At 34.9% G+C, this 288,358-nt stretch overlaps 1 protein-coding gene and 1 long non-coding RNA gene across 2 annotated transcripts; one reads left to right on the forward strand and one right to left on the reverse strand.

Moving 5' to 3' along the window:
* Window positions 1-82,844: 82,844 nt before the first annotated feature.
* LOC141399373 (uncharacterized) lies at window positions 82,845-178,553 on the reverse strand. Its single transcript, XR_012411831.1, has 3 exons — window positions 178,500-178,553; window positions 82,959-83,005; window positions 82,845-82,893 (listed from the first exon to the last, which is right to left on the reverse strand). It is a non-coding gene; the product is annotated as an uncharacterized lncRNA (long non-coding RNA).
* A 614-nt stretch (window positions 178,554-179,167) lies between these two features.
* LOC141399566 (uncharacterized) lies at window positions 179,168-208,395 on the forward strand. The gene is made up of 4 exons (XM_073978569.1): window positions 179,168-179,231; window positions 200,200-200,330; window positions 204,109-204,238; window positions 207,744-208,395. The coding sequence occupies exon 4, from the start codon at window positions 207,985-207,987 to the stop codon at window positions 208,306-208,308; it is 324 nt and encodes a 107-aa protein (XP_073834670.1). The 5' UTR covers window positions 179,168-179,231; window positions 200,200-200,330; window positions 204,109-204,238; window positions 207,744-207,984; the 3' UTR covers window positions 208,309-208,395.
* Window positions 208,396-288,358: the final 79,963 nt, after the last annotated feature.

The raw sequence follows: 288,358 nt of genomic DNA on the forward strand, positions 1-288,358 counted from the left end.
CCAAGCCTAGCTGATAGGCTCGTTGATCTAAAGTTTATCGTTTTACCTCTTTCTCTCTCTAACACCTCAGCAGGTACCGCATCGACAATATCTTGTTGTGCTGATGAACCGATAAAATCTTGGTATCTCCATGAAGGGCTTAGACTGGTGTCATTCAGAGGCACCCTGTTGTATTCATGTTCTGAGTCAAGGAAAATAACAGGTTGGTAGAATACGTTATTTTTTACACCGTGTGCCACAATGATATTGTCTGGCGAGCGCACAGTGGTGACACTTACATGGGAAGGTGTGACAAAAATACTTCTAGATAATATATCGAACTGACATTTTTATCAATGGGTCCTCGTGGCCTTACAACACTCTAACAAAAATATTGGAGTCCTAGATCCACGTTTTCGCGTGGTTCCCATACAACGAATCATTCGCTGTAATCTGGTACTAGGTGTTCTTATAGCATAGTAAAACTCCCCGAGAAATAATTGTCAATATTGGTCCATGATTTGGTCCTTACATTATTTCTATCTACATTTATATATATTACATATATTAACAAAATTTTCAAACAGAATAGGCTTTAATAGTGAACTCAGAGTTTAGAACATCACCTTATAATAAAATGTGATTTCGGTCCACTTTTGGCCACAGCCTCCATATAGGGTTGCCATCCACTTTCTGTACTTCATAGGATTAAATCACATTTTTCAGAGGAATTATTATAAGAAGAAAAACGAAGGTTAGGCGATTTACTAAATGATTCAATTTAAGTTAAGGCGTGAATATAGTCCTTGGTTTCAGAAACTATATAACTATATTTCTCATATTTAGATACAGTTTTTTCTCCAAAATTGGTCAATTTTGTAAGGCTTTTTCTCTTAAAGAACCGCGAAAAATTTAAAAAACTAGGTTGAGTTTTGAAAAGATCATAGATCTGCAAATCTGTACCTGGAATGTTCGCACTCTTTATAGAGAAGGTGCAGTTTACGCATTGGCAGATGTACTTGAAAAGTACAAGGCCGACATTACTTCCATGCAGGAACAACAACAACACCTAAAGGTGATGCACTGTATAGCTGCCATGACATGAGCATCAGTTTGGTTGCGGATTTGTAGTTCGTCGGAGGTTAAAACACCTGGTCTCCAGCTTCACACCAGTGAATGAAAGATTTGCTACAATTCGAATAAAAGCAAAATTCGTCAACATCAGCTTTATTTGCGCTCATGCTCCCACTGAAGACAAGGACGAACAGACTAAAGATATATTTTATGAGCGCTTAGAAGAAACATATGACCGTTGTCCTGCCTATGACATTAAAATTATTCTATACCAAAAACCAAAAACCTCCACCAAGGAATCCATGGCATGATCAGGAGTGTCGTGCTGCCACCGAAGAGAAAAATGCGGCATATAGGGCTACTTTACAATCCGTAGCAACGCGTAGCGCACGAGAGAGATACTGGGAGAAAAGGAGAGAGGAGAAACGTCTTTTCCGCAGGAAAAAGAGAGAGATGGAAAAGCGGAGTGCGAAAAAATCGAGATGTACAGGAGCCAGAATGAAGTCCGAAAATTCTACAAAAGAGTTAAGCATCAAACTGATGGCTTTGGTACAGGCACATCCTCCTGTAGAGTCCAGCAAGGTAATTTGGTAACTGATACAGATAGTGTACTCAGGATATGGAAAGAACATTTTTCAAAACTGTCGGTACCCAATAGCAGCGAAGACGACGAAAATACCACAGTCCCAATCCCAGAAGATGGTATTGAATGTATACCGCCCAGCCAAGATGAGGTAAAGACAGCAATAAATCGGCTGAAGAATAATAAGACAGCAGGAGCCGATGTTCAAAACAGGAGGCGACACGCTGATAAGGTGTATTCATCAGCTAGTTAGCACCATCTGGCAGGAAGAACGAGTACCCGATGATTGGAACCTGAGTAACCTGTGCCCCGTCCACAAGAAGGGAGATAAGATGTATGCTCTAACTATAGGGGCATAAGTCTACCCCCTATTGCCTACAAGATCGTGTCAGGGATATTGTGCGAACGACCAAAGCCTATGGTCAACGAAATAATTGGACCATACCAATGCGGCTTTATACCTGACAAGTGCACCATTGACCTGATATTTACCCTGCGGCAAATCTTGGAGGAGACCAGAGAGATGCAGATCGACACCTATCACCTTTTTGTCGATTATAAAGCAGCCTTCGAAAGCCCTCTACGTTCAAAGGTATACCAAGCCATGTCTGAATTTGGTATCCCCGCAAAGCTAATTCGGCTTTGTAAAATTAATTTAACTGACACTCGATCCTCAATCAAAATAAGAAAGAACCACTCTGAAGAGTTTTGTAACAAAAGAGGTTCATGCAGCCTTTCGTGTGATTTATTCAACATCCTGCTGGAAAAGGTTATACGAGAGGCAAACGTCAAAAGAAGTGGCTCAATCTAAACCAACCTGTGGCTAGGTTACTTGCTTATGCAGATGATATAGACATCATGGGATGATCAGTAAAGGAAGTAACTGATACCTTTATGAAGGTCGAAGGAGAATCTTCTAAAGTGGGTCTGGCGGTAAACGGCGGGAAGACCAAGTTGATGGTGTTGACGCGCAACGCGTCCATTGAGCTCTGACCAACTGTTGAAATTGGTTCCTATAATTTTGAGGTAGTAAAAGACTTCGCCTACCTCGGGTACTGGGTACTTGCGCAAGCAGGCATGGCAGTGCTTGGTTTGTTTGAGAGAAAAAAAATGTTCTGTAACGGGACAGCTAAGTAAGTAAGTAAGAAGCGATTGGCATCTTTAAAATCTTAAAATGATGTCATGAAATTTTAATGTTGATGGGGGTCCCGGAGGGGAAGAAGCCTATTGATTTTGGTGATGGTCGGATAATATTTAGGGGTCGGAATGGGCAAAACACTTATGTGGATAAAAAGACAACGTTTTTTTCCAAAGCGAATATCTCAGCTTCTATACGGGGTATACCAAAAGCAAAACCTGATAAAAGAAGAAAATATCACCTTTCTAATGATGTAAAGTAGGTTCTCGTAGGTGATCAAACAACGAAGATATCACAATAGTCGCAAATAAAACCCAAATTTTCATTTTTGCGATTTTAATTATAATGACGATTATCACAGCTTTGGTTGGGGACTTTCCAAAAGCAAAGCCTGGCTATGAAAGTAGAAGATCCCATCTTTACAATGATGTAAACTAGGTCGGCGTAGGTGACCAAATAGCGGAGATTTCGCAATAGTCGGTAATACATCCCATTTTTCCACTTTTTTGGAAATCACGCTACAGGTCGCAATTTTGATCGGATCGTCACGAAATTTTGAGGGTTAATGGGGGTCGCACATATGAAGAAGCCTATTGATTTTGGTGATGGTCGGATAATATTTAGGGGTCGTAATGGGCAAAAACTTATTTGTTGGAGAAAAAGACAACGTTCTTTTCCTAAGCGAATATCTCAGCTTCAGTATGGGGTATACCAAAAGCAGAACCTGGCCATGAAAGTAGAAAATATCGCATATCTAATGATGTAAAGTAGTTTCTCGTATGTGATCAAACAACGAATATATCGCAATAGCCGCTAATAGAACCATACTTTTTATTTTTGCGATTTTAATAATAATGACGAATATCACAGTTTCAGTTGGGGATCTTCCAAAAACAAAGTCCGACTATGAAAGTAGAAAATCCCATCTTTACAGTGATGCAAAGTAGGTTGGCGAAGGTGGCCACATAACGGAGATATCACAATAGTCGGTAATACATCCCATTTTTTCATTTTTTTTTTTTTTTTTGTAATCACGCTACAGGTCGCAATTTTGATCGGATCGTCACGAAATTTTGGGGGATAATGGGGATCCTACAGAGAAAGAAGAAGCCTATTGATTTTGGTGATGGTCGGAAAAAAGATAAACGTTTTATTTCAAAGTTAATATCTTCCTTCTGTAGGAGGTATATCGAAAGCAAAACCTGGCAAGGAAATTAGAAAATATCTCCTTTACAACGATGTGAAGTAGGTTGTCATAGGTGGTCAAACAATAGTCGGTAATGCATCCCTTTTTCCATTTTTCAAAAGCTTATGAACAGGGGTAGTGGTGTAGGGTATCACATAGTCGGCCCCGACCCAACTATAGCCTTGGCTCACTTGTTTAATTTTTGTCATTGGGCGCATCCACTGTGGAGCGGTGGCAATCTCCTCTTATCCTCGTAGTAGCATCTTCGTTAGCCGTGCAAAATGTGGAACTATCAATTTGCTCCTTCAGCGCTGAACGTGATGGCAAAGCTCATGATGAGCATTGAAGTCACCTAGCACCAGACGGTTATTGCCTTCCAAAAGCGAACTAATATCAGGATATCAGGAATATAACGCAGGGCACAATTATTTATCGGTAGTATGTACACACTAAGCAACTCTACCTCGGCAGTTTCACACTTTACTGCTACGCACATACATTCCATGCATGGGTCAATAGAGTCATTCGAGATCCGTCTCTTCCCCTTCTTGTACGCTCCTTTCGCAAGACGTGCAACATTGCAAGTTTGTTTTCCTGAATGTCGGCAACCATGATGTTTCTCCGGCCCATAAAATTATTATGTTTGTACTATGTATATTGCAATACCACGGCAGCGGATTCTTTCGTACCGGATTGACCCGAAAGCATAGTGTGTCGGCCAGCGGCTGTCAACCTTATACGAAGGTTTCCATCCTGCTATAACAACAACTATGTTTGTAATTGAATGCCGAGTGACAGTTGGCCTTTGAAATTGTTATTTTAAAAGCAATAACAACATAAACATATAAATAACTTCTATTGTTAATGGGAAAAAGTGCACCATGACAAATTGCTCGATTTAAAATAATCACTCACAACAACTACAATAACAAGAACTAATAATTTGAATAGTTATTATTTTATCATTATCGTTGTAAATTATTCACCCATTCACCATTTTGTAATTCATTTGAAAGCGTTTTGTCAACGGTTTGAGCCCATCAATTGCTAATAAATGTTGTCAATATTCTTCACATTTGACAGTGTCATCCACCATACATTTGTCAACAAAACAATTAAAATGAGTGGAAAACATGTCTGGCAGGGTATAACTGAAGGGTGGACTATCGTTTCGTTATGCTTTACTGCGTTTGCAGTAGCAAATTGTAGTTGCCATAATAAAATGTATAATTTACAAACACATTTTGTAATTGTGTTGGTTTTGAAATACACAAATTTCAATTTTCCTTTGTCTCTCTGTATACTGTGAGAAATATCGTAACAGTTTTTTTATTTTATATTTCAAAATATAGAGTAGAATAATTATTTTATTTTGACCAAATGTGACTGTTGATGTTATAATTTGTTGCAAATCAAGTTCGTGACAAACCAAAGTGCGTTGACAAACCAAACACTCTAATTTGCCGTAAAAATTTTAGGCAAATAAAAATTCGTATTCAGTATCTTCATTCATTTTTTCAGTGTACGCATATAAATTCATAGACAAATTCGAAAACAGAACCTTCCTCATTGAATGTTCAATAGAGACTGATTTTTAATTTTGAAAATATTCAAAACAAAAACAAAAGCTCTCTTTTTAAATTGTGTGTGTGAGAAAATTGACACACACCGACAGCTCAGGTGCGCACCTTGAGCAGGCCTGATTTAAACTTAATCATTTCCAACATTGTCAATTTTAAACAATGGACTTTACAGTATAAAACAAAATCATGTTGCCCTAAACATTTATAGTTTTTTTCCATTCAACAATATTGAGGAGGTTCTCTTACATACATTGAAAGGGTGGTGGAGACACAATGTATTGATCTTTAATAGACCTTTATTCAATTTACAATTTATACCAGCGCTTCGGAGTCAAGTCCAGTCCAGTCGACTCCGAAAATAAATTCCACCATTACATAAGTAGCAAATATTTACTAATCAGTTAGGTTTACCTCGCTAGTATATATACAGTAATAATACAAAATCCAATTACAACCATTCTAGTGTGAAACCTTCAAGATACGTTATATCGGAAGATATACCAACATTGCCCTCTTTTGTTCGTTTTTTTTTTTTCACCGAAGTTTTCTATCCGTTGGGAATCCGAAATACAAAGTATCACCCATTGCAGTATGAACATGTAGCAAAACCCCCCTAAATAACTAAAATCGGACGGTATCGTTATATGGTTTCTCTACCAAAACAGAGACCTATGAGTATATTTACAATTTTCCGAATTTTAATGGGTATATAACATTGAGACTAGAAATACCAAATTAACGCAAATCTGTCCAATAACACTGTTTGTAATTTTTCGAGTCATGAAAAATTAACCATATTTTAACACCACAGATCAAAAAGAAAATACGCGTCCAGGCGTATATCTGGTTATGGACCCTAAAAGATATGAGGTTGACATCAAAGGGATAATTTTGTCCAAACCGTTAAGAATTTTGATTTACACTTGAAGGCAAACTTGTACAACTTTACAATTCTTCTTTGGTTTTGGTCAGTAGAAACGGGTTTCAAAGATTAAAATAGCAAAATAATATCAAACAAATACCGTTCAAAATTAAAAACAGGTGAGCAAAGTCTATAGTCGTGACGGGACCAACTATGAGAAGCTCAAAACCATTACCACTGTGCATACGTTTTTCACTCGTAAACATTTTTTAAGAGGATACTAAATATTTCATCTACCTCGCTTTTATACCAAATGACTTGAGGCGAAATGAACCAAAATAATTAATATTTAATGTTTTCGTCATGTTGTGATTTTTAATGATTTATTTTATTTCCAATATTTCGATTGGAATCTCCAATCATCATCAGGGAACTACAAATGCTTACATATATCAGCAAAGAGTTTTACAAGAAATACAAATCGCAAACTTACCTAAAGAGGGTTAACGTTGTGTAATTGTCAGCGAACTTACTTTAACTAATGTTTGTCAGATTTGTATTTGTTGACTATGTGTCTGTAAATATGAACACAGTTGTCAGTATCAGTTTTGTAGTTTACTACATTTGTAGTTCCCTGATGATGATAGGAGATTACAATCGAAATATTGGAAATAAAATAAATCATTAAAAATCACAACAACGATTTTTATTTATAAAAAAGCCTATAGCCAAACGATAACGAAAACATCAAAATTAATATTTAATTTTATATTTGAGTACTGTTGACTGACTGAAAGCTTTGCTGGTCTTCTTGTCTTCATGTCTTTAATACCACAAATAGAAGCAGAGTAATTTGTTATTAAAGTAAGCAATAACTCTGATATTTTACCATCAATGCCACATTTTGTATTAATTTAAAGCTCGGATAGTTTAGTTTTATTATCAAGCTCTCTCCTTGGAATTTGTCCAACAGAAGCAGAAATATCTGGTATGGAACTAAAATTCCATAAATTGGAAAATGGGATATCCCAGCGTCTTTTTCCACATCACGAGCATTTCACCAATTTTGGTAACGCAATTGGGAACATTTTAAAGCTCTGAATGTCTTCATTCTTGAAACGCATCCAACCGTCATCGTCAGCATAATTCAAATTAAGAAATGAGAAAGTTGGATGTGCGCCAACCTATTTGGCATCACAATAAAGGTGTTATTTTCCCCATCCATTTCCCCATTCAAGAGTCAGAATGGGCAAAAACTTATGTGGACAAAAATTCAAAGTTGTATTCTTATGCGAATATCTCCTCTTTTAGTAGTCGTATTTCTAAAACCCGTCAATGGATGAGGAAAATAACACCTTTAATGTGATGCAAACTAGGCACATCCGCACATCCCACTTTCACATAAAAGCCAGATTGATGACATTTCATAGTCATTTTTAATTTCATAGTCACGGTTTGCTTTTGAAAGTCCCCAACCAAAGCTGTGATATTCATCATTAAAATTAAAATCGCGAAAATGAAAAGTTGGATTCGATCAAAATTGCGACCAGTAGCATGATTTCAAAGAAATTGAAAAATGGGATGTATTACCGACAATTGCGATATCTCCGTTACTTGGCCACCTACGCCAACCTACTTTGATCATTGTAAAAATAGGATTTTGTACTTTCATAGTCAGGCTTTGCTTTTAAAAAGTCCCCAACCAATCATTATAATTAAAGTCGCAAAAACTGAAAAGTTGGGTTTTATTAGCGACTATTGTCGTTGTTTGACCACCTCCAACAACCTACTTTACATCGTTAGAAACATGATATTTCCTACTTCCTCGTTGTCAGGCTTTGCTTTTGGTATACCCCTTATAGTAGCTGAGATATTCGCTTTGGAAAAAAAAACGTTGATTTTTTCTCCAAATAAGTTTTTACCCATTCCGACCCCTAATATAACTCTTACCCCCAGTTTTTGTAAAAAATTTTATTCTTCTCACACGAATTGTCAAATTTTGTAGATCGATTTACTCGCTTTAGCGCAAATGTAGAGCGCTGATTTTTAAATGAGGAATCCTTAACGATATATGGAACGGGTATACGAAAAATTAGATGTGTATGTCATCTGGGGGCTGAGCTATGAATGCCTAAATTAATACGAATATAGACGAACGAACAAAAATAAGTTACAAAAACTGGGGGTTAAAAAGCCTTTTCCCCTCCGGGACACCCATTCACACTCACAATTTGCTGACGATCCGAACAAAATTGCGACTTGTGACGTGGTTACAAGGTATAGATGAACAGACGGACCGACGGAGGGACGGACACTTACTTAGTTGGCCATTACAGAACATTTGTTCCATAGACCGAACTAAGAAAAGATCTCCATTCCTCTCTGTTTTTCGCTTGACTTTTTGGAATACCGCGCCTTTTCATTTCTTTATCCACTTGTATGCTCGCTGGACGAAGTCTTTAACTACCTCAAAATTGTAGGTACCAACTTCCACAGTTGGTCCGAGCTCTATGAACGCTTTGCGCGTCGACACCATCAAATTGTTCTTTACGCCGTTTACCGCCAGACCCACTTTTGCAGATTCTCCTTCGACCTTCCTAAAGGTATCAGTTACTTCCTTTACTTATCGTCCCATGATGTCTATGTCCTCAGCATAAGCAAGTAACATGTGGCTATTGGTGTAAATTGTGCCATTTCTTTTGACATTTGCATCTCGTATTACCGTTTCCAGCAAAATGTTGAATAGGTCACACGAAAGGCTGTCACCTTGTCTGAAACCACTTTTGGTACAAAATTCTTCGGAGAGGTTCTTTCCAATTTTAACTGAGGACCTAGTATCAGTTAAAGTCATCTTACAAAGCCGGATGAGCTTTGCGGGGATACCAAATTCAGACTTTGCATGGAATACCTTTGATCGGAGTGGACTGTCGAATGCTGCTTTATAATCAACAAAAAGGTGATATGTGTCGATCTGCATCTCTTGGGTCTTCTCTAGGATTTGTCGCAGGGTAAATATCTGGTCAATGGTGGACTTGCCAGGTCTAAAGCCACATTGGTATGGTCCAATTATTTCGTTGACCATTGGCTTTAGTCGCAACTTGACCAAAAATCATGAAAATATGAAATGTTGTGTAGCGTTATTCAAAGCTACTTTAAGGTATAGTTAGTTGATTTTATATGAACTATTGATACAAAGTATATAAATTCAATAGAGACAAAGTTCACCACATTTAAGATAAAAATTTGAAACTCCCAATACAATAAATTCCGCCCGGTTTTCGGTATTTTGAAATCTTTAACCATATATGTTCTCGGCTTAGTACATAAATCCAAAAAATATTTTAAATACATACATTCGCTCTTAATAGACATTTAATGTTCTAATTCCCGCAGAGAATTGTCATTGTTTTCGCTATAGCAAGATTTTAAGAATTTCTAAGATCTTAAGCTATTTTTTAAGAATATCGACTATAATATGGATTTTGGGTTTCCTTTCGGAATGCAATGCTATCCCGATATAACGAATATGTCGAATAGAGTTACAAAGGGGATTAATGTCATAGAGGTTATAAGAAGTTTGGATTTCCTTCTTTTAAGTTCATATCCAGTTATCACACTCTACCTTTTTAGTCCCTTATTTAAAAAGTTTTTAATTGAATAAATCTTCAACATTTCACCATTATTACCATCTTATTAACCGTTTAATAGTATTTGGTATACAGTAATCCGACATGGTATTTTGTTAACACAGTATTTGTCTCTCTATAAACTATTTTATAATAGTTATCTTAAATGGACTCTGCATGGTTTTGTTAATTCATGATTACAACCTAAACGACTTCTTTGAATTAGGTGCCTCCAAAAATATGAAAAAGTCGAATCCGCGAATGCAGATTGGTGTCGGTAACATAATAAAACAAGTGAGCCAAGGCTATAGTCGGATCGGGGCCGATTATGTGATACCCTACACCACTACCCCTGTTCATAAGCTTTTGAGTAATAAAATTCAAAATATTAAAATTGGGATAGCTTAGCGCCTTTGCTCTGAATGTCTTCATTAACACAGGTCAATCGACAGTACAACCCAAATAAAAAATGGAAAAGTGGGATGTATGCCAACCATCAATAGGCTTTTTTCTCTGTTAGACCCCCATCAACCCCCAAAATTTCGTGAGGATCCGATCAAAATTTCGTAGTGTGATTGCACAAAAATGGAAAAAGGGATGCATTACGTACTATTGCGATGTCTCTGTTGTTTGACCATCTATGACAACCTATTTCACATCGTTGTAAAGGTGATATTTTCTACTTTCCTTGCCAGGTTTTGCTTTCGATATACCTCCTACAGAAGGGAGATATTAACTTTGAAATAACACGTTGGTCTTTTTTCCAAATATTTTTTTTCACCCCTGAATAATATCCGACCATTATCAAAAATCAAAAGGTTTTTTCCTCTGTGGGACCCCCAATAACACCCAAAATTTCGTGACGATCCAATTAAAATTGGACCTGTAGCGTGATTTCCAAAAAAGTGTAAAAATGGGATGTATTACCGACTATTGCGATATCTCCGTTATTTGGATACCTTCGTCAACCTGCTTTACATCATTGTAATGATGGGATTTTTTTACTTTCATTGTCAGACTTTGCTTTTGGAAGGTCCCGAACCAAAGCTGTGATATTCGTCATTATTATTAAAATCGCAAAAATGAAAAGTTGTGTTCGATTAGCGGCTATTGCGATATTTTCGTTGTTTGATTACCTACGAGAACCTACTTTACATCATTAGAAAGGTGATATTTTCTACTTTTATTGTCAGGTTTTGCTTTTGGTATACCCCGTAAGAAGCTGAGATACTCGCTTTGGAAAAAAACGTTGTCTTTTTATCCAAATAAGTTTTTTGCCCATTACGACCCCTAAATATTATCCGACCATCACCAAAATCAATAGGGTTCTTCATCTGTGTGAACCCCATTAACCCTCAAAATTTCGTGACGATCCGATCAAAATTGCGACCTGTAGCGTGATTTCCAAAAAAGTGGAAAATGGGATGTATTACCGACTATTGCGAAATCTCCGTTATTTGGTCACCTACGCCGACCTAGTTTACATCATTGTAAAGATGGGATCTTCTACTTTCATAGCCAGGCTTTGCTTTTGGAAAGTCCCCAACCAAAGCTGTGATAATCGTCATTATAATTAACATTGCAAAAATGAAAATTTGGGTTTTATTTGCGGCTATTGTGATATCTTCGTTGTTTGATCACCTACGAGAACCTACTTTACATCATTAGAAAGGTGATATTTTCTACTTTTATTGTCAGGTTTTGCTTTTGGTATACCCCGTATAGAAGCTGAGATATTCGCTTTGGAAAAAAACGTTGTCTTTTTATCCACATAAGTTTTTTTGCTCATTCCGACCCCTAAATATTATCCGACCATCACCAAAATCAATAGGCTTCTTCCCCTCCGGGACCCCCATCAACATCCCAAATTTCGTGACGATCCGATCAATATTGCGACCTGTAGCGTGATTACAAGGTTTAGATGGACAGACGGACGGACGGACAGACGGACGGACTGACGGACGGACACACATAGCCAGATCGACTCAGCTCGTCGAGACATTAATTTTGGTATATATAAGTATGGGTCTACGACCATTATTTCGATGAGTTACAAACTTTTTGGCCAAAACCAACTTATAATACCCTCCCCACATAGTGGTGTAGGGTATAATAATACTCTATTCCTTCATCAAAACTCCAAAGCATTGCTATTTTATCAGAATTGAAAGAGTCCGTGCAAGGCAACTAAAAAAAAATCAGAAATTTGCATTAAGAATAAAGGAAAGTGTTTATGCAAGGAATCGGGAGTTACTGACTACGGTTCATAGACCGTGAATCCTGCTCGCAGCACTAATTGTTCGTCTTTTTGGATTCGGTGACATAAAGAGCTTTGCTGGACACCATTTTTGCTATTTATTGAAAAAAGAATTCAAACATATTATTTACATATTAAGATTGGTTTTCCGTTTGTAACGCACTGAAATAATAATTAACGACTCTAAAAAGTATATATATTCTTGATCAGGGTAAAATTCTGAGTCGATCCGTCCCTCGTCTGGGGTTATCACTGTAGGATCCACAAAAATTGAGATAGGACTCTAAAATTTTGGCAGAGTGCGTCTGTTTGCTTGCAGTTCGAAGATGGGCTGTATCGGTCCTGTTTTGTTATAACGTTACAGTCCGATTTCGGATATTTTGACTTTTTAGCTACATTTTCCGGCCAAATTATCTATAATTTGGCATTTGGGGTTCCCGGTAATCACAAAAATTATGAAGGTCCGTGTTTTGGAATAGCCCCATACAACGATATCGCCCGATTTCAGGTATTTTCAAGTCTTTTGGTGACCGAATTAGCTAAAATTAGATATTTATGGTTCCCAGTGGTCAAAAAACTTTTCCACGTAAAATTGTGGACATTAGTACTTTCGTAACAGAAAAAACTAATTATTTCAAAATATTTCGTGGTAAACGATTTAAAAATTTCGGAGCGGTTTAACGATTTTTACTTGTAAAAACATTTTTTTGCTTCAAAAGTTACATTGTTTTGATATATGTATAACTATAAGCAAATATATCAACAAAAACTCTGCCCACGCGGAATAATCACTTGATCTTAAAAGCGTTTTCAATTTGTCATGGCTTGTAAACGGTACGAAGCAAACTCGTGACTTTTATTTTCTGGAAAACAAGTAAAGAAATATCAGTCGACTTTGCCGACAAAGACATGCCCTCAGCCTGTGTGCGAATTAAGACTTTTATCCATGACATATCGGATACACAAACAAAATATTTTCCGCATCAAATCAAATCAAATGTGAATTTAGAGAGTTTTCAGAACTTCTATGGACATATGATCTTGCAGACAAAAATATCGAAACTTTTGGGGTATTTATCTTACCGACTCACTATAGGTAATTTGGCCTGTTTTTGAGGCAAAAATTAATAGCGGTGGATATGTGGGCTTTTCATACATTTTTATTGCTTTATATGCAAAAGTAAGATAAAACAAAGAATTACAACGTAAAATTCGGATATAGCGAACATCGGTTATAAGAAACTGCGTTTATAGCGAACAAAGTTTTATGTTTCCAAAGAATTTTTCTTAATATTTGTACACACATTCAACTTCTTAAAACGACCACGACTATAACAAACAAAAGCTGTTACCCCGCGAATAGAATTTTTTACAATTTGTTACGATTTTTAGGCCCGCTTTAAAGCAGAAGCGGATAGCGACGAATTTAAGCACTGTTTCAAATATTTAAATATATGATATTTAAAAGTAGGCTTTAATAAAAATTTTACAGACGAATACGTCTATAACGAACGCAGGATATAACGAACAACTTTTCTTTTTCCTACCCCCTATTCTCATTTTACCTATTTTATCCGTTCCAACCTAATAAAAGCGGTTACAATAAAAGAAAAACGGTTACAATGAACTAAAGTACTGATCCGCCAAAAGATTTTTATAAACATTGATATGTTTAAAATATTTATTCGCGAAAAGATCTGTATAAATATTATATTTTTAATGGACCAAATAAATCACGCAATCATGATCCCTAGTTAGAACTTATTACAGCTATAATTAACAAAAATATTGACCACAACACGTATGTACATTTTTAGAACACATGGTGAATATTTCTTTAAAGAAAATGTCTTTTTAGGTCAAATCGGATGCTTTTTCGTATTTAATATTTCCTTCACCAAACAAAAAATAAAAAAATATATATTTTTCTGCAGGAGGGCACCTTCAAAAAAGTGTTATAACTCAAAAAACGCAAAAAATCGCACCTTGGTAATTATGTAGTTGATTCAGAACCCTTTGCTGAAGATATTCCCAATAGCAGAATCACGGCCAAACACGGCCAATTTAGTATAAGTCTATATGAAGTGAGTTTAAGAAAAATAAAATATTTATTTTTGACTTTTTGTGTTTTTGGGTCGCTACCCATAATATTTAAGCTATATTATATATTAAATAAATTCCTCTCGCAATTACCAATCTATTCCATTTTACATATATTTACATTTGGTTTATTTTTCCGCGGTTTTAAATACATTGAAATATGTCTTACAATATATATATTTTTTAGTTCTTCTTCGAAATTCTCACTTTGACTGCAATTTAAACCGCGATAATGACGCTATTTTGAAATATATCATTCATATTAATAAATTTTGACATGTTCTTTTTTAATGCCAACTAAAAAATTATTATTATTAAAAGTTGCAAAATCGACTTTTTGCCTCAAAAACTGGGCAAATTACCTATAGTGCGACTGTGTCGTTTCCGAATAAATACTTACGTTAATAAAATTGATTTGGATTATAGGGCAAAATGGTTGCACTTTTCGGAGAAGGTACCTGAAGAAATGGACCGACATATCCATTTAGGAAGTCAATCTTATCTTGAGAGTTATAACACCATATAACCACCCATTTTAGTTGACCACCGTATAGTTTTTTACCATTATGTCAGGAAGCACGGACTTGGCTATGAAAAATAGAATATCGCTGTAAACAAGACCACAAGAAGTACCTTTGGTCAAAATGTCCAAAGGCTCCTCGAACAGTTATGTTGAACTCTTGTGAAAAAAGTACACGAAAATGTTGTTAAAATAATCTAAAAAATAAATTTTGAAACTAAAGGATTGAACTGATATGACTTTATCTAAGTTTGATATATATATATATATATATATATATATATATATATATATATATATATATATATATATATATATATATATATCAATATATGTATATACTTTACGAAACCCGTTCGTTCCTCTCTACGACCATTATTTCGATGCGCTACAAACTCTTTGGCCAAATCCAACTTATTATAATACCCTCTCCACATAGTGATGTTGGGTATAATTACGTAAAGGGTTCCTTATATTGTATGTAAAAATGCGTGGGATGTCTACTCGTGGGAGCAACGCCTGCTTTGGGGAAGTTTACGAAATGCCACGACTAAATTCTTATTGGGCTGATATCGATCGCGCCGTGCGAGACATCTGGCCACCTTTTCAACTGCCCCGCCAAACCTACTCAGCTGACTAAAGTCGATCTGTGGTTACATCTCATCGAAGCAGACACATTCCAGGAACTGGAGACAGACCCAGGCCAGATTGAGCAGAAGAACGAACACACAAACATACAATAATAAACACTGTTATAACAACAACAGCAATAAATTGGAAACAGCTACGATAAAAGAGGATACAAAACCTTTCATACCATTCAATATTGAATCGCTACTCAATGCACAATCGTGAGGTATCATTTTTGAAAACTGTTAATTTTTAAATAAATAATATAAAATAAAATAATACTTTTTAGGTATGTATATATAGATATGCATAAATTAATTAAAACAAGTAAGAAAAGTCTAAAGTCGGACGGAGCCGACCATCGGATACCCTATACCACTATCCCTGGACAATCGCTCTCCACGGAACTTCTTTTCAATAATTGTGAAAATTTAATTATCAAATATCAGAGATGTAATGTATAATACTTATGACCAAAAACAAAAAGTTATCTAGCATGACAAAGACATTTTTGTAGCAGGAAAGGAAAATTTAGTTCACACAAACTAAAATGTAATGAAACCCACTTATGCAGTACTTCTACTTCCGTTGTTTAACCGCTACGTTATTGAAATTTTTACCAATTTCACACTTCCGTTGTTTAACCGCTACGTTATTGAAATTTTTACCAATTTCACACAAAAGTTTCAATCCATTTAACCCGCTGATCTTCACGTTGGTTTGTACGCTTGTTCTTTATCATAAACTCAAACTTTGTTTAAAATTTTGTGGGTTATTATTTTGACCTACAGATCCGCTACAAAATTGGTTAATATTTTGTTTTTGGTCCATTTCATTCCCTGAACATTTCACGATCATCAGCAAAAACTAATCATTTCTACTCTGGCCCGAACCCAACCTCCTTAAAAAATTCGTTACAATCGGTCCATAATTTCAGCCTTAAGCTTGTTTACAATTTTTAATGGACGGACACACATCGCTAAATCGCTTTATCTCGTCGAGATATGAATTTTGCATACCAAATAAGGGGTCTAGGAAGAATATTTCGTGGTGTTACATAAACTTTTGGAGAGACAATATGTAGCATGGGATAAAAATGTGGTTCTCTACACAGAACCCAATCCGTTATCTAGCAAACACTTTATTGCAATTTACATCAGAGGAAAGGTCAGTAGTTTTTTCCCATATGTAGGCTACTTTGCGAACTATATATGTCCTAAAGGAATTAAAACATCGACCAAAAATAAATTTTTTATATTTTCCATACAAAAGTAATGGTCCATTTCACCAGCTAAAGAATATCAGATCATCATTCAAAATTGTAGGCATCTTTTCGACCTATACTCTTACCCGGTGCAAAATTTCGTGACTATTGATGTATAATTGCGACTTCTAGCGAGTTTATTATTACACTACAAACAAATAACGGAATATATTAGGCTGTAACTCTGTTATCTGATCATGCACACCAACATAATTGGCATCAATTGAAAGGTCAAGCGTTCTACTTTCAAGTTTATCTCACTTGTCCGGAATGTCACTTCCAGGAATTAAGATATAAGCTGTTAATAAAAAATTTTCACAATTTTCACACAAAAGTTTTGGTCCATTTAACCGTCTAAATATTATCCGATCGCCATCTCAAATTGCAAGCTTCTCCTTTGTGATATACTCTTACCTTATTTAAAATTACGCGTTGATCGGACTATTATTGAGACCTACAGAGCCGCTAGAAAATTGGATAAATATTATGTTTTTGGTCCATTTCACCCGCTAAATATTTCACGATCATTACCAATACGAATAGGGATCTATTCTGATCTGAACCCGAAATCCATACAAATTTCATGACGATCGGTCCATAATTGCGGCCTGGAGCGTGTTTACAATTTATAATGGACAGACGGACGGACGGACACACATCTCAAAATCGCTTTATCTCGTCGAGATATGAAGATTAGTATACCACATTGGGGGTCTCCGACGAATATTTCGCGGTGTTACATGAATTTGTACCAAAACAAACTTATAATACCCTTTTCCACATTGTGGTATAGGGTATAATTACTACACCAAATTTAAATGGAAGGTGCTTACACCTGGGAAGTTTTTGCGGATTCTCAAACTATAATGTTTATAGATGAGAAAAATCAAAAAATCGCCGTATCGCTTTTTAAATAAATCGCGATTCAAGTTGACATTTTTAAGGGTTTTTTAGGTTTTCACGATTTTGCTTGGAAACCGCAAGTGCTATCGGAATGGGACTAAAGAAAATGTTGTAGCAGTGAAAATTCTGTACAAGACTGGCTGATTAGTATTTTCATAGGTTTTACCATTTTTAGATAAAGAGGTTCAAATCAAACTTTCAGATTTTTTTCTTAGGCCTTCAGGATTTAGCTTGAAAACTGCAAATAATTTCGAAATGGGACTGAAAAATATGTTGTATCTTTGAAAATTCTATACAAGATTGGCTTTCGTAATTTTTTCCTAGGTTGTACCATTTTTGATATATATAAGTTTAAGTTGCGAAATTGCAGTCATGACATTGTTTTATAAGGAGGCGATACAGTCAATAAATTGTCCTAAATGGAACTTATATATCTCAATAACGGTAACAAGTGAGCAAAGGCTATAGTCAGGACGGGGCCGACCATGTGATACCCTACACCACTACCCCTGTGCATAAGCACAGGGAATATAATCCGACTACCTTACTTACTACTTACTTAGTTGGCCATTACAGAACATTTGTTCCATAGACCGAACTAAGAAAAGATCTCCATTCCTCTCTGTTTTTCGCTTGACTTTTTGGAATACCGCGCCTTTTCATTTCTTCATCCACTTGTATGCTCCTTCGAAGCTTAGGCGTGCCGATTCTGCGTGCACCGCCATGTGGCATGTATTCATACGCCTTTTTAGCGGGTTCATCATAGCTCATTCTCATGATATGCCTAGCCAACGCAATCGTTGCATCTCGATACGTTTAACTATATTCATGTCTTTGTATAGCTTATATAGCTTGTGGTTCATACGACGTCGATATTCACCGTCAACGCAAGTCGGCCCGTAGATCTTTCGAAGAATTTTCCTCTCAAACACACCAAGCACTGCCTTATCTGCTTGCGCAAGTACCCATGCTTCGGAGCCATACATTAGCACGGGTAGTATCAGCGTTTTGTATAGTGTAATTTTTGTTTGACGAGAGGTGGCTTTGTTTTTAAATTGCTTACTTAAACCATAGTAGCATCTGTTGGCCAATACAATTCTTCTTCTTATTTCACAACTGATGTTGTTTGTTGTGTTTATGGCAGCGCCGAGGTAGACGAAATCTTTAACTACCTCAAAATTGTAGGTACCAACTTCCGCAGTTGGTCCGAGCTCTGTGGACGCGCGTCGACACCATCAATTTTGTCTTTTCGCCGTTTACCGCCAGACCCACTATCGCAGATTCTGCTTCGATCTTCCTAAAGGTATCAGTTACTTCCTCTACTGATCGTCCCATGATGTCTATGTCATCAGCATAAGCAAGTAACATGTGGCTATTGGTGTAAATTGTGCCATTTCTTTTGACATTTGCATCTCGTATTACCTTTTCCAGCAAAATGTTGAATAGGTCACACGAAAGGCTGTCTCCTTGTCTGAAACCTCTTTTGGTACAAAATTCTTCGGCGAGGTTCTTTCCAATTTTAACTGAGGACCTAGTATCAGTTAAAGTCATCTTACAAAGCCGGATGAGCTTTGCGGGGATACCAAATTCAGACATTGCATGGAATACCTTTGATCGGAGTGGACTGTCGAATGCTGCTTTATAATCGACAAGAAGGTGATATGTGTCGATCTGCATCTCTTGGGTCTTCTCTAGGATTTGCCGCAGGTAAATATCTGGTCAATGGTTGACTTGCCAGGTCTAAAGCCGCATTGGTATGGTCCAATTATTTCGTTGACCATTGGCTTTAGTCGTTCGCACAATATCCCTGACACTATCTTATAGGCAATAGGGAGAAGACTTATGCCCCTATAGTTGGAGCATACAGTCTTATCTCCTTTCTTGTGGACGGGACATAGGATGCTCAGGTTCCAATCGTCGGGTACGCGTTCTTCCTGCCAGATGGTGCTAACTAGCTGATGCATACACCTTATCAGCGCATCGCCTCCGGTTTTAAACAGCTCGGCTGGTAAGCCATCGGCTCCTGCTGCTTTATTATTCTTCAGCCGGTTGATTGCTGTTTTTACCTCATCTTGGCCGGGCGGTATACATTCTATACCATCTTCTGGGATTGGATCTGTGGCATCATCGTCTTCGCTACTATTGGATACCAGCAGATTGGAGAAATGTTCCTTCCATATCCTGAGCACGCTATATGTATCTGTTACCAGATTACCTTGCTGGTCTCTACATGAGGATGTGCCTGTACCAAAGCCATCTGTTTGATGTTTCACTCTTTGGTAAAATTTTCGGACTTTATTCTGGCTCCTGTACATCTCGATTTTTTCACACTCTCGCTTTTCCATTTCTCTCTTTGTCTTGCGGAAAAGACGCTTCTCTTCTCTCCTTTTCTCCCGATATCTCTCTAATCCGACTACCACCAAACATTATATGTCTCTTTCTCTCTGGGACCCCCATAAGCAATGGTGCACAAGAAGAGAATGCTATTTTGGGTTTTTGTATGCGAAAGAGAGTTTTAGTTAACTTTTTCGTAAAGACGCGTGCATGGCTGCCCATAAGCAACCAAAATTTCGTGACCATCCGATCAAAATTACGACCTTTAGCGTGATTGCAAAAAATGGAAAAATTGGATGCATTACCGACTATTGTGGTATCTCCCTTGTTTGACCATCTTCGCCAACCTAGTTTACACCAATGTAAAGGTAATATTTTCTTCTTCCATTGACAGGCTTTGCCGTTGGAATACCCCTACTAGAAGCCGATATATTCACGAAGAATAAAACTTTGCATCTGTCTCCACATGAGTTTTACCCCATTCCGACCCCTAAATATTATCCGACTATCACCAAAATCAACAAGATTCTTCCTCTGTGGGGCCTGCATCAACTCCCCAAAAATTCGTGACCATGCGATCAAAATTGCGACCTGTAGCGTGATTATAAAAAAATCGGAAAATGGGATGCATTACCGACTATTGCGATATCTCTGTTGGTTGACAACCTACGAGAACCTACTATAAATCGTTGTAAAGGTGATATTTTCTACTTTCATCAGCAGGTTTTGCTTTTGATATACCCTTATAGATGCGGAGATATGCGCTTTGAAATAAAACGTTGACTTTTTTTCCAAATAAGTGTTTTTTTGGCCATTCCGACCCCTGAATATTATCCAACCATCACCAAAATATATAGGCTTCTTCCACTCCGGGACCATCATCGACACCCAAAATTTGGTGAAGATCCAATAAAAATTGCGACCTGTAGCGTGATTACAAGGTTTAGATGGACAGACGGACGGACGGACGCACATATCCAGATCGACTCAGCTCGTCGAGACATTCATTTTGGTATATATAAGTATGGGCCTACGACCATTATTTCGATGCGTTACAAACTTTTTGGCCAAAACCAACTTATAATAAGAAGATATCATAAAAGAGAAATTTCATAGCTGCAATATTTAGGACTTGCGGTTCCAGGCAAAATCGTGAAAAAGTAAAAAACCCTAAAAATGTGAACTTTGATCGCAATTTATTTAAAAATCGCTCCGGCGATTTTTGTTTTGTTTTTTGATGAACATTGTGGTTTCAGAATCCGCAAAAAATTACCAGGTGTAAGCACCTTTTATTTAAATTTGGTTCAAGAGCACTGTGACTATGGTTTTATTAAGAATAAATAACAAATTTAATTATCTACACAATGGGCCATTGCACAGTGGTGGCACTTACATGGGAAGGTGTGACAAAAATACTTCAATACACTCAAAAAAAAAAAATAAATATTGGAGTCCTAGGTCCAAAATTTTGCGTGCTTCCCATGTAACGAATCATTCTGAATTGAAGTATTTTACTGTTGCCAACACATTGTTTAACCGAATTCGCTGTAATCCGGTAGTAGGAGTTGTTATTGCATAGTAAACCTCCCAGCGAAAATTTTTCAGTATTGGTCCACTATTTGGTATACTCCCTATATGATTTTTATATGGATTTATTTCGGCAGATGTAAACCAAATCTTCTAACCGAATACGTTCTTATAATGAACTCAGACTTCAGAACACCATCTTATAAAGAAATGTCATATCGGTCCACTTTTGACCACAGCCTCCATATAGGGTTACCATCCTTTTCTTGGTACTTTATAAGATTTAACCACATTTGTCTGCAGTATTACTTGTAATAATGTATTTTTGCTTCTCAGTGCGAGGAAGATCTCCATTTTGTAGCGTGGTCCAACATTAGGGTGTCCCAAAAAAGATAAATTATTTGTTTACACCAAAAACTTGTTTTCATTGCAGCTCTAAGTTACGATGACAATAGAAATCGTTAATAGCGCAAAAAACATTATATTGAGGCTAAATGTAAGAAAGGATAATAAAATTACTTAAAAATATTCTAAAAATATAAATTAAGCGACTAAAAAAGGGAGTTAAACTGTTGCTAATAACTGCCAAAAACGCAAATTTCCGCCAGAATTCTATAGTTTTGAAATCTGCAGGCGGTAGGCTTCAATTTGGTACTAGTGGCCATTCCTACGTATTTTTGGAAAGTAACTAAAACTTTATGGAAATCCATACATACATATATATTAAATATTTTCATTTTGACCGATATTATAACAAAAATATTTGGCAACCCTTGCAATTTAGAGGAATTTTCATAACTAGAAAAATTAAGCTTAGGCAATTTACTAAATGATTCAACTTAAGTTAAGGCGTTAAAAATACTCCTTTGTTTCATAAATTTGCTTATAATATAACTGTTTTTTCTCATTTTTAAATACATTTTTTTTTCTTCAAAATTAGTTTTGTTTCGAAAATTTTGGAAAGTTTTGAAGCGATTTGCATCTTAAAATTTTAGAATGACGACATGCTTTTTTGGTTTTTGTCGTTGGGCGCATCCACTGTGCATAGGCATGTGTTGTAAAAAATCCATAGATAATTGTATACTTATTGTGTGTATGTACAACATCCACAACTCAATTACTAAACTTATTAGCATAACTTATCATTCATTATTCATTTTAAATAATTACACTAGTCATTTTATGATAGTAAAGTTTAAATTAATATACGTCAAAGTTCGCATGTCTTTAATAGTAAAATTACACGTTTTCATTACAGATAACAATGTCATGTTCGCTTTTAAACAAAGTAAGAATAGAAAATAGAATGCAACTGCAGATTTATTTATCATACTTTTGTCCACACAGGGACGTTTCGGTAAATTGCTGGTGCCCCGATATTTTCGGATTTATGATATATTTTTAGTAAAATTTTAAATTTGCTTAACTAGGAGTTGCACGGTGCACCTGAACTCACTTTAAATGAAAGATGCTTATTCCCGGAAAGTTTGTGCGGATTCATAGATATGAAAATAACAACACCGAAGCGATTTTTAAATAAATCGCGGTCAAAGTTTACATTTGTAGCGTTTTTTACGTCTCTAGAAGGCTAGTGTAAATCTTATATCTATGAAAATTCTCTTCACGATTGACATGTATGATTTGCTCCTATGTTTTACCATTTTTAAGATATAGAAGATCGGGTTACATTTGTTTAGGACTAGAGAAAGTCTTATAGCTGTGAAACTTCTTTACAAGGTTTGAGATATATAAGTTTAGATTGGGACATTGCTTTAACTCCATCGTCTGCTTCCAGAAAATGCTAGTCATAACATTGTTTTATAAGTAGGCGATGGGGTTAGTGCAATGTTCCTCTCTCCTCTCTTTCCAGATAATGAAGATCTCTCCTGACGTGTCTGGGTGGGGAAGTCTTTCCAATAGATCGTGGCAAAAATGCGCACTGCTGCAACGCCCTAGTAGGTATTGCATCGAAAACACCTTGTTGTGTTGATGTACTGGTAAAATCTTCCTAATGAAAATGGTCCAATGGTGTCATGAGGAGGCAACCAGTTGCAGTCCTAAGGGCGACATTCAGTCAGGTTTAAATATTCTTCCACTTCGTAGCGCTATTGCTTTGTAAGAGATCAACAAGGTTTCTTTGTCACAGCCCAAGTTCCGCTTGTTCCTACTTCTGATCTTGTCGCAAATAGCTGTGATTTGCGCAGACGACTAAAATATGCTGCCAAACTTTACACCCAATTCCTTGGAGTAGTTGGTGATCGGAATAAGGACACTATCGACCAATATGTTCACGGGCTGCTTAATTTCAGCCGTCCATTTTCCTCAAATGCAAGATTTGTACTAAACAATGTAGGCATTTTACATATTACATATGTCATCGACGATGGGACACGACGCCAAGACGCAATCTTGAGTGTTTGGAATTTCAGAAGGGTAGAAGTTAAACAGTTCCGTGTTTCTCATCATGGAGAGTAAAAGTTCCTCTAGAATATTTACTATTGGCAACAAAAGGAAGATCGGCATGTGCTATTCACCTCAGCTTTCATTCTGGTGGCTAAGGTTAGATTGGTTAATACTCAACTCCAGGTCCATCCAGTTCCTTAAGCATTACCATTGATATACCGTGTAGGCCCAACGCTTTGGATGATTTCGCGTTTCGGATGATGTCTGCAACATAGTCCATTGTAAATTGTGGTGGTACCTCTCTGCTGGGACGGCTCTCCCTCTACAGCGTAGCACACTCCTCTTCGCCCAATCACTTTCGGGGTGCTCTATTAAATGCCGCTTAAAATAACCCGCGCACATCTTTGGGTCAGTTCTATCATCCATCTTCGAGAGTGATTTAATCATATACCAATGCATTGCTTCAGGTGGTCTAGGCACATGTTCTGTCTTTGTTCGCCTACTAGCCTGTGGATTTCAAGAGTAAGTTCCCTAATTCTTGGGTCTTCTGTGTTCGTACGACGAAGCCAAACGCGCTCATTTGCTATTAACATCTGCTGGGAAATTTGGTCCAATTTTGGGTATTCTACAAGCAGGTATGTAGCAAGCGGATGCACCAGTGATGATGTCCCGGAAAATTATGTCAGCTACCCGAGGATCTGAGGGAATGGACAGCTCTCTGAAGCAGTGATTGGTAAATTCTCTGAACCCTTGCCAATCAGCTTTCCCATGGTTAAGAAAAGTATGGCGTTCGGTGGTTTTGAAGTCGAGTAGTCTGTTTACGGAGACGATGATCGGAATTTGGTCTGAGCCAAGGGAAATGACAGGTTGCTAGGATACTAACATTTGTAGGATCGGGCGCCACAACGATGTCTGTCGAGGTTTATCCTCGTAGGAGTGTCTTCATTCACCGTGCAAAACGTGTCAATTTGCTCGGCCAGCGCTAAGCATGGAAGTCCCTACCAACTCTACCTCGGCAGTCCCACATTACTGCTACATCCATACATTCCATGTATGGGTCACTACAGTCAAGCTCAAGCGAGATAGGTTTTTTACTGGATCTTTTTGCAAAACGTCGTAATCATCACAACGTTGCAAGCTACACGTGGCGGTGAGCTTTGTTTACTGGACTCAAAAAGTTTGCTATTTCGCTGACTTTGTTACGAAGACCATTGCAATAAAATTGCAGGAATTGTGCATTTCCCGGGTGTTGAAAAGCAACCCGTTTGTTGTTGTTGGGATGAGTTGGAGGCACACGGCGCAGCACGCATCTGGCGCAGCACGCATCAACTGTAGTCCTAGAGGCGATTAAGACCAGAGCAGTCTCTGAAGTGCACCCATTCCCACATCCATTACATGTTGCCGAAAATGATACATATTGGATGCGGATCTGAAAAACGGAGCTAATCTATAGCAGAAGTTCTTATCGGTTCCGTCACGGATCCTGTTCGAGGCATGTGTAAAACTTCAACGGAGGCCGATGAGGCAACTGCTTGATCTGGCCCTTTCCAATTCACCTCTGTACATTTCAATATCTATGAATATGTAATTGTTTGTGTGGGGTTGGAGTGAAATGTCTTACCAACGATGATGACTTTGCACACACAAACTCTCTTGATGAAGACGTTATTTTGAAATAATTCTGCAAAGGCTGCCTTCCTCATAAACAATCTCTGTATACAAACATGGCACTTGGTTAATCTGTGGCCAATGACACAATGCAACGTCATACCGACCTATGGAACTCAACGTCGTATTCATTCCTAAATATTCGAATGTATGAAGGTTCGCGTTTGTTACGGCGCGTTAAGAACTGAAGGCGCGAAATTAATGAATCATTCACACCTGCATGATGGATTACATGTACATATTCATTGTTGTTGTTATAGCCATTGCCGACGTTGTAGCTGTCGCAGTTGTAGTCGCAGCTCGCGGCACCTTAAACAATCCGACAAAAAGGGCAACATGCAACCAAACAAACTAAATGAAATCACTTCGAATTACAAACAACAACAATGTTTCTTGTTGTTGGTTGTGATTGTTGCATGGGTTCTTCCTTCTTCTTCGCTATACACAAGTCACACAGACGGAAAAAAACAGATTTTGCCTGCCAAAAAATAGAAGTCAATGTTTTATTGTTTGTTTATCTATATTTGGACAAGAATAGCTCTAGATTCTATATCTGGCTATTCCCGCAGAAAATGGTCGCCAAAGAACCACGTATTGTTATATCTCCCGCAGAACGGTTTACACATATATTTATGTAAGGATTGTCGGTATAGGTCCACGTTTTCATATAGCTCCCATAGAAAGGTACTTCCCGAGTTCGGTAATTTTTAAGGTTTTAGCCACATTATCCAACCGAAATAGCTGAAGTATTGCATTTAGTATTCGTTGGTGGTATAAAATATTGATATAGACCCGCTAAAACGGTATCGCCCGATTATCGGAATATTTAAATAAAAAATAATGAGTTTAAAGTAGTTATAAAATATTTCGTTACAGCTTATAATAATAAAATAAAAAATCTATCTTTAACAGAGTACACAATTTGAAAGAAAATCACATGTAAAATATTTTAATTGCAAAATACGAATTACAGTAATTGTTATCTTAAAAAAAATATTTTTTAAATTTACCTTTCGTTGCGGAATGTTAAATGCAATAAAAATTTAAAATTGCTTTGTAAGAAGACTGCATGCGACGATCGCAAATTTACCACTAAAATATATTATTGAAACCAGTCAATAAAAAACTTAACCGTTATTCCACTCTGACTGATTCAAAACAAATTATTTGAATTGCCGTTTGATTATGTGACACTTTAGATCATTTTTTCATTTTTGACGCGCTAGATAGGTATTTTATCCACTGTGCGTCAGTGCGTCAGGTCTTTTGTGTGTTTGTGTGAAGGAGTTACCTCCCTCATTTATTAAGTTAAGTTCGAGAATTGTTTTTAATTTCTTTCCAAGCTATTTTTTACGACTTTTGGTCGCTCACGAGTAAAGGAGAACAAATAAATTATCATGACCATGTTAAGTATTCACCACCGATCCTGCAATCATGCATACCGACCAAAGAAATTGAGAGAAAGCTTCATCCGTTAGTACATACATACATATGTACAGTATCGGCCAAAACTAAAGCACCCCCTCAGTACATTTTTTAAAATGATAATTTTTTTAAGAAAACAAAGTAATAAATTAATTTTTCTTTACATCTTTATTATTGAAAAAAAAACAGAAATAAGGAAATCAGAATTTAATAAACAAAAGTTAAAATTAAAAAAATTATTTTAGGTCGCAAATATAAGCGGACAAAACTAAAGCACCCCAATTTGAGGCACAACAAAAACTATTCAAATCAATATTTCGGTGCGTATCCTCTATTCTGGATGACACAAGTACATCTTTTAGCTATAGGGGATACTAAATTATTAATTATTGCAGGAGAAATAATTATTTTTCGGAAAATTTTGCTTAAATCCTTAAAATACTGAAAATCGAGAGGTACAGTAATATGGGGGCCAGGGACGTACGCCGGGGGGTGGGGGCACGGGGGGCCCGCCCCCCACCCCGAAATGGTTGGTCGAAAAAAATTTGTTAAGCTACTGTAACTACTTATTACATTTTTTTCTCATAAAAATGTTTGTATGTTTGAAGATTTCAAATTAAAACTTATACTTTGCTTAAGTTTCTGAAAAGAAAATGTTCATCATTAACAAGTTTTGTAAGAAAATATTTGAAATTTTTTTGTTTGTATGCTGTTTTTGAGAGAAACTTCCAATGAAATCTGAATTACTTCTTCATGTCATATCATTCCACTATCAAATGCGAATTCCATAATGAATATACTCCAACTTTATGTCATATTCGAACTATATGTATATAGCTCTCGAAGCTTAAAACTCATTCTGTAACAACAAAAATAACGAGTTGAGTATTGTGGGAATGGAAGTGTATGAAAAAATGTCTATGGGATAAAATGTATGAAGAGTCGGTCCTTCGTGGACAACATCATGACAGCCATTTAGAAATTTGTTTTACAAATTGTTTTTTTAGACAAATTAGCTGCTAAACAGTATGAGAAAATAATGAAGACAAATGAATTTTTGCGCGTCACTTCATTTTTTACTTTATCATCACCAAAGTATAATTGTAGCCTCAGACTTTAAGGTTACGAGATTATATACACTAGGATACGAAACAAATAGGTCTCATCAAAATAATGATTTTAGACTCCACATATGTTTGGACGATATTCGTTTCAGACAAGATGGAAGTACTTACCACCGTCCGTCCGTATGTATCTCTGTTTGTCTGTCAGGTTGGAACTCATGATAACTCTCGAACGGATCAACCGATTTGGTCCAAGATATGGATCTCGTAATGTTTTGTCCAAATTAAATTTAAGTTATATCGGTACCTCTGCCATAAAAGTTAAAAAATGTTAACTAAAATGGTCGAAGGGACTCAGTCTAAAATCGAACCTAGTATGGACTACCTAGTTCCACTCGCAAATTAACTTCCAAAAGTACATCAAGTTTCAAGAGAATTTTTTTGGACAATATATTCAGGTCCCTCATACAAGTCTAACATAACTGCAGTTTAAAGACTGTTCGAGGATCCTTTGGACATTTTGTAGTCTTGTTTACAGCGATATCCTATTTTTCGTGGACAAGTTCATGCTTCCTGACAAAAATGTAAATACTACGGTGACCAACTAAAATAGCTTATGGGCGCGGTAACTATCGAGAGGAGTGTCTTTCAAAATAAGATCCGTTTCCAAAATTAATTATCTTATTATTAGCGAATAATTATTTGGGGTTCAATAAGAATCGATTGTTATTTGTCAAAACTATATAGTCCATCAAAGTATTTGTCATCGAGTCCAAAAACTTCTAATCGTACAATTAAGAAGAACAAAAATTATAACGCTTCTTTTGTAACATTATATTATAAGTAAAAATAATCCTGGAATCAGACTCTATCTCCTCCGCTAAATGACATTGTGCAACATTTTTAAGGTAATCTTGTGCAAACAATTTGAAGTGATGGTTTTGTGAAAGTACAGACCCAAAATATAGAAGCCCTAGTTGCGTTTTGTTGAGTCAGATCCAGCTCGGATTATCCAAACATTGTTAAATATTGACTTTTTAAACCAACTCGGGGCTATATCTCTGAAACCAATGAAAATCTTCTTCTGACCTCTGAAGCAAATTTGTAGATAAGGGCCAGACCAAGGCAACTAAACAACTAAACAACAACAACTAAAAAATTTACAAAAACAACATTGTTGTTATTGAAAATTAATTGTTAAAAATAAATATTGAATAATAGGGTCGTTCCAAAATTTTTTTCAGGAAAGACATAAATACATTTTGAAAATCCTCTAAAATAGAACACATTTGAATCAAAATGTTAATATAAAGCATACAGAACTGTCGTAATTCATTGTTATTACACGTTTACGGTGAAAAGAAAAAATTTATGGTAGCAAATTTCGAAGTTTTAAATTTCATGAGTAGACCCTATTACATTTTGAAAACTAACCCCCTGTTTTTGTAACTATTTTTTGTTCGTTCGTCTATATTCGTAATAATTTGGGCATCCATAGCTCAGCCCCTGGATGATGCACAGATCTAATTCTTCGTAGACACGTTCTATATATAGTTAAGAATTCCTCAATCAAAAATCAGCGTTCCACATTTGCGCTAAGGCGAGTAAATCGATCTACAAAATTTGACAATTCGTGTGAGAACATAATTTTTTTTACAAAAACAGGGGGTAAATTTAGAAAAAAAGTAAGAATACAGCAGGTTGTCACTTCAACCTTGTATAACCCCCAGTTTTTGTAAAAAAAAAATTATTCTTCTCACACGAATTGTCAAATTTTGTAGATCGATTTACTCGCTTTAGCGCAAGTGTAGAGCGCTGATTTTTAAATTAGCAATTCTTAGCTGTATATGGAACGGGTATACGAACAATTAGGTATGTATGTCTTCTGGGGGTTGAGCTATAGATGCCTAAATTATAACGAATATATACGAACCAACAAAAATAAGTTACAAAAACAGGGGGTAAATATGCCTTGGGCCAGACTAAAATATTTGGAGAAATAATGAACTGGAAGTACATATATTGCCTCAAATGTTATAATATATCTAAAAATTCCATAATTTGTATACATTTCGCACCATATCTCCAAAATTGTTAAATTTTTTTAATGTTTTCATTTGGAAACATATCAACGACAGATATTCTTAAAAATTAAGCTAAGATCATCGAAATAGTGAAAATCTTGCTATATCAGAGATAACGGCAATTCTTTGTGTTTGTAAAATTCTGCGATAAACCATAACGTGGACCTATATGATTATATCGTCTGCTCCGTCGGAAAATGTCGTAAGTCCACTTTTTGTGGAAATCGCGTTTTTGTTACAGGATGATAGTACAAGTCAAAACACGTCGTATGATACAAAGAAAATGGTAGTATGTCTCGTTTTTCTATATGTTTTGCCCTTGTAGGAAAAGGTCGTAAGTCCACAAAACGTACAAATTTGAGTACGAAAAGGTCGTAAGTCCACAGGAAAATGTATACTTTAAAAGAATACTACAGCTAATGTAGTTCAGATATCATGTTTAACGTCATACATGATTGGGGTACAATGTAAAGAACTAGCCTACACCTTTGGATGATAATCGGATGATATTTGGCGGAGCCTGTGGACCAAACTATTGAACAAAAATTTGATAATTTCTATATTGCAACGAAAATTTACATTTGAAATCTATTTCCCCCTATAAGCGAACTGCTTATGAAAGATGGACTTCTGGCCTTTTCATTGATACAAATTGGGATTCTGTATGTGTTCAAATTCCTCATGTATTGAAAAATTTGTAAAAAAACAAAATGTTTACTGTTTTTTTCTGTCGTATATCTTACTTAACTTTATCAACTGGTAATTTGTGGTTTCTCTAGGGACATTTATTCACATAACGAGATTAGTTTGTATTCTGAATTCAATAAAGTAATACCTTCTAACGGACGAATAAATGCAATGTTTATATTATTAAATGATTCTAAAATAATAATTGATAGAAACGTTATTAAACTAAGAAGACATCATGGTTTTTGCTAACAAAGAGCAGTATGAATTTGGAATGGAATTAGACGATGGTGTCATGGGTTTAGTTCCCTATGGTTTTCACGGTGATTCTGAAAGCTCTGATGATAAACTTCCTAAACGCAGGAAGACATTCCATGCTGAAGATTCTACATGGTTTACAGACAAAAACAAAAGATGCAGTGAGTTGGGGCAGAAATACTTGGGAAGACAAAAAAGGACACTATTTGTAGCTAAGAAACCATGTACATTAACGGAATTAATCATGAAATTTAATTGAACGTGTCATGTTTTATATTAAATATTAGCCGAACCGGTCCACGTTTCTGGCCCTTGAAACAGTTTATGTTACCTTTTCTTATGTCAATTAAATTTTTTTTCATCGCAAATTAGTTGGAATATGCAAGTGAATATCAATACCAAGTAAGAACGTCGTTAAATTCGGCCAGGCCGAACTTGTTAAACCCTCCACCATGATTTGTATTGAATTTTAGTTCAATTAGTTTCCTTTCGTTTATGAAGTAGACTAAATACCGAATTTCAGCAATTTCGGTAAAACAATGTGGCTAACCTTCAAAATACCGAAATTCGGGAGGCACCGTTCTATGGGGCTATATGAAGTCGTGGACCTATATAGACAAATTTATGGGAGAAAGTTTTATACCGGAAACGAAGAATAAATACCAAATTTCAGCCATTTCGGAGGAATATTGAGGCCACACCTTCAACATAACGGAAATCGGGTGGTACCGTTCTATGGGGGCTATATGAAGGCGTCAATACCAAACATCCTAGAAGTAATAGAAACTTCTATACTAAATCACGAAGATCTATCTTAAAAATTGCGAGCTGTATCTTAATTTCAAAAGACGGACAGGCGGTCATGGTTATACCGACCTAGAATTTTACTCTGGTCGGGTCTTATTGTTTAAATATGTACCCAGGATTGGGGAAACGGAATCGTTCGTAATTTTTATATATACAGGGCATTTAAAAAATAGGGCACAGGTGTAACCCGCTCCTCCGAAATTCAACAAAATATATAGCCAAGGGACATCCCTGTGCATAATCTGAAAATTACATGGAATAAGTACTTATCGTCGGAGATTCAACAACCGTTGCCTCGCAAACTATTTTTCTGACCGATACTTTCATAACTTTTGCCCCTTCCGAAATTCAAAAAATATAAAGCCTATTTTCACCTCGGTTGTTCCTTATATATTCTCTGAAATTTTAAAAAAAGTCGGTTCAGCCGTTTTTGAGTCTATGCGGAACATACCCAGCAAAAATCCTCATTACAAACCTCCTTTCCCACCCATTATTTTAACAAGGGCATGTCGCGCGAAATATCTGGATATTTTGTAACCACTGAAATAAGTAGTCAGAATCTACTCAGTATCTACTTATTTGAGTTGTTACCATCTACTTTGTTCAGTGGTTACAAAATAACCAGATATTTCGCGCGACATGCCCTTGTTAAAATAATGGGTGGGAAAGGAGGTTTGTAATGAGGATTTTTGCTGGGTACAAACATACCCACATTGTCTATTATATATAAGATTTCACACAGTATTAAACCCGCTAATAATTATCTCATCTCCATGTTAAGTTGCAAGCTTATTCTTTGTCTTAAACTCAAATCATTCTTAAAATTTAGCTTCGATCGGAATATTACTGCGATCTACAGGACAGCTACAAAGTCGGGTAAAAATTGTGGGTTTGGTCCATTTCACACCTTTCGATCATAACCAACATCTAATGGGGTCACTTCTGGTCGGAACCCGACCTCTCCACAAAATTTCGTGACGATCGATTCAAAATTGAGGCCTGGAGTTTTATTACAATTGTTAATGGATGGACGGACCCACATAGCTGGATCGCTTTATCTCGTCAAGATATGAAAAAATGGCGAAGGGAGGGGGTCTACGACGAATACTTCGCGATGTTACACGAATATTGGACAAACCAAGCGTATAATACCCTTTCCACATTGTTTTGTAAAGTATAAATATTTTATTTTAAAAACGTCCGTAAATTGTAGGAAAAGGTCGTAAGTCCCTACAAAAATACAAAACTGTACAAGGAAAAGGTCGTAAGTCCAAAGACATCCAATTATCTCCCAAACGCAACGGAACTTTATCAAACAAAGTACAGGTATTGAAGCGGAATAAATAAACGAAAAATACTGTCCTTACCGCCAAAATAAAATCTTTAATACAGAAAGCGCTGTAATGTTTTTTCTTCCTCCTGAAAAATTTATTGAAAGGGACTTACGACCTTTTCCGACGGAGCAGACGATATTCTATTTTAAATTCTAAATATCCTACTCTGTAAATATTTAAAATTGTATCCTAAATATTATGAATTCTTTCTATTGAATTTATATGCTATGTATCAATATTTCATATAAAATTCGAAAAATCTAATTTTTTTGGCTCAATTTAAAGTACATGTAGAATAGAATATGGGTCAAAATCTCCAGTCCATCGGACAAAAATTTACCGAGATATGAGATTTCGAAGGGAAACATTTATTGTGTTTTGTATCTAGCATAGAAACTAAAAACGTCTTTTCCTCGAAGAGGCACTTTTGAAAGCGGTGCCCACTGTAGCTCGAAAACGGATGCTCCGGTCTTTATATGTTTTTGTAGGACTATTATACACATAAAGCATGTGATTAACCGAGAGAGTCTTTAAAAAACTGCTGATGGAGTCCAACAAAAATATCAAATTTTTACAGTTTTTTATTTTTGTTAAAATCGAAATTTCGATTTTAACTTTTCAAAATTTTTGTTTTTTTTTTAATTCCATTTCGATAATGGACAAGATTATTAGGTTCGTAATGATCCCATAAAAATATATGCTGATCGGTTTATTCCTTTTCAAAATACAGTGGGTACCGTGAACTGCTTTAGTAAAAACAGTGCTTCATAGGCGGGCATGTGTCAGAAAGATTTTTTTTAAAAAAAAAAAAGATAGAAGGTAACTCAAGGTTTAATAGATTTCTTAAACAAATGCATGAAAATGGATTCTTATAAGTGGCCATAACCCATTAAAATGACATTACGTAACGCTACACAACATTTTTTAATTTCATGATTTTTGGTCAAGTTGGGCCCCCCCCCCCCCCCCCGAAATGAAATCCTGCGTACGTCCCTGATGGGGGCTATACCCTGACGTGGACCCAGGTCCACAATTTTTGGTGGAAATAATTAGTGACCATTAGGAACCCTAAGTACAAAATTATAGTTATTTTAGTAGAGGGCTATACCAAAACATTAGCCGATATTGTTCATATTCATCCAAAAATGATGCTACAGCATCTTCTGGTCAAATACAAAATCGCTTAGATTTAAAAATTAGCAATAGAACGATTCACAGAGGAACGGTAGACGCCGGCTTATTCAGTCGGCGACCAGCAAAAAACCCTTTAATGTCGACAAAAAATGAAAGAGACATACTGGAATTCGCCAAGAACCATTTGAACTGGAGTGTCAAAAATGAAGGACTGTGCTGTTTTCCGATGAATCTATGTTTAATTTCAAGGATTTAGAATACAAAAGGAGTGCACCAAATGGCAACGGTTAAATTCTAAATATTGCAAGGACATAGAGGCGGAACATAATGGTCTGGAATTTTTTCTGGGGGGATTGGACCAATTCATAAAATTAATGGAATTTTGGATTGTTTCGTGTATTGTAATTTATTAAAAAAAGGCATGATGTTGCCCTATGCTGAAGAAGAGTTGCCACTTAGATGGACCTTCCAGGAAAATAACGAGCCAAATCAAGTACCGAAAGTGGTTAAGAAGTAATTCCAAACCAATTCGACAGAAGTTCTCCATTGGCCTGCCCAAACCCCCGATCTTAGCTCTCGATTGGAACTTGTGGGAGATCGTTAACTCAAAAATTAACCGAAAATTTGCAAAACCAAAGAAAATTGATTTGAAACCGTAAAAGTAGCCTGGGAAAAAATATCGCCTGCAATAATTAATAATTTCATATCCTCTATGCCTAAAAATGTGCTTGTGTCATCCAGAAAAGAGGATACGCATGGAAATATTGGTTTCAATAGTGTTTGTTGTACCTCAAATTAGTGGGTGCTTTAGTTTTGTCCGCTTATATTTGCGACCTAAAATGTGTTTTGAATTTTTATTTTTTTATTAAATTCTGAATTCCTTATTTTTGCATTTTCTAATAATAAAGATATCTTTATAAATAAAAATCAAATGCCGTTCGTTGGTAATGACATCATTTGAGAACGGCTGGACCGATAATTCTTTTTGTGAAATTTCCGCGACAACCCGACTCGGGTTTTTATGGGAAGAAAATTTGACTACGCCCACTTTTTTAATTTTCAATTTTTATCTTTTCTACAAAAACTACTGGACCTATTTTTCTGAAATTGTCAGGGAATGTACAGGGATGGCCCACGGTGAAAATTGGCTACATATGTATCTTGTTGAATTTCGGAAGGGGCAGGGTAATTTCCCTATACCCTATTTCTTTAAAAATGCTTTATTTACAATAATTACGAATGTTGCGGTTTGGAAATTAATTTGCGAGACAATTGTGGTTGTCTCTCCGACCTTACCAACGTTTTTAGGACCCAAATACTTGATCACGCCCACTTTTTAAAATATGTTACATCTACAAAACTACTGAACCGATATTCCTGAAATTTTCAGGGAATGTACAGGGATGGCCAACGGTGAAAATAAGATGCATATATTCTTGAATTTCGAATGGGGCGGGATACTTCCATTTGCCATATGTAAGAAAACGCCATATCTGTATGAATAAAAATCAAATGTCGTTATAACCCAACTTAGGTTTTTATAGAAAGTAAATTTCAGCACAACCATTTTTTTCATTTTTCAAATTAAATTTTTTCTGCAAAAACTACTGAACCGATTTTTCTGAAATTGTCAGGGAATGTACAGGGATGGTCCCGAACATATTTAATTGCATTCCAGAGAAGGCGGGCACCTCCCCTATGCGATATTTTTAAAAACGTTATATTTGCAAAAATTACACATGTATCGGTTTAAAAATTTACAGATTTATCTAAAATCTAGATACCTCTTTGGGCCCTAAAGACCTGACGACGCATGTTCTTTAAAATATGTTATATATCCAACACTACAGAACCGATTTCCAATTTGCAGCAAAAGCTCAATTTTTGCCGTTGTTATGTATATTTATGAATTTCGGAGGAGATGGGGTACCTACCCCATGCCTTTCTTTTAAACGCTATATGGTTAAGCCAACCTTATGATTATATCGGTTTCAGCACAAATTTTTGGAGGCAATGGGGTTTTGTGTGCCCTAGGTATATATTTGGAGCCAAAATACCGGACCACTTTTTTAAATATGTTATATCTTGAAAACTGATGACCACGCCCACTCTTTTCAATACATTATTTTTCTAAAACTACAGAACCCAAATACCAAAATGCTATATGTATGGTAACATGGGGAGCCTTCGCCACGTTTTTCTTCAAAATGTTCTCATACCGACACCATTAAAGTTTTTTCAAATATTATTTTTGATACAAATATTAGCATATCTTGACTAACAGTTTTGATATATAAATGGCTATAATTTTGTTTTTTAAATATTATTTTTGAGAATTTACAAAATGTCTAAAAAGTGGCGAAGCCTCCCCACCCATGGGGCACCTTCGCCATCGATATTGAACATTCTTCAAGGGACTCTAAAACTGTAATTTACCATACTTCTTCCTTAAATATCAACATTATGCAAAAAAGGAAAATTTTTTTATTATTGAATAATCAAAAATGATTTTGAAATTCACAAAAAGAACCGATTCTAGCGGTTAATTGAAGTATGTACCTTGAATTTAGGTACAAAAATCATAATATAACTAAAACAAGATACGTTTAGGATAATATTTAATTTTAACTTCACATTATAGTGTGGTCTATCTATGGCATAAAGAATTTTAGTTAAAAATGACAAATTTCTAACAATAACCGACCACGCCCCTATCATGGCGTAGGCGCCCCACCCCTTACATATTTCATAATATTAATATGTTGAGATTTGCAATTGCTTTTTTCATGCAAATTATTGGGATTTATATCCTTCAGTAGTTGTCTTTTAACGGTATAAAATGTGTGTTTTTGATATCACAAAAGGTAAAGAAGATATCACAAAAAATACCTACAATAATTAGGCGTTACGAAATAAGTCCCCAATGAAATAAGTCCCCAAACTGAAAATGAAATAAGTCCCCAAATTTGAGGCGTTATTTCATAATGAAATAAGTCCCCAAAAATTTAAATGAAATAACTCCCCAACGAAGTGAAAAAACTCCCCAAAATAAAATGAAATAACTCCCCAAATTTGGGGACTTATTTCATTATGAAACAAGTCCCCAATTTTAAAAATGAAATAATTTCCCAAAAACTTTCATCGATTGTTATGTTTTTTTGTTCGTATGCAGCAAAAATAGTAATTGATAACATATACAGTTATACAACATCAATTACGATACAAATTTTCTAGGCAACAAGGCCACTTGAAGGCGTTATTTTGTTCTGCAATTGAGTTATTTTTCAAAGATTTTATTTTCATCTGAAAAACAAACTTTTCGAATTTCCTCTTGGGAAATATTTACTTTTGGCACCACATTTGTACACGTACCGTTTCTCTCATATATTATCCAAGTTAAAAAGATTTGCACCGTTATCTTAACGTTTTCCAATAACTCTGTTGACTTATCTATTTCTTTGAAATATTAAGAATTTGAATGTAAATTGTTTTGTTGTGAAAGTAGGTTGATATTTTGGTATGAAACAAAAATTCGCGCGAATTTTGGTTTCATACCAAAATATCAACCTATTATCACAACAAAATAATTTACGATCAAATACGATGAATGGTAGTACGAGTAGTTGTTTGTGGGAAAAAGGACGTGTCTTGGTTTCAAGTTAAAAATTCGCGCGAATTTTTAACTTGATACCAAGACACGTCCTTTTTCCCACAAACAACTACTCGTACTACCATTCATCGAAAACGATTTACTTTCACAATAATATTTCCCTATGCTTTTAGTTATATATATTCCTTCTTCATTCTAATGACTAAGCTCCATATATTTTTGTTAAACAAACTTTCCATCTTCCACATTCACTCTTGATTTGCAACCTTTTATGCTGCAAATGCAGGTGTTGTGTGTAAATCATTTTTGGAATATATAATACCTTCGAACTTTTTTCTCAGCGGCAATAATTTCGCTTCCATACTGATCAGTAGACGCTCTTCAAAAAACTACTTGATAAGCAATAACTACATGACAAAGCACAACGACTGCGTTGTAAGTCCAGTGGGATATAATTTGCAATTTTAGAAAAATGAGATAAGTCCCCAAATTAATTTTTGGGGATTTATTTCATTTCTAAATTTGGGGAGTTATTTCATAATGAAATAAATCCCCAAATTTTTGTATGAAATAAATCCCCAGAAAATTGAAATAAATCCCCAAAATTTTAAATTATAGTTGTTGTTGTTTTGTGTACAAAATTTTGGGGACTTATTTCATTTTCAGTTTGGGGAGTTATTTCATTGGGGACTTATTTCCTAACGCCCAATAATTATTTTTCCCAATACCCTGAAAACACAAAACCGCGTGCGTCCGCTATCATACCTATGACACAACTGCCAACTTTTGGGAGATGATAGATCTTCATTAAACTCACAACTTTGTCTTTAATGGATTTTTTCTAGCACTTGTATTTTGCGAGAAAATCGGCGCTAGAGTAGCCGCCCCAGTGGCGAAGGCGCCCCATGTTACCATATATATATTTATAGACGAATTGCGGGGGCCTATTGTTTTATAATCGTTATATTTGCTAAACTTATGAGTTCATCGGCTTGCAAATTTTCGAGACAACGGTGGTTGCGCTCCGATCAAGAAAAACGATATATTTACAAATGTCCTTAAATGGCGAGGTTCAACGGTCCATCAACCATGAGAAACTAAAACCTATAAGTCTCAATAAGCGGGACAATTCGATTTAACCATTTTTTAACTTTTATACTTAGATCCCTTTAGGATAAAGCATAAATGGGCGAACAACCCGGCAAAGTCCATAAGAGAAAAGAAAAGTTGCAGACAAAATCTATTGATAAAATTAAACTTCTCCTCTGTTTTACAATGGAATTGTCAAGCATAAAGTTTATAAAAAGTCGTCATTAAAACTCATTACGACGGGCCAGCAACTCGGATCGGGGTCGGCAGGTAAATAAATAAAAATAAAAATAAAGTTATACTTTGTTTTCTTAAAAAAATTATCATTTTTAAAAAATGTACTGAGGGGTGCTTTAGTTTTGGCCGACACTGTATGTATGTATATCCCGTTCGACGATAATGTCTGATCCATACATATTAGCCGAGGTCTCAACCAGAACACACCTAGCCTCAAAACACTGATGGTAGCATTGTACCTGACTTTTTGGTACGGTCAGCCATGCTAAGCTATTCTGAGATAATTACGTTCGCAGATGATTGTACGTTCATAGCTTCAGGTCTCATCTGTGATTGTTTTGAGTTCTTCCAAGCGAGAAATATGAAAATATTCGCCAATAAGTCAAGAGCCACACTATTCACCACATGGACTGCGGAAATGAAACTCCCATTGAATGGGCAAGTCGATGGGTCTATAATTCCGACCACCAATTACCCCAAGGTCCTGGTGATCACATTCGACAGCTGTAGAAGTCGTCCGCGCAGGCCACAGCTATCTGCGAAAATATGAGAAGTGGGAACAATGTCCTCAAGTCCCTAGTCGGCAGCACTTGGGGAGCAGAAAAAGAAACCTCGTTAATCGCATATAACGCTATAAGTCGGTCAGTGGTAAGCTATTTACGGTTGGTGTGGTTTGCCAACGTAAGTGATAAGCAATAATGCCACCCTAAGAACTGCAACAGTTTATATTCTCATATCTTCAATGGATGATTTACATGAGGAGATAAAGAACTTACCGATGCGTCAACAAAACGGGTGATGTCGATGCTAAATCTGCTTATATGCTATAGGCAAAATTATCCAAATCACCATTTAGTGTATAGGTACCCCTACTTGGGCATGTCAGGAAAGATCTTCCTGATATAGAGAGGGAGGTCCAAAGATACAAAAATAATATCTAGATCAACAGGCTTATCAGGCAGGTTTGAGGGATATTCACACTGACGGAGTATTCGAGGCTATAAGAGCCTATCGTATGAATACCGTCCTCGGCAGCGGAAGAACAGCAGTTGAACAGCAGTCAAATTTATAGGTACCACAGTTGGTCCGAGTTCTGTGGACACATTGCGCCTCGATACCATCAACTTGACCTTGTCGCCGTTCACTGCCAGACCCACTTTTGCCGATTCTTTTTCGACTTTTTAAAGGTATTAGTTATTTCTCTTACTAAAGGATGTAGCTATGTCATTTAAAGTTTGCATCTCGTATAACCTTTTCCAACAGAATGTCGAAAGGTCACTCGTAAGGCTGTCTTCTTGTCTGCAACCTCTTTTGGTACTAAGCTCTTCGGAGAGGTTCTTTCCTATTTTAACTTGAAGTACCGTTGAGCTTACGGAACTGTCGAATGCTGCTTTATAACGACAAAAAGGTGGTAGGTGTCGATATGCATCTCTTTGGGTCTTCTCCAGATTTGCCGCAGGGTAAATATCTAAAGCCGCATTGGTATGGCCCAATTATTTCGTTCACCATAGGCTTTAGTCGTTCGCACAATATCCCTGACACTATCTTGTAGGCAATAAGGAGAAGACGTATGCCCCTAGAAATAGAGGCTACAGTCTTATCTCCTCTCTTTTGGAAGGGACAAAGGCTGCTCAGGTTCCAATCGGTGCTAACTAGCTGATACATAAGGTGTATGTGTCGCCTCCGGTTTTGAACAGCTAGGCTGGTAAGCCATCGGCTCATGCTACCTTATTATTCTTCAGTTGATTTATTGCTGTATTTACCTCATCTTGGCCGAGGGGTATACATTCAATACCATCTCGATTTTTTCACATTCTCTCTTTTCCATTTCTCTCTTTTTCCTTTGAAATGTTATCGGAACGAGGAGTGCTTTCATTAAGCAATTGGACCAATTGAGTGGAATATTCTGTTGCCATATGTTATGTTTGCAGCTTACCGATATCCAACTTCCGTTTTGTGTTGTTCGTACTTTATTGCTACGCAGTTGTTCGTACTTCGATTCGATGTTTACTCCTCGGAACGATCGTACATACAACACGTTCGACGAATGCCTTCCATCTTTCATAACTTGATCAATTTCATTTCTTCTTGGTCTGGTGACAGCCAGGTGCCCTTATGAATGTCGAGTTTCTTAACTCTGACACTGCTAATTACTACTGTGGAGACCGAATTTCCCGACTGTTGGGTCAACGATTTTCTTCTCTCTAATTTCTATATTAAAATGGTCTATAACAATTTCTATGCGCTCCTAAGATATATTTTTGGTGTGCTAGTTCCTGTCTTCAGTGAGAGCATCCACAGGGGTGAAATTGCTGTCCAGATGTTTTAATATCCGACAAACTACAAATTCGCAAGAAAACTCGTGGCAGCTATAATACACTGCATCACCTTTTGGTGTTTCCTTTCCCAATCCATCGTATTTTCTGTATGGCAAGTACCTCTGTCAGTACGTAAACTGTCCATTATCTCTATAAAGAGTTCGAACATTCCAGTAGTGCGATTCTGTAACTTTTTTAAATAACGAACCGACATCGGTAGTTAACAAAAATATTCGGTTGAGTTAACGATTGTACTATTCTGTAACTTTATGTTACCGATTGTAGAAATCGTTAACACATACCGACGAATATCGATGGAATGAAAAATGTCAATTATTATATTTTAATATTTATAAATGTATTTATAAATTAAAAACTTTATTTCTTCGCGACTTTAAAACAAAAAGCGCTTAAAGGAGGAACAGATGACTGCTTTTTGATGGAATGTGCCTTAGATAAGAGCCTGCAAGTATCAAGGGTATCGTCAATCCCTAAAGCGTCAAGCATGTATGTGTGTATTTCTAGGCGACAAATGACCAATGTATAGATTTTGTTGGTTTTGTTTCCGAATATATGTATGTACATATGTTATTGCATTCCACGTAATATAGCTGCAACGCAAAATACCCAGCAACATGTTTGTAGCCAGAACAGTAGTTGAATCGTGAGTGCAAGTGATACGGGACTACGTGAAAGAAGTCATAATTTTTACGAGGGCATGGTGCCGCGAAGTTGGCTCAACAGATGACAGTAAAGAAGATTTTCTTAAGCTGTTTTCACTATTTTTAAGCAATAAAAGGGAATATTCTAGGATAAAAAGTAAAAATAAATAAATTATTCCGGATCAATGGTCAGAAGGTCACTCCTTATTGTGCGTGTGATTTAAAAATGGTGAAATATTATTGGTATTTAAATCGCAGTTTTTTCTAATTACAAAGTTAAGGTCATATTTTGGGGTGTGTCAGGAAATTGGAACAGCGAAAAAAGAAGAGCTGGTTTTATCATATGAAGATTGAGCTTCGAAATTGTACATGACTTAAGCTCCTTCAGTGATGTTCGTGGATCCACGTTACCGTCATTTGACTTTACATATTTAAAGATTTGTCCTCAATACGGCATTAATGTCAACGGAAGTCTTCTAGAAAGCAGTATGCAATTCTTTGAGTAGGTCCTTTATAACAGTCCCACCCTTGAGTCCTTTTGAAGCTTTAGCTAATGTTTTTCTTCTTTAAGAAAATTGTGTACTTTTTAGCGTAGCCTTCATATGTATAAATTAACCCTCATCTAAGGGAAAAATTGTCCTGAATAAGCGGAGTTTACCTTCTATATAAATATAATTGTTCCACAAACATCCCAGGCGGGACAGGGGAGACTTCTCTCATATTAATGAGTGCACCCCGATTCATATTAGCTCAATGATATGGGACCCACTGTTTATCGCCGAGTCCGAACTGCGTGTCTAAGACACCACTTGTAGAGAAGTTGTACAAGGCTGAAATACTCAGAAAATGTCGCCAACATTACTGAGGGATATTTTGCCACCGTTGAAAAGTGTTCGATGTTGACTGGCCGGGGAGTCGAACCCACGACCTTTAGCGTGCAAGGAGGGTGTGCATACCATTGCACCACGGTGGCACCCAGTTTACCTTCTATACAAGCCATATTAACATAAATTAGCTAAAAAATCTGCTAAATATTGCCATAAGGGACTGTCGTTAAGTCTTAACGACTAAATTTTTTTGGTTGTTAACTTAACAACAATTTTCGGTAATTAACGACATATTTTACCGACAAAAATCTTTAAAATTGGTATACCGACAAGTATCGTTAACTACCGACATTCGTCGTTAATTTTGTCGTTAAGGAGTTACAGAATCGCACTACAGGTGCAGATTCGGAGATCATGGTATTTAATGGGTGTTAAACGCAGCTCGCCAGGTGATACCACAGGGACAACTATGCACTCTGTCATCCACGACTACGTCACCCATGGATTTGATTTCGACTGTCTATAATGTACGTATAACTCGTATTTCTTTATTTTCGATCGACAGATTTCTCTGCCATAGGTTGAAAAGATTCGCATTTATAAATAAAGCAGTATAATTTTTTTATAAATTCACTATTACAAATCCGACATTTCCATCTAAGAAACGGACCTATATTCGGCTTCACATTTCATGTACGTATTGCACACTTATTCAAACATTTCGTCACGTCTCAACTTTTATAGCAAAAAAGTGCGAACATGTCTAAACTTATAATTATTATTATTCAATGTTCTGATGATGACCAGATATGTCAAAATCCGCGAATTGCCAAGAATGTCTACAGAAAACTGGTAGAGGTGTATGACGTTTATGGACAAGAATACATCGACATACTTCTGGGAATGGATTCATAATTTTTCAATTATCGTTAACTTATTTATCGAGACAGACTTAAAAACTACAAAGTTTATGGGGCGGGGGCGTTTGAATTGAAATCAAAATGTGCCCAAGTATCATCCACGAAGTCATCCGTCGCTAAAAATGCTTCTTCTCTGCTTGCTTTAAGCAATTCATAGATTGCAGAAGATGCAAGCAGGCGGAAAGACGTTTCCAAGTTGTGTATCTTAATCCACTTGGTTTTGGCACTTTTTGTGATCTTCCTTGTTCGGTGGGCGTTACCAAACTTAATACATTTATTACAAGACCAAAACGACCCAAAAACAGCAACAACAAATTGCAGACAGGGAAAAGAGTAGATGAAGTCAAATAAATATATGTCGGAAAGAAAAAACACTAACACTTGGTTTGCAAAAAACAACAACAAGAAAAACATCACCTCCAGTCTCCCTCTACAGGTAGGTAATAATTATACCTCACGTTGTTATCCTAATTTACGTCCAATGTGCAACAAACTTGAACAACAATTTGGCACAAAGACGTTAAGCTGAACCTGCAAGGATGTTTAACATCATCATAAGTTGTCCAATCTGGACAATGTTTAGCTCTTTGTCTCACAGAACGGAATACTTGGGTTAATCCTACCAAGAGTAATACGAAATTGCCGCAAGCACTAATAACGAGGGTACGTCATTAAAAAGTAAAACAGACAGTCACAAACACTTCTGTCCATTTCGTTGCTAAGTTCTGCCTTGGTCAATTTAATACAGTATCTTATAAAATATGTATATGATGGGTATTTTATACATTGGTTTCAAATGAAGGAAAATACCTCTAAATAACATTGGATTCAAATAAAAGAGTTATCCTGCAATAAAGATAAATTTTACCCCGTATCTACTCTGGAAAGATCGAATCGTTTGAAAAGAAAGACAGAATCCAATTTTGCACGGAAATGACTAGTTACCCATAAGGGTTGACTTATATATATAGTCGGATGGAGCAGACCACGGGTTAGCATACACAATTGACCATTTGCATTTGTTTTACGCACATCAATCTTCTTATACTTATAAAAGAGTTGAGTTATGATTACTGACTGACTGATAATCAACGCCCAGGCTAAACGGCTGGAGCTAGAATCTTCAAATTTTGGGTGAGGGTCACTCTTGGTCCAAACCGGTAGAGCTAGAATTCAGAAATTTGGAATGAGCAGAGAATGGAGAGTTAGAAAGGTTTACCAATGGGTTTTTTGGAAATTTGACCTATAAGTGTACGAAAAGTACTAGAATTACTAAATGTAATACCAATTGTATATTTTGAAAGGGTATAGCTAGAATCTTGAAATTTGGTATGGTAATAAAGATATATTCCCATATATGATATAAGGATATGGTTTTTGAAATTCGCACTTATGTGTACTAAATTTGGTGCAATTTTAATTCGGATGAACTGATAGAGCTATAAACCTGAAATTTGAATTTAATATTACTATTGGAGTGTAAGATTGAGATATGGAGGCAGTTTTGAAAATTCGTACATATTTGTACGAAAAGTACTAAGCAGTACTAAATTTGATACAATGTGGATTTGGGTGAACGGATAGAGCTGGAAACCAGGAATTTGGAATTAAGATTTCAGTTGGAGTGTACGAAGTGTACTAAATGGTACTAAATTTTGCACATCTTGGATTTGGGTAAACGGATAGAATTGAAATTCGGATTTAAGATTACTGTTGGAGTACAAGATTGAGATATGGAGGTAGTTTTGGAAACTTGTAATTATGTATGTGTACAAAAGTATTAATTAGTAAATTTGGTAACATTTGGTATTATATCCACTGATAGAGCTAAAAGCTTGACATTTGGAATGAAAATCAGGGTTGAAAAGTAGAGGCGATACAAGGAGGTGGTTTTGAAAATGTAAACTCATGTATACGAAAAGTACTAAATGGTGCTAAATTTGGTACAATTAGGAATTGGGCTAAACGGCAGAGTTGGAATCCTGAAATTTGGACTTAAGTCTACTGTGGGATGTCGGTTCGAGATATGGAGGCAGTTTTGGGAGTTCTTACATATGGGTACGAAAAGTACTAAATGGTACTAAAGTTGGCACAATTTGGATTTGGGTGAACCAACAGAGCTGGAATCCTTAAATTTCGAATTAAGATTAATGTTGGAGTGCAGGATTGAAGTAGTTTTGGAAATTTGTACTTATGAGAACGAAAAGTACTAAATGGTACAGAATTTAACACAATTTGGATTTGAGTGAACGAACAGAGCAGGAATCCTGAGATTTGGAATTAATATTACTGTTGGAGTGTAGGGCTGAAGTAGTTTTAGAAATTCGTACTTAGGGTACAAAGAGTACTAAATGGTACACAATTTGGTACAATTTGGATTTAGATGCTGGAATCCTGAAATTTGGAGTTAAGATTACTGCTAGAGTGTAGGATTGAGATATGGAGACGGGTTTGGAAATTCGTACATATGGGTACGAAAAGTACTATATTGTACCAAATTTGGATTTGGGTGAACGAACGGAACTGGAATCCTGAGATTTGGAATTAAGATTACTGTTGAAGTGTAGAATTGAAGTAGTTTTGGAAATTCGTACTTATGGGTACGTAAAGTACCAAATGGTACCAAAATTGGTATAATTTGTATTTGGGTAAACGGATAGAGCTGGAATCATTGGATTTGGAATTAAAATAAATGTTGGAGTTTAGGTTGAGTTAGTCTAAATGGTACCAAATTCGGTACAATTTGGTCTTAGGTGATGAGATACATTTAGAATCCTGAAATTTGGAACTATGAATGGGGTTGGCGTGGAGTATTGAGTTAGTTTTGGAAATTCGTACTTCGTATAATGGTACCAAATTTGGTACAATGTGGATTTGGGTGATCGGATACAGCTATAATAATGATAATTGGAAATAAGATTACTGTGAAGTGTATGACTGAGGTAGTAATGGAAAATCGTACATATGGGTACGATGAGTACTAAATGGTACCAAATGCGGAAAAATTTGGTCTTAGGTGATCGGATACATTTAGAATCCTGAAATTTGGAATTAAGATTACTGTTGGGGTGTAGGATTAAGATAATTTTGGAAATTCGTTCTTACGGGAACGAAAAGTACCAAATGTTACTAAATTTGAGTTTTGGATGTGGTTGTGGAAATATGTACGTACGTTAAGAATACCAAAGTATAAATGATACAGAATTTGGAAGAGGTTTTGGAAATTCGTACTTATGTATACGAAAAGTACTAAATAGGATTATAACTGGTTTTGGGGAAATATGTAGAACTGGAAATGATAATAGCGCTTGGGATATAAGGAGCTAATTTTATAAGCGTATACCTATGTGTATGAATGTTGTACAATTTGGTACCCTTTTTGATATTTCATAAACGGATAGATCTGGATTCTTCTTATTGGGGTCAGTGCTGTTGTTTAGATTAGGAATTTTTTGAAATGCGTACAAATTCTGAAATTTGGTACAGAGGTCGCTGTGATCTGAGTTATGCAGGTTGTGTTGGAAAGTATAAAATAGTACTGTTTTGGTGGTAATTTGGTGTTGGTGGAAGCAATAAAGCCGGAATTAAATTACTAGAGTATGAAAAGTACTAAGGGGTATCAAATTTGGCATTGGACAACGGAATAGAGCTGGAATTATAAAATTTGTTATTGGGTTCACTATTAGATTTGGTCACTGTTAGAGTGTACTCGAAGTACAAACTAAAGTAAGTAAATTGAAAAATGTAGATTAGTTCCATTTTTTAAAATAGTCTTAGTGAAGTGTACGAGTACATACGCCATTTTGAATACTGGACATTTTACGGAAGTATTCAGGTTCTTAGCAAAACCGCTTAAGCTAGAACCTTGAATTTGGAATGTGAGTTAATGTTGGCGTGTAGCGGTTGGATAAGTTTGGGTGTTTTGAAATTCTTAATGGAAGGGTACGAAAAGTACCCAATTCTTTGTTAATGAAAGGGTAAAACCAAAATTCTGGAACGAAACGTAAGTCACTGTAGGTATGAATCTCTGATATAAGGTCGTAGTTTTGGAAATTCGAATTAAACGGGAATTAAATGCTCTTTGATTTTTTGCGAATGGGTAAAACAATAAATCTGAAATTTAAAATTTGGGGCGCTACTGCTATTTCTAGAAAAATCCAACTAAAGGCGAACGAACATTACTTAAATGAAATTAAATAGAAATTAAAATAGCTATTAGTATATAAAAATCCAGTGTTCATCATCAGTGTTATCTATTTGTATTTTATTCCCGATCCGCATACGAAGTAGCGGGCACTTTGGTAGTATCTCATAAAGGAGAAAAACAAAGTTAATTCTTCCAAAAAGTGAAATTACATTGAAAAACTTCTTAAATTCTACCTAAGTTTTGTTCTCAAAATCTTCATTAAATCGAAATTTAACGGTCGATCCTTAGATTAAAATAATTAGATTGACACATTCTGATTCAAGGTTTTTCATTAATTCATATCGATTACATGAGTAAATGTGAGCTGTAGAAAATTCGAAGAGCTCAAAATTATGACTTCAAAGAGAATTTGCAATATTTAAGTCCTTGGACCCACAGTAAGACGAAAACACTCCTTCTGTACTGACGATTTTTTGATGGCTGAAAACTATGTCTAAAGTATATAAAGTTTGAAAGTATTTATATTATGGAGGGCACCGACAAACAGCTTGCCGCTGGGAAAACAATATACCAATTTTTCAACCTTTTTGGTTGGAAATGCCTTAAATGCAATGGACAAACTCCGAACTCTCTTGCTGGCATAATATATAGTTTGTCCATATTTACATTAGGCAATTTTCCTTGATGCAATTGTCAGTTTGTCGGTGAGAGAAGGTGTTGAGACAGTTGCCGCAAGGAAAATTGCCTAATGTAAATATGGACTTTCAATTTCAAATAAATACTGATCATTTCTTTGCTGACAAAAATATGTGCATATTTACATTAGGCAATTTTCCTTACGACAATTTTCAGTTTGTCGGTAAGAGAGGGTGTTGGGAGGCAAAGGGTTACCACATGCCTCACGTCTCTCTCTCCTTCAAACTGACAATTGCCGCAAGGAAAATTGCTTAATATAAAAATGTAGGACTATGGACGTCTGTCGTTTTAATTTAAAATATTTAAAAAATATTTCATTGTTATCTGCAGGCAAGAAGACTCAGGCATAAATTCGCTTCCTGTATCACCAAGCAAAAAAATGACCAAATAATATGTTTTAAGAGTACTTTTTGGTAGTAGTAAGTACTTACAAAACCGCCTACTGACTCATTATTTTAGCAAGGGCATGTCGCACTGAGTAACTATAGCCACTAGAAGTTGAAAAATTAGCTAAAAATATTAAATATTAGTAAGTAGTGAAGTGAGTAGTTTTACATTGTTACCTTACTTTGTATTGGTTTACATAATGACCGACAGATCCGAATTTTTGCTGAGTATGTCAAAAAATTTCTGGTAGAAAGTTTTGAACCGCCAACTAAGTCTAAATACCACATTTTAGCCATTTCGGTGGTATATTGAGGCTACAACATTCAAAATACCGAAAATCGGGAGGTACCGTTCTATAGATGATATATAAAGGCAAATTTCAGGTGGAAAGTTTTATACCCCAGTGAAGACTAAATGCCGAATTTCAACCAGTTCGGTGGGATATTGAGGCCACAACCTTCAAAATACCGAAAAGCGCGAGGTACCGTTCTGAGTGGGTTTATATCAAAACCGGACCGATATATAGGCTATATACCAATCATCCCAGGAGATGAAGAAACTTCCATACCAAATTGTAAAGCTCTGTCTGAAATAATGCCAGTTGTATCTTGATTTCAACAAACAGGCGGGCCGACGGACATGGTTATATCGACTTAGAATCTTATGCTGATCGTCTCCGACGAATATTTCGATGTGTTACAAACGGAATGCCGGCGTCTTAGCATTCTAAACTACCATCAACTTGTCAAAGCTTCCGTTGACAAATATTGATGATCAAAAAAAAATCTTCTGATGCAGAAGGACAGATAATAATAACGGTGGAAAAAAGCTGCCATAGTATTTGTAATAAAGCATTGAAAAATAGGGTTGCCATAAGTCGGACTATAGGAAAAGTTTGGAATTAAGTAACTGGCATTGAAATAAAATAAATAATTCGGATATACAATTTTCGAATGTTTTGTGGTATAAATACTAGTTACGAAGCTTAGCCTTCGTCCACCCACTAAAAATGACATTCTAATATGCCTGATGATCAGATTTAACCACCCGTGAAACGTTGCATAATGGTTGAATGTGTGGGACTTCGGTGTATTCCTAATTTTTTAATGTACCTCTTAGGTCAAAACAGCTCAACTCGAAAGAGTATTAATTAAAATATCAACTCTAAATTGTCTGAAAAGGATTTCGTCCAAACATACTTGTTATCTAAAACCATTAATCCGATTAGACACAATTTTGGTCATATCAAGGTGTACGTACCCACTTTGCACTCAGAGAACAATATGTTTCGCTTTTGTTGGAACAACAATATCTATTTTTGTTCCAGCAATTCATTTGTTTTGTTCAAGCATTGCAATTGCAAATCCAAAAATACCATCTTCTGCTCCAAACATACAAGACAAAAACAACTTGCGAAATTCCTCAATATTGTAAAAATCATTGACAGTACGCATAGTAATAATAATTGTTCCACAAACATCCCATAAGGGAGACTTCTCTCATATCAATGAGTGCAACCCGATTAATATAAGCTCAATGATATGGGACCTACTGTTTATCGCCGAGTCCGAACGGCGTGTCTAAGACACCACTTTTTTAGAGAAGTTTTTCATGGCTGAAATACTCAGGAAATGTCGCCAACATTACTGAGGGGTATTTTGCCACTGTTGAAAAGTGTTTTGATGTTGCCTGGCCTGGGAATCGAACCCACGACCTTCTGCGTGCAAGGCGGGCGTGCATACCATTGCACCCATAGTAGGAACTATGAAATTTTTGATTTGACTTGTATAATTCTCATTTACACTTTCCACATACATTTGGTATAAATGTCACGTATAATATTGTAGCCAGGTTTTGCCAGGCCTAAATAAAAAAACAACAAATTGAATGAAGAAACATAACAACTTACTCCATTGCGCTCATCCTCCAAGCACCTACACCAACATAAGGAATATGATAAAACCACAACAAATATGAAAACAAAACACAAATTACGGCCAAAAACACTTCTCAAATTGTGGTGTAATTCAACTATCAAAACTCAAAGAAGAATGAGAAAGAAGAAACAAATAAAAACAAGAATCTCATGGTGTACATACCCAAAAAATTAACAAAGATAAAATAAAAAACGAAGATAGGGTGAACTCATACAAACAAAACTCATCAAAATTGTTTTTTTCACCACGGCATCGCAGAAAAGAGAATAATATTGTCCAGCAGACAAACACTGTTGTTGGATATGACAAAAACAATTGTTGTAATTAACAAACACGATTGTTGGACTCACAATAGTACATGCGGAATCTAACAATATCTTTACAATATACATTTTGCTCTTCGAATATTGTTGGATCAATCATATTTTTTTCTCTGCGTGTAGTCTGAAGGCTAAGGTTATAATTAGAATACAGCCTTCTTTACGAAAAGAAAATCTCTTTGTAAACATTGCCAACGTAGGTTCACGTTTTGATATAGCCACATATAATGGTGCAGCTCAATTCATGGTTTTTAAAGGTTTCTAGCCCCATTTGCGAAACAAATTGGCGGAAGATTGAAATACTCCGGTCTCAATGAGTAAGAACAATCCTTGCAACAAAATGTCAATATACATATGTCCATGTTTGGTACAGCCATCATATAACGGTACCAACAACTTTGAGGTTATAAACATCCCAATTTCATAGTTCTACCTTCGCTCGTTTAGAAACTATAGATTTTTTTCCCAAAAAGCCATGTTGGCTGAATGAAAACGTGTTGCTCGGCAAACTTGAGCTCAAAAAATCTTTATAGGTGTTAATTCAACAGCGAGAAAATTATCTACAGTCAAGACCTTACATCCTCCCACTGGAATGTAGGATTGGAATTCATTCTGAAAAAAAAAATTTGCCTAGAATCAGTACAGATTGCCAATAATCATAAGTTCACTGACATACCAGAAAAATCTGATAGAATTTATAAAATTTTGCGACAAAAATCGGTAAAACTAAAACGAAAAAATATGAATAAAAACTTCAAATAAAAGTCGATAACATTCTTCCTATCGGTAGATCTTTACGGCTACTATTTTTTGGTCGCAAAATTACCGAAAAATATCGTTAATATTATAAGCATTTTAATTTGACCGATTTTTGTCGGCAACTCATAAAATTAGTAAGAGAATCGTTCTATTGATCGAAATAAAACATTTAAATTATTTCACTTGAGAGAGGAGGAGAGGCAACAGGATCGGGAGATACGGTTTAAAATTCGTTGGTTTCTTGTAAAAAAAATCTTGCTTTATGAAACCACTGTGTACGTCCTTGCTTGTCTTTTAGTACTTTATGTTCGGTCATACATTTATCCAATTCCGTTAATATTAGATTTGGAAAATTGATTTCTCACCTTGGTTCACGTTTACATTTCGTTCCTACTCAATAATGATTTCGTCGAACGTTGGGCTAAATCAGTTATGATTCTTCTCCTTAGTTTTTTCTTTGCATTGATGTGCTTGTTACTATAATTAATTAATACTTAGCCGTTTATATCTCTGTTGAGGCATAAAGGACTGGCATTAAAGCGTGATTTTCTTTCATTGTTTTTTCTTTTAATTTTAACTGATCAAATTCAAGAACGTTCTTAGCAATTTATCCTTGTTCTCTGCTAGGTGGTCAATAAAGTGGCAATGAAACAAATAATTCTCATATCAAGTTGAAGACTCTATTTGGCGTTGATTCAATTTAGAAAACTTACCGTGTGGTTCTATAAGGTAAGTGGGCATTTCCATTAAAGGTATGTACTAAGGGGTTATCCCTAGATGTGCAGACCAAAAAACTCATTTTTCATGATTTTTTTCAAAGAAACTACCAATATTTTAAAGTAGATCTTTCTTTCAACTGAAAGAGCACATGTTAAACCACTTTTGGAATATTTGATGTTGCATTGTTATTGCATAGTTCTGTCGTAAATAGCTATGTACCTGCGCTGCCAAATCGAAAACGAATGGGCCGACCTTAATATATTTATTATTTATTTATTTCAAACTAGGGGACCCGGCGAACTTCGTCTCGCAGTTTGTTAGGTACCGGACGTTATGGCTTTGGTTCAAACCTATAATACTATTATTGCTATCACCTTGTTCAATGGCAAATATTTCTTTGTTTTGAACTGTTTAGGACGATCTTTGAAGCAGATGCGCATAAGACAATTGTACTTTCGACAATTGTCAGTTTGAGGAAGAGAGAAGGTACTGAGAGGCAAAGTGTTTCTATTTTCATCGACTCTCTCTTCTATAAACTGACAATAGCCGCGAAAAAATTAGGTAACTCTAAATCGGGACTAAGATATATTTTTTAAGCAAATAACACGTTTTGCGACGTAAATAAGAATATTTGGTAGCGCAGTTGAAGCAAAATAATATCACAACGCCCTACTCGTTTCATAATCGATGGTTTTCTGCAATTCTTGTTTCCACCACTGAACACGATATTTCACTCAAGCAATTGAATATAAATTTGAGTTGAATGCTGAATATAGTGCTTATTTGAATTTGCGTTTTAATGAATTAACCCATTTTAACCTATTTACCCATTTTAATCCGATCGTTATCAGGTAACCACCTTCGTCTGTTTATATACCCTCCACCATAGTATGGAGGGTATATTTAGTTTGTTTTTCTGTTTGTAACACACTGAACTAATCATTTGCACATATATTCTTGATCAGGATAAAATTCTAAGACGATCTAGCCACGACCGTCTGTCCGTCTGTTGTAATCACTCTAGCTTTCGCAATAATTGAGCTAGAGCGCTAAATTTTTGCACCCAAGTGTCTGTTTTCCATAGGCAGGTCAAGTTCGAAGATGGGTTATATCGGAACACTTTTTGGTATAGCCCCCATATAACCCTACCTCCCGATTTTAGGTATTTTGGGGATTTTAACTACATTTTTTGACCGAACTACCTGTAATTTCACGTTTGGGGTTCCCAGTGGTCACGAAACATCTCCACCAAAAACCGTCAACATAGGTCCATGGTACCTCCCCATTATAGGTATTTTGAGGATATTAGATAAAATTTTTAACCGAGCTACCTGTAATTTGACAGTTGAGGTTCCTGGTAATCACAAAACATCTCCACCAAAAACTGCCAACATAGGTCCATAGTTTGGTAGAGCCCCTATATAAAGGTACCTCCCGATTTTCTGTATTTTGTATATTTTAATTACATTTCTTGACCGAACTATCTGTAATTTCAGGTTTGGGGTTCCGAGTGGTTCCCAAATTATATCCACTAAAAACAGTCAAGGTCCATGTTTCGGTATAGCCCCCATATAGCGGTACCTCCCGATTTTTGGTATTTTAAGTATTTTAGCTAACATTTTTGATCGAACTACCTGTAATTTGACCGTTGAGGTTTCTAGTAATCACAAAACATCTCCACCAAAAACTGTCAACATAGGTCCATGTTTAGGTATAGCCCCCTATATAACTGTACCTCCCGATTTTCACTTTGATATAGCCCCATATAAGGTTCCTTACCGATTGAATACATTTTTTTATGTTTTTTACCTTATTTAGGTATCAGAGGTCACAAAATATCTTCGTCTAAAATTGTGGACAGGAAAGAATATAATTATTGCGTTTTAGTTAAGAATATTTTATGGTGAAGGGTACAAAAAGTTCGTCCCGGCCGACCTTAACGCTTTTTTACTTATTTTTTCTTACTTCTCTATTTAATGTGATCTCCCGAATTCTACCTGCACTGTAAAATCGGTATTAGATGCAATGGCTCTGGTAACATGGACAGAGGTATTCTATTAGTTGCCGTTCTTTGTGTGTTTCGGATACTTGAAGTCTTGTCACACTAACACGTGACTGTTGTCGATTACTTGGTCACCCTATATTTAATTTCGACGTAAATATCATAGTAAAATTAATGTCACAAACTAATTAACGATTAATAAGTATTTACCTACTTATGTCGCCGATAAAGAATATTTGTCAGATAATTCGACCAAAAAATCTCCAGTACCTCCGATTTCTTGTTTTTTCCAATTTTGAATATCATTCTTTTTTCGAATGAGCACACATCGGAAGCTTATCTTTCGAAGATGTTTTTACCTACGGTTTAAAAGTATACATATATGCAACAACTTCACTTCCAATGAAATTACCTCGGAGCTCTTGATGTTTCAATTAACCCACCAAATTTGTGGATTTGTACCTTTTTCCTCAAAACTGTGGAAACCACTTTTGGCATTATCATCTTAGTCTTTTCAATCGGAATCTGACCGAAACCACCACTAATCTTTACAAACTCTAAACTAAGCCCTTTTAACCATTTTCGCTGTTAATTTTCTAAAAAGACGCTTGAAAATAAATGAAAATCGATTTGAATTTGAATAAAAAATTCTATACAACTTTTAAAAATTGACAAAACAGAGGCGTACAATGGACCCTCACAGTAGGTGCAAATACAATTTTTGCCAAAAACTGTCAAAATAAGTGCCAAGATTTACTCCAAACGCGAAGCTCGATAGAAATTTGTGGAAAAAATTAAAAAATATTTTTGCAAAATTTTCGCAAATTTTCGCGATTTTTTTGGGTTTTATCCTTTTCTGCCATGAGACCATTCCGAATTGGTGCGAATTGTCAAAATCTGTTCAGCCGTTCTTGAGTTATAAGCGTAGTAACTAACATCATTCTTTTTTATATATATAGATATTTATTATAATAAAAAATTACAATAAAATTATATAAAAAATAGCACTAGCATCTAAGGCTATCGGCTAAAGACGACCTTAATATATTTTTGTTAACGTTTTAAGGACCTGATAATCATGTCTTTAAATTAAACAGAATCTTAAAAAATCTGGTTTAAAAAAATTGTGAACTGTCAAAGTCAAAAATTTCGATTTTAATGAAAAAAATGGCCGTTTTTTGTCCAAAAATCTGTATCGCTTACAGACTTTTTTTATTTTTTAAAAATGATAAATAGGGGTAACCCCTTAAGAAAAAATCACAGCTATTTCAAAGATCCAATACGTTGTTTTAGCATGCCATGTATAACCACTCTCGCCAAAATTGTTGAAAAGTCGTAAAGAAATAACTCGGAAAATGGTTATGATTTCGGGTGGGCTTAACTTATTATACATATCCTCCACCCATTGAAACTTCGACATATTACAACAATTACGGTGTGTAAACGTCTACGCATTGTGAAACTGAAATACCAAATTTAAGTTAATTCGATTGAATAACAAAAATATAGGACCTATCTTCGGTGCCAAGTCAGGCTGTATGACGGGCTTGTTTGGGGCTCATACGCATAGACCCTAAATTCGTCATCTGTGACGATTATATAAATGTCGTTTGAAGCACCGCGATCGTATTTACTCACAATTTCTTTGCACCAATCCACAGGAGCCTTTTTCAGCGATTGTCAAATTTTGCTGGATCTAACGTGAAAAACCATCCTCACGACCTTCGTTTTTTGGCTAGTGTCGGCCACGATTGAATACATTAACAAGTTTTTCATAGTGCTATAGGATGGCACTTTATCACATACAAAGATTTAATTTGATCGATGCACTATTGCCGTGATTATCCACGTCGAAAGTTGTGAAAAATAATCGGACGAATATGTTCACAAGTAAATTCAATTTTTCTTTTGCAAAGTGATTTTTTTATGTCACTGTAAACAACACAACTCTTGGTCGTATGTCAAGCTTTCCTGAGTACGTTTAGGCCAGAAACTGTTAAATTTCCAAAAAAGTCTAATTGCGCTTGACGCTTGGCGTCGTGTTGTCTAAGCCAGAAAGCTATCGTGCAGCCCTCATACGACCGATATGACCTATTTTTAATACCAAAGAAATAATATATTCTTTGTCAAAATTTAAAGATCTGTCAGACAGACGTCTGCACCAATGACATGATGTTACCGAAGAGAGGAAAAAACCCGAAACATTAAAACATAGTTTTAATGACAACGATGTGCACTGCTCATGTGTCTAAACTTCGAAACACTTCTTGTCACATTGCAATAATATTTCCCAAGTAACATTTGTTTAATATAAAATAATATAAACCTGCTATATGAACAACAATTTTAATATCCATTTTTATCCCAACAATTAATCTTAAGTGTGCTGTTCTAGAAACAAACATGTGTGCCACATTTACCTAAATTAATATGGAACACAAGGCTGACTTTGGATAATTTCATAATTTATTTTGAAACAAAAATAACATATTTTCAAAACTTCCTGTAAAATTGTTTGCAAGAAAGCTGTTGACCATATGTTGCAATTGTTATTTCCTCATCATCACCATTTCGATCTTCGCTTCGTGATGGCTTAATATCAACGACGGTTGACGGCTGTGTGGGAAGTTAACAAAAAATGATCTTCCAATTCAATATTTTGCAATCAATAGGTTGATCGTGTATTCGTTTGACCTTCTGTTGTTTACACTATAACAGTTGCTTTAATTTATTTAACATTATTTAAACTTTCTTGCCGCCGGATATTACATTTATGAAACTTGAACATTTGGTCAAATTGAATTGAATAGAATTTGATTGACGTTTCTTGAAACTACAATTTGTACACGCAGAGTGAACAACATTTCTGCATACAAATTGAATTGTATATTGATGCAATTGATGGATTTATGAGCAAGAAATTTCTGGTGATGATCGGATAATATTTAGAGTTTAAAATTTATAAAAAATAGTTTTGAGAAAAAATTATGAATTTTCATTCCTTGAAGAATTTTACAGACATTTCATAAATAAAGATACCCATCTAAATTTTCTTGGTCGAGTCTGAGCATTCTGACACTGTGCGACGTAATAGAAAGCCGAAATTCGATCTAATAGCATACCAGTGTTTTCGAGTCTGACCATACTCCAATTCCAGGCTATTATTTTCACCACTCCAACTCCGAAGTCGAGTCCGACAAAATCATGAAATAGTCAACATGAATAATAAATGTACAAATCAGTTGGACTTTTCGAAACGTGTTCTTTAGAAGAAAATGCATGAAAAATGCATCATCCATAGACGTAGGAGATGAACGATACCAAGCAACCGTCCTGAACGGTTTTAACACGGCAAACCCAGGACTTATCTTGATCCCTCCTTCATCTCAAGTGGACACTTGCCTCCCCGTGAGCTAACACGTGCCGCGTTCACCCATAAGTAAGATAAAAACTTGGGTTTGTTACTAGACGAAATCCCTCAAAAAAGCACCTTACTATTAAAAAAATAAAAATAAACCCCTCTAAAGTTGACGACCCCACACACGTTTTACAGACCATGATATGCCAATCCGCACCTAGAATGATTGCACTCTTTGTATGGATGGTGCAGTTTACGCATTGGCAAATGTATTTGAAAACAAGTATGAACTTATCGACAGAGATATGGTAATATTCAAAAAAGCTTTACAATCGTTGAAGTTGAGGTTCACCATTTAATAAGTCGCGAACTGTTAATATATTTTATAAAATATGAATATATTTATATTAATTGAAGTGTTTTAGCCATGATCTCATAATATGGACCATAAAAAATAATTTTCGTGGAAGCTGCGTTGGTGGTAATATAAAAAAATGGAAAAAATGTGTTGAAGTAAACAAGTTTTTTTGTGTTCTTTCTTGATTTCTGGCCAAACCACGCAAAACTCAAACCTGTGCTCAAAGAGACTTTTCGATATATACACTGCATCCCCCTAAAATCGATGCTGACATTTTGAAGTTTTGATTTCAGTGTTTTTCGAATTTTTCTTATAATTATGCCGGGCATACACTATGGGCATGCAGGACAGCATTTGTAATAGTATTAGTAAATTTTGAAGTTTTTGTCAATGTATTTGGGAGTAGTTTTGGCAGGATTGAAATCAAAATAGTTTTGATTTTGTAAATGAACCCCTTTCAATCCGATGAATTTTGTTTATTTTCCAAGTTACCAACAAATAATTTTTGAAAACAACAAATATTATTTGTGAGGAAATAAAAAATTTGGAAAACTTCAACCCAAAATCGAGTTCTGGAGGAAAATTCATCATTTTTGCAATATGGATTGAAGGAATGCCACACACTATTCAATCACACACTTACACAAGGGTTCATCGGTTGGTGTCCTGCATGCCCATAGTGTATGCCCGGCATTAGAGGGTGCAACTAGATAATAATCGAAACTAGTTTATAGGATTGTAGAACTCGCGATTCCACGTCGTTCGATGTATATCTCATGAGTGTGCTCCGTACAGCTTCCTAGCAATAGGAGTCCAAAGGCGAAAATTTGGTGCGTAAATTTTCTGAAAAAAACCTATTTTTTGGCTTTAAAATTTACAACTGTCGTACAGGTACCCCTGAACCCCGCGTGATTTTAGTTTTTTTTACGTGCCGGATCTAATAAGCCCTTCCGTGTTCTAATCCATACACTAAAACACCGGATATAGATACTTTGAAAATAGGAAAATCTGCAAAAATATATTTTGACAATTCCGCGAATTGAACCGCGATTTTCTTTGATTATTTTTACATAAATGTAATCCTTTATACGCGATTATTATATTTGCCAAAAAGGTGTGTCACAAATTACAAAGATTCGGGAGTAATATCCCTATTTATCCCAACATAGAATGTGGTGGCACATCCGCAGTTCTTGACGAATCTGTCTAAAATAATTTATATTGACGTATTTTTAATAGGCGGCCATTGAAATCGGATGTACCTTATAATCATATGCACATCGCGTAATTTTTGCCCACTTGAAGGTTTTTTGAATAGTAAGATGCAACTGATGGCACACTTTGGCCGCTGAATAAAACATGGGAAATCCATGCATATTGATAGACATGGACTCCCTGTATCCGAAAAGCACATGCACCTCAACTGATTTAAACGGATTCGCGAATTACACGCTTTTTAATTTTTGTGCTTTTTCTTTGGTTGTAATTTCATTATTACGCTCTACTACTTATTTCTATTGCTTATCGCAAAAAGCAAATATACTTTCACGATGAAAAATTATTTTCTTTGTAATAGTTTTAGCAAAATACTTCAGGTTTTGTATGGAAAATTAGCGAAATAGTAGAATAACTCTCAAAAATATTTCTCCAATTTTTCGCATTAAACCAAAATATATATTTTTGAAATAAATTTCAACAATAAGTTTTCGTCTTTTGTGGTTGCTGTAATACGCATGCAATGAACCCAATCTTTATAATTTTGGTTTCACATTTGTCTATGCGTTGTCTAGATTCTGTACGTATTTTTAATTTATTTTTTAGTGATTTTTATGGACTCTGAATTAGAATAAATAAAATTTACCCCAAGATTTCTTCATTATTTTTTTATTTTCCGCGAAAATAAAAATAAATTTTGCAAATATTTTAGCACCTACGGATAGATATCAAATTCTGTTAACGATTTATGTACACATTTTTTTATTACAACCCAAAGGGAATTTTTAAATATGTTTTCTTCATAAGGAAACAAAACCCCCTACAACTTTTGGGTGCAGCATCCAATTTTGTGAACGCGAACATATTTGAAACCACAATTTTTTTCTTAACGTAAGGACCAAAAATCGCGGATGTGCTCGCAAAAACAATTTAATTTTTTTTTTCAATGGTATTGAAAAGGAAATTTGAAATTTACCATATACCCTCAGCCTCGGACATAAAGAAAATAAGTCTAATTACCGTCGTGACTAGGGCCGCATACACAACGAGACGAGTCCTTAATCTGCACTCTTTTCATAGATTGTGTGGGAGTTACCCGAAATAGTGGTCCGATGTAGTCAATATTCAAACATAATCCGTGTCTGTAAGAAATAACACAATGTACAACGTTTGGACCAAATGGGGTCTCTCCGGGGGCTACCTTACTAACTACCAACTTTAGTTGGTGCCGACAGACTTTTTTGGATCTTTTTGGCCATTATTTCAGGACTGGACTTGCGCCTTCGTGACAGGGTCTGCAAGAAGAACTTGTTGCAAAAAAAATCAAAATCAAAACGATCCGAGAGGAGCTCTTCACTCTTTCCGAATTTTAATTGTAAAATATCCGAAGGAGTAGACCGATATAGTCCATATTCCAACCTTAAGCTTCACTTTTGTGTGGGAGGTGGACCGATATAGCCCAAATTCGAACCCGACCTATATGTGCAAGGAATCATACGATGTGCAACGTTTGGACCAAATCGATTGTTCCCTTCGAAAGTTATCGTTTGCATTCTTTTACAGAACAATTTTGAACTTTTGTGGGAGAGGTACCCGAAGGAGTGGATCGATGTCTATCTTCGAACTTAAACTAAGTTGGGGCAAAATATTACGAAGTGCAAAATGTTGTTTCGAACCGGTTGACCTTATTGAGAGTTATCGAAGATTTGCCATTTTAGTTGGTGTAGTCAGCGCTTCTTTTGAGCTTTTAGGCCATTGTCTCAGAAAGTATGGAATTGCCTCCGAAAAAATTTTACCGTCGTAAAAAGGGCCGCAAAGACTACCTTCTGAAAAAAATTCAAAACGATCCGAGAGGTGCTATTAGACTTCACTTTTTCGGAATTTTTTGTGGGAATTACCCGAAGGAGTGGATCGATATAGTCCAAATTCGAACCCGATCTATATCTGATAGAAATAATACGATGTGCAAAGTTTGGACCCAATCGATTGTTCCTTTTAAGAGTTATCGTTCAAACCATTTTTCAGAAAAATTTTGAACGTTTGTGGGAGAGGTACCCGAAGGAATGGACCGATATGGCCCATCATTGAACTTAAACTGAGTTTGGGTAAGAAATTTCGAAGTGCAGAATTTGGTTCGTAATCTTGAGAATAATCTTGCTCTCCAGCCAGCCAGAATAGACTCCAAATTGTCTGAAACAAATTGCGTCCATAAATACGTGGGGTCTAATACCATTATTTCGATGAGGCCCATTTTTGGTAGTATCAAAGTGTATATGGGAAACTTTGCCAATTCTTTCATATTACATTTTCAAAAAAACTAAATGTTTCTTTTTGCGTTACATCAGCGATTTTTGTGTACATAGGTTAAAAAAAGATTCCCCAGTACAAATCCGCTCGCGAGCAAATTTTCGGTTGTTGCGGACAAAAGTTATCGCCGTTTCACGACGACAGTGATTAGATTGCATAAAATTTTTAGAATGATACTCAGTATTCGCGAAATTTACAAAAAATTTACAAAATTTTAAATGTTATCCGACCTTTTTTTAAAATGTAGGTCCATTTACCCGTAAAAATTACAAAAAATAGTTTTAAATAAAAACTTAAAGGTGGATCAAATGAGACCAAATTATATTGATGGGGTAGTAGTTTGGATAAACACATATTTGGGTAACAAAAAATAAATGTTGGTTTGAAAACCTAGTTTTCACATACATTCTAGAGTTGAAAATATTGGAAAATATCTATAGGAGTACTTCTTCTATTTTTCTTGAAACTCCCAAGAAAATGGACAGATGTTGCTTTATCTACATTCACATAAAAGGTTTCCCATTGAAGAAAGTTATCGTGTTGTTGAGATAAATAATTAGGCTTCTTAAACGGAAATAGAGTTCAAATAAACCGTTTCAATTTATATGCATTTCTAAAATATACGTAAATGGCGTAATTATCAAAATCATTTTGTCCGCATGTGATTTTCATGTACAGCAAGACCATATCTTTTAATTTGTATATATTTTTTGAAATATAATTTGGATGCTAAGATGTAGCATCGGCTACATCTTAGCATTAAAAAACCTATAAAACATCGCTAATTTGCGCAAAGTGCATACAATATTGTTCCGCGTCCGGTTTCAATGTCACCATGAAAATCCACATCGATATGGTTAATTTCAAATTTCCTTTACAATTACATAGAAAAACAAGTAAAAAAGTATCAGTCGGCTTTGCCGACAGAGATATACCCTCAGCCAGTGTATATTGAAACAATTTTTTCTTAAAATACGTATGTATGTATTTAGGGGGTTTTAAATATTTTGGGCATTTGAACCGACAAAAATGTTAATTAGGATTAAAGATCAAAAGTTTTGCGGAGGAGATACTAAAAGGAATGGATCGACATTTACCGTTATGGAAGTGGATCTCCAGCCACAACATATGGTGCCATAGGGGGTTTTTACATTATACGGGCTGTTTGCTCAATAAGTATGGGCTTGCCCCTAAAAAAACTTTTAAAATCGTAATTGAGGCGAATACAAGTTGCTCCAACAAAAATCAAAGTGATTCGAATTAGGTCTTAAAGTGAACTTATCCGAAATTTTGTGTGGGAGGTACCGAATGGAGTGGACAAGTATAGTCTATATTTGATCCTGATTTATATCTGGTAGATATATTAGGATGTTTAAAGTATAGACCAATTCGTCCACTCCCTTCAAGAGTTACCGTACGAACAATTTTTCCGAAGATTTTTGAACTTTTGTGGTGGAGGTACCTGAAGGAGTGGACCGATATGGCTTATCTTGAAACTTAAACTATGTTTGAACAAAATATTACTAGGGCCCTATTTTGGACCGAATCGGCAGATCCGTTCGAGAGTTATCTTGCGCTCCAACCACCTTACACGGTGTCATAGGGGTTTTTTGCAACTTTCATGCTATTTTCTCAGGAAGTATGGACTTGCCCCTGATGGAACTTGTACCTTCGTATGGAGGGCAGTGAATACAAGTTGCTAAAACAAAAATCAAAGCGATTCGCGAGATGGCCCTAAACTGAACTTTTCCAAAATTTTGTGTGGGAGGTACCCGAAGGAATGGACCTATTGAGACCATATTGGAACCTCATATTACTCTAATAGAAAGTTTACGCTAGACAAAGTATGGACCAAATCGGTAACTCCCTTCAAGAGTTATCATGCGCACAAACTTTCCGAACATTTTTGAACTTATGTGGGGGAGGTACCGGAAGGAGTGGACCGATGTAGCTCATCTTCGAACTTAAACTAAGTTTGGGCAAAATATTACGAAAGCCAAAATTTGAACTGAATCGGTTCATCCATTCGGGAGTTATCGTGCGCTCCAGCCAGCAGGACAGACGGACGGACATGGCTAGATCGACTCCAAATTTTCTGAAACACATTTAGTCCAAACATACTTGGGGTCTAAAACCATTATTTCGATGTGGCACATTTTCATCGTATCAAAGTGTATATGGCGAATAACAAAATTCCTTTACAATTCCATTTGAAAAAAATTAAAATTTTTTTTTGCGAGCACATCTACGATTTTTGGTATAGAGGTAAAGGAAAAAAATCCGGTTTCAAATCTGCTCGCGGTTTTTATTCTCATATAAAGAAAAAATATTTAAAAATATCTTTTTTGTTGTTATGAGAAAATGTATGCATAAATCGTTAACAGCATTCCATCTCTATTCGTAGATGTTTAAATAGTTATTACATTTATTATTATTTTCGCGGAAAATCAACAAATAATAAAAAAATTTTGAAGTACATCCAAATTATCCTGTCCCAGAATCCGTACAAACCCTCAAAAAATAAATTATAGAATATATGCGGAATCTAGACAATGCGTAGAAAAATATGATACCAAATTTATGGAGATTGGGTACATAAATTGCAACAAAAGAGAAAAACTTATTGTTGGAAAATATTATTGCAAATATTTTTTTGGTTTGATTCTAAAAATTAGAAAAAAATATTTGGGAGTTCTCCAACTATTTTGCTAAAATCCCATAGAATAATGAATGTATACAGTTAAAACTTCATCAAAAAATATGGTTTACCATCGCGAGAGTTTAACTGATTACTGTGATAACTTATAAGGGTAGGAAATTAAGAGTAATATTGAAATTACAATCATTCAATTAATATTAAAATTAAAAAGCCTGTTATTCGCGAATTAGTTAAAGTCCTTTGATGCGCATCCGTTTTCGGATACAGCGAATCAATCTCTTTCAAAATTTATGCATATTTCGATGTTTCACTCAGGGGCCATTGTGTGCCGCCACTTGCATCATACACTGCAAAAAACCTTAAAGTTGGTAAAAGTCGCGCAATGTGCATACGATTTTGATGCGCATCCGGTTTCATCAGCGCCTATCAAAAATACGTCAAAATATACCAATTTTAATTAGATTCTTCAAGAACCGCGGATGTGCCTCCACATTCTATTTTTGGTAAATAACCAATATTACTCGCGTATCTCTATAATTTATGACACGTGTTTTCGCAAATATTATAATCGCGTATAAAGGATTCCATTTCTGTACAAAGTTTTAAAGAAAATCGCGATTTAGCACGCGGATTTGTCAAAATATATTTTTGCTGATTTTCCGATTTTCAAGGTATCTATATCCGCGGTTTTAGTAGATGGATTCGATCGCGGAAGGCTTCATTAGAACCGTCGCGTAAAAAACTAAATTCACGCGGGTTTCAAAGGAAATGGAATGACAGTTGTAAATTTTACACGCAAAAAATAGGTTTTGTAAGAAAATTCACGCATCAAATTTTGGCCTTTCGACTCCAATTACTAGTATGCTGTAAGGAGCACACTCATGAGGTATGCATCAAACGACGTAAAATCACGAGTTCTATAATCGTGTTAAGAGTTTGGAATATTATCTACTTGCCCGTCCGGATTGTTAAAAAAATGCAAAAAACCCCGAAATTCCGGCTTCAAAATGTCAGCATGAATTTTAGGTGGATGCAGTGGTTATATCGAAAAATCATACACTACAATCTTGTTGCCCATGGAGTATTCTGTGATTCTTTCTTTGGGGATAGGTCTATAAAATGTAAGGTTAAGCCAGAAATCGTATGGGAACATAAAAAAACTTGTTGGCTTCAACCCATTTTTACTCATTTTCTACATTGATGCCAACACAGCTTCCAAGAAAATTAATTTTAATGGTCGACATTATGGGATCCCTCCTAAAACACTTCATTTTAAAGAATTGTAGTCATACTTTATAGAATATGTTAACAGTTCGCGAATTCTGATAGGGTGAAACTCGGATTAATCGATTGCAAAACATTTTTGTTATTTACCATATACCCTCCTTAGCCTAAAGGCTGAGGGTATAAAAATTAAAAACTTTTTTGGCGAGCACATCCGCGATTTTTGGTACATGGGTTACGAAAAAAATCGTGGTTTCAAATCTGTTCGCGTCACAAACTTGGATGCTGCACTCAAAAGTTATATGCGGTTTTACTCTCTTGTAAAGAAAAAATATTTAAAAATTCCTATTGTGTTGTAATAAGAACATGTATATATGAATCGTTAGCAGCATTTGATATCTATCCGTAGATGCTAAAATAGTTGCTAAATTTATTTTTATTTTCGCGAAAAACCAAAAAATATTGAAGAAATCTTGGAATACATTTTATTTATTCTAAATCAGAGTCCAAAAATCTCTAAACAAAAGAATTTAAAAATACGTACAGAATCTAGACAACGCGTAGAAAAATGTGAGACCAAAATTATAAAGATCGCGTTTATAACTTGCATATTACAGCAACAACAAAGAACGGAAACTTATTGTTGGAAATTATTTTAAAAATAAATTTTTGGTTTAATGCGAAAAATTTTAAAAATAAATGTTGGGAGTTATTCTATTATTTCGCTAAATTTCGATCCAAATCCTGAAGTATTTTGCTTAAACTTCTACGAGAAGGAGGGTTGGCGTTTTTTGTTTGGGATGACGACTTCTATTTTGTTTTTCAAAATAGTCAGGCTTAATCCCATAGTCGTTGTTTTAATATTTTATTAAAACAACTTTAATTTATTAGTGGGAAAAAATTGGCGATGTTTACCAAGGGGTAAAGTAATTAGTAATTACGAGAAAAGTAATTAGTCATAGTGAAAGTATATTTGTTTTCTGTGATAAGCAATAGAAATAAGAAGTAGAGAGTAATATTGAAATTACTATCAATGAAAAAACATAGAAGTTAAAAACCGTATAATTCGCGAATTGGTTTAAATCGATTGAGGTGCATGTGCTTTTCGGATACAGGGAGTCCATGTCTATAAATATGCATGGATTTTCCCATGTTTCATTCAGCGGCCAAAGTGTGCCATCAGTTGCATCTTACTATTCAAAAAACTTTCAAGTGGGCAAAACTTACGCGATGTACATATGATTATAAGGTGCATCCGGTTTCAATAGCCCCCTATTAAAAATACGTCAATATAAATTATTTTAGACATATTCGTCAAGAACTGCGGATGTGCCACCGCATTCTATTTTGGGATAAATAGGGATATTACTCCTGAACCTTTGTAATTTGTGACACACCTTTTTGGCAAATATAATAATCGCCTATAAAGGATTACATTTATGCAAAAATAATCAAAGAAAATCGCGGATCAATTCGCGGAATTGTCAAAATATATTTTTGCAGATTTTCCTACATTCAAGGTATCTATATCCGGCGTTTTAGTGGATGGATTCGACCGCGGAAGAGCTCATTAGATCCGGCACGTAAAAAACTAAAATCACGCGGGGTTTAGGGGTACCCGTACGACAGTTGTAAATTTTACCCAAAAATAGGTTTTTTTCAGAAAATTTACGCACCAAATTTTCGCCTTTGAACTCCTATTACTAGGAAGCTGTACGGAGCACACTCATGAGATATACATCGAACGACGTGGAATCGCGAGTTCTACAATCCTATAAACTAGTTTGGATTATTATCTAGTTGCACCCTCTAATTATAAGAAAAAGAAAAAATTCGAAAAACACTGAAATCTAAACTTCAAAATGTCAGCATCGATTTTAGGGGGATGTAGTGTATATATACAAAAGTCATACACTAGAACCATGTTGCCCAAGGGGTATTGTTTAGTTCTTTCTTTGACCACAGGTTCGAATTTTGCGTGGTTTGGCCAGAAATCAAAAAAGAACACAAAAAACATGTTTACTTCAACACATTTTTTCACATTTTTTTATATTACCACCAACGCAGCTTCCACGAACATTATTTGTTATGGTCCATATTATGAGATCGTGGCTAAAACACTTTAATTAATATAAATATATTCATATTTTATAAAATATATTAACAATTCGCGACTTATTAAATGGTAAACCTTTATATTAATGGTAAATATTTATATTAATTAAAGTGTTTTAGCCACGATCTCAAAAAAATGGGAAAAATGTGTTGAAGTAATCAAGTTTTTTTGTGTTCTTTCTTGATTTCTGGCCAAACCACGCAAAATTCAAACCTGTGCTCAAAGAAAGAACTAAAGAATACCCCTTGGGAAACATGGTTCTAGTGCATGACTTTTCGATAATTATATGGTGCAACTGGATACTATTTTCAAACTAGTTACAGGATTGTAGAACTCGCGATTCCACGTCGTTCGATGTATATCTCATGAGTGTGCTCCCTACAGCTTCCTAGTAATAGGAGCCCAAAGGCCAAAATTTGGTGCGTAAATTTTCTGAAAAAACCTATTTTTTGGCTTTAAAATTTACAACTGTCGTACAGGTACCCCTGAACCCGCGTGATTTTAGTTTTTTTACGTGCCGGATCTAATAAGACCTTTCGCGTTCGAATCCATCCACTAAAACGCCGGATATATATACCTTGAAAGTAGGAAATTCTGCAAAAATATATTTTGACAATTCCGCGAATTGAACCGCGCTTTTCTTTGATTATTTTTACATAAATGTAATCCTTTATACGCTATTATAATATTTGCCAAAAAGAGGTGTCACAAATTACAAAGATTCGGGAGTAATATCCCTATTTATCCCAAAATAGGATGTGGTGGCACATCCGCAGTTCTTGACGAATCTGTCTAAAATCATTCATATTGACGTATTTTTAATAGGCGGCCATTGAAATCGGATGCACCTTATAATCATATGCACATCGCGCAATTTTTCCCACTTGAATGTTTTTTGAATAGTAAGATGCAACTGATGGCACACTTTGGCCGCTGAATGAAACATGGGAAAATCCATGCATATTGATAGACATGGACTCCCTGTATCCGAAAAGCACATGCACCTCAACTGATTTAAACGGATTCGCGAATTACACGCTTTTTAACTTTTGTGTTTTTTCTTTGATTGTGATTTCAATATTACTCTGTACTTCTTATTTCTATTGCTTATCACAGAAAGCAAATATACTTTCACGATGACTAATTACTTTTTTCGTAGAAGTTTAAGCAAAATACTTCAGGATTTGGATGGAAATTTAGCGAAAAAATGGAATAACTACCAACATTTATTTTTCAAATTTTTCGTATTTAACCAAAAATATATTTTTGAAATAATTTCCAACAATAAGTTTCCGTTCTTTGTTGTTGCTGTAATATGCAAGTTATAAGCGCGATCTTTATAATTTTGGTCTCACATTTTTCTACGCGTTGTCTAGATTCTGTACGTATTTTTAAATTATTTTTTTAGAGATTTTTTGGCCTCTGATTTAGAATAAATAAAATTTATTTCAAGATTTCTTCAATATTTTTTGATTTTCCGCGAAAATAAAAATAAATTTAGCAAATATTTTAGCATCTACGGATAGATATCAAATGCTGCTAACGATTCATATATACATGTTCTTATTACAGCACAATAGGAATTTTTAAATATTTTTTCTTTACAAGAGAGTAAAACCGCATATAACTTTTGAGTGCAGCAGCCAATTTTGTGAACGCGAACAGATTTGAAACCACCATTTTTTTCGTAACCCATGTACCAAAAATGGCGGATGTGCTCGCCAAAAAAGTTTTTAATTTTTTTTCTATGTAATTGTAAAGGAAATTTGAAATTTACCATATCTATTTCAAGGCGCACACACTATTTTTTGGGATAACGTGAATGTAGCTCCCTTATCAGTGAAGTTTTTAAATCTCTGTTTCCGCAAAAACGAAGATGCTGCACTAGTTTTTTCATTGCAGTGGAAACGGACCGTAAAATACGCGACAAAAAAAATTTTAGGCGATTTTCCTACTTTGGAATTTCTCGTATTTCGCGTATTAGTAGATGGATTTTCACGAGTAATGATTTATTAGATCCGCAACGTAAAAACCTAAATTTTGCAATCAAGTAGTAGAAACTTGAATGATATTTTTAAAAATTAGGCCCCAAAAATATGGTTTTTAGAAAAATGTTCTCACACAATTTTCGTATTATGAAATTAGAAGCAAATTTCAAAAAACACTTAAAATCTGGCTGCAAAATGTCAGCATCATTTAATGGTAGACGCAGATCAAATTTTGAAAAATTATACATTGGTGAGATGAACCTTATTTAGTTGGCTTCTACTTTTACTTTGGAAGGAAAATCGTGAAAAGTGTGGTTTAATCACAAATAGAGGCAAAACAAAAAAATACACGTTGTCTTCAACCCATTTTTACCATAAATAAAGTCACAGCTTCCACGCAAATTAACTTTTAAGGCCAATATTTTGTGCCAATTCTAAAAACATTTAATTTTATCCAAAAACATTTAGCTTTAATAATATACAACTACAATTCGCGAGTTATATATGGGTAAACATTGGCTTCAACTACGTTAAATTTTCAAAATTATTTCCCATATATCCTCGTTGCTCATAAATACATTAAAATTATTTTAGGCAATTTTAATGCCAAAATTGGAACGGAGAATATTTTTGGCCCAACAGTCGGGAAATTCGGTCTCCACAGTGAATTATCTGGAATGAGGGTGGTAGACTACGTAGCGGCAAAAAACATGGTAGTTAGCAATACCAGTTTTCATAAGGGCTTCTGGCTGTTCCCAGACCAAAAACCAGAAATCAAATTGATCACGTTGTAATATATGGAAGATATTCAGCGAGCATGATGGATCGTTCCGAGGAGCAAGCATAAACTCGAACCACTTTAAATCAAATCGGTTACTCCCATCGAGGGTTATCGTGCGCACCATTTTAGCGAAAAATTATAAACTTTTGGGGGAACTGGAACGAAAAGAGTGGACAGGTGTGGCCCATCTTCGAACATAAGATAAGTTTGGCTAACATATTACGAGATCCAACGTTTGGGCCGAATCGGTTCATTCATTTAAGACTTCTCGTGCGCTTCCGCCGACAGACAGACAGATGGACGAACAAGGCTAAATCAATTCAAAATTTTCAGATACTTTGGAAGTTTAACATTGCTGAAGCAAACGTTTGCACTTTTAGAACAAACGATTTGCACGGTGCTCTTGAACCAATTTTTAATGAAAGGAGCTTACACCTGGGAAGTTTTAGCGGATTCTGAAACTACAACGTTCATAGATGGGAAAAATGAAAAAAATCTCCGTAGGTCTTTTTATATAAATCTTGGTTAAAGTTAAATTTTTTGGGTTTTCGCAATTTTGCTTGGAAAACGCAAGTCCTATTTAAAAATCCCTCCAGCGTTTTTTTTTTGTTTTTGGATTTTTCTCATCTCTGAACTAATTCAGAATTCGCAAAAACTTCACAGCTATAAGCGGTTTTTATTTAAAGTTAGTTAAGGTGCACCGTACATGACATTGTTTTATAAGGAGGCCAGGGACGTACGCAGGATTTCATTTCGGGGGGGGGCCCAACTTGACCAAAAATCATGAAAATTTAAAATGATGTGTAGGGTTACGTACAGCTTTTTTAAGGTTTTGCTATTGATTTTATATGAAATATTGACACAAAGTATAAAAATTCAGTAGAGAAAGATCACAATATTTAGGATACAATTTTAACTTTTTACGGAGTATTAAATATAAGTTAAATATAAGATATTTAGAATTGAAATTGAAACCACGTTTGGTATAGTCGCCATATAAAAGTTGCGTCCCGTTTTCAGTATTATGGACCTATATGATTAAAAAATATAGGTCAACGTTATGGTATATCCCAAAATTTTAAAAGTACAGAGAAATGCCATTATTTCTGCTATCGCAAGATTTTCAGTATTTCAAAGCTCTTAATCTAATTTTTAGAATATCAGCTGTAATACGGATTTTGGGATTCCTTTTTGTGAAAGAGCCTCCATGCAGAAAGTGGTTAAAATATATCCACGTTTTAAACCAATCCCTACTTAACTATATTCGCGAGTAGGACGAATTGAGTTATACAGGAGTTATAGGGTATAGGTGTATAGTTCGACCAGAACATAACGCCTCATTTTTTTAATTACATATCGAAATACCCATACGACTTCTATAAATTAATTACCTTTAAAAAGAAGAATAGCACGAATCTGCGAGCACAAATTGGACTTTTATATCTAGCTATTGTGTCGATAACCTAAGAATAAACTATTCTTTAATGCCATAAAAACGCCAAATTTGATTAATTAAAAACTTTAGAAATTTAAAAACGGATGATACAGACTACGATTCATAGACTCCAAATCCTTCTCAGAGTACTGTTTGAGACTACAAAGCTCATGTTTGGACTAAGCCACAGCATGGTCGATCAAATATCTCAGAAATCAATTGGCAAACTCTAGCTAAGTCGTGACAAAATAATATAAGTCTAAAATTTTCATGATTGTTGTTCCGGCTGCATTCTTTACTTTTGGTATAATGTTAAAGACCGCCTTAACTAACTTTAATTGAAAGGTGCTTACACTTGGAAAGTTTTTGCAGTTTCTGAAACTACAATGTTCATAGATGAGAAAAATCCAAAAACAAGAAAAAAATCGCTGGATGGATTTTTAAATAAATCGCGGTCAAAGTTCACATCTTTAGGTGTCTTGCACGGTTTTGCTTGGAAATTGCAAGTCCTATCGTAATGGGACTAAAAGATGTTGTAGCTGTAAAAAATCTCTACAAGATTGGCCTTTACTACTTTTTCCTAAGTTTTACCATTTTTGAGCTATAGAAGTTCAAATTGGGACAATTCACTGACTGTATCGCCTCCTTATAAAACAATGTCATGTATGGTGTCCGTAACTAACTTTAGTTGAAAACGACTTACACCTGGGAAAATAGATGGAGAATTTTTAAATAAATCGCGTTCAAAATTCACATTTTTAGGTTCATTTTAGATTTTCAGGATTTTGCTGGAAGCGGCAAGTCCTATCGAAAGGCAACTAAGGAAAATGTGGTAGCAGTGAAAATCCTCTTTAACATTTTCTTTAGTCCCATTTCGATAGGACTTGTCGTTTCCACGCAAAATCGTGAAACCTAAAATAACCCACAAAATTTGAACTTTGATCGCGATTTATTTGAAAATTCCTCCGGCGATTTTTTGTTTTGTTTTTTTTTCTCATCTATTAATAGTTACTGCGCCCACAAGCCATTTTAGTTGGTCTCCTAAGTATTTAGAGCTTTGAAGCATGGACTTTCCCCCTCAAAATTTAATATCGCAGTAAACAAGACTACAAATGTCAAAAAAGTCCAAAGGATCAGTCTTAAGCTGCACTTATGTTGAATTTTGAGAGGGACGTACATGAAGATGTTGGCCACACATATTCTCTTGGAACTTGTTGTACATTTGGAAAAAAAAAATTATTTGAAGAACTGGACCGATATAATCAATTTTGGGTTCGATATATTTTTGGAAGAAATACTGCGATGTGCAAAGTTCAGATCGAATCGATTACTACTATTTTAGCGAAATTTTTTTTCTTTACGAGATCCAAAACTTTGACCTGATCGGTTGATCCGTTCGAAAGTTATCATGCGCTCCAGTCTGCCAGACAACTGAGATGCAGACGGACGGGCTGTCCGTCCAAACATATCGCTAATTTACTCAAAGAATGGCATAACTCAAAAAACGGGTTTTTTATAGTTATTTTATTTTTTGTGTATTAACCTTTTTAAGTTGGGAAGTCAAATTTCATTCCGAAACTTAAAACGCGTTTTTCTCGAAACTTGATTTTTTGAAATATAAATGAGCGATATGTGCAATTATAGGGAAAAAAATTCAAGTGAGTATGCTACATATAGCAGATTTTAGCAGTTTTTGACGAACACAAATTCATTTTTCTTCATAATTTTCTCCTCTTGTTTAGCAACAAGAAAAAAATGTTGGTGAAGGCAGCGAAACATATTTCTAATTGGCTTTCAATATATAGTCCACGAAGAACGCTTCATACATTTTGTCCAATAGACATTTTTCATGCACTTCCATTCCCACAATACTGAATTATTTTGGATTCAGGATGAGTGTAAAGCCTCGAGACCTCAATATAGCTTGAATAAGACATAACAAATATGGAGTATATTCATTACGGAATTCGTATTTAATAGTGGAATGATGTGGCATGAAGACGTAATTCAGATTTCATTGGAAGTTTCTCCCAAAAGGAGTATACAAACAAAAATTTTGAAAAAAAATCTTACATAACTTGACTTGATGTACATTTTCTGTACAGAAACTTCATATATATAAGATAGATATATAAGTTTTCATTTGAAATCTCCTAACATAAAAAATGTTTATGACAAAAAAAATTAATAATTGGTTACAGTAGCTTAATAAATTTTGTTCGACCAAACCATTTCGGGGGGGGCCCGGGCCCCCCGTGCCCCCCCCCCCCTGCGTACGTCCCTGAAGGAGGCGATACACCCAGTAAACCTACGAAAATATAATAAAGGTCAATTTTGTAGAGAATTTTCACTGCTACAACATTTTCTTTAGTCAAATATCGATAGGGCTTTGGATTTCCAAGAAAAATCGTCAAAACTTAAAAACCCTAAAAATATGAACTTTGACCGCGGTTTATTTAAAAAGCGCTCCGACGAGTTTTTTGTTTTTTTATTTTTCTCATCTATGAACATTGTAGTTTCAGAAACGGCAAAAACTTTCCAGGTGTAAGCTCCTTTCATTTAAAGTTGGTTCAAGAGCACCGTGATTGTAATTGTATATTATAGAAATTAAGCACTTTTAGATAAAATGAAACGTTTTTGGACAATCCTAAAAATGGAAGCAAACGTGTTTTTTATTGGCTTCTCTCGATTTGTGACTAAATCGTTCATTTAACGATATTCCCGTCAAAATGAATGTAAAAGCATAATAATGTATAACTTTTCAAGAATTGATCTGCATCTACTCTTAAATGATGTTGACATTTTGAATGCTGAAAATCGGCAACGAACCGAATCATTGTAGCTCGTAAGTTCGCATATTGGAAAGGACATCATTTAATTTCCCGTAGTGTTTTCGGTTTGCCACAACAATCCAAGTTTGTATCGTTCTTATGGACGAAGGAGTTGCGTTAAAAAAGGAACAAAGATAAATCCTGTTTGTTATGTTAAAACCGTTCAGGTCTTTAGTGCCTATGAAATCTTACATCACCCTACTGCTATCTATCTACGAAATAGTCTCCAATCTAAATAAAAAGTTTTTTTTTTGTAATGTCATGCAAGGAACGATATTTTCTGTATTTCATTTCTCGTAATTAAGGTTTATGGTTCTTGGGGCGATCCCCAACAACTCGAAAACTGACCGCCACGGCTCCAACTGCCGGGGTCAGTTTGGTTTGCCAGCACTAATGTCCACACCACAAAAAACGCACCGTTCCTTGTATCATAAGCAATGCTGATGCATCGGGATGAGGAAGGCGCAGAAGTCTTCTTTAACACAGCACTTTGGGCCATCAAATATTACCCATGAGGCAGCAAAGAACTCTTCTTCTTCAAATGGGCAACACTCCGTCAGAGTCACAAACCTCGTCCAATTGATTATCGAGCCTTATAATTCTCGGGTCAATACTTTCCTGTCACTTTTTACATTAATTAAAAGACAGTTCGAGTAAGCTTACGATTGCCCCAGGGGCAATTTATTTCATATTTCCAAAATTATTCAGACTCACAAATTACTAGTTACGAATTTCTATTTGGCTCTGTTGGGCCATTCTATTCAAAAAACTTCACAATTCAAAATTAATATTTTTGCCACTCTCTTTTCCTTCTGTTCGTGCAGTTTCAAAGTTATTTTGCTAGTGATGACCAGTGCCATTGGGCGCAGTATTATGGCCCAAAACTGGTTTTAGTTATTATTAGAGTAGGAGAGAAAGAGAGTAAGAAAGATGAGGAACAAAGTTTATGTGAGGTATATTCAGTGTAGCTACAGTGTTGCCACTGTAGCGTTTCTCACATAAACAATGGTTTTATAACACATCTTTTTAGAGGACGCTTACACTTTGGCATTACAAAAAAGTTGAAGCTCGTTCTGCATTAAGAAGGCGGTAATAAATATAAGACATCCGTAAGTATTGGCAGCAGCTACCCTTCGTCCGCCTTTCACATACATTTAACTAATGCTAACTGATAGGATAATTTAACCTCGTTCCAATCAAATCCAGAACAAATGCATTTGACCGAAAAATTGAATTTTCACATCACAAAAGTTATATTTGAAAAATATGAATTTATGGCTGCTGAAAAAATTGGCAACACAATCTTTTTGTGTCACATTTTACGCTTGCCCGAAATTCTTGATGGTTATGTTATTGTAGTTAAGGAAAAAAGGGTATGGATGGGTGTGTTAGCCATGGAAGTTTAACAAAATGTACGTGAAATGGGTCCAAAACATGGACCCATGATGCAAATGATCGAACAACTTTAAATTACGGACGTATAGAGATATTTTTGTTCGAGAGGTGACGTTCATTCCAGTTGTTGGTCAGGAAACTTTCGCGATAATGTCCGGCTATTATTTTTCTGAATGGGAGAGAAAAAGATAAAGTGCAATACGATGTGAGATTATCCGAAATATATTTAGCAAACATTCATAACTATTCAAAAGAGATTGCCAGTATGTATGTCAATTTTGAAATGCCAAACAATCTATATAAATTACAATACTAAATTCTTAAGATTCTATATTTGTCATCAGCTATTTTCTTTAGACCTACTGATGATTTATAGTTAGTTCACCAGTCATAAATAATGAGTTGTGGTGGGTAGTTGAATGGATGGAGGCATGTCGAAACGTCGGGCACTACATTGATGTGTAAACTAGTACATACATATGTTGTCAAAATTACCCAATTAAACGATGATACGTAACGGTAATCATGACCAACCATTTAGAACAACACGTCAGCCTCAGGAATTGGATCCCTCCCCCCAGAACAAGTGTTCTAATAAAGTGAAAAACATTTATTTTCATAACACTTGCCGCAATGAAAAATCTTTGGCAAATTGTTACAATATTTCAATCCCCATCTTTTTTACCCCCACCCAATAATTCTTGTAACGAACCGCCTAATGCGGCGCTACGGTGGGGTTCCGACAAGCTCAGTCGGGGCGTATCCTTTCAGGGGGATCTCAACCCTTCCACCGTTAGCCCTAGGGGTCGAACAATTAAAAAGGAACGTGATAACAAACACAAAATAAAACGACACAACATACAACCATGGCAAGGGAACTTGGTGTCATGTTCCCACACATAGCCCGCCCAACCATGACCCTTTTGTCCCTAAACATCAATATCAAAAAGGGCCCCTTTCGCCACACACACTTCTCACCCAATAACCTACATCTTAATCTTCTCTCATACACAAAACAATTCAGCAATTCATATTTTGCCAAACAATCAAACATTAAACGTTTTTATTATCTTTTTTTTAACTTAATCCTAACAGTGGAACATAAAAACAATCTTATTATTATTATTTTTTTTTCAAAAATTCCTAACACCTGTTTGTTTTATTGAGCCAATCGCTCAGGCTACCAACGGATAATATGATATTTGGTTTTGCCAATGTGGCCACTTTAATAATTACTACCTCCCTAATAGAGGTCTGTTAAGGGGTGATCATGGACGTTACCATATGTCCAATCAGCACAAAAAAACCCTCCAATCAATCCTTCCATAAACGGGTAACCCTACGCTCAATTATTGGGCGTTAGAAATCTGCACAAATTCAAATCTTAAATAATAATTACTAATCACTACGGACAATCACACTTATTCTAGTTGATATATATTAAATGTAAAATAAATTTTTTTTAATCTACTATTATTTTCCTGGCATAAACGAAATTAATAATTTGCTTTTTCCCTTTTTTTAGGCTGTGGCAGACGTGTTTACCTCCGATCTCAAAATCGTTACCTTGTCACAGATAATTAATTTCGGTTTTTGTTACAGGACTTATGATCAATTATTTATTAAACATGCATCATCTCACCAGGAATTCCTGGACACGGAATATTAAATCCAGCCTTGAGTAACCCAACATCCGAGTTTTCACGCAAAATACATCAAACTATCAGCCAATAATAATTGTAGAGAATCATCAAAAATTTGGTGTCGCATAAAAATAGGAGTATCGCCACAAGTTTGGATGTTTTCCCGACAAAAAAAACATAGCCATCAAAGTATTTAGACGTCAATAAAAGTAGCTTTAAGCAGTTGTCCAACAATCGTTTGGTAGTTGCCCAGAACTTATCTAGGAGTTGTCCAAAGTTGTTAGGACTTTGCCCAAAGTTCGTTCCCAAAAATGGATGCTGACCTCCTCCAGGCAGGTACTTGGAGGGGCCAGCGTTTTCGCGCTTGGTTGATGTACACACGGGCGACATCTTTAACACAAAATAAAGAACTGGTCAAAACTTTTATGAACTTTTACTGCTTTTTATTTTTTTTGTTGAGAGCTTTTTGCAAAACACTTGCTTATTTTATACAATGCCAAGGATAAAATGAGGGAGACATTTTCCTCGTCATCCTTTTTATAGGGCATAAAGCAATGCCTATTTTCCCGCTTTTGCGGCTTTTCCCTAGATTTCCCGACATTTATCGCTTTCGTTGTAGTTTCGTTTCGTTCTGGAACTACCCTCTATATCCCTATAGATCCCCACAGTGTTGTATTTTCTGAATTATTGTGGGTTGGCAACTCTGTGAATTTTATTAATGAACCGGCCGTCTCATGTATCCGGTTTCTTTTCGTTTAGCGTCTGCAAGGAGCAGTTCCGCTTTAAAATCGGCTGTTAAAAAAAATTAATCTCTCCAGTCACACGCAACATTCTTTTTCTTTGAACGGATGGTCATAAAGATGATGAAATAATACAAGAAAACACGGTTGTACTTAGGTGTCATACCAATCCCATTATGGTTGACCATTATCCACCAACATGAGTGTAAATTGCTTTGCGTTCTACAATTCATAAGTTCGCTTGAAAGCGACAAGGGTTGTTAATGGTTGTTTACCACAACTTGGAAATTAGTGGGTGTCTCTTACATCGCCATTAAGCAGCCGATTCGATATAGTTGAAGTCCTTCATTTTTTGCGTAGTTTAAGAAAAGAGGTGTTTCCCGAGCCTGCAAGTAATTAAAGCATTGGTCTTAAGCGCTAAACCTATTTCTGCTCTAGATTAACATACACATTTGTTTGTTTGCAAATTTTTTGGAGCCAGTAGCCCCGACTAACCAGCAATTAAGAGTACACAATACAGAAGATACCAGAATTGTGTCGCTAATGTCGAAGAAGTTTAAAGTAATTACTATTTTTATTTACACATATTCTGTTGACATCTTAATTCTTTGTGGTGGCTTGTCCAAATGGCTGATGAACGAACGAGCGAACCATTAATTTTGTGGATCCAAGCATTCATTCATTCATACGTTTGCAATCATGGGTTCGGGGCTGATGGATGTATGTAGGTATGGTGGGTATGCCTTTGGTTGAAGTTCTCGTCCTGGACGCGCCTGCTTTTGAAATGAGTAAAGTAAATACATACATGCAAATGAATTTATTTGATCAGATTTACATCACGCAGTAAATGAAATACTTTGCAAAGAAACACACATGATATTTAATATACATATGTATGAACACTGTGAGAAAATGTTTGTGGGTCAGTTTAATAAATTGTGGAATATGTACTACGTGGAATGCAATTGTGCTGATACCTGATAAATGATATTTCAGGCAACAAAAGAATGCCATGTAATTTATAAAACACCTTGGGTCTCGCCAAACCAAGAGAATTTCCATTTTTTTATGTGAAAGGAACGATTTTTTGTGTATTTTTGATCACCTGTCTAAGCAAAAACATTACAGAGAGAAGAGTTCCGCTAAATGTGAAAAAGGACTGCTATAACATGGTTATATCGATTTCATGTCTTTAGGAACTGTACCTAAAATCACCTGAGCGAAATTTTTGAAGAACATATTGAAGCTGAAAATGTTCATATTGTGGTACTTTAATGGAAGAAAAGTACATAGAAGAAAGAAAGAAGGTCGAAATGTTCTACGAAGGAATCCTCATTTGATTTGATGGAAGAAATGTTTATTTATAAAAACAGTGAACAAAAAATTCATCATGCCATAACTGCACGCAGAAAAATGTATGTTAGAAATATGTTTGGATCCAAACAAATATATGTTTGGGGCCGGTTGTAAACAAATATATGTTTGGATCCAAACATAAAATGTTTGGGTCCAAACAAATATATGTTTGCAACATTTTGTAACATATCTAAATTTGATAAGATTGGGTAAAACATATTTTTTATGTTAGAACATTTTTTTCATGGGTGGAGAGAGGATGTTTGCCAACGAGAGTAATAACAGTGCTCTCGCGGCTGTGAGTGGAAAGTGTAATGTTCAGTTTACTTCAAATTTCGAATTTGTTTAAGGTTGAATATTACCCCAACAAGCTCATAGCTCATGTCCAATTTGAACATAGAAGGAAACGTGGCTGATATAAAACTCGTTTAACTATTGGAGCGACATCCGGACTACGGGAGCCATTTACAATGCTAGCAAGCAGCCGGGAGGGGGAGTTCGGTCCGTATCGCTCTCATTTTTGAGTCCTTCTAAACATAAACAAAAAATTGATATTGTAGACTCCCTAAAATAAAACAAATGGGGATGTAATAGATTCTGACCAATCTTGCAACCCCTGTTGGCCTAGAAAAAATTAAGAAAAAAAAAAAAATGATGATCAATCCTACAGAATGGGAAATAAAACTCCTGGTGTTGTCTGGAGTTAATGCCTCTATACCCTTCCCTTCCATGGTCTCAAAGGCAATAGGTTTTGTTGAGACCCCCATATGCGAATTTACCTCACTATTGTTACCTCACCCGAGTAAGAACAACATTGAACGAATTAGCTCTCCATCTTGTGTTGAACAAGACTATATTTAAAATTTATGTAGTAAGAGTTACGTACAAGACATAATTCATAACAATAATTCAGAAAAAAATTTGTAGTATTCGAGTATTTACTAACAGGATAGGTATTTTACGTTAAAAAAATAACAATTGTTGAACTAATATGACAATTGATATCCAAAATATGGAACCATAAAATGGTTATTTTGGTTAGCAAAGTTTTAATGTTAATTACGTATTTTTTTAATATATCGGTAAGTGGATTATAAGATATATACTCATAAAAATATAGATATACGAGTAATGAATTTGATTTTTGTTATAAATTTATATACCAGTGGATAAGGCAAACAAAGGATAGCGATAATTTAAATGGGAATTCTAATTATTTTATTCGGCTATTCAAATTCTATAAATCTCCTTCCTACAAATTAGGAGAGGACAGACAAAGTGGCTATATTTTATCCTTTATTTGCTTTACCCTTGATAAACTCTTAACTAAGCTTATTCCCACATATGCAAATATTTGTTTATTATCTTTATATTTATATTGGACTCACTGTATTTTCGAGGGATTGTGGATGATTAACGACCTCACAACAATCCCTTTTTATTACCTTCCACCATAAACGTTGAACTTTCGAGGCCTCGACGATCGTGTGTTGGTGTGAATCGTGTTAGGTTTTATTCTGCTGTAAGAAATTAATTTAATGAGTTTTTCAATGTTTGCATATGTCAGAATGAATGTTAAATTGTTGAATACTTGCGATACTAAATACTATATAAATTATAAATAACATTTCGCCGATGGCGGGAATCGAACCCACGTCGCTTTCGAAGATGTGGATGCTGCAGCGCCCGCTAACGATCTGGGCTACTGCGCTTTGCTTACAATGGGTGTCTAGATGCAGATTTGGTTGTTTTACACGCTGAAGTGAAGCCTAACAGGGTTCCACGTCATCATAGATGAACAAACAATAGGCTGGCAATTTTTGTGTGTTCTACTTTTAGTGCCTCTCAGTAGGATGAATGGTTTCCAACAGCGGTTCAGATTATCCACTAACATACGATTGCCGAAATAAAGTGACGTTAATTTTGGTCGCAGTAAAGCAGAAGTAGATAGCGGCAGTATATTGAAGGAAAATGTAGCAATGGCGGTTTCCGTGTGGTTTGGGAAAATTTTAACTTGCCATACAGATGGAATGAAATATGATTCCATGCAAATCAAAATGGCGACCAAGTTTTATATTTCCTCTTTTCTTTTTGTTATTTTGTATATGTAGACACGAACGATTGGTATTTCCTTCGGCAAGTAATCGGAAAGATGGAACAAATATGGCTATTTCCTCAGATTCCGACTCTGAATAAGTTCAGTTTATTCCCCAATTATGATCAGAATCGATAATGCCTAGATTGAGGAATAGCGGGTGACCTAAGAACAGAGTAGCATCAAATTTACATACCAATTGATTTTCTTTCAGTATGTCACTTCTTACCAATGGGCTTGCCAAATTTTGTTCTTTCCAACTACACTAAGCTGGAGTAAATTTTTGCTGAAGCTCTCGTACCAGAATTAACGTCAACGATTTCACTTGTTACTATCATTAATTAGGAAACTTGTTAAATATAGCGATTACCGACAAGTATTTTTTTAGAAAATCACCTTACTAATTTATCATGTAGTTAATGAAATGATCCATTTACTGGTAACTATCGCACAAAAATTATGATTGTTCGGATTTTTCCGGATTCAATTTTGGTAAAAATGGAGAAAAAAAAAGAACACAATGGTTGCAGCAATTTACTAATGGAATTCTGGTTGAAGTGTCACTTCTTCACTACGTCTGCAAACCGAAAGAATTATGAGAATTTGCGACAGTATTTTTGGAGTAAACATCACTCCATTTAAATATTTTCACCACTTATAAACTGAGTACTTGAGTAACCCACGAAATATTCTCAGACTAGAGTGGAACATAAAAAAACGAAATTCTCACTAATACACGGAAAAACTTGGTCTCCAAAAATAACGGTGATGCTTTTCAAAAAAAACTAATTTGGAAAAATAAAAAAAAAACATTGCTCCGGCTGGGGTTCGAACCGGCGTTCCTCAGAGCGCTAAGCGGCGTCACTTCCTCTAAGTTATTGAAAGGGGTGTGGGTGGTTTGACTACTTGTCCTCTTCCGCCTTTATACCTGGTTCCGTTGATATCGGAAATGCTGGAACTTGGTAGATAAAAATAAATCAAAATAGTGATTGGCAACACCTTCAGCAATCATCCCAGTAAACATTTTTAGGTATGTAACAAAATACAAATATGCTTATGAGTGGCACCATAATTTCTCACAAAAGCTGTTTTATAATAAAGAGTTGTGTGTATGGTATAATAGAAGACGTAGAAGCGAAGAAGGGGGCTTTGGTGGCATGTATGCGTCAAACTCGTGTGTTTCTTGTTTTTTTGTTGTTAAACAACTTAGCAGACGAAGAAGAAAAGAAGAAATGATATGAATTATATTTTTTTCTTTCTTCAGTGTTTTAGTTGCCTTTGTAGAGTCAAGACGGTAAAGTGAGTGAATAAATCAGTGTTTTGTGTTTTCTTAAAGAAATTGTGCTTTTTAGTAAGTTAAGTGCCCAATACATTTTATAATTGAATCGGAAAGTTGAATGGAATTATTTTATTGGACAAGGAAGAAATCGCATTTAATATTGGTAATTACATACATACTTATGTATATTTGAAATATGGCATATCCATATTTATTTATTACATTACATAATCATTTGATTCTAGATGCCGATTCGCCGCTGATGATTACAACTATGAGGACAATTTGTTTCATTTCACAACTAAGGAGAAGCGTTCAACTACGTTTCTATATATTTTTCCTTTTTGAAAGTGTGACTATTTACAAATTATTTCAATCAGTTTTTCTTTTATTAAAGTGTGTTATGTATTTCTTTGGAATTTTGTATGTACCTATGTGTTTGTTGTTATTTTGCCTTTCAATAAAAAACCACAACATTTGTGTGTATACTATAGAGATAGCCAGTGAGTTCTTACTGAGAGCAAGTGAGCACACATTTTAAAGTGTTTTACATTGAATTTTACTCTCCCTTGCTCTCAGAAAGCGCCCACTGGTGCATGTGTTTGTTTTTTTGTGCCTTTTGGGTTTGTATTTTTTTGCACCCAAACATATAAAATGTTTGCACCCAAACATAAAATTGTTTCCACCCAAACATATCTTTGTGTGCACCCAAACATATCTTTGTTTTCACCCAAACATGTATATCTTTGCACCCAAACATATATTTGTTTCCACCCAAACATATATTTGTTTGCAGACCAGAGTACGGATTGAGATGATTCGTCTTTTTTATGTATTCATTCTTTCGTTGCTATTGACATGCATTCATTTACAAATATCAACTGATGTTGTTGCTTAACATGCATTCATTATTTTTGATGATTGCCTTCTTCAAACACTGTTTTTCTAGTGCCGTTACATGTCAAGCAACAAAATGACAATAAAAATAACAAAGCATTCACTGCCTTCGCTGTGCTTTCGTTGCCTTTTTAGTGCAGTGCGAACAATGGAGATCGAAATAGTGCAAAAAATAAAAGCCGGTGTTTACCGTACCATAAAGAAAAATAAGAAAGGCAAAATATGGGATATTTTTTCCTTAATACAAAAAGAAAATAACAAAATCTTAAACGGACTTGTATACTGTCATAAGTGCAGTAATTTGTACAAATATAACACTGTGCAACACTGGAAATGCAAACAACTTCTTATTGGCATTTTCTGAAAGTACATATTTAGGCTACAAAAACCTTAATTGGGTTTTGTGTTCCTAGATCGGGTTTATATTTTTTGGCCTCATCCAAACCGGCCTAAAATGAGCCTTTTTTCCAGTGAGCGGAACTTTATCTCCGAAACTAATAAGAATTCTGCCCTGCAGTCTTCGACAATATTGTAGCCATAAAGTAGTAGAACGTATGTGTCAAACAGATGAACTAGGAAAATCTGCATCTAGCGCATCAAATTCGTTAGAATATAGAAAAGTTTACATAATTTCTGAAATTCCGGTCAGTAGCAAATAACCTGTTGGGAGTTGAACTAAGTAATCGCTCTAAAAATATTCCAAATAATGTGACCATCAATTCTTCAGAACATTCTGAAACTCTAAAATGATTATTTCACGTTGTTTAAGGGGTATTTTATAACATACCTTTTTCAAAACTTATTTCAAACAATGCTCACATAGACTGTTTATTCTCATGTTGGGGATTTCAATGACTTATTGAAATATTTACCAAATTGTTGTTGAAAAATTTGCTATAAACAAGGCGATAAAGGCATTTTACAACTATGCAATGTTCTGAAGAGTTGTGCTACGCTGAGAAATATACACAAATTATAGAATTTTTAGATATATTATAAAATTTGAGACAATAAGTGCAGTTTTTCGAGTTCACTAGTCCTCCAAATATTTTCTTCTTGCTCTTATGTGCAAGTTTGCTGCAGATGTCAAAACAAGATTCGTACTGGTTTCAGAGATGCAGCCCCGATTTGTTTAAAAAAATCGAAATTTTACCATGTTTAGATGAGGCCATAAAAACAGAACCCGATCAAAGAAAACAAAACCCAAATATGTTTTTTGCCTATTGGTCCTCTACTTTCATAAAATTCTGGACAGAAGGTGTTTGCACGCGATTGGCTCAAAAATGTTCCATTATAATGGAAAACAAACATCTAATTTGGTGCGACACAAGTGTTACCTTATGGGCAAATCTAATATGGAACTGAAAAAAATCAGTAGTTCTCATAAAGACGACTTTATAAACGTATGTTCCCAATTAATTGTAGAGGACTGTCGTCCATTTTCTGTCGTAAATGGTAGCGGTTTTAAAAAACTTGCTGAAGCTTTAATAAATATCGGAGCAAAATATGGAAGCAATACCGATATATCGGATCTTATACCTGATGTAACAAAAATATCAAAGAGAATACATCTTAAAGCGTAGGAGAAACGAAATGAAGTGAAGAGCGAAGTTAAGGAAGCTGTGAATAATAAAGTGGCGTCAATAACAACTGACTTGTGGACGGACGACTTTATAAAAAGACAGTTTTTGTGCGTTACATTTCATTTTATGAAGGAGTCACAGTTGAAAAATATAGTATTAGGGGTAAAGTCAATGGATTTTGAAAAAGCTTCCGGAGAAAATATATTGATCAAGTTAAAAGATATTTTAAATGACTTTGAAGTTTACAACTTAGATAACATTAAATTCGTTACGGACAGAGGATCAAATATTTTAAAAGCTTTAAAAAATTATACACACTTAAATTGCTCAAATCATCCATTTAATAATGTGTTGCAAGCTGCTTTTAGTAATACAGAAGAATTGCAGCCTACCCTTGAATCATGTAAGAAATAAGTCAAATACTTTAAAAAAAGCATTTTACAGCATGTTTTGACTACCTCCTTGAAAAACTACTGTGTAACTCGCTGGTACACACATTATAATCTATTTAAATCTATTTTGAACAATTGGGTTTCAATTCAGGAAATACTTACTAGTAAAATGGAAATAAGCAATAAATTGCAGGGCTCTAATTATATCACCAGTAACTATATTTGTTTATCAATTAAAACACTAACAAATATATGTGAGGTTAAACCAAGTGATTCTACTGTTATAGAGAACGTAAAAACAAACGTTGTAAGAGAAATAGATACAAAATGGATTCCTAATATAAGCATTTACCAATACTCTGCTTGTTTTTTGTATCCTCCAACGAACTGCTTTTTGGAAGAACGTATTTTGACAGAAGTGAAAAATTTTTGCGTTTCACAAATTTTAAATGATCAGGAATGTATTGCATCGACTTTGAGTAGAGCACTGTCTCTAGGTCCAGATGATACTTCAGATACTAGTTACTTTGCATTGTTCTTTTCTGAATTCATCATTAGCCCAACTCTGACATTAGAAGAAGGTATCAATGACGAAGTAAATCGGTATGCTTGTTGCCGTGTTAACGCTGACATGAACTTTAACGCTTTGGAATGGTGGGACCATCACGTTACGGAATATCCAAGGCTGTCGAAATTTGCGAAGAGAATTTTAGTCATTCCTGCAAGTAGTGCAGCTTCGGAGAGAGTTTTTTCTGCAGCTGGAAATTTAATAAGCGAAAAAAGAAATCGATTGTCGCCAAAAGTCGTAAATAATATTTTATTTTTGAATTCGGTATATAAATATGAACAGACTATGTCTTAAGATTTAACATTAACAAAGTTTATAATTAATACAATATCTTATTATTAATAGTATTTCTTTGTTTCCCAGAATAGTGAATTCCTCTATAAGTAAGTGTGCATAAATAATAAATAAGCAGTGTTTATTTGTGTTTCTAACTCTGATTGGCGAGTTATTTTTAAATCTTCCCAAGTTTTTGTCTAACAGCTTTGGGTTTTGAAATATTGCTTAGGACCATATTTTATATATCGTCTACGATTTACTGAAATCGTACAATATTGTCCTATGCTATATCTCAGGAACAAAAATAATTCACCAATATGAGTTGTAAAAACAAAAATATCAAAAAAAGCAAACTTTTTTCATTTTCTTACATTTTTTAATCGATAGCTTTTCATGTATTTTAATATCTTAAATGAATATTTTCTATCTTAGAAATTACTGTTTTAATTTTGAATTACATTTATTACCACGTTCGTGGACGTGAATGCAATAGCATTCATTTTCATGGTTACGTAGGATGACGTGAATGCTATAGCATTCACATGTAAAGTCAATCTTTAGTCATTTACTTGTATACAATCGCATGTTTTTGTAATTTATGTACATAATACTACTCATTTCATATATATCCATTATATCTATATATATAAAAAAGGATGATGTTAGTTACTACGCTTATAACTCAAGAACGGCTGAACAGATTTTGACAATTCGCACCAATTCGGAATGGTCTCACGGCAGAAAAGGATAAAACTTAAAAAAATCGCGAAAATTTGCCAAAAATTTGAAAAATATTTTTTCAATAAAGTCCATTTTTCTACAAATTCCTATCGAGCTTCGCGTTTGGAGTAAATCTTGGCACTTATTTGGACAGTTTTTGTATTTGCACCTACTGTGAGGGTCCACTGTACGCCTCTGTTTTGTCAATTTTTGAAAGTTGTATAGAATTTTTTATTCACAATCAAATCGATTTTCATTTATTTTAAAGTGTCTTTTTAGGAAATTAACAGCGAAAAATGGTTAAAGGTAGTTTAGAGTTTGTAAAGATTAGTGGTGGTTTCGGTCAGATACCGATTGAAAAGACTAAAATGATAATGCCAAAAGTGGTTTCCACGGTTTTGAGGAAAAAGGTACAAATCCACAAAATTTGTGGGTTAATTGAAACATCAAGAGCTCCGAGGTAATTTCATTGGAAGTGAAGTTGTGGCATATATGTATGCTTTTAAACCGTAGGTAAAAACATCTTCGGAAGATAAATTTCCGATGTATGCGGTATAATATTTAAGCTGTACCAGATAAATTTTGATACAGTTTAGATTCTGTCATGATACAAAAAACATGATGCCCCCACTGTAGAAGGAGTATGAATTCAATCAATTTAGTTCCCGCAGAGCTGGAAGGCAATTACAAACGGCCAAATACATACATACAAACATACATATGTACATTGGTACTGTTGGTACAATGTATGTATGTCATTCGAAAAAGGATGGTATTCAAAATTGCAAAAAACAAGAAATCGGAGGTACTGGAGATTTTTTTGGTCGAATTATCTGACAAATATTCTTTATCGGCGACATAAGTAGGTAAATACTTATTAATCGTTAATTAGTTTGTGACATTAATTTGACTATGTTATTTACGTCGAAATTAAATATAGGGTGACCAAGTAATCGACAACAGTCACGTGTTAGTGTAACAAGACTTCAAGTTTCCGAAACACACAAAGAACGGCAACTAATAGAATAACTCTGTCCATGTTACCAGAGCCATTGCATCTAATACCCAATTTGCAGTGCAAGTAGAATTCGGGAGATCACATTAAATAGAGAAGTCAAAAAAATAAGTAAAAAAGCGTTAAGTTCGGCCGGGCCGAACTTTTTATACCCTGCACCATAAAACATTCTGAACTAAAACGGAATAATTATATCCTTTCCTGTCCACAATTTTAGACGAAGATATTTGGGGTTATCATGAATGAAATTTCCCCGTGAGTTTCCTATTTCCGCCGTTGCAACTTAAGGGAGAAAGTGAAAAAATTCACGGAGAATTGCCGTTCATGATACCTAAATAAGGTAAAAAACATAAAAAATGTATTCAATCGGTAAGGAACCTTATATGGGGCTATATCAAAGTGAAAATCGGGAGGTACAGTTATATAGGGGGCTATACCTTAACATGGACCTTGACTGTTTTTAGTGGATATACTTTGGGAACCACTGGGAACCCCAAACCTGAAATTACAGATAGTTCGGTCAAGAAATGTAATTAAAATCCACAAAATACAGAAAATCGGGAGGTACCGTTATATAGGGGCTCTACCAAAACATGGACCCATGTTGACAGTTTTTGGTGGAGATGTTTTGTGATTACTAGGAACCACAAACGTGAAATTACAGGTAGTTCGGTCAAAAAATGTAGTTCAAATCCCCAAAATACCGAAAATCGGGAGGTAGCGTTATATGGGGGGTATACCAAAAAGTGTTCCGATATAACCCATCTTCGAACTTGACCTGCCTATGGAAAAAAGACGCTCGGGATTACAACAGACGGGCAGACAGAGAGACGGTCATGGCTAGATCGTCTTAGAATTTTATCCTGATCAAGAATATATGTTCAAATGATTAAATATACCCTCCATACTATGGGTATAAAAACAAATGAAGGTGGTTACCTGATAACGATCGGATAAAAATGGGTAAATAGGTTAAAATGGGTTAATTGATTAAAACGCAAATTTAAATAAGCACTATATTCAGCATTAAATTCAAATTCAATTGCTTGAGTGAAATATCGTGTTCAGTGGTGGAAACAAGAATACCAACGATTATGAAACGAGTAGGGCGTTATGATATTATTTTGCTTCAACTGCGCTATCAAATATTTTTATTTACATCGCAAAACGTGTTATTTGCTTAAAAAATATATCTTAGTCCCGATTTAGAGTTACCTCAATTTTTTCGCGGCTATTTTCAGTTTATAGAAGAGAGAGTCGAGGAAAATAGAAACACTTTGCCTTCTCTCTTCGTCAAACTGACAATTGTCGAAAGTACAATTGTCTAATGTGCATCTGCTTCAAAGATCGTCGTAAACAGTTCAAAACAAAGAAATATTTGCCATTGAACAAGGTGATAGCAATAATAGTATTATAGGTTTGAACCAAAGCCATAAAGTTCTGTACCTAACAAACTGCGAGACGAAGTTCGCCGGGTGCCCTAGTCTATATATATAAAAAAGAATGATGTTAGTTACTACGCTTATAACTCAAGAACGGCTGAACAGATTTTGACAATTCGCACCAATTCGGAATGGTCTCATGGCAGAAAAGGATAAAACCCAAAAAAATCGCGAAAATTTGCGAAAATTTTGCAAAAATATTTTTTAATTTTTTCCACAAATTTCTATCGAGCTTCGCGTTTGGAGTAAATCTTGGCACTTATTTTGACAGTTTTTGGCAAAAATTGTATTTGCACCTACTGTGAGGGTCCATTGTACGCCTCTGTTTTGTCAATTTTTAAAAGTTGTATAGAATTTTTTATTCAAAATCAAATCGATTTTCATTTATTTTCAAGCGTCTTTTTAGAAAATTAACAGCGAAAATGGTTAAAAGGGCTTAGTTTAGAGTTTGTAAAGATTAGTGGTGGTTTCGGTCAGATTCCGATTGAAAAGACTAAGATGATAATGCCAAAAGTGGTTTCCACAGTTTTGAGGAAAAAGGTACAAATCCACAAATTTGGTGGGTTAATTGAAACATCAAGAGCTCCGAGGTAATTTCATTGGAAGTGAAGTTGTGGCATATATGTATACTTTTAAACCGTAGGTAAAAACATCTTCGAAAGATAAGCTTCCGATGTGTGCTCATTCGAAAAAAGAATGATATTCAAAATTGGAAAAAACAAGAAATCGGAGGTACTGGAGATTTTTTGGTCGAATTATCTGACAAATATTCTTTATCGGCGACATAAGTAGGTAAATACTTATTAATCGTTAATTAGTTTGTGACATTAATTTTACTATGTTATTTACGTCGAAATTAAATATAGGGTGACCAAGTAATCGACAACAGTCACGTGTTAGTGTGACAAGACTTCAAGTATCCGAAACACACAAAGAACGGCAACTAATAGAATACCTCTGTCCATGTTACCAGAGCCATTGCATCTAATACCGATTTTACAGTGCAGGTAGAATTCGGGAGATCACATTAAATAGAGAAGTAAGAAAAAATAAGTAAAAAAGCGTTAAGGTCGGCCGGGACGAACTTTTTGTACCCTTCACCATAAAATATTCTTAACTAAAACGCAATAATTATATTCTTTCCTGTCCACAATTTTAGACGAAGATATTTTGTGACCTCTGATACCTAAATAAGGTAAAAAACATAAAAAAATGTATTCAATCGGTAAGGAACCTTATATGGGGCTATATCAAAGTGAAAATCGGGAGGTACAGTTATATAGGGGGCTATACCTAAACATGGACCTATGTTGACAGTTTTTGGTGGAGATGTTTTGTGATTACTAGAAACCTCAACGGTCAAATTACAGGTAGTTCGATCAAAAATGTTAGCTAAAATACTTAAAATACCAAAAATCGGGAGGTACCGCTATATGGGGGCTATACCGAAACATGGACCTTGACTGTTTTTAGTGGATATAATTTGGGAACCACTCGGAACCCCAAACCTGAAATTACAGATAGTTCGGTCAAGAAATGTAATTAAAATATACAAAATACAGAAAATCGGGAGGTACCTTTATATAGGGGCTCTACCAAACTATGGACCTATGTTGGCAGTTTTTGGTGGAGATGTTTTGTGATTACCAGGAACCTCAACTGTCAAATTACAGGTAGCTCGGTTAAAAATTTTATCTAATATCCTCAAAATACCTATAATGGGGAGGTACCATGGACCTATGTTGACGGTTTTTGGTGGAGATGTTTCGTGACCACTGGGAACCCCAAACGTGAAATTACAGGTAGTTCGGTCAAAAAATGTAGTTAAAATCCCCAAAATACCTAAAATCGGGAGGTAGGGTTATATGGGGGCTATACCAAAAAGTGTTCCGATATAACCCATCTTCGAACTTGACCTGCCTATGGAAAACAGACACTTGGGTGCAAAAATTTAGCGCTCTAGCTCAATTATTGCGAAAGCTAGAGTGATTACAACAGACGGACAGACGGTCGTGGCTAGATCGTCTTAGAATTTTATCCTGATCAAGAATATATGTGCAAATGATTAGTTCAGTGTGTTACAAACAGAAAAACAAACTAAATATACCCTCCATACTATGGTGGAGGGTATATAAACAGACGAAGGTGGTTACCTGATAACGATCGGATTAAAATGGGTAAATAGGTTAAAATGGGTTAATTCATTAAAACGCAAATTCAAATAAGCACTATATTCAGCATTCAACTCAAATTTATATTCAATTGCTTGAGTGAAATATCGTGTTCAGTGGTGGAAACAAGAATTGCAGAAAACCATCGATTATGAAACGAGTAGGGCGTTGTGATATTATTTTGCTTCAACTGCGCTACCAAATATTCTTATTTACGTCGCAAAACGTGTTATTTGCTTAAAAAATATATCTTAGTCCCGATTTAGAGTTACCTAATTTTTTCGCGGCTATTGTCAGTTTATAGAAGAGAGAGTCGATGAAAATAGAAACACTTTGCCTCTCAGTACCTTCTCTCTTCCTCAAACTGACAATTGTCGAAAGTACAATTGTCTTATGCGCATCTGCTTCAAAGATCGTCCTAAACAGTTCAAAACAAAGAAATATTTGCCATTGAACAAGGTGATAGCAATAATAGTATTATAGGTTTGAACCAAAGCCATAACGTCCGGTACCTAACAAACTGCGAGACGAAGTTCGCCGGGTCCCCTAGTAATAAATAAAAAATTAAATTAATATTAATAACACTGGTCAACACGACATTTGTTTCAACCGAGGTTGTTGTTGTTTCTAAATGAAATCGGCGAGTTATTTTCAAATCCGGTCCCGGGTTTTCTCCATCAGCTCTTGTTCATGAGATATAGCTCAAAATCGGTTTTTACGAGTTTTACCCAGAATTTCGTTATTTCCGGATACAAACAAATATTTTTTGTGGGGTTTTCGGCACTAATATATTAGGGAGATGTTGTATGTTCGATATAAATAGTTTTTGAAACAATTATTGTGAATATATATCAAGAAAATATAGAAAACATATGATAGACCTTGTAAAAATTGCATATTTTGAGTACTTTACGCTGTGATTACGTCATCGGAAATATAGAAAAAATACAAAAAAAAAAAAACAAACTTTTTATAAAAAAAATAAATATATAAACAGAGTTTTGAATATAAGTTACTTTTTCTTGCTTTAAAGAAGATGTATTTTGTAATGAATGAATTGGTTCATATTTTGCAAAATAGAATAGACATATATCCCATGTTTATGTTTCATTCAAAAAAGAAACCAGTATTTATTGCTTTATTAATTAGTTCCATACAGTGTAAAAATCTGAACATTGGAAACAATTTTTGAACACTATTCATAAATTAAATGATTTTTTTCTGTGTGGCTGTCCACTAGGGTTATGACTTTTTTACAACTTCATAACCCTGTATCATAGCGTGATGAGTTTTGCCATAAGATTACATAAAATATTAATTAAAAAGTGATTCGGTGAAAAAACCTCACGCACAAAATGATTTTAAAATTTGAATTTATCAAAATTATGGAACATTTTTTGAAGTCACTGAAAACAGATATATAATTGAAAATAAATTTTAGAGCCACATGAGATAATTAAAATTACATAAAATGTATTTCTCACTATTTTTCTTCAATTCTGAGAATCGTAAAAATGTCGTAAATGCTTTTATTCAAAAATATAATTTTTTAACAAAAAATTTAAAATTGTCAAAGTGACTTTTTTCGCGACTTTTTTAATATTTGAATGAAATAAACGTTATTATAGTTATTAGTAGGCTTATATTTATTCATTCGTGCAACAAAAAATAATTAAAAAAAAAAAAATTCATTTCATATATTTTTTCAAAAAATTATTTTTTTTAAAATCGATTTGTGCGTGAACTTTTTTTATATTTCAATGGAATAAACGATAGCATAGTGATTAATAGGCAAAAGTTCATTCATCCCTGCTACAGGAAATCATTTTTGAGGAAAAATGTCAAAAAGTCATAACCCTACTGTCCACTATATCACAACTGCGTATGTTAGAATAGATCTAATTACGCCTTTGTATAAACAGTGCATCATCCTAGAATTAAAACCCCATTTTGCACCTGTAGCCCTTCTATAGGTTGACCACTATCTGTGGGCTTTGATAATCGCTTTTTATTGATAATTTTCAGCTTGGATGTTTTCTACAGATTGAGATCCCAAAATTCCAAATTACATCCATTGCAGAAGGAATATGTAGCAAAACCCTTTTAGAAGAGCTCACATTGGGCGTCATCGTTGTTCTTTAAAAAATATTGACCAATCTTTAAAATTTTCGAATTAAGCTTTTGTATGCTCTGACAACAGACAATATTAAATTATGACAACCTCGTCTTGACCAAAACCAGGAGTTAGACTAACACCATGATGTATACGGATAGTTTTTTTGCGAGTAAGTTTTCTATCTTCTGGGAACACAAAATTCCAATTAACAACCAATACTGTAGAAAAATGTAACTAAAATATTCAAAAAATCTTAAGAGGGTGCTACGCATACTTGGGGGCTATACCAAAACGTTGTTGGGTTGTTTTGTACATGTTATAATATTTTGTACCCGTTCTATGGGGCCTATATGAAGGCTTGGAGATATACCGACAAATTTCTGGTGCAGAGTTTTATACCCCAACGAAGACTAATTGTCAACTTTTATCCATTTCGGCTACAACCTTCAAAATACCGAAAATCGGGTGGTACCGTACCGAAAACTTTTTGGTGGAATGTTTTATATAAATATTATAAATACCACATTTCAGCCTTTCGGTGGTATGTTGAGGCCACAACCTTCCAAATATCGAAAATTGGGTTGTACCCTCCTATGGAGGATATATGAAAATGTGAACCTAGACTGATAATTATTTTCTGGAATTGATGACTAAATACCAAATTTCATCGTTTTCGGTTTGAAATGACGCTGAAACCTTCAAAATGCCGAAAATCGGGAGAGACCGTTCTATGGGAGCTAGAGTTGGGTAATCTAGTTCCTAGTTCCTTGTACTAGTTACAAAACGTATGAGTAACATCATGAAATGTAATGTGTGATATTAAGTCTGTTCAAAGAAGCAGTCTGTTCAAAGAAAAAAATGTGGGCCATTGAAACTGCGGAGTGAACTAGATGGTTCCATATAGTTCCTTTGGCACAACTCTAATGGGAGCTATATGAAGACATGGAGATATTCTAAAAAAATTGTGGCGCAAAGACCAAATTTCAACATACCGAAGATCGGGAGATACCGCTAGTAAGATATTGTAAGTACTTTAAGCGGGTAGAATGTTTAATGCTTACAACTACAACTATTTACAACATAAGCCGGCGGGGCTGCTTGGCTGCTTCATTTTTGACATTATAAAAATAGAAGAGTAAAGAAGAAAAGGGCCACATAGTTCGAAATTGGCTCGATCTTCTTTATTATTTCATTTTTATTGTTGGCGTTTTTTATTGTTGGACTGCAGAATTTTCATTTTTATAATGACAGAAATTAAGCAGGCGAAGCTGCTTGTGTACCCAGGCCCTTCACGTTTGAAGCTGGTCGCATATAACGGCACCTTTATTTCAAGAATTACTTTTTAAGCGAATCAGTTGTAATTTGGAATTCTGGATTTCCAGTGTCAAGAAAACTTCTTTAGGCGTAAGTGTTTGATACTTTTTGCTAACCAATTAAAGGTAATATTAGAGATACAATGGTCAAAAACCTTCATTAGCTATTTGTATAGAGATAGGTCCATGTTTTGTTATAATCCTTTTTGACTGTGCATTTTCAATTAAGTTATTAACGGCTCTTAATAATTCTATGCGAACAAATCAGTTCGAGTTACTACCAAATATATATTTTTTGGGAAAATATATTATTCATTTATTTATTTTGAAATGGCCCCCCACATAGAATGTTACGGAAACAGTTATTAAGTCAACTTTAATGTATTGTGGCAGGTATAATAAACTTACCCACATTTGTTGTTAGCCGAAAAACTGTCACTCTGTGTTTTCAATGGGTTTAGAGTTTTCACATAAGAACATATCAAGCAAGACCACGATTTGTTGTACCCCAAAACTTCCCTTTAATATTCACATTTTCCAAGATTTCAGTTTTCCCCTATTCTATAAAAATTTGATTCTTTACACTTGGCACGATTCTGTTTAGAGTTCCTACTCACTCCTAATATACCGGAAACCCTTTTTAAAGTGTGCAATGTGCATTTATTTATTTTTTAATTCATTCAAATGAATTGCATATACATACATACGTACATAATACGCATACAATAATGTAATTTACTTTTATATGTTCATTTCAACTTCTGTTCAACAAACAAAGAGGTGTCGACCGAAAAATTCAAAAGCGAGTAACTGCTGTCTGCTTGCAAAAAGTAAGCGGAAAAAATAAAACTTAATTTGATTAATTCGCAATTGCGTCCAACCTTAATGATGGGAAAAAGTCGTTTCTGTCGCTTATCGCATAATTAGCATGTCGACGTAGTTGATTTTTGATTTTTTCATTAAATTTAAAAATATTTATTGTGAAAAATATATAGGTACTAAAAACCCGGCGAATTTCGTCTCGCAGTCTGTTGTACATTGAAAATATAGAATTTAATTCAAATATTCTTTAAAAAGACTTTTCCCTAATTAGCAGTGTATGATACACGTATTATTAATCCTGCTGACAGTTTTACTATTCTTTCCGTTGGAGCTCACCATTTGCTTATCCTTTAAGAACTGTATACAAAATTATCATATACATACAGTTACGGACAAAAAAATAGGGTCACCTCCCTCTATTTCAAACAAAATACAACAAAAATTGTTTTTATTGTTTAATACTGGGTAGTACTTTTTTTTAGTTGGAATCATATTTATTCTTCTTACTTAAAGAAAAAAATGATCATTATTTGCTTATCATAACACAAAAAGCGCAATATATGTGAAGTCCTTTAAATTCGAGCGGACAAAAAAATAGGGTCATATTAAAAAAAAGTAATTAATACTGAAAATACTTAAATTATTTTGATAATTTACATTATATTACGTTAGTATTTTGTTGTAAAGCCCTTATTTTTCAAAACTGCGTTGCATCTCCTTGGCATGGACTCCACCAATGCCCTGCAGGTTTCTTTTGATATAGAGTACCAAGCATCTTGAACTTTTTCCCACAATTCATTTTTATTTCGTGGTTTTTGAGGTCCAATTTTCTCTTTTACTATTTTCCACAAGTTTTCGATCGGATTTAAATCCGGCGATTGTGCTGGCCATGTCATTATATCAACGCCGTTGTCTTTAAACCATTTTTTCACAATGCCCGAAGTATGTTTCGGGTCATTGTCTTGCTGAAAAACCCATTTCAGTGGCATTTCCCATTCGGCGTAAGGCAGCATTACATTATTAAGGATATGGCAGTACACATTTTTGTCCATATTTTCATTTATCCAATATATTGGTCCAACACCATACCATGAAAAACATGCCCATACCATTATATTTCCTCCACCATGCTTCACAGTTTTTGTGGTGTAGCGGGAACATAATTCTTTGTTTTTTGGACGTATAACCCATTGTTTACCGTCACTACCAATCAAATTAATTTTGGATTCACCTGACCATAAGATATTTCGCCATTTTTTTTTCCAGATATTGGTCCTTGCCAACTTATGTGAGATTTGGCGAATTCAATACGATTTTTCCGATGTCTCGTGGTTAATAATGGGACTTTCCTGGACGATCTTCCCAACAAATGTTTTTCCACCAGCCGTCGTCTAACCGTCCTCTCTGAAATTTCAAGCCCTAGCTCACTCCTAATTTTTGCGGCAGATTGAAATGGGTCCCGAGTTGACAATAACTTTATGTGGTTATCATCTATAGCTGAAGTTTTTCGGGGTCTTCCTCGGGATAAATTATTACTTTTTTCTTTTAATGCCTTGAAAACAAAATTTTGCGATCTGCCAATGGTTTTTGCAATTTCCCGTTGACTTTTGCCTTTATTCTTTAAATTTTTAATTATGGAACGCTCAGCGTCTGTGCAATGTTTCGCGCGACCCATCTTTGCGGTATACAATCTTTGCGACAGGAGAAATTTAATAAAATTAACACAGAATTGCTTTGCTTATTTTATCTGATCGAGATCTACGTTTATTATTTGTTTATTTTGCTAATTATAGTACTTATTGTTGTAATTTACCGTTGACCCTATTTTTTTGTCCATCGTTACTTGTGACGTTTATCATTAAGTACCAAATCTCTCATTCTTATTGTAAACAAACGTTGCCAGATTTCTTGTATTTTTAAATACTCACCATGATCAATAATTACAACAACAAAAAACTTTGAGTAACGTCATAAAATTCGTTCAAATAAATAAACAGTTTTTTCCTTAGTAGTGTATTATCAGCGTCGCCAACCAATGAAAGAAAACTCTCCTCAATTTTTTCATCAATTACCTTAATCAGCATATCATATATGGGAAATATTGTCAATTCTATCATATTCTATTTCCAAAAAATTCAGGTGTTTCTTCTAAGAAACAATTCCCCAGTACAAATCCGCTAGCGTGCAAATTTTTGGTTGTTGCAGACAAAAGTTATAGCGGTTTTCCTTCTGCTTCTAAGAAAAAAATATAATAAAAACGTTAATAATTTTAATGAGCACAATTGTCACTAAAAAGTTATCACGAAAGGACGTCATTGGGTAGATTGCATAATATTTGTTAAATGTTACCGTTTCCGTTTTAATTTATATGAATTTTTAAAATATGTGTAAATCGCGTAATTAACAAAATCACTTTGTATATATTTCTCAAAATTTAATTTGGAGCCTAAGATGCAGCATCGACTACATCTTATATGAAAATCAATAAAAACTTCAAAATTAATGAAATTAAAAAAACTCTATTAACCGTGTTTTTCGATTATCCGTGCTCACCTCGGTCCCGAGCGAGCCGGATAAAACAGGTTCAACTGTATATGAGACTGAGGTGAGCACGGATAATCGAAAAACACGGTTAATAGAGTGTTTTTTAATATCATTAGTTTTGATGTTTTTATTGGTTTTTATAAATATTTTACAGGGTTTTTAAGATTCCATATAGATTAACATAAAAATACATTTTAATACTCTACACCACTATGTGGGGAGGGTATTATAAGTGGGTTTTGACCAAAAAGTTTGTAACGCATCGAAATAGTGGTCGTAGACCCATACTTATATATTGACGAGGGTCCCGGAGGGGAAGAAGCCTATTGATTTTGGTGATGGTCGGATAGTATTCAGGGGTCGGAATGGGCAAAAACTTTTTCGGAGAGAATGGCAACGTTTTATTTCAAAGCCAATATCTCTGTTTCTTTAAGAGGTATATCAGGAAAAATGTCTAAAATTGTCTTTTTCATTTCAAAAAAATCAAAAAAAAAAAAAAAAAAAAAAAATTTTGATACTACATCAATGATTTTTGATACATGGATTAAGAAAAAAATCAGCATTCCAAATCTGTTTTCGTTACTAACTTTGATCGTTGCGCGCAAAAGATATGACCGTTTTAATTATGATAATTAGAAAAAATTCTAAAAAAATCGCGGCTTAATATAGTTAGCTGTTATATCCTATTATCGTTAACTGAACTCGTACCCTTTGCGACGATGCAAAAAATAATCGCAAAGTCGCAATGGATTCGCGAAAAATCAAATTTGTTAAATAATTTCACGTATTTATAAACATATTTTTGAAACAATAGCGCTCATACTTACGAAAAATTTATAAAAAAAATTATAACAGCATCCAGACATTTTGAGGAATAAAATGAAACCTAAGTTGTGAAGGTTGGAGCTATAGTATTCATGTTATTTGCAAAAATACGGAGAAAATATTACGAAAAAATTAAAATCATACTATTTTAATTTTATTTTTTATTGTTTTATAGGAAAAGTTGGAGAAAAAATGTTTGAGTTCTTCGGCATTTTCGTCAAAATTTCACGCAATAATGATGATATTCCGTTGTAACAAATTTTTCGCTTATAGTTTTCCTATTGGATAATATTATTAGAACTTTATATTAAATCACAAGGAATTCCAATTGTGTCATTACGTTAAAATAATGTTATATTGATTTCCGATTTTCCAACACAGCGAATCAATCCCTTTTATTTAATGTAAGTTTGTCAAATTCTATTTGGCGGCCACGATGTAGCATCAGCTGCATATTAAGGTGCAAAATACAGTAAAATGGTCATAATTTCCGCGAAGTTCATTTACATTTTATGAGCATAAGATTTCAATGATCACAATTAAAAAATACATCATTCTATGCCGTTTCAATGCGATCCATCAAGAACCGTGGATGTAGCATCGCACTCAATTTATAGAAAAAATCTATTATATCCCTGGATTTACGAGAGTTTTTATATATCTGTTTTCGCGCAGTTTAAACACGCGTATCGATCTGTTTATTTAAGTAGAACTGACACATCCAAAACCCGTTTTAATTTGCGATATTTTCAAAATAATATTTTGCAAATTTTCGAAATTTGAGAGGTATCATATCCGCCGATCTAGTGGGTGGATTTTTACGCGCCGTGGCTTGTTAGATTCAGACCGTAAAAAGCTAAATTTACGCGGGTTTCCACGGGAATCGAACGACGTTTGTAAATTTTAAACCAAAAATAGGTTTTTGCGAAAAATTTACGCACAAAAATTTCGTGTTTGGGCGCAGATTACTGTGATCCTGTGAGGGCTACACCCTCATGTTATACTTTAAAAAATGGGAATCGCGAGGACTACAATCAAATAATAAGCTTTTAGGAAAATCCAGCTGCGCGTCCCGATTAGTGCAAAAATTCAAAAAACCCCATTCTTCAGTCTTCAAAATGTCAGCATCCGTTTGAGGTAGATACAGTGGATATATTAAAAAAACATACATTAGAAAATTCAACTCGGAAGTGTACTCTTTAACTTCTCCTTTGAGCATTAAGCTCTACATTGTGTTGTAAAACCACTAATTAGAAAAATGACATAATGAATCTCGTTTCCTTCAACGATTTTTTTTTTTCGATTTTTTTACATTAGTACGACCACAGCTTCTGCTCAAATTATTATTTCAAGAAACCCCTCGGTGAATCGGGCTGAAACTGTTTATTTTACCGAAATCCGGTCAAAAGTTAAGTTATAGTAAAACTGATACCTCAGTTTCAACATAAGTTAATTTTCTACAAAAAGCTTGATATCAAAAGCATAACCTGGCAAGGAAAGTAGAAAATATCACCTTTACAACGATGTAAAGTAGGTTGTCGTAGGTGGTTAAACAACAGAGATATCGCAATAGTCGGTAATGCATCCCATTTTCCTACAGGTCGCAGTTTTGATCGGATCGTCACGCATTTTTTGGGAGTTGATGCGGATCCCGCAGAGGAAGAAGCCTATTAAGTTTGGTGATATTCGGATAATATTCAGGAGTCGGAAGAAGCAAAAAGCTTATGTGGAGAAAAGTCAACCCTTTTTTCTTATGAGAATATCTCCGCTTCTGGTAGGAGTATTCCAAGAGGAAGCCCGTCAGTGGAAGAAGAAAAATCTCCTTTATATTGATGTAAATGGGCAAACAACCGAGATATCGCAAAAGTCAGTAGTACACATATCCAATTTTTCCACTTTTTGATTTCACGCTACGGGTTGGAATTTTGATCGGATAGTCACGAAATTTTGGGTGTATATGGGGGTCGCACAGAGGAAGAAGCCTATTGGTGATATACGGATAATATTTAGAGGTCAGAATGGGGAAAAACTCATGTGGAGACAAATTCAAATTCACGCTACAGGTTTGAATTGTGATCGGATAGTTACGAAATTTTGGGGGTAGATGGGGGCCCCACAGAGAAAGAAGCCTATTGGTGATAGTCGGATAATATTTAGGGGTCGGAATGGGGAAAAACTCATGTGGAGACAAATTCAAAGTTTTATTCTTTGTGAATATATCGGCTCCTACCGGCTTCCAACGGCAAAGCCTTTCAATGGAAGAAGAAAATATTATCTTTATATTGGTGTAAAGTAGGTTGGCGAAGGTGGTCAAACAAGGGAGATACCACAATAGTCGGTAATGCATCCAATTCTTCCATTGTTTGCAATCACGCTACAGGTCGTAATTTTTATCGGATAGTCACGAAATTTTGGTTGCTTATGGGGGTCCCACAGAGAAAAGGCATATTATTTTTGGTGGTAGTCGGAATATATTCCCTAAAAGAAACGTTTACCAGTGAAAAGCTAATGCACAGGGGTTGTGGTGTAGGGTATCACATAGTCGGCCCCGTCCCGACTATAGCCTTTGTTCACTTGTTAAAATATGTCTTAAGTCTTAAAGTAATTATGTAATGTTGTTTGTCTTTGTGCGTGTATTCTTTTTTTGAGTTGATTAGTGTGTATTCGATGGACCTGCATTACGAACATTGCACCCTTCTATTGCTTGAGCTTATGAGGGCGTTTCTGGTTCTATTGGACTGTCTTCGTCTTCGTCTAGCGAAGTCTGTGGCAAACACTTCCAAAATAGGCTTGTTTCGTCGGCGTTATTAATTTGTTCCGCTGACAGATTTTCAGTCTCAATATATTCGCGTAAGTCTTTTACAAACAGAGTGGCTGATTCATAATCAGCACATTTTTTCGCCTATTGCTCTCAGCCTGCGAGTTCCATGTCGTTTTTTGAAATTTTCTAGACAACCACTTGTGTACTTGCATTCCGAATTTATGTTTAGTTTTTCATGAAAATATTTTGCCAACTTTTGGATTTTCAGATTTTCTTATCGTGTGTCATTTTTTCAAGCCATCCACAGATGCACTTCTAAAGGCAAATGATAAAATTGTTTCCTTCTTTCTGATAGCACGCCAGTCGAAATGTTTTTACTGTGGTCTTTAATCAGTTCTAATTTTTCCTGAATTGAAAGAACTTTGCGTGCTCTTTTCGTATTTTTTGTTGACCGAGCCATTTAGGAACAAACACCTTTACGCATCAGCTTTCAATCACAGACTGATATTCAAAAGAAAAAGCGGAATCCCAGCATTTCACATCAAACAAACACGTTTGTTAAAATTGGTACTCACCCCTTTTCTCTCTCAATGAGCGTAAGTACCTTAAAATGTATTCTCACTGAGATCAAAAAGTGAACTTTGCATAGCGCTAACTTAAACTCAAAATAAAAAGGGGATTCCCAGAATTATATAAACTCATTTTATGCACGGATTATAGAGGTAGCATTATTGAGGCACGGATAATAGAGGTAAACACGGTTATTAGAGGTTCAAAATCAACAACACAGCATGCCGGTTAACCGATGTAACCAGATAATAGAGGCCCGGATAAAAGAGGTTCAACTGTATATATATTTCAAGGTGGTCAATGAAGAACAGTGGATGTAGCATCAAACACTATATTTGGGATAAAATATGTGTAAATCGGTGAAAAATACTCGCGAGTGGGAGTACTCGGGGAGTGCGAGCGATTTTACTCGCGCGTGTGAAAGGCACTTGCTAGTGGGAGTACTCGAAGACTACGAATTTTATTTGGGAGCGTTCGCATTTACTCCTGGTTTAAAAATAATAATGCTCGAAATAATGTACGAGTTTACTCCAGAGGTGCACACGAAGAGTATGCTCCAAATCCAAAAAGGTATTTCAAATAAATATGTGTTAAAAATTGTATTTTTAATTAAAAACAACAATTTTAATAATATCAAAGCTAATAATGTGCACATCCGGGCGCGTGTTAATCCATTGCCTTCTCAACAACGAGTAAACGACTGTGAAAAATAATTAAATTTTTCCTTCTTTATCATACTCGATTTTACTCTTAGGGCCTGTTTCAATAAGACGATTCGAATTCAAATTATATCTCACCGAAATGGCTGAAATTTGTATTTGGTCTTTGTTGGGGGTATAAGTTTTCGGCGTCATTAAAAAATCGAATTGGATGAAATTGGGTATTAAGTCATCAATGGGATTATAAAATACTCGAGAAAAGAATTATCGGTAAAGGTCACGTCTTCATATAGCTCCATAGAATGGTACCTCACGATTTTAGGCACTTTGAAGGTTGTGGTCTCAAAATCGCACCGAAAGGGCTAAAATGTGTTTGTATGTGCTTGTTAATTGAAATTTTGTGTTCCCATACATATGCTCAGTTTTGTACGTACATATATGCAGGTTATAGTCTGGGTTTTTACCACGAACCGGTATTGTCAAATTTTGTGTGTTTCGAAGGTTTAATTTTCTCATATTGTCGAACCGAAATTTTTGTAATTTAATATTGTGTGTTGTCAGAGCAATCAAAAGGTCAATTCGGAAAATTGTTAATAAATGCAGGTTATAGTCTGGGTTTTTACCACGAACCCGTGTTGTCAAATTTTGTGTGCTTCGAAGGTTTAATTTTCTCAAATTTTCGAACCGAAATTTTTGTAATTTAATATTGTGTGTTGTCAGAGCAATCAAAGGGTCAATTCGGAAAATTGTTAATAACGGTCCATGTTGTGGAAAGAACAACGATGTGAGCTCTTTTAAATGGTTTTACTACATTTTCCTTTTGAAGTGGATGTAACTTGAAATTTTGGAATCTCAATTGATAGAATGGGAAGAAGTGCCATCAGTCAAGATATTCTGCTGCTCCAAGAAATAAGCCTACGTAGAGGAAGAGTTCAGTACTTTCATTTCAATTCAGCTCGTGGTGGAGGGTATAAACAGTTCTGTCCGCTCTTACTTCTTTTTTGTATGTGTGTCCTAAATACAAATGAGTCGTCTTTGGAAATAAAAAGCTTCAATTTGAACTTCACAAATGCCAAAGTGCAATCTTGGATGTATAAATAGGAGCTCCAAATGGCGAAAAATGTCTAGCAACAACAACAACAACATCTAATATGCCTGATGATGTTAGCCTAACCAGCTAACGAAACGATCGTCGCATAGTGGTTGATGTGTGTGTGTAGGACTTCGCTAGATATCAATTTTTCAATGTAATCTCCTTAGGTCATAAAAAGCTCGATTAATTAAATTAATTAAATCTTACAAATATGAGAATTGTATTATTTTTCTTCAATTAAAAAATTGCTAATCTAAAAAAATCTTATCTAATATGCCAAAAACCCCAGAGGAGAATTATATATATAATCAAAATTGACGATTTCAATTTCTCGGTACCACCATAAAACAATAAAATTCTCATGCTGCAGACAAAAAAAGTGATGCAGCGTTATAAAAACAGCATATGGTTCCACCACTCACTACCCAACTTGAAGTATGCAAAAATTTGAAAAAAGCTAATTTTACGCCTTTTTTCAAAACACTACACTACCAGACACAAGACACCCTTAAGACTACAAAGCAATTGAAATTGAGTTGCACGATCTGTGGAAACTATATGCTCGTTTTTTTACATAAATTTAACACACTAAAGGGATTTAAGGATTTCAAATTCCATGATACAATCCAGGCAATCTTTGTAACAAATCAAGACGCAGTGTCACAAGGAGGGGGAGAAACTGGTATTTTATGTAAGTGGGTTGGTAACAAGGTGGAACTTTCTTGAAAATCCGTTAAAATCCCACAAATGCCTGTGTGAAAACGCGGAGAGGCCATCTAAAGGCGTTGTGTTGTTTACCATGAATGAGAGAATATTACCGAGCAATTAATCAATCGAAACCGATTTGTCGGCTTAACATGTTTCCAATCGACTTCCAATTCCAACAACTAATAGGGGTTGTTGGATACATAAACTGAGAATGGCACGCTCCTTGTTGCGTGTGATGTTGGACAAGTTTAAATGTACAAAGTCACACGAACCAGAATGAATGACTCTTGATCCCTGCCTTAATGCCATAATAAATGTTTGGTAATACGGTAATACTCATGGAGGCTGTTTGTTTGTTTATGTTGGACGATGGTAGTTGTCTCAAATTGTCAAAGGTAGTCTGCACAGTGGGCGTATTGTAAAATAAAACAACTTTTTTTTGGAGTAATATGAAGAAAAAATTAAGAAATTCTTCAGAGTTTGTTTTTAAAACAGTTCGAATATGTTCGAAAGTTCAACCCCAAAGTTGAAAACATAAATGGGTAAATCTGGTAAGTAGGGTTCAGAGAATTTGACAATCATCGTTTCCGGGAGTTATACCTTGCTGGACTGCTGCAAATCATCGGTGCGAATTTCTGATTCTGCTTCCGATTGTGGATACGAAATAGAACCGAACTCTGAACAAATTATATAGAGATATTGTCCTGATTTCGTACAGAAGGCTTAAGGCAATTAGCACCGAAATCTAAAGCAAAGCTTTGAGAAATTCGACAGGGAAATAAAAAAATGCTCAGAAGAAAATTGGAATTTCCTTTTAATGAAAATAAATTGGAAGAAAATATTCTGATTGGAATACCTTTGAACGTAAGGGACTGTCGAAGGCTGATCTATAATCGACAAAAAATATGGTAAGTGTTGATCCGCATCTCTTGTGTCTTTTCCAGGATTTGCCACACTGTATATATTTGGTCAATAGTGGATTTGACAGGTATTAATCCGCATTGTCGGGCGGATTATTTATTATTTCGTTGGCATTAGGCCTTAGTCGATCGCACAATATCCCAGACATTACCTTATACTCGTATGCAAGAGGGAACTGACTTATGCCCCCATAGTTCCAGTACACAGTCTCCTTTCTTGTGGACGGGATGTTCATGCTCCAATCATAGGATACGCGTTATTCCTGTCAGATTGTGCTAACTATCTGACGCATAGAGAATACAGCGTGTCGTCCCCGGCTTCGTTCGACTGGTAAGCCATCGGCCACTGCTGATTTATTATTCTTCAGCCGATTTATTGCAATCTTTGCCTTATCTTGGCCGGACATTACACAATCAATGCCATCTTCATGGATTGGTTCTAGGTATTTTCGTCGTCTTCGCTAGTATTGGATACCAACAGTTTGGAAAAATGATCTTTCCATATCCTCAACACACTATCTATATCAGTTACCCACTTAACTTGCTGGTCTCTGCAGAAGGATATGTCTGTACTAAAGCAATCATTTAGTACTTCTCGATTTTTTCACACTCCCGCTTTTCAATTTCTCTCTTTTTCCTGCCAATTTCTCAGTTGTCCAAAGTAGATTCCGGAAAATAGAACAGAATTACATTCCTTATTCTATTTGCGGAATACGATACCACTTATGGGGATTTGTTAGAAATAGAGATATGACTTGCATGGTACGCAATACTCGGTGATGGTTCCCATTATAATTTCAATAAAAAATATACCACTGTGCAACCGTGTTGTTGTTCATTTCATGTTCAGCGAAAAATGGTGGTTCATGAAAAAGAGATGACACCATTCATTCGAATATTGAATGAGGTATGCGATTCTATTTGAACACTCCTAAATAGTCATCGTAATCAATGGGTACATGACTCCGGATGTGAGTGTGTATGTACATTAGGGTTATGACCTTTTGACATTTTTTCTCAAAAATGATTTCCTGTAGCAGGGATGAATGAACTTTTGCCTATTAATCACTATGCTATCGTTTATTCCATTGTAATATAAAAAAAAGTTCACGCACAAATCGATTTTAAAAAATAATTTTTTGAAAAAATATATGAAATGAAAAAAATTTTTTTTTCAAAAAATTATTTTTTGTTGCACGAATGAATAAATATGAGCCTACTAATAACTATAATAACGTTTATTTCATTCAATTATTAAAAAAGTCGCAAAAAAAGTCACTTTGAAAAAAATTTAAATTTTTTGTTTTTTGTTAAAAATTATATTTTTGAATAAAAGCGTTTACGACATTTTTACGATTCTCAGAATTGAAGAAAAATAGTGAGAAATAAATTTTATGTCATTTTAATTATCTCATGTGGCTCTAAAGTTTATTTTTAATTATATATCTGTTTTCAGTGACTTCAAAAAATTGTCCATAATTTTGATAAATTCAAATTTTAAAATCATTTTGTGCGTGAGGTTTTTTCACCGAATCGCCTTATAATTAAAATTTTATGTAATATTATGGCAAAACTCATCACGCTATGATACAGGGATATGGGGTTGTAAAAAAGGCATAACCCTAATGTACATATGTGGCAGATAGTCATGTTATCGTCATCTTCATCAGCGTCGTTGGTCGTCGTCGTCATCGTCACACTTTGCGGCTTTATGTTGCACAACAATTTGTTGTCTTTCCTTAATCCCATTGAGGTGTAATTTTAGTGTTATTTTCGAAACACTAGAATCGTTGATGTTTCCACAGATTTGTGTGTATTTATCTCCCAGTCACAAACTACACGCACACACACATACGTGTTGTGTAGAGCTCCGATTACTTTTGTCATAGGATTTCTTGTTGAGGATGTATGAGTACTTCCTTTCATTTTATATTTTTTATATTGACTTATTGTGATAACATAAACAAGTTTATTCGTTAATAGTTCTTGTTCTTTTGTCTGCTGCCTCTGCCTTCTGTGGCAGTGTTTTTATAGTCCTTTTTTTTCCTTGTCATCTTCATCTCTATGTAGGTTGGTGTATGTTATTATCATTACAAATGGATTTATGTGTTCCAACCATACACTATGCTATTGTTGCAGATTACTGCTTTTGGTGGGGTGCCAATGCCCTGCTGTTGTGTTGAATTGTGTCATTGTTGTTGCTTTGTTTAGAAAATAATTTGAAAATTACTTGATTTCATCGCTTTCGTATAGGTTTGTCGCGTGCTCACTGATCTCTGATAAGACTAAAAAAAATAATAAAATTTTGATAAGTATTCGGATTTCTCATATTTGGGCATAATTTGTATATCTCTGGTAAAGATTTAATTTACCCATCTTTTATGGATGAGAAATAGTTATATAGTTGTTTTGTATTTCCAAATTAATGGACTTGTTGTTTGACAGTATGTATGACATACATTTACTTCCATAGATATGTATGTATGTACAGAATATTTTATTAACACTTTTGTAGAACGACCAAATACATTTAAAAACGGTGTAATTTATTTATATTTATTATTATACATATATTTATATATAAAACTCAATTGTCGTTTGTTGGTAATTGAATCAGTTGAAAACGTCTGGAGCGATTTGGATAATTTTTTGTGGAAATGTTAGTCATAGTCCAGTTTAGGTTTTTATGCAAAGAAAAATTGGCCACGCCAACTTTTCCGCCCACTTTTATAAATATGATATATCTACGAAACTACTCAATAGATTTTCCTGAAATTTTCAGGGAACGTAGAGTGATGGCCCCCGGTTGAAATAGGCTACAAATTTGGTAGAATTTCGGATCGGGCGGGGTACCTCCCCTATGCCCTATTTTTATAAAAATGCAATATTTGCAACAATTACAACTGTATCGCTTTGAAAATTAATTTCCGAGTCAATGGCGATTGTGTCTAGGACCTTACGTGCTTATTTGGGGCATTAAGAGTGGACAACGCCCACTTTTTCAAATATGTTATATCTACGAAACTATTGAATCGATTTTCCTGAAACTTTCAGCGTATGTACAGGGTTGGTCCCCGATAAAAATAGGCGACATATTTTTTGACTTTCGGATCGGAAGGGTACCTCCCCTATGCCCTATTTTTGTAAAAATTCAATATTTGCAACAATTACGAATGTATCGGTTTCGGAATTTATTTGCGAGTCAATGGCGATTGTGTCTCCAACCTAACGTACTTGGGACTTAAGATCCGACCACGCTCACTTTCTAATTAGGTTAAATCTACAAAACTACTGAAGGGATTTTCACGAAAATCGTGATTTGTCTAAACTATTAAATCTTTATAAATAAAAATCAAATGTCGTTCGTTGGTAATTGCATCAGCTACGGCTAGCCCGATTTCGATAATTTTTTCTGTAAAATGTGCGCCATAACCCGATTTGGGTTTTTATGCAAAGAAAATTTGACCATGCCCTCTTTTACGCCCATTTTTTTCAATTTTCAATTTGTATCATTTCTACAAAAACTACTGAACCGATTTTCCTGAAATTGCAAGAGAATGTACAGGGATGGCCCCCTCTTAAAATAGGCTACAAATTCAGTTGAATTTCGGAAGGGGTGGGGTACTTCCCCTATGCCCTACTTTTTTAAAAATGTTATATTTACAATAATTACCAATGTATCTATTTTGAAGTTAATTTGCAAGACAATTGTGGTTGTGTCTCCGACCTTACCCACTTTTTTAGGATCCAAAGTCTCGACCACACCCACTTTTTAAAATATGTTACATCTACAAAACTACTGAACCGATTTTCCTGAAAATGTCAGGGAATGCACGGGCATATTTTCTTGAATTTTGAAGGGGGCATATTTAAAAAATATTTAAAAAAAGCCTTACCTTTATGAATAAAAATCAAATGCCGTCATAACCCAACTTAGGTTTTTTGGATAGAAAAGTTTACCACGCCCCCGAAAACAGGTTATATATTTTATTGAACTCCAGAGGGGCGGAGTACCTCCCCTATGCGATATTAAAAAAAAAACGTTATATTTGCAAAAATTATGCATGTATCGGATTAAAAATTTACGGATTAATCTACAATCTAGGTACTTCTATAGGGCCTATAGGCCCGACCACGCCTGGTTTTATTTTAATATGTCATAACAACAATACTACTAAAGGGATTTCCATAAAATTTGCAGCAAAAGCTCAATGCTTGCCGTTGTTATGTACATTTTATGAATTTCGGAAGAGGTGGGGTACCTTTCCCATGCCTTTCTGTTAAACGCTATATGTATAAGCCAAACTTATGATTATATCGGTTTCAGCATACATTTTGTTAGGCTACGAAGTTGTGTGCACCCTAGGTATATATTTGGAGCCAAAATACCGAACCAGGCCTACTTTTTTAATATGTTATATCTTGAAAACTGATAACCACGCCAGCTCTTTCCAAAACTACTGAACCTAATTTTCAGAAAATGTTTAGGAATGTCCCATTTTCCAAAATGCTATATATTTGTAGACGAATTTCGGGGCCTATTATTTTATAATCGCTATATTTGCTAAATTAATTTGCAATTTAGTTTTCGAGACAACGGCGGTTGCGCCCCCGATCAAGAAAAACTGTATATTTACAAATGTACTTAAATGGTGAGGTTCAACGGTCCATCAGCCATGAGAAGCTAAAACATACATATATGTCTTAATAAGCGGGAGAATTCGATTTAACCATTTTTTTTTACTTTTATAATTAGATCGCTTTAGGATAAAGACAGGGACATGGACGATAATAAATCCTAAAATTCACAAATTGGCGAAAAAAATCCGTCAAAGTCCGCAAGAGAAAAGAAAGTTTAGAGACAAAAGTTGACCTATTTTTGAATTGCCAAGCATAAAGTCGATAAAAAGCTGTCAGTAAAACTCATTACGACGGGCCAGCAACGCGGACCGGGGTCTGCTAGTATAATATATATTGGATATATTTAAATATAACAAATCCATATAATAATTAGACAAAAATTATCGAATAATAAAAACAATGGAATCATTGAATTTTAAAACAACTTTGTTAGAAGTTTGCACATTTTCGGCCAATGTCCATATTTTCCAACCAAACGGGTTGAATTTGGGTGTATATATGTATTGAATGTAATATACATACATATGTATAATTCTGGAAAAACTATCTGAACATGAAGTGCTCCTTCCCAGACACGTGCAGCTTGTGGGAAGATTTGGCATATGTCTGTGACCTCGTGGGATAAATAAATTTCTTTCGGTTCTTTATTTCATGTTTTGGTGGCAACATTTGTCAGGATATCTTCTTTGCTTGTGAGCACAAGGAAAAGCTTAGAGAGCCTGGCACTCATCAACGTCTAATCACGAGCGTAAACTTCTCGGAAGCCTGTGGGTGTCACCATTGACCTATAAAGGCTTATCCGCTGCCATCCCTATTGCCTTGTCCGCCATAAAGTAGTCATTGTCTTAGTTCAGGACGAGTACATCTACAAAAATATGGTTTCTGTACTAAGCAATACCAACTTTGACTTTGAGGACTTGTGTAGTATGTAGGAAGAACCAAAATTTACTCTTTCTATCTAATTACAGTAATGGATACGGTTAGACTGGATCATGGTACGGGGAAGACCACACTTCTGTCCTCAGTCTACATGTCTCAGTCTTGATCTTGGACAAAAAGGTAGGCGTGTGTAACATTATTCTGGGATGCGATGCCTACAATTTTCAATGGAGTTGTAGGGACACCAACAACAGAGGTGAATCAATCCTACGGCAGCGGGTTCTTCCGTACCGGATTGACCCGGAACCACACAACATCAGCGTTCCGGCCATCGGTTGCCATCTCAGTGTACATGTGTTTGTATTTGTTTCGTTTTTCTGTGTTGGGAGCAGCATATCCCGGAATGCCTGCTCCGAATTCTTTTGGTCCGTGCTGGGATGGAGGAAAACCCGGGACCAATTTATTTGTGCTCGGTTTGTCACGTCCGCATCTTCACCCACATCCAACCTTCGGTGAGATGCAATAGATGTCAGGAGTGGGTGCATCTAAGGGGTTGTACTTGTCCACGTGAGGGATTACGACAGGGATTATGTTGCTGCATACTGCGTGAATACAGTCCCCAGTTAGTCGCCGTAAGATTAAGAAACTCTCTTGTCGTCAGACTACGAAACTCCCTCGCAGTCCCCTCGATTGTCCCAATCCCAGATAATGCATCCTTTTTGCAATTTAATTGCAATGGACTCGGAGTTAAGATCGAGGAAATAGTAGATTTCATGAGTCGCAAGAACATCAAGGTCGCGGCGGTGCAAGAAACCAAGCTCAACAAAAACTGTAGCTTACAACTTTGTGATGGTTACAACGTGTTAAGAAAGGATCGCACCAGAAGTGGAGGTGAGGATTAGCTTTCTTATTGCACCAGTCTGACCAATACAGACCTATCTCGCTTGAGCCTTTCGCTAATGACCCGTACATGGAATGTGAGATAGCCGAGACAGAGTTGCTGAACGTATACATCCCGCCGAGAAATAGCTGTATCTCAAATTACGAGCCTGAGATTAGCCCGCCTTTGGAAGGTCATAATCGTATGGTCCTGGGGGACTTTAATGCGCATCATGAGATGTGGCATTCGGCTCTCTGAAACGCACAGAGGGGTACAGCGCTGGCTAGGCAGATTGATAGCTCTACGTTTTGCACGGTCAATGAGGACGCCCTACCTGAATTAGAGGAGAGTGTCACGGTTCGCCAGACATAACCATCGTGTCACCTGGTCTGACAAATGACGTCACCTGGCAACCCGTCATTTCCCTTGGATCAGACTATCTCCGCATAACTGTTTCCATTAGCAGACCACCCGATTTCATCACCCCTGAACGCCGCACATTAGTCAATCATAGGAAAGCTGATTGGCCGAGTTTCAGAGATTTCACCAATCACCGCTTCAGAGAACTGCCCAATCCTTCCGATGTTCGGGTAGCGGAAAGGACGTTCCGAGACATCATCACTGGCGCAGCCGCTCGCCACATACCTGGTGGTCGAATACCCGAAGTAAGACCAAACTTCCCAATGACCCCAGAGTCAGGGAGCTGATACTGGAAGTTAAAAGGCTAGTCGGCGAACATAATCGGAACAAGTGGTTAAATCATCTGAAGAGTTGCAACATTGGAGCCGGTATAGGTGAATTGTGGGCAACGGTTAATTCACTCTCCAACCCTGGATGAATGGAAGATAGGACCTCAGTCACGTTTGGCGATGTTACGTTGACTGACCCGAAGAGTTGCGCAAGTTATTTCAATCGACAGTTTGTCGAGTACCCCGAGAGTGACAAGGCGAAGGGATAAGGGCGCATCAGATCTGTCCCTGCCGAGCATGTACCACCACAGTTTACAATGGATGATGTTGAGAATGCCATCAGGAACGCTAAATCATACAAAGCGTTGGGCCCTGATGGAATCTCCATGGTAATGCTGAAGCAGCTGGATGAGCCGAGAGTAGAGTATCTCACTAAAGTTCCACCCTCATTGTTCCCGAAGTCTGAAAAATGGGCAGAGTGGTCCCGATAGGGAGGCCAGGAAAAGGCCCGACATATTCAGACACATCAGGAGGTCCAACGATACAAGAGAGAACCCCTAGATCAACAGGTATATCATGCAGGTTTAGATAGCATTCACACGAATGCAATTGCTAAGGCCATACGCAAATATAGTGTAAATAAAGTCCTCAGAGTACATTCCCCATCTATAGCAGCTAAGGAGCGTCAGCTACCACGATAAACCAGAGTAGTTTTGGCTCAACTATGCTCAGGATATTGCAGTCGCCTAAATTCTTATTGGAAATCGATCAAGCCGTGCTAGACATCTGCCCAGTATGCGGCATGAGCCCGCGTGACACAAAACACCTTTTCAACTGCCCAGCCAAAACTACTCATCTAACTCGAGTGGATCTGTGGCCACATCCCATCGAAGCAGCCACTTTCCTGGAACTGGAGATAAACTCAGAGCCAGATTGAACAGAAGAACGAACATACAAACATAATAATAAACACTGTTACAACAACAACAACAACAGAGGTGAATCTCCAATCTAGGCGACTCTGTCATCAGAAACTGGAAGGTATTCGACAGATCTTCCTTTCAAACATAATATGCTTCTTTCTCTCTGGGACCTCTATGAGCAACCAAAATTTCGTGACCATCCGATCAAAATTGCTACCTGTAGCCTGATTGCAAAAAATTGAAGATGCGGATGCATTACAGATTATTGTGGTATCTCCCTTGTTTCACCAGCGTAGGCAAACTACTTTACACCAACGTAAAGGTAATATTTTCTTCTTCTATTGACAGAAGCCGATATATTCACAAAGAATTAAACATTGACTTTGTCTCCACATGAGTTTTTCCCATGCCGACCCCTAAATATTATCCGACTATCGTCAAAATCAATAGGCCTCAAAATTCCAACCTGTAGCGTGATTACAAAAAAATGGTAAAATTGGATATATTTCTGACTTTTGCGATATCTCTGTTGTTTGCCCACTAACGCCAACATACTTTGCATTAATATAAAGGAGATCTTTTTTTCTTCGACTGATGGGCTTTCCTTTTGGAATACTCCTACCAGAAACGGAGATATTCGCATAAGAAACAAATGTTGACTTTTCTCCACATAAGCTTTTTGCTTATTCCGACTCCTGAATATTATCCGACCATAACCAATCTTGATAGGTTTCTTTCCCTGCGGGACCCGCATCAACTCCAAAAAAAATTCATGACGATCCGATCAAAATTGCAACTTGTAGCGTGATTAAAGAAAATCGGAAAATGGGATGCATTGCCGACTATTGCGATATCGCTGTTGTTTGACCACCTACAACAACCTACTTTACATCATTGTAAAGGTGAAATTTTCTACTTTCCTTGCCAGGTTTTGCTTTTGATATACCTCTTAAAGAAATAGAGATATTGACTTTGAAATAAAATCAATAGGCTTCTTCCTCTGTGGGACCCCCATTAACTCCCAAAATTTCGTGATGATCCGATCAAAATTGCGACCTGTAGCGCGATTGGAAAAAAAAATAAAAATGGTATGTATTACCGACTATTGCGATATCTCCGTTATTTGGTCACCTACGCCAACATACTTTGCATCATTGTAAAGGTGGGATATTCTACTTTTGTAGTCAGGCTTTGCTTTTGGAAGCTTCCCAACCAAAGCTGTGATATTCGTCATTATAATTAAAGTCGCAAAAATGAAAAGTTGGGTTGTATTAGCGACTATTGCGATATCTTTGTTTGTTTGCTTTTGATATACCCCTTATAGATACGAAGATATTTGCTTTGAAATAAAACGTTGACTGTTTCTCCAAATAAGTTTTTTGCCCATTCCGACCCCTGAATATTATCGGAGCGGGATCCGATTCAAAGTTGCGACCTGTAGCGTGATTACAAGGTTTACAGATCGACTCAGCTCGTCGAGATATTCATTTTGATATATATAATATGGGTCTACGACCATTATTTCGATGCGTTACAAACTTTTTGGCCAAAACCAACTTATAATACCCTCCCCACATAGTGGTGTAGGGTATAAATATCACCAGACGATTATATAGTAGGGCGCATGCGACTAAACTCGACATTCAAAGCGAGTTTCAATAAATATAAGACCGATATCAAGAAACTATATGGTATGTGGACAGACTCTGGTACTGAGACGCTAAGCCTCCCCGGTCCTGGCAAATATACGAAATCATGGAGGAGACATTTAAGGCTTGTCTCTTTTTCTTTCGTATTCGGTCTGTGGGATGAGGTGAAAGTCACTTACATCCCGAAAGCTGGGAAACGTAGTCAGTCTGCACAGAAACACTATAGACCCTCTAGCTTATATTCCTTTCTCTTCAAGACACACGAAAGGCTCATCGACCTGGAGATTAAGAGCCATGTGGACACCGCACTGTGGACGAACTTATATTAATATCCTTGTAGATATTAATACAAAAATTTCAGTAAAGGTTAGTTTAGCAACGCAAATAAAAAAGCAAAAAAATTCACCAACTTTAGATATAGCCCCCATAGAAATCAGGTGGTATTATTTCTGGCATTCTTGGGGTCTTGACCACAAGCAAAATTTTTTTGAATAGGGCCTTCGTTTCGATAGGATCCTCATATAACGGTACCGCCCGATTTTCGGAATTTCGAAGGTTTCACATAAATTATTAGTTCGAAATGGCCGAAATGCCACTTAATCTTTCCTGGAGGTAGGCTACCTTCAGAAAATTGTCGATTATTGTAAATCCACCCATTGATGTTGTCCACCTATGTCGGTACCGCCCAATATTCGGTATTTTTAGGGTTCTAGCCGTAATAATCAATCAAATTTGACGTATTCTTTTAGGGAGATATTAAAATGTTCACCTATCTGGCTTTTATACCAAATGACTTAAGGGGTTGTCCCTAGTTGTGCAGACCAAAAAACTAAGTTTTCATAATTTTTTTCAACATGTAAAAAAGTATCTGTCGGCTTTGCAGACAGAAATATCCCTCAGTCTGTGTGAATTGAAATTCCCATCTATTGGCAATACTGACTATAAGGACTACGGATTTTGTACCCCTTTTTGAAATTTGCTGACAAAAAAATATATTTGGTTTTAAATGTGTTGCGGAGGATGTATTTGAAGGATAGGGCCGACTGTATTTGAAGGAATGGGCCACGATATCAGGAAGCATGAACATGCCCACGAAAAACATAAAATCGCTTAGACAGAACCACAAAGAATAGCATTGGTATAATTTTCTAAAGGTTCTTCGAACAGGTCCTAAACTGCGCTTAAACAAAAATGTTACACTTTTGTGGCAGAGGTACCCTAAGGAGAAAACCTATTTCTGAAGTAAAACTATATTTGTACAAAATATTAGGAGATCCTACGTTTTGGTTGTTCCGTTCAGCAGATATAGCGTGTACTATTTTAGTGGCATTTTTTAACTTTTAAGGATGGGGGGAGGTAATACCATTTTACCTTATTTTCGACTAAATATTATGAAGCCCATATTTTGGACGGAATAGGCTGATCCGTTCGAGAGTGCCATAGGAATTTTTACAGCTTTCGGGCTATTTTCTCAGGAAGTATGGGCTTGCCCCTGAAAAAACTTGCACCGTCGTCATGGGGGCAGGGAATACAAGTTCTTACACAAAGATAAAAGCGATTCGAAAGTAGGCCTTAAACTGCATTTTTCCGAAATTTTGTGTGGGAGGTACCTGAAGAACTTGACATATGTAGTCCATATAGTATGGACCACATCGGTTGCTCCCTTCAAGAGTTATCGTGCGCACAAATTTTCCGAACATTTTCGAACTTTTGTGGGGGAGGTACCTGAAGGAGTGGACCGATATGGCCCATCTTCGAACTTAAACTAAGTTTGGACAAAATATTACGAAGGCCAAATTTTGAACCAAATCGGTCTAAAACCATTATTTCGATGCTACACATATGCTCTGAAAGAGCACACCTCATACTACTTTTGCAATTTTTGTTGCTGAAAATATTGCATAGTCATTTACCACAAGACTACTACCTGCTACCTGCGAACCCCTTTTTTGTAAAAGCGTTTTGTGGTGCCAACGATATCTCAAAAACGGATGGTCAATCTTGGTATATCTTTTGGTGTGCATTTTAAGAACCTAATAACCTTGTCTTTAAGCGAAATAGAATTTTAAAAAATCGATTTTAATAAAAATTTTAAGCTTTTATTTTAACGGGCAAAAAATTTAAAAAAAATGTGTGATTGAAAGTTTTGCTTGTCTTCTTGATTAGCTTTTTACACGTCTTTAATACACCAAACGGAAGCAGAGTTATTTGTCATTAAAGTAAACACTTCAAAATATAGATAGCTTAGCGCCTTTTGCAATAACTCTGATATTTTACCATAAATGCCATATTTTGTTTTAATGTTGATGGTTTAGTTTCATTATAAAGGTGATATTTGCCTCATCCATTGATGGACTTTCCTTTTTGGAAAACCCCTACTAGAAGCGGAGGCATTCGCATTTGAATAAAACGTTGAGTGTTCTCCACATTAGCTTATGACCATTCCGAATATTATTCGACCATCACCAAAATCAATAGGCTTCTTCCTCCATGAGACCCTCATGGGGGTGAAAGATTTGGAATAACGATTTTTTTTCTTAATCTATGTACCAAAAAATCATGGATGTAGAACCAAATTTTTTTGAAATGGAAAAGACAATTTTAGAAATTTTTCATGATATATTGGAATATGGAGAACTCAAATTTTACATTGGCATCCTTACATGATATAGAAGTAGGTTTCACTAATGAAAAACATGAATAGATTCACCTCACACTTAGAAATACCATTACGCCGGTGACAAGCTGGATTAATAAAATGCTTGGACGCTGAATTATAAATTTAAGTATTGTGGAGACGAGCATTAAGAAAATAGTAACTAGGGGTACTCCTCCGGGTGGAATACTTTCACCGTTGCTGTGGCTACTCGTGATCAAGAACATACTGACGGAACTTGACAAACAGGGCTCTACAGTCGTTAAAAACGCGGATGACGTAGTAATACTGATTTCTGGTAAATTCCTGTCTACAATTGCGGAACTTGTGCAGATAGCCTTATCAAATCTGTCACGATGCGCCAAAGCAATCGACCTACTGTTCAGTAGAAAACATAAGTTCGGCGATTTGGTGTTACCAGTACTGCATGGACTGGAGGAAAAACATCTCTCCCACGAAGTTAAGTACGTAGGTACAATTCTGGAATGTCAACTGCGATGGAAAAGTAACTTTGAGGAGCGGACAAAAAGGATTAATCGCACTCTATTCGTGCAATAATTGGGAAGAGCTGGAAACTGAAGCCATCGATTATACGCTGGATGTATAAAACTGTGGATGGATCTATTGTCTGGTGGCACTCATTACGTCATCCGGCATCCAGCATATTAGACAAGGTGCAAAGAGCTCTAATAACGGGAACCTTTAGAAGTACTACAAAGAAGCAATGCAATGTTGTATCTCAAAGAAAATGTAATAACAGCTAACAGAGATAGAAAGCTATTTTCTCATAGGTATAGTATGAAGAATTTCCCTTTTTGGGTTCAAAATATACTAACCAATGATCTTCATTCCCAACAAGAAATATCACTGCGGAACATGGGATTTAGAATAAAATCATTCATTACACTGCCTACGGTGAACTAATAAAGAAAACGTTAGATCAAAGGTGTATAGTAGGGCTATAACCATAAACATAAGTTTTTATATTTAAAAATTTATATTTGCTTTGTTTGAATAAATATGTATAGAAAACAATACGATTCTTACACGCAAAGTCATTACAAGCAGTATGTAACCTTCGCGAATTCGTTGCAAATGACCACAAATTCTCTAGTGCAATAGGTACAATAAATATAAACATAAAATTCGCAAGTTTATAAAGAAAAACAAAAATTGCAATATTGTCAAAGGTGTATTAAATGCTCTGAACTGTCGCGATTTGAATAAAAAATTGGTCCAGAATGGTTAGATATTGATTTTAAATTAGATTAAAACTATTAATAAGTTATTACGAAAATAGTATATGTCATTATAACAAATAAAAATAAATAATGCATTATTAAACTTTAATGCATTTGGTGCGGAAACTTTTTTCGCGATAGAGAAAAAATCACACCGAATTTCACAGTAGTTTCTCATGCTCTACACGGCTAAGCGGTGGTAGTTTTGATATTTGTAAAAAAGTTATAACCATAGTTTACAGTAACTTTCAGATTACCGTGTATTTTGATTTATTTATTTATTATTCGAATGTCGCCTAATTATGTCCTAAATCAATGGCAGTTATTTATTTTAAGCTTAATAGCAGTTGTTTATTGTTGGCATTTAGAAACATTTGTTCCTAATAAACATCTATTAAGTTGTCAAATTATAAACAACAGCAACAACAAATAAAGCCAACTAAAATGGCAATTGCAATGCTAAGCAAATTACCCTGCAATTGCAAACAACCAACAACAACAAGCACAACCAGCTAGTCAATTGTTTAGCTCAGAAAGAATCCACGAAGTACTCAAATAATTCAATTTTACAAAATGAAAATTGATTTTTAATATAAAGGTAAATCACAACAAATACAATACTAAAACATACAATTGTGCCCCCGGCTTACATAGCCAACAAGAATCGGTGATTTTTTTTGCAGTTCTTGGCCTGACGGCCAATTTTCCTGAAAACGAAAAAAACCGCATGAACCAATGATCACTAAATACATAATCAAGAGTTAGAGTCAGAGCCAAGAAAACTAACAACAACAAGAACCGGGAACAAATCTAAAGTGACTTGGAAATGGTTATGATGGTGTTGTTTGTAGAAAATGTACAAATTTATTTGTTCCTTTCCGTTTTTATAGCTACATAGTTGGATTGCTGGTTGGTTGGTCAGCATGCCAACCCTCTAATAAAGAAGAAATCAAATGAACACGACTTCCTTGTGGTTGAGAGTGTTAAATTATGACACCTCTATGGTGATTGTTCAGCACGATTTTGCCCACACTTGTAAGCTGCAAATTTCCATAGTTTGCGGACTTCTGGAGGAGTAACGACGACGGCATAGTTGGGATAAAAGACAACGTAACACTGGCCAAACATGCATTATTCAGGCCGAATCAATTGAAATGCATTCCCAACAAACATCCAGTATCCACAATTTAGATCCAACGCCCGAGTAAAATCCTCAACCAACCAGGCCAACAAAAGAATACAGGCAGATTACAGTCACATTAACTATAGGGGATATGTTTCGGTTCGTTCGGTCGGTCGAGTGGTTGGTTGGTCTGCCAACCTATCGCATCCATAAAATATGTTATTATGCTAAATGCCTATAAAACTCACGTTTATAATTCATTTACACGCGGCTAATAACAAAATCACTCGCCGTCCGACGTAGTCGACAGCCACAGAACAAGCCATTGCTGGCTGGTGGAGCAATATTTTCAGCATTGAACCCAATTCAATCGTATATCTTTTTCAATCGTAAAGTGTTGGGATGTTTGAAAAAAAAAGCACAACAACAACAAGATTTTGCAGCATTGTTTATGCTCGCACGCTTAAATTGAGCTATCTGATCTCCTAAGTGCACTTATAAACAATAATAAATGGAGCTTAAGTAAACTTCTTTCGGCAGGATGACAAGCGAAGGTGGATTCTAAGAATTTTACTCGATCCATGATTGGCAATGCCAAAGATTGACAAGAATTGGATGCAGTATAGCGAAATTTTTAGATAATAAATTCCCCAATATACGAATTTTATGTTCTGTTGAATCTAGAAATTGTTCAATCAAAAATTATTTAAATCAGTTAAAGGACCATAATTTAAATACAATTCGTTTAATCATTTGTAGGTCAATCCATTGTTTATAACACACTTTAGAATAATGGTTTCATATACCACATATTCTTGGGGAAGATCTTCTAGAAAATTTACTGGTCATCTCATAGAAGACTTACGGGTCTTCTCCTTTTGTTTTTTATTAGAAGTCATTAATGTCTTCTGTGGAAGGACCTGTTGGACTTCTAAAAAAGACCCTTTGCTACTTTAAAAGAAATCGTACTGAAGACCAACTGGACTTTTATAGAAGTAATATTGATCCTACTATAATCTTCTTTAAGATGATTTTGCAATTTTTATGAAGAAATTTTGGTCTTTTGAAGAACCAAGCGTCTTTTACGAGGATGTGTGCTTTTTATGTATAGGGTCATCTGTAAAAAAACCTACTTGATTTTTTGTCTCTCTATGAAAGTGCCTATTCGTATTCTTTGATGAGAAGAGATCAAATTATTTTTCGATTGAATGTAATGCCCATATCAAGCATGTGGGGTAAATTTTTCAATAGATTAATGCTAAGGTATGTTTTATAATAGAGTTTTAATTGAAATGACCGAAAGGAAAAATGTTTAACAAATCCACATTAAATAATTGTGGCTATATTAATTTCCATGTCTATATAACACTATATGTTTTTCACATATATGACATCAGTAGTGGAATTCTGTAACTCATTTTTGGAGTTACCGACAAATATCGGTAACATTTATATATAAACCGCCAAAAAATCGCCAAGTCAAAAGTTAAGTCGCCACTTTCGGCGAGAAACCGTTAATGTGACAACCCTGTTTACTGGCCTTGATCAAATTTGATAACAAACTAGATTTGGAATAACGAATTCCAGAATTAATGGTCTGTTTCTCCAAGACGATTCAAATTCAAATTTGTTCGGATCATTACTAAACTCCTGTTGTTGTAGAAAATCTTTGTTTGATAGAAAACAAAATGAATAAAAAAAATTTATTTAACAGAGGTTGTGTTCGAACGAATTTGTATTCGAATAGTTTTAGTGAAACAGGTCACGAATACCAAAAATCTACATATATGGTAGAATAGACAATGTAATGTAATGAAAATATTTCTTTTACAAAATTACGAAAAATTATCTACCTGAATTTAAAGTATTAAATTTCATTCGTGGAAGAATTTATAGATTTTGAAAGGGGGAAATATGCAAAAACTTTTGGAGGTATGGGTAGTGGTGTAGGGTATCATATATTTATCCACCCGCGTATATACCTTTTTTATGGTAGAGCATTCATTTTCTACTGTTCAAACTTCGTTTAAACAATTTCTAAATGCGCTAATTTGTATTATGCTTAAACCCTCTTAATGTAAACTAACATATAAGTATAGCTTGATGTCATTTTATATTAAACTAGCTGACCCGGTCCGCGTTGCTGGCCCCTTGTTTGAGTTCTCCGTGTAAACTTTAGTTATCTATCCAGTATTGATACACCCATAATTAGGCATCCCTCTAGAAACTTCATAATATAAATCAATGTTTTGACATAAATTCCATATAATGGTATCCCCCAAATTTAAGATATAAAATCTCTTTTATTATACCCTTCACCATAAATCGACAGTTTAAAGCACTTTGTGACCCACATATAATGGTCGGTGCACGTCAATTAACATTGCTATATATTGGATTGTTGGTCTCGGTTGGGGTCGTAATTATTACTGCAAAGAATTGTTGGTATAGGTCCACGTTTTGATATAGCTCCCACAGAACGGTACCGGCTGATTTTCGCTATTTTTGATGATTTAACATCATTATCACACCGAAATGGCTGAAATCTGGTTTTAATATATTTTAAAGAGGAGAGCATAAATATTCGTATCGACCGAAAGACACGCCTTTTTATATGCGCTCGGTATGTAACAGTAATAGGTTCACGTTTTGATATAGCTCCCATAAAACAGTACCTCCGATTTTCGATAGTTCAGAGATATAGCCACTGTTCAGTATACGTCCTCGTTTTGATATAGCTCCCATAGAACGGTGGCGCCTGATTTTCGCTATTTTTGGTGGATTTAACCTCATTCGGCCCGATCGAACGAAACGCCTTTTTTCTTCGCGCTCTATATGCAAAAGTGGTAAAATACCTCTCTGCGAAATGTATGTTCCTTCGGGATATGTATGGCAACATTTATATAATTCATAAAAAAATTACTTCTATAAATTGTAGTTGTTATTATCGAGATTTTGCTGTATTTAAAAAATGTATCTTTACCTAGCTATTCCAAGGACTGAAATCAATGCTCATGAAGTTTCACTTTCCACATTTTGAGATTTTATGCGTAATTATATTATTTTCAAAAATCGAACACGATCGCGGTATTCTGATTCCAATGATGATATTATATTGTATATCAATAACTTTGTCTGATTTCCAATGGATCTTTCTGGAATTTCGATCTTGTGACTTTTCAAGGATTTTACTGTATCCCAAAATGTGGAGTTGATCGCGCTGTCCTACTTATTGTTTAGTGTTCAGCGTTTATAGCGTTTTTTAGGCATGCTTACAAAATTATGTATATTATCTGAAATAATAAATGTTTGCACATTTTGTGATGACCGCGATATTTCACTTTTCGCGATATTTCATTCAGGGTCAAGACAGTAATTACAGTAGTATTGCAAACAATCTGTAAACAATACGTTCAAAAATATCATGGACTTCAGATTTAAAAAAAAAAATTGAAGGGGAATCTCCGGTCACTACTCTTAGCCGTATTAAAATAGCCCACGACCGCGCTATCCCACTTGTTCAAGCTAGTGTTTATATCATTTTTGTGTCACGCTTACTAAAATTATGTATATTAATTGAAATAATACATTTTTAAAAACTTTGTGATGACCGCGATCATTCAGGGAAAACAATCTGTAAACAATACGTTCAAAAATATCAAAGATTTCAGATTTTCTTAAAAACATTGTGGGGGAGGACCACCGGTCACTATAAAAACAGCTTACGACAGTTCTAATTAATTGAAATAATACATTTTTGAACATTTTTGGATGACCGCGATTTTCACTTCCGCGACGACCATTCAGCGTCAAGACTGTAATTACCATAGCATTGCAAACAATTCGTAAGCAATATATTAAAACGTATCTTGAATTTCGCGGTTTTCTTAAAAAATTGTGGGGAGGACCACCGGTCACTACACTTAGCGAGATAAAAAAATAGATTACGACCTTTTCTCAGACCTAAAAACTCCACATACAAAATTTCATAAGATTTCCCAATCGATTTTTCGGAATTTCTATATAGTGACATCTCAAGTCATCGGGATTTTACTGTATTCCAAAATATGGCGTTGACCGCATTATCCCACATATTGAAGCCAGTGTTTTAGCTGTTTTGTAGTCACGCTTACTAAAATTAGGTATATTATCTGAAATAATACATTTTTGAATAATTTGGGATGACCGCGATATTTCACTTCCGCGACGACCATTCAAAAAAATATATAGCCTATTTTCACCACCGGTGTTCCCAGTACATTATCTGAAATTTTCAAGAAAATCTATTCAGCCGTTTTTGAGTCTATTCGGAACATACAAACAAACAAACATACTAACATACACACATTGCCTTTTATATATTAGATAATGCGTTACTGAATTGTACTAATTTCACGTCTCCTCTTTGCTCTATGCTTTTATCATTGTTTCACCAGTACTCTTCTCTTTGAATAAAATCACTTCTCTTGCACTAACCGACTGGTAAGCACCTCTTCTCGTCTCTAACCAATTTTTATACTGAAATAAAAACCATACGAATTATAACGTTTATGAAAATATTCTAATAAATTTGTTTTATTTCTCTTCTCATCTGCACCGCTAATTATTCCTCATTGGCTATGAGGAATAATTTATAAAAAAATACAGTCCACTTTTCTCTGCTCATTGATGTTCCTGTTGGTTAATATCTTTGGCTCTACCCACAAAACATCAACTTTATTCATGATCCTTCGAGGCCGTTTATTAAGAAACCAGTCCAAAGGTCAATCCTAGGTAACAAATAAATCAACTGCTACTCTATTTTATAAACAAGGAGTCGGTAAGTGTAATATCAAATTTATTCTCAGTGCGAAAAAAGAAAAAAAGGCATAAACAATCCTCTGTGAAGAATAAAAAAACCAAGATTACAAGTTTAAAAAATTGCAAAAAAAGGGAAAGAAAGATAAAAAAACCCTTAAGTTTATGATATACTAAAAATTTTTTATTGAGAGTTGTAATTGCAAATTGCTACTGTCGTGCACAATTACATGATAGCCAGGGGCAAGTGCGACAGATTAGCAGACGGAAGGACTTGAGTTCGAATCCCGGTCAGACGATTTAATTTTCAATTTCGTTGGGATGAACATTTTTATAGAATTGCTCACATTCGTCTCTCTAAGTTCATTTTCATATCATACTTAATTCACTTTGCCAATTTTGCGCATTTTCTCTAAAACCCATATTCAGTTATCACATTATATGCACAAATAAAAACAACACTGCATTAAATCGCGTCTCATCATATCTCACCCACAAAACAAAATCTCCATTAAATGCACCAAAGTTGCGAACAAAAGGAAATTTGATAAATATTTTCTACGCTTAAATCACCAAAACCTCAAAAATTATTCAATAATACACAAAATTAGATTTCAAATAATCTGTTAAATGTTTTGCCAAAATCCCCTACATTAAACCGCGGTATAGCGAATAAGTGCTAAACTCCCAGTCATAAGGTCGTGGGTTCGAATCCCGGCAAACTCAAAACTTTTTTAATTTTCAAATCATTGGTCTATAATTTCTCATGCTGTAAAGCTAATTTCATTACACTATTCCATACCAATAGCATTATCTCGCATACAATCGATACCATTGTCTAAAAATAGGTTTCACTAAGAGAACAAAAACACCAACATAAGTACCGCGCTTATTACACCCGAGTATAAAATATTACATCTGCTCACTTATTTCCACCCAAAGAAAATTGTAACTAATTTCTAACCCAAACAATAATGTCGCTCTCAGAAAGTGCATCTACTCCTACCAACACTCCAAATATCGCTATAGTAACGTCTCCTGAGCACAATAAGTTTATATTTGATTGCGATCATTTGAACAATTTTTGCACTCAATTTGGGAAATGCGATATAATTGATCAAACTGACACAGTTCTCCAAATTAAATTAAATGATTTAGAACATCGTTGGGCTTCTGTACAAGAGTCGTTCAAAACTATTATGTTGTCAATTATATCTGCCAACGTCAAGGACATTGGAGAAAGCATTAAACAAAATTTTGATTTAAGTGCAGAGGCATATTACACTTCCAAATCTCAAATATTGGACATTCTCAAAATATCAGAACAAAATTTGCAGAAAGACACCGCTCAAAATAAAAATTCTGATCAAGTATCACCAAATGTCTATCAATCTCCTCTCGAAAACTCTAATATTTACCTCAATGTTCCTCCATGTGATACCGAGATTTTCACCGGAAGTTACGAAGACTGGCCTTCCTTCCGTGATATGTTCACGGCAGTCTATATTGATCACCCACAACTCTCTCAAGTTCACAAGCTCTACCATTTAAGAAATAAAACCAGAGGTCCAGCTGGTGATATCGTCAAAAGGTATCCTCTCTCTAATGATAATTTTCTATTCGCCTGGAATGCACTCAAATCACGCTATGAAAACAAGCGTGTCTTAGTTGACAAACAGATCAACCTTCTCTTTAATATTCCAGCTGCTGCCACAGAAAATAGTGTATCTATACAAAATATTCATTCTACAGTTAATGATTGTCTTTGCATCCTAAAAACTCTGCAAGTTGATGTGGCAATTTGGGATCCAATATTAATTCATTTGGTTTCCACAAAACTACCTGAGCAAACCCTGTCTCTATGGGAGCAATCTCTGAAATCTCACCGAGAGATGCCTACATGGTCCCAACTCGACGAATTTCTCTCAAACAGGTTCGAAGTCGTAGAACGAATTCAAAGTATTAAAAATATGAAAGATAAACAATCGAGCCCGTCTCATAATTACTCTGACACGCCAGATTATTGCTACGAAAAAATTACTTTAAAATGCTCGTACTGTCATGAGAATCATCAAATTAGAGCTTGTGCTGAGTTCCGTAGATTAACTACTCAACAAAGAATTGATTTCGTTACGAAAAGTAACATATGTGGCAACTGCTTATCCCCATCCCACATTAAAATTAATTGCAAATCTACAAAGACTTGTTTAATATGCAACAAAACCCACCATACTCTTTTGCACATCAACAGCTTTTACTCTGAAACACCAAATAATAGTATGCCCAATTCTATAAACTATGATGCAAATAAAAATAGACAATCATACTCGTCTCAAATTGAAAGCTCTACCATACCCGTCTCGTCTCAAATAGAAAGCTATGCCATACCCGTCTCGTCTCAAATTCAAGCAAATTTTTCCACCGCAAGCAATACAACTCTTCTGAGAACAGCTTTAGTTCAAGTTCAAAACTATGGCCGATTGCACACTGTACGAGCATTAATAGATTCTGGATCTCAAAAAACATTCATTACTCAAACTTGTGCAAATCGATTAAAGCTCCCAATTAAAAATACTGATTGCTTTGAAATTACTGGCGTTGGTGGTCAAAAACAAGTCTCTAAAAGCGAATGTCAGATATCAATAGTTGCTAAGAAGCACGAAATAAAATTATCTGTTTCAGCCATCGTACTGCCTCAAGTCACTAAACCTCTTCCCGCAGTCTCTATTAAAATCTCTGATCACAAATCTCTTAAAAATATTGATTTGGCAGACCCACGCTTTTATGAATCCTCTGAAATAGATATCATCCTTGGAGCAGACGTCGAAAGATTCATAAATCTTGATGGAATTAAGAAAAATGTATTTGGCAATACATCAGCGTATAACACCATATTTGGCTGGGTACTTAGTGGCCCAATTTTCGCAGAAAATTCACTCGCCTCTACCGCAAACTTCATTGCATCCAATTTGGTTTCAATTGGCCAAAATAAAAAACGTAAAAGCTCATCTCAAAAAACGTCTAAATCTACAAAAAAATTTGTAGGTATTAAGTCTGGATACCAATTTTGAGATACTTTTAATACATCTGTAATATAATCTATACAAACACTTTTGATTCTTGTCCAAAAAACCGTCTCAGTTCGTTGGTGGGGAAGGACTAACCTATTGGTTAGTTTCTTAAATGATTCTCTTCTCAATATATATTTGTAATTAATTCCACTAACTCACATTTTTCTTTGAGTGTTGATATTCCCTGTCGGACTTTTATTAACCAGTTCATAAAATGATTGATAATAGATCGATAATTTTTAAACTGTCTAAAAACTGGCTGAAAAGTTATCTAGAGATGAACCACTTTGAACAGAAAAAATTTTCGGCAATTGTCCATGTCTAGATAACTTTTCGACCAATAAAAAGTTAGTCGAAAAGTTATCTAGAGATTAACCGCTCTGAAAACAGAAACATGTTTCTTTTATGCAAAGTATTTGTGTTTATCGAAAAAACAAGGCACAAATGTTTAAATAATTCGCACTTGCTTTTTCTTAATATTCTTCGTATAAATGCAGCATCCAGTTATAGATTACGGTGTTGATGGACTGAACATATTCGTACATATTACTCATATTATTCTGGAATTAAAAAGGAACACATAGGAAATATACAAATTTGCCTCTTCTTCTCTCTAACAAAAAAGAGAGAGACAAAGAGAGGGAGAGAGACAAAGAGAGGGAGAGAGAGAATATGAAAAGTCAAAAATAAAGAACACACAGAAACAAAAATTGTTTTTTTTTTCACATTATGTTTTAAACTGACTACAAATAGGCAAAAAAAAGTTAGTTTATTATCAGTCGAAAAGTTATCTGGCGTTGGACAATACTGACCACTCAGGCGCTCATCGCCTTGTAAAATTAGTCAGTTGGCATAAGGAAAAATTATCGATAAAATGCCACTTATGTTTAAAAAAAAGCTAGCTTAATGTGAGCTTTAAATCGGCCACAGTCCCTACAGGGTTGTTCAATGCTTATGCTCACACACCTACTCACTTACCAAAAATGTAAAGCTCCGAATTAGATTAACATAGCATAGTGCTAGGGTGCTCCACTAGTAGTCAAGAGGATGTAGGTTCGAGCCCTACTCCGAGCGAAATTTTATTTAACTCAAAAAACTTTAAAAATTGATCATGTCAAGTAAACATTAGGAAATTATGAGTAACAGAAATTTATAGAACTCACACAAATTATAAAACTAAATATAATTACATTACACTGACTCACTTAGCCAAAATCTCAACCCACACCAACGGCTTCGCGTAGCTTAGTGCTAGCGTAGTTGATTACCATTCCAGAGGTGCTGGGTTCGAGCCCTGGTAGGAGTGAATTTTTGTTTGTTTAAATAACTTAAAAAAATGATCCAGAACATCCAAAAATACCAACAAGGGAGATTACAAATAAAAACAAGTAATAAAAATTAAGAAATGAAGAAATAAAATAAACTTACGGAAAATAGTTTCTAAAAATAGAACATACAAAGTTTCGGAGCAAAATAGAAATTAAAATAACTAAGGAGGAATCGAAGAAATCGATTATTTTTAATTAAATAGGTGTTTATCTCATTAAAACTGATCATATACAGTCAGTATCAATCTCTTCTCAAGTAGCTACTTAGCCGAGTGGGAGTGCTCCAGTCTTCCATCACTAAGAAAGGAGGTTCAATCCTGGAGTTGATCGATTTTCCCAATTGACTTTTTCTACAGTAAATAAATTCTTTCGAACTTAAACCAACTCAAATCCATTTCTAAAAATAAAAAACAAAACCAGCCGACATGAATTACAACACGTGTCCTACATCTAAAAATAGCTTGCAAAATGTAAGCCGCCTAATTCTAACGTTGTAATCATTTTACAATCACATGTCTCATACACCACCCACCCATTGCTAAGCTCGTCTCATCACAATTAACCCAGTAGCCCAGAGGAAGCATGTCAGACTATTGTGCTACAGGTCCCAAGTTCGAGCCCGACTCTGGGAAGATCTAAAAACCAAAAAAAAAAAACATTTTTTAACAAATAAAATGTCAAAATTCATTCTACACTCCTCAAAATACTAAATAAAATACTCATCTCATGTATTTTCTCTTCTTTATAGGTTCGAAGCATGCGCTAATATCTTTTCTTTTATAGGTCGACCGAAGTTAATCAGTTCTTTTCCATATAACCCAGCACACCACTCACAAGAAGACCTGAAATCTAAATGTTCCTGCGATCTCAAAATCTAGAATGACCTGGAACCCATCAACTATTGTCCATTCTGGCCAAGGCGCGGGAGCATGTTCAAACTTCGTTTAAACAATTTCTAAATGCGCTAATTTGTATTATGCTTAAACCCTCTTAATGTAAACTAACATATAAGTATAGCTTGATGTCATTTTATATTAAATAATGCGTTACTGAATTGTACTAATTTCACGTCTCCTCTTTGCTCTATGCTTTTATCATTGTTTCACCAGTACTCTTCTCTTTGAATAAAATCACTTCTCTTGCACTAACCGACTGGTAAGCACCTCTTCTCGTCTCTAACCAATTTTTATACTGAAATAAAAACCATACGAATTATAACGTTTATGAAAATATTCTAATAAATTTGTTTTATTTCTCTTCTCATCTGCACCGCTAATTATTCCTCATTGGCTATGAGGAATAATTTATAAAAAAAATACAGTCCACTTTTCTCTGCTCATTGATGTTCCTGTTGGTTAATATCTTTGGCTCTACCCACAAAACATCAACTTTATTCACATACAGCAAGAACTATAATTATTTCGAAAAAATTAAGTCATTTAAATAACATATAAAATGACAATTATGGAAGAACTGCACAAAAAGAAACATTTAAAAACACACTCAGTTACTCCCACTTTGAAGATATATATGGTAGAAAAGATAAAGAAAATTGCCCTAATACAATTCCCCTATCAGTCTGCAAAGGTCTAAACTGCAAATGTAACAACACCAAAGGTCGAAACAAATACAACATTATTCTTCTTCTTCTTTATTTGCCATTCCGTATTCGGGTTTTAGCGATCATACAATTACATAATGATAATTTGGTATATTTAACAAATCAGTTTATTAATTTATATATAGGTTTCTGTTTTTAGCGGCATTCAGAAGAGTTCTTTCATTATGGTGTCCAGTCCAGTCTTGAATGTTTTTGAGCCATGATGTTTCCCGACGCCCTCTCGGTCTTCTCCCATCGATTTTTGTTTGGATAATTGTTTGCAGAAGCTTATATTTTTCATGCCTCATAATGTGACCAAGATATGCGGTTTTTTGTGTTTTTATAATTTTTATTAATTGGCGTTCGACTTGCATGCGTCCTAACACTTCGTCGTTTGTAATGCGCTCGGTCCATGGGATCTTTAAAATTCGACGATATATCCATATTTCGAACGAATTCAGTCTTTTTTCATCTACAGCTTTCAAAGTCCATGTTTCCGCAGAGTACAATAAAACGGACCATATGTAACATTTTACAAATCGTATTTTTGTAGTAAGACTTATGTCGTGGCTAAGTAAAACTTTGTTATGTTTGAAAAAATTGTTTCTTGCCATTTCTATTCGGCATTTAATTTCTCTTGATATGTCCCATTTATCGTTGATTTGAATACCGAGGTATTTGTAGGTTGTCACTCGCTCTATTTCATCGTTATTTATCTTTAGTGGCGTATTATTGTCGGTATGATTCCTGCGTACTACCATATATTTTGTTTTCTTAACGTTGATTTTTAATCCGTATATTTCGCTATTTTGTGTTACTGCGTCTATTAATTTTTGTAGTCCAGCTATGCTGCTTGCTATTAATACGGTGTCATCAGCATAGCGTATGTTATTTATTAAGGTGTTGTTTAGTTGGATACCAATATTCTTTCCACGTACAGATTCTTCGAATATTTTCTCGGAATATATGTTAAATAAAAGAGGGGACAATATGCAGCCTTGTCTTACACCTCTTGAAATTGGAACATCGTCAGTTAATTCATTATCTACTTGAATGTTTGCTATCTGTTTCCAGTATAGGTTTTTAATGCAGTTTATGTCACTGTCTTCCAATCCGATTGAAAGTAGGATCTCTATCAATTTATCATGATTTACCGTATGGAACGCTTTTTCGTAGTCTACGAAACATAAGAATACATCTTTTTGTACCTCTCGACAATTTTGTATTAATACTTGTACAGCTAGTAACGCTTCTCGTGTCCCCATGCCTTCCTTGAATCCAAATTGTGTTTGTCCCATGTGTGCTTCGCAGATCGAATAGATTCGTCTATGTATTATTTTTAAAAATATTTTAAGAGCGTGGCTCATTAGACTTATTAGTCTATAGTCGCTGCAGGTCTTCGCATTATTTTTCTTGGGTATTGTAATAAATGTTGATTTGAGCCAATCTTGGGGATATTGTCCTGTTTTATATATATTGTTGAATAATTTTAAAAGAAGCTTGGTGTTATTTCCGTCTATTAACTTAAGTACCTCGGCAGGTATTTCGTCTGGACCCATTGCCTTTTTTTCCTTCATTGACGTAATAGCTAGTTGTAATTCATTCTCAGTAATGGGTGTCCCTGTAAAATTAATTTCATCCCCAGAGTTGGATAAGGATGTTCGTTGGTGATCGATAAATAATTGCTTAATATATTCTTCCCATAGTTTTTTCTTTTCTGCAGTTTCATAAATTGCTACTTTATTATCATTGTAGATAAATGTTGACGATCTCTTTGGATAAATACCAGATGTCTCTTTTAATTTTTTGTGGAGATTGAAGTCGTCATGAAGTATTTTAAGTCGTTCAATTTCCTGACATTGCTTATTTATTTGCTCATTTTTTGCAGCACGTGTTGCGATTTTAATTTCTTGGTTTATCTCCCAATATCTTTCATAGTTTACATTTCTGTGTTTGCTTCTTTCTTTCCGAAGTGCTCGAATTTCATCCGTTATCCATGGATCTTCTTTTTTGCGCATGTTGGTTCCGATTATATTTTTTGTGACATCTTTTATGGATTTTTTCACTTGGTTCCATAGGTTTTCGACATTACATATTGTTGCATTTATTTCAGTGAGGTCGGCATTTAATTGTTCCTTTATAGTTTGTTTCGTTAATGGGTCATTCAGTTTTTCAATATTGATTCTTGGTTCCGGCTTTTTCTTGCGAGTGGTAGCAAGTTTAATTCTTAAATTGCACATTAAAAGGTTATGGTCTGAGGGGACATCAGCACCAGGATAGGTAGAACATTTTGACACACACGTACAGTACCTCTTATTTATCAAAATGTAGTCTATTTGGTTTCTTACTATGTTGCCATTATTATCCTGAGGTGATTTCCACGTATAAAGTCGCCTAGGGTGAAGACAAAATAATGTATTGGTGATTTTGTATTTATATTCTTGGCAAAACTGAATCAATTTCTCTCCTCTTTCATTCCGTTTTCCCAGTCCGAATTTGCCTGTAACTTCAGCTGTTACTTCTTGCCCGACTTTGGCATTAAAATCCCCTTGGATTATTGTGATGTCGTGCGGTTTTGTCATTTTCAACAATTTTTCCAAGTCGTTGTAGAACTGTTCTATTTCGTCGTTATTGCTATCAGAGGTGGGTGTATAAACTTGTATTATGTTTATATTAATTGGTTTTCCAGATATTTTCACCATCATGACCCTATCTGATATTGGAACCCATCCAGCGACGCTGGCAGCTATTTTGTTCTTGATCAGAATTGCGACACCTCTTCTATGAATTCCTTCCGGGTTTCCGGAGTGATAAACTTTTATATCATGAGATACAAATTCTCCATATTCCGTCCACCAAGTTTCACTAATGCCCAACACATCTATCTGTAACCTTTTCATCTCGTTTATGGTATTGTCCAATTTCCCAAGTTCGTAAAGACTTCTGACATTCCACGTTCCTATGTTTAGTTTGGTTTTACCTCCGGGGATTCTTAGCACCCTCGAATTGCCGGAGACTGAGGGCCGTTTGTTATTTCCTGTATTCATTGTAATTGTATGGTTTTCAAGGGATTATACTTCAGTGGTTTCCCGTTGCCTTCTGAAGGGTTTATAGTTTTCCGTCTTTTTTGTTCAGCCGTTCCTCTGGAATACAGACGCTGTTTGTAGCCGCCCAATATGGGTCAGACGCTACCGATGAAAATGGAATGTGCTTGGCTTGCTCCAAACCGATATTCACATTTCGCTGTGTGTGTGCCGCTTTCGCAGTTTCTGCTACGCCACCCACTCTCCAAAGGCGACCATATTAGTCGACTCGACATCTGCCCGCCAGTGATACTAAGGGACCAGCTGCCGTCCCTTAGGCTAGATTTTGGTCACCCCCGGGTATTTTATTTCCCCGGTGTCCTGTATGTTGTTGAAACACACCGAACGTCCCCAATTCGCCAATGGGAGGGTCCCGATGGAGGATCTAGCAAGCCCCACACGGGACAACATTATTAACAACTTTTAATTATGGTATACCTTCTCAACAGTCCCGAGTTAATTATGTACACTACTAATGTTATATTAATACATTAACACCCCGAATGACAACTTAATTTCCTTTTTGAAACAATTATTTCTAGCAAACGATTAAAGGAAAGGAATGAAAACAACTTTAGTTGTCGAAGGTTGCCCGGCGTTGGAAGAAATTAGATTACGAATGCAAACACTTTCAGCATTTTAGTTTTCTATCCGTTTGGATGTGTTCTTTTTAATGTCGACTTTATCAACAAATTTAACCTGCGAGTCAACAATTCTTTAACGAAAAAGGAAAACATCATGCTGAAATCCTCTGCTTAAAATTCTGTGTTTGGTGAATGCAGGAAACATCATTAATCAAATCGTTGATGTTCATGGCGCCTGGATATGCACATGCTGGTTTAAAACCGATTCATATTGAAATCAGCATGACGTAGAATTGGTGAAGACCACAACACAGGAAAGAAGAAATGCCGACGAGATGTGAAAATTCAATAAAAAAAAATTTAATAAAAAGACAATGATGGACCGTTTAAATTTTGATTTGAAATGACAAGACACGCTTTCTTGAAGTTTTTAATTTTAAAGGCCACAGTAAAATGTTTCAGAACTATAAAGTCACGAACAAAATGAGATATTTAATAGTCATGCAAATGTTATTTTTGAAGGCCGTATATTGAAAAAAAATAATTACTAATTATTTATATTTTTATAATTTTATAGCCGTTGTAAACATAGTAAAAAAATCACCTATTTTACTGAACCTAAAGAATATTTATTTGTCGTTTATACTGAAAATGGAGGTCATGTTATCAGAAACAATCGGCGTTCGACCAGTCTGAACTTTTATATCATCCACCAAGAGTTGTATTGAGTAAAATTTAAAATTAAAATAATCCGGACACTAGAATATTTTTACATTGTAGACTCGGTAATCCGGACATCTCATATTTTTCGTACCTCGATAATCCGAACATCAATATTTTTTCCTATCTTGAGCATTAGATTTTTATTTATTTCATTGACGTTTTCGTTCTTAGCAATATCAATTGGTGTATAAATAAGAAAAGTTAAGTTTTTCAAGTTTTTCGGTCCACATCTCGTCTTTCTGGCTAGCCACTGTTGACTCAGTCATTATGAAATTAACTATTTGAATCTGTCGAATAATTTTCTACCCTTCCACGATCGACGGATGACGATAAGCAACAATATTTTTAACCTAGCGTTGGGTAGCCTAGTCCCCTTAAAAATCGATGTTGGGTGTTCTTTTCCTCTAAAGGAATTAGTTTATTAGGCATCCGATTTGTGAGAAAGTCCCTTGGAACTGTGTATTGTATTCCAATGATATTTTACCTAGAAATATTTATAACATTTAAACTGTTAGGATTGATAGCTTAGTTTTAAGATTTAGATTTTTTTAGATTCTCTAAGTAATCTTTTGAATTACCGACAAAAATCGGTAAAATTAAAAAGCAAATGGTGAATGAAAAGTTTAAATAAAATTTGGCAGCACTCTTGCAGTAGGTAAAACTTAACGACCACTTTTTTGGTCGCTAATTACCAAAATTATTAGCGATTTAGGGCCTGTTTATGTATGTCGATAAGAAAATGAATACGCAAGAAAAACTACCAAATTTGAGTGTGCTTTTCAAATTTGTTTTTTGTTTTGAAGCAAAAGCAAAGGAAATAATATTTCTAAAACTAAGGTTTGGTTGTGTTTCATGCGCACACATTTTCGTTTCGAAATATATAAACTGGGGGGGTTAATTTTACCGGTTTTTTTTCAGTAACGCAAAAAATGAGTTGGAGAATCGCATTTCTTGTATAGAAATTTCAATAAATTATTTAAAAAAAAAAAAACGTATGGACTCCTTTTATTTTCAATCTTTGATGTACAAAATCACAGGCAACTACTGATCGTTGTATTGTATTCTTGTAATTATACCACCAATAGATTTAAAATACATTGTCTTATTCGAAGGCTGTAACATATACACTGCCGCTCACTTGAATAGAACCCCCCTACAATTTTTTTTTCAACCTCAATTTTTTCCGAATTATATATTGCTTCGTGTGTTTGGAGTAAACTTAGCATTGCATTTAAATCCAATTTATATAAGAATTATACAAGGAAAACATAAAGTCAAAAATTGAAGTAAAAAATTTGGCTCATTTGAATAGAACCCCCCTTTAAAACTTGGGAATACAGAAAGATTGTATTAGAATAGCGATGCGTATTCACTTATATTGAAAACGAAGTACTTTTAGTAATATTCAGTAAAAGTATATCCCTCCTTATTAAGGATACACCCGTATATCCTGCTTTGGCAAGGATTCTTTAAATAATCAAGTGTAATGCCTAACAAAGCTTGCTTTTTTCATTCAACAATTTTATTTTTGGAAGTGTTCTGTCTGCATTAGTCGTATATTTTACGCATAAGTCATTCCCATACATTTTAGAGAATATTTACCACTGTGGGATATGGCGGTCCCTTCATGATATTCGCATTTCTTTTCAAAAATTTAAGTTTTGATGACTCGTTTTACTACTTCATCGTATTATTACATCAGCAACTTCGTTACACGCTATGTGACTGTGTCCTGGAACCCGACAAAGCACAAGCATTAGATATCCTTGACATGAAACCATTCAGCAGTAGTTGGATAAGTATCATCCTGCAGAGTAGAGTCATTAATTCCACACTATGAAATAGTATGCCATCAATTAACGAAAATCGAGGAAATTCACAGGGTGGGATGACCTCGCCAATGCTTTGTCTCCATGTCATTAACAAAGTTCTAAGCAAACTTGACCACATGGGGTTTAAGGTGGCTGCACATACGGACGATGTGGTAATATTAGTCCCTGGTTTGTTTCCGTCCGTGCTGAGTGACATCATGAACGGAGCCCTGAAATCACTGGATGCGTGGGTCACAAAAAACGATCTGGGGTGAATCCTGGGAAAATTGGAAGGTGTTATTCACTACAAAAACCAACTATGTAAAACCAACGAGCTCACAGGACTAATATGGTGGCCAACAGTGAAAAAAAAACAGTACAGAAAAAGCTTTATATCATACAATGATCGGCATGCACCGGGGTAACAGAGGCAATGCTAGATTATCCGGCGGAAACCCTTAACATAATGATGCGTCTTCTGCCAATATATTTGTACATACATCAAGGCATGTAGCTGAAGGAATGTGAAGAGACAGAGAATACGAGTATATCGGCGTGCTTAACAATCTACATTAATGCTGATTACTGCACTCCTGTAATGACATGAGCTCATCCATTTGAAGTCAAATCTACAAACAGAAAGGAATAAAGGATCACCACTGACAGGTTACGACATCAAGGTGTATACGGACCGCTCTAAGATAAATTACGGTGTCGGCTCGTGTATATTTTCGGAAGAAGGTACATTCACAAAGCTATCTGTTAACACAAAGCTATCAGTCGGAGATACTGACAATAAAGCGGAAGTAGCGCATTACACATCAAACTCAATTGGACTTTTTGTTGCGGCGCACCTAGCATAAAAATCAAACAATGTCTGCTCAAAACTAGTGAAAGAATGTAAAGAAGAACTTGTGACGTTAGGGCATCTGTCCATGGATCCCAGGACATAAGGGGTTGATGATAAAGAAAAAGCAGATGATCTAAGCAGACCATGATGATGAAATGGGACAGGACTGAAATATGTCAGATATCCTAATCTACATGACCACTAGGCCGGGGCGATTTGAAAACCTTCATGGGCCCTTCGCGTTTCTTATTCCTGGGATTGAACTGAGCAAATAAGTCCACTGGACCATATATCTACCGTGAAAATCGAGCCTCCCGATTTTGACTTTAAGTTTTTCATTGAAGTTTTTTGGATATTTTGGCATATAACAGCCAAACCATTGAGATTTTCGATCCAACACAAAGACAAACATTGTAGCCAAGAGAGTAACGGTAAAAGTAGTGAAAATCTGGGTTTCTTACATTTTCAAATTTAAACGGACATATCTTCTTTTTTTCACAACCCTCTTTCTTTTAAAGGGATGAATGAGAAATTCAGTTATAGTTTTTTGTGGGGGTTTAAAAGGAAGAAGGGTCACTAGAAATCCGTTGTGAAAAATTTGAAAATGTAAGAAACCCAGATTTTCACTACTTTTACCGTTATAAAAAATAAAACGAAGTGACCCAAACGAAATAAAGGCATTGTCGTTGTCCATGGATCCCAACACGATATAATTTTGCATCAGAACACTTGAATATTTGTGGGTCAAATTTTGTAGCACAATGTCATTTATCGACATTTTCCGAAAAGTTTGCACATTCTTAAGGCCAAAACTGCCCGAAGGAGCGTTCCAATGCTTTTGCGATGTATTAGAGAGTTTTCAATTACTCTCTTGGCTACAATGTTTGTCTTTGTGTTGGATCGAAAATCTCAATGGTTTGGCTGTTATATGCCAAAATATCCAAAAAACGTTAATAAAAAACTTAAAGTCAAAATCGGAGGCTCGATTTCCACGGTAGAGATATGGTCCAGTGGACTTTTTGGCTCAGTTCAATCCCAGGAATCAGAAACGCGAAGGGCTCATTAAGGTTTTTTTCCTTCCACACAAATCGCCCCACCCTAATGACCACACTACAACGTCAAATGCACAAAGTTTTTAATGCGCCAAAATCTACGGAAACTGGCAAGATTAATTGCTGTGCAAACCGATCACTAAGCTATTGGTAACCATGCAAAGCATCTATACATTCCACACAATAAACGGTTGAACACATCCTCTGTTCGTGCCTCGCACAAATACACTATATCGCTGAAAGAGGCGAACTAGGACTGGGAGACCTAATGAGGTTTCTCAATTCATCAGACTGGATATTATTATAACGAAATAGCAATCATTAACTGAGTGGTGTGGTTTTCAAAACGGTAATTGAGGTAATGAAGTTTATAGTAATTGAGGCTATGAAGTTTATAGCCACCACGTATACTAACTAACCGAGTAAGTGAGGTATTTGCATTAGGCTGGCAGATTCTGCAAAAATTATTCGGAGGTTAAAATGCAAATAGCCAATATCACTTCGTTCACTGGATCATTTGATAGATCCTTTCGTTACCTTTGTCGTCTAAAATTTTTTAACTGTATTACTAGATGTACAACATGCCGACACAAGTCTACTAACTTACATTTTATTGTTCTTGCAGACACGTTTGCATTTCATTCCTTCTTGCCTAAAGGAGATAAATAACATTACAAAAGAAACTCCAGCAGGACAGACACTGAAATCAAGAAGGAGTCAGCATTTTCTACTTATCCGAACGTAACTTTGCACAGAGAATACCGCATGCTTCTTATTAACTGCAGTAGAACCCAGCAGGTATTTCACACCTTCTGCACCCCACCGAGAGGGTGTCTGAAGAAAAGAGAAAAAACATAACTGCTATTTTAGAATTTGAGATCTTAATAAACGTTTAGATCAACTCAACTCTGTCCAGTCGTATTACCGCAATATGTAATGATATTACCAACAATGACTTAGCCAAGAATGTGAAGCACTGATGACCACTTTCACGGCTGACTTTTAAATGAGGATTGAATTGTGTTGCAAAGGAGAGCAGCAATGAATGCAACCCAATGCAATGCAATGCGGGAAGTGTGAAAATCATTGCCGCTCCAACATAAAACTAATTGTGGCCTCAGGAGCGTTACTTTAATATTAATTGGCATATTGTACAGCTCTCCTTGAAGATCTTCTCGTTTTGTTAAGCCTTTCGGTCTTTTCTATAAGAATGAATGCCTCGTGAACTGAGTGCGCTCGCAGTTCAAATGCAGAGTGTAATAGAAACACGAGTGAATTTTGAAATTTAATTTGTTTTCATCTGTTTTTTTTTATTTATTTTCCGACGCTTTCTTGTTGCTCGAAATTAATTGCACTGCCATGATATGACGAAAATTACTGATCCATTTCAAAGTGTAATGTTGTCTCTTTTCTTCTAAAGATAGCGGAAAGTAGTCATTTTTATACAAAACAGCGACTTGACTTTTGAATATGACGCGCTTGTGATTGTCTAAACGACTCGACTCTATGTTAAGGGTTTGTGTTTCGGTGTTTGTACATATAATTTGTCGGCAACATTGCTTTGCTTGGAATGGAAATGGGGGATTGGAGCCTTTGCGATACGCCATGCATTCATTCAATTGGCTTGATAATGGAAAAGGCTGGTGTTGCTTTTGGGTTGGAGTTGAATGGAGCATGTCACATTAGAATAATAAATAATGAATTTTGTTCTACGATTTTAATTAAAGTTTCCTTTCTTATTTCGAAGTCGTATTTTTGTGTAGCAGCGAAGTAGGTACTTGTTTTTATTCCTTGGGAAAATTTTCAAATTATCTAAAATTAGAGTTGAAAAGAGGTTGAGTTTTGAATTTCATGGTAACAGGGACGTAGCCAGGGTTTCATTTCGGGGGGGGGGGGGGGGGGCCCACCTGACCAAAAATTTGAAAGTTCATGTTAGCGAAAATGTCTTATTTAGCAAAGATGTAAATCTTATTTTAGACTTATTTTACTGATGAAATAAATTTCATTACTATTTTTTAATTCAAATGGCGTAACACTCCTTGGCCAATTTTATCATGTTTTTAGAACTTTTTTGACAATTTGTCACAGTTAATATATGGTCAAAACAATGAATATATTAATAATCCCATATATTGTTGGGTGTATCATTTATAAAATAACACTGTGCAACATTTTTAAGGTGATATTGTGCAAACAATTCGAACTGTGGATTTTTTGAAAGTACAGACCCAAACGACAAGAAACCCTAGTAGGGTTTTGTTGTGTCAGATCCAGCTCGGATTTTATGGCCCCATCTAAACATGGTTAAATATTGAGTTTTTAAAGAAATTCGGGGCTATATCTCTGAAACCAATGCGAATCTTCTTCTGACCTCCAAAGCAAATTTGTAGATAAGGACAAGAATAAAATATTTGGAGAAATAATAAATTAGAATAACTACATTTATTGCCTCAAATTTCAAAATATATGCCAAAATTCCACAATTTTTATACATTTCGCACCGTATCTCCAAAACCTTTAATTTTTTCTGAATATTTTCTTATGGAAAAATATTCCCCGGAATGTAGTACACAACTCTTCAGAACATGTCATTGTTGAAAAATGCCTCTATGCCGTTGTTTTTAGCACATTTTTCAACGACGATTTAATAAAAATGTCAATAATGTAGTGAAATCCGAAATGCGAGAATAAACTGTTGGTGTGAACTTCAAACACAGTTCGTGTTGTAAAATATATGATGCAAAATACCGCTAAAACAACATGAAGTAAGCATTTTAGTGTTTCAGAATGTTCTGAAGAATTGCTGAGAACATTATTTGGATGATTTTTGCAAAAGGTTACTTGGTTCAACTCCCAATAGTTTAGCTGATACCAACCAGAATTCCAGAAATTATGTAAAATTGTCCATATTTTATCGATTTTGATGCCCTAGATGAAGTTTTTCTTGTGTAGTGTGCAACAGATAAGTTCTACTAGTTTAGGGCTACAATATTGCTAAAGCCAGCAAGGCCAAATTCCTATTCGTTTCTGAGATAAAAGCCTGATAAATTGAAGTTGTTTGCATTTTCAGTGTTGCATAATGTAATTCACAACTACAGCGAATGTTATGGAATTCAGTGATATCACTTCGGTAAGGCCAAAAGAAATACAATAATATACAATCGGAAAACCTTAGAAATATCATAACATTTAATTTTTAAAATTTAATATCTTAACATTATAATTTTCAAAAGTATGCAAAAATCCGATGTCTACTTATCACAAAGAATTTCTGAAGGCCGAGAACTAATGCTGAGCAAAAGTTAGTCTATCCATTAAGAAATTCTAGCACCTAATCGCGGTTATGTAAATGACAAATCCTCTCACCAAATCGCGCATCTGTCAATCGACTAATTTTGACGACCAATCGTCGGACTTCACTTATAGAAATTCTGGTTTCCTATCCTGGATCTTCTCATAAATTGATCAGGAACAAGGGAAACTCTGGAATCCAGTCTTAAATTCTTTTAAAATGAAATTATGTCGCCCAATCCAAGTTCTATACATATATACATTCTTTTAGCAAAAATCCATAAACACAATTTTTCCCAATCTACATCTTTTATACCCTCAGCCTTTAGCCAAAATGTGCATCATCGAAATAATGGCTTTAGGGCCAAAGTGTCTTTAGAAGAAATCTGTTTCAGAAAACTTGGAGTCGACTTAGCTATGTCCGTTCGTCTGGGTAGCTGCCTGGAGATCATGATAATTCTCAAACAGATCGACAGATTCGGTCAAAATTTGGCCTTCGTGATATTTTGATCAACTTTGAAGATGGGCCATATCGATCTACTATTTATATAATATATATATATATATATACAAAATATAAAAAACCGACAGAAAAATCCTTTTGTCCAATAGATATTTCGACACTGCGGAGGAACAGAAATTATATCATAAAAAATTGTTAATATAGTTTTTTATTGCAAATTTCACACATAATGAAGAATTTGTAATTCTTATTAATTACAAAATAGTTCATTATAAAAACGTGTTAGAGAAAATATACAAACACTTAAAACCACAAAGATTAAGCAACGGTTTTATTTTTTATTGTGGAATTGCTCTTATAAAAATTTTCAAAAACATAATATAGCAAAAATGTTTTTTCTGAATGTTGTTTATAAGCCAAAGTATTGGACGTAATATGTTGCAAACGTTCAATAAATACCAATAAACGTATTGTTCTGAACTCAGTAACACCTACAGTCAGCATAAATTCCGATTAAACGCTTAAACAACACCTTAAAACTTAACAAGAACTATGCATAAAAATGCTCAAAAAGTCTAACTTGTTCATTATTTTTATATATTCAAATATGTTGGACAATAAATATACCAATGTAGTTAAATAATTCTCTGTAATACTTGCAACTACTTTACATATTTCTTGAACAATTAAAAACAGTTTAAAATTTTACTCAAAAATTAAAAAATGTGTAACATAAGTTAATATCCTATGGGAACTAAAATCATTTCGGGGGGGGGGGGGGGCCTGGCTACGTCGGTGCATGGTAAAATGTAAATAAAAATTTCCAAATAATAAATATTGAGGTCATAATGATGTTTTTGGCTATAAGTATGCATAAAATTGAGTGGTATGCAGATCAAAAGAAATTTCATTAAAATTCCATAAAAGGTGTGGAGATTATAGGCTTATATATTATATCGGAGATGGATTCTTCTGTGATCAATATCATTTGTGTAAAGAAGTAGCGAGAAACTGGAATAAACCTATTAAGTGCCCATTTAACACAAAAACAGCATGGGGATAATTTTTTCTACAACCATACTGCGGAGACTTCCTTATTATGTAGATTGTAATTGATCACACTTTTAGGCAAAGTATAATTATAAAGATAATCTTGTGCATTCGTATGTTAAATATACCCTCCATCATAGTATTATTAAGCTCGTTTTCCGTTTGTAACGCATTGATTTCAATCATTTTCTAAACCATTTTCTGAATTCTGAGTCGATTTAGCAATGTCCGTTTGTTGTAATCACTCTAGCGTCCAAAATAATGAGCTAGAACGCTGTTTTTTGCACCCGAGTGTATTTTTACTATTGTCTGGTCAAGTTTTGCTGTATGGGCTAATCGGCCCACTTTTTGGTGTAGGCATGTAACGGTACCTCCTGATTTTCGGTATTTTAAAGATTTTAGCTAATTTTTATCAAACTAGCGGTAATTTGGTATTTAAAATCATTAATGGTCATAACACTTCTCCAACATAAATTGTCAACATAGGTCCGCGTTTTGGTATAGCCCCATATAACGGTACCTCCCGATTTTCGATATTTTGAGGGTTTTAGCTAAATTTTTTGACTGAACTATAGGTTATTTAACATTTGAAGTTCCTGCAGTCATGAAACTTCTCCCACAAAAAAAAGGTTCATTTCCCCATATAAAAATAGCTGCCGATTTTCGCTATTTTGAGTATTTTAACAATTTGACATTTGAGATTTTTAGTGGTCACAACAATTCTCCACAAAAAATTGTCAACGTTGGTCCACGTTTTGTTATAGCCCCCATATATCGGTACCTCTCGATTTTCGGTATTTTTAGGATTTTAGGTACATTTTTTGATCGAACTACCTGTATTTTAAAATTTGAGATTCAAGGTATTTGCGAAAATTCTTCACTAAAAATTGTCATCATAGGCCCATGTTTTGGTTATCCCCCATATAACGGTACAACCCAATTTTTTTGAGGGTTTTAGCTATTTGTTGATTGAACTACCCGTTATTTGGCATTTGATGTTCCCTGTAGTCTCAAAACTTTTCCGCAAAAAACATGTTAATATAGGTAATGGTTTAGTACAAATTTTAACCAAACTAACTAATTAATTTGACATTTGAGGTTCTTAGTGATCACAACACTGCTCCACAAAAAATTGTCAACATAGGTCCATACTTTGATATAGTCCTCATGTAAAGCTACAGTTCGATTGAAAACAGTTTTAGATAGATTTTCTGACTTAATTTATGCATTTGGGGCATCCTTGTTCCAAAAACTTCTCCACCTAATATTGTGGACAGGAAAGTAACTTTTCCATTTTTTCAGAATATTTTATAGTGGAGGGTATAAAAAGTTCTGCCCGGCTGAACTTAACGATTTTTAGTCGTTTTACATTTAATATCACGGTGCTCTTAAACAAACTTTATATGAAAGGAGCTTACACCTGGGAAATTTTTGCGGATTCTAAAACTAAGATGTTATAGGTGAGAAAAATCAAAAAACAAAAAAAATCGCCGGAACGGTTTTTAAAGAACTTGTGGTTAAACTTCACATTTTAGGTTTTAACGATTTTGCTTGGGAACCGAAAGTCCTAGCAAAATGGGATCAGAGAAAGTATTGTAGCTGTGAAAATTCTCTACAAGATTGACCTTTTTGATATTTTCCTAGGTTTTACCAATTTAGAGATATAGAAGTGCAAATTGGGACAATGCACTGACTGCATCGCCTCCTTATAAAACAATGTCATGCACGGGTCACATTTTTAGGTATTTTTTGTTAGGTTTTCACGATTTGCTTCAAAACGGTAAGTCTTATCAAAATGGGACTAGAGAAAAATTCACCGTGATATTTTAATATTTCACAAGTATATATCTACATACAAATCTAGTTTCAGTAAGCATAAATCCTATTGTTTTGTCCTATGGTAAATTATACGATTCGTTCATGGTCACATCCGATTGCAATTACAAATCGATCAAACAAGACGTGAAACTATTTCAGAGTTCATATGCAAACTTCAGCAATGTCCTGCGCATATTCTTGGTTACAATTAAATTGTCCACTAACAAAATCGTGATTTCGTCATTAGGCCCATCGAAAACATGACTAATGACAGTTGAAACAAAACATTGCCATTCTATTGAAACAACATCTTCCACCCATGAATGAATGGAACACCGAATAAAACAAACCAAACCAACCCAACAAAACAAATGGAGTGATTTTGGGGGGTAATGGTGAAAAAAAAAATGTTCGAAGAATAAATTGTTCTCGTTCCAATTATCATCGTGGACATCGTATTGAGGAGTATTGGAATGGTGTAGTGAGGTGATGGAAACAAAAACAGCACTGTTGTATTGCACGACCTAATGGTAGTGTCACAGACGTACAGTAAACTATCTATTGACTGTTCGTTTGTTGTTGTTGTACTTACTCGTCCATGGTGTCCAAGTGACATTTTATTGGTTTTTATGGCATGATTCGGTTTTGGGCCTCATTGACTTACATCCGACAAACGGTATACATATGGTTGTTCAATACAGCGAATTATGCAGGGTGTTAGTAAGTGTTCACAATTTAACGGGCCTCTTTGTATAGTGTGGACAAGACTCGAAATTTCTTGTTTGCTTCCAAAAAGAAAGTTTATTAGATTTTAAAAACATATATTATGTATATTAGCCTAGTATGAACCAATTAATTTGCGTGATTCGGGTTTCAATCGCGCTACATAGTTCCAATTTAGTCTCTAGATACCATTTTTCTTCTGCCGCGATGAAGGTTGGATGGCCGATTTGCACTGCATTTACATGTGAACAAAATTAGTTCCACAAAAACTCAGAATCTACATTACATACCGTTTTGAAAACCACATCACTCTGGTAATCACACGATATAATTTTGCATCAGAACGCTTGAATAATTTTCTGGTCAAATTTTGTAGCACAATGTCATTTATCGACATTTTCCGAAAAGTTTGCACATTCTTCAGGCCAAAACTGCCTGAATTAGCGTTCCAATGCTTTTGCGATGTATTAGAGAGTTTTTAATTACTGTCTTGGCTACAATGTTTGTCTTTGTGTTGGATCGAAAATCGGGTAGATATATGGTCCAGTGGATTTTTTTGCTCAGTTCAATCCCAGGAATCAGAAACGCGAAGGGCTCATTAAGGTTTTTTTCCTTCCGTACAAATCGCCCCACCCTAATGTACATATAACCTAAACATCTGTTGTTGTTTCATTATTTTCTCTAACATAAAGTATGGACCAAACGAAGAGACAACAGAGAGAACTGAATGGTGTTTTATTGTTATAAAGTATAAGTGTATTCTATATTATACTTCTTTATTCTATTATATCCAAATTGTTCTTAAAAAAATAAAACTTTTATTTACAATATATTGAAAAATATTTTAATTTAATAATTTAATAATTCCAATAAAAATACTACTTATTAGAGGCAACCACAACAAGTTTTCTGCTGCTACCACGACATTTTAAAATATTTCAAAATGTGTATTATTAGAATATGATAGAGGTTACCATATATCTATAATATATATTTTTCTTTTAAAATATGGTGGCATGAATCATATATTTTTCTCTGCGCGAATTTACGCTCACTTGCTCTCAGTAAGCGCCCACTGGCTGGTTTGTGTGTCTGTTTTTTGGGGGCTTTTGTTTACACACAAACATAAATTTGTTTGTACCCAAAACATAAATTTGTTTGCACCCAAAAAAATATTTGTGTGCACACAAACAACAAATGTTTCACACAGGTATAAAGGAAAAATTGCATTGACAAATTTTAAAAAATTAAGAAATAAATAGCAATTATTCGAATCCCACTACCAAATAGGACTTAAAATGTTTGTAATTGATCGTAGTTTAATAAAAAAATCGAGAAAATCTATAATAGCTGATACAACAACAAAACATACAAAAAAGATTTTTTCAAATTTGACCAATATTGAAGAAGTTATGAGATTTCTTTGCATATAGTTTTCACAGAATTCGACTTTTTCAAGGCGCGATATCTCTGAAACCGCTGCACTATAGCTAATTTGCCCCGTTTTTGAGGCAAAAAGTCGATTTTGCAATTACTAATAATATTAGCTTTTTAGTTGGCATTGAATAAAGAACATGTAAAAATTTATGAATATAAATGATTTTTTTCAAAATAGCGCTATTATCGCGGTTTAAATTGCAGTCAAAGTGAGAATTTCGTAGAAAAACTAAAAAAAAATTTAAGGCCTATTTAAAAGTTTTTAAGACCGTGTAAATATAAATCAAATATAAATATATGTAAAATGGAATAGATTGGTCATCGCGAGAATTTATTTGATATATAATATACCTTAAACATATTGTGTAGCGACCAAAAAAAAACACAAAATGACAAAAAAATATTTTATTTTTCTCAAACTCAGTTCACGTAGACTTTTACTAAATTGGCCGAGATTTTGCCACCTAAAACACATTACTGAAAGTCTTCCGCATTGATATTACTAGGTTTCATTGCCCGATTTTACCCTTTTTTGATATTTATCAATTTTTATTATGTTACTTCCCAAGAAAAAAATCTGAAAATATACTGAAATGTTTTGCAGTTAAGCAACATCACCACAGCAAAAAAGGAAATCAAAAACGTCATTTTGAAAAGTGTCCGAAATCCCCATATATATTTGCTGCAAAATATGTTTGGGATATATGTTAGAGAGGCCATTTTTCGTCCGAGGTTGATGTGTGATATAGCTATGGTATATATAACTATGTGTATAACACAAGATCGCAATGGAAAATCCGATGTCTGTTTAATTATACTAAACTGCGTAGATATGATCACCCGCCTAATTTTTAAGGGGCCCTCCGCCACTGTTATATACATTTAGTAGTGGCTATTGTAAATACAATGGCCCAAACAAACTTCCTACCAGAATTTGTAGAGTATAGAACATTTAGGATTGGGAATGGCGCGAATAGAATTTACGATTACATTTTCTATTTCGTTTCGTAACAATAGTTGTGGCTATTTCAGATTGATTTTCGATTTGTCTTGTTTGTTGTTGTTATGCTGGGGTACAAAGATGGGCATTCGAGTTCATGGCTCAACGGTTACCGTTCACCGTTCCAAGGGGTGGGTGGTCAAATGACCGTGCAAACAAATGCTGCCAAGGTCTAACCTACATTGGATGGCTTCATAAATTACTTCGTAATTTGTATCGGTATTCAGGCTGCGGTAACAACGAACTCATTTGTCCTTAAAGTGGTGACTTTTTAAGGCCTATGAAGCAAATGAGTACTTGTCACTGGCAAGTGTTTACTACAAAATTACGGTTATGTGTGTATGTGGAGGGAAGGGTGTATATTCTTGATTCTTAGCCGTTGCTGGTTGATATTGTGGTGGTGGTTGCCAGTTTTTACCAGTCGTTTCAAGTCGAGTCGTGTCGACTTGACTGTATTTCATTTGTAGTTGATGGAGTGTGAAAAAATTGAACAGATTGTTGTGTAATTGAGTTTTTGGCAACTGTTTTACTTCGCAGAATCGTTTGTTGGTCGCTTCCCTTTTTTTGTTAACCATAATTTTCATAGTTATGGGCTTATGGTTATATTAGCCATTACATATCGTTGTTGCTTTTGTGGTTGAATAGAAACAGGTTGATGGTGTCAGGACTATTTCTTCACACGTTGTCTTTTTTATGATTTTTATGTTTCTCATTTTGTAGCTCGGTATCCTTTTTTCATTCCAGATATGATGATGTGTGTGTGGTTGGGTGCATGTGGAGTGTTTGTTTGAAATATTTATCCTATATGACAAATGTCAATAATATTACTATTCAATTATGTACGGTCGAGTGAACCCATGAACAAAACGATTTGGAAAATCTTATCTGAAAACATATTCCTGTTAATCAGGGTTAAATCATTTCAAATTGAAAGGATTAATTCAAGGACGACAATTTTGTTTTGTTTGATTGAACAAATACCAATGAGAATTTCGTTGTGGGATTTGATTTAAATTTATTAGATTTGAAGGTTTGAATCTTAATGAAATGTTAAATTCACATGCTAGGGCTACTAACATACATATATTTCTGCCTAATATTTATCGAGTGACGTAGAGGGCAAATTGCAAAGCTCATAACTTATTTTGGTTTATCTTTCGTCTTTAGTGGAATGTTAGTTGAAGGAAGGAGCTAACATGTGTCGCGAGTTCACCTCTAAGAACAATAAAAACTTGAGTTGGGAGTTGAATTATGAACTTATGTATATGGAATAATTAGTTATCTTAATGTTACGAAAGTACCAAAGCCCACAATTAAAGGTTGAAAATTTTTTTAACAACTGGGAACCCCAAATACCTAATTTCACCTAATTCGAACTGCTAAAAACTGAAAATTTCTGAAACCGGATAGTACCGTTATATGGAGATTAAATGAATAATTTGGGCTGAAATATCAACTAAAACGTCAAAATACCTTAAATCGGGTGGTACCGTTATATGGAAGCTATACTAAAACGCGGACCTATGTACACTATTTTTGGTATATAAGCTTTTTGACAACTAGGTAACTTAAGTGTCAAATGATAGCTAAATCGGGGGGCCTAAAAATCTGGTCTCCATATTCACAACAATTGATGAGAGAATTGTCACAATCCGTATAAAGCGACATGAGTTACATCTGCGGTTATGCTCCGACCGATGAGACAATTGAGCCGATAGATTTTGCAGCGGCAAAAACATGGGTGTGAGCAGCAATAGGTTCCAACACCTCGACATGCGCAAAGCCACATGGAAGTCCCAGATGAAAAAATCAGAAACCAGATCGATCGGAAGACACTCTTCCAGTGCGGAAGACACCGAGCGAGCATAGATTCGGACAATTTCCTTGCAGCAGCAAAGGTGCGCCATCGTCTTAATGTTGTAGCAAGTGCGAGCGTAAGAAACTCGTAAAACACCCGACTAAAGTGTATGGTGCAGGCACATTCTCCTGCAAATATGATGAAGGCAACCAATCTCAACCGACGACATTGAGTGTTTGCCACCTAGCCAAAGTGAGATCAACACAGCAATTAATTTTGTGCATTGTTTAATTTTGTCTATTAATAATTAACAGAAAGCGTATGCAAGTGATCGAAATAACAAGAAAAAGAATGTTTGTATAACATAAACATCTGTTGTTGTTGTGATCGGTATAAGTATGAAACAAACGGAGAGACAACAGAGAACACTGCATAGTGTTTGTTAATGTTATAAAGTATAAATATATTCAATATTATACTTATTTATTTTATTATATCCAAATTGTTCTTAAATAAATAAAACTTTTATTTAAAATACATTGAAAAATCTTTAAATGGGCAATTAATCACAAAGGTACAGTATAATTCCAAGAAAAATACTACTTATTACAACAACATGTTTCTACTGCTACCACGACATTTTAAAATATTTCAAAAATTGTATTATTAGAATATGATAGAGTTTACCATATATCTATAAAATATATATTCTTCTTTCAAAATATGGTGGCATGAATCATATTTTTTCTCTGCGTGTGAAGAACAATAACACAGCAGGAGTTGATGAACTGCCTCCCGAACTGTTCAGAGATACTGTTTGTAGAGATACTCAGGATAAGTTTAATCCCAGGAAAGTCTTAAATACAGCCGAAAATAAATCTGTACTTTCAGGGACAGCGATGATAAGTTCAATTCATTGTGGTATCTCGTACCCAGCTAGCTCTGACAGACTCCTTTCGGAATCTTCGTTTTTGCATGAGCGGTTTGAGAATCGCTAAAAAATTCCCACTTTCTTCTACTATGATTAGTTTTTCGGGTGTTAAGTCTGCAATTTCGGCAAATTCACGCAAAGTTTGTTCTATAAAAAATTGGAAGTCCCGGCTATCCTTCGGTTTTGTTATCGGCGAACGCATTAGTATTGCACTTAATTTCGGGAAGTCGCAAATGCTAAATCTTCATATTGCAGACGTCAATTTATTTGATACTCCACCAGTAGATCTGCTACTCGGTGTAGATTTAAATCCAATAATCTTGTTTGATGGATTCAGTTCCAATATATATGGATCTTTGCTGGCAGAGACTACAGTTTTCGGCTGGTTTATCACTGGCTAATTCCGCCGTCGGAAATTAGAACCTTTGCTACTACCATTAAGAAGAAGAAGACGACTCTCCTAACAAAACACTGTTACGATTCTGGGAATGGGAAGAGGCTCCTAAACGGAAAATGTTGTCTCTGTCTGATCGCTTTTGTGAGAAAATTAAGTTCGAACCCCTCATAGATCCTCTGACGGTAGATATATTGTGACCCTGCCCATATCGAACTGAAACAGGATGTAAAAGTTACGTACGATAGGGTTTTGATTCAACCTTGAAAAGCAGACAACAACTACGTGGATAGTTTTTAACGCTTCCAATAAAACTTCTAACGGGAATAGTCTGAAAGATATTTTACATGTGAGATACACTTAACAACTGAGAATATCTCCAGAAACAGTGACTTTCGGTTTGAGCTGCCCCCTTATCTAGCTATTAGGAGATTTTTGCAACTGACGGACGAAACATAATCTGAATATCCGGATATCTTGAAAGGGCCGCCATATTCTATAGCGGTAAATATTCTCATAAATGTATGGGAATATCTTATGCGTAAAATCTACGACTCCAGTAGACAGTACGCTTCCAGAAATCCACTTGTTGAAGGAGTAAGACAAGCTTTGTCAGGCATTACACTTGATTATAAAAAATCCTTGTAAAAGCGGTTTATACGGGTGTACTCTTAATCAGTAGGGACATACTTGTATTCAATATTACTTAAAGTACTTCTTTTTCAATATAGGGTGAGTATAATCGATATTCTAATACAATCTTTATGTTTACCCATGTTTTCCCCTTTCAAACTTGGCTATTCAAATGAGCCAAATTTTTTACTTACATTTTTACTTTATTTTGTTTTCGTTGTATAATTCTTATATAAATCGGATTTGGATACAAGTGAATGACTAGGTTTACTCCAAACACATGGAACAAAATATAAAAAACTTTCAACACTTCATATCTTGTATAAGTCGTAAAAAATGGAGGTAGAAACAAATGTTGTAGGGGGTTCTATTCTAGTGAGCGACAGTGCATATTCATTCTGACCAGCCGCAATCAATTGGGGGATCTGAAAATTTTAAATAAAAGTGGGTTGCAAAGGTGTTTGGTATTTAGTCTGACAGACAATAAACATAAAACAACTCATCACGATAAGTATCTAAGTTTTTCAAATAAATTCTTACCTTAACTACCAATATTAACCCGCCTTTGAAAAGGTCCTTGATGCACTTTTTAAGATGAAATTTGTTCAAAGACATACTTGTTTGTAATAATTTTATGAAAGGTTAATGTTTTACTGTCTTTGGTTTCGTTTTTATTTTGCATTTTATCTGGCCATTCGCGTCGGTAGTTAATTACTCTTACCTTTTGTAATTTTTTCTTGGGGTGGCAATAAAAAATCATAACAGAATGCCTTGGCACAACCACAAAAAATTATGAGCTTAAATATATTGGTGACACAAAGACATTGATAACCCAAATAGGCAATAATGGAAGTGTTTGTTGGTGGTGAGGCCTGTTTTGTAGCAACAATAAAGCAGGATTTTAAAAGAAGCCCACAATAACCACAATATAACGCACCATTCGTCTATAACAGGAATCAGGAAATAGTCATGTTTACGTGATTTGGTTGCATTGTGGCGATTGACTTGCTAAATTCGAATATTGCGGTTTAAGGGATGATTTGCGAAAAAACAAACAACTTTCAGTTGTCATAAAGGACTACTTTTACCTCCATCAACAACAATGTGACAAACAATAACCGCGACAATTTGCTTTTTGTGGTTAATTTTCATATTTATTTCATGTTTTTTTGTTTGCTTTGTATTTCGATTCGACAGATTCTGTAGGTGAGGGGTGGGCGTGCCCCAGTAATATTGCAACAATTCGATACATTTGGTGAGGTGTAATTTCCTCCCGCTTTAAAACAGCTTCAAAGGAGTTGACAACAACATGTTTCATGTGACAGTGGTCTTTGAGTAAGTTGCCTTCTTCTCGAGTCGTGGCAGTTATAGCATGAACTAATTTGCTATGTGGCACGTTACACACTTTGTTTGCTGATTATTTGAACGTCTCGTTTGAGGTGTGAGATGCCTAAGTGAGTGTGATAATGCGACAATTATTCACCATCACAAACAATGCATACATATGTGTATGGGCTTTGTGTGTGTGTTGTCCTCGTCCTTGTTGTTCTTTTGTCATACAATATTGCACCAAATTGTGGCAATTAACACGCTCGTTATGGTTTAATTGAAAAGCCAACTGTCGCGTGTATTAACATCAAAAAGTGATTTGTTTTAATGTTAAATTAAGTATAAACAAGATACATATGTATGTAACAAGAATAAACCAACAAAAACAACGGTTTATCGCGCAATGACCATCGGTGTAGTAAAAGTGATCACTTTTTCACGCCGGAGGGTGTCACTAGGAGAATGCCTGTCAGCATTGCGAATATGGCAGCCATTATCGGTGGATGACATTCATAATTTCCAGTTGGGAGATGTAAATACCCTAAACCGTTTTTGAAACTTCGTAAGTGATCTCTGAAAAATGCACGTGTTACTGATTTATATTTTATAATCTTTATATTCCTTTAAATCAGATGCTTGAACTGTTAAAGTGGTACCATAATACAGCCTTACACATTACACAATATGATGGAAACAAATTCAGCATAAAGTTATTTGTTGACATAACGACAAAACAACAACATCATCAAACAAGTGAGCAAAGGCTATAGTCGGTACAGGGCCGACTACTTGAAACCCTAAACCACTACCCCAGTGCATAAGCCTTTCACTGCTATACATTTTAGGCAGCTTTTATACCAAATGACTTAGGGCTAACTGAACCAAAATAATTAATACTTTTATGTTTGACTACTGTCAACAATGTACTTGGTACTGATTGAAAGCTATGCAGAAAAGAAAAAGAAGAGAAGCAGACGTATTTGTCATTAAAAGATACTTCGTAATATTAATATTGGGCTATCTTAGTGAATTTTGCAATACCTCTGATATTTTACCATCAACAGATATCCGTATTGGAAGTACAATTCCACAAATTAGAAATTGGGATATCTGAGCGTATTTGTCTATATCTGTAGTATTTGACAACTTTGTTAACACTATTGGGATCAATTTAAACCTCAGAATGTCATAATTTTTGTTGTTGTTGTTGTTGAAATGCACCTAAACAAATCTGGGATATTCGTCATTACATTTCAAGTAAAAAATGGTAAACCAACCTAGTTTGCGTCTTTGTAAAGATGAACTTTTGTTCTTCCATTGACAGGCTTTTTCCATTTGACCCTACTAGAAGAATGGAGATGTTTTCATATTTGCCCATTCCAACGGCTGAATATTATCTGACCATTACCAAACTAAATAGCTTTCTTCCTCTCTTGGACCCTCATCAGGCCTCAAAATTTCGTGACGATTCGATCAAAAAAACTTTGCATCTTTACAAAGATTAACGTTTCTTCTTCTATTAACAAGCTTTGCTTTTGGAATACCCCTACTAGAAGCAGATATTTTTGGATAGATCAAAACGTTGAAATAGTGGTGTAGGATATAAAAATGGTAAAGTGGGATCTACACCAATCTATCTTGCATTACTGTAAAGGTGATATTTTCTTCTTCCATTGACAGGCTTTCTTTTCCCCTACTAGCATCGACGATATTCGCATAAGAATAAAACGTTGAATTTAGCTAACATTAGTTTTTTGACAATTCCGACCCCTGAATATTATGCAACCATCACCAAACTTAATAGGATTCTTCCCCTCTGGGACCCCCATTAACCACCATAATTTCGTGACGATGAGATCAAAATTGCGACGTGAAGAAATGGGATGCATAACCGACTTCTGCGATATCTCCGTTGTTTGACCACTTACGCCAACCAACTTTGCATCAATGTAAAGGTGATCTTTTCTTCTTCCATTTATAGACTTTCCTTTTGGAATACTCCTACTACAAGGTGGCGCAAAAGTTAACTTCCGATGTTTTTGGCTGTAATTTAAAAAAAAAATGAAAAACTTTGATTCTTCTTGTGAATTATTTTTATTTGGTCTTTTAATTTTTTTTACATCAAGTCGAGAATATGATGTCAGATAAATGGCCGCCGCCACAGTTTATTGTCATTTGAGCCCTTTTTATGGCATTTTCCATCACTTTGGCCAAAACTTCCGGCGATAGGTCCTCACATTCTTGACGGATATTGTCTTTAAGAGCTGAGGTTTGTTGACATAAACCCGCGACTTCAAAAAACCCCACAAAAAGAAGTCTGGAGTGGTCAAATCCAAAATCTGCGACGAAATTCGCGTTGTGCCAAAGTCACCGACCGATTATTGGTCAAATAAATAGTCACCAATATTCCGCGTTCTGGAGCGGTGTAGCGTAACATTGTTTAGTAACGTGTATTTCGCATGTGTTTACTACACAAATGTCAAAACAGAACTGACATTAGGGGCCATTTTCTGATAGGAGGATTACTTTACGCCACCTTGTAGAAGCGGGGATATTAACATAAGAATGAAACGTTGCATTTTCTCCACATACGATTTATGCCAATTCAGACCCATGAATATGATCCGACCATCACCAAAATCAATAAGCTTCATGTCCTCCAGGACCACCATCAATATCTAAAATTTCGTGACGATCCGACCAAAATTGGGACCTGTCGCGTGATTACAAGGTTTAGATTGACAGACGGACACGCATAGCCAGATCGACTCAGCTCGTTGAGACAATCATTTTGGTATATATGTATAAGTATAGGTCTATGACCATTATTTCGATGCCTTACAAACTTTTTGGCAAGAACCAACTTATAATACCCTCCCAAAATAGTGGTATAGGGTATACAAACGCGACCTGAATGGTCTACTAATTTACTAAGGATATACATACCTACAACGTACTCTTGATGTCATTAATAAAATTATCACTACGATTGTACACGCCAATGAAGAACCACACTAACATTTTCAACATTTGAAACCACCACCCGCAATGAGACTTTTAGATTACCAAACTACTAAGAAACAACGCATAAGCAGCTGCAACAAACAAAGTTACAACCCTGTAGGGACTGTGGCCGATTTAAAGCTCACATAAATCTAGCTTTTTTTTTAAACATAAAGTGGGGTTCAGACGATCAGTTTTGACTGACAGCTTTGCTCAAATAATCGGTTGCTTGCCAGTGTGGTCGTTCATTTTTGTCAGTCATCAGGCAACCACAAAATTTTTTGTGGATGTTGGACAGTCAGCTGTTGGTTGTTTGTTTGTTTGACCGTGTGAACGAAACAACGTCAGTCAAGGAATAAATTAGCAGAGTAAATATCAAATAAAAGTTAAAAAAGTCGTGTGTTTTTATTACTTTGATTGATTATTATTGCAATAATAGCAGATAAAAATCTTTTCATACCACATAACCAGTCCAGAATATATGATGCGCGACATTAAAACAAAAGCATATGGAGAACTACTAAATGTTATGAAGAAATACAAGAAGGATTGTTCTATTGACGACGTCAACGTAATCCGCTCATCGTACAGAAGGGAATTGAAAAAAATAAAGCAATCTGAATCTTCTGGAGCTGGAGTGGACAGCGTTTGGCTCAGAATCTCAAATTTCTTTTAAAATATTCACATGTGAATATTGTTTTCGGGAGGCTATCCATTTTTTTACCCATTTTCTTCTTCTTGTCACTTTATTTTCTTCCTCTAAAAGCGAAATGATCAAACATGCACATCCAATCTTTTTGTCATCCATATTTATTAATAAAAGTTGTTATTTATATGATTTTATAGCTATGTGAACACAGTAATTTTTCAACTTGACTGTTGGTTTGTCATCCAACTTGAATGACTGTTTGGCCGCTACGAACAGCACAACAAAACTGAAGCAATCGATATTTGACCAAAAGCTGTCAGTCAAAACTGATCGTCTGAACCCCACTTAAGTGGCACTTTATCGATCATTTTGCCTTATGCCAACTGACTAATTTTACGAGGCGATGAGCGCCTGAGTAGTCAGTATTGTCCAACGCCAGATAACTTTTCGACTGATAATAAACTAACTTTTTTTTGCCTATTTTTAGTCAGTTTAAAACATAATGTGAAAAAAAAAACAATTTTTGTTTCTCTGTGTTTTTTATTTTTGACTTTTCATATTCTCTCTCTCCCTCTCTTTGTCTCTCTCTCTTTTTTGTTAGAGAGAAGGAGGGGCAAATTTGTATATTTCCTTTGTGTTCCTTTTTAATTCCAGAATAATATGAGTAATATGTACGAATATGTTCAGTCCATCAACACTGTATTCTATAACTGGATGCTGCATTTATACGAAGAATATTAAGAAAAAGCAAGTGCGAATTATTTATACATTTGTGCCTTATTTCTTCGACAAAGACAAATACTTTGCAGACGGTACATGTTTCTGTTTTCCGAGTGGTTAATCTCTAGATAACTTTTCGACTAGCTTTATATTGGTCGAAAAGTTATCTAGACATGGACAATTGCCGAAATTCTTTTCTGTTCAAAGTGGTTCATCTCTAGATAACTTCTCAGCCAGTTTTTAGTCAGTTTAAAAATTATCGATCTATTATCAATCATTTTATCAACTGGTTAATAAAAGTCCGACAGGGAACATACACAAATGGAATATGTAAAAACTTGTGGTATAAACCAAAATACACATCCTCTCTCACATACATACATATACACTCTCAAGCATTGAAATAAATCTATCTGTAGATAAAAATGGTCTAACTAACCGCTGTACATGGAAATGTCAGTCGTTTTTTTCTTAATACCGAGAGTAAAAGAAAAATAAGGACAAAGTTTTTGTTTTTGAGCTGTGGACTTTTACCATTCAACTACCCAGCAAAATTTGACGGAAGGGGTTCTTTGCGATGACGTGATTTCATGTCATCTTTTGCATTGGTTCAAAGGAAGTCGTGAAAGATCCGATCTTTTCATTAGTATTTGAACCACTGCAAAGGAAGTCGTGAAAGATCCGATCTTTTCATCAGCATTTGTACCCATTCCATCGATCCAATAGAGATGATGTTTGTGTTTTTATTTACACACCTGTTTATTTTCATTTTGGTATATTCCAGTACTGCAAATATCTACTAATTTTTACTATTCTTTCCGATAACATAAAGGAAAAATTGTTATCGTAGTAAAAATAAGTAGATTCTTGCAGTTTCTGGAACAGACCAAAGTTGTTAAAACTGTCGTCGTGATGTTGTCTTACATTTCCTGCATATCAAACAACTAAAACTTCTAAACAATTGGTATTATATGAAGTCCCAACCATCGAGCTAAAAATAGAATCGGACTGCGCACATTGCTATTTTAAAAGTTCCCTTGTCTGTTCTAAATCTGACATAGAATGAAATCAATCAAATCTCGCTTCTTGGAATTTGAAAAAAAAAGTCCGAAACGAAAAGGAACAAGAATCTGAAAATAAAGAAGAAACTACTTTTGGAAAGAAACAATTAAAAATAAATTAATTAAGCATAAATGGTATTTTCCATAAAAAGTCTCTCCTCCCCGTTCGTTACATTTTGTTCTTAGAGATCCCTAAAGCAAGCCGGGTTGTAGATCCCTACATATTTCCGTCACTAAACAAAAGAGTATAAATTACCAAAATGTTGTTATAAAATAACAAAATTATAAAATAAAAGTAATTTACGAAATAAAAATACTTAAAGGAGTGCATTTGGAGTCCATGTTGAAATCTGAACTGGTGATGGGAAGATAATTGAAAAAACCTTTTGTAAGATGAAAGAATATCAGTTGCGGAGAACGGAGGAAGTAATCTTTTGCGTTGCAGCGGTGGTGATTACATTGCAATTTTGGATGTAAACTTTTGAAAAACTAAACTGATAAATTAATTGTAGCTATTTCATGAATTCGTTTGAATTAATAAAGAGTTTTGTTTTTCATGAAAACCATATTTCAATACAGCATTTCCATTTTCCAAACAATATGAAAATTTCATGCCAAGGGGTTGGTGAAAATGACATGCCAAAGCATTGGTTAAAATGACATGTCAAAGCATGGGTGAAAATGACGTGTCAAAGCATTGGTGAAAATGACATGTCAAATCATTGGTGGAAATGACATGCCAAAGCATTGGTGGACATGTCAACGCATTGGTTAAAATGACATGCTTAGGATCCAGAAAAGAACGTCATCTTTTGGGGTCCACGCTCATATAAAATTCATCGATGAAGATGCTAAAAAGATGACATGCTAGATCACTTGCACCCATGATTGAATGTCATCTTTGGCATCGAACATTTTGCTGGGTACATATACAACCCAGCCATGTTAGCCAGTTGAAGCGCCAACTTTAGACACAATGTCATGTATATTTGTTGTAATGTTGTTGTTTAGTTAGTGTATACTTTTCTTGCTATCGTTTCAACTGTATTTTTAATTTCGTACTGTAGATAGATGGCATAGGAAATAACCACTAGGGGATACATGGAAAATCTCCGTCAGTATAGAAACAACACAAATTGGCCAAATTATGTTGTAAATGAGTGCTTGTTTCTTGGTGGGTTCAGTTTTCATTAAGAACAAAATATGCATTTATTTTGTTTCGTTCTGACTAAATCTAAAGTTCTTGATTCCTTATATTTCTTCGCTTGATCTTTCAAATTATTTTCTTTCTTTTTTGACGTTAAAGGTGCCCTGTCTAACTCATTGAATATTTGGGAGAATGGAAATTAAGCAAAGATATCTTTGTTTACATGGTCTGTTCCAGTACTCTAAAAATCTACTATTTGTATCCTACACCAAAATGTGGGAATGGTATTATAAGTTTGTTTTTCCAAAAATGCATCAAAATTCATATCTCTACGAGATAAAGCGATTTTGAGATTTGTGTCCGTGTGTCCGTCCATTAAAAATTGTAATCAAACTACAAGCCGCAGTTATGGACCATTCGTCATAATTTTGTATGTAGGACGGGTTCAGATCAGAATAGACCTCTGTTGTTATTGGTGATCGTCGCAAAATATTTAAAATTGTTTTTGACCGACTTTTTTGAAGCTATGTACGAGTAGCAATTATAGTTTGATCGGCGATAAATTTAAAGTAGAGTTTGGGTTTACGACAAAGAAGAAAGATGCAATTTAATATGATGATCTGATAATATTTATTGGTCAAATGGACCAAAACTTTTATGTGCAAATTGCTAAAATTTATGGTGTTCCACCCACGTAAGTTATATTTGAAAAAGAAACTCTCAACCTTTCCTTTGATACAAATTATGTTTATGTACGTGGTCAGCTAACAAAGTTACGGCCTATTTGATATAGGGAACCCAATTGTGCCGTGCAATCATAATCAAGCTAGATTACGCAGTTATAGTTCAATACTGACAAATTTTTGCACGAGGTATGGGTTTTGATCAAGAAAAATGCCAATCATCTTGGATAATAATAGGATAGTATTTAGCCGATGAAATTGGCCATACTTTTTGTGGGAAATATATTCAAATTTGGTTTTTGTTCCATATATTAAATTCTTGAGAGCATATTCCGACAACTTAAGAACGCAAAACTTGAAAACTAACTCTGGACTTCTCCCTTGATGCAAATTATAGCAATATAGCAGTTAAATAACAGGGCTACTGTCAAACATATCGTTATGAGTTGTTTGCAAATAACTAAATTTACCTCAAAATGTCGCAATCATTATAGAAAAGTTTTAAACCATGATTGAGAAATTCAAAGTTTTTTAAATTGGTGCAAAATTCTGTACGGGGTCTGAAGTTTGTGTACCACATTTGGTAAAAAGCAATGCAATAACTCGAAATATTGGTATCTTTATACCTCAGCCTTTAGCCTAATGACGGTTTATACACTTTGATACGACCAAATATTTGCCTAATCGAAATAACGGGTTTAGACCCCAAATATGTTTGGAGAAAATTTGTTTCAGACAATTTGGAATCAATTAACAATTTCAATGTTTGAAAACTTTCTATAAAATGATGTGAACGATAACTCTCGAAGGGAGCAACAGATTTGGTCCCAAATTAGCACATCATATTATTCCTTCTACGGTTTGGTTATTGTTAGGCGTTTAGCGCCAAAACGGCCTAACCCACATGCCCAAAAAATCAAACTGACTATAAAGATTTAACCGGAACCCCGTCGGCCCCGTCCGACTATAGCCATCTCTTACTAGTTTTTTGATATCATAAAGGAAAACATGTTATCGTAGTAAAAATTAGTAGCTTTTTGCAGGTTCTGGAACACAGTATAAATGAAGACTTAAAATTGGCTTGAAAATATAATATTTTTTCCATAATTTATGTAGTGGAATTCTCTTACGCATTTTTCGAGTTACCAACTATATGGAACAAAGAATCGGTAAAATTAAAACGCAAAATTATGAATGAGAAGTCTCAATAAAAGTTGACAACACTGTTGCCTTTTAAACTGGACTTTTAATTGTTCACCTCCTTACAGAAAGTTTTTTTTAATTTAGAATGAATTAAAACCACTCAAGGAATTAGTGAGTGGGAGGGATATTAAACTACTCCAAACAGAAACTTACTATGTTTATGAATAGTAACAAATAATAAGATAAATAAGTTATAAATTAATAATAAAATAATAAGTATTAAAAAAACCTAATTAATAAATTATGTTGGGTTTTGGTTGTTAACTTACTGAAAAATAAATAAAAAAATTCGATAATTACCAAAATTATAAGCTCTTTAATTTTATCGATATTTGTCGGTAACTCGAAAAATGAGTTACAGAACTCCACAACTGGTAAAATGTTCCTCGTCGACCTTGCAACCGATCCAGCTACCATTCCCCTTAACAATTTTTATTTAAATTTTTGGTTCATTTGCTCTGCTGCAATTTCCATTGTTCCAGACAAAACATTCTATTTTGTAATTAGTTGACAGATTTATAAAGAAAAAATTCTAAATTTAAATAATAAATAAATACATGCTGTCAGTTTCAATGACACTTCATATTGAAACGGGTTCCATATTGACTGATTCTGATTAATACGTAAGAAGAACGCGTAAAGGCGTTTGAAAAACATCCGATTATTGGCAAGCATTTAAGATAACTGCATGGTGTAATAAACAAGGTGTAATTGACAGTCAGTTGATTTTATAGCCTACACCGTACTATGTAGAGTAGTTAAGTTTGTAACTCATCAAAAGAATCATTTTTAGAACTGATATAATTTACATGAATGTTCTTGATCAGCATGCAATTCTATATCGATGTTGCGTCCGAACGGATTTGAAGTTGGTGGATAACATTTTGGTGAAATCTATTGTAGGTCCGTTTGGGTATAGCCCCCATAGAAAGTGACGCGTCGAAGGTATTACTCCCATTTTTTGGGGGGTTGGTTGTAGTTTGGCATTCTGTGTTTAAATTCCCAAGAGTTCAGAATTTTTTAGTATAGCATAATATCGTTCCTCGCGATTTAAGGTTCTTTGTTAACTATAGCTATATTGTCTGACCAAAATACCTCTAATATGCATATTTTCGCCCGATTTAACGTACTTGCTACACCAAAAACCCTATATCTGTCAAATTTTGATGAAATTTGGTATGTGTGACGGAATTTTGTCTAGTAATAAGTGTACCATATTATATAGAAATTGGTTCACATCTATATATATATATATCAACATTCGGACAACATGTTTTTTTTTTCAAAATATTCAATCAAAAGTTAAAAATATTAGTTTTTTCTTAAATTCTAGTAATTTATAGATATTTCCTTGGCTTGTTTACATATACCGATTACACTAACATTACAGCAAAACCATATTTCTATGTGGTTGTTGTTGACTTGTATTTGTTGTTGTATTTACTTTACCTTCTTTGTTCTACCATGATATAAAACATTCTTATTCTTGTAAAATTCTTTGTTCTTGTCATTCTGCATACACTTTATTTCTTACGCCATGGGTAACTGCTAAGTTATATTAATAAAAAGATTGGACATTTGTTTGTAGATTTATTTTCAAATCCGGAAACAGTTTTTCTCCATCCTCTCTCGCTTTTGAGATAAAGCTCAGGGACCCATTTAACGAATTTTACTCAGGTTTTCGTTATCCTTAGTCACAAAAAATATTTTTGTATGTTTTTTAAACATGTGTCAGATAAGGAGATGTTGTGTGCTCGATCCAAACCGTAAATATATTTTGGAAAATGTAGAAGACATATCAGACCAATTCGTAAATATTTTCGTGTGATTATTTTTCACAATTTTCGTGGCGATTGTCACGGCTACAGTGCATAGATGAACTTCAATTTTTGTATGGCTATGAAACACCAGCCTACCATCCGTTGTGCCAGAGATCATTACATATAACCAGTCCGTAAAAAGACATGTTCTCGTGCGATATCACACAATTTGACAATCGCTCAAAAAAGGCTCGAGTCGATTGGGGAACGAAATTAGAAAATACGATTGCGATGTTCAAAGCACGTTTAAAAGATCTTCATTGGTGTTCTAAGCATATGAGCCAGAAAAAACAGCAATCGGCCGTTTGGATCTTTGAAGGCGAGCCATATCCAACGAAAGTTGTTTGTGAAGGCAAAGCCTTGGCGACTGTTCCGCTTGAGCAACATAGGACGGTCAATTTTGATTTGTACACCCCAATATGTTAGCCTGAAGTCTTCGGAGAACTTCGAAAAATTAACAAGAGAAGAAGCGTCATTGTGCACTATGACAATGCGAGCTCTCACACGTCGCACAGTGATTCAAAAATCGATTTTCCTGGCCAAAAACCCCAATTTTTCGTCGTCACCGATTGTTAGTTTCTATATGGGATTCGATAGTTATCATATTGAAACTAATGAAACTAAGAAAACCAAAAAATTAGGTCAAAATTTTGGAAAATATGTCAAAATATGGAGAAAATTTATCGGAAACTAAAATAACGATAAGCGATATGCATTGAAAAGATTTTCTGAACCTCACTAGAATTGTTCTGCTGAATAATTTTTCTTTTAGCGATATGTCAGCGAGTGAACATCTTTGAAATACCCTTGGAATTTGAAAATTGCAAGGTGTACTGTGTATAAAAGTAAATACATAAATATACTAAAATGAGGCATTTATATGTAACATAATGTTAGGTAACAATATAACTGTAAAGTTAAGATTTCACTACACAACATGTTATATGTGACAGAGTGGATTTTAATTTCCTATATATAAAATTTAGACGTTATTTACAATCCTACGTACAAGGAATTGCACTGGGAGAGGTCCTTGAATCCATAAATTTCGTTTCTGATACTGTTACTTGAAAATTTTCTCCTTGATTGTGATTTTAAATTAACTGCAACCTGCATTGTTTATGTTAAGGCTAATGTTTCTATACATTGTTTCATAAACATTTTTTTCTGTATTATGAATTTTGCCTGGTCTTTCATGTTTATGGTTTTGATAAAATTAAAAGTACCTAGCTAAATTTATTTGAAGTTTTTCTATGGCAAAGCCATACAAACATAAAGGCTACACATAATACATGCAACACAAAAATGTTTATGAAACAATGTATAGAAACATTACCCTTAACAGAAACAATGCAGGTTGCGGGTAATTCAAAATCGCAACCAAGGAATAAAATTTCATATAATGGTATCAGAAACGAAATTTATGAATTCAAGGATCTATTCCAGAAGAATTCCATGTCAAATGTTATTTTACCATATCGTAAAATTACATTATGTTAAATTCAAAAGCCATTCATAGATAAATGATAGCATTAAAATTTCCAATGTTGTTATATTTATGTCTTTGTCTATGTGAAGTACTGATTGTATAGTTTTCTTTTTTCGAAGCAGTCCACGTAGTCATGAGAAATGCATTCTTTTCTTCACATTTTGACAATGTTTACATTTATAATATTTTTTTTTGCAAACAAAATTCTTAATACCGCAATAAACAATTTATTTTATGTGATTGCGGACTACATCTTTTGTAGAAAAAAAAAATTGATCAAACCATGAGTGCAAGTGAATATATTTTATTATGTGCAATAAGTCATGATGTTAACAAGGGAATTGTGTAGCTAGGATGCTGCATCTTAATCACGTCTATATATAAATGAGTAAAGTAGCATTTCTTAAGATGTTCTTTTAGTATTTTCGAGTAATAAAAGCTAATTTTCTAGCATACAAAGTAATACTCTGTTTGATTTTTATGTGATCTCAATCGATATTTGCAATAATATATTTGAGATATACCATTGTTGTTTTATTGTCCTTATATTTCACTAAGACGATTCGAATTAAAATTTGCTCGAACTACTATCAAAAATGTTCTACAATAACATGAGTTTGGTAGTAATTTAAATTGAAATAGAATCGTCTTTGAGAAACAGGCCATAAACATAAATTAAAAGTTCCGACAACTCTTGTATATAAAGTTTCCAAATGTCCCTCATGTCTTCAAATCAGCGAAAAGTCTTTTTAATAGATATACTCAAAATACTCTATAAAGAACCAATTTTTAAATGAACCGAAAAATCATTCCAAAAACATTCCATGGAATGTATATTTATTCACTACAAAGAATTAACGTTAAATTTGTGCTTGAAATGCAATTTAGACTGTAACCTCACTTCACCGTGCCCTTGTAAAAATCATGACTTCTTCCATGTAAAAAGATGTAGTCCGAAATCACTTGCACTTTGGCTACAAACATTTTGCCGTATACGTTTCATTTTTAATGGGCATATTACACATACGCACCCGCATTCTATAGCTTTTTTATGAGCCGCATAATGATTCAGAAATCGAACCTCAATTTCAAAATGTGATTTGATAGTAAACATATTGAAACGAAGAAAACCAACAATTAAGTCAAAATATTGGAAGGGGTGGTCGTGTCGTACCCTAATGACTATTGTTTTTTGGCAGTAAGTAATATTCGTAAATTTCTGGAGATATTGTAGGTGGGATTGTTACATTTCAGAAGTTTAAAATTGCCGTTGAGTTTACACAAAGTGAACTATTTTTTTTCCTCAGGTAATACATTTTAGTGAAATTCCAACTTTAGTGGACTAGAACTTTTAGGGAACAGCATGGAACAAAGTTTCATTGTCGCAGAATGATGCCTGAGAGTGTTCTCTTTCATCCCGTATATACTATTGTATTTTAATTTATTAATATTTTTAATTTATTAATATTACATGGGTAAAAATGTGAGTTTTGCATACCGTTTCCCATACTAATTATAGCTTTTTTATACAAATGGACATTTTTTAATATATGAGTTTTTATAAGTTACTAGCGGACCCGGCGAACTTCGTCTCGCTATGAAGGAATAAAATTTCATACAAAAACTCAATTTTCGATTTTTCCAATTTTCCGATTTTTCCAGAGAGATTTTCCAAAATTTTCTTCCGTAAAGACCTTCTCCTCGAAAATACGAATAACTGACAAAAAATTTTACAGAAATCGGCCTAGCCGTTCTCATTTTATGAATTACTATACATTTTTTACACCATTTTTATATATATACTAGCGGACCCGGCGAACTTCGTCTCGCTATTAAGGAATACAATTTCATACAAAAACTCAATTTTCGATTTTTCCAATTTTCCGACTTTTCCAGAGAGATTTTCCAAAATTTTCTTCCGTAAAGACCTTCTCCTCGAAAATGCGAATAGCTGACAAAAAATTTTACGGAAATCGGCCTAGCCGTTCTCATTTTATGGATTACTGTACTTTTTTTACACCATTTTTATATATATAGATAGAAGATAGATATGAAACCTCTAGGAGTATTTTTTTAATTTTTTAACAAATTTTAAAAGTGTCGAAAAAAATTGTTAACAATTTAAAAATAATAATTTATTGTATTGTATAATTTATTAAAAAATGCGTGGTCAATGATTTGGCGCAAGAATCTGCTGTTGAAGCTTTCAAGAAGCATGCTTTGGAGCAGGGACGCGCTTCTGTGCAAAGATAGCATAGTGAGGACGCCTACTGAGTTGTTTTAGCATTTGCTTCTCTCTCTCACTTACAGTGTAAATGAATGAAAACATACAATAAACATCATGTGGTTGTTGTTTTCTTTACTCATACATACACACATACTAAAACATTGATGGAAATTCTTGGGCGACGCTGCTTTGGAGGTGTCTAAATCGCAGTGGAAAAAGTGCTTCGACAATGGGTTTGTGCGCAAAGTATAAATAAATCTAATATACTTAGAAGAAGAAAGGGTTATACCATATATTTGCATTAGTTTTTATTTTGATGCAAACGGGTATCCAGAGTAATTATATATAATTTCAATGGTGAAAACCTTTCTCAGAAATTTAAGATAAAAACTCCAAAATCTATATAAATAAAAATCAAATGTCGTTCGTTGGTAATGGCATCAGTTGAGAACGGATAATTCTTTTATTAAGATGTTAGGTTTTTATACAAATCGCGCTCCGGCGATTTTTTTGTTTTTGATTTTTCTCATCTATGAACATTGTAGTTTCAGAATGCGCAAAAACTTCCCAAGTGTAAACACCTTCCATTTAAATTTGATTCAAGAGCACCGTGTGTATCGTTTTAAAAATGTATGAATTATCCTACATTCTAGGTACTTCTTTCGGGCCTAAAGCAGCGTTGCCGACACTTTTTGATCGGAAATCGTCAAAAAAATCGTCAATAAAATTAGGAAAATCGTCAAAAATCGTCAATATGCTCCAAAGCTAAGTTTGATTACCGGTTTATGCTATTTTCTCACTGATAGTAATAACAATGAATCTGACTACATAAAATTTACAACCTAATCTAAATCTAATCCAATCTCACTAAAATACCGCTGTAAGCACAGCTTCACCAGATTAGAGTTTGCATAGAGTTTGTGATGCAGCAAGGTAAAGCTGGTTACACATTGCCAGTTTTGAATAACAGATTTTCTCAACCACGTACATTTTGGTTGTTCTGCAGTTGGAAATCGATAAAAACTGTCGTTTAAAACTGACTGATTGCTTAAAGGGGAATTAGTATGAATTTAAGTAAGCTGGACTCATACATTTTTAAACAACAAGATAGATAGATACGTGGAAACTTTATCTTGAAAACTTTTCAAGCACTTTTCATCCATTGACAATACTAAACGAATAATTTAAGCTGATATAATTTGAAGATGAGGGAAAATTCATCAAAATACCTGTATTCCAGATAAGTACCTAAATATAGCCAATCTGGCTGGATATTGCTAAGAACGTTAAAAAAGATCATAAAATAGAGTTTGCAACATTTTTTTCCTTAACGTCTTTTGTGAAATTCTGGTCAAAATATAGTGATCATATTTTATTACATGCAATTTTGGCATACGTAAAAATCGTCATTTTAGACCATAAAATCGTCATATCGTTATTTTTCAATTTTGGACCAAAAAATCGTCAAAATGACGATAATTGGGCAACACTGACCTAAAGACCCGACCACGCCGGCTTTTTTTAATATGTTATAGCTCCAATACTACTGAACGGATTTCCATGAAATTTGCAGAAAAAGTTCAAGGTTTGCCGTAGTTATGTATATTTTATGAATTTCGGAGGAGGTGTGGTACCTTCCCAACGCCTTTCTTTTAAACGCTATATGTATAAGCCAAACTTAAGATTATATCGGTTTCAGTAAAAATTTTAGGGGGCAAGGCATTGTGTGTACCCTACCCTTTTCAATACATTAATTTTCCAAAAATGTCTGAACCTAATTTCATGCAATTTTCAGAAAATATTCAGGAATGTCCCGTGGTCCAAAATGCTATATATATAGAATTCGACTTAACCATTTTTTAACTTTTATAATTAGATCGCTTTAGGATAAAGGCAGGGGACTTGGACGATATTAAATCCTAAACAGCATCAATGGACGAAAAGATTCGACATAGTCCATAAAAGAAGAGAAAAGTTACCGACAAAATATGTTGATGAATTTAAAATACTCTTCGGTTTGACAATGACCGAAGAAGTGAGGTAGAAAATACCTATTTTTGAATTGTCAAGCATAAAGTCCATAAAAAGTTGCCATTAAAGCTCAATACGACTGGCCAGCAACGCGGACCGGGGTCTGTTTGTCTATATAAATAAAAATCAAATGTCGTTCGTTGGTTGTGGCATCATTTGAGGACGGCTGGACCAATTGGATAATTCTTTTATTGAAATGTTCGCCATAACCCAGCTTAGGTTTTTATGCAAAGAAAAATTGCCAACGCCCATTTTTTAATTTTCAATTTTTATCTTTTCTACAAAAATTACTGAACTGATTTTCCTGAAATTGTCAGGGAATGTACAGCGATGGTGGCGTCAGTTGATAACGGCTGGATCGATTTGGATAATTCTTTTATTGAAATGTTTGCCATGTCTTGAAAACTGATGACCACGCCCACTCTTTTCAATACATTTTTCCAAAACTATTGAACAGAACTTCATGAAATTTTCAGAAAATGTTAAGGAATGACCCGTGGTACAAAATGCTATATTTGCTAAACTTATGAAAGCATCGGCTTGCAAATAAATTTTCGAGACAACGGTGGTTGCGCCCCCGATCAAATGTTCTTTCTTGGTGCCCGAAGTCCCGACCACGGCCAGTTTTTAGTTATGTTATATCTCGAAAACTAATGAACTGATTTTCACGAAATTTTGTGGAGTGTGCGGTGGTACATGTAGGCATGAATTTTGAAGGTGCCACGGTATCTCCCCTATTAAGAAATACGATATGTTCCCAAATATCCTTAAACGGTGAATATCAACGGTTCACCAGCCATAAAAAAAACTAAAAACATATAAGTCTCAATATGATGGAGAATTCGACTTTACCATTTTTTAACTATTATAATTAGATCGCTTTAGATAAGGATAGGTGACATGCGCGATAATAAATCCTAACCAGCATCAATGGGCGAAAAAATCCGACAAAATCCGAAAGAGAAAAGAAAGGTTACAGACAAAATCTGTTGATAAATTTTGAAGCCTCAATGAATAACTCGGTTTGACAATGAACCGGAAGAAATGAGGTAGAAAATACCTATTTTTGAATTGTAAAGCATAAACTCAAAAAAAAAGTTGTCATTAAAACTCAATACGACGGGCCAGCAACGCGGACCCGGTTCTGCTAGTTTATAATATTATTTACTATAAAGGAAATTGAACATTGGTGGCTTCGTTTTTTTATTGGGATAGCTAATACAATTTTGTTTTTCAAAATAGTCTGGCTTAATCCCATTGTTGTTGTTTTATTATTTTAAAACAACTAATTAATTAGTGGAAAAAGTTTGGCATTGTTCGCCACGGGGTAAGGCAGGGAAGACTAGTTTCGATCCACGCCACTGGATCTCATCAGTTCCCTTGTTTCTTCTTTGTGGATATTCTCCACCGAAGTTACTTTTCAATAACTTCTTCAACAAGAAACTTTTTATACCCAAACATCAATCGTCAGCTCGAAGTATAAAGGTGTACAAAAAAATGAATGAGAACTTTTCTTTGGCAACCTAACACAACTCCGACGAAAGTGTGTGTGAAATAAACCAAACCTTTTTCCACTGCTATGAGTCGTTGAATTTCGACGAATGCACATAACAAAATGTCGTTGGTAGCTTGTCACAGCCAACCATACACCGAGGCATACAAAAATACTGCTTAAAACGTACAGTAAAGTTATGGTAGGGGGACGTATGTCTACAAAGTTGTCGAACAGCTTCATTTCATAGATGGATTCGGTAATACAGAAAAATATATAAAATCCGGGAGGAAAATCTGATACCATCCCTATCGAAATTAGCAGACTGTGGAGAATACGTACTTCAACATGATGGTGCTTTTTCCCGTACTAGTTAAAAAACGAAAAAAGTGACTTGAAAAAATTTAATAGAGGTATAGGATTGTCCATTCTGAAGTCCAGACCTTGGTCCAATAGAAAATTTGTGGGCTATTATGAAACGAAAGCTTCGAAATGAACCTAACGCACTGTTAACGGATTAAAGTCCGAAATTCAAGATATTTGGGACTCGATGATCCCAGAAGACTGTAAAAAGCTACTCAGTACCATGCCAAAGCGGATCGAGACCGTTTAAAAAAAACAAAGTTGGCGTACACAATTCTAAGGGGTAAAATTGGTGACCGTACGAATTAATTATGGTCACAATATTTTAGATGGAAATAATGAACTTTCGTTTTTGTTAATTTTTAATAAAGTCCTTTTCGTTATATGTAACTTTGTTAATGTATGTCTAATGAGAATAAAATGATATTTAAGAATAATACAAATTTGTTTGTGTAGTCATTATAGCTCCGAAGATGTACATATTTTAATATCACATTGTTGAAAAATACTCTGCGTACGAATTAATAGTGGTTAGGGCTCGTAGTATATAAAACATATTTGAAAAAATATAGAGGAATATGTATTGGAATATAAAAGCTATAGAGAATTTTTGTAAAAATAGAATTTTTGACGATTTGTTTTTCCACATCCACACTTATGACACAAATGTTAAATATTGTAGACCATATGGAACAAAGTGACAAACATTTTTTTCCATTTTGCCTATATAATAAATAAGTTTTTAAACTTGTAAATTTTTAAAATATTAATTTCATAACCGTAAAACTGTATTGCTTTCGCTTCGAAGCGTGGATATCTAGGAAACTAGAGCATATAGGAGAAATCTGGAAAACCATAAAAACCACCTGAATATATATGATGTCAGTACCTATGATTTCCACAAATATTTTTAATAAAATGTTCAAAAACAATCAATTTTGTTGCAAATGTATTGACCACCACTTCATGTGTATGTACCTATTTGTGAGTAACAATAAATTATAAATGCTTATTTTTTTTTTATTTGCAAACTTTATTAATAATCAACAAGCCAATATAGACCAAAAATGATTACAGAGTACCAATATATGACACGATTTACAATTCATAAGTAAATTCATTTTCTTAAAAAACTTAACTCTTTAAATACTAAAACTAAAATCTTAATGGCATTAACAATCGCAGATAAAGTTAAACTAGCATAGACAACCAATTTTATCCTGTCTTTGCGAAATTATACTGATATCTATTGTAGGTATTCATTCAATAACCATTTTCTTAAATGCAGCCAAAGAATAAGAAAATCTCCTTTCATTATACAGTATAAAATTATTCCACAAACGACAAACACGGACTATGAAAGAATTTCGCATTATGAGACCGTTGAAAAGAGGATTTACTAAGGAATGCGATCGGGACGAGTTAAAAAATGTAAAACTGGAATACAAATACTGTGGAATTCCACTTTTAATCGTTTTATAGAAAAGCAATAACGTTCTGACTTTAACAAACTCTTCAAAAGAACACCCTAGAAAATCTACCACATACGACGTTAGATGATCGTGCAAACGTAAATTATATACAAATCGGATGATCCGATTAAAACTAAGAATAACCTTATCAAAATGAGAGCTGGTAGTTCCGGAATATATTTCTATTCCGTAAATCAGTAGAGGCATTAATATTGAGTGCGCTATGGATTTACGGATCTTTAAAGGAAATCTGCATCTAGTACAATAAATTCATTTTAAAAGAAAAGATATTCTCGAAATGACATTGTTAATATGGTTTTCAAATGTAAGCTTGCAGTCGACGTAAAATCATAATGTCTTAATATAAGAGCAACAATTTAACACTTCCCCACCGACTGTTAAGGGATATTCTCTCGGTCCACCAGCATCAAAAGTTGGCTTCACACCATGATTTTACATTGTTAAGATTGTTATTCATTATGTTCCACATAATTCCCGAATCATCCGATCCTACTAGTCGTAGATCATCTGCGTATAAGTACCCCTGAGCACCATTAATTACATTAAATATGTCATACATGTACAAGATGAACATAAGAGGGCCTAAAATTAACCTTGAGGAACCCCCCTATGCGTGTCTCTAATGCTGGATTTATATTCACCTCTCTGTACAAATTGCTTCCTTTGTTCAAGATACGATTTCAATAATTTGCATGATTGCTTTGAGAACGTAAAGTTTACGAAAAGTTTCTTCAGAAGAGTTTCATGACAAATGGAATCAAAAGCGTGCGTGAAATCCAATGCCATTAGAAATGTAGGTCGTTTTTAATCAATATTTGCTCTAATATCATGCGTTATTTTGGCTATAAGCGTTGTGGTACTGTGTCCTCGAACGAAGCCCGACTGGTAATTACACAATTTGTTATGATTTGTTAAATAAACAAAAATTTGGTTTTTGAGAATAACTTCTAAAATTTTGGAAAATACTGGGAGTATACTAATGGGACGAAAATCAGAAAGGCATTGGGGAGTTTTGACTTTAGGTATGGGAATAACTTTTGCTACTTTCCAGGAAAGGGGATATTTTGATGTCATAATAATATAGTTGAAAATGTGGACAATGTGTGCTGAAATAGAATCAAAAGCTATTTTTAGAAACTTTAGAGAAATGCCATCGGAGCCGATGGAACCAGATTTAATTGCACAAATTGCTTTCCAAGCTTCTATTCTATTCTATTAGTTGTAGTAAAGGAGAACTCATTATCTCTATATTTATCATTATCTCTTATTTATAGAAATTCCATTAAAAATACAAATAAATTAAGTTCAATAAACATGTTGTCTTCAAGTTAAAACGGTATAAATTCATACATTTGTAGGGTAAAAGCCCCTAATTCCGGCATATACTAGTTGTCGGCATTTTTTGTATTCGAACACAAATAACTATAAAATACTATAACAGGATATGAAAATGATCATAAATGCTTCAAGAATATTGTCAACTAACTCGGTGTAAAATCTCATTGAGCTTAGGCAATTTGTTATATTGGAATTTAACTTTTTGTTAGTGAGGGGTTTTCACCACAAGCAAAAAAAGCATGTTCTTAGGAAAAAAATTAAAGTTTGCAATTAGTCGGCATGAGGTAAAAAATGAGTGTTTTGTCTATTAAGTTTTGCAAAATATTCTAAAAAATTTTAAATTAATAACAATAACGTGAATGAAAAATGAGTTTTAAATTATTTAGGCTTTATTAGGCATGGCTTGAAGTTTGTACTTTGGGCATTCCGAAAGTTGGGTTATAGTTGGCGACTATCGACACGAACTAATTTATTTAAGCAATATATTTAAATTTTCTTACGTTTTTGATGCACAATTAATTGGAAAGTGTAATAATAATAACGTTTCACATAAGTTAAAGTCGAATCTAAAAGGAAAAAACTTTAAATGAATTCCAAATGTTAGCAATTTTTTAAAGTAATATGGACTAAAATTAAAATTATTTGTGTAAAAGTTTATTTTTGTTATTTAAAATGATAAAAAATATCACACTCATAACATTTTTGTACTAAAATACAAAGTGTCGAGGGTGTCATGTCGACAAGTGGAAATGGTGTCGACTATTAGCAAAAAAGCAATATTTTACTAAATTCGCAAATTTCACACAAGTTTTATAACTAATAATTAATAACAAAAAAATATATCATCGGAAAGTAGACAAATACGCTTCAATTCATTCCAATTGGAAAAATTTACTCTGAATGGTGAATGATTGAAGCTAGGCAAATCTTTGAAGTGCCGACTATTGGTACACTTACCAATACACTATGTACATACGAGTATGTATGTGGGTATATCTTACAAAAAGCTCCACAGTTTACAATGTGCATTTACAATAGCCTTACCATGAAACCATTAACACTATCTATCTACTGCCACGAAATCTGCCAAAATACCACTTGGATATTCAGACCATTCGATTGCTTGTTAGCTTACTATGCCAAGGTTTTAGCCATAAGTAAAAAAGCCCCAAAATAAATAGAATATCAATCAATTAATGTCATAATGAACATTGAAACAAAATTCAATTCAAACCAATTTGTGGCAAACGAACAGATATCAGTGTGAAAGAGATCGGGGAGCAAGAAAGAGAAAAGAAGATGGAATTATTGAAAAAATAAAACGACTACTACACCACAACCAAGTTTGTTGGGCAAAGTGCCAAAAAAGCAGAGAGGCATTGAAAGTTGTACATAAATTGTGGACAACAAAAAATGTTTATGTATTTATAACAAAAAAGAACAGAAAAAACGTCAGTCAAACACCCACAATGTCTTTTGGTATGTTGTGTTGTATAACCAACAATGTCTCGGTCCGGTAGAAAGAAAGTTTAAGACCTCGATCAACTGTGTAGAGAATATATACCAACAACAACAAATGCAAACAAAAAATAGTTTTATGAGTTTAAATTGAAATAATCTCCGCCCTGCAGTCAACGCAATGATATAGCCAAGGAGAAAAGGCAGTCAAAAACACTGAACGTCTCTAAATAACTTAATGAGTAAAATACATTTCTCCAAGTATGATTGTTTGTCGTCTCCTTGGGAAAACATATTCAAGTACAACAACAAATTAAATAAGAAGCAGAAAAATTGAAAAGCCAACAAAACATTTCACTTGAGTTCCAACCAAATGTGGCAACAACAAGAATAACGGAAACACAACTACAAAATTCCCAGTATTTTTCTTGTTGTCATTAGTGAAATAGAGAGATCCAATATAGGAAAATATAGAGCTCTCTTTCTTACATTTTTTTGACATCTCAGTCAGCCATATTGCAGTTCGTTTGCTCCCACAATGATAGACTTAGAGAAACTCTGAATGCAAGAGAGTTGAAGAATCCCAATTGATTTCATGCAGTCATTTATGAATTATGGAAGATAGAAGAATTCATTTACCTTTGACGCTGCATACTGCTCAGTCGACGCCAATGACGGAAATTGTCACGGTATACATGCTATTCAAGAAAACTTAAACGACCAACTCCCATTGACAAAAACACACAACGAACCACTCTTATCCCCACACACACTCTCACGAACATAAGCAATCGTAACTTTTATAGAGTTAAATTGAATGTACAAGTTGCACAGTGCAACACCTGAGGAATAAAATTAAATGTTTTCGTTTTTATGAATTTTTGTCCCTTTTATAACTTGAGTCTTTCTCTTTTCCGCTCGTTTGCATATGGAACACCTTAAGGCAGCGATGTAAACAAACCACACGTATTCTCTCTTTATTTTTGAGATGTCATTGTTTAGCAATGGAAAGAGTATATTACCAGTACTAATACACAAACTTTTCTGAGCACCAATGCCTTAAGGCTATGTGAAGTTTGTATTTCTCAGCTCAGCTTAAGTGAGAGAGTATGGGGTATGAATTCATTGGATTGGTTTTTGTTGGGCAGCTCAACAATGGCAGCAATTTAGCACCCCACACAGCAAACATCCAGCCACAACGACAACAACATCAAAAACTACTACTAAATACTCACAATATTGTTGCGTTGGCTGAGCTTCCTCTCAAATAATCTACAATGCCATTCGTTTTAAAAACTCAGCTTGCTATAGTGGTGGTTTTATTTATTGTTCAAATTCACCAAATAATTGTGGTGTTGTTGTTCGTTGTAGGTAAGTGGTTGGTGGATGGACAAATAGAATTTGTGAATTGCTTATTTGTCTGAACTCGCAGCAACTCTCAGTTCAAATTGAATTTTCATTGTGAATGTTTGTTATCATTTAACGGCACGAAACTGTAAATTTCTTTTTACCGTCGGTGGTTAAATAAAAAAGAAGAATAGAAACCCCTAAACATGTACACCATCATCATAGTCAACTAACAACATTCGTTTTTATCTTCTCTGCGAAATACTTATTGGAATCCAGTTTGAAACCAACCCACCACCCCATCCGTCCGTAATAACAAAACAACAATACTAAATTATCATCAGCTTCTTCAGCATTCAGTCGGATAAAACAAGTTTAAGCTTAACAAGTGTTCTGGCAGTGCGGAGTGTTTCAGAATGCTGAAAACGGTATTTTAAACCAAAAAATTATTTAATTTTCTTTGTCTTGGTGTTAATAACTAAACCGGATTCGAAAACCAAATGGTATTTTAATAATATAAATGTTTTGGTGGACTTCACAATTCAACGCGTGATTATATTGCAAATTAAATGAAACTAAAATAAACTCCAAGGAAATTTACGTTCGGAAGTGATAGATAAACAATGTATTTTTTAAATTGAAATAAAGTGAAACTCAACAAAGAAGGTTTACGAGTTATCTTAATTCAAAATTATTTTGGAACCACAACCTCAACAGCAACATCCTTCCTCACCGCCACTTTCACATCATCCCAGCATAATTCAACTGCATCATTCAGCGTTAGCCCGACAATTGCCGCCAGTTCCGTCGGCCAACCCCTCCAATAACGGTAATAGTACCGCTCTTGTGCCGCCCAATATGCCGTCGGAGACATTACATCCCACTGCTGGCATACAACTGTATTTTGCCGCAGCTCAATTGTCACCCGGCGGTGTACGGGTACCACCATGGAATGCTTTTTTTGCAATTTGGAGTACCTGGCGTCTTTGGAGGCGCCCCGTTTTTGGCCACACCAAAATTTGGGACCAACTGAACACAAAATGCCGGCACTAAAGCTTAAATGGCTTTGAATACGAGTAACGCCTTTGCTAAATTAACCCGTTGAAGTGCGAGAATGAGAAATGTTTCAGCGACACAGACAGCAGCAGCTCCTTCCGGCGCATACAACATCGCCTTATGATTGGAAATCGACAAAATATGCCATCGATGGAACCACCACCACCAAGTGGAGGATCTAATGATGATGCGGGTAAGTGGAAATTGCTAAATAGATATTGGGGAATTTGTTAGAGTAAACGAGGGGACCAAAAAATTGATACTGATTCTAGAGCAAAGTATCTCGGAGTAGTAATTAATATAAACAGCTTATTGAGTAGGGCAGCTCACATATATTCTGGTATTGGTCAAACGGATGCTAACCCAGCAATCCGTTAGTCATTATGTAACCCATTACAAAGTAATGTAGCAAGGTAAAACTAATGAGTACGGTAGCAAAGAGCGTGCGTGTCCGACTACAAATCCTAGCGTTGTGTGTTGAATGCTCACCGTCGGCACGCCAGTTTTTTGTTAACGATATAAAAAAGTAGGTGGTGCATATGTAAGTGTTTAAACAAACCTTAATGTTCGTACGCATAGCACAGTGTGTATTGTGTTCCGATACAAATCGGAAGTTCGCATGGTCAAACCCAGCATAGAGCAAAATAAAATAAATATATGAAGTGTGTAGAAATTTAAAAAAAAAAATTAAAATTAAAATCAACTGTTCTAAAATTATAACGTATGTTTTTTATATTATTTTCAACTTCAAGTGGAAATAGAATCAATTTTTATTCAGTGCGACATGCCTTTATTAAAAAATGGGCTAGTAGGACTACCAAAATGTACTATAATAACCCATTATCTGATAATGTTTTTTTTTTTTTTGCTGGAAAGCTACGAGCATTGTAGGCTATACATTCCTTTACAAATAATTGACAAAGACGTATAGCAATAAAGACCCGAACAAATGCATTTTCCAAAAACATATGCTAATAGTTCCACATTTTGGTTACAGATGGCTACACAACTCACTGGAATTGATAACAGCAATGCCAATCGTTTTTGATTCCCATTTCTCGCGGCAGAAAACATAAAGGTAGTGTTTTGTGGCTGAAATTTATTTCTTCACTATTTCTTTTTTTTTATTTAATAAAAAAACAAAAGTCAACGCCTTAAAATTTGAGTTTTAATGTTTTTCTTGCCAATGAGTAACAGTTTTCGTTTAACAGAATGTTGCTATGATATCGTAGCAACAGAGGTTAACTCCCTCTACAGTTAATTTTTCACAATTGACTTTTCCTATCTTATAATATTGACATCTTTGTAATTGAATAAATTTTATTAATTTTCTTCTATACAATTTTAATAATCTCCTATATTTTTTACAACGCTCAACATAAATCCGATTTCAACCGATTCAAAATAAAGGCCATAGGTTTCATAAAGCTTACTCTAACTGGCAATAAAATCGTAATAAAGCACATTTTTTTCAATGTCAAGTTCAATATACATATGTATGTATATATAGTTTGTGAATTTTTATTAATAATTCTAACATTGTCTTGGCACACTGATATAATTGATTAGCAATTTGAATTGCATTCAGTGAATCTGATTTACAAAACATTTTGTATAAAAATCAATTACATATTAATTTAATTAGTAAAATCTATGAAATCAGTTTCGTAATAAAGTACACGCAATTGCATGCACATGTTTGTTTAATTAAATGTATTCATTATTTTGATAGTAAAAATAAACAAGTATTTCTGCCAGTGGTCCTTTTTTCTATACTATAATTCTATTATTTTTCATGCTGAATGACATTTAGAATGTATAATTCTTTAACATCGGGTGGAAATCATAGAAAATCATTCGTGTTTATCAAAATAAAAAAAATAATAGTTTCTACAGGAAATGTTCATTTAAAATATACATAGAAAGCGTTTAGAATTTACATCGCTTTTGACAACTAACAGACGCGCCAACAACGTTTATGTTTAGAAGATTCGGTACACTTTGTCATTGATTATGGAAAAAGTGTCCTAGGACTTAATAGTGTATATAAAATCGAGTATGAGGAGGAGGTGTGTGTTATTCAACCAGAGCTCAAAGCCCAAATTCGATGATAATATGAAAAAGTGGTACATTATTATCATATATGTACATTAGGGTTATGCATTTTTCACAGCCTCCCGGTATCATACCGCGATGAGCTTCTACATAATTTTTATTTATTTGTATTTGACTCCTACTTAACAAGATTAAAATCCTATAAATTAGAGTGCAGGATTAAAATGTGAAAAATAAGATTACATAAAATCTTAATTATAAGGTGATTTGGTGAAAAAAACCTGATGCACAAAATGTTTTTAAAATTTGAACTTATCAGAATTTTGAGCAATTTCTTGAAGTCACTGCAAGCAGATATATTATTGAAAATAAACTTTAGAGCCACATTAGATAACCAAACTGACATAATTTTTCTTTCTCGCTAATTTTCTTCAATTGTTCAAAGATGTAATTTTTTAACAAAAAATAACAATTCACGTGTTTTGTGCATGACCTTTTCCAATATTTGAACGAAATAAACGCTATTTTAGTTGTTAGTAGACTTAAATTTATTTATTCGTGCAACAGTCAATAATTTTTGAGAAACAAATTTTAATTTCATACATTTTTTCGAAAAAAAATTTTTAAAATCGATTAATGTGTGAACTTTTTTATATTTCAATGGAATAAACTTTATTTTTTGTGATTATTAGGCAAAAGTTCATTCATACGTGCGTGCTACAGAAATCATTTTTGAGAAAAAATGTCGAAAAGTCATAACCCTAATGTACATATTTATGAAATTCTGAAATTTTGTCCCCACCTGCGTATGATTTATAAAAATTATTTTATTGATTGTATGGTAGTTATACGCTAGGGGGTATAACTATAATTAAGGGGTTTTCCCTACTTGTGCAGAAAAAAAACAAATCTAAAAGAGCACATATCATACTAATTTGGAATTTTTATGTTGAAAAATATTACATAGTCTTGTAGAAAATGGCTACCTGCGAAACCCTTTTTCTGTAAAAGCGTTTGGCGTGCCCAACGATAGCTCGAAAACGACTGGTCCGATCTTGGTATATTTTTGTGGGCGTTTTAAGAATCTAATAATCTTGTCTTTAAGCGAAACAGAATTTTAAAAAATCGATTAATAAAATTGTGATCTGTCAAAGTCAAAATTTCGATTTTACGAAAAAAATAACAGCTTTTTGTTCAAAAGTCGGACAAAAATTTTTTAAATCTTCATCGCTTAAAGACAAGCTAATTATGTATATAATAAGCTCACCAAAACATGCGAAGATCGGTCGATTCGTTTTCGAGCTATCGTTGGCATCGACTTCAAAAATGCCATTTCGAGAAACACGCGTTAAAAATTTCCACGCTACATACAAATCACAATAAATTGTTCCCTTCCAACGCTCATATCCGCTCATATCCGATCGAGTTGAATTTGCGGCATACTCTATACAACCTGTTCTTCAAAATAAGCCAATAATATTTTTTTCGATTTTTTGAAAATGACAAGTAGAGGTAACCCCTTAATTTACCATATTTCACAAACACTTTCAATGATTTGCTGTAACTTTTCTTCATCGATTTCATTCATCGAAAGACCATTGTAATCTTGACTAGGACATATCAAATTCATATATAGTAATATTGTATTTCAGCCGACGAAATTCGAGCTTCAAAATGTGGTCTTGTGGACTGTTTTGCTTAGTACAATCTCAAGAATCAGAAACGCGAAGCGCCAATTAAGATTTGTTCCTTCCATACAAATCTCCCCACCCTAATGTATACATATGCATGCCTTATTAGGATAAAATAAAAAATAAAAATAAATTAGTTGAGTGCGTGGTTACTTCTCTAGAATTCTTCAATACAAAACTGCTAAGGTCATGTTAGCTCGAATAAAAATTTTAATTAATTAAAACCCTTCATAAATAATGACCTTCGTCCTAATAAGACAACAATAAATAAAAGGATTTCGTTCCTGATATATAACCGGATTTATTAAATTTACTGAATAAACCCACATAAAGCCACTGGTCGGTTAAACGCCACCAAAAATGGTCGCAAAAATTGACGTAAAACTCGAACATTTTTGTGTTTTTTGAAAACAAACGACGGTTAATGCTCTTTCCACCTTATGGTGGAAAGTAATCAAAAAGTATTATTTTACTGCGCTTTCCACAGGAGAGTCTGGTTCCCAGACATATATACACAATGTCGGACGTCCGAAGCGTCTGCTCAAAGTCGGAAGTTTTTTCCGACGCGTCTGACCGACTTCGGTCCGAACTCTGTCCGACCAGTCTGACGAACTTTTTCCCGTCCTCTCTCTCCCTCTCTGAAGGGAATTTTTCTATTTTCTCTTGTGCTGCTTTGGCAAAATTAAGTGTAAATAAGCAGAGTCTTTTCTCTCTACTTGTACATGTTTCGCTCGCACATTGTAAATGTGTAATTGTTGATGTGCCGACGTTGATGCAGTATGCGTGTTGATGCATGATAGTGTTTCAATGTTATTCATAGTGATCGGTTGCATACATATTTCTTTATTTTTATGAAGTTAATGAAAGTAAAGATTTTCTTCGTCAAACTTCAACACTATTCAGTGGAAAACCATATGTTTTATATTTGTTAAGATTCGGTTCGAACACTGACATTTCATCCGATTTCGGTTTGCTGGGTTTCTACACTATGCCAATTCTCTAGTTACGGGTAATGCGACGTGTAATGTATTGACTATTTTACATATATACTACCGCTGGATAATGTAATCGACAATGCTTCTCTCTCTTTTCGACATTAGTTCTTAGCAACAAAATACAAAAATAAAATAGAAAAAAATATTCCGTCATTTTGATTAGACCTTTTATTTGTAAAAACATATTTGTATGCCTTTGTTGTGCGAAAATTGAGGATGCAAAAATAACCTGTTATTGAGCTAAATTATAGAAAGGATGAATAATTTCAGAAAAATATTTATACATATCGCATCATTTTATTAAACTTTTATATATTTTATTTCAGGATCTTTTGAATGATCTGAGGGACACACGAGAAAAACATTCCAAGGACCAAATAAACATAAGTCGCTGTATAAGGGAGTCTCACCCAAGTTCCAGTATCAAGGATCAAGACGAACCTATCATATACATATGTATACAAGATTAAATTGTCCTTTGTAAAATTTAAGCACATCATGTAACAAAATAAAGTGTGGATAAGGCATATATGCACTTACATGACTTCAAATTTCTAGTAATTTTGGCTATAATTTCGGACTACCGAATTGAATGGTTACTGGCAATGCAATGAAGGGACAATTGGCTTTCCGAAGACTATAGAATTGACTAGAGCTGTGTCAAATGAACTATGTGGAACTATCTAGTTCACTACGCAGTTCCAATAACCTACATAATTTGTATGAACAAAATGCGTATACGTAATATCACACGTTAGATTTTATGACGTTACTCATACGTTTTGGAACTAGTACTTGGAACTAGATTACCCATCTTTAGAATTTACTGGTTACGGGTAATGCAATGAAGAGACAATTGCCTTTCACACGACTATCTAACAGGGTGATTACTAGTAATGCGGTGAGGACATAATTGACTCCCTCCTATAACATACCCATGTTAAATTCACTAGTCTATAGCATTGCGAGTAGATTAGGTGGTAAGTACTTGTTTGGTAAACACCGGTAAAATTGATAGTTATTCCCTAATTACCCGAACAACTGGGAATTTTCTAGATTAATGTTATGTGAAGTTAAAAAAATAATAGAAAAAAGACCAATTTCCTTATACCGATTAGATGATACCATCGGCTTGTTTTTAATGTTTATTTACACTGGCCTTATAATTAATGTTAACTATTGATTAATATTATATACACAAAATGTACAAACATACATACATATGTATACATGTTGGCAGCGTGGGATATTTGTAAACTTGTATTGTTACCATACACCTGATACAAATCCGATTAAAATAATAAAATATAGAAACAATAGCATTCCTAGGATTTGCCAATATTAAATAGTCTCTTTACAGTTGTTTTATACAACTTCCAATAAGAAGTTGATATTAGTTGATTAGATTAACATCAATTTCTTTTCACAAACACTCAATTTCCTAACCTGGCCATAGAAGTTAATCAATCCGACATAAAAATATCAATACACAAATTGTTTAAAGACAATATCAACATAAATTAATATCTTAGGTGATGAGATTTTATGTGAAATAGATTGATAAAAAACAACGATTTTGGGAGTGTTTGAATACAATGTCTGCAAATATTTATTTATTTACCACCGCTTTTAATCATTTTGGGAACTTGATTTGTTTTTCATAACATGTCGCTGCTACCCATTAATCATTCTTTATAAACAAAGTTTACAGAGGAAACTTAAACCCAGCGAGAACAATAATAACACTGTGATATAAATGTGGACAAAATTTTTTTGCAGGATTTCTGATGCACAAATTCGGTTTTGTGGGAGTCCATAGAAGACGAAAATACCTTTGGTTTCTTTGGGTCACTTCGGGTTTTGATTTTATAACGGTAAGTGTAGTGAAAAATGGCCTGTCTTGGATTTTCAAAATAAAACGGACATTACTTCTTTTTTCCACAACCGATTTGCACACACTGTTTTTCATTATAAAGGGGAGAGTAACGCCTTTCGAACAAGCCATAGATTTTTAAAATCGGTTAACAAATGGCTATGTAATAGTGGTTTAAGTGTGACAAAAACGCATTAAAAACAGTAAAATGTTTTTCCTTGTGCTCTAGGCTACGTAAACGACACCTAACTGTACAATTATTTACTGTTAACAAGTAGGAAATTTAGTTGGCTTTCCAAAATGGGCAAAACCAATGAAATCGGTTGAAAAATTAATGCATTATGGCATTTTTTGTGTTTCAACTTTTTGGTTTTTTTCATATTTTCCTTTATAAAAGATGGGTATCGTAGCATGTATGATTCTAATTGTGATTATCCTGCTTAACAATTACGCACAAGGTATCAATGTTTTATAAAGGAAAATATGAAAAAAACCAAAAAGTTGAAACACAAAAAATGCCATAACTCATTCATTTTTCAACGGATTTTGTTGGTTTTTCCCATTTTGGAAAGCCAACTAAATTTCCTATTTGCTAACTGTAAATAATTGTACTGTTAGGTGTCATTTACGCAGCCTAGATCACAAGGAAAAACATTTTACTGTTTTTTAATGCGTTTTTGTCACACTTAAACCACTATTACTTAGCCATTTGTTAACCGATTTTAAAAATCTATGGCTTGTTCGAAAGGCATTACCCTCCCCTTTATAATGAAAAAAAGTGTGTGCAAATCGGTTGTGGAAAAAAGAAGTAATGTCCGTTTAAAGTTGAAAATCCAAGAAAATCCATTTTTCACTACATTTACCGTTATAAAATGAAAAACCGAAGTGACCCAAAGAAACCAAAGGTATTTTTGTCTTCTGTGGACTCCCACAAAACCGAATTTATGCATTAGAACCCCTGCAAATTTTCACTGTAGCACAGTGTAATTTATTTGAAAAAATGGAGATGAAAAAACACGCTAAAGTTTAGAAAGTGGTTTCATACCTACGCAAATTCAAAGTCTATTCGTAGGTTAACTGAAACCCGCCTGCTGTAAACTGAAAAGAAAAGTTTGTCATAGATCTTAGCTAAGCATGTGACGTTGACGAAGCATCATAGGAGGAGGCGGGGTTGTACAAACAACCCGTTAACACCACACCTCAACACAACGCCAGTCAGTATCAACAACTAATGCTCTTTCCATACAATTTCATTCATATTGGGATATTTTATTGATGATGATGACGTGAATGATGACCATGATTTGAGTTCATATTCCTACATGCAACTACCCAGCAAACCAAATGTCGGATGTCCGACACGTCTGAACAATTTCGGAAGCAACGTCGTTCAGATTTCGTTCCGATTTCTAAACGATTTTTCGGAGCGGAAATAGTTCAGATTTTGTACCGATTTCGATCCGATTTCGGAACAAATGTCGAAAAGAAATTTCCTTTCCGATTTTTCCAAGGATTTTCTTCAGATTTCGTTACGAAATCGGATCGAAATCGATACGATGTCGCTCCGACATTTCGTTCCGAAATTATGTCAACCACTTCATACAACTTTCGTTAAGATATCGTTACACGCAGAGAAAAAATATGATTCATGCCACCATATTTTGAAACAAAAATATATATTATAGATATATGGTAACCTCAATCATATTTTAATAATACAATTTTTGAAATATTTGAAAATGGCGTGGTAGCCGCCGAAAACATGTTGTGGTTGCCTGTAATAAGTAGTATTTTTATTGGAATTATACTGTACCTTTGTGATTAATTGCCCATTAAAAGATTTTTCAATATATTTTAAATAAAAGTTTTATTTGTTTAAGAACAATTTGGATATAATAGAATAAATAAGTATAATATAGAATACACTTAGTGCTGTTTTACATTTAAGCGACTTGTCTTACGATTTTTTGTCTCCTCTTTGCTCATCTTCGTAAATTTCACACACAGGGTTGCATTTTTTTGTAACATGGTACCAAGTGTACATTTTGTTAAAAATACTTAATGTAAAAAGAAGGTATTTTATAAAAATTTGTTATACAAATTTTTAAATGCTTATAACAAATAATCATTTTATGCTTTAAATGATTTTTTATGCACAAAATTCATTGCAAAACTAAATTTTGTTTCAATTTCTCTTACTATGTTTTGCAACTCTGCCTAACAAGAATAACCACCACAAAGAGGAGACAAAAAATCGTAAGACAAGTCGCTTAAATGTAAAACAGCACTTATACTTTATAACATTAACAAACACTATGCAGTTCTCTCTGTTGTCTCTCCGTTTGTTCCATACTTATACCGAAGACATGTTTATGTTGGAGAACATTATGAAACAACAACAACATCAGATGTTTATGTTATACATATATACATTTTTTTCCTTGTTATTTCGATAACTTGCATACGATTTCTATTAATTGTTAAATGTGGGGAGATTGACAAAATGAAATAATGCACAAAATTTGCACGAAACATTCGGAGATTCTTTTTAGTCGAGAAGTGTTTGTTACCAAAAAAATGAAACACAACTCAATCAGTGGTACATTTTTGCCACTTTCCGATTTTTCTTTCTACACATTTTTATATCTTCATTCGCAAATAAATTGTAGTCATTATTTCCGTCAACAAATACTCGAACTATTTCCTTCTTTGTTTGGAATGCTGTTTTTACTAATTTTATTCCATTCATTTAATTGAAAATTAAACAAAATTTACAACCTTCTTACTCAGCGACAGAACAACTAATGAGAGAACATTTGCTTTTGGCAGTGAACAGCTGCTGTTTTTGACACTTCATATGTCAAACTGAGAAAGTTAAGCAGATTGTGGTTGGATTCACCATCAGATAATTATGAAAATATTACCATATGTCAAGATTTTGTGATTTGTTGTTGTTTTATATGGTGAACAGAATCAAAATTGGCAATATACATTATCGCCTTTAAAATAACATGTGCTCCACAAAAATTATTTGGTGCCAGCCAAAATAAAATTTTGCCCACCACCAGTTAAAAAAATATTTTTTCTCTGCGTGTACGATTTCGGATCAGACATCGGACATATCGTCCGAATTTTGTTCCGATTTCGTTAAGATGTCGGTACGATTGGTTTGCTGGGTATTAATTTTTAACGCTTGAAGAAAACTTCAAAAAAAAAATCATAAGAAAAACTCACTTCATAAGTGTGTGTTTTAGCTTTTGAAATCATCATATAAATTTTTCCTTGTTAACCAAAAAGCTTGGCTTTTGCCTTTTCCTTTTCCCTCCTGTGCTTTCGAACGGAAATGAGAAATGTCATAAACTGAACGAATTCGTTCGTCATTTGACCGGTGTGATTTCGTTTGTCATTTCAGACAGTACGTTTTTATTTATTTATTTATTTTTTTTTTTTTTTGTATCCGTAATGTTAAAACAAAACTGGACGCGAAGAAACCTGAGAGTATGTGATAATTTTTTAATCACTTTTAGCTAGTGGACATCAATCATTAGATGGATTTAGGTAAAGAGTGAAGATTTTTTTCGCATCCTAAATCAATCACAATGTTGGTATCTATCTGTATTTTGGGACCAGCAAATGACAATAATTTTATAATGAAACATTTTTTTACAAAATATTAATAAGTATGCAATTAAAAAAAATTAAGTAACAGTGTTTTATTTATATATATATAAATATATATATATATATATATATATATATATATATATATATATATATATATATATATATATATATATAATTGTTCCACAACATCCCATAGGGACAAGGGAGACTTCTCTCATATCAATGAGTGCACCCCGATTCATATTAGCTCAATGATATGGGACCTACAGTTTATCGCCGAGTCCGAACGGCGTGTCTAAGACACCACTTTTGTAGAGAAGTTTTACATGGCTGAAATACTCAGGAAATGTCGCCAACATTACTGAGGGGTATTTTGCCACCGTTGAAAAGTGTTTTGATGTTGCCTGGCCGGGGAATCGAACCCACGACCTTATGTGTGCAAGGCGGGTGTGCATACCATTGCACCACGGTGGCACCCAGTGTTTTATTTATAAATGCACTTAAAAGTAGAAAATAATTTTGATGATGGAATCTCTCAAATAAAACGCTTGCATTTAAATTAAAACTTGTGATAATATTGAACGGCAAGCGTTTTATTTGAGTGATTCCATCATCAAAATTATTTTCTACTTTTAAGTGCATTTATAAATAAAACACTGTTACTTAATTTTTTTTAATTGCATACTTATTTTCTAGTTTTTAGTGCATTTAAAAATAGAACACTGAAACTTATTAATTTTATAATTATTTTTAATTTTTTTGTAAATTCATTTTTTTAAGATTTTCAATTTTATTTGTATATACTTGAGGTTATAAATGATACCCAGCAAAATTTGACGGAAGGGGTTCTTTGCGATGACGTGATTTCATGTCATCTTTTGCATTGGTTCAAAGGAAGTCGTGGAAGATCCGATCTTTTCATTAGGATTTGAACCAATGCAAAGGAAGTCGTGAAAGATCCGATCTTTTCATCAGCATTTGTACCCATTCCATCGATCCAATAGAGATGATGTTTGTGGTTTTATTTACACACCTGTTTATTTTCATTTTGGTATGTTCCAGTACTGCAAAAATCTACTAATTTTTACTATTTTTTCCGATAACATAATGGAAAAATTGTTATCGTAGTAAAAATAAGTAGCTTCTTTCAGGTTCTGGAACAGACCAAAGTTGTTAGAACTGTCCATGGTACAATAATACAGGTAGCATTATCATGCCAGCTGATGGTAACATAATGTGTCAACTGCATTGAATTGATGTCAAATTTTGACACCTTATGTTACCAACAATTGCCGATGCGGCTACCTGTGTATTTGTACCATGGAACTGTCGTCGTGATGTTGTCTTACATTTCCTGCATATCAAACAACTAAAACTTCTGAACAATTGGTATTATATGAAGTCCCAACCATCGAGCTAAAAATAGAATCGGACTGCACACATTGCTATTTTAAAAGTTCCCTTGTCTGTTCTAAATCTGACATAGAATGAAATCAAATCTCGCTTCTTGGAATTTGAAAAAAGTCCGAAACGAAAAGGATCAAGAATCTGAAAATAAAGAAGAAACTACTTTTGGAAAGAAACAATTAAAAATAAATTAATTAAGCATAAATGGTATTTTCCATAAAAAGTCTCTCCTCCCCGTTCGTTACATTTTGTTCTTAGAGATCCCTAAAGCAAGCCGGGTTGTAGATCCCTACATATTTCCGTCACTAAACAAAAGAGTATAAATTACCAAAATGTTGTTATAAAATAACAAATTTATAAAATAAAAGTAATTTACGAAATAAAAATACTTAAAGGAGTGCATTTGGAGTCCATGTTGAAATCTGAACTGGTGGTGGGAAGATAATTGAAAAAACCTTTTGTAAGATGAAAGAATATCAGTTGCGGAGAACGGAGGAAGTAATCTTTTGCGTTGCAGCGGTGGTGATTACATTGCAGTTTTGGATGTAAACTTTTGAAACACTAAACTGATAAATTAATTGTAGCTATTTCATGAATTCGTTTGAATTAATAAAGAGTTCTGTTTTTCATGAAAACCATATATCAATACAGCATTTCCATTTTCCAAACAAGACATGAAAATTTCATGCCAAGGGGTTGGTGAAAATGACATGTCAAATCATTGGTGGAAATGACATGCCAAAGCATTGGTGGAAATGACATGTCAACGCATTGGTTAAAATGACATGCTTAGGATCCAGAAAAGAACGTCATCTTTTGGGGTCCACGCTCATATAAAATTCATCGATGAAGATGCTAAAAAGATGACATGCTAGATCACTTGCACCCATGATTGAATGTCATCTTTGGCATCGAACATTTTGCTGGGTATTTAATGATGGTGCCCATATAGCGGTACCACCCGATTTAAGTTGTTTTGAGGATTTTGTCTTCGAGTTCCCAGTTGTACAGAAACGTCCCCACCAAAATTGTGTACATGGGTCAGATTTTGAAATAAGTATTTATTTTTTGACCGTTTGTGTGCTTGTGTGTGTGGACGTGTGTAGTAGTGAACAAGTTAGACTGAATGTGGAAAAGGCAAGTTGAGAAGGGGAAGTTCGGAGAAGGTTTTTTGGAAGTTCGGAGGGGGGGTGGAAGTTCCTAACATCCACCTTCATAACACCACCCCTTGGAACAACCTACACCGATCCTCCGAACAACCTCATCCAAACTTCCGAAAAATCTCCTCCGGACAACCTCATCCGAACTTTCAAACAAACTCCTCGGAACTTCCGACAACATTCACTTTAACTCCTAACAACTTACACCCAACCACCGAAAAACCACCGCCGAACTACCTCCTCCGAACTTTCCCCTCTCAACATGCTCTTTAAATTTTCAACGGAACCCCATAACCAATTTAGGCCGAAAATGCAGATACAAACTTTAAAATGCCTGAAATTGGGTAGGGGCTATATCAAAACCTGGACCTATGTCCACAATTTTTGATGGAGAAGTTGGGAACTCGAAATCAAAGTTACAGCAATTTCGGCCAAAAAAATTAAGACAAAAACACTTGAAATCGGGTGGAGCCGTAATATGGGGGCTATAGCAACACCTGGACCTATGTCACAATTTTTGGTGGAGAAATTTCTGTACCACTGGGATCTCCAAATGGCAAGTTACACGCAATTCGGTATAAAAATGAAGATAAAATCCATAAAACACTTGAAATCGGGCGGTACCGCTATATGGGGGATACCAAAACCTGGACCTATGTCCATAATTTTTAATGGGTACGTTTCTGTACCTAATTGTCAAAAAGCAGCCAATACGGGCTTAAAATGACGATAAAATACCTTAAATCGAGTGGTACCGCTGGATGGGAACTACGGGAAAAAATGGACCCATATTGATTTTGGTTTCATATTCATGTATTGCCATCCAAATCTGAAAAGTGTACAAAGTTTTAGTTCGATTGGTCAACTACAACTGTGTGAAAAATGAGTTACCAGATTTGAAAAGCAAATTAGATAAAAAACTGTAAAACAGTGTAAAAATTGACAAATATTGGTTTTGATTTCATATTCATGTATTGTCATTCATATCTGAAAAGTGTGCAAAGATTTAGTTCGCTTGGTCAATTACAACTGTCTTAAAAATGAGTTACCCGATTTGAAAAGCATGTAAAATTGAACACTGTACAACACTGTAAAAATGGACCAATGTTGGTTTTGATCTCATATTCTTGTATTGTCATCCAAATCTAAAAAGTTTGCAAAGTTTTAGTTCGATTGGTCAAATGCAACTGTGTGGGAAATAAGTTACCAGATTTGAAAAGCAAAATACCGGAAATCGAGTGGCACCGTTATATGGGAGCTATAGGTAAAAATGGACCCATATTGATTTTGGTTTCATATTCACGTATTGTCATCTAAATCTGAAAAGTGTGCAAAGTTTTACTTCGATTGGTCAACTGCAACCGCTTTAAAAATCAGTTACCAGATTTGAAAAGGGGGTTAAGTTAGACACCGTAAAAACACTGTAAGAATGGTCCAATATTGGTTTTGATTTCATATTCATGTATTGTCATCCAATTCTGAAATGTGTGCAAATTTTAAGTTCGATTGGTCAACTGCAACTGTGCGAAAAATTAATTACCAGATTTGAAAAGCAAATTAGATAAAAAACTGTAAAACAGTGTAAAAATGGACAAATATTGGTTTTGATTTCATATTCATGTATTGTCATTCATATCTGAAAAGTGTGCAAAGATTTAGTTCGCTTGGTCAATTACAACTGTCTTAAAAATGAGTTACCCGATTTGAAAAGCATGTAAAATTGAACACTGTACAACACTGTAAAAATGGACCAATGTTGCTTTTGATTTCATATTCTTGTATTGTCATCCAAATCTAAAAAGTTTGCAAAGTTTTAGTTCGATTGGTCAAATGCAACTGTGTGGGAAATAAGTTACCAGATTTGAAAAGCAAAATACCGGAAATCGGGTGGCACCGTTATATGGGAGCTATAGGTAAAAATGGACCCATATTGATTTTGGTTTCATATTCACGTATTGTCATCTAAATCTGAAAAGTGTGCAAAGTTTTACTTCGATTGGTCAACTGCAACCGCTTTAAAAATCAGTTACCAGATTTGAAAAGGGGGTTAAGTTAGACACCGTAAAAACACTGTAAGAATGGTCCAATATTGGTTTTGATTTCATATTCATGTATTGTCATCCAATTCTGAAATGTGTGCAAATTTTAAGTTCGGTTGGTCAACTGCAACTGTGTGAAAAATTAGTTACCAGATTTGAAAAGCAAATTAGATAAAACACTGTAAAACAGTGTAAAAATGGACCAATATTGGTTTTGATTTCATATTCGTGTATTGTCTTCCAAATCTGAGAAGTGTGCAAAGTTTTAGTTCGATTGGTCAACTGCAACCGTGTTAAAAATGAGTTACCAGATTTGAACTAAACACACACCAAGGCAAGTTAAATAAAACACTGTAATAATAATAAAAATAAAAAAATCTTTTCCAAATCTCATTTTGAGACGCTTTGATCATATCCTAAACCTTTTTTTGTAAATATTTTAACCGAAACTAGACAGAGTCTAACAAAACGAAACATTGATTGCACGATTATTGTAGAATTGAAATTTTGTATGTTTATAAAAGAGTGCCAGAATGTCCAAATTTAAACAATATTTGGCACAAAAATCAAACGTTAATTATTACACTGTGCAACAAAATTCATTTTTTTCAAAATGATGGGAAATACACCAAATCTGTGAAACTTGTTCAAACGCCAGGAATCTCTAAAAATTAAAAACACGTTTTCGGGTTAAAGTCCAACTTCATCTGAGTATATTCAAAATTATACCACAAAACATAATTTTAGAGGGATGACGTCAAATATTCTCCGTCACTATAGGTCACCGAAGAAATGAAGTCAGATTAACATTGTATATCCCAAAAATATCAGTATCAATTTTGCCGAAAATCACGAAATAATCTCCCAAATTGTTGATAAAATTTGTTTCTGTATTTTTCGAGTTGATGCATGAAAGTAACATTAAAATTCGTTCTAGATAAAAAGTGTCAAAAGAAGAAACTTTCTATACAAATACAATAATACACAATACAATTACACAATTTTCATTGTAAGTCTCAGAGCAAACCATATATCTAGGAATAATATTTTTTATGAAAATCAGGTTACCAAATCATATATTATAGGATGAATATTTTTTTTTTAAATCTTGGACTGTACATTTTACGTGATCTCCCTCATTCCTTCATTTTTGGGGATATTGTTGGAAGAAAAAATGTTTCAAAAAATGTTGCGATTGAAATTTGACTTCCAAATTTAAAAAAGATTATTACACAAAAACTAAAATCACTGCTTGGACCATAGTTTGCAGACAGCTAGCTAGATATCAGTGCTAAATTTCTGTGCAAGATTAATCATGATTTGAAGTGTGTTAGTGCTTCATAACCTCGAAAAACTTGTGTGTTGAATTATTGGCAACTCGTAGTAAATGAGCTGTAATTCGTTGAGTTTTAGAGATATCAGCATAAAAATTTGACACAGGATAAAGTGGAAGTCGTAGAAAAAATAGAAATTGCTAACTCAGAAAACGAATTTTTTAAGTTATGCCACTCTTTGAGTAAATGAGCGATATGTCGAGGTTTTGGTATATGCCCCCATATAACACTACCACCACAATTGCATTTAAATTAAAAATGATATCAAAATTAAATGGGTGTAAACGGCATAATCTGAGAACCCCATAACCAAATTGCAGCCAATATAGGCCAAAAATGTAGATAAAAGCAAAATACCAGAAATAAAAAGATACCTTTATATGGGGCTATACCAACACCTGGACCTATGTCGACAATTTTTGGTGCAGTAGATTTTCGACAGGTGGGAAGGAGTATTACAATTATTATTATACTTAATTATTATTATGCTTTCCAATGCTGGAAAGTCAAAACTAGGATTATGGATTCCAAAGACATTTTGAATTACAAAAAAAAGAACAGCGAAACCAGGTCACATAATTTGGTGACTGTGTGGGTTCGGGTCCTTGGCTTTCCTTTTTCACTTGCAAAAACATTTTCGATCATCAAGCTTAACTCTAAACGAGAAAATTTATAAAAATCAATAAGTCCCAATTTACATTAGGCGAGTTTACTTGCGGCAATTGTCAGTTTGATGGAGAGAGAGGTGAGGTATATGGTAACCCTTTGCCTCTCAACACCCTCTCTCAACCACAAACTGACAATTGCCGCAAGTAAACTCGCCTAATGTAAATTGGGACTAAGAATTATCTTCGCCCCAACTAGTTCAATTGAAAAAATCGTATTAACCAGATCATTCGATATAGTTCCTTATAGTTGAACTTAAATCTGTGAGCGATCGAACAATCAAAGAACGATTTCATACAGATAAGCGAAATTAAAAAAAGAAAACAACGTACGCACACAAGAAGAATTTTTCAATTTTTCCTTTATAATATCCAACAGACATAAAATAAAAATAACCCGGACATAAAAAATAAAAACTAAACAAATTGTTTTTTTAATCTATATGAGAAAGAATTAGTATTTTTCGCTTAGGAGCAGCGTTCATAATATGCACGAATCTTAATATTGCCAACGCTGAATGAATGAATTATGTGAATAAGTGCTGCTCAATATGTCACATTTTAATGAAATTTTGGTATGTGCCCACCTTTTCAACATTTCACATTAGTGTTGTGGAAGTAGTGAGCTGAAGAAATATCAGTCATACATGTTTGGCAATTACGACATTTAAATGCGGAACGATGCGTTAAATTCTAAAAAAAGAAGTTATGTGGAAATTCCCTTAATATTCATTCACGTTTCAAAATTGTTGAATGATGATAATGTTCATCATTCAAAAATTTGAAAGGGCAATGACTTCATTTCACAAGAAAGATTTCATTCATGGTGCATTAGCAGGAAATTTCCAAAACGAAATTGTTCATGAATGAATAAATGGACGAAAGTAGTCGCTTGGCAACGCCACTATGGTGATTGTGTAAATTGGTAAGTATAGAAAATTAGCACATGTGATTAGAAGACTGCTTGGTTGGCTAGCTGTTTGGGTGGTTTGTGGGTTATCCTTTAATTGTTCCCGCTATCAATTTTGCAAAACTTGGTAATTATGTTATAAACATTTTCATGTTTATTCAACCAATGTTTGTTGTTGTTCTTGGTGATTATTATTAAAAATCAAGATAAAGTAGTGGCATAATTGGAAATGATTAAAAGCTTTACTCCTTTTGAAAAACCTAAAACATGGGTCATAACAACTACCCTGGACTTTTAATATGTGGTAGTTGTGGGGAATAACCGAACATAGGTAGGTCATCTAGAGAAAAGGCACAATGATTATGTTGGCATGTGTAGAAGTCATTTTCTTTGCCATTAAGTCATTTGACACAGGGTCATGCAATAATGAATATCTGTGATACCATATAAAAGAATGAAAAACAAACGTAATCGAACATTTTACTGAGAATTCTATTTGCAAAAGGGATTTGGATACATCGCATGCCTTTTGGTTGGCAAAATTCAAAGCAATTCTTGTGAATGTAGATATGGAACAACACCGGCGGGTTATGTTTGTTTACACATACTCCAAAATAATTTTCTAACATTTTAACGGGGAATAACAGCACCACACATCTGGAATTGGTCCCATGAAGTGAATAAGGGGATTTTGTAAATTTTAGCACTTCAAGCCCATTTTCTCCAACAGTTGTTTAATATGCTGATGTTTTAATGCGTTCCTTAAAAAATTGTGGGTAGACATTTTCCCCGTCACTGAGCCATACATATGTCCAATCTTTTTTTTACATTGCACCAATCCTTTTGCTATTCTCTTGATGCATTTCATCCATTTATAACATAATCATAATAAATTTCAATTACCTTTTTCAAAACCTAGGGAGGTATATTATTCTTGACGCCACAAAGTATGTCTCCTTTCAAACATTGAAAGCTCAGTCATAATGATAGGATTTTGAATTTTTATGATGATGCATGTCTAGGTCGTTAGTTGAAGTTGTGATTTGCGTCTAACTGTAGTTTGGCTAAATATGCATTTGTTGTCCAGCTAAATTGGGGGAGAAAAAACAGCAACGTTCCAATATGCAATGCAGTGAATGCAACATTTTTGATGAAGGCGGCAGCAAATAAGCATAAAGAATGTCTATCCACGGTTATTTAGCTGATGTAGTAAGAATAACTGGTCTCATGGGAGGGCGTATACCAACTGACCTGAAACATTAAAGTTGTTTTCATAGGGGTGGAGGTTGACATAAGTTACGACCACTCTAAACGCGTCATGTAAGCCTTTAGACTTTAAATGCTACCAAATTCCTTTGAGTCACTGTATGATTTTGTTGTAATGTATTAAACAAATTGAAATACCAATGTTTTTCTCCAGTAATGTATAAAAGCTTTTGTAAATGTGTCTCCCGAACAATTGTGGCCCTAAATCTAAACATGTTTACAACATGAAAAATTGTAGTTTCTGGAAATGTTGTCGGTAGGGAGTTAAGTTTTCCCGACCAAAAATTGGCACTTTAGTGCGTATACAAAATGATGGTTAATTAAAATGTTGTTGCCATGTTTGTTGTTACCAAATAAACAACAAAAACCGCATTCTGTTTGCCATGGTCACATATGAATATAGGGTACATACATACGCATACTATTGTCCTCAAATGGGCTTGTATTTTCACAACCCTAATGTAGATAATTGAAATATATGATTATGAATATTTATTATCGTCTAGTGAATGTGTATGTGTCCGAGTGTATGCTATAGAGATAATTAAAATCAAAATTAATGTGTACAAGTGGCCCACTTGCCCAATCCCACTACTACTTTCTTGGTTATGAAACTTCCAGGCCAACAACAACACCACCAAAGTTTGATATGCAAATTAATGATATGTTCTTGGAATTGTTTGGGAAATTTATTTTTTTGCTGTTGTTGTGGTTTCAGGTTGTGGTTTCAGTTTTGTAGTTTTGTTTATTTCTCGCCTCTTTGAAATGGGAATTCGCCCATATCTATGAAATTTGGTGCTAAACTTACTGTAATAGTTTTTTTTTTTGTATGTTTAATATTTAATGTATGTATGTGATTTGTTATTTTAGTTCGTTTATTAATTTTAATTTTATTTGTTTTTTTTTCCTACTTGTAGGTTTTTCTGGCAACTTTAATTCGTAGCAATTGGATTAATTGGAGCGTGCATTTTCGGCCAGCCATTATCCTGATATATTTATGCGTGAAGCTTTAGCACTACGTTTAGAATTGAAAGAGAGTCGTGTTGCGGTAAGTTTGGTTTAAATGAATTTTAACAATTTTTGAATGAGAGAGAAAAAACAAATGGTGGTTAGGGGGTGGGGTGTAAATCTTGAGAGGAGATTCAAACCAAAGAACAAGCTTAAAAATTGTTTGAATTAGGATTAAACTGAAGAGCAAGTTTAAAAAAGGCATTAGCTGTGTTCCAGAACTAAAAAGTTTTTACAATTTTTACGACTTTTACACATTTTACTCGAAAAAGCTTTCCCGTACACAAAAAAGTTGTAAAATGTTCACTTCTCTTTAAACAAAAATGGCGCTGAATGACGCTCTCTTTAAAAACTTTTTACACGACAAATTTGGGCGAGTAAAAAAATAGTAACATGGTTGCCGGCGTCTGATTGGCTGATACCAGAGGTAGAAGCGAGTCGATAATCGGCGCGCCGCCGCTTCTCTTTTTTTAAGGTTTTAGGCGCCGCAGATTTGTTCGATTTGTTAGACAGATAACACAATCAGCTTTCCGGTGAATAATAAGCCGTCAAATTCGGTAAGCCGTCATTTTGGTAATTGAAGAGGAATTCAAGGTCAAAATTAAACTTTTGAATTTTTTTTACTATTTTTCATCAAAATATCAGTGTTTTTGTGTTTTTATATCTCCTTATATATTAATATAAAAAAATTAAAAATTTTTTTCAATTTTTTTCAAAATTTTCACAAAAAAAATACAAAAAATTTAAATTTTTTCAAAAATTTAAAAAAATGCTCTTTGGGTTTTCATAAAACTTATATAACTCATATAAACCCTGTAGGAAGTGTGGGGTCATGTGTTGACATGTCGCCACTTTGTCTACTAATATGGTGACAAAGTCAACACTTTGTCACCAGGTTGTCAACTATTGATACCTTTACCTTAATAAGAAGAAGCATTGTGTATATTGACAGATGATAGCCCAACGAAGCATCCTTTTTTAATTTTCTTAATTGTTTGGCGTAAAATAATTTTTGCGGTTGGTGAAAAAAGTGTTTTTGTAAAAATCAATAAAATATCGTGAAAACTTAAAGCATATAATTTCAATAACAAGTATGAGCAAAAGAAAATATAAAAGACATGTGAAAAATAAACAATTCTATAGCAAAGTACGAATTCTGAGGCGACTAACAACATTTGTGGTGAAATTTGGAGAATTAGACATTATGTGGAACCTTTGGAGAAGATTGTGGAGCCTGATGTATATATTGTCCCGTCTCGCTGGAAATGCTGAATGCAACTAAACATAATAATGAATTACAATGTTGAAGAATTATTTGGAAAAAATCGATTGTGAGATTTTTCCAATGTTATACAGCTGTAATAGGCAACCAAATTAAATGACATATTTTTTATTTATGTTTATTTATACATGTTTATTATTTTCAATTCCTAGATGTTATATCAACATTCAGCGAATCGCCTGATAAAACGTTAAGTGCAACAGAAGAAGAACTATTTTAAGCAGACAAGTCATTGGTGCGACTTGGCCAAGAAAATAAAACGAAAACGTTTTTTATTATTCATATGTTAAAATCTTTAAGCAGCCTTGAAAACATTGCCTTTATTTACTAATTTTTACTTATGTGGAATCTTTGGCTTAGCCATTTAAAAAGATAAAAATACTGTAATACGCAATTTGTACAGTTTTAGCATTTTCAAATAATTTTTTTATTCTTTAATGAAATATAGTATTTAAACAAATGTGTAGCTTCATCTTCTTATTAAACGTTCTGTTTTATCTATGAAAAGTTTAAAATAAGCTAAAAAATTTAGTATTGAAAATCTGGTACTATTGACTCACTACCTCCAATGTCTATACTGACTCTCTACCTCCATTGTCTATACTGACTTACTACCTCCAATGTCTATACTGACTCACTACCTCCAATGGTTCCTCAGGAACTAGTGACTTACTATTGACATACTAGTTCCATTGTCAGTACTGACTTTCGAATGACACGTTCATACAAAATGTCTGTCATTAGTTGTCTACAGTTTGTCAGTAGTACTGTTGACAATGTCAGTAGTAAGTCAGTATAGATTCACTATTGACATTTCCTACAGGGAACAATCATATACTCCAAAAAATGTTAATTTGTTTAAAAAAGCTGTAATTCATATGGGAAATGGTATGGAAAACACACACATTTTTACCCATATAATTTCAATAAATTTAAAAAAGTGTTAAACGGACGGAACGAGAGCAAAAGTATATATGGCTGAAAGAGGAGACTCTCGGACATATTTCTGTGAAAACAGAACATTGTTCCATATTGTTCCACAAAAGTTTTAGTCCAATAAATTTGGAATTTCATAAAATTTAGTACCTGAGGAAAAATAAAATAGCTCATGTTGTGTAAACGCTACGGTAATTTGTTCAATCTATTTTTAAAGGCCACAATCCTACCTACCTAACAAAAACCAGCGAACGCAATATATGTTATAGTTTCCGAGAAATAGGTATTTCTTTATCCAGAAGTTTTCAAAAATTACGTATTTCTCAAACATGGGAAAAATGTTCGTCCTTAGGGGCACCCCACGCCCGCACCTTCCAATATTTTGACCTAATATTTTGGTTTCCTTAGTTTCAATATGTTCACTATCAAATCCAATATATAAAAATAAATATCTGTGACAAAACAAAATGTTGATTTTTGGCCAGGAAAATCGTTTCTTGAACCATTGTGCGACAATTGATTCTGTTCTGGCCTTAACGCCTTCTTACTCCGCCATTATTTATACGTACCGGAACAACCCAAATGACTGCTGAGCAATAAAACTTATCCGATATAGCCGAAACTTTATATATCGTAAAATTTCTTGCAAACATACCACAAGTTCCGATTTTTAGAGTTTTAGAGACATGTCTAGGATCGCTTTTAAATATTTACAACGGGCTCATATTACGACAGTATAATTTTTATCGCGTTTAAGTCCATACTGTCTGAGATAATTGCCCTGTATTATTCCAACTGCCACCATTTGTTCCCTTAAAATTTTAAGAGCAATAAAAAGTTTAGATTCTTGGATAGTACAACAACAACATCAAGAGTATTTCCACTCCACGATCGCTCAAAACCCCACTTTTTCTGTACGGCAAATTTTGTACTACAAAATATGCCAAAATTAGCCGCCACTCGGTAAATCAATCGGCACGCCGCCGCCGATTGGCTACCATATGAACTGAGCGAGCGAGTCGAAAAACGGGGTCGGCTTCGTTGTCTGGCTGATACGCCGACTTTGACATTTGTTCCAGTTTTTTTGACGTATTTTTCATCTTTCCGTTCCCGAACTATTTAAAAAAAATTGTGTGTGAAAACAAATTTTTTGCAGTTTTCTCTTTTACGAGTTTTACTATTAAAAAGTACGGGAACGAAGCTATTGTTTAAATTGAGATTAAGATGTAGGCTTAAATTTTTCACCACTGTGTATTTTGTTTGATTCTAAAAAAAGGTTGATAAATTTTGCTGTATATTGCGAGTTCGGCCCTGATTAGGCTTGACGATCAAATTGACCCTTGACGTTTTTATTTCTGTTATCCTTAAAAAAATTTTCTCTACATTTAATCCATTCGGTTATAGTTAGAAGTGTTAAATACGTATATGTAACTTGTTTCGGAGATTTTATATAGATATTGGCCTTTAGACATCGAATCCTGCTAAATTTGTGCCGACATAGTTTGTGAAAGAATTATTGTTAGCATCATCCTTTATGTTTTAAGTTATTTCCCGCATTACCTTCATGTTTTTCTAATATTATACGTTTTGTTTCCGATAGGTATGGTTCCAGAATCGGCGTGCCAAAGTTAGAAAACGAGAGCATACCAAAATAGGACCTGGAAGACCAGCCCATAATGCACGGCCACAGACATATTTTGGTGCACCTATCCCGGCCATTGAACTTAAAGGTAAAGAAAGGCAAGAGTCATTTAAAAATAAAGAAGAACAAAACTGAAATTAAGGCAGTGATGCGCATACATCAGCGATCGGTTTGAACTATCAAAAATCCGACAAGAGTAGAATTTGCCCGATTTCTAACCCTCTAACTCGAATGACATAGAAAAATAAAGTAAACTCGTTTTTCTCTACTCGCAGGAGTACTCTTCTCGAACTCGAGCGGGAGTAAACTACGCTCGAAATCGAGTAGATTCTACTCATGCCGAGTAGTATTTTACTTGTTGTTATACCGTTGTTTTATTTCTAAGTTGGGGTATTTTCTCAATCCACAGCTGCAAACAAAACAAAAACAAACATGCCCACAGCAACACCAAAACACGTTTGCCACTACACACGCTTAAATCGGCAAACACAAAATAAATAAATAGTAATTTTATTATTCCACTCGATTTTACTTATACTCTTACTCCATTTCGAACATTTCGACTCCCACTCCTATTTTTCAAGCAGGGGTACTGCCACATAAAACAAAAGGGTGGGGAGTAAAATTATTGTAAAACTCGTGCTCTTCCTGTACTCCCACTCGCGAGTAAAATCGAGCAAATCGGAGTTCTCATCCATCTGTAATTACCAGTGTCAAATTACTGCAGACGCAAATAAAGAGATAATACGTGTGGCTTTGTTTATACCAGGGTTCTGCATACAATAACAAAAATTTGAGCAAGCACTGTCGTCATTGTGTGAGTACATGGTTTTTTAATGAGTTAAATTGTGTTAGTGGAGATAGATTGCTGGCGAGGACGAGCATCGATGCTCTAGGAAATCATTATACCCTACATCACTATGTGGGGAGGGTAATATAAGTGTGTTTTGGCCAAAAAGTTTGTAACGCATCGAAATAATGCTCGTGGACCCATACTTATTTATACCAAAATGAATATCTCGACGAGCTGAGTGGAGCTGGCTGTGTGTGCCCGTCCGTCTGTCCATCTAAACCTTGTAATCACGCTAGGTGGCAATTTTGATCGGATCGTCACCAAATTATGGTGTCGATGAGGGTCCCGGAGGTGAAGAAGCCTATTGATTTTGGTGATGGTCGGAAAATATTCAGGGGTCGGACTGGGCAAAAAACTTATTTGGAGAAAAAGTCAACGTTTTATTTCAAAGCGAATATCTCCGCATCCATTAGGGGTATATCAAAAGCTAAACATAAGGTGTATATCAAAAGCTAAAAAGCTAAGCTAATGAAAGTTGAAAATATCACCTTTACAACGATGTAAAGTAGGTTGTCGTATGTGGTCAAATAACAGAGATATCGCAATAGTCGGTAATGCATCCCATTTTGTTATCACGCTACAGGTCGCAATTTTGATCGGATCGTCACGAATTTTTCGGGAGTTGATGCGAGTCCCACAGAGGAAGAACCCTATTAAGTTTAGTGATGGTCGGATAATATTCAGGAGTCGGAATAAGCAAAAAGCTTATGTGGAGAAAAGTCAACGTTTCTTCTTATACGAATATCTCCGCTTCTGGTTGGAGTATTCCAAAAGGAAAGCCCGTCAATGGAAGAAGAAAAGATCTCCTTTATATTGATGCAAAGTATGTTGGCGTAAGTGGGCAAACACTGAGATATCGCAAAAGTCAGTAATATATTCAATGTTTCCATATTTTGTAATCACAGGTTGGAGTTTTCATCGGATAGTCACGAAATTTTGGGGTTGATGGGGGCCCCACGGAGGAAGAAGCCTACAGATTTTGGTGATAATCGGATAAGATTTAGGGGTCGGAATGGGGAAAACTCATGTGGAGACAAATTCAAAGTTTTATTCGGAACAAATCTAGTTTAGTAAAAACTCTCCGATTTTTTTGAAATTTTTTCCAGAGGTAGGTATTTTTACGCTGATTACGGGAATATAAAATTTTCTTGGGGGACGGACCCGGTTACCCGGTTATTCGACCCGAAAGTCCGGGTACCCGGTACCCGATAGACCCGGTTCTACTGAACCGATTCTTACAAAATGGGTATCGTTGGAAAGCTTATGAAACTACCTATCCAACAAGTGGTCATATGATGGGGTTATCTCCAGGGGTTCAGAAGTTATAACCAAAATACCTCTTTTTGGACCCGGGTTTTTCCATAAAACCCTCAAAAAGTCGAAAAAGGGCCCATTATGGGTGCTCAATTAATTCACGTAATTTTATAGCTCATACTTCAACCTTTCCAATATGGTGCCATTTGTTATAATACCTTCACTGGGTCCAGAGTTTTTCTAAATTCATCACTTTTTTTAAGTAAATTTTTTTCTAAGTAGCCGGCCTTCGGCCGGCGATTTAAGACTTTCTCCTATGGACAGGTTCAAATCTAGGGAATGCTAACAACATTTTCTTTTAAATTATAAATTTTCTCTAAGTAGCCGGCCTTCGGCCGGGGATTTAAGACTTTCTCCTATGGACAGGTTCAAATCTAGGGAATGGGAACAACATTTTCTTTTAAATTATAAATTTTCTCTAAGTAGCCGGCCTTCGGCCGGGGATTTAAGACTTTCTCCTATGGACAGGTTCAAATCTAGGGAATGGGAACAACATTTTCTTTTAAAGTATAAATTTTCTCTAAGTAGCCGGCCTTCGGCCGGGGATTTAAGACTTTCTCCTATGGACAGGTTCAAATCTAGGGAATGGGAACAACATTTTCTTCTAAATTTTAAATTTTTCTCTCATTCTAAGGTCAATATCTCTGGACCCAGTGAAGGTGTTATAACAAATGGCACCATTTTGGAAAGGTTGAAGTATGAGCTATAAAATTACGTGAATTAATTGAGCACCCATAATGGGCCCTTTTTCGACTTTTTGAGGGTTTTATGGAAAAACCCGGGTCCAAAAAGAGGTATTTTGGTTATAACTTCTGAACCCCTGGAGATAACCCCATCAAATGACCACTTGTTGGATAGGTATTTTCATAAGCTTTCCAACGATACCCATTTTAAGAATCGGTTCAGTAGAACCGGGTCTATCGGGTACCGGGTATCCGGACTTTCGGGTCGAATAACCGGGTAACCGGGTCCGTCCCCCAAGAAAATTTTACATTCCCGTAATCAGCGTAAAAATATCTACCTATGGAAAAAATTTCGAAAAAATCGGAGAGTTTTTACTAAACTAGATTTAAGCCGATTACCTTTACATTGGTGTAAAGCAGGTTGGCGAAGGTGGTCAAACAAGGGAGATACCACACAGGGGTAGTGGGGTAGGGTATCACATGGTCGGACCCGTCCCGACTATAGCCTTTGCTCACTTGTTCTTTTTTCAGTGCGGAAAGTGAATACAACCTCTCCAAATAACTTTCATTTAAAATTTGGTACGATTTAGGGCCTAAAAGCGGAATCGGATCATAAATTCATACCAATTTCGGTTATCTGGGTTTAAATGATGTGTGCGCATTTTTATGCTTTAATTATTTAATTATGTAAATTTTTCCAAAACTAATTTCACACTTTATCTTAACCTCTTTCACCCTTACAGGGCAAGGCGCCGAAAGAAGCTGGCCAAAGCTATTGATCGTCAAGACCGCAAATTGCAAGCAAAGGATATTACAGTGGATTTGAAAGCCCTCAAAGCCGAATACATATCACAGCACAAAGCCAATGGAACATTTTCCGATTCTGATATTGAAGATGATAGCATACAAATCGGCGTTGTCGGTGGTACTGGAAGCGATGATGATTGTGATGATTTCGATTTGCGTAGTCTGAGTGGCAGTGATATGGCCAATAAAAGTTATTCGCCCAGTTGCAGTCCCAATGACGTCGGCAGTCCCATGTCTAATGGTGTTGGCGTTGATACATCGCGGGACGATGACAACAACAGTAAACATCAACAAATGCATATGCAAATGTATTTACCCAACGGCAGTGAAGGTTGTGATGTTAAGCCATTCCTATTTTCCGGTGGAGCCACAATTTTCCAACTAAAATTACAAAATACCACCTCATCATCGCCGCTTAATCATCATCAACAGACCTCACCAATTAGTATACGGCGCAGTAATCCATTTAGCATAGAAACATTGCTGTTCAACAATACGTGAGTCCTATAGCCACTGACGGGGCAACAGAATACATTTAGATAAGACCAAAAAGAAAACCAATCTACTAAAAATATTACAATTAAGTTTTTTTGTTTGTTATTTTATGTCTTGTTTTAATGTTTTTTTTTTTGAGTTACTGATATTCCTTTGTATTGTTTAAAAAAGTATCGATTATTTATTTTAATATCTTCGTTTGGAAAGTCGTTTACGCCCAATCATCATACCTCATGATCCCTTCTCTTTCAATTCGTCCTCTGAACACATTCGAGTCCATCCACATTTACAGTGGCCAAAATCTGATAGTGTGCTGTCATTAGTTTTAATGTCAAGAAAATGCAAAACAAATTACACCAATATTAAGTATAATTGATAGATATTTACTATAATCAAGGGCGATTTAGTGGTAGGTAGGTATTATAACTAAATATGAAGCACAATGAACGCAGTCATGCACAGGGGAAGGCGGAAAAGGTAGCAATTTTCTGTCTAAAGATACGAAGAAAAAAATTGTATAGAGAAATAATTTTCTCTCAAATATTCAAAGATACATAGAGGACATGAAATTATTCCCATTTTGCAGACTTGAAGCCCTTTTTTCACTGTGCACATTAAAATAATCTACTTGTTTCGTTACAGTCCCTGGCCAAGTAACACGGCTGTTTGTAAATTGGTCACAAACAATGTATATAAATAATAGTAAATTTCATTACAACAAAATAAAGGAGAATATTAAATAAAACATAAATTGACTTAGGTGAATGTGTTGTATATGCAATGTACATGAGGGCTATGATTTTTAAAATCCTCATATCCATGTATCATAGCGTGATGAGTTTCTACACGGAGGAAAAAACGGCCTCTCTAACATACTTTGCAGCAAACATATATATGTTCTAACATAAAAATATATGTTATAACATAAAATATGTTTGGATCAAAATATATGTATGTTATGTTAGGGACTGTTGCAAACATATAATATGTTTGCTGATTTTTTCTGCGTGTACATAATATTACATAAAATTTTAATTATAAGGGGATTCGATGAAAAAATCTCATACAGAACATAATTTTTTAAGCCACTGTAAGCAAATATATAAATGAAAAGAATCTTTAGAACCACATGAGATAACCAAACTAACATAACATTTGTTTCTCACTAAGTTTCTTTAATTCTGAGAATTATAAAAATGTAAATGCTTTTTTCAAAAATATAATTAAAAAATCAAAAATTTGCCTAAGTGATTTGTGCATGATCTTTTTCAATATTTGAATGAAATAAAAGTTATTTTAGTCATTATTCGGCTTAAAAAAGTGATTGAAAAAAATGATGAACAAAATGTTGAAAAGTCATAACCCTAATGTTCATATGTATTTATATAGGCTTCTGTGGTTCGTTCATTGGGTCAGGTGTAGTATCTATAAAATTGTACCTACACATAAAATACCAAGCATTGTTTGTCTCTTTTGCTCTTTCAAATCCATCCACATTCCAAAAGTTCCATATAGGTACATATTTTAAATATGTGTGTACATATTTCAGTACAGTTGTTAGTGGAGAATTCTTTTATTTTTGAATACTTTTTAAACAATAAAAACAATTACCTTAATTATATAACTGTCGCAAATGATTTAGTTGTATGTACATATATCTTATTATTTTAAAAATAGCGTTTTATAATTATTTATTCACAAATAAATTTTATTTCGCAAATAATAACAAAATATTTCCGCCAAACCCTCACAAATAAACCGCATAGTTGTGAAATATTTTGTAGTCAAACAAAAGTGTAAATAATTTGTTCCCTAACTTCACAAAATTCTCTTACTATTTTAAATTTGTTTATACAAAACAATATGCTTTATAAAATTATGTTCTTCTTCTTTATTTTGCAAACAACATAAAACTGAAAATCAATATTTCCCTCTTGCTATTGTAAAAAAAAACATTAGTAAATAAATTACCACAATAATGGAATTTACTTTCTAAAGACTTTTCCCAACAGCAATGTTTCCTATTATTATACCCTACACCACTATGTGGTAAGGGGTATTATGTGTTAGTGCATTTGTATGTAACATACAAAAGGAAGCGAGATAGACCCATAGTTCCTTCTAGGGATATACATAGAATCACTTTCTGAGTCGATTTATGCATGTCCGTCCGTCCGTCCGTTCGCAACGTACAGGTCGCATTTGTTGACCGATTTCGCTGAAAATTGGGGAATACCATTTTTTTAGCCGTCGAAAGATCAAGTTCGAAGATGGGATATATCGGTCCACGTTTTGGTATAGCCCCCATATAACGGCACCCCCCGATTTACGGTATTTTGACGTTTTCAGCTACATTTTCAGACCGATTTGGCTATAATTTGACATTTAGGGTTCTTATGTATCAATAAACTTATATAACAAAAGTTGTGGACATAGGTCCACGTTTTGGTATAGCCCCCATATAACGGTACCCCCCAATTTACGGTATTGTGACGTTTTTAGCTACATTTTCAGACCGATTTAGCTATAACTTGACATTTAGGGTTCTTATGTATCAATAAACTTATATAACAAAAGTTGTGGACATAGGTCCACGTTTTGGTATAGCCCACATATAACGGTACCCCCCAATTTACGGTATTGTGACGTTTTTAGCTACATTTTCAGACCGATGTAGGTATAATTTAACATTTAGGGTTCTTAAGTGTCAATAAACATATATAACAAAACTTGTGGACATAGGTCCACGTTTTGGTATAGCCCCATATAACGGTACCCCCCGATTTGCGGTATTTTGACGTTTTTAGCTACATTTTCAGACCGATTTGGCTATAATTTGACATTTAGGGTTCTTAAGTGTCAATAAACATATATAACAAAACTTGTGGACATAGGTCCACGTTTTGGTATAGCCCCATATAACGGTACCCCCCGATTTGCGGTATTTTGACGTTTTTAGCTACATTTTCAGACCGATTTAGCTATAACTTGACATTTAGGGTTCTTATGTATCAATAAACTTATATAACAAAAGTTGTGGACATAGGTCCACGTTTTGGTATAGCCCCCATATAACGGTACCCCCCAATTTACGGTATTGTGACGTTTTAGCTACATTTTCAGACCGATGTAGGTATAATTTAACATTTAGGGTTCTTAAGTGTCAATAAACATATATAACAAAACTTGTGGACATAGGTCCACGTTTTGGTATAGCCCCCATATAACGGTACCCCCCGATTTGCGGTATTTTGACGTTTTTAGCTACATTTTCAGACCGATTTAGCTATAACTTGACATTTAGGGTTCTTATGTATCAATAAACTTATATAACAAAAGTTGTGGACATAGGTCCCCGTTTTGGTATAGCCCCCATATAACGGTGCCCCCCGATTTACGGTGTTTTGATGTTTTTAGCTACATTTTCAGACCGATATAGCTATAATTTGACATTTAGGGTTCTTAAGTGTCAATAAACTTATATAACAAAAGTTGTGGACATAGGTCCACGTTTTGGTATAGCCCCCATATAACGGTACCCTCCGATTTGCGGTATTTTGACGTTTTTAGCTACATTTTCAGACCGATGTAGCTATAATTTGACATTTAGGGTTCTTAAATGTCAATAAACTTATATAACAAAAGTTCTGGACATAGGTCCACGTTTCGGTATAGCCCCCATATAACGGTACCCCCCGATTTACGGTATTTTGACAGTTTTAGCTACATTTTCAGAGCGATTTAGCTATAATTTGACATTTAAAGTTCTTAAATGTCAATAAACTTATATGACAAAACTTGTGGACATAGGTCCAAGTTTTGGTATAGCCCCCATATAACGGTTCATTTAAGTTCCCATTTTTTTGTATAGCCCAGATACCTCCGAACTAGCTGTTAATAACATTTGAAGTTCCCACGTTATGTACCGATTTTCGATATTTTGAAGATTCTAGCTAAATTTTTTAACCGAAGTAGGAGTTATTTGACATTAAAGGCTCCCATCAAAAACTGTCAACATAGGCCCATGTTTTAGTACCTCCCAATTTCGAGCCTACCAAAAATTGTCAACATACATAGTTAGATATAGGCACCATAAAAAAGGGCCTCCCGAATGAAGCATAAATGTACATAAACATTATCTGACATTTTAACGTACCCACTTAAAGTTGGGGACAGGAATGAAAAGTAATTATTCCATTTTAGTTCAGAATATTTTATGGTGGAGGGTATGAAAAGTTCGGCCCGGCCGAACTTAATGCTTTTTTACTTGTTTTTATTAGTATGTATGTGTATAATTAATTTGTATGTATAAATGTTCGTATTTATTATAACTAGCTTATTATCCTATAATCACTATTAGAAATAATATATAATTGTAAATTTAATTTATCACTTAAGATGTGTACAATTTATTAGAGAATGACTTAAAGAATGCTATTAAAATTGAAATAAAATGTAAACAAAAAATATATCACATATAAATTGTGCATTTTTACGGGGGGTCCAGAAAGCTCGAAGAATGGCTTTAAGTATGTTAAAATTGTGTTAGATTGTTTTGTTTTACAAACGCGGTTTCGGACTTATGTAAATATTAACGGTTGAAGTATCACACTTTACCACAGAATCTACTCTGCCATCTGTCGCTAACGATTGGGAGCAAACACATGCCGCTTATAATGTTCACCATAAGAAGAAGCTACATGAGCCGAAGGACTCATTACAAAGTTTCGTAAAAAAAAGCTATTTTCTAAATTATCGGTAATCTAAAAAATAATGTGTTATTTCTTAATAATTTTACAAAGCAAAACAACTATATTTTAGCATAGAGATTGTGTATCTGGCTACAAAATCGTACAATACCGTTTTTTGAGTTAGCAATTTATATTTTTTCTACTACTTCTACTTTATCTTGTATCAAATTTTAAAGTTGATATCTCTATAACTCACCGAATTACAGTTTTTTTTCTAGGAGTTTGGCATAAATCATGGAAAAGGTTTTTTGAGTTTATGAAGCACTAAAGCGCTTCAAATTATGCTTGATTTTGCACAACAAATTAGCACTAGCTAGCTCTTGCAAAAGATAGCTCTTTACAAAAGTAGTTATCTCATTTTTAATGTAATAATCGTTTTAACTTGGGAATTTATATTTCAACTTAAAACGCGTTTTTTCGAAACTTTTTTGAGATTTTTTCGTCCGTTTATTTCGTGAAAATTGCATGAAATTAGGTTCAGTAGTTTTAGACAAATAATGTTTCGAAAAGAGTGGGCGTGAATATCAGATTTCAATATAAAACATATTTAAAAACGTGTGCGGTATTTTGGCTCCTAATATGTACATAGGGTATTTATGCTGAAACCGATATAATCATAAGTTTGGCTTATACATATAGCGTTTAAAAGAAAGGCGAGGGGAAGGTACCTCACCTCCATAAGCTGCAAATTTCATGGAAATCGGTTCAGTAGTATTGGAGATATAACATATTTAAAAAAGCAGGCGTCGGGTCTTTAATTCCAAAAGAAGTACCAAGATTGTAGATTATTTCGTAAATTTTTAAACCGATACATTCGTAGTTTTTGCAAATATAGCGTTTTTAAAAATATAGCATAAGGGAGTTATCCCGTCCAGTCTGAAATTCATTAAAGTATGTTTTCGGGGGCTATCCCTGTACATTCCCTGACAATTTCAGAAAATAGGTTCAGGTGTTTTTGTAGAAAAAATTTAAATTGAAAATTGAAGAAAGTGGGCGTGGTAAAATTTTCTTTCCATAAAAACCTAAGTTAGGTTATGACGACATTTGATTTGTACCCATAAAGATATGGCTTTTTTTTAAGTATGGCAAAGGGAACTACCCCGTCCCTTCAAAAGTCAAGAAAATATGCATCCTATTTCCACCGGGGGTCATACATTCCCTAAAATTTTCAGGAATCAAAAAAATACCACTCCAGTTGGGAATTAGCTCTGATAACAAAAACGGGTTTTAGGTCGAGTCGGTGAAAAAAATTCCAACACCGAAAGCGATTTCTAAAGGTCTTTTTAGAACAAAAAAATATTTTAGGTTTTTGAACAAACATTTATTTGTATACATATGTTTTATTTAAGTCAACATAAACGCTTAATACATCGCGATGTGATGAAATTTACACGGCTATGTAGTGGTATTTTTGATATTTGCAAATAATGCAGAAATGTTATAACCCTATTATACACCCTCCAGACGCATAGAGATCGTAGTGTATTCGGATGAGTGTAATGTTGGCGTCGGGTCCTATAGTCGGCGACATACATACACATGTTATAGGTTAAATGTCTACATAGGTGACTTAGTACAGTTCATCTATGTGAAGAATATGAAAATATCCGCCGCTAAATCCACAGCCACACTGTTCACCACCTGGATGACTGAAATATCCTGATTCCGAACACTATCTATTCTAAGATATTGGGTTAAGTAGGAACAAGTTTCTCAACAAGTCACTGACCGGTAGCACTTGGGGTGCTGACAAAGAAACCTTGTTAACCTCTTATAAAGCAATAGGCCGGTCTGTGGTAAGCTATGCGGCGCCAGTGTTGTATGCAAATGTTAGCGCTACACAGTGGAAGAATACTCAAACCTACCAGAATGTCGGTCTGAGTAATGCAGCAGGGTGCCTCCTCGTGACATCAGTGGACCATCTTCATGAGGAGACGAAGGTTTTAATCGTTGTCGAAGCAGTACCTGCTTGGACTGGATTCCCCACCCAGGCTCGTCAGGAGAGAATTGGGTGGAATTTGGTATTTAGTCTTGGTTGGCGATACAAAACTTTCCCTCAAAAATTTGTCGGTACAGGTCCACGTTTTGGTATATGTAGGTGCAAATAGAACTATATCGCCGGATTTTTGATAATTTTGTGTTTCAGTCACATCATCCAACCAAAATTGCTGAAATAAGAATCGAATATAATTTTGTTGGAAGGTATAAAAACTTCGGCCCTGCCGAATTTTACGACGTTTTAATTAGTCCCGGGCCACACTACAGTAATTTCACTGAAATTTTGATATGAAATTATGCGTCTCTAGATCGACGTCCATAGTAGAGTAAAAAAATAAAATTGCTGTAGTGGGGAATTCGATTTAAGAACACCTAATTTCATGAAATTTTTTAATGAAATTCACGCTAGTGTGGACCGGGACTTATTTATACTTGTAATACCATAGCCTATGTCATGTTTTCAAACCTTTTTTTAGAGCGTATGCCGAAAAATGTCAATATATTAACATCATACTATAAAAAACTTTCCGCGTTTTTTTCATTATTTAACTTAACAGTTAAAAAGTACGGGAATAGAAAAATTTAAGAAACATCAAAAAATCTGGGACAAATGTCGAAATTGGCGTACCAGACAATCAGCAGCCGGCTAACATGTCTCAACTTGTTACTCGCCCATATTTTTCGTGTAAAAAGTTTCTAAAGAGAACGCAATTCGGCGCCATTTTTGTTTAAAGAGAAGTGAACATATTGAATTTTTTTGGAGTACAGGAACGTATTTTTGGGAAAAATGCATGATAGTAGTTAGAATTGTAAAAACTGTGTAGCTCTGGAACAAAGCTTATGTGTGCATAACTTGTTGACAACTCCTCACGTTCATAGTTGCAGAATAGCTCTTTCCTATGCGCAGAATTTACCAAATTTTGTTCAGTATTTGAATTTGTTTTGATATGACATTGACATTTGTATATTACTGACTTTGGGTGAAAAGAACAATAATATCCCGTTTACATATGTATATGGTAAATTTCACATTTCCTTTACAATTACATAGAAAAAAAAATTAAAAACTTTTTTGGCGAGCACATCCGCACATCGAAAAACACTTAAATCAAAACTTCAAAATGTCAGCATCGATTTTAGGGGGATGTAGTGTATATAGCCAAAAGTCATACACTAGAACCATGTTTCCCAAGGGGTATTATTTAGTTCTTTCTTTGAGCACAGGTTTGAGTTTAGCGTGGTTTGGCCAGAAATCAAGAAAGAAAAAAAACTTGCTTACTTCAACACATTTTTCCCATTTTTTTATATTACCACCAACGCAGCTTTCACGAAAATTATTTGTTATGGTCCATATTATGAGATCGTGGCTAAAACACTTCAATTAATATAAATATATTCATATTTTATAAAATATATTAATAGTTCGCGACTTATTAAATGGTGAACCTCAACTTCAACGATTGAAAAACTTTTTTGAATATTACCATATATCCACTGGGTTTCAAATGTCAATTCCATTGTGTATGCGTCATATAAATTCTCATAAAGAAGGTTAACCTGGAAAAAAGCTTCAATATTCTAAATATTCTATTAGAAAGTTCGGTATGATAAGAAGTGATCAAAACTATTTATTATACCCTCCACCATAATATGGAGGGTATAATTAAATTTGTCATTCCGTTTGTAACACATCGAAATATTCATCACCCTATCACCCTATAAGATATATATATTTATGATCAGGGTAAAATTCTATGTCGATATAAGCATGTCCGTCCGTCTGTTGAAATCAAGATACAGCTTGCAATTTTTAAGATAGAACTTTGTAATTTGGTGTAGAATTTTCTATTACTCCTAGGTTGATTGGTATTGCAATTGGGCTATATCGGTCCATATTTTTTAGCTTCAATATCACACCCAACTGATTGAAATATGGTACTTAGTTTTGTTTGGGGGTATACAACAGTCCCCGGAATTTTTTCGGTATAGGCCTTCATATAGCCCCCATAGAACGGTACCTCCCTATTTTTGGTATTTTGAAGATTGTAATTTGGTGTTTAGTAATAATTTTGGGTACAAAACTTCCCATATGAAATTTGTTGGTGTAGGTCCACGCCTTTATATAGCCCCCATATAACGGTCCCTCCCGAATTTCGGTGTTTTGAATGTTATGGCCACAATAATCCATCGAAGTGACTGAGATTTGGTATTTAGTGTTCGCTGGGGGTATTCAACTTTCCCCTCTAATTTTTTCGGTATAAGTCCACGCCTTCATTCGGTATTTTGAAAGTCGTTGCCTCAATATTCCACCAAATTGCCTGAAATTTGGGGTATAAAACTTTCCATATGAAATTTGTCGGTATAGGTCTACGCCTTTATATAGCCCCCATAGAACGGTAGCTCCCGATTTTCGTAATTCTAAAGGTTGTGACGTCAATATCCCACCGAAATGACTGGATTTTGTTATTTAGTCTTCCAGGGGGTTGTAAAGTATTCCTGAAAAGAATTATTAGTATATGTCCACGTCTTCCTTTATCCTCCATAGAAGCATACCTCTTAATGTTGGTATTTTTTAGATTTTAGCCACACTATCTTACCGAAATATCGGAAATTTGTAATTAGTCTTCTTTGAGTCTAAAAACATTCCGCATGAATTTGTCGGTATAGATCGACGAAATTTGCTGAAGTTTGGTAATTAGTCTTCTTCATAAACGAAAGGAAACTAATTGTTCCATTTTACTTCAATATAACTCGTGGTGGAGGGTATAACAACGCCGTTCTTACTTTTTTTAAACAATTTTAATTTGTGTTCATCAATATTTTTTTTAATTTCAGTTCTTGTGAGTTTTCAACAAGCCATGGTTGCCATACATGTTTTCTTATTTGATTTTGACCTACCACCTGTTTTAGACCTCGATGGCATGATGGGTTTTCATCGATTAGCTCTTGTCGGAATGGCGTGCTTCTTTAGGCATGATGTTTCTTTTTCTACGCTATAGTAAAAGAATCATCATGCCAACACGATCACCACATAATTCTTTAACAGAGCAGGGAATTCATTTAAACAAAAAAAAAAAAAAAACAAGTAAGAAAAGCGTTAAGTTCGGCCGGGCCGAACTTTTTATACCCTCCACCACAAATTTCAGCCATTTCGGTGGATTAATGTGACCACAACCTTCAAAAAACCGAAATTGGGAAGGTACCGTTATATGGGGGCTATATTATAGCGTGGACCTATACCTAAAAATTTCTGGGGGAAAGTTTTATAAGCGTAAAGAAGACTAAATACCAAATTTCATCCATCTCGGTGTGATAATGAGGCTAAAACCTTCAAAATATCGAAAATCGGGAGATATCGTATTATGGGGGCTATATCAACACGTGGACCTATATAAACATTTTATGGTGGAAATGTTTCTTAGCCTCTGGAAACACAAAATACAAAGTTACAACCGATTCTTTGGTCAAATGGGTCTGATACATTCAAAATATATTAAAATGACGCGTACTTTATAAGGGGCCTTATATGGGGGCTATACCAAAACGTGGACCTATATAACCCAACTTTGGTAGGAATGTTTTTTGACCTCTGGAGACACAAAATACCAAATTACAACCAATTCTGTGGTCAAATGGGTCTGATACATTCAAAATATATTAAAATGACGCGTACTTTATATGGGGCCTTATATGGGGGCTATACCAAAACGTGGACCTATATAATCCAACTTTGGTAGGAATGTTTTTTGGCCTCTGGAGACAAAAAGTACCAAATTACAACCAATTCGGTGGTAAAATGGGACAAATATTCCTTAAAACGACGACGCGTCACGCGTCATTTTGTATGGGGGCTATACGAAAGCGTGGACCTACATAGCCCGCTTTCAATACCAAAAGTCCTACGTACATATAAAATATTTTCCCAAAATTTCATCAACCTACGTCAATCCGTTCGGACGCTAGAGTGATTTCCACAGAAGGACGGACATAGCTATATCGATGTAGAATTGCACGCTGATCAAGAATATATATACTTTGTGGGGTCTACAATGATTATTTCGAGTAGTTACAAACGTAGTGACAAACTTAATATACCCCCATCCTATGGTGGAGGGTATAAAAACAAATACCTACCTTTGATGACGAGATTGTATGCCATCTGAGTGTATTACCCCTTCCCATCCTTGGTAATCTTTCAATCATATATATTTTAGATTACCCTGTATGGAAATGATCAAAATTTAGGAATTTAGGCATTTAGGTATTTCATATAAATGTGTATTCCTCTATGGATTTAAATTTCACAATTCATTTTCATTATCATACTTAAGACTAATACAAATAGGGCATAATAATGTTACGGAATTAGGTTTAACTAATCTCCGTGTAGACGTTGTTTTATTCCCCGATACGATTTGTACCAAATAAAACAGGGTTCGTTTTAGATTACGTTTCTACAATGCTTTATTTACTTTATTACACTTATTCAGAACCGACTTTAATTACAAAGCACACAGCAAGTCTCTAGTTAGCACGCAGCTCTTATTTAACCGATCTGTTCAGTTCAACGCTTAAAACACAACTCACTCGTCATTGCCAGTTCCCCTGTATTTATATCCCAAAGTCTCCCTGTTCGAGAGTCCTCTAGAAAATGTCTGGCAACTCCTCGAATATGTACAATAGGGTTATGACTTTTTTACAACCTCATATCCCTGTATCATAGCGTGATGAGTTTTGCCATAAGATTACATAAAATCTTAATTATAAGGTGATTCGGTGAAAAAACCTCACGCACAAAATGATTTTAAAATTTGAATTTATCAAAATTATGGACAATTTTTGAAGTCACTGAAAACAGATATATAATTGAAAATAAACTTTAGAGCCACATGAAATAATTAAAATGACATAAAATTTATTTCTCACTATTTTTCTTCAATTCTGAGAATCGTAAAAATGTCGTAAACGCTTTTATTCAAAAATATAATTTTTTAACAAAAAATTTAAAATTTTTTCAAAGTGAAATTTTTCGCGACTTTTTTAATATTTTAATGAAATAAACGTTATTATAGTTATTAGTAGGCTTATATTTATTCATTCGTGCAACAAAAAATAATTTTTTGAAAAAAAATTTTTTTTCATTTCATAAATTTTTTCAAAAAATTATTTTTTTAAAATCGATTTGTGCGTGAACTTTTTTTATATTTCAATGGAATAAACGATAGCATAGTGATTAATAGGCAAAAGTTCATTCATCCCTGCTACAGGAAATCATTTTTGAGGAAAAATGTCAAAAAGTCATAACCCTAATGTACAACGAACACACAGACGCACATTCGCACTAAGCGAACAACCAGACTCACATACATGGGGGATGATTAATGACGTAATTACAACAACAAATAAATCCAAGAAAAGAAGTAACAAGCTAAACGATAATTACATGATTTTGGCAAAACAAACAAAAGAACATTAACAAAAGGTAATGTAACGACTAGAATGATGAAGAGAGTTCTACATGGTAGTTGTTGTTGCTTAAATAAAATAACTGCGTAATAAAACGTTACGTTACAATTCAAATTTTTAAATTAACGGAAATTAAACTAAATTAACTTAAACCTATCAGTTACATTCGTAACAATAATAATAGTGGTTTTTATACCCTCAGCCTTTAGGCTATGAAGTGTATATACACTTTCATACGGGCAAAATGTGCCTCATCGAAATAATGGTTTTAGACACCAAGTATGTTTGGACGAAATGTATTTCAGACAATTTGGAGTCGATTGAGCAATGTCCGTCCGTCTGTCTGTCTGGCTGGAGCGCACGATAACTCTTGAAGGGATGAACCGATTTAAACCGGTTTAAATTTTGGCTTTCGTAATATTTTACCCAAACTTAGTTTAAGTTCGAAGATGGGGTATATCGGTCCACTCCTTCCGGTACCTCCCACACCAAAGTTCGAATATGCTCCGAAAATTTGTGAGCACTATAACTTTTAAAGGGAGTAACCGATTTTGTCCATACTTTGCACATCGTGAAACTTGTACCAGACTTAGATAAGGTTTCAATATGGACTCAATCGGTCCACTACTTCGGGTACCTCCCACACAAAATTTCGGCCCCCCATACGGCGGTACAAGTTTCATCAGGGGCAAAACCCTACTTCCTGAGAAAATAGCCTGAAAGGTCCAAAAAACCCCTATGACACCGTGTGTAGTGGTTGGAGCGCAAGATAACTCTCGAACGGATCTGCCGATTCGATCCAAAATTTGGCCTTCATAATATCTTGTCCAAACTTAGTATAAGTTCGAAGATAAGCCATATCGGTTCACTCCGTCAGGTACCTCCCCCACAAAAATTCAAAAATGTTCGGATAATTTGTGCGCACGATAACTCTTGAAGGGACGGACCGATTTGGTCCATACTTTACGCATCCTAATATATCTACATATACATATATAGATCAGGTTTGAATATGGACTATATTTGCCCATTCCTTCGGGTACCTCCCACACAAAATTTCGGATAAGTTCACTTTAAGACCAGCTCTTGACTAACTTTGATTTCTGATGAAGCAACTTGCAATCGCTGACTCAATTGCAACTGTAAAAGTTTTTTCAGGGGCAAGTCCATACTTTTTGGGAAAACAGCCCGAAAATTGTAAAAAACCCCTGTGCACCGTATGTAGTAGTTGGAGAGCATAATAACTCTCGAAGTGATAGACCAATTTGGTCCAAAATTTTGCCTTCGTCATATTTTGTCCAAACTTAGTTTAACTTCTAAAATGGCCCATATCGGTCCTCTCCTTAGGATACCTCCGCCACAAAAGTTCAACATTTGTGTCCAAGTGCAGTTTAGGGTCTGTTCGGAGATCTTTTGGAAATGTATACCATATTATGTTTTGCCTGGACAAGTCCATACTGGTCCAACAGGTGTACGATAACGCACTGAAATGACTAAAGTGCACGATATCTATCGAAAAGATATGGCTCTCAAATTAAAATCCACTTCCGTAATAAACTATGTCGGCTCATTCCCTTTAATCCTAATCCACGTTTTTGTAGGCAAGTTCAAATGTCCAAAAAGTGCCACAAAATTCTGAAAAGACCCTAAATACATTCGGACAGATCGAAGTAGATGAAAGTTCCAATGTAAATAGGCTGAGGGTATATCTCTGTCGGCAAAGCCGACTGATACTTTTTTACTTGTTATGATATAATTTTACAATAGCAATATTCGTGATAGGTTTTAAATATCACATGCGAGATTTTTCTTCTTTCTTTGAGTTCTAATTCACACAAATTATTTTAATTCATAAGAAAATAATTTCTAATCGTTTTTGTTTTGATTATTAACATCACCCAATCGATCTTATGCTTTCTTATTCTAATTCAATAAATGGATTAGACAGATGAAACGGCATATGATAATCATACAACATAAGATCAGTTGAAAGAAGGTGTAAACAAAACTAGTATGTAACAAATCGCGAAAGAGTTGTGTCCAATAATAAATTAATGAAAATTTATAGTACAATAAATTAGAATGAATTGTTTTCGAATAAAGATTAAATTGTTTAGTGAAAATTGTATACATATAGAGAAATATAAAACTTTTCAAAAGTTTTTTTTTTTCTTCTTAAGTTTTTGTTTGGCTCTAGGTCATTTCAATACAACAAATGGTGGTTTTGTTTTATATCTTTATTAGTTTTTCGATATATCGATCATCTTCGACGATCATCATAAGGGATTTTTATACCCTACACCACTATGTGGGGAGGGTATTATAAGTTGGTTTTGGCCAAAAAGTTTGTAACGCATCGAAATAATGGTCGTAGACCCATACTTATATATACCAAAATGAATGTCTCGACGAGCTGAGTCGATCTGGCTATGTGTGTCCGTCCGTCAGTCCGTCCGTCCGTCCGTCTGTCCGTCTGTCCATCTAAACCTTGTAATCACGCTACAGGTCGCAATTTTGATCGGATCGTCACCAAATTTTTGGTGTTGATGAGGGTCCCGGAGGGGAAGAAGCCTATTGATTTTGGTGATGGTCGGATAATATTTAGGGGTCGGAAAGGGCAAAAAACTTAGGTGGATAAAAAGACAACGTTTTTTTCCAAATCGAATATCTCAGCTTCTATATGGGGTATACCAAAAGCAAAGCCTGACAATGAAAGTAGAAAATATCACCTTTCTAATGATGTAAAGTTGGTGCTCGTAGATGATCAAACAACGAAGATATCACATTAGTAGCAAATAGAACCCCAATTTTAATTTTTGCGATTTTAATTATATTGACGAATATCACAGCTTTGGTTGCAAATTTTCCAAAAGCAAAGCCTGACTATGAAAGTAGAAGATCCCGTCTTTACAATGATGCAAACTAGGTCGGCGTAGGTAACCAAATAACGGAGATATCGCAATAGTCGGTAATACATCCCATTTTTCTATTTTTTGAAAATCACGCTACAGGTCGCAATTTTGATCGGATCGTCACGAAAATTTGAGGGTTAATGGGGGTCTCACAGATGAAGAAGCCTATTGATTTTGGTGATGGTCCGATAATATTTAGGGTTCGGAATGGGCAAACACTTATTTGGAGAAAAGTCAACATTGTATTTCAAAGCCAATATCTCTGTTTCTTTAAGAGGTATATCAAAAGCAAAACCTGGCCAGGAAAGTAGAAAAAATCTCCTTTACAACGATGTAAAGTAGGTTGTCGTAGGTGGTCAAATAGCAGAGATATGACAATAGTCGATAATGCATCCCATTTTCCGATTTTTTTGTAATCACGCTACAGGTCGCAATTTTGATCGGATCGTCACGAAATTTTGGGGGTTAATGGGGGTCCCAAAGGGAAAGAAGCCTATTGATTTTGATGATGGTCGGATAATATTCAGGGGTCGGAATGGGCAAACACTTATTTAGAGAAAGGTCAACGTTTTATTTCAAAGCCAATATCTCTGTTTCTTTAAGAGGTATATAAAAAGTAAAACCTGGCAAGGAAAGTAGAAAATATCACCTTTCCAGCGATGTAAATTAGGTTGCCGTAGGTGGTCAAATAGCAGAGATATGACAATAGTCGATAATGCATCCCATTTTCCGATTATTTTTTAATCACGCCACAGGTTGCAATTTTGATCGGATCGTCACGAAATTTTAGGGGTTAATGGGGGTCTCACAGAGGAAGAAGCCTACTGATTTTAATGATGGTCGGATAATATTTAGGGGTCGGAATGGGCAAAAATTCATTTGGAGGCAAATTCAAAGTTTTATTCTTTGTGAATATATTGGCTTTTAGTAGGGGTATTCCAAAGGCAAAACCTGTCAATTGAAGAAGAAAATATTACCTTTACATTGGCGAAAAGCAGGTTGGCGAAGGTGGTCAAACAAGGGAGATACCACAATAGTCGGTAATTCATCCAATTCTTCCATTTTTTGCAATGAAGTTACAGGTCGTAATTTTGATCGGATGGTCACGAAAGTGTGATTGCTTATGGGGGTCCCAGAGAGAAAGAGGCATATTATTTTTGGTGGTAGTCGGATTATATTCCCCAAAAGAAATGTTTACCAGTGAAAACCTTATGCACAGGGGTAGTGGTGTAGGGTATCACATGGTCGGCCCCGTCCCGACTATTGCCTTTGCTCACTTGTTTGTCTTAAAGTACAACAAAAACAAAACATTTTACATAAATATAAACAAAATTTACAATTTATAATTACTTTTAAGTGTTACGTGGATTGCAACTTTATGTTCTGTTCTTCATCACTGGTGATTTCCAACTAAATTTACTTATCTCTTTTGATGTTTTCGTAAAACATTCCTGTAAATCTGCGCACAGTGTTCCGTGTCCGTTTTGAAATTCATCCTTTCTTCTGTAGGAACATTGATTATGTGCAGCATTTCGAGCATATACCGACGTTTGTAATTGTTTTCTTGGGCAAGAATCTTTACGTCTTTGAAGTTAGGAGTATGACCCGTTTGGGCACAGTGTGCGGCGAGAGCTGTTTTTTGTTCTATGGGTATGTTTTTAGGTTTTTGGTCCGACTTGTGACCACTAAGCCTGGTTTTGAGCTTTGTTTTGGTAGTGCCAACGTATACTTTTTTACATGAGTTGGACTTATCTCCATTGCACCCTATTTCATACACAACATTGGATTTGTCGTCAATTGCAAGTTTTGCCTTCGTTCGTTTTTAATTCAGTATTTATTACATTCATTAGATACAAATTTTGGAATCGCTCCGCGCCTCTGATGGCAATGTTGGAGCGAATAGGCAACCAAAAATTATACTAGAAACAAATACTGTTTTACAATATAACTAATATTTGTTATTGTTATACAATATACTAATGTTACTATTGTTTAATTTAAGTGAAAACAAATATAATATATGAATAAAATCTTTAAAGTGTTATCAATATAAAAAATAAGAAAAATTATAGGAGTAATTCCACATTTGATAGAAGAAATTCCATAACTCTAGTTTTAAAGGTAGGCAATGTGTTACTGTTTCTTATACACAACGGTAAACAATTATATTCGATACTGCCGGCATAGCCAATTCTTTGTCTGGTGATTTCAAGACAACATCTAGCACTTCCTGGTATTAAACGTGTTTGAATTAACAAGGATGGGTATAGAATCTATTCCAATATTATGAACAGTTTTATATACACGAATTAGAAGTTGTTTTTTGTATAATCCGCGGATAGGTAACGATATAGTGTTATGACGGATATCAAGATTGTACACACATTTAAGAGCTTTGTTTTGAGCAGCTTGTAAAGATTTTAACTCAGAAGTCATTTTGTAAGAATAGGCAATCGCTAAATATTCAAGATGACTATGGATTAATGCCTGATAAATAATTTTCTTTGTAACTACATTGAGCTTTCTTCTAAATTTGTACAAAACTCCAAGTGCTGAATACAGCTTCGATTTTTTAAAACCTAATGTGGTCATCCCATTTCAGATTACTCTGAAGTCTTATACCCAAATAAGTAAGACTAGACACTTCACTTATCCAATCACCATTGACCAAAGTTTTAAAACTGTCACTTAAACTTGGGGAAGACGGACGAAATCGTATTAAATTAGTCTTTTTTCGGTAAGCACAAGTCCATTTAACCTGGCAAATTCACAAATTAATTCAGCATCCCTCTCCAACATTAATTAAGGGTCAGAATCACATTATAAGGATAAAAAATAGATAAATCGTCTGCAAACATCACAATCGTCCCAGCAAGGCCAATGTTATTTATGTCATTGATGTAGATCATAAACAGAAGTGGTCCAGAATACTTCCCTGGAGAACTCCAAACTGCACTGATGATGTAGAACTCCTCACATCACCAATTTGCACAAACTGTTTTCAATTTGATAAATAACTCCTCAACAAATTCACACTCTTTTCATTAAAGCCATAAAAACCTAGCTTTTTTAAAAAAATTTTATGTTCTACCATATATACACCGGCTACACCTGAAGAGCCTCCATCAAGACCTTGACATATTTTATTAACTACACTCAGTGTAAATAAGGATCCGATATAAAGTAAAGACACAAACGTCTTTCTTTGTTGAATGTTTAATATGCACTGTTTATTTAAAGTAAAATTATTCTTAAGAACTAAATACAAAAATATTACTTAACCTACTTAAACTAGTGTGTAGAAAAGAGAAAGTGAGAGTGCACATATGTGTACGAACGCATCTGCCATACAATCTTATGGAGAGGTCGTAAAATATTCTTATCTTACATGCGCATACATGTAGCAAGCAACCACATGGTTATTAGACTGCTCATAGATTGGCTGTACCAATCTATTTCAGACATACCACATGTGGCAATGGAAATTCTTATCTCCTTTCTTCTAACGACCTCCCACGATAAGGAGGTCTGCTTGCCACATGTTTACAAGTGGACTGTATTTAAACTAGATCCCTATATAACAAAATGATCTCTAATCTACACATGCAACCCTCACCAAGACATTCACTATCTTTAAGTATTACAAAACAAATATGTTCACGTGAACATCTTGGGGGCCCAAAAAATACATATGAAATATGAAAATTATTTTAAAATACATATACATATTTAAAAAAAAAAATAGAAAGTCAAATAAAATCCTAAATATAGAACTATGAAAAAATTGGAAATATTAAAATGAAAAATATTGCAATATAAAAATCAATACTATAATAATCAGCCTAAGTGACAGCACCCAGGAAGCTTCTCCATCGCTTCAGCCACTCCTTCTTGCTCGTACCACCTTTGTCTGCCGGCTTCATCTTCCAGGCGGAGTCGTCCTCATCTGGCGGCTTCTTCACTCTGGTACTCGCAACGTCATCCTTCTGCGGCGGCTTTACTTTTCTGGCCTTGGGCATAGTCTTCTTCCGGCCTTGAAGACAGATATCCTTTTCTGGCGACTTCACCTTTTTGGCCATAGGCATCTTCTCCTTCCAACGTCGAAGAAAGTCATCCTTCTTTAACGGCATAACATTTCCGACCTCGGGCATCTTTTTCTTCTGGCGTCATCCTTCACAGGTTGTCTAGATGGATATTCCTGGCTTATCTTCTTATCAACGCTGAAGAACATTTTCTTATCATCCCTCTTTGTGCATTTGGCTTTGTTGACCCCAGCATACTTAATGTCTTCAATGGCAACCGTATGTTCTGATTGTTCCTTTGGGCTGTCCATCTTTTCCCTCTTCATCGGCTCCATTTTTATTAGCAGAGTTCCTGTCTCTGCGTGGTTTTTGGTCAGTGCCGAGCTGTTGACTGATTCGTCTTCCTGGGAATATGGCCCCATAGCCTCATCCCTTCTGTCTGCAGCATCTTTGCTCAGATTTGAAGCCCCCTCGCCTTTGTAGCTCGCCGTCACCACCATTTCCAATGCCGCAGTCTCCCTCTGACTCAGCACTCCAGAGATCTGCAATTGATTACCCTTTGTAATCGATGCTTCCATTTCTTTTATAGTTTGGAAAAGATTATCTGCTTCCTTAATACCTTCCACCACCAGTTGACAATCAGCTTCATCTTTAGCCAACAGTAGTGCCGCCAACTCATCACATTTGAATTCAGCTGCATATCGCGCTCTCTCTGCGCTAGCCAATTTTTTATTTAATTTTCTCACTTCTGCCTTCATAGCCGTCACCTCACAATTTTCCTCTTGGATAGCCGCTATTAATTCTTCCTTAGCTATCCTCGATTCCTCAGCCTCACGCTTGACTTGCTCCTTTAGTGTAGTGGCAAACTTGACTGCATCTTCCTTTTCCGATTGGCATGCGGTCATAGCAACTTCCATTGCCATGATCTCCCCTTTCATCATCATTATAGCCTCTACAGCGGCCCTGCGTTGCATCCGCTCGTTGTCCACTTTTTTCTGCAGGCCACGGACTTCCATTTTGGCCTCTTCATCCTTCATGTGTAGGTCTCTTATCACCTCACACTGAGAGCTCACTCTGGCTTCAAGGCTTGCTTTAGCCTCTTCAGCTTTTTGAAGGTCAATTTCCAGAATCTTGTTCTTGGCTTTCCATTTCCCTTCTTCATAGTCCATTGCGTCGATATCCCATCGCAGGAATTTTATTTGTTCCTCCAATGACAGGGGCCTAACAGGCATCAACATTACTGGTACCACTTCCTCTTTTTTGGTAAACAATTGGAGGATTTTCTCGTTTACCAATTTATCTTTTGCTGCCAGCTTCGATGCTGCAAACCTCTGCTTTTCCACGTACGTGTAAACGCCCTCATTGTAACGCTTAGTCTGGGTTTCATTGACTTCTTCAATCGCCCAGTTGATGAGAACAAGAAGCTTCTCCACCTCATCAGCAATTTTTGCCGCCGTTTCCATTTGGCTCAGCATGGTGAATTTCTCTTCCCCTACGGACAATATCCCCAATTGGATATCAAGACTTCACCAGCCAGCTGACCCAATTTCCTCCCTGTGAGGCAAATTATCAGCTTCCCTGCTCCTTTTGGATTCGGCCACTGATCCGGCTCGAAGGACCAATGTAAATGGGGATCTATACCGTGGAAAGAACAAGACTTCTTTCCCAGTTGAATGCTATACATGCACTGTTTATTTAAAGTAAAATTATTCTTAAGAACTAAATATAAAAATATTACTTAACCTACTTAAACTAGTGTGTAGAAAAGAGAAAGTGAGAGTGCACATATGTGTACGAACGCATCTGCCATACAATCTTATGGAGAGGTCGTAAAATATTCTTATCTTACATGCGCATACATGTAGCAAGCAACCACATGGTTATTAGACTGCTCATAGATTGCCTGTACCAATCTATTTCAGACATACTACATGTGACAATGGAAATTCTTATCTCCTTTCTTCTAACGACCTCCCACGATAAGGAGGTCTGCTTGCCACATGTTTACAAGTGGACTGTATTTAAACTAGATCCCTATTTAACAAAATGATCTCTAATCTACACATGCAACCCTCACCAAGACATTCACTATCTTTAAGTATTACAAAACAAATATGTTCACGTGAACACTCAGTATGGCTTCATCCGTTCCAATTTGTAGTAAATTGCTCTCAAAATAATTGAGCATAGAATTTCGCAGTGGTATTTTTATGCTTTTGCTGATTCTTTTTAATCTCTCATTAATGAGTACCCGATTCCTTGATTTTCTTCTCCTTCGCAACAACTGTTGCTTTTCTTCCATCAACAACATCAAATTACGATTGACCCAAGGGGCTACATCAAACCTACACTGCCTGGAGTAATTTGAAAATGATTTGCTTGAGTCCACACATCATTTATTACACCAATAAGACCTGATGTCATAACTGAAGGATCCGAACTACCGAGTAAACTTGGAACTTTTTGGGAAAGAACCCGTTGAATATTATTGTAATCTAAAAATACCTTAGACACCTCATAGGAACTCTTAGCCATAGAGTCCAACTTTAGTCTCAAACAAACAAAAAAAAAATATTATTATTATTATTAATAGAACATTGGTGGCGTTTTTTTTTATTGGGATAGCTGTTACAATTTAGATTTTTCCAAAATAGTCTGGCTTAATCCCATTGTTGTTGTTTTAATATTTAAAAAAACTAATTTATTAGTGAAGAAGGTTTGGCATTGTTCGCCAAGGGGTAAAGCAGGGAAGAATAGTTTCGAACCTCGCCACAGGATCTCATCAGTTCCCTTGATTTTTTGTTGGTGGATATTCTCCACCGAAGTTATTATTCAATAACTTCTTCAACAAAAAAACTTTTTATACCCAAACATCAATCGTCAGCTCGAAGTATGAAGGTGAACCAAGAAAAAACTTCAATGAGAATTTTTCTTTGGCAACTAACACAAATCCGACGAAAGTGTTTGCAAAACAAAGCAAAACTTCTTCCACTGTTATGTGTCGTTGATTTTCAACGAAGACATCATAACAAAATGTTGTTGGTGGCCTTTAAACCTTCTCCACTATTAGTTGTTTTAAATATAAAAACAACAACAATGGAATTAAGCTAGACTATTTTGGAAAACCCAGAATTAATAATATTTAAATTATTTCGATTGTATTTTATATTTGTGAAAATAGTGGAATTAGCTTTTGTGTTTGACAATGCGAATTATTGTTGTCGAATCTAAAGTACGATACCTGAAGTAGTTCGTTGTTATTGTAATTGTCCGAAGAGGAAGCCTGTTTTAGGCTATTGTTGTTGGTTTGATTTAGCTCGCTCTAATACGGATCAATTGCTTTTTTCATTTTCGCTTGGAAATAACGGCCACTGATGTTGCAAGCCCAATGTTTGGAGGAAATCGTGCACCAAAGAAAGTTAATTAAGTCGATATATTCTGTATATGAATTTTCCAATGACTACTAAAGTTGGTGTAGATTATTGAGGATTATGTTGTATAGCTCTGGCCTTATCCTAATTTGCTATATCGATTTTATTTGATGTTTTTTTTTTCAAACGCAAATTCCCCAATGATAATTTCAAGATCCAAGCTGGCAGAATAAATTTTATAAAATATATATTACAGAAAAGCTCTCTCTTATTAAAACACATTTCTATTTTAAATAACATTTTTATTTACCTTCCAAGCGTAAAAGTCTCCTTTAAATAAAATGATTCGTCATAGGTTTAATATTTTGCACTGATATTATGCAAGTAAATTTCTAAAATTAATATTCTTCAAAATTATGATCCCATGAGGTCGATTTAGCAAATCAATTTTAGAATTTTAGTGGAGTGAAAGCGGATACGACTTGCGACAATTGATGAAGAGAATAATTGTTTATAAACAATATATGCAACATATGATTAATGTCATAGTTTGAAAACCATAGGTAGCTGCATGATCATTCCGATTATCACGTTAAATTTTAAGATTGTATTTTGAAAATACAATATCTTGTGATGAAATGAAATCCACAGGAAAGTGTATTACTGGAAATGCTGAAATCGTCAAAAGTTGTAGGTCAAGGTTGTCATAGTTAATTTGGTATTGTTTATAACAACAAAAATAAAAAATTTACAACGATAGTATTGCATTTATGAAGTGAAGCAATATAAGTCAGGCCAGAGTACTTTACAATTACTAAGGCTTCATTGTATAGCCAAGAGATTATGTGAGAAACATTAAATAATGTTCTGGATCTTAGCAGGAGGTTCAAAAATATTATTTGAAATTTTCGATTATTTCAACCGATCTACTTGATCTCCTAATGCTGTCCACCATACCATCAAAAACAATCTGTAAAATATTAAGTCAATAGAGCGACAAACTCAATTTGCCTATGGAAGACGTTATTGCTTATTCTTAATTTGCAAAACTACACTAGGATGAGTTGAAGATTATCCATAAAAACATCGACAATTCTATTAGCCATAGAATTTTATTTCATTGATTGTGACGTTGTTTGGCAGCTAAATTACCTCTTTATCAATTCGGTTACGGTTGGTACAATCACTCTGTTACGGTATCTTTTCATAAATAAGACATGACTGCGGTTAAGCTTTCCTTTGGTGGATTATCATTAGCTGCTCACGTTTGTGTGTGAACTATCGTTGTTAAATCGAAAGGTTTTGTAGGAATTGATTTGTAATGAATTCAACACTTATTCACACACTCTCGACACTGTTATTTGTCTGATTTAAGCCGACAGCTGCAGCTGTTTTTAGTTGTTCGAACCCCAATTAATGATCATAATAAACAAATTGATTTTGGACCACAAAAATTCGAACGAACGACCGACCCAATAAACCTTTATACTTAACAACGGACATAAAAAAATCAACAAATTTAAATGAGATAACAACACGAAACATGGTTATAAAAATTGGAATACAACGATGCGACAACAACAACAACTACCACGCTTCCAACGACTTTCAGAATTAATTCGATCATAAATCAATTTGCAACAGGAAATCTGATTTTTATGGATGTTAATTAAATAACTGAACAAATTAATAACAAAAGTTTGGTTGGTTGGTAAGCCAAGCAAAAAGCCTGCCATGGGGAAAGTGAAATTACAACCAAACTATATCCGAACACGAATTTAATAATGTTGCGTCAAAAGGTTCTCCGCATGTGTGATTTGGATTATTACTCCTCCTTATGTTAAAAAAAAACAGTTGCAGTTCGTATAGTATCCAGATCCACTCTGACAGTAAAGCTTCACGTCTAAATGGATGTTACTTCTCTTCGTAAATACGAAATTACATTGCGATCCACCGATCCACTATTAGATGTATCTAAGACATTGATCTAAAACGCTGATATATGACGAAATCAGCGAAGACGCTTTGAGGTGTTGCTTCCCCCCAATATTAGGGAATGCTATTCAGTTGGCGACCACTGAATAGCGCACCAAGAGGTACCTAATTGCACTTTATTCTTGTAAGAACGCCATTGGGAAAAGTTGGGGTCTCAGATTGCATGTAATGCACTGGCTGTATAGGACAGCCCCATCTTAACCATAGCTGCCTCACATGGCGGCAGGTCCTAAGCAATAATTGTAACCTTTCCACGTTTGTTACTGTGCAACGGGCAGCATCAGTTCTAATTACTGGAGCAGGAAATTCTAGTACAGTATCGAGCATCATAAAATGCCTTAAGGCTTAATCTGTGGCACTGTTCACGGCACATGCTATGGGGAGGTGAAGCTGACTACATTTCGCCAATCCTGGACCTTAACATAGCGGATGTAATAATCTCTGATAGGAGTGAGTGGGAGTGGGAGTAAGACAGACCACTTCTCAATAGCCTACACTGAAAGAAAAATGCTTCGTTGTATCAATGAACGGGTTTCATTGATTACACTGCTCAACAAAATTGAAAAAGTTGAATGTTTCAACCGAAGTTGTTGTTGTTTCGAAATGAAATCGGCGAGCTATTTTCAAATCTGGTCACGGTTTTTCTCCATCAGCTCTTCTTCTTGAGATATAGCTCAAAATTGGTTTTTACTAGTTTTACCCAGATTTTCGTTATTTTCGGATACAAACAAATATATTTTTGCGGGTATTTCGACACTAATATATTAAGAAGATGTTATACGCTCGATACAAAACGTTTTTTAAAATGATTATGGCGAATATATATCAAAAAATATAGAAAACATACGATTAATTTTGTAAAAATTGCATATTTTGAGTACTTTAAGCTGTAATTACGTCATCGGGGGAAGTCATAGGAACTTCATATGGCATTCCGGATATGCTCAGGGTGTCTACTATAAAGTCCTGTATTCAAATATTTAATATAAGGTTCATAGCGCCCACGATTCGCCCATAACCTAAAAATCGTCATGAAGACTGCCATTGAAAAGTGAATGGCATATTTGGTAATGATATCACAGGTAAATGATTTCCCTTTAGCGGTCTTCATGACGATTTTTAGGTTATGGGCGAATCGTGGGCGCTATAAATCTTATATTAAATATTTGAATACAGGACTATATAGTAGACACCCTGAGCATATCCGGAATGCCATATGAAGTTCCTATGACTTCCCCCGATGACGTAATTACAGCTTAAAGTACCGAAAATATGCAATTTTTACAAAATTAATCGTATATTTTCTATATTTTTTGATATATATTCGCCATAATTATTTCAAAAAACGTTTTGTATCGAGCGTATAACATCTTCTTAATATATTAGTGTCAAAAAACCCGCAAACATATATTTGTTTGTATCCGAAAATAACGAAATTCTGGGTAAAACTAGTAAAAACCGATTTTGAGCTATATCTCAAGAACAAGAGCTGATGGAGAAAAACCGTGACCAGATTTGAAAATAGCTCGCCGATTTCATTTAGAAACAACAACAACTTCGGTTGAAACAAAAGTCGTGTTGACCAGTGTTATTTTTCATTGATGCTATGAAATGTTACATTAATACAAGAAATGTTTCGTTCATGCATTGAAACCTCAAGTTACATAAAATGTATTGATTTTGGGTTTCATTGTATAAATGAAACGGATTTCATTGATGTAATGATACTTTTTGTTTCTTTAAATTTAAGAAAAATGTGTTAGTATTAAAATTATGCTAAATAGTATGTGCTTAAAAACTAGTACGCCAACATCTTTTAAGAAAATGACGGAAAATTTTATATATTTGATGTTTTTGGTTGGCTCCAAAAATTAATGAAATAGTTTCATTAAATAAATTAAACTGCTTTATTAAATAATTGAAAAAGTTTCATTAATCATTTGACGATTGTTAAATTTTTCTTGTAAAATGATCGTCATGGCGAATAACAAGAAAAGCAACAGATGATTGTCACTGACATTTTTGATTTGGTTGTATATAATTTTCATATACACTTTCTACAAAACTTTGATATATGTTAATGTCGCGTATAATATTATGAGAATTGACAAACACAACACATGTCCAGGTTTTGCCAAGTTTAAATAGAAAGAGAAATTGAATGAAGAAACAATATAAGTAACCATAACCATCAACCCAAAGAATTATTAAAAATCATAACAAAACAGGAAAGAAAACAAAATGGGAAAACTCAACGACAACAAATGAAACAAAAAGAAAAAAAAACACAACCTAAAAAAGAATAAAAAAGAAATCTCCTCTCCTTCTATTTTTTTTTTTTTTTTTGATTTTTTCTTTATATTTTAATCTTCTAAAGATCTTCCAGATGATTAATCTGCGAATCTTCCTCGGGATTTGCTTACTGGGCACAGTTACTTTATGCTGGGGATTCGCAGAAGATCTTTAGGTGCGCTCTTCCGCCATTGAATTGATCTTCCCTGCGAATCCCAGATATCGTTAAGCGATTGAAAATTTCCAAAAATGTTTGTAGGGTTTGCGAAACCTAGCAGAAGCATCACTAACAGCGTAACTGTACAAAAACTATTTACTGTCAGCGATTGGTTTTGATATACATACATATTCATGCTCATTAAAATATGTTTGTCTCATTTTATCTACTTGTGTATATCAAGACTTATTCTCTCTATATGTTATTCTCAGTTGTTCTTTGTTATTTATTTCATTGTTGCTATGAAGTAAATTCTAGCTGTGTGGCGTGAATGTGCGTTTAACAAGCAGAAAACCCGGTTAGGCCAAATAATCGATCTCTCTGTCACAACAATAAACGCTCAAGGTGCTCTTGAACCAACTTTAAATGAAAGGAGCTTACACCTGGAAAGTTCTTGCGGATTCTGAAACTACTATGTTCATAGATGAAAAAATCAAAAAACCAAAAAAAAAAAAACCGCCGGAGCGCTTTTTAAATAAATCGCGGTCAAATTAAAATTTTTAGGGTATTTTTAGGCTTTCACGATTTTGCTTGGAAACCGCAAGTCCTATCGAAATATGATCTTTTTTATTTCATTGCATCAATGAAGAAGTTTCATTGCATTAATGAAGAAGTTTCGTTGCATCAAAGAAGAAGTTCCATTGCATCAATGAAGAAGTTTCATTGCATTAATGTACAAATTCGTTGCTTCAATGAAACAATGAAATTGTCTTCAATGAAAGTCTAAGTTGATTCAAAATCAATGACAAATTTCATTGATGGAACGTAAGATTTCGGTTATATTATGAAGCCTTTTCTTTCAGTGTAGCTAATTTCACCGATGGGTCGAAGATGGAAGAAGACTTGGGATCTAGTGTGTATGTGAAGAGCTGAACATCAGACCCTCGTACAAACTTGACGACAATAGACGTTAAGTTTTGTTGGGAATGGCAAGACGAGGCTCCCAACACTCTGACCTTCGGTTGGAGGACTGTGTTAGGGTACCGCTTTGCCTCTTCATCAACAAACTCAGTAAATTTTACGCAGGGAAACTCGTGAGGATCTGGCAAGACGTACCTGGCTGTAATCTATCGTAATCAATCTGGCCGGCAGTCTGCTTGCGTAAAACTACGTCCCTTCCCTCACTACGTAAATCAGAATTCAGAATCGCAGTATGGGTCATTACTGTTCATAGCAGTATCAGATATATGACAAGTAAGTGGGAGGACAGCAACATTGAGTATTGCAGGCTTTGTGAGGATGTGGAAGAGACCGAAACAATCGACCACCTCCTCAGCCGATGTCCTAGACTGCCAGTCGAAAGACATGGGGTGTTTGGTGTGGATGAGATTGTATATCTCTCTTATTTTTTCTCCATACACGCAGAAAAATATATGTTAGAAATAAGTTTGGATCTAAACGAATATATTTTTGCAACATATCTCAATTTTATTTGTTTGGGTACCAACACATTTTTTATGTTACAGCATAAATTTTATGGGTGGAGAGAAGATTTTTGTCAAAGAGCGTAACAACAGGGCTCTCTCTTATTTTATAATAAAGAACTGTGTGTATGGTGCAATAGAGCACGCGGAAGCCATGGCGGGAGGGTAAAAAAGTTTGTTTTGCTTTGGTGGTGTGTATGAGGTATGCGGCCAAAAGCGTGTGTTTCGTTCTTTGTTGTTCCGATTTATTCTTTCACAAGCAGTAATTTTTTCTGTTATTCACATTTAACCAACCAAGCAAGCGAGCAGGAAAAGAAGAAATTGTATGAATTAGCTTTGTTCCTAGCACCCAAACAAAAATGTATTTTAGTTTATAGGACTCAAACATATTTTATGTTTGGGAATGTTGCAAATATATATATGTTTGCTACAAAGTTATTGAAGCTTTTGGTATGATTAGGTCAAAGGCTGTTGGCTATGACGGATTCAAACTGAAGATCTTAAAATAGTTGCTTCCCCATATATGTGTGTATGTTTTGCATGTTGTAAATACCATTGTCATGACATCAACATTTCCAATGGGCCGGAAAGTAGCCGAAGTCGTTCCGATACCCAAAAGCAGCGATTCTAGTGATTTGAGGCCCATATCTATCATGCCAATCCTGTCTAAAATGGTTGAGCAAGTTATGAAGAAACAGATTATGGCATACTTGGATGGCTCGTCGCTTTTGCATGATAGACAGTTTGGGTTTCGATCTAATAGCAGCACCACATCCTTGCTGCTTGGGTTGACGGACAATATAAGAAAGAATGTCAGTGATGGTGGTTGTTGCGTGCTCTTGTCTCTAGACTTGGAGAAGCCCTTTGATAAAGTCAATCATGCTATTTTGTAGAGAAGCTTTTCAATGAGTTCAAGTTTTCCTCCTCTGCATGTAACCTGATGCACTCTTACTTGTTTGGTAGAAGGCAATATCTTAGTAGTAAAAATGTAATGTCCAGTGTCTTGTCAGTGAGTAGTGGGGTGCCGCAGGGTTCAGTGCTGGGCCCCTTGTTATTCATAATGTACATAAATGACTTGTTTAGCCGTATTAGTTGTAGGATACGATATTCAGCTATTGTTTTTAGGAAACTTTGTGATTTTGGATGTTCTTCAGAACTCCATTAATTTTACTGTTAGTTTCTTGGTAGAGTGGATGACCATAAATGGCCTTAAGATCAACACCGCAAAAACAAAGGCCATGAATTTTGGCAACTTACCCGTTGATGCAATTTCTGTTTCAATCTATAATAGTGTTATAGATGTTGTAAGCAAGATAAATTGCTTAGGTGTAATGTTGGACAATGAATTAGCATTTGAGGCCCACGTAAGTTCTGTTTCGTCCAGGGTCAACTTTGCATTGAGGAAGTTGTTATTTTTCCTTATTATAATTTACACGGTGAGCCTTAACTAATTTTAAATGGAAGGTGCTTACACCTCGAAAGTTTTTGCTGATTCTGAAACTACAATGCTCATAGATGAGAAATATCATGAAACAAAAAAAAATCGCCGGAGGGATTTTAAAAGTTTAAGTTCACATTTTTAGGGGTTCTTTAGGTTTTCACGATTTTGCTTGGAAACCGCGAGTTCTATGTAAATGGCACTAAAGCAAATGTTGTAGCCGTGAAAATTTTCCACAAGATTGCTCTTCATGATATTTTCGTAGATTTTACCGTTTTTGAGATATAGAAGTTCAAATTGAGACAATGCACTGACTGCATCGCCTCCTTATAAAACAATATCATGGCTCAGTGCGCTTTAACCAACTTTTGATGAAAACCGCTTACACATGGGAAGATTTCGCGGATTCTGAAACAGCAATGTTCATTGATAAGAAAAATAAAGAAAACAGAAAAAATCGCCGGAGGGATTTTTAAATAAATCGCGGTCAAAATTCACAATTTTAGGGGTTTTTTAGGTTTTCACGATTTTGCTTGGAAAACGCCGAGTCCTATGTAAAAGGGCCTAAAGAAAATTTTGTAGCTGTGATAATTCTCTATAGACTGACCTTATGGTTTTTATACCCTATACCACAATGTGGAAAAGGGTATTATAAGTTTGTTTTGGTAAAAATTCATGTAACACCGCGAAATATTCGTCGGAGACCCCCAATGTGGTATACCAATCTTCATATCTCGACGAGATAAAGCGATTTTGAGATGTGTGTCCGTCCGTCCCTCCGTCCGTCCGTCCGTCCGTCCGTCTGTCCATTATAAATTGTAAACACGCTCCAGGCCGCAATTATGGACCGATGGTCACGAAATTTTGTATGGAGGTCGGGTTCAGATCAGAATAGATCCCTATTCTTATCGGTGATGATCGTGAAATATTTAGCGGGTGAAATGGACCAAAAACATAATATTTATCCAATTTTCTAGCGGCTCTGTAGGTCTTAATAATAGTCCGATCAACGCGTAATTTTAAATAAGGTAAGAGTATATCACAAAGGAGAAGCTTGCAATTTGAGATGGCGATAGAATAATATTTAGAGGGTTAAATTGACCAAAACTTTTGTGTGAAAATTGTGAAAATTTTTAATATACAGCTTATATCTTAATTCCTGGAAGTGACATTCCGGACAAGTGAGATATACTTGAAAGTGGGACGCTTGACCTTTCAATTGATGCCAATTATGTAGGTGTGCGTGATCAGATAACAGAGTTACAGCCTAATATATTCCATTATTTGTTTGTAGTGTAATAATAAACTCGCTAGAAGTCGCAATTATACATCAATAGTCACGAAATTTTACACCGGGTAAGAGTATAGGTCGAAAAAGATGTCTACAATTTTGAATGATGATCTGATATTCTTTAGCGGGTGAAATGGACCATTACTTTTGTATGAAACATATAAAAATTTTATTTTTGATCGATATTTTAATTCCTTGAGGACATATATATTTCGCAAAGTAGCCTACATATGGAAAAAAGTACTGACCTTTCCTCTGATGTAAATTGCAATAAAGTGTTTGCTAGATAACGGGCCTACTGCCTAATATATAATGGGTTCTGTGTAGAGAACCACATTTTTATCCCATGCTACATATTGTCTCTCCAAAAGTTTATATAACACCACGAAATATTCGCCCTAGACCCCTTATTTGGTATGCCAAAATTCATATCTCGACGAGATAAAACGATTTAGCGATGTGTGTCTGTCCATTAAAAATTGTAAACAAGCTTAAGGCCGCAATTATGGACCGATTGTAACGAATTTTTTAAGGAGGTTGGGTTCGGGCCAGAATAGAAATGATTAGTTTTTGCTGATGATCGTGAAATGTTCAGGGGATGAAATGGACCAAAAACAAAATTTTAACCAATTTTGTAGCGGCTCTGTAGGTCAAAATAATAACCCGCAAAATTTTAAACAAAGTTTGAGTTTCTGATGAAGAAGAAGCGTACAAACCAACGTGAAGAACAGATAATACTTAGCGGGTTAATGGACTGAAACTTTTGTGTGAAATTGGTAAAAATGTCAATAACGTAGCGGTTAAACAACGGAAGTAGTAGTACTACATGAGTGGGTTTCATTACATTTTAGTTTGTGTGAACTACATTTTCCTTTCCTGCTACAAAAATGTCTTTGTCATGCTAGATAATTTTTTGGTTTTGGTCATAAGTACATATTATACATTACATCTCTGATATTTGATAACACTATGCAGTAGAGTTTTGTCCTGTCAGATCCAGTTCGGATTTGATGGCCTCATCTAAACCGGGCTAAATCTTCACTTTTTTGCATTTATCAGGCCTTTATCTCAGAAACGAATAGGTATTTGGCCTTGCTGTCTTTAGCAATAGTGTAGCCCTGAACTAGTAGATCTTATCTTTTGAAAAAATCACATAAGAAAAACTCCATCTAGGGCATTAAAATCAATAAAATATAGACAAGTTTATATAATTGCAGAAAGTCTGGTCAGTATCGGCTAAACTATTGGGAGTTGAACCAAGTAACCTTTTGCAAAAATCTTCCAAATAATGTTCTCAACAATTCTTTAGAACATTCTGAAACTCTAAAATGCTTACTTCATGTTGTTTCAGCGATATTTTGCATCATATCATTTACAACACGTATTTCAAACACAGTTCACACCAACTGTTTATTCTCGCATTTCGGATTTCACTACATTATTGACATTTTTATTAAATAGTCGTTGAAAAATGTACTGAAAACAACGGCATAGAGGCAACAATGGCATGTTCTGAAGAGTTGTGTATTACTTTCCAGGAAATAGTTTTCCAAAAGAAAATATTCAGAAAAAATTAACGGTTTTGGAGATACGGTGCGAAATGTATAAAAATTGTGGAATTTTTGCATATATTTTGAAATTTGAGGTAATCTTTGTAGTTTTTCGAGTTCATTATTTCTCCAAATATTTTATTCTTGTCCTTCTCTACAAATTTGCTTCAGAGGTCAGAAGAAGATTTGCACTGGCTTCAGAGATATAGCCCCGAATTTCTTTAAAAACTCAATATTTAACCATGTTTAGATTGGGCCATAAAATCCGAGCTGGATCTGACACAACAAAACCCAACAAGGGTTTCTTGTCGTTTGGGTCTGTACTTGCAAAAAAAAAATCCTCAGTTCGAATTGTTTGCACAATATCACAATCATTGAAAAGAAGTTCCGTGGAGAGCGATTGTCCAGGGATAGTGGTATAGGGTATCCCATGGTCGGCTCCGTCCGACTATAGACTTTTCTTACTTGTTTTTCTTAGGTTTTGCCATTTTTGAGATATAGAGGTTCAGTTCAAATTTTTAGGTTTTTATCTTAAGTCTTCAAGATTTTGCTTGGAAACCGCAAGTCATATCAAAATGCGACTAAAGAAAATGTTGAAGCTGTGAAAATTCTCTACAAGACTGGATGAATTATTTTTTCCTAGGTTGTACCACTTTCAAGATATATAAGTTTTATTTGGGAAATTGCAGTAATGACATTGTTTTATAAGGGGGCGATACAGTCAGTGCATTGTCCCAATTTGAACTTCCATATCTTAAAAACGGTAAAATATACGAAAATATCATAAAGGCCAATCTTGTGGAGAATTTTTTTGTTTCATGATATTTCTCATCTATGAGCATTGTAGTTTCAGAATCAGCAAAAACTTCCGATGTGTAAGCACCTTCCATTTAAGTTAAGACTCACCGTGTTTAGTGTTAAAAAATGTTTCTTAATCACAAATTTCCTTATTTTTAATAAACAAAGAAATATTGTTAGATATAAGCAAACTTCGAGTAGTTAATGTTTAGATGTTTTTTGGAACCGCTCATGGCCCTATGGGCTAGGTTACTGTAATAAATAAAATAAATTGAATTGAATATGGTTTGGGCATATGTATGTTAGAGAGGCCTTTTTTCGTCCGTGTAGACCCTGCAGTCCTGTTAACCCACTGCAAGAGTCATAAATGGGGCAGACTAAACAAGTTCAACTATCTACCTTCTCTTCCGCATTTCTCTGTTACATCTACTCTCCCTCTTTATATTTCCTTCATCTCTCCTCCTTTCCACTCTATCTCTTGAACACAATGGACTCCTGGTCTCTGACTGAAGTGGCTGTCAACAATTAGCAGCAGCTGCGCGTCCTACAGTCTAACTTAATTTAACCTAGCACTTCCCAAATCAGAAGGGTATGTTTTTGAATTAAATCTAGGAACTGCAATTACGAAATGAGAACAGCACATAAGATGCAACAGGATGGAACGGTTATATCGATACGATTGGCTATAAAAAGGTTTTTGGGATACACCAAGCGTACTACCTCCGGTCCTGTTTTAAATTTTGGATAATTGACTATGGATAATCAACTATTGGATAATCAACGAAGCCTATGATCAAGCTTTTCCCTATTTGAACAGCAGAGATGTGGCAACCTTCTAAATATTAAAGATTGTGCTAGGGTCGGGACTACTATAACGGACCGTCTGGTTATCCTTTCCTTGCATAGCACATTTAACAGGTTGCTTGTGCTTGTGAGCCTTCGTTGATGTCTCTCCAACGACTGAGCGCAAGAAAAAAACAAACGAAATGAAATTGACGCTAGAGTACTGTTTTGTTCATCCCTGGTGTGGTTTGTTTATATAGTCTCAATGTGATGGCAAGCTGTTTTCATCCATTGGACAAGAAATGTGGTCTCTAGAGAGATTTTGTGAAAATTCGCATTTGGTCCCATAAAAATTTGTATGGGGCCAAAGGCGAATTTTGAAAGAAATCGCTCTACAGACCACATTTATTGTACAATAGATGAAAGCAGTTGACCAGTTCTTTGTGGCTAAACAAGTAATTCTACAAAAAATTGTCAAAATCGGATCAGATTTTAATTTTAGCTATATAAATGGCCCATGGAATCTTTAAGGCCCCAGTGGCAATCTTAATTTTTAACAAAACTAAACATTTTAGGATGGTAGCGCATAAAAATATCCGACATCGATTTACTAAAACCACTCTACTGTACATGTATCTTATGTAAGGTACCTGTACATCACGATCGAAAATATGTAAAAATTCTCGAAATATTTGTTTCTGTGTACCATAGCACAAGAGGCCATTTGCATTTTATGAATCAATATATTTGTGCAATATAAAATTTCTAAATTGTGGGTAGACTATTACTGATTAGCTGAATATCCCGTAAAACGATCTGGCAATGTTTTCTATAACCAAAATTCCAATAAAGTATACGTATGTATCGTGTAATAAGAATTCCACAAAATTTACAAATAGTTATCCCATTGCTACAAAAATCTGATGTGCTGGAACATATCCACAAATTCGTATAGTATATCTACCGAAGAACATGAATATTAAGAGACCACAACTGTGAAAAATAAAAATTAAACAAACAACGAGAAACACTTTAAAATCAATAAGAAATCTTCATTAATTTACGAGAGGCTTGGTTTGCAATAGTCCGTTTCAGATGGTGATGCTAACCAAGATGCGGGAAGTGAACAGAAAAGTAAACGCTTTAAGTAGACTGACAGTGGAATATTGACGTTTTATTTGGCCATATGGCATTTGGTTGCTTGCTCACGTCCAAAGTAAATTGGATTGGACGTTTATGATGTCTATATCTGTACCTGGTTGCAGTCCGTCCATACACATGTTTCAACACAGTTGTGTGTTTGATCAGCTTTGGTCAGCTTATCCTTAACCGAGTTTTTATTTTGGCAAAAATGCTTGTGAATGGCTAAAACTAAAACTAATTTATTCCAAAAAATATTTGGGTGTTTTGTTGGCAAATTTGATGTATATATTTTCTTGATATATATTGTAAATGCAGATTTCATTTATTCGGCGACTTACATTGAAATTTGATGCAGAATATTTTTGTCTTTGACGTCTTCTATCTAGAATGAAGTTTTGTGGGACAAAACTTAATAAACTCAGATAAAGTACAACATTAACCCTAAAACGTGATTTTACTTTTGGCAGATTCCTGGCGTTTAGGTACGATTTAGAGTTTTGGTATATTCGGGGACATATAGTAAAATTGTATGACAAATAATTTTGTAGAATATTTTGATCTGATACGATCTCATTTTAAAAGACTTTTTAAACGTTTTTGAAAAAGACCCCTTTAGTGACTCGCATGAGGGTTAATTTTTTCATAAAAAGATACCCCACATTGTTGTCCGTAATATTGCCAAAGACACTTTATACCTAAAATGCAAGGATTCCAAGGAATCGGATGTCGAATATTTCAAAACCTGTAGAAATGGGCGGAACTTGCCACGCCTATTTAGGTTACTTCTCGACGTAAACTTTCAAAACGCCGATACACGTGTCTTCTTTTTTTTCGGTCCTCTTTCATAATCTGTGCGGGGTTTCTTGTAATTCAAAAAAAAAAAAATCAATTTTGTTGTAAAGTGTAATTAATCGTTTTGAATTTGTTTGAAACAGGTTGTTCTTTCTGGCTCTGTTACGACTGCGCAAATTTTCATACTTTCTAAGAGAATGGCCAAAAGCTTCAATAAGGCTTTCGGCTCCAACTAAACTGATCCAAACGTTGTACATCCTATTATTTCTTATATGTTAGGATTATGTTCAAATATTGACTACATCGGACCACTCTTTCGGTTAACTCCCACACAAAGTTTGGAAAGAGTGCAGTATAAGCAACACGTTGTGTATGCGACCTTAGTTACGACGGTACAATTTTTTCGGTGGCAAGTTCATACTTCCTGAGAAATTGGCCCAAAACTAAAAAAACCTATACACGTCAGAAGTATTGTGTTTACTTCTTTTTTAGGTCTGATGCTAAGAGTATATCTCTGTCGGCACAGCTGACTAATACTTTCTTAGTTGTTGGGAAGAAGTTTGGTCAACTTTTGGCCGAATATGCAGGATATCTGTACAAGTCCAAAAAAGGAATAACACTAACTGCATCATCACTACATCAGTTTTACCTAGATAAAGCATATCGTTGCTCAAAAAAATCGGGCAATTCCATAACCGACACCATTTGTCGTAAAAAAAAAACAATTTTCGATTAACCACAAAAACTTGATTTTTGTGTTGGGTATGTAGGTTTAAAACAATCATAGAGATTATTTTCGACCAAGTGCCGTAAAATCAACAATTATATTATTATGTTCATAGTTTTTCACCATGGGAGCTGCAATATATAGAGATAGAGAAGAACCTCGGGCCATAAGAATCTGTTCCATTTGCTAGATCCGCATTCACCATATGCCAATATCGGTTAGATATAATGTATGTAGGGAATGGTAGCACTCCCGAGGTCTTAGTGTACCTCAGCCGCGAGGCAGCCGCCTTCAGGACCACTGCGATTGAAAATTCATCATTCCTGCAATTCAATTTCAACGGTCTCCACAATATAGGCAACGTCATCGTAGACTTTATAATGAGTCGGTGGAACGTTTTGGCTGCAGCCATCCAGGAAACAGAGTTCAACATCACATGTGATTTTTCAAGGTGAACGAAAATGCTCCTACGAGTATAAGAGAATATTGCCACAACTCGTCAGACATCACCATTTTTGCATCCGGTCGTATAAAAACGCATCTTGCATCCCGTTATTTCCCTTAGCTCAGACCATCTTTATATAAACGTTTCCATTAAAAGACCACCAGAATTCATAATCTCTGACAGCCTTACTTTTCTGAACCATAAAAAGGCATCAAAGGGCTGTCCATTCCCTCAGATGCCCGGATAGCTGAGAGAATTTTCCGAGACATTATCACAGCTGCAGCCGCTTGCTACATACATGCTGGTCGAACACCCGTAATCAGACCAAATTTCCCAGCAGATGCGACGGGACAAGCAAATGAGCGTGATGTGCTTCGTCGTACGAACCCTGATGCTAAAAAAGTTACTAGGCCACCTGAAGCAATGCAATATCATCTTGCAAATCCATCCTTCACCAAGATTAAGTAAAGTGTGGGCAACCGTTAAATTACTTTTGAATCCGGGAAAGAATGATGAAGAAAAGCGACAGTAACAGATTCGAAGAGGTACGCATGTTATTTTAACCGCACCCGATAGTGATAGGGCGAAAAGGAGTATGCTACGCCTTGTAAAAGCCCTCTCAGCTGAGGAGATACCAGCACAATTTACGATAAACTATGTTGCAGATATCATCGGAAACCCGAAATCATACAGACCGTTGGCTACATATGGAACCTCAATGCTAATACATAAGTAGACAGCGGACTTTTATGCAACCCCTATTTTTGGTCCGATTCATGTCAAATTTTGGGACTGGGCATATTTTTGGCTTCTGATTAAATTGCAATCGAAACATATGACATATGCAAAATGCATAAATTTTTGGATATGCAATAATACCATATTTAGACCACAAATCTTTGAATATATGTTTGCATATGGTTTTGCATCTACTCGTTTTATGCAAATATGTCAAAATATGCACTATATGCAAAATATGTATAATTTTCTGGACCTAATTCGTTTTATTTTGTGATAAAACGAGTTTCTGACTAATCTGATTTTCTCTACGACCATTAGAGTTGTGCCAAAGGAACTATATGGAACTATCTAGTTCACTTCACAGTTCCAATGGCTTAAATATTTTCTTTGAACAAACTGCGTATACTTACTATCACACGATATATTTCATGATGTTACTCATACGTTTTGGAACTAGTACAAGGAACTAGGAACTATGTTACCCAACTCTAACGACCATCCTAACCATATACATATGTATTTGCTTAGGACTCCGCTGTCTATACATAAGCAATTGGATGAACACGGAGTTGAGTATTTAACAAGTGTCTTCAATGTTTCGTTAACCACGCATATTGTACCACAAGCCTGGAAAGTTGCCAGGGCGGTCCCGCTACTGAAGCCAGGAAAGGATGCCAGCAGATGTGAATTATAACTGTATGTATCAGCTGGTAAGCACCACATGACTACACTATTTTCAACTGTAATTCAGAATTTCTATTTGAAATTCAGATATTTTATGTGTAATTCAGAAATTCTATTTGAAATTCAGATATTTTATTTGTAATTCAGAAATTCCAAATGAAATTCAGATATTTTATTTGCAATTCAGATATTCCATTTAAAATTCAGAAATTCAATTTGAAATTCAGATAATTCATTTTAATTTCAGAAAATTTCAATTGCAATTCAAAAATTCCATTTGAAATTCAGAAATTCCATTTGAAATTCAGAATTTCCATTTGAAATTCAGAAATTCCATTTGAAATTTAGATGTTCCATTTGAAATTCAGAATATATCATTTGAATTTCAGAATTTCCATTTGATATTCAGAATTTACATTTACATTCACGACACATAATTCGTAAAATAAACATAGTGTTCATAGGGGTTTTAGCCTACAACCAAAGTATACATAGGATTTGCCACATTTAAATTATTTACATAAGTGTTTTGATATTAAACTTTATTGTCTCGCGTGTGATTGTGTAAAATGGAACTCAACGGAAACTGTGCTATCTGCGTCTCGAAAATGACAAGAGGAGTAGTGCAATGGGTAATACCATGCGAAATATATGGAAAACATAGGAGAGGTATGCCCATTATGCAGAGGATCCATTGAAGGTAACACATTTTATCAAATAATTAATAGAAAAATATAAAAGTATATATGTATATTAATACATAGAAACAGAAACGGTTCAAAGGAGAACATACAAGAGACACTCGGAGCAAGATAAAGTACGGATAACTGAGACCGCAAACAAAGGAGCTGATTGGACAGAGCTAGCAGCACCAATTTTAAGAACCGAAAACGCGTGGTGGAAACCACATATTCTATCAGATGGAGAAGTCGATGATATATTCAAATAGATGGAAGATAACCCGTGTATTACCTTAAAATCAATTAAAGAAATCATATTAAATACCTTTGAGAAGGCTATTTCCACAATTTCTAATACCATCCGTGGACTATTTTTTTCGATTAAACGGGCGCACCGTCAATCCGAAGATATCAATTCCCGGCAAAATAAGCAAAAACGTTCGGAATATGTGCAAAAGCTAAATGAATTTATAAGAGAGGGAAAGCAGGTACTTTATATGGATGAAACCAATTTTAACCTTTTTGCAAAAGGAGCTACGGATGGTCTCGCACTGGTATTAGGGCAGTGCAAATTTTCCCAACGTGCAGAGGTCCGAATGTGCATCTTATTTGGAGCTATAGACACGAGTGGCATCATAAAAATGGATCGGCGCCGTGGTGCTGTCAGAGGAAATGATGCAAATGGTGGGTCCGGTCGATTTTATCCAAATGGCAGGAAATGGGGAACGAATTGTCGGAGCTCGTTGTTGTTATAGATAAAGATCCATGTCATCCATTGATTGGAAGTAGTATTTTTGCAATCCCCCGCGTCTCTTTTAAGATTATTTGGAGCTATAGGCACGAGTGGGATCATAAAAATGGATCGGTGCAGTGGTGCTGTCAGAAGAAATGATGCAAATGGTGGGTCCGGATGTTTTTATCTAAATGGCAGGAAATGGGGAACGTATTGTCGGAGCTCGTTGTTGTTATAGATAAAGATCCATGTCACAATTAATTGGAAGTAGCATTTTTGCAATCCCCCGCGTCTCTTTTACGATTAGCGCCGTATTCGCCCCAATTAAATCCAATCGAATGTACATACATACATATATGGCGTAAAATTAAAACTTATGTAAAAGGACATTTGGGTACTCCAACCGTGACACCACCAAACATCAGTCTGCAGAGGTTGCAGTATTTGGAGTCTGTCATAGACGAAGCTCCACGAAGAAGCCCTATCTCTGGAAGATATACCAGTGGGACGATAGATTAACTTGCATTTGTTTTTGAATTGTTATAAATTTTTTACTATATATGTATGTATGTGTATGTCTCTATATTCTGACTTTTGGAATTCTTAATTTTCCGTCATTTTTTGCAATTCCTGTCATTACTTTATATCGCTCGTATAATTACCCGTTTATTTAAAAAAACCTCATTACATAACAAATATGTTTTCATAAATCGTCGACATGAAAATCAAATCCGTTTTTTGACGTAATCTGATAAATAAAGTTAAAATACATGCTCAAGCTTCTACGTTCAAAAACAACGATCCTATTTAAGAAATGACATTTCGGAATTACAGATTTTGTTGTAATGGAGGATCTCAAAACTAAGCAATTTAGCGGTTTTGGTTTCACTACTTATTCCCCTTCGTATATGATCGATAATATCCCATATACTCGCCTTCATAAGATTAATATTCCGTAAAACAGTTTCTAATTTTATAACGTTTTTTGGTTCTCCTGTAAAGTTTTGATTTTGTGGGTTACGTCTTCGGGCATTTATGGTGACGAAATACTTTCTTAATTTCAATTGAAATATTCTGAATTTCAAATGGAATTTCTGAATTTAAATTGGAAATTCTGATATTCAAATGACATATTCAGAATTTGAAATGGAATATGTGAATTCCAAATTGAAATTCTGAATTTCAAATGGAATTTTCTGAAATTAAAATGAATTATCTGAATTTCAAATGGAATTTCTTTATTTAAAATGGAATATCTGAATTACAATTAAAATATTCTGAATATCAAATTCAAATGATATATTCTGAATTTGAAATGGAACATCTGAACTTCAAATGGAATTTCTGAATTTTAAATGGAATATCTGAATTACAAATAAAATATCTGAATTTCATTTCGAATTTCTGAATTACAAATAAAATATCTGACTTTCAAATGGAATTTCTGAATTACAACTGGTATTTTCTGAATTACAGTTGAAAATGGTGTAGTACAAGGAAATACGAACTTTGGAATCTATGTGTTTATTTCCCAAGTGTAAAAAGGGGCTACGACTGTATAGTTTTTAACTACAGGAGAGCAATACTTCTTTTTATCAAATAGACTATCTTATAGTCATTGTACTGTATCTCCTCGAACAACAATATAATTGTTCCACAAACATCCCAGGCGGGACAAGGGAGACTTCTCTCATATCAATGAGTCAACCCCGATTCATATTAGCTCAATGATATGGGACCTACTGTTTATCGCCGAGTCCGAACGGCGTGCCTTACGACACCACTTTATAGAGAAGTTTTACATGGCTGAAATACTCAGGAAATGTCGCCAACATTGCTGAGGGGTATTTTGCCACCGTTGAAAATTTTGATGTTGCCTGGCCGGGGAATCGAATCCACGACCCTCTGCGTGCAAGGCGGGTGTGCATACCATTGCACTACCACTCGAACAACAAGTCTAATATAAATATTTGTTCTTTTGTATACTTTGTTTACACTTTTATCGTATTAGACGATAGTTTTAAGTTCTAAAACATTGAAGTGGGCTTTTTTGACTGGTCATATGTTAAGTAAAATATTCATACTTGCAACATTGTTGCTTTCATATTCATCCACCTCATCCAAAGCTGTATTTCAGATTGATTTACATTGTGTCTGTCGACACGCTGTCTTTGTCACGTGAAAAGCCTTCTTTGTGGAATTTCCAAATCAAGTTCTTGTTAATATATTTAAATTGGAAACTACATCCGCTGTTGGAGTCAATAAATAATGTCCAATAATTATACTTGCTCCAACAGTGAATGGCACTTTGAAGTGATTCGATTATAACTGATTTCCACCTATTGTTAACACCTTTTTTTTCTTTCTTTAGACAAAACAGAGAACTAGTTTGGTTGGTATGTTATGATCGAATTAAGAAAATCAATTTGTTGTTATCTTTTTTCTCACCCTAGAATTGGATAACAAAATTCCACCAAAGGCATTCATGAATATTTAATTAATAAAACTGTCAAATCTTAGATTTTATTTGCTCACTGGGATACTGAATTAATCCTTTTATTTATGAACACAGTGAACATAAGTTTGTTCACATTCAGATGATGAGCGTGATACCTAAAAAGAAATCTCCAACAGAGATGGTCTGTATGATGATTTTTTAAGTTTTCGACGGTCAGAAAGTTGTAAACGCCAAAACGTCATATACCCGTAGAAAACGTATAAAAAGTAGTGAACGTCATAAACCTCAAAAAATGTAGGTTACCATCATATTTGTTCAATTACTATTAATTCTGCAAGCCTGTCTTTGTTACTGAAGAGCCTCCGTACCTGTGTTTTAAAAATAAAAGCATATTCTTCTTAATATTTTAATTTTTAAGAACTGAATTAATTGAACAATAAATTGAATTACACACTTAGCACGCCATCTACAATATATTCCGAACACTACTACTACTTTACGTATGATTCAAAGAATTTGCGGGTGAAGTAAAAAACAAATATTATTACAAATATTACATATATAATGTATATATTTTAGAGTGAAATCATTGCTTGTTTTTTAATAAAATTGGACCTCAAAAGAAATAAAATATGAGTTGTATTATTATGACAACATCGATTTTTAGGTTATGAAATTCTGTCAAAAACCTGGTTTTTTGGCTGGGTTTATGACGTTTCTGACGTATGTAATATACGTCAGAAATGTATGGTAGATATGTCATAATTTCCGAAAGACCATCTTTGATCTCCAATCATTTAATGTGGTTCAAACCGTTGAGCAATCAGCCTACATCTTATCTTTCTCAGCAGGAAGATTTTGAGTTGAAAAGAGAATATTTTCTTAAAAAGTAAGAAAAAAACACAAATCTACATCCATTGTCTTGCCAATGAACAAATGTCATGAATGGGTGTCAAAATGTAGTTTAAACATGATATTGTTATCAATGACTCTAAAATTTTGGTAACAATGACGGCATTGCATTCAATTAAATTTTCTATGCATGGTTTTGAAATACGAGTATATGTGTACGCTAAAATAGTATTCAATGGGAGTTTTGTTTCGTTGCACAAAACAAAGAAGCCCAATTACAAAGAGAACCTTCGTATACGAATTATTTTTCAGCTATCAATAATACGACATAAATTTTCTTACATGTTTACAAGCATTGTTAACAATTAAATATTTTTTCATTAATATGTCTGCAGGACTTCAAGAAAATAAAATTAAATATTTTGATTTAGAATGTATTTATTAAAGTAATTTACCCTACATAATTTAAAATTACTGCTCTACAAGTGGTGTCTTAGGACACGCCGTTCGGACTCGGCAATAAACAGTAGGTCCCATATCATTGAGATAATATGAATCTGGGTGCACTCATTGATATGAGACAAGTCTCCTTTGTCCCATCAGGGATGTTTGTGGAACAATTATTATTAATTTAAAATTACATAAAGCCGAAAATAATAGTTAGGTCGAAAATCTAAAAATCATATTTTAGTACATGTATGGAATAGAAAACACATTCTTAATGAATAGAAAAACATTCTTAATGAAATTGTAAAAGTAACAGATTTTTTGTCGAGAGCCAACATAGACATATAACCTTTCGTAGAAATGTTGCTATCTGAGGCAATACAAACCTCATATTCAGTGGTGGCAAAAGCGCTTAACGAAATGATGTCTTTATTAATTGAGTACATATTTTCAAACATGTAAAACTCCTCTTGATGTTATGTCGTACTATGTTGGATTCATAGAAAACTGTTCATCTAGCTTACTAGATTGGCCTGTAGAGAATTTTCGAAAAATGCGCCTTTGGCCCCATACATATTACTATGGAAACAAACATCGCTCGGGTGGCACGGGGTAACGTTAACCGATCGCCATGAAATTTCATATTTAAGATTTTTGGGTCAAAGGAAAAAAGGGAAAAGGAGTCTCGTAATTTTTTTTGTAATGCACATATTCAAACGAACAGGATAAAATAATCGGGGGTAACCATATTTTCATGAGGTGGCGGATCCTTTTATCCTTTATTTGTCCCGAAAATCCAAATTAAAAAACCGGGTCGGACCCGGTTATACTGAACCTACTACTACAAAGCGGGTATAATTTCTTCTAATGGCAAATCCTAGATCTCCTCACGAAAAATATATTTCGGAAAAAGCTATTGCCAATGGGTGGTTGTGTAGGGTATCCCATGGTCGGCCCCGTCCGGATATAGCCCTTATGTACTTCTCTTAACTTTTTTCCTTTATTCGCAAAGTTTTACAGGATTTTGTGTAATCCAGGCATGCAATGTGCAAAACGGATGTGCTTGTCTTTGCACCACGGTGGCATCCATCATTGGTGTATGATCTAGAGATGGGCGCGTGCCTAAAAAATTAGGCACGAACAAAATTTTTATGCACATTCACGCACAAACACGGCGTTTTTCGTGAAGGCACGAACACGCACACTCACGCACGAAATTACAAAACCAGTAGGGAAAGGATCAAAGTCGGGCGGAACTGACTATATAATACCCTACACCACTGTGAATATGTATGGAAGCTAAATCCAAATCAGAACAGATTTCGATATAATTTTTCACATTTATTTGTAGACCAAATTCCGTCACATAGTCCAAATTTTATCAAAATACAGCGTGTTTCGTGCATCAAATACCTCAAATCTGCCTAAATAATATATGAGAGCTATATTCAAATCTGAACCGATTTCGATATAATTTGGCACATTTGACACACTAGGCCAAATTCCGGCAAACATTTCAAATTTATGTATATAGCGCGTTTGGTGCATCAAATACCTAAAATCGGACGAGAATATATATGGGAGGTATACCAAATCTGAACTGATATCTATATATCAATTTAGCACACTTGTTTCTAGGCCAAATCCCGGTAAACATTCCAAATTTTATGGAAATCGTACATATATAGCGTTTCGTGCATCAAATGACTTAAATCGGTCGAATATATATATGGGGTCTATATCCAAATCTGAACCGATTTCTATATAATTTGGCACACTTATTTATAGACTGAATTCCGTCGCACATTCCAAATTTCATTGAAATCGGACATATCTAGGATTTTTCTTGCACCAAATGCCTTAAAACGGGCGAAGATATATGTATATGGGGCTATATCCAAATCTGAACCGATTTTTACCAAAATAAATACCGTTCGTCCTTTTGCCAAAAAACTATCTTCCACAATTTTCATGCGAATCGGACAATAAATGTGACCTGTACTTTGTTTACAAAAATACATGGACAGACGGACATGCGTAAATCGACTCAGAAAGTGATTCTATGTATATCCCTAAAAGGAACTATGGGTCTATCTCGTTTCCTTTTGCATGTTACAAACTAATGCACAAAGACATAATACCCCTTACCACAAGGTCGTGTAGGGTATAAAAAGGAGAAATCGATATAGGTGTACATTTGTTTTTAAAAAAATATTCATATGTAATTCTAATTTTTCTATTCTTAAAACCATTATTTTGTCCAAGTTAGAACGTTGAGAATATTTCCAGATGTGCAAAAAATCTCTCGCTCGTTGCTGAGCTGACGGGTATAGCCAAAAATTTCCTGGCTAATTGTTCTAAATATTTTAGATTAGGATGTTTCCAAAAGTTTAAAACATCAGTCGGGCTAGATACGGCACTCGATAATATGTATCAATTTCTGTATCAACTTTTTCATTTTTCTTCTTTTTGCCATTTTGATCCAAAAACTCTGATAATTAGTGTAAATGTGGCATTGTAATTTCCTGCTCATCATATGTTCTCACTTTGTATATCAAGTAACATTGCTTTTACATTAGCTAATAAAAAATCATCTTCTTATAGGTCATTTAGATATGACTTCATTAGCCGGATTTAGTGGTTTCATTTGCTAAATCCGGTCAAAATCTACCAGATTTCCCACACAAAAATAAATCCTCGTATTGGGTGGATTTATTTTAAATCCGGCATAAATCCTCGTATACAACTCTGTTTTTTGCAACACGTTGCTAGAAAATACAAAAAGTTGCAAGCTGGGACAAGAAACAAGGTAGATTCATCGGTGTATTGCCATTACAAAAATAATTTAAAATGTCAAAATTTGTAAACGATACGAAAAAAATAAAATTGATTTGATATACAAATTTGATACCAAGACAAATATTTGCATTGTTTAAACGATAAAATAATTCTTTATTTGCTCATTAGTTAGCATTAGTATCATAATAAGCTAACATTTTCAATATTAAACAATAAATTTGTAATTTGCCGTATGTTTTTTTGAGACGAGTTCAATTTACAACAACTTCTTCTAACGATTCAAATACGATCGGATGGGCTGATGCATCTACCTTGGTAATTGTGCTATGAACAAAAATCAGCTGATTGAAATTTAAATCCTCGAAAAGGTATGTATATCTAAATGCAATGAGATTTGTACTGGATTTATTAAATCCAGATGCGGATTTATGGCTAGTCTAAATGAGCCTATTAGATGTGTCATTTTTGGTACAAAGCGTTTAAGCAATGATTGTTTAGTTTTAGCTTTCAAATCTTTCAATTGAGCAGACTTTCAAAAGTTTTTTAGACCAAAGGGCAAAAATGTGCATAGTAGGGTTCTTTTCCGAGAATATTTTATGAAAACCCAATAGAAGTTCTAGCAATGAAAACTTTAAGTCAGATATACGATCCAACTTTTGTAGCAAAATACTCTTACAGCCAGTTTCTGTATGTCGAAAGAAGAATGTGTGCGGATGAAACACGTCCAAACTCTTGTGTGTTTTTCATTTTTTTTATACCCTCCACCATAGTATGGAGGGTATATTAAGTTTGTTTTTCCGTTTGTAACGCATTGAAATACTCATTTGCGACCATATAAAGTATATATATTCTTGATCAGGGTAAAATTCTAAGTCGATCTGAGCACGTCCGTCCGTCTGTCCGTCCGTCTGTGGTAATCACTCTAGCATCCACAAAAATGAAGATAGGACGCTGAAATTTTGGGAAAATACGTCTTTTGTTTGCAGGCAGGTCAAGTTCGATGATGGGCTATATCGGTCCACGTTTTGGTATAGCCCCCATATAACGGTACCCCCCGATTTACGGTATTTTGACGTTTTTAGCTACATTTTCAGACCGATTTGGCTATAATTTGACATTTAGGGTTCTTAAGTGTCAATAAACGTATATAACAAAACTTGTGGACATAGGTCCACGTTTTGGTATAGCCCCCTTATAACGGTACCCCCCGATTTGCGGTATTTTGACGTTTTTAGCTACATTTTTAGACCGATTTAGCTATAATTTGACATTTAGGGTTCCTAGGTATCAATAAACTTATATAACAAAACTTGTGGACATAGGTCCACGTTTTGGTATAGCCCCCATATAACGGTACCCCCCGATATACGGTATTTTGACGTTTTTAGCTACATTATCAGACCGATGTAGCTATAATTTGACATTTAGGGTTCTTAAGTGTTAATAAACTTATATATTAGAAGTTGTGGACATAGGTCCACGTTTTGGTATAGCCCCCATATAACGGTACCCTCCGATTTGCGCTATTTTGACGTTTTTAGCTACATTTTCAGACCGATGTAGCTATAATTTGACATTTAGGGTTCTTAAGTGTCAATAAATATATATAACAAAACTTGTGGACATAGGTTCACGTTTTGGTATAGCCCCCATATAACGGTACCACCCGATTTACGGTATTTTGACGGTTTTAGCTACATTTTCAGACCGATTTAGCTATAATTTGACATTTGAAGTTCTTAAATGTCAATAAATATATATAACAAAACTTGTGGACATAGGTTCACGTTTTGGTATAGCCCCCATATAACGGTACCACCCGATTTACGGTATTTTGACGGTTTTAGCTACATTTTCAGACCGATTTAGCTATAATTTGACATTTGAAGTTCTTAAATGTGACATAGGTCCACGTTTTGGTATAGCCCCCATATAACGGTACCCCCCGATTTACGGTATTTTAACATTTTTATCTACATTTTCAGACCGATATAGCTATAATACATATATACATTTAGGGTTCTTAAGTGTAACTAAACTTATATAACAAAAGTTGTGGACCTAGGTCCACGTTTTGGTATAGCCCCCATATAACGGTACCCCCGATTTACGGCATTTTGACGTTTTTATCTACATTTTCAGACCGATTTGGCTATAATTTGACATTTAGGGTTCTTAAGTGTCAATAAATATATATAACAAAACTTGTGGACATAGGTTCACGTTTTGGTATAGCCCCCATATAACGGTACCACCCGATTTACGGTATTTTGACGGTTTTAGCTACATTTTCAGACCGATTTAGCTATAATTTGACATTTGAAGTTCTTAAATGTGACATAGGTCCACGTTTTGGTATAGCCCCCATATAACGGTACCCCTCGATTTACGGTATTTTAACATTTTTATCTACATTTTCAGACCGATATAGCTATAATACATATATACATTTAGGGTTCTTAAGTGTAACTAAACTTATATAACAAAAGTTGTGGACCTAGGTCCACGTTTTGGTATAGCCCCCATATAACGGTACCCCCGATTTACGGCATTTTGACGTTTTTATCTACATTTTCAGACCGATTTAGCTATCAATTGACATTTAGGGTTCTTAAATGTCAGTAAACTTATATAACTAGTGGACATAGGTCCATGTTTTGGAATAGCCCCCATATAACGTTACCGCCCGATTTCAGGTATTTTGAGAATTTTACCAACAAGTTTTAACCGAATTATCTGTAATTTGAACATTTGACATTTGAAATTCTTAGTGGTCACCACACCTCTCCATCAAAAATTGTCAAGAAAGCCCCCATATAACGGTACCTCCCAATTTTCAGTAATTTGATGATTTTAGCTACAATATTAAACCGAACTAGCAGTAATTTGACATATGAAGTTCTTAGTGGTCGCAACACCTCTCCATCAAAAATTGTCAACATAGGTCCATGTTCGGATATAGCTCCTATGTAACGGTACCTCCCAATTTTCAGTAATTTGGCATTTTTAGCTACAATTTTTAACAGAACTAACTGTAATTTGACATTTGAAGGTTGTAGTGGTCACAACACATCTGCATCAACAATTTTCAACATAGCCTCAATATAACGATACTTCCCGATTTTCGGTACTTTGAGGATTTTACTTAAAATGTTTAACAGAACGTAGGTCCATGTTTTTGTATAGCCCCAGAACAAACCTCCCGATTTTCCGTACCTTAGCTTTATTTTTGGACGAACTTTCTGTAATTTCAAATTTAAAAGTCAACAAAAAATTTTGCAACAAAAATTGTTCATTTAAGTTCATATTTTCGTATAGCCCAGATACCTCCGAACTAGCTGTTAATGACATTTGAAGTTCCCACGTTATGTACCGATTTTCGATATTTTGAGGATTCTAGCTAAATTTTTTAACCTAATTAGGAGTTATTTGACATTAAAGGCTCCCATCAAAAACTGTACCTCCCAATTTCTAGCCCACCAAAAATTGTCAACAGTTAGATATAGGCACCATAAAAAAGGGCCTCCCGAATGAAGCATTTTATGTGCATTATCTGACATTTTAACGTACTTAAAGTTGGGGACAGGAATGAATATTTTATGGTGGAGGGTATGAAAAGTTCGGCCCGGCCGAACGTAATGCTTTTTTACTTGTTTTTTTTGTTTTGAAGCAAAAGCAAAGGTAAAATTATTTCGAAAACTAAAGTTTGGTCGTGTTTCATTCGCAAACATTCTTCTTTCGACATACAGAAACAGGCTGTTAATCTGACTCTGGACTTGGTATATGCTCTCAAGTATATATGTTGAATTCCAACGTGTTCTTATATCTTGTTTTAACATTTTCGACAATTTGTTGTTTAGCTTCGAGTGTTTAAAATAATTCACAACGTTTTTTGGGCAGTCAATCAGTTTTCTCAATTCGGGAAGAGGATGTTTTTCAATAATATCATCCATAACAAATAATACAGTCAGATAAACATCTGACTTGCAAAGAGAGTATATTGCGTTAACCCTCATACATAGTAGTTTTTGTATTTGCTTCTCTCATGAACAAAACAAATGGCAAACAAACATCATCTTTTTTCACTAATACTCTGGCCTCTCCATAACAAAACGGCAATAAGTACCAGATTGCAAAAACGAAGCAAATAATTTTAGGAATATTTTGGTCGGTTTCTTGTTCGATGTTCGTGTTTAGTAAGGTATCTTGCACGACTTCTAAAGGGAGACCAAAAATTTAGCACGATCGTGTCACATAGTGCAGATCGTGTTTAGTCGTGTCGTGCAAAACCGTGTCGAACAAAAAAACACGATCAGGCACGGCCAAAAATGCATTCCGGCACGACACGCACAAACACGGTGTTTTTCGAGAAGGCACGAACACGCACTACTCACGGCACGACATGCGCCCACCTCTAGTATGATCTCTCTATAATCAGTCCGGAATGTTAAACGTAGACATGTCATCACCTCCCAGGATCAGCGAAGGAGTCCGTATTCGCTTGAGGATCTTTTAAAGTTCAGAATAATGCCTTAGAAATCACTAACTGTTTTTTGCTAATGCGGGGATTTGGCCGATAACCTGTAAAATGTGACAATATTTCCTTTCACAGACAGAGTTTTTTAAGAAGAACTTAACTATGCTAAACCCGATGGAACTACAACGACTGGTAAGAAGAGTAAAACAAATAGGGAAGAAGGTACTGATACACATTTCATTCTTTGGCAATTTATAATAAATGACAGTCTAGAGCAATAAAAATATAGATGTCAATAAGAATTGTTAGAGAAGATTTGCCTACGACAAACCCTAGTAAATCGTATTGGGCCCGGCCTGAGACTCTACATAAAAAAGAGTTATCAATATTATTGAACAACTACAACACTAAACAGGAAAAGTAAAAAAGAATCAGTCTGAATACGCTAAGCATATGACTAAAAAATATATACGGGAGTGGCACTGAATCTAATTTTAGGTGCCATTCTTTTAGGTAGTTGTTCAGCACAACCATTTTAGGTGATCGCAGTATAATACATAATTTAGAGCTTATGTTCCATTTTATCAGGAAGCACTTGCCCACGAAAAAATTATATCTTGTAATCGGAATCACAAGGACAACCTTCAATGACAATTTCAAAACAATCCACAGCCCTTAAACTGCAGATAATGTTGACATTTTGTGAGGTACCCAAAGATGTTGCCGTATATAGACCTTGGGAACTTGAACTTGATGTGTAAAATTTCGACCAAATCGGATACTTTATCAACAGTTGGTGTTAACAGGGGTTTTGGAGCTTTAGGGCTATAATCTCAGGTAGTATGGACTTGGACCAGAAAAAATATGCTATTGTAATGTCCTTAAACTGCACTTTTGCGAAAAAGTTTGAAATTTTGTGTAGTAGGTACTTCTGCAGATAATTAACGGCCCTACAGAAACAAACTAAAATGTTCGGTAAACACGATAACTCTCTTGCTGTGTGGTCCAAACTAAAATTAGTTAGATAATCGCACTACAGATGTGACATATGGCCAGTCATACGCTGAGGGTATATTTCTGTCGGAAGAAATAACTGATACTATTTTGTTCGACGAAAGCAGTACCTTTAAATGAGGTGCTGTATTTTTTGCCGTTGCCGACAAACTCTGTAAAACTAAAAGCTTTATTTTGGTCGGTAACTTGCTGACAAATTTCATTAATTATTATATGTGACTTTTTGGAAGCAAAATGTTCAAAAATACATATTTCATTTCGTGGTAAAAAATACGTCCTTGTGTACGTCCCTGCAAGTGGGTACTTTACTATTGTGGTTGTGTACACGTTCAAAAATGATAAAATTATAAAATGTTTGTAGGCTTTTCCAAGTTATCCTACATTGAGCATATCAATCAATGTATGCACGTCGTCGTTGTGTCTGGCATTCGTAGAAATCGTCAAGTTATTTGCCAAGTGTGATTTGTCCAAATTAGTTATAAAAATATTTAAACAAAATGTGTTTAATAGCACTGTGCAACATTTTTAACGTAATCTTGTGCAAACAATTTGAACGGAGGATTTTTGGAAAGTACAAACCCAAACGACAAAAACCCTAGTTGGGTTTTGTTGTGTCAGATCCGGCTTGGATTTTATGGCCCCATCTAAACTTGGTTCAATATTGACTTTTTAAAGCTTTCTATATATATCTATATCTCTGAAACTAATGCGAATCTTCTTCTGACCTCTGAAGCAACTTTGTAGATAAGGGAACGAATAAAATATTTGGAGAAATAATGAATTCGAAAGACTACATTTATTGCCTCAAATTTTATTAAATACCGAAAATTTCCGTAATTTGTGTACATTTGGCAACATATCTCCAAAACCGTTAATTTTTTCTTAATGTTTTCTTTTAGAAAAATATTCGCTGGAATGTAATACACAACATGCCATTGTTGTAAAATGCCTCTGTCACGTTGTTTTCATTATATTTTTCTACGACCATTTAATAAATACGTCAATAATCCGAAATGCGAGTATTGATAAAGATATGATGCGAGTATTGTAAAAGATCTTATGCAAAACACCGCTGAAACAACATGAAGTAAGCATTTTAAAGTTTCAGAATGTTCTGAAAAATTGCTGAGATCTTTATTTGGAATATTTTTGCAAACGGTTACTTGGTTCAGCTCGCATTAATTTAGCTGATACTGACCAGGATTTTAGCAATTATATTAAATTTTCTATATTTTATCGATGTTGATGCCCTATTTGGAGTTTTTCTTATGTGGTCTGTTCAAAAGATAAGTTTTACTAGTATAGGGCTACAATATTGCCAAAGATAGCAACGCCAAATTCCTAATAGTTTCTTAGATACAGGTCCGATAAATGCAAAAACTGTTTTAGGCCGGTTTAGATGAGGCCATAAAATCCGAACTGGATCTGACAGGACAAAACCCTGCTATTGTTTTTGTAGTCTCAATATGTCCTTTCAAAAAATGCATACTAGAAGTTGTCTGCATTTTCAGTGTTGCATAGTGTAGATGTATTCGACATAAATATTTTATCAACTCATCACGGCGATAGTAATATCCTCTTTTCAATGTCTACATCCCAATTATAACAATATTGCCGTAATCAAAACAAACACTTTTACAGAAATTAGAAACTTTATACGTTGGACAAAGCTGTATGAGTTGTTCAAAGTTTTTTAATGCTGACCGAGTATTTGTGATCTAGCTCAGCATGATATTCACGAGATTCATGGGAATATTAATTTCATGGCAATTTTATTGCTTATTAATTTTTCAACATTTTTTACACTTCAATAAATCTCAACATCTGTGTGCCTTAAGTGCGTAAATGTGGTCGATGGTTGTTTGATCTCTCTAAAGCTGGATACACATTTTCAGTTTTGAATGACAGCTTTGCTCAAATATTCGGTTGCTTGCTAGTGTGGCCGTTCATTTTAGTCATTCATCAACCACAACGGTTGGACAGTTATCGATAACTGCAAATCGACAGTCAAAACTGACAATGTGTACTGCACTTAAAACGTCACTGCCGATGTCAAGTACAGTGGTATCAATAATTTTTTTTGTTATTTTAAATTGTAATGAATGTTGGCTTTATTTTATGATAGCTACAGGAATAAGTTTTGGTACCTCTTTCTTATCAAGCTTACGCCGACACCTTTGGGGCATTATTGGGAGCTACCATAATTGATTCCCTTGCAATGACATAAACATTGTTCTAGTTTTGATATTTTTGTTTTATTTGGTCCAATTTTGTTTTCTTTTGTGTCTTAGTTAGCTAAGACTTAGTCTACCTAAGTTTTTGTAAATAAAAATTAGTTTTAAGTAACTAAAAATTAACAAAACTTAATTAATTAATTAACTAAATTTTAGTTCTAGTTTTCGACAAAGAAATGAAACATGATTGTTACACAGAATCATTTGTCCATAAGTTGAACGCACCTCTTTTAAACTTCTATTTTTTCAAAAGTATGAATGCTTTTGTAAAATTCAAAAATAAATTTTCTAGTTTCGCCTACTTTCCCAACTATTTGCTGTCTGGTTTTTTGGCTCTCTCGAGAGAGATTCTCTTTTCATGCAAAACCCGGTTTTTGTGCTTTACCTATAGAGATGTCGTGGTTTGTTTTGCTTCTATTGTTTTTGTTTTTATTTTGTCTCTCCCTAATTTTTGCCAATTGCTTAATTTTTCTTTCATAATTAATTTTTACATATTATGGAAGTAAGTGTAATAATTGCTCCACAAACATCCCAGAAGGACAAGGGAGACTTCCCTCATATCAATGAGTGCACCCCGATTCATATTAGCTCAATGATACGGGACCTACTGTTTATCGCCAAGTCCGAACGGCGTGTCTAAGAGAGAAGTAGTAGTAGTGTAGAGAAGTTTTACAAGGCTGAAATACTCAGGTCGCCAACATTACTGTGGGGTATTTTGCCACCGTTGAAAAGTCTTTTGATGTTGACTGGCCGGGGAATCGAACCAACGACCTTCAGCGTGCAAGGCGGGTGTGCATACCATTGCACCACGGTGGCACCCTATTATATTATGGTATGGTACAGTACTTTACTTAAAATACATGCTCATGTGTACTATTTCCTATTTTTTCACATTATTTATAAAATTTGTATCCCCTCCATCGTATCTACTCGCACATATACTATTCATCAATAAAGCTAATTAGTTCACATATACATTTTTTTTTATTTTTTTTAATATAAATGCAACATCTAATAACTCAAACTAGTGCTGATTTACATTGTTTATATTGTTCTGCTCTACAAGATAAATCATTAGAAGAAGGAACGTTTAAAGAACAATAATTACAAAATAAGAGGAAAAAACAAAAAACAATTGTGCCGGCGAAAAAATACAAAACATCATTCGAATTATGAACAACATTCATAATATAGACAAATCTCATCATTGGAAACACTTTTTGAACACCATTGCTAATATGTATGAGTTAATTTGTTCTGTGTAGCAATACCAGATTTAAACACCTCGAGATATATTGGTATACATGGTTGTAACTGATCAAGTTATAAGAAATTAAATCTGACTTGTCTACTTCCACAGGGATACATGTTTCGGAACTATTGTAAAGTGTGTTTTTTTAGGAGAGGTGAATATCTGGTCAATTTTGAATTTGCTAAAGTCGGATTGAAATGTGTCAATTATTTTATTGACCACAGGCTTTAGTCTCTTACAAGATATTATCCAATGTACTGTGTGAATAAAACTTTATTATCTACGGGGAGTACACAGAAGCCCCTGTAATTGAAGCATATAGTTTTATCTTTCTTTCTGGACGGGACAGACGATGCTTAAGTTCCTATAATGGAGTATGAGTGCTTCTTCCCATATGGTGGTAACTAGCTGATGTATATACCTTATAAGCGTGTGGACTCCGGTATTGAATCACTCGGTCTATAACGCATAGGCTCCTGCTGCTGAGCGGTATAAATTCAATACCATCTTCTTGAAGCAATCGACCACATTAGCACTTTCCTTTTAAATACTGTACCCTATATCGTTTACCACAGTGAGCGCTCGCATTTGCGTGTGTGTTTTGTTGTTAACCTGTAAATAAAGTTATAAACGAATGAAGTGAAACTGACAAATGAAATGCGTGGAACAATGTCGACTCATGCCGAGAATTAAAGTTCAGCTTAAATTGACTTGAGCTGAGTTTATTTGAATTGAGCCGACATGAATTGACCGAAACCAAATGAGTGTCCATGTGTGAATATCTGACAACAAAATGGACTGGACACGTACAGCAACAATAAACTTTGTTAAGCGTTGAACTGGTTAAACTAATAGTGTTATGATACGATTGTTATTATTTTATTATGATTTCGAATTTAATATATGTGATTATTATGATATCGAATGACTGACTGACCAACCACCCAGCCAACTAACCACGCATTCAACGTTCCGACATGCTGAAACAACAGAGAAGAAACAATGATCCCCTGAATGTCTGGTGGGATCACAAACTGGGAGTTACCTTTTTATCGATTTTATTATTCTTCACATGCCATCTTGGCTATGGGAGTTGTTTACCGAGATTGAGCTGGACGATGATGATGACGGCGAAACTGTGCCTAGATTGAAATGTATATTTGGATAATTGTGCGTGACTTGTGAACTTTTTTCGTGTGTTTTGTTCATCTCCTTCTTCATCGCTTACTTCAAATTGGTGTGATGTAGTATTTTGTTTACTTGGAGGTTTTTGTTTTTTTTTTTTCATCGTTGTTTGATTTCTTTCAAAATTTGCAGTTGTTTTCCAATTGGATTTTTATTTCATTTTGTTATTATAAAATATATTAACGTATTTGATTTAAAATCTAGCCGATTTTCATCGCATACCTCTTAATTGAATTTGTATATAATAATTTAACAAGTTTTTTTGAGAATCTGTTTAAATAACTTCTCAGATGGTCGAGAAATCGTTCTGGAGAAAAAATGAGGTACAGAATTCCACTACTGGACGAAACAGTATGAGTCAGTATGCAGATTTACGATATCAAATTCATTTGCGCTTTGTAGACTACCAGGAGTTAGGTAACGGCTTTAATGCAATAAAAAATAGTCAAATAGACAGAAAATTATTTTATCTAAGAGTCAGACGATGTCATTTAACTTCACTGTAATACTGTATAGGAAGACATTCATCGTATCATATCAAACCCACATTCGAACTCATATCGAGCCCATTCCTCAACCTGTTAAAAATTTCACTTTTTATTATTTTTTCAAAAAGAAACACACAGAAGACAAACTACGGCGTTAAGTTCGGTGTTGAAGTAAACAAGTTTTTTTGTGTTCTTTCTTGATTTCTGGCCAAATCGTGCCACATTCAGACCTGTGCTCAAAGAAAGAATAAAGGAATACCCCCTTGGCAACATGATTCTAATGTATGATTTCGGCGTTTTTTTTTTTTTTTTGAATTTTCCTTATAAGTAGAGGGTGCAATCAGATAATGATCCAAACTATATATAGGATTGTAGAACTTGTGATTCCACGTCGTTTGATCTATATGTCATGAGTGTGCTCCGTACAGCTTCCTAGTAAAAAGAGTCCAAAGTCGAAAATTTGGTGCGTAAATTTTCTTAAAGAAGCTTTTTTGTTTGTCTTTAAAAATTGCAACTGTAACATTGGTACCTTTGAACACCGCGTGATTTTAGTTTTTTTTTTTTGCGCGCCAGATCTAATCAGTCCTTCCACGATCAAATTCATCCACTAAAACGGCGGATATAGATACCTTAAATATGGAAATATCTGTAAAAATATATTTTGACAATTCCGCGCATTGAACCGCAATTATCTTTGAAAATTTATACATAAATAGAATCCTTTATACGCGGTTATAATATTTGCAAAAAGGTGTGTCATAAATTACAGAGATTTGGGAGTAATAGTCGCATTTAACCCAAAATAGAATGTGATAGCACATCCGCGGTTCTTGACTAATCTCTTTAAAATGTGTTATATTGACGTATTTTTAATAGGCGGACACTGAAATCGGATGCGCCTTACAATCATATGCACATCGCGAAATTTTTACCCATCTGAAGGTTTTTTGAATGGTAAGATGCAACAGCCGGTGCACTTTGACCGCTGAATGATACATGGATAAATGCATACTTATTGATAGAGATGCACCCACTGTATCCGAAAAGCGCATGCGCCTCAACTGATTTTAAAGGATTCGCGAATTACACGCTTTTTAACTTTTCTGTTTTTTCATTGGTTGCAATTATCACAAAAGGCCAATATACTTTCACGATGACAAACTATTTTCCTTGTAGAAGTTTTAGGTTTTCAGGTTTTGTATGGAAATTTAGCGAAATAGTAGAATAACTCCCAAAAAATTTCTTCAATTTTTCGTATAAAACCAAAAAATATACTTTGAAATAATTTCCAACAATAAGCTTTCGTATTTTGTTTTTGCTGTAATATGCAAGTTATTTATTTTTAATTTATTTTTACCCCAAGATTTCTTCATTATTTTTTGATTTTCCGCGAAAATAAAAATAAATTTTGCAAATAATTTAGCATCTTCAGATAGATATCAAATGCTGTTAACGATTTATATATACATTTTTTATTACAACACAAAGGGAATTCTTAAATATTTTTTCTTCATATAGGAATAAAATAAACTTTTGAGCGCAGCATCCAATTTTTTGAACGCGAACAGAGTTGAAACCAACCAACTTATGAACCAAATATCGCGGCTGTGCTCACAAAATATTTTCTTAATTTTTTTTAATGGAATTACAAAGGAAATTTGAAATTTACCATATACTTTATAGTGTCTCCGATGGATATTTCTATGTGCTACAACGGAATGACAAATTTAATTATACCCTCCATATTATGGTGGAGGGTATAATTAAACATAAACCCAAGAGCACAGAGAAAGATGTCAAGGCAAAGGAACGTTCGAACAATATCAAGACTTAAATATTGCGCGGCCTACGAACAGTGTCAAGATCGAGTAGTCTTTTTTTAAATATATTGAATATGGACTAATTCAAAACCATATTGCGAGAAACTGCGAAGGATATATGCGGTGAGGCGCCTGTTGTCACGAAACTTCTCCATCACAACGGGGGGGCTATTAACGATTTACGATCATTTAAAGCTTTTAGTTACATTTTTTTAAGCTGTTACTTCGATTCTCCCTTCGAGAGTTATCTTACGTACTACCAATTTAGTTGGTACCGGCAGGCTTTTTTTGAAAATTTACGGCCATTAACTCAGGAAGTATAGATTTGCCCTTGGCAAAAAGTTGCCAGCTCGTAAATGTTCAAAACGATCCGAGATGAGCTGTTAAACTTAATTTTTTCCCGAAGGACGGGACCGCTATAGTCCGTGTTCAAACCTAATACATGACTAGATGAAATAATACGATGTGCAAAGTTTGGTTGGTGCCGTCAAGGTTTCTTGGAGCTTTTAGGCTATTATCTCAGGCAGCATGGACTTGCCCTCGAGAAAAATTGTACCATCGTAAAGGGTGCGGCAAGGACAACCTGCTGAAAAAAAAAATCAAAACAATTTAAGAGGAGCTCACTTTTCCGAATTTTGTGTGGAAGGTACCCGAAGAAATGTGCAAAGTATGCAAAGTTATAACCAATTCGGTTACACCCTTCGAGAGTTATCGTGCGTACGATTTTAGCCAAAATTTGTTAACTTTTGTGGGGGAGGTACCCGTAGGGGTGGACCGATATGGTCCATCTGGCCGATATGGTCCACCATCGAACTTAAACTAAGTTTCCACAAAATTTTACGGCGCCAAATTTTTAACCCGATCGGCTGCTTCGTTCGAGGGTTATCGTGCGCTCCAGCCAGATAGTCGGACGGACATTGCTAAATCGACTCTAAATAGCGTGAAACGGATTTCGTGCAAATATAATTAGGGTCTAAAACCAATATTTCGATGAGGCACATTTTTGTTCGTATCAGTTTCTTTTATAACTTTTTGCAGGATATAAAATATTTGGCACGAACTTAACTCCGTCCTTACTTGTTTTGCTACCAAATGGCCGGCCTTCGGCAATGGTCAGACTTAAAGTCTGCTACTTGTTTTAAATTCTCCTTTCCTTAGTACATATAATAATCTTAATAAAAAACTGGCATGATACCATTGTGGACTGTCATAACACCCGAAATGCGTATGACAGTTATGTATCTCGCCCTGTAGAACAGAACATTGTAGCAGATATAAATCTCACAGAACATGAGGCTTTGAAAGGTAATACAAATTAAGAGAGTTTATTCAATCCTTACCTGGTTTTGAAATTCAATCAACATTTGTTGTTTCCGATTTCACACTTGAACCTAGTGAATATGTTATCCCATGTAGCAGTTTGTTGTTGTTGCATATTAGTGTTTAATTTTTAATAATACGACATAATCTTGTTGTTGCGTTAAAAACAAATTTTATTAGTCTCTGTTTAAACCATAATTTTTTAGTTAATTTATTTCTTTGTTTAGCGATTAGTAAGAAAATCGTTAGACTTGTTCGTAGCATAAGCCTTCGGGTCAAATGTCTCATTTAAATTTGATTTTATTGAAATCACTGTTGTTTTATGGCCAACACCTCTAATAACTGAATGTTGTCAGTTTTACTGAACTAAATTACGAGATAATGTCAAATATTAAAAGCGTTTAGTGGCCACCGATAGGAAGAACAGCGTTATGTGTTTAACCAACCAACCACATATGAATAGATGTCCAATAAAATGTGATTTTATGATTTAATGAATGTAGGCCGCAAGACAAGAGCCTTTATTAAGAGACATCATTAGAAACGAATAGGTCCACAGCCAACTGAGTGAGTGATCTTTGTTATTCCTTCTATGCCAGAAGATCTGTTGTGTAGAAATGCAAAACAATGATTAAAGTTATCTCAGCTGGAGATGGCTATTTATAAGTTGTTAACTGAAAGACGTTTCATTGACACCATCATGTTCGCTATTCGAGATTCCGTGTATCGATGGGAAAGTGCAAAGGTGTTTTTCGTTCACACCAGACGGAGTGAAGACAAACTGTTTGTCCATTATTGTCGTTATAGTTTTGGACATTTCAATAAACTCGTTGTTGTTTGGTTTATGAAAAATTTCTTCCTTCATTCATTTTGGTAAATTTTTATCAATAAAAAGATTTTTTTTTGTGAATGAAATTTTTGTTCTTTAATCAATGAGTGAATATTGGCAATTTCAAAACTGTAGTTTGTAGTTTGAAATATCGTCCATTCTTGTAGTTATCAATGGTGTAGAAGTTTCAGAGTTTTTTGTACAATCGGGATATAATTTCGATTTTCTATCATACAGTGTTTTTCAATAAGCAACTATTATATTGGATATATTTCAAAAACGTTATTATCGGTATGAAGTACTATCAAAACATTTGTGAATGAAACTCAACATCGTTCATAGGGCTATCGCAGACATTTTTGCATCTGGCAGTACGTTGGTTGACTCGGCCACACATTTCAGCCGAAACTGTCGCTATTCCGTTTAATGATGGCTCTGAGCTCTTCCAACGTAGTCGGCTTGTAGTAGCCCAAAGAAAATAGTCTAAAAGCCTCAAATCGCACGAACGAGACGGCTAATCGTCTGGCTCATTTCTTGAGATAACACGCTCGTCAAAGTTGCTCTTTACTCAATTATAACGTGTACTGTGTGGCTTGTGGCAGCTTCTTGTTGAAACCACATGTCGTCAAAGTTTATATCTTCAGTCCATGGGCTTGGTGTGGTAGCTTCGCCCATTCACGGTATAGTGACGATAGGCAAACCGCACCAAACAGTTACATTTTGTGGATGAAGTGTTGATTCGTGAAGCACATGTGGATTTTCACCTGATCTATAACGCATATTTTGCTTATTGACGAACCCATTGAGCCAAAAATGAGCTTTGGAATTAACGCTCTTAAAATAGCGGCCACCGACTTCGAATTTCTGAATAAATTTACTGAATAAATTGACAGTGACCACGGTGCAACGGTAAACAAGTCCACCTTGCCAGGCCGAGCAAAAATATCACACTTTCCAACAGTGGCTAAAAAATACACCTAAAAATACACATTTTCTGAGTGTTCTAGCCATGTAAAACTTATCTATAAGTGGTGTCGTAAGACACGCCGTTCGCACTCGGCGATAAAAAGTACATCCAGAGAAAAAATTACATCATACGTAGTTAAACTGACCACATGCGTTGTCGATAGTGTATCAACACCGCTTGTGGTACAAATGAAAAATTGAGCACGCATGTGCCCATATTGACACCATTAGTGGTCAGATTCACAAAATGATAACAGCCGTGGTCAAAACAATTAAGCACGCATGTGCTCATGTTGACACCATACGGTGTTGATTTTGAATCGATTTTCTTCCCTCTGTGTAGGTGCACTCACTAATATGGGAGAAGTCTCCCGAGTCCCTTCTATGAAGTGTATGGGAACATATGTGTATGTATTGTTACGAATGTAACTGATTGAATTAAGAATTTTAATTGCAACGTAAATTTTCAATAAAACACTGTAAACTTCTAATCTAAAACGAACTCTCGTTTTATTTGGTACAAATCATATCGGGGAATAGAACAACGTCTACACGGCTTAAGTTAAACCCTAAAGGCCTAGGTACATAAGAATAAAAAAGGAAGGGCCAATGCCGTTCGAAATTTACTAGGCCTTCTTTATTCTTTTATTTTTATTATGTCAGAAATGAAGCAGGAAAACAAGACAACTAGGCTATCGATTTCGATCCGATTTCGTAACGAAATCTGAAGAAAATCCTTGGGAAATTCGGAAAGGAAATTTTTTTCCGACATTCGTTCCGAAATCGGTACAAAATCTGAACTATTTCCGCTCCGAAAAATCGTTTAGAAATCGGAACGAAATCTGAACGACGTGGCTTCCGAAATTGTTCAGAAATGTCGGTCATCCGACATTTGGTTTGCTGGGTCCTCTCATTGAAATACCATGCACTCACACAAAGACTACAGTATACCCTCAAGTTTTTGTTGTTGTGTGCCGATTGCTGATCTAGGCGTTCGTAGAATGTAACCTTAGGTCTTCCTTCGGTCGTGGCATAGGCGCAGATGAGATTCAAGTTCATGAACATTGCTTTTAAACGGATTGTGACAATTCCCTCATCTACTGTAGCGAATCTAGAGACCAGGGCTTTAGGTCTCCGATTTCACATGAATCCATCGCCTAACTCATTTTTCGCTTCATTAAAATACAGTGCGTAATCGTTTGTAAACTTTACGTCGGCCCGATTTCATCGCACTTCCTGTAAGGCGATAATATCAGCATTGTACTATCCATGTACATACCTCCGCCAGTGCGTAAACTGCACCTTTTTTCATAGTAGGGTGCTTTTAAGAAGATGGGTTACTGAAAGTTCGCATTGACATAATATTAATTCCTAAGGTAATTATCATTTCCTAGGGACTTGGGACATAATACAAATTCGGTATTAAATGTTCTAAACCCTTGCGACAGCAGTTAATAGAGTAATTTGATTGTCCTGTTGCTAAACTGATCCTAGGAATTAATTTATTAATCTTGTACACAAATAATAATGTTTAACTAGGGTTGTTGCGTGTACCAACCAACAATGTTCCTGATCTACAGGGATGAGATTACCAATCAGTTAATCTCCTAATAAACGTAATTACCAACAGATTTGCTCATTATACTCAAAGCCTAAGCAAGCATCCTCAAATTGAAGTTGATATGTAAAAGGAACAACAATACATTACAACAATTATGGCAATTTTAAAACACCAAACACATGCTCAGAGGGAGGTACTGCTGGTTGGAATAATTCAACTGTTGACCATTGTTAATAAATGTCCCATTCGTTTACAATTCAGTCTCTCCAGAATCAGGAAAACTAACAATTGGTATTGTTTCATATCTCTGTTCGTTTCTATGTAATTAATCCCACAGACAGACGGAAACAAATATAAGTTGTTCTTGCAATGCCTTCATAGTTTGTGGTTTTTTGTTCTACATCTTCCATGAAAACGTTTGTCCCATAAGGGATGAAAAGTGTCTGTTGAGTTTATGTTTGTGTCGCATTTACACTTGGCGTTGAAATATTAACGTGGTGCTCTGTCGAAAACAAGGAATATTTGAACAGATTGTGGTAATTGACTTTGTCCCCTCATCTTCGCCTCTTATGGTATGCTATATGTATATAATAAAAACATGATGATAATAATGCTGTCGCTGCTTCTGGTGATGATTATGATAGTTGTTTTACACGTTGTTTCAAGAATTTGTTCATTTGAGGGTTAAGAGATTTTTAATTTACTTTTCCATCTCGCCACAACAAAGCCCCAAGGGGGATACCCAAGCACTTGTAATTCGGGAAATAAAAACAATTGTAAAAAGATAAATAATAAAAACAATTTTACAAAGACTGTGTGTAATATTTTATTATACCACTGTGCCAAATTATTCAAGTATACTTCTTGGCTAAATTGTTTGTTCTCTACTGATCTTGTCTATAAGAGGGATCAGTGAATTTATTTGTAGTAAGCTCAAGATTTGTACTAACTGTCGAAGTTGGATATAATGAGAGAAAAAATTTTCACTAAGCTCTTTGATAACACTATTCAACACTGAAAGTGCAAACAACTTATAGTATGCATTTTTTTAAAGTACATATTTAGACTATTGTCCTGTCAGATCCAGTTCGGATTTTTTGCATTTATTGGGGGTTTATCTCAGAAACGAATAGGAATTTGGCCTTTCTGTCTTTAGCAATATTGTAACCCAAACTAGTAGAACTTATCTTTGGAAAAAACCACATAAGAAAAACTCCATCTAGGGCATCAAAATCTATAAAATATAGAAAATGTTACATAATTGCTAAAATTCTGTCAGTGTCGGTTAAACTATTGGGAGTTGAACCAAGTTACCTTTTGCAAAAATCTTCCAAATAAAGTTCTCAACAATTCTTCAGAACATTCTGAAACTCTAAAATGCTTACTTCAGCGGTATTTTGCATCATATCTTTTACAACACGTATTTCAAACACAGTTTATTTTCGCATTTCAGATTTCACTATATTATTGACATTTTTATGAAATCGCCGTTGCAAAATGTACTGAAAACAACGGCATAGAGGCATTTTACAACAATGATATGTCTTGAGGGGTTGTGTATCGGAGGTCCGCAAAATGCCACTCGCTTTTAATGCATATTCGCGATTTCGTGCCTTTTTCATTGCTTGCTATTGCCATCTCTGTTTAGTGCTATTGCTTGCTTTGCCTTTACTTTCATGAGTGTGTGCCAATTGCACACACACAACACACTAAAAGAGCTCGTTGCCTTTTTGTTGCACGCTGCCTTCGAAAAAGCACGTTGCATTACAAAAAGCAGTAGATATTTCTGGTCAAATTTACATGTTAATAAACATAAAAAATGAATGTTGAGACAATAAAAACAATTACTTGTAATGGTGTTTATCCTATTATTAAAGAAACTCAAAGAAAAAGCGAAATTTGGCAAATGTATTCATTTATTCAAACAGAAGATGGTACGATACTGTGTGGTGGTATGCAGTATTGTGCATACTGCATTTGCGAATCGTGTGAATACAAATGTAAAAGCAAGCAAGCATGCACTAAAGCAGTGAATGATTTTTTTGGGGTGAATCTGCTTTTTGCACATTCATATTTTTTATGTGCAAGGCACTGCACTATTCGCTTTTGGGAAAAGGCAATAGAGTGTGCCTTTTATATGCATTTTGCGGACCTCTGTTGTGTATTACATTCCGGGAAATATTTTTCCAAAAGAAAATATTGAGAAAAAAATTAACGGTTTTGGAGATATGGTGCGAAATGTAAAAAAAAATTGTGGAATTTTTGCATATACTTTAAAATAAATGTAGTTTTTCGAGTTCATTTTTTCTCCAAATATTTTATTCTTGTCCTTATCTACAAATTTGCTTCAGAGGTCAAAAGAAGATTCGCATTGGTTTCAGAGATATAGCCCCAAATTTCTTTAAAAACTCAATACTTAACAATGTTTAGATGGGGCCATAAAATCCGAGCTGGATCTGACACAACAAAACCCAACTAGGGTTCATTGTCGTTTGGGTCTGTTCTTTCAAAAAATTTTCAGTTCGAATTGTTTGCACAAGATCACCTTAAAAATGTTGCACAGTGTAATTATAATTACTTTCTAATAGTTCCCCAACTAAATGTGTCAAAATTTAGAAAAATATCGAAAATATCGCGACAAAATCACACAGATAAGATTCATTCAGTTTATATGATTCGATTTCAAACACCATAATATTTTGTTTCATTATTATGTTATAATGTATGTAAGTTTCGTACACATATCCATGAACATATGAACGTATAATAAACTAAACCATCCCCGTTATGAACTCTCGCCCCATAATATCAGTTATAACAAGTCCTCGTGATGTTTCGTGTTGGTTACAAAAGGCCTTCGGGGCTTAGACATCAGAGACTTGGAGGCCATATGACAAGACTCGATGCGAATACGAATTTCATTGCAAAAGAAGTGCTTTAAAGCAATTGCTTCTTCATTTCATTTGGCCATATGTGTGTGTTTGCCAACTTATTTTATATAGTCTCGCCACTGTTCCTTAGAGGGTTTTGCCAGTGCGGTAACGGTGATGATGGTTGGTGGTGACGTTGCTACTGCTGCCGTTTCAAAAACACCATCTTTAATTTGTTGTACAACGGAGATTATCTATTTTTATTGTTATTAATGGCCAACAATTTATTAATGCAATAAATGTTCAAATTCATAAAAATGCTTGTTAGTAAATAATACCAAAATGTGTTAAACCTACAGATTACGACGCATGAGGAGAGGGAAAGTACGCTTTGAAATATAATGTGTTGATGATGACAGGTTGTGTATGTAGGTGTTACTTGAAATTGTAATGATGGATACGTACATACATACATATGGGCTAAGGAAGTTTTAAAAAATGGATGCCGGTTTGTTTGTGCGGCAACCCCCTAAAGTTTTTAGTTTTGTTAGATTTTAAGATTACCAAAGTTTGAGCATAATCGGAATATGTTACAATTAAAATCCGAAACGATTTTCAAAATTTGTTGTAGGATTACTTGTTTAGCCACAGACATGAACTGGTAAAATTGTTTCAGCGATTGGACAATAAATGTGGTCTGTAGAGCGATTTCGTGAAAATTCGCTTTTGGCTTCATACAAATTGTGTTAACATATTCCGTTTGTGTCTAAACTTTGGCAATCTTAAAATCTAACGAATATAAACACGAGCCGCATAAAAAATCCGACATCGATTTTTTCCCTTTGAGTTAAAACCAGTCTAATATGAACGTACATATAATAAAACATTTATGCTGTGGACATCTTTAAAATATAACAATTGTTCCAAAAACTTTGTACTATTTATATATTGAAACTTACCTTACAATTATTAAAATAAGTATGTGCTTATATCGCTTAGACAAAATAAAGTAGCCAATTTAAGAAGAAAAAGGCAAAGGTACACGTCGAGTTACCGATAACAAATTAGAATTTGAATCATTGGTGCATGAAGTCTGTAGGAAAAATCAGTTTGTATACTACACATCAGTATATGGGGAGGGCGCGTTTTAGACCGAAAGGTTTGTAAAACGTCGTAGACCCATAGTTATATCATTGAATCATTCTTCTTTCATTCACAGGCTTTGTTTTTGGAATACCCTACTAGAAGCGCATATATTCGCAAAAAAATAAAACGATGGATTTTTCTCCACATAAGTTGTTTCCACATTCCGACCATCACCAAAAAGCTTCTTTCTCTCCGGGACACCCATAAAATTGCAACCTCTAGCGTGATTACAATGTTCAGAAGGACACATGTGAACCATATATGTATATATATATATATATATATATATATATATATATATACTAGCTTAACCCGGTGCGCTTCGCTACCCCGACTAAGTGAAAAATAAATGAATGAATAGGTCACATTTACAAATTTTATATACTCTAACACTCCTGAGTCCACTCTCTCCTTTAAAGAATTTAATTAAATTAGGAACAACCTTAAGTTTGAGGATACTTGTAATTTATTCAGCCTATTGGGACATCTTAAATTACTCTTAGGATAACTGATTCTGTTATTGATAATTTTTACTTCAATATTGATATAGATATGTCAATAATGATACAAATTTCATTGAATCAAATACATGAAATGGCCGAAAATATACATTTGAGCTATATCTAAATCTGAACCGATTTCGTCGCACATTACGAATGTCATTGAAATCGGACATATACAGCGTGATTGGTGGATCAAATAAATGAAATCGGCCGAAAATATATATATCCAAATCTGAACCGATTTCGATATAATTTTGAACATCTATTTCCAGGCCAATATTCGTCATAAATTCCAAATGTCATTGAAATTGTACATATACAGCGTTTTTGGTGCATTAAGTTCATCAAATCGGACGAAAATATGTATGGGAACTATACCTAAATCTAAACCGATTTCGATATCATTTGGCACATATATTTCTAGGCTAATATCCGTCACACGTTAAAAATTTCATTGAAATCAGACATATATAGCGTGTTTGGAGCATCAAATACATAAAATCGGCCGAAAATATATATGAGCGCTATATCCAAATCTGAACCGATTTCGATATAATTTTGAACATCTGTTTCTAGGACAATATCCGTCACATATTCCAAATTTAAACGAAATTGGACATAATAGCGTGTTTGGTGCATAAAATACATGAAATCGGCCGAAAATATATATGGGAGCTATATTCAAATCTGAACCGATCTCGATATAATTTGGAACATTTTTGTCTAGACTAAACCCCGTTACGCATTCCAAATTTCAGCGAAATTGGACATATATAGCGAGTTTGGTGCATAAAATACTGGAAATCGGCCGAAAATATATAAAGGAGCTATATCCAAATCTGAACCGATTTCGATATAATTTGGCACATTTATTTCTAGACCAAGTTCTAAAACACATTCCAAATTTCAGCGAAATTGGACATATATAGCGTGTTTGGTGCATCAAATGTGGATAATCGGCCGAAAATATATATTGGAGCTATATCCAAATCTGAACCGATTTCGATATAATTTGGCACATTTATTTCTAGACCAAGTTCTGTAACACATTCCAAATTTCAGCGAATTTGGACATATATAGCGTGTTTGGTGCCTCAAATGCAGAAAATCGCCCGAAAATATATATGGAGCTACATCCAAATCTGAACCGATTTCGATATAATTTGGCACATGCATTTCTAGACCAAGTTCAGTCACACGTTCCAAATTTTATTGAAATTGGATATAAATAGCGTGTTCAGTGTACATGAAATCGGTAGAAAATATATATAGGAGCTATATCCAAATCCGAACCGATTTCTATATAAATTGGCACATATATTTCTAGGCCAATATCCATCACACATTCTAAATTTCAGCGAAATTAGACATATATAGCGTGTTTGGTGCATAAAATAAAGAAATCCGCTGAAAATATATATGGGAGCTATATCCAAATCTGAACCAATCTCGATATAATTTGGCACATTTATTTCTAAAACAAATTCCGACACATATTACAAATTTCATTGAAATTGGACATAAATAGCATGTTTGGTACATAAAGTAAGGAAATCGGCCGAAAATATATGTATGTGGGAGCTATATCCAAATCTGAACCGATTTGAACAAAATTTAGTAAATTTATTTCTACACCAAATTCCGTCACACATACAAAATTTGGAGATTGTATCTGTAACAGTTCTAAAGATATTTGCATACAAAATCTAATTTTTTTGGAGGTACCTCCGGTTTTGATGCTATATCTCCAGATCAACGCGAAATTTCAAAAAATGATATAGCCTATTTTCATTCCAGGCCATGTAGCAATGTACCCTAAACATTTCAGTAAGATCTGTTCAGCGGTTTTCGAGTCTATAAGGCACAAACAAACAAACAGACAAACAAATTTCAATTTTATATATATAGATAAAAACAATTTTTTTGGATTTCCCACTTGTCTGCGCAAGTTCAAGACCTACCATTACATAACTGCCGACAAAGCACTAGATGCACACGTAATATATGGGCAAATTAACCACCGATTGGACCATACATTTTGCTTCAGAGAATTTTCGTGAAAATGGCCCTTTGGCCCCATACAAATTAAATAAATTGAAAATTTTTGCAGAAAACGTCATTTTGTGGTACTTTTATAGCAGTACTTAAAATAAGGGACGAAAAGGACATTGAGGTAACTCGCTTTCCGAATAATCCTCATTGATTCCACTTTTAAGTAATGGAATAATTCAAATTACAAATGGAATAATTGGAATTACAATTGAAATGTTTCGAATTGCAAATACAACTTAAACAGCATCTGAAAAAGGCGTAGATAGATAAATACATACATATGTATGTCGATCGGTTATTAATGCTTACACGGAATAACATCTATAAACTTGAAATATTCTGAAAGCTCCATAAATTATTATTAGCCACAAACATTTAGTAGATAGACATTTCGGGATGCATGTGGAGTAGAGAATTGAGTATTCAACCAATACAGCGGCCACAACAAAAACTTAAAAGACCTGTGAGAGAGCGGAAGAGGGGAATAGGCCTCGCTCCCAACAGTGAGAAAGCTACTACCATGCAGTAATTATTCTGCTCCAGCATTGTGTTACATTCTCCCTATTCACTGATCGTGGCTAACTTATCACGCACTGGACGACCAGTCCCGAATTGTATGGAATTAAAGCTAGTAATAGTGCCAACTACGAAGTCTGACCGTAGATTTTTTCTGGTGAAAGATAGACCTAATCGCCCTACCAAGAGGGAAGTGAAACCAATACAGTGCATCTTCAAATTGGTGCCTGTCAGACAGAACTGCAAGCTCAGTGGAGGGCAACAACTCTGTAGGAGATCGTATTTTTCGAAAGGGTATTCACAAATAAATCCAGTAGCGTCCGACCTACAGTGGGCTGCTTGCTGGTCTGCGTTTGACCCCAGAAGGCCTGTCAGCATCATATGTATGCTTATCGTCCCTATGGGCGTTAAGATCGATACCAGTAAGATCTTAATTATAACATACTGCATTTAGCCTGACAATTTTATTTCCTAGAACATGAGAAAGTGGTGAGAAATCTTACTGAAATGGTTTATAGGCTAATTCTGCACCTGCCTTCATCATTTTAAAACCTAGGGAGTCTTGAAGAAGGCTCTCAACGTAATAAGTAATTGGGCGGAAGAGTTTAATACTTTCATCAACTAAAGGAAACTACATAATTATTCCATTTTGTTTCAACACAACTCGTGGTGGTCGTTCCGAATTTAGCACGTTTATGTCAAAACATGTGTGGAACAATTATTATTATGTCAAAACAAACCGCTTTTCGATTTTTAAAGTTAAAAAAAACCGAGTTGTAAACCTGCAGCCTGGATAGATTATTAAACCTGCCTTACTATTTGTTTCTTCCTATCTTTGACTTCTAATTTCTTTTTTGTGTGAATATTCCATTCTTATTGTGCGAGGTAATCATCCTAATATCGGTCGCAAATTTCGCATTTGTCTTATATTGGTTTAAACAAAACTAATTTTATCATTCAATTGTGTAAAAAGTGTGGCTCCATTTTGGATACCTGTGCAAGTCATTCCTACTCCATAATTATTATTTACTAATTCCTACCAAGATTTTCCACTAATAAATAGAATTTGTTTTAATAGACTATTAAAACCTCGTTTACTAAATCCTACGATTCATGTTCGTTTTTCCAGAAATAATCAAAAGCAACTCAAGCTAGTTCCTCTCCCTCCAGCGTGATTGCATGTATCAAATATCATGTATCAAAGCTATGAATCCTTTTGTCATAGGAGTTCCTTTATATCCGACCGGTCCGCGTTGCTGGCCCTTGAAACAGTTTTAGGTTACCTTTCCTTAAGTCAATTATATTTTTCTTGCATCGCTAATTAGTCGGGATCTGCAAGTATCTATGTATAAATAAAAAATCTTCAGAAATACAATTTTAACATACCGCCAAAGAACTGATGGCTTGAAGCATGCATTTATTTCATCTGCTGGAAGTGTTTGTCTGAAATCTAAACGTAAATTGCTTCCTTCAAGAATCGATCTATAGCTTCTAGGAAATTTTTACGTACCATCGTACATTCGTTCCACATGATAACTTATATTTAATATTGCATGTGCACCCTTCATTCACATAAATTTCCAGTGGTAACTTACGGACCGACTTTGTCGTCCTTCCACCATCTTATAATGTATTTCTTATATACGTGATGAAGCTATAGCTACCTATATGTTGCTTTCTAATCCAAACACTTGCTTTCCAATAAGACCAAAGCCTCGTCATGTATAACATCTGGTATTTACATTGATTTGAAAAGTTCGTATATTTTACATACATATATGGCGCATTTAAAAAATAGGCGCAGGGGATAACCCTCTCTTCCGAAATTCAACAAAATATATAGCCTATTTCCACCATTGTCCATCTCTGTACATCATCTGAAAATGATATGGAAATCGGTTAAGAAGTTTTGGAGATATAACTCATTTAAAAAGGCATGGTACCTAGGGTGGGGGACACAACCACCATTGCAAATTAATTTTCACACCGACACGTTCGCAAATTTTACAAAAATAGCGTTTTTAAAAGTAGGGCCTTGTGGAGGTACCCCTCCGAAATTCACAAAAAGAACCAGATTTTAGTACTTAATTGAATTGGAACCTTGAATTTAGATACAAAAATCATAACATTACTAAACAAGACTTATTTATATTTTTCAAATTGTCGACATTTAAAAGATAAGAACGCAAAATAAATGAATGAGGATGGATGCATTTGCTCAGCTTAAAATTGTATTCAATAAGTCTTATTTGAGCTTTATTGAAAAGATGCTGACTTTTTTATATTTTTCGAATATTTATTTATAAAATGTATGTGCTAAAAATCTAAACACAAATGTTAATCGATGTTTTGAATTATGTCTTTACAAACAATTGTCAATCGATTGTTACTTTAGACAGGTCTTGTAAAAGAGAACAGCTTCCATGAATGCGCAGTATCGTACCGGCAGTTGAGATTGTTTTTTTTTCGATTGAAACTGTGCTCCAGAGACCGACAGACCAGCGAACCAACAATATCATATCGCTGATATGATAGGTCGGTAATTCAATCTTTCATTCAACCATTCATGTGGAAATCAAATCATTTGTACTGGAGGATGAACAAATCATGTGATTTTGGGAATATTTTGTCATTGTAGTAAATCTTCATGTTTGTCGGACGGTATATGTATGTACATATGTATTTTTCCCAATGCCTTGTCGTATGTCGTCTCAATATAGTTTATTTTATTGATTTGATCCATGAAGGGATCAAATTTATGAAATAAATTAACAATAACCACAGATTATTTTAATCAACGACAAATGAGATAATTGGAACTACGATTTATGTGGACACCACAAAGAGGAATTATGACATCAAACAATGACCTCCCCACTAGACTCAGGGGAGTTATTATGACATGTTTAAATGTCATACAGTAGGAGTAACCAAACAAGTGTCAACATCACTTTGTTTGGAAGAGGAAAAAATGAGGAGGAGCCAAGTTTTCACAAATGTATACACATATGTATGTATGTGTACTCATATTCCATAAACGACACATTTAATATAAGATAACAAACATTAGTGACGGATTTAAGACTATATATACATATATATATAACTCAAGAACTGCTGAACAGATTTTGACAATTCGCACCAATTCGGAATGGTCTCGTGGCAGAAAAGGATAAAACCTAAAAAAATCGCGAACATTTTGCAAACTTATTTTTTCAATTTTTGTGTGTTGACCAAGTCAAGAAAGTCAATTTTTTCACAAATTTCTATCGAGCTTCGCGTTTGGAGTATACTTCGACAGTTTTAGGTGAAAATTGTATATGCACAAACTGCGGGGGTCCATTGTACGCCTCTGTTTTGCCAATTTTTGAAAGTTGTATAGAATTTTTTATTCACAATCAAATCGATTTTCATTTATTTTCAAACGTCTATTAAGGAAATTAACAGCGAAAATTGTTAAAAGGTGAGGGCTTAGTTTAAAGTCTGTAAAGATTAGTGGTGGCTTCGGTGAAGATGATAACGCCGAAAGTAGTTTCCGCAGTTTTGAGGAAAAAGGTACAAATCAAAAAAATTGGTGGGTTATTTGAAAAATCAAGAGCTCCGAGGTAATTTCATTGGAAGTGAGGTTGTGGCATATACATATGTATACTTTTAAACTGTAAGTAAAAACACCTGCGAAAGATCAACTTCCGATTTATGCGGTATAAAATTTAAGCTATACCAGATATATGTTGATACTGTTCAGATCCTGCCATGATACTAAAAAATGATATCCCCACTGAAAAGGAATATGAATTCAATCAGTTTAGTTCCCGCAGAGCTGGAAGACATTTACAAATGGCCAAATACATACATATTTACACTGGTACTGTTGGTACACTGTATGTATGTACATCGAAAAAGGATGATATTCAAAATTGGAAAGAAAAAAAAACAAGAACTCGTAGGTACTGGAGATTTTTTGGTCGAATTATCTGACAAATATTCTTTATCGGGCCACATAAGTAAGTAAATTTTTATTAAATGTTAAATGTTAATGTTTGTGATATTAATTTGACTATGTTATTTACCTCGAAATTAAATATAGGGTGACCAAGTAATCGACAAAAGTCACGTGTTAGTGTGACAAGACTTCAAGCATCCGAAACACACAAAGAACGGCAACTAATAGAATAGCTATGCTAACAGGGATCAACGTACCAAGTACTGGATTGTACAGTCTCAGTCAAAATTCAATTACCGCATTTGTCCGCGTTACCAGAGCCATTGCTAATAATCTATCTAATTCCGAACTTGCAATGCAAGTAGAATTCGGGAGATCACGTTAAACAGAGAAGTCAGAAAAAACAGACGAAGGTGGTTACCTGATAACGATCGGATCCCTCTGCTCAATATAGGTCAATTGATTAAAACGTAAATATGATACTATTTTGCTTCAACTGTGCTACCAAATATTTTTATTTACATCGCAAAACGCGTTATTTGCTTAAAAAATATATCTTAGTCCCGATTTACAGTTGCCTAATTTTTTCGCGGCTATTGTCATTTTATAGGAGAGGGAGAGAGTCGAGGAAAATAGAAACACTTTGCCTCTCAATACCTTCTCTCTTCGTCAAACTTCTTCGTCGAAAGTACAATTATCTAATGTGTATCTTCTTCAAACATCGTCCTACACAGTTAAAAACAAAGAAATATTTGTCATTGAACAAGGTGATAGCAATAATAGTACTACAGGTTTGAACCAAAGCCATCAAGTTCTGTACCTAACAAACTGCGAGACGAAGTTCGCCGGGTCCCCGAGTTTTAAATAAACTAGCTAAACCCGGTGAGCTTCGCTACCCCGAGTAAGATAAAATATAGTGGAATGCTATAATTATATTAACTTTTTTATATTTTAACGTATAAATATAGAAGAGCCCATTCATGGCTGTCATGGAGCTACTATGGTATTTTTGTATGTTGGTAACACTCCTCCTAAAACCTTATAATCTTACACTATTAATTTCTCTTTATTTCTACAGATAGGATTTAGATTTACCTGACTGAATTAATTTAAGAATAGAACCAGGTTTGAAAACCTTAAGTTTGAGGATAGTTTTAATTTCTTTTATATTTATACTAGCTGACCCGGTTCCGCGTTGCTGGCCCGTCGTTTTGGATTTCGGTGTAAGGCTTACTAATCTATCTACAGTTTATCTATCTAATATTGATACCTCTAGATATTCGAACCGAATTGACGATAAATCGACGTTTTGGTATAACCCTCATGCAATGGTATCTCCAGATGTAAAATAGAAAATTACTTTAATTATAGCTCCACCATAATATGAAGGGTATAATTAAGTTTATGATTCTGTTTGTAACACATCGGAATATTCGTCGGAGAACCTATAAAGTATATATTCGTGATCAACTTAAAAAATAAGTGAATATAACGATGTCCGTCTATCCGTTGAATTCAAGATACAGCTCGCGATATTTAACATATAGCTTTTCAATTTGGTACAGAAGTTTCTATTTTTTTCTAGTATCATGTTTGGTATTGAAAATTGGTTATATCAGTCCACATTTTGATATAACACCGACTGACCGTCCGATTTTCGAAATTTTCGAAATGACAATACTTTGGTATTTAGTCTCCCTTAGAGGCATAAAACATTTTTGCAAAGGATTATCAGCATAGGTCCACGTTTTGATAGAACTACCCTAGATCTGTACCGCAGAGTGTCGATATTTTGGAGGTTTTAGTCTCATTGTCCCACCGAAATGGCTGCAATTTGGTATTTGGTATTTAGTATTCAGTGTGGGTATGAAACATAAAATATTAGGTACAGGTCCAGGTTTCTAAGTAGTCTTCATTGAACGGTACCTCTCGATCTTCGGTATTTTCAAGTTTATAGCCACATTATTCATACGAAATGCCTATAATTGGTACTTAGCCTCCCTTTTGGGTATAAACCATTTCTGCAGAGAATTATCGGCATATAGGACGGTACCTCCCGAGTTTCGATAATTTGGAGGTTTTATTCTCATTATCCCACCGAAATGGCTATGGCAATTTGGTGTGTTGTCTTCATTGTGGGTATAGAACATTCCCGCATAGAATATTCGGTAGAAGTTTTTTATGTAGCCTTCATTGAACGATACCTTCCGATTTTCAATATTTTCAAGGTTTTAGCGGCATTATTCAACTGAAATGCCTATATTTGGTATTTAGTCTTCCTTGGAGGTATCAAATATTTTAGCAGAGAATTGTCGGTATAAATCCATATTTTCATTCATAAAACGTTACCTAACGATTTTTTGGGGATTTTGAATGTTTAAGCCACGTTATTCAACCGAAATGACTTAAGCTTGATTTCAATATAATTTATGGTGGTGTGCATAAAACTTGGGGCCGGTCGAACTTAACGTCGTTTTTACTTCTTGTTAACAGAGAGATGTTTTATTGAACACGTTATTATATTGCACTCCTAAACATGAAAACATCTGTGATTCATAAAAAATGACTTCAAATGCTATTGGGTTTATCTAGACTTTGCTGTATTAAAAAACGTGGTCTTGATCAAGTTATTCCAAGCACTGAAGTCAATGTTCATGCCATGTTTGCTGTCCCACTTACTAAATTTGTAAATCTAATCAGTAAGAATAAAGTTTACAAAAATTGGACGCAATCGCGGTATTCTGCTTCCAAAAGGCAACAATTGCAATTGTATTGTGTACCAATTCGTATAATAATCTCTGACAGTTAGCGATTTGTTAAAACCCGTTGTTGGGGAGGTCCCCCACACCTTCTATCACCTTATGAACCTACACACAATTTCATTCAATTAGGTCCAGCCGATTCGGAAGTTTAATGTAGAAAATCATGTAAGTCTTAAAGAACCCCATATATTTATTTACACAGGTTATACATAGATACACCGAATTGCTGGCCCATAGCTTTAGTGACCAATGCACATTTTTTAGACGTTCTAGTTATTTAACTATCTTTGAAATTATGTTTTGCTTGATTTCTAAATCGACTTTTGGAATTTCGGTCAAGGGACATTTAACATTATTTTCGTAGTACTGTATTCCAAAATGTGGGGTTGATTGCGCTTTCCCAATTATTGAAGCCAGTGTTTATAGCGTTTTTGTATTCAAGCTTACTAAAATTAAGGACATTACCTATAATTATACATTTTTTTAAAAAATTGGTCTGACCGCGATATTCCACTTCCGAGATGACCATTCAGGATCAAAACAGTTATTACCATAGTATTGAAATGAATTTTTATACAATACGTTCAAAATTATATTTGATTTCACGTTTTCTTAAAAAAATTTGTGGGGGAGGTACACTGGTCACTCCACTGACCAGTATAAAAAATAGCTAAAAACCTATTCTCAGACCTAAAAACTCCACATACAAAATTTCATCGAATTCGGTCCAGCCGTTTCGGAGGAGTTTAATTTCGAACATCATGGCAGTCTCGAAGAATTTTATATATATATAGATAGATATAGATAGATAAATAAAATAAAAAAAACAACTGTTCCTAGCGTTTTTAAATATAATTTTAATGTAATTTTTTATTATAATAAATATGCACTTCAAATAAATAAATTAAATACAGTATAGTCTCGATAATCCGTACACTCGATAATCCGGACAAAGCAGTAATACGGACACTAAAAATATTTACTCTGTAGAATCTATAATACGGAATTTGTTTACCACAATAATCCGGACATTTATTAGTTTTCTTCTAGATTGAGATGTTTCCGTTATTTATTTTACTGTTTGCGGTGGTAGTTTGGGTTTTTATTGGTAAAAAAGATGTTATATGCAAAATAATTTCGTTGTTTGTTCGGCAAATAATATTCCTATTTTTTAAGTTTCGCGCGAATAGTGATTTTGGCAAACGTCAAATAATGCGAAATACTAAGTACGATTTCATTGAATTTAGCTCAAAAAGCTAAAAGAACGGCATCAGTATAGGAATTCTGCAACTTTCATCGATTAAAAAATTGTTAACATGTGTTTTGTTTTTGTAACAACTACAAAACAAACAAATGAAATTGTTGCAAAATAAACAATGACTAAAGTTGTTAAAAAGTTACTGAGGACATAAGATTGGTAAGGAACGAGTTATCACCTAAACATACAACTAACTACTCAGCAATTGTAGAAAAGCAAAAGAGTTTTTAAATTTTATATGGTAAATATTTCAAGGCATTCCTAAAAGAATAATAGAAAATAAAAATTTTGCCAAAAATTTTATCGTCTGGGTAACAAAAACTTGTTGTTTAAAATCATTCGTAATTTTAGGCAAGGGCGTATATACACTATATTTGTTCACAAAAACTTCCATGAAGGCACTTCTTCATATCAATGAGTGCACCCCGATTCATATTACCTCAATGATATGGTACCAATTTTTATAGAAGATTTGGAACAACGAGTCTTTCGACACCATTTTTAGGTAAGCTGCTAAATTACTCTGAAAATATCGCCAACATTAGCGGTATTTTTACCAACACACAATGGCCAATTTTCCGAAAAACCTGTCCAAAAATTTAAAAAATATATATATTTTTTTGCGAAGGTCATTTAATAGAGATATTTCAATTAATTCACTATCGAGTTGAGCTGTTATGACGAAAGAGGTACATTGAAAAATTATTCAACCAATATTCTACGTCACACGGGTGGTTAAGTTCGATAATCAGACATATTAGAATGTTATTTTTAGTGGGTGGACGAAGTCAAAACTTGGAAACTAGCATTTATACGTACAAATGGTATAAGATGGAAAAATCACGAATTCAAACAAAATTCCAGGGAAATACCGGATTCCAGGGAATGACGATTTTTTAATTCCCGTTTCCCGGGATATATGAAAACAGACAAACCCCAAAACCCTAGTTAATACACATGGCTATTATATGTGGTCTATTCCAGAACTGCAAGAATTTACAAATTTTTACTATTAGTAACTTTTTGCAAGTTCTAGAAATATATTTTGGTA

Source organism: Musca autumnalis, unplaced genomic scaffold (genome assembly GCF_047663935.1).
Source record: "Musca autumnalis isolate F117 unplaced genomic scaffold, ASM4766393v1 scaffold_3, whole genome shotgun sequence".
NCBI classification, from domain to species: Eukaryota; Metazoa; Arthropoda; class Insecta; order Diptera; family Muscidae; genus Musca; species Musca autumnalis.

What these genes read in the sequence shown, in the direction of transcription:
- LOC141399566 (XM_073978569.1), top strand. Translation starts at nt 207,985, where the DNA reads ATGGCCAATAAAAGTTATTCGCCCAGTTGCAGTCCCAATGACGTCGGC.